The sequence below is a fragment of the Petaurus breviceps genome, unplaced genomic scaffold (genome assembly GCF_028583685.1).
Source record: "Petaurus breviceps papuanus isolate PSGF00001 unplaced genomic scaffold, PetGlider_PUasm1.0 208, whole genome shotgun sequence".
NCBI lineage: Eukaryota > Metazoa > Chordata > Mammalia > Diprotodontia > Petauridae > Petaurus > Petaurus breviceps.
The window spans coordinates 24132713-24393365 of NW_027185852.1; the positions used below are offsets into that span (position 1 = coordinate 24132713).

General features: G+C 44.6%; 6 protein-coding genes, 1 long non-coding RNA gene, 1 other non-coding gene and 1 pseudogene across 11 annotated transcripts in view; 5 read left to right on the forward strand and 4 right to left on the reverse strand.

Moving 5' to 3' along the window:
- LOC138165346 (zinc finger FYVE domain-containing protein 9-like) overlaps positions 1-80243 on the reverse strand; it is a 219329-nt gene extending 139086 nt beyond the window's left edge. For 2 of the 3 annotated variants that reach the window (XM_069093576.1, XM_069093577.1), the window contains exons 1-3: positions 80092-80243; positions 74848-75007; positions 1733-1837 (exon numbers count right to left, since the gene is read on the reverse strand). The gene's annotated coding sequence lies outside the window, so the exon portion shown is untranslated. Of the gene's footprint in view, positions 1-1732; positions 1838-68804; positions 68871-74847; positions 75008-80091 lie in introns of those variants that run through there. The other variant, XM_069093578.1, reaches the window with a different exon arrangement.
- A 4451-nt stretch (positions 80244-84694) lies between these two features.
- Positions 84695-90959, reverse strand: LOC138165194 (uncharacterized). Its single transcript, XR_011169302.1, has 3 exons — positions 90671-90959; positions 89112-89216; positions 84695-86474 (listed from the first exon to the last, which is right to left on the reverse strand). It is a non-coding gene; the product is annotated as an uncharacterized lncRNA (long non-coding RNA).
- A 17189-nt stretch (positions 90960-108148) lies between these two features.
- Positions 108149-125066, reverse strand: LOC138165347 (transcription factor BTF3 homolog 4). Its single transcript, XM_069093579.1, has 6 exons — positions 124935-125066; positions 118100-118166; positions 113854-113967; positions 109975-110176; positions 109275-109334; positions 108149-108568 (listed from the first exon to the last, which is right to left on the reverse strand). The coding sequence occupies exons 2-6, from the start codon at positions 118151-118153 to the stop codon at positions 108522-108524; spliced, it is 477 nt and encodes a 158-aa protein (XP_068949680.1). The 5' UTR covers positions 118154-118166; positions 124935-125066; the 3' UTR covers positions 108149-108521.
- A 4156-nt stretch (positions 125067-129222) lies between these two features.
- LOC138165349 (thioredoxin domain-containing protein 12-like) lies at positions 129223-153636 on the forward strand. Its single transcript, XM_069093580.1, has 7 exons — positions 129223-129424; positions 132404-132464; positions 140457-140509; positions 142711-142784; positions 146009-146078; positions 150835-150918; positions 152905-153636. Exons 1-7 carry the CDS (start codon positions 129307-129309, stop codon positions 152982-152984), a joined length of 540 nt encoding a protein of 179 aa, XP_068949681.1. The 5' UTR covers positions 129223-129306; the 3' UTR covers positions 152985-153636.
- LOC138165195 (protein KTI12 homolog) lies at positions 136264-137572 on the forward strand. The gene has a single exon (XM_069093320.1). The coding sequence runs from the start codon at positions 136314-136316 to the stop codon at positions 137346-137348; it is 1035 nt and encodes a 344-aa protein (XP_068949421.1). The 5' UTR covers positions 136264-136313; the 3' UTR covers positions 137349-137572.
- On the reverse strand, positions 147600-149540 carry LOC138165348 (STAM-binding protein pseudogene; annotated as a pseudogene).
- An 18328-nt stretch (positions 153637-171964) lies between the features above and the next one.
- On the forward strand, positions 171965-229408 carry LOC138165350 (ras-related protein Rab-3B). The gene is made up of 5 exons (XM_069093582.1): positions 171965-172279; positions 182764-182994; positions 220759-220877; positions 224574-224698; positions 228211-229408. Exons 2-5 carry the CDS (start codon positions 182764-182766, stop codon positions 228396-228398), a joined length of 663 nt encoding a protein of 220 aa, XP_068949683.1. The 5' UTR covers positions 171965-172279; the 3' UTR covers positions 228399-229408.
- Positions 229409-238866: 9458 nt separating this feature from the next.
- On the forward strand, positions 238867-239030 carry LOC138165447 (U1 spliceosomal RNA). The gene has a single exon (XR_011169353.1). It is a non-coding gene; the product is annotated as a U1 spliceosomal RNA (small nuclear RNA).
- Positions 239031-259424: 20394 nt separating this feature from the next.
- Positions 259425-260653, forward strand: part of LOC138165351 (nardilysin) — a 74172-nt gene continuing 72943 nt past the window's right edge. The window contains exon 1 of one of the 2 annotated variants that reach the window (XM_069093583.1): positions 259425-260321. In XM_069093583.1, coding sequence (XP_068949684.1) covers positions 259546-260321 — 776 coding nt within the window. In that variant the 5' untranslated portion in view covers positions 259425-259545. The remainder of the gene's footprint in view (positions 260322-260653) is intronic. The other variant, XM_069093584.1, reaches the window with a different exon arrangement.

Sequence of the window (260653 nt, forward strand, 5' to 3'; positions counted from 1 at the left end):
CTGTTTCTGTGAACAATGTTCTGGTTCTGCTCACTTCACTCTGCATCAGTTCATGTAAGTCTTTCTAGGATTTTCTGAAATCTGCCTGTTCATCATTTCTTATAGCACAATAGTATTCCATTACATTCATACACTACAGCTTGTTCAGCCATTCCCCAGTTGATGGGCATCCCATCAAATTCCAGTTCTTGGCCACCACAAAAAAGCTGCTGTAAAAATTTTTGTACACAAGGGTCTTTTTCCTATTTTTTATGATCTCTTTGTGATACAGCCCAAGAAGTGGTATTGCTTGGTCAAAGGGTATGCACATTTTTATAGCCCTTTGGGCATAATTCCAAATTGTTCTCCAGAATGGCTGGATCAGCTCACAGCTCCACCAGTAACAAGTCAATGTTCCAACTGTTCTACATCCTCTCCAACATTTATCATTTTCCTGTTTTATCCTATTAACCAATCTAAGTGTGATGTGGTACCTCAGAGTTGCTCTGATTTGCATCTCTCCAATCAATAGTGATTTGGAGCATTTTTTCATAGATAGCTTTAACTTTTTCCTCCAAAAACTGCCTGTTCATATTCTTTGACCATTTAACAATTGAGGAATGACTTGTATTCTTGTAAATTTGACTCAGTTCTCTATATATTTTAGAAATGAGGTCTTTATCAGAGACATTGGTTATAAAAATTCTTTCCCAGATTTCTGTTTCCCTCCTAATCTTGGTTGCATTGGCTTTGTTTGTGCAAAAACTTTTCAATTTCATGTAATCAAAATTATCCATTTTGCATTTCATAATGTTCTCTATCGCTTGGTTGGTCATAAATTCATCCATTCTCCATATCTGACAGATAAACTATTCCTTGTTTCCCTAATTTGTTTGTAAAACCAGGCTTTATACCTAAATCACGTACCCATTTGGACTTTATTTTGGTATATGGTGTCAGACACTGATTATAACCAGTTTCTGCCATACCATTTTCCAATTTTCCCAGCAGTTTTTGCCAAATAATGAGCTAAATTAAGCCCTGAAAACCTTTAACCTAGATTATTGCAATAAACTCCTCATTGGTCCCCTCACCATGAGTTTCTCTCTTCTTCAATCCATATACCACACAACAGCCAAAATGATTTTCCCAAAGTGTAAGTTTGAGCCTGTCACCCCTACTCAAACTCCAGTGACTCCTTATACCTCTAGGATGAAATATTGCTTCATCCTTTTTAACAGTTTTATTTCTGTTCAAGTTTTATAATGTACACAAATGGTCACATAGCACATGTGTATGATTTATAAATACACACATATTGGGGTGCATACTCAAAAATTTTTTCTGATGTAGGCATTCAAAAAAGTTTGAAAAACACAGGAATCTAAGATTTCTGAGATCCCAACAATGCTACTCAATTTTGTGTATTGTTCCACCATCAAACAAGCTTAAGCAAAAGTAAAAGCACTTTGATTCTAGGCAAGAAGAATCCATTTTCCTCCTAGAGTAATAAATAAATAGGCTCATGGACAGAAGTCAATGATAGATAAGGCCAGAACCTAAAGGTACTGCAGAAATGGGCAGGCAAGTTTTGGAAAAATTAAAACTGAACTTTGTGATAATATGAGCTATGAAGCATACTAAAGACAAAGCTGGTACTGAAACCATAAAAAAAAATAAACAGGGTCATATCTGCACTATTATGTGTGTCCTAAATAAAATCTGAAAGAGAAATAAAAAATAATTTTCTTACCTTTTTCCCCCCTTACACACAAGATAAGAAAAAGACTCTATGCTTCTTCATGCTGTAGGTGACCCCATTAGCCAGTCTTACTGATTCACCGAGTTCAATTTGATCCTAAAGGAAAAACACATTGTCCATTATATCTACTGAAGCCAGAGACCCCCTTTTTTCTGACATACTTCTGTCACATGCCATGCAAGTAAGAGCAATGGGATTCAAACCCTTGTCCTTTCCCAATCAAATACATAGGTACCATGGAAAGTAAGAGTAAACCCAATTCATTCTGTTAAAAGGACTGTCAAATGTAAAAGGATTGTGTCAATAAGCAGTTCAGGATGTTTTTGCTGCCAGTTCTGCTGTTTTTTACTGGATAGCATCACTACAAACTGAGGAGGCAGTCATTGTTTCCCCAATGACCTTGAGTGGAATACTAATTCATGAAACTATAACTACAAAGTCAATTATTGTACATTACAATAGGTCTTCCAAGAATCAAGAACTAACAAAGTGGCTGCTAAACAAGAATGTCAGCTGTTAGCGTGATCCTGCACACACAGAATGCTTGTGTCGCCTTTCGAAAAGCTTCCTGCTGCGCATTTTATTGCCAAACAACTGTTTTTCCTTCAAATGGCTTTTCTTATGATGCCAGTCTCCCTCCCTGTCTGGAAGCATCTGATCTTACACCAACATGACCTCCTGACAGCAGGGGAATGTAAAGGCCCTTTCCTTCTCCTAAATATTTACTAATATCCATAGGGTTGAAGAGTCTAACCTAGTCTCAGACTGAAAAATAGCTGATAACAATTGCAAAAGTTGGAGCTGGAAGAGAGCTTAGGTATCATTCAGCACAACCTCTTCATTGACTTCCCTGTAACCTCTGACACTGGTGATCGCCCCCTCCTCGTGGATACTCTTTTCTCTCTGGGTTTTTGTGACACTGCTCTCTCCTGGTTCTCACCCATATGACTTCTCCTTCTTTTTCCTTAGCTGGTTCTTCCTCCACCCACTAGCCCAATTTTCTCCCCAGTACAATCCATCTTCCACAGGGCTGTCAAACTGATCTTCCTTAAAGCACAGGCCTGAGCATGTCATACTCCATATTCTATAAACCCCAGTGGCTCCCTCTCACCTCCAAGAAAACATACAAAACATTTTGTTTGGCTCTTAAAGTTATTCATAACCTGGCTGTTTCCCATCTTTCTAGTCTTCATAAAGCTTACGTTTCCCCCATGTACTCTGTGACAAAGTGACACTGCCCTCCTCCCTCTCTTCACACAAGGTACTCTATACTGATTTTGTGCTTTTTCACTGGTTGTTCAGTGCTTAGCATAGTTCCTGGAACATATGGAACATAACAGGCATTTAATAAATGCTCACAGACTTGACTTTACTTGAGAAATATATTCTCTCTAGATAACCTAGAGAGAATTAGGTGACCCAAGGGTAGAGTGCTAGACCTGATAGCTGTCAGGAACACTTGAATTCAAATCTGGCCTCAGTCACTTAATACCTATGTGACCCTGGGTAAGTCAGTTAAAATGTTTACTGCCTCAAATTCCTCATCTGTAAAATGGGGATAATATTAGTACCCCCTCCCAGGATTGTTGTGAGGTTAAAATGCTAAAATGTTTGTAAAGTGCTTTGCAGACCAGGTAAATGCTATTACTATTAAAAGTTATTTTCCTGGGTCACACAGGTAAGTATGTGAGAGACAAGATTCAAATCTAGGTTCTCAGACTATAAAATCCATAGCTCTTTCCACTATATGAAATTCATCAAATAAAAGAAAATGTTAAAAAATAGTAGAAGCCTTAGAAATCACCTACTTCAAACCCCTAATTTTACTGAGGAAACTGAAGCCCAAGAGAGAAATCCACTTGAAAGGATGTCTATAATGGAGTAGTAGCCCAGGTTCTATATTTAGGCCTGTGCTACTTACCATTTTTGCCAGTGATTAAGATAAAGCTGATGGAAGGCATGCATATCAAAGATGTAGCTAACACAAAATTAGGGTAGATTAGAAGCACACTGGATGATAGGCAGGAATCTAAAAGATTTCACTACTGAGTGAAATAGTCAAATCAAATGTGATTAAATTTAATAGGGACAAAATAAAAGTCTGAAAGAGGAAGCTTGGTACAAATGATGGAAAGGCTGCCTCAGAGCTAAGAAGTTCTGGGTTCACTGCCTCATACTGTGTGTGACCCCAAAGTACCATGTTTCCCCGATAATAAGACCTATCCAGAAAATAAGCCCTCCCCTTACTGTGTAAGATTCCTCTAAAACAAGCCCTCCCCCGAAAATAAGCCCTATTGAGATTGCTACTGTAGTGAAGGTGATCCCCTGCGCTACATGCTACATTACAGTACCCTCTGTATGCACCGTCTCCCCCCCCGTGAAACGCATGCCGCGCTCCGAGCTGCATCCAATCAGAGCTGCAGCAGTGAGCGCGTCATCCTGTTCTTCCCCAGTGATTTGCTTATTGAATAAAGGTACATTTTTTTGTTCACATTTACCTGTTTATTAAAATTGCTGTCAATGTTCATTAAAATAAGCCCTCCCCTGAAAATAAGCCCTCTGGTGTTTTTCTGTCCAAAAAAATTAATAAGACAGTGTCTTATTATTGGGGAAACACGGTAAGTTACTTAACTACTCAGGAAAAGGCAAGCTAGCATAACTGAAGCAGCAAGGTTCCCCAAAGGAGAGGCAGCCTGCAGTTTGCATCAGCTGAGTCACACCAACACCAATACCATCTTGATCACCTCTCTTCAGACACTAAACCAAAGGGCCTTAAAAAGAGAAGTGTCCCCCCAGGTCACCAGACCTGCTTTCATAATTTTAATCACAGCCATGATTGAGGAGAAATCCCTCTGGACAAGTCAACTCCCTTCCTCAAATGCCACCAACCAGCTGATATACTTCACAAGCACACATAAGACAGCCAATTACAACTGAATGTCCAGAACACAACTCACTTCACTGCCCACAAACCTATACCACTGGTGCAACATACAGACTGCTGAGCCTGGAATCAGGAAGACCAGAGTTCCAGAACAGCCTAATAAATTCACTAGTTGTGTGACCCTGGGCAAGTCTGAAGTCCTCATCTGTAAAGTGAGAATGATGATAATCGTAGCACTTATTTCTCATGGCTGTTGTGAGGATAAAATCAGAGTATTCAATGACCATATAAAAGACTTTTCCTTTTAAAACATGGAACTAGCCCAATGTCAAAAATGATTAATACAAAAATTAGGTTAGACTACATTTGGAAATATGCACAATGCTTTTCTAATCTCAAGTTTCTCCTGTATTTTACCATAAATGTTCTTCCTGTGAAGCCACATGGCTGGATGTTTGCAACAGCACAATCTCTATGGAATTAAAGTTGTAGTAGACCCAGAGGGCCAAGGAGAGGTACATGATGGGCATAAGAAGACAATAGCAAATTTTGAATGATGGCCTAAAGCATTTAAAAAATGGTGTAAGGCCGGGCTTGTTAGGTGGAAAGGTGGCCTGAGTGTTTGTAAAAAGTCTTTAAGTGGTATTCCAAACTATGGGTTGGTAACATCCCTGAGGACAGGCTGGGAGATGAGATTCTATAAGAAGGAGGTCCACCAAGCAATGGCCAAAATAGTAAGTGAGAAAAATCTTAGTGCCAATTCCAACTCAGTTACTTATAGGTGACCTTGAGCAAGTCACTTAATTTCTCTGGAATTCAGTTTCCTTATAAAAACTCTTTTTCCCGAGGCACAGAAGAGAAGGAAGGATAAAAACTGAAATATAAGAAAATGAAGAGACCAAGAAGAATTTCTTTTTAATCCGTGAAGAAAAATGACAAGAAAAAAGATGACGTTTAAAATATTAAATGAAAGCAATTTGTAGAAATCTATGCAATAGAAGAGTTTACAACAGAAGAGGAGAGATTGATGACAAGAACGATTTTTAAAATCCTGGCTAAACTCAAAGGGGAGAAAAGAAAATTAAGAAGATGAGTTGGGAGTTAATTGGGAAGGGGAGGGCAATTAATGTTTTCAATCTTGAATAAATTAGTCGGCCCCCAGCAAGCTGGTTAACGGCAAAGCCACACCTCAAACCCACCTTTTCCGACTTTTTGCAAAGCATACTTCTCCCTCCTTCTCTTTAAAGCAGTCATTTGCCCTGAACAATCTTCTAACATGAATCATTACAAAAGAATTTCATTATGTGGCTGGTCCACCTGAGACCCCCATTCAAGGGAATTTAGTTATAAGAGTACCAAAAGTTCCAAGGCATGGATGATGATGACAATGATAGTGATGATGGAAGTAGCTTACATTTATAGAAAACTTTATATATATTACCTCAGTTGACATAAGACGCTTATTACAGGTAATGTGCTTGTCAAGCTTTAATGCAAATGTCAGAAATACTGGTTGCAATTATTATGATTCCTCTACTTCAGCCCCATGGCAAGTCTACAAGATAGGTGGGTAGCACTGGGTATGTCCATTCTATAAGAAAAGCCCTCATAGGTAAGACAAGGAGTCAAAGTGGAACAGGAGAAAAAGGCCTAGAATTGGAGTGAGAACAGTCTGGTTTCCAATTCTAGCTCAGCTACATATAACTGTCTGTGTAACCTTGGGCAAGTCACTTAATTCTCCATTCTCCAAATTGTAAAATAAAGAGATGGGGTTGAATGACCTCCAGGAACTTTTCCATCTTCAGAAACGTTCAGCCCAGCAGGTGTTGAATGCAAGTAAAAATAAGACAAAACTCAAATCCCAGGCTCCACTTACAACGTTCTTTCTCTAAAAGCAAAGCATTTCCCCTTTTTCATCCCCATAAGTCACCATGAAGCAAAACACTTTTCCAATTCTTTACAAGTTTAATCAATGGAACTATTTGGTTCAAATATATAGCATAGCTCAGACAAGGTATTTTATTAAACACAGTACAACCATATAATTTATGTTCCACAAGATTTTAGGCCTTTTTACCAGTTGGGTGATTCAAAAAAACCATCACAAAAAGGAAAATAGCAGATTCCACATCTGGATAAGAGAATAAATGGGATAAATGGGATCTAGGTGTCCCAATCCAAACATTACAAATGGTTAATGAGCAGATAGATACATCTCCATACGACAGGTTTATTAGTCCAACTGATTACACAGCAACAAGCACTGAAATATCCAAAAGTATGTGTGAATATGTGGATGGGGTAAGTAACGTAATTTGAGTCATAACACTATTTACAAACTAGCAGAGTAGTTCACTTGCACATTTAATAAGAGATTCAATTTAATTCAAAGATCATTTATATTTTAAATAAAATAAGTGCCCATTATCCATGACACATTGTGCTAGACTAAGGAGACAAAAAAGTAATTTAGTGGTAATTCATCACCACTTAAAAGAATTTCTGTTCAAAAAAGAGAGATAAAAGTTTTATAAGTAAAAACAATGCAAAATAACAAACTAGTATAAGAAAGAAGTATAAAACAAGAGATTAGACTTGTTCTGTTTGGCCCAAAGCATATAATGAAGTGCAGTGGGTAAAAGTGGGAGGAGAAGGAAAGAAGGAAGGAAGGAAAATTTGGGCTTTATGTGAAGAAAAGTTTGCTTGGTAACAAAAAGAGCTATCCAAAGGTAGGGTGGGGCTGCCTGGGGAGGCAATGGCTTTCTCCTGGCTCTTGGTCTTAAAGCACAGGTGTAAAGGTTACGGGGTTTAAAGATCTTCCATGCCTCTTGAACTTGCTGACGTAGCAGGAAGGGGTGGGGCAAGAGGAAGCAGAAGCCAAGCTAGAGTCTGTGCAGTGACTAGAAGCATGGCGGCAGCAGCAGTAGCAGTGGTGGTGGCGTGAACTCCCTTCTTCTTTTGAGCCAGCCAGAATTTCTGCTAAGGACTCCTGCTGAAGACTGCCAGGGATGGGAACTGCAAGGGGTCAGAGCTGCCTGTGCAGTTGCTGTGAGTGAGAAGAGGAGGGTCTTTGCCTGAGGTAGCCTGTTCTGTTTTGAAGGCTTGAGAATGTGGGTGTTTAGTACATTAACTACATGTGCCAACTGCATAACTACTGATGGCTTAGACTTTCTGGTTTGGGGACTCAGTTTTCTGGCATTTGAATAAATGTTCTAGCTTTATCCCCCATGTAGAGAGCCTGGCATATTTTGTAATTAATAACCATATCAGCATATTTAAAGTTACTGTAGGCATTGTGAATATTGCATTGTTGATACAACAGGGTAGATAACCATTTCTCAAATATCACAGAAGGAATCCTTGTTCAGATGTAGACTGGACTAGATGTCCTCTGGGGCCCCTCTCCTAACCCTCAAAAACCTCTCACTTGATCCTTTCATCCCTGCCTCCTATCATCCTAGATCTTTTGTACCCTCTGTGACTAAACTCTTTGAGAAAATCATTTAAAATAGGTACCTCCAATTCCTCTCTTCTCAACTCCTGTACAATTCACCTTCTGATATCATCAATCAAATCATCAAAAATTCTCTCTCCAAAATATCTCTTAGTTGATCGATCCAATGGCCTTGTCTCAATCCTCACCCTTGACATTCACCCCGCCTTTGACACTGATGATCACTGGCTTCTCCTTGGTACTTTCTTCAGGACACCACTCTAATTTTGCTGCTACTCATCAGACTGTTCCCTCTGTCTCTTTTGCTAGGTCCTCCTTCAGGTCACATTGATTAACTGCGGGTATCCCATAGGGCTCTGGAGGTAGGGGGCTCTTTCCTGGCCCCTCTTCTCTTCTCTCTCTATACTATATTACTTGGTGATACCAGCTCCCCTGTATTTAACTATCATCTCTATTCTCAAATCTCCTTATCTCATCCCACTCTCCCTACTCACCTCTAGTCTCACACCTCCAACTGCCTTTCAGACCTTTTGAACTAGATGAACAGTGGACATCTTAAATTCAACATGTCCAAAACCAAACTCATTTTGTATGACCACTTCCAAAATCAATTCTATCATTGTAACTCATGCCCAAAAGCAAAACTCATTACTCTAAGCCACCTCCTCTCTCCCCTATTACTGTCAAGGCCACCATGATCCTCCTCGTCCCCCAGGCTCACAACTAGGTATCAGCCAGAAATGACTCTTCATTGTCTCTCACCGCCGCACCCCACCCCCCCGATATCTGAACTTCTGCCAAGGCCTCGTTCTCTCTTCTGCCACCACTCTGGGCCAGACCCGCATCACCTCATGCCTCAATTACTGCCACTGTACACTGGTTGGTCTACCCGCTTCAAGTCTCTCCCCACTCCAGGCTATCTTCCATTTGAATGTCAAAGTGATTTTCCTAAAATACCAGTGCCACCATGTCACTCCCATACTGAATATATTCCAGTGGCTCCCTATTACCTTCAGGATCTTCACTTTACACTCTCCTTCTTCTCCAATCCCCTCCACACATACACACACGCACACACTCTATGGTCCAGGGGCACTGGCCTACTTGCTGTTCCATAAACAGGACATGGCACTTCTCATCTCTGAGCATTTTCTCTGGATGTCTCCCATGCCTAGAATGCACTCTCCTCATCTCTTCCTGGCTTCCTTCGAATTCCTCTTATAATTTTACCTTCTACAGGAAGCCTTTCCTAGTCTCTCTTAATGCTAGTGCCTTCCATCTATTATATCCTATTTGTCCTGTATATAGCTTGTTTATACATATTTGTTTCTTGCTGAATCCCCCATTAGATTGGGAGCTCCTTGAGGGCAGGAACTATATTTTTGCCTTTCTATGTATCTGCAGCAGTCAGTACAGTGACTGACACAGCAAACATTAGTAACTGCTTACTGACCAGGTCCCAGATCTGAGATCCTCCGTGATGGGAAAAATGACACACGAACAGTGACACCATGAAACATTACAACCTTTAAAGAACCAAAATTACAACAGAGACACATAGGATGGGTCGAAAGAGGCTGCAACAGTTCATCAATGATGATTTTACTGGTACAAAAGATACAGAATTCCATCCATCACTAAAGACATACACAGCTAGAAAAGGACACAGGATGCTCATACAGTAAAAGCACAGAACAAGAGATGAAAAGACCTGCTATACTGGGGTCTACACCAAACTCCAAGAAACCAAGAGGAAGGCACTCCAGCCACTGAGGAAATCCTCTGCAGAGTGGGTGAGAACCTTGCCTGGCCCACTATTTTTTGTGAGTCCCATCCAGGCTTTATTTTGTGCATCTTCTTACAAGTCACCTTACCATCATAGCAGATCCTTACCATACTCCAAGGTTCCACCCTCACTTTCTAGTCCTAGAACCATAATGGTTCCAGATCCAAAATCAATGCTTTCACTGGAAATCAACCTAATTATTCCTCTGCAGCTTTACTGTGACTTTCCAATCCAAGATATCAACACCTGACTACCATTCTCCACTATCAATGTTATCTCCCCTATTAAGTGTTTTCGGTCTTTGTATTTGTATCCCCAGTATTTTGCAGTGCTTGGCAAGTAGTAACTGCTTAACAAATGATTTTCATCCATTCATTCATTTACAGAAGAACAAGGGATTAAGTCACATTGAAAAAGCATGATAGGGATTGCTCCTCTAGTCCTCATACTCACGGGGGAGGGGGAGTATATGAAATCAGAGTCAATTTATCAGACACCTACTATCTGCAAGGAATTCTGTCATATGACAGGAATACAAAGACAAAATAAAATAGCCCCATCAGCATCAAAGTAATAATAGCTTGTTTATGTATCATTTTAAGGTCTACATAGCATTTTCCTCACAACCACCTAGTAAGACACGTAATCAAGTATCTTATTCCAGCACATAGTAAACTCTTAAAAAAAATGTTTTAAAAATTTCTACACATGTTTTATAAATGAGGAAACTGAGGCTCAAAGAGGTACAATTTTTTAGGATCACAGGATTTAGGGCTAAAAGAAAGTCTTTCATAGTCTACCTAGCTGCCAGAGGCTTCCCTTCTGAGGTTACCTTCTACAAATTTTGTAAACATTTTTGTATATAACCATTTATTTACATGTTATCTCTTCCATTAGAATGTAAGGGTCATGGGAGCAGGGACTGCTTTTGCCTTTCCAAATCAACTAAAAGACATGTTTCAATGATGACAGCTAAGACAAACTTTAGGAAAAAGCTTTATTCTTAGAGATTAATGGTTCCCAAGGGGCTTGTTAATGGTACCTTTAGCAATAAATAATTTCCCGTTATGTTACAGATATGTCTTTCCTCTGTGAAAACAAACATGTGCATGTCGTTGGAGACATTATAGCTTTGCTTCTGTAGCAAATGAGATCAATATGAACATATGCAAAAAGTCTTCGGTGGGAGGCAGAGCCAAGATGGCTCAAAGAAGGCAAGGACTCACCTGAGCTCTCCCCAAAACCCCTACAAAGGCTAAATGCCCTAAAACAAATCCTAGAGTGGCAGAACCCACAAAAGGACAGGGTAAAACAATTTCCCAGCCCAAGACAGCTTAAAAGTTCAGTAGGAAAAGTCTTTCACACCAGGGTGAGAGTGGAGCACATTCCAGTGCCAGCACAGACCAGGCCCCAGCAAACCAGGGGCAGGCTTTGGAAGGGACTGAATCAGCAGCATCTTCCAGTTCTCTCAGCCCACAGATGGTAAAGAGGTCAAACAGCTGGTCAGAAAGAGATTACAAGGGTCTCTTTGCTAGCACTGAGGCAGGACTCTGCGGCTTTGCCCATGCTTGGATCCAGGGCGCAGTCCTGGATGGCAGCCCCAAGACAAGGAGGAGCACTGGCACAGCACAGCTTGTGGCCACGGTGGAGTAGGGACCTTCATCACCGTTACAGGGCAGAAAGAAGTGCTTGTGGTCAAGCACAGACCAGAGCATAGGCAGATCATACTATCTTGAAAAAACTGAAAACTTACAGATCCATAGAAGTATCTCTGAAAAAAGCTACACAAAATCCCTGAAGCTTGGGACACTGCGCCCCCACCCTGGAAGCAGAGCACCACTTTAGTAAAGAGCTTAAAGTCAAGAATAGGCTGGGAAAACGAAACAACAGGAAAAAAAGTTCTGCCCATGGAAAGTTACTACCGTGAGAAGGAAGATCAAAACACACACTCAAAAGAAGACAACAAAGTCAAACTTTCTACATCCAGAGCCTCCAAGAAAAGTATAAATTAGCTTCAGGCCATGGAAGAGCACAAAAAGGATTTTAAAAATCAAGTCAGAGAGGTAGAGGAAAAACTTGAAAGAGAAATGAGAGTTATACAAGAAAATCATTAAAAAAGAATAAGCAGGGGTGGCCAGGTAGCACAGTAAAAGCATCGGCCCCAGAGTCGGGATGACCTGGGATCGAATCTGGGCTCAGATACTTAGCACCACACCCAGAAATAACTGGCCGTGTAACCTTGAGCAAGTTACTTAACCCCAATTGCTTTAAAAAAAAAAAAAGACTAAGCAGTTTGGTAAAGGAGGTACCAAAAAATACTGAAAATACTTTAAAAAAAAAAACAGAATAGGCTAAATGGTAAAAGAGGTACAAAAATCCAAAGAGGAGAAGAATGCCTTGAAAAGCAGAATTGGCCAAATGGAAAAAGAGGCACAAAAATTCACTAAAGAAAAGAACTCAAAAAATAGAACTGGCCAGACACAAAACCTCAGTGAAGAAAATAATTCATTAAAAATTAAAATTAATCAAATAGAAGCTAACAGCTCCATGAGACATCAAGAAATAATAAAAACAAAAGAATGAAAAAATAAAAGACAACATGAAATACCTCTTTGGAAAAACAACCGACCTGAAAAACAGATCCAGGAGATAGAATTTTAAAATTATTGGACGTCCTGAAAGCCCTGATCAGAAAAAGAGCCTAGAAATCATCTTTCAAGAAATTATCAAGGAAAACTGCCCTGATATTCTAAAATCAGAGGGTAAAATAGACACTGAAAGAATTCATTGATCACCTCCTGAAAGAGATCCCAAAATGAAAACTCACAGGAATATTACAGACAAATTCCAGAGCTCCCAGGAGAAAATACTACAGCAGGCAGAAAGAAACAATTCGAAAATTATGGAGCCACAATCAGGACAACAGAAGATTTAGCAGCTTCTATATTAAAGGACTGGAGAGCTTGGAATATGCTGTTCCAGAAGGCAAAGGAACTATAATTACAACCAAGAATCACCTACCCTGCAAAACTGAATATAATGCCTTGGGGGGAGAATGTATATTCAATGAAACAGAGGACTATCAATAATTCCTGATGAAAAGACCAGAGCTGAATAGAAAATTTAACTTCCAAATACAAGACTCAGGAGAAGCATAAAAAGGTAAACAGGAAAGGAAAATCATAAGTGAATTGATATGGTTAAATCGTTTATATTTCTACATAGGAAGATGCTATTTATAATTCATAAGAACTTTCTCATTATTAGGGCAGTCAGAAAGAGCATATGTAGACAGAGGGAACATGTGTGAGTTGTATATAATTGGATGATACCTAAAAAATAAAATTAAGGGGATAAGAAAGGAATGTACTGGAAGAAAGGGAAAGGGAGAGACAGAATGGGGTAAATTATCTCATATAAAAGAGGCAAGAAAGAGTTATTACAGTGGAGAGGAAGATGGAGAAACTGATGGTCAATGTTTGAAACTTACTCTCACTGGAATTGCTTCAAAGAAGAAAATGCATACACATTCAATTGGGTATAGAAATCTATCTTACTCTATAGGAAAGTAAAAGGGGAAGGTGATAAGAAAAGGGGGTGAGTGCTCATAGAAGGGAGGGTGGATTAGGAGAGGCAACAGTCAGAAGCAAAATACTTCTGAGGAGACAGGATAAAAGGAAAGAGAAAACAGAATAAATGGGAAGAAACAGGATGGAGGGAAATAGTTACCTATCATAACTGTGAAAAAACTCTTGAAGCAAGTATCTCTGATAAAGGCCTTATCTCTGAAATATAGAGAGAAATGAGTCAAATTTATAAAAATAAGAGCCATTCCCCAATTGACAAATGATAAAAAAATATGAAGTCAGTTTTCAGCTGAAATAATCAAAGCTTTCTATATTATATAGCCATATGGAAAAATGCTCTAAAATGATGGGAGAAATGAAAATTAAAATACTGAGGTACAACTTCACACCAACTGGATTAGCTAATAGGCAGAAAATGAGAAAGACAAATATTGGAAATGTGGAGAAATTGAACCACTGATGCATTGTTGGTGCAATTGTGAACTGATTCAACCATTATGTAGAGCAATTTGGAATTATGCTCAAATATTAATAGCAGCTCTTTTCTGCTGGCAGAGAGTTAGAGATTGAGGGGATGTCCATCAATTAGGGAATGGCTGAATAATCTGTGGTACATGACTGTGATAGAATTCTACTATTTAAGAAATAATAAGCTAGATGCTCTCAGAAAAACCTGCAAAGACTTGCATGAACGGATAAGGAGGGAGATGAGAAGAATCAAGAGAACATTGTGTACAGTAACAGCAATATTGTAAGATGATCAGCTGTAAATGACTTAGTAATTCTCAACAATACAATGATGCAAGACAACTCTGAAGGACTTATAATGAAAAATGCTCTCCATTCCCAGAGAAAGAACTGATAGAGTTTGAATATAGACTGAAGCATATATTTTTACTTTCTTAATTATTCTTAGGTTTTTATTTTGGTCTAGGTTTTCTTCTAATGTGGAAATGTTTTGCATGACTACACATGTATAACTGGGGGAAAATAAAATGATAAATTTAAAAAATATATTTTGGTGTTCCTGCAGTAATTATATCAAACTCTGACCACTATAGACTAAGTTCAATGTGTTCTTGCAGTTTCTCAACCTGCCATCAAATTGTTTTCAAAATGCCATAAAAGTTCAACATCTGATTACAAACTAATTTCCAAAGGAGGTCAGACAAATGCCCATACCCTCATTTGCATTCTGTATGCTGCACAAAAGCAGTTCCCTCTTTCCTCTCTTTTATCCAATAATTGCACCTCATCAACTGGGTAATCATGTGGTCAAGATACTATGAACATGTGTATTCTCGCAGCACAAATGTCAGGTTATATAAATGCATAATCAATGAGTATGCACATCACAAGCCATCCTGAAAGCTTCACAGATGATCCCAAACATCTAGCAGAAATAAAGCTTATATGGCCTCTCATTACCATATTAAGAATGTTTTTCAATTTAAACTTATCTTCAACTTATGTTACTATTCTTCAGTCTGTAAGATTTTCAGATTAACAACTGGATAGCTACACTGGTCAGCTGTTCAAGAGTTACTGTGACATTCTTGGCAGTATGCCAGTAGTAGAAGAGAGGAAACTCATACCTGAAGAGAGTATCTCCTTACAAAGGTTAGTTTATATACAAACATTGTTTAAAATTAAGTAATAAAAGCAATGGCACTTAAAGGACATCTATTGTTTAATACAGCACCTGTAATTAGCTAACTGAAAAAAACCTATCTATTAATCTTTGATTGGTTAAGTGGTTAAAAATAAAAAAATAAATTTTCATCTTTCAGCAAGAGAGCTTGTAAAATTCTTCTACCATTTTCTATCAACTATCTGTGTGAGAAAGCATTTTTCACCTTCTTCTTGCATTTAAAGTAAATACAGGAAAAAATTCAATGCAGAAATAGACTTAAGTTGGTCCAGTTTGAGCCACATATTGCAAATTTGCATTCCAATGAAAAAAGTCCAATACTGAAACCAGGTTTAAATATGATTATTAAGTTGAAATATCTTCCAAGTTGTAACTTACTTCATTTAAAATGTTATTATATTCAACAAAATCTGTAAAACGAAGACATTTAATATGGTCTCGTAGATAAGAATAAGTATATGAGGTTTTCCTGGATTACTTTATTTAATTCCTAGAGAATGTCTACATAAAATAATTGCAATTCTTTTATCATTAGTTTTATAATTTTATATTCATAGTTTTGCATAATTACAAGAATAAAATTTGTATTTTTAATTATAATCAAATAAATTTTAATTTGGAGGTTTTCGGGGAGAAAGTTAGCATTAAAGTTATTGTAAGCACATAATGAATAAATCTAAAAGCATATAATGAACAGGATATGAGTACACACAATTTTTTGCTGAAAGTTGTTAACAGAATAAAAAACACTGACAACTATTGCTATAGATCCAGAATGAGTTGTAAGTTAAAGAAATTACTTTACCATATCACCACTGTCCTATATTCATACACAGTTTGAGTTACTATGATACCAATCTGGTGCCTTTCACAAATATATTATTCTCCTCCAAAAGCAATTACTCACACTAAAACAAGACAACGCACAATGATGCTGTTTCCTCTCTAGTAAGCACCAAATAATACTAACACATTTTATAAATCCTAGAATCAAGGTTTATGATGTTATCTGTTAATATCATAAAATGTGTAAAACAGAATAGATCTGAGATCATTTCCCATACATGGACAAAGAATATTTCCTACACCTCAAAGGAAATCAGGAGAAGTCCTTAGGACTGCAGAGTAACATTTTTATCTAAGAAATCACAGCCTGAAAATATTCAAATTACGACATTCTTAAATTTTACATAGCTAACTTTTGTCCACAACTGAACAAACTTCAACTAATTAAATTAACTATCTGATTTCATTTCTTTTTTTTTTTTTAAGCAATCGGGGTTAAGTAACTTGCTCAAGGTTACACAGCCAGTTATTTCTGGTTGTGGTGCTAAGTATCTGAGCCTGGATTTGATCCCCAGGTCATCCTGACACTGGAGCTGGTGCTCTCACTCGCTGAGCCACCTGGCCGCCCTTTATCTGATTTTATTTCAAAGTATAAACTCATTAATGCTGAGATTCAAGATCCTCCACAATCTGGATGACTTTCCTTTCCAACTGCAACTCACAGTACAAAAACACAAACTCCTTATTTCAGCCCATTTGGCCAACCTCTACCTGATTTTTCTCCTGACCTTCCTTTCCCATAATCTGTTGCTTTGGTGATACTGTCCCTCATATACACAATCAATTCTGTCCAGCCTCTCAATTCCAATCTCTGTCTCTTGAAGTTAAGTTCTTTCCTTCAAGGTCCAAATCAGATTCCTTATCCTATATGAAAGCCTTCCCTGACTCTACTTTATCTCCAGTTCCTTTTTATATTTCTATCTTAAAAAAGGTCTCCCTCCTCAGTTTTCTTTTTTTGTTTATTTTTAGTTGTCAACATTCATTTCCACAAGATTTTGAGTTACAAATTTTCTCCCTTTCCCCTACCCCCACCCCGAAATAGCAATTCTAATGAATACCCCTTGCCCCAATCTACTCTCTCCTATATCCTCCCCATCCCCCCTCTGACTTTCTAGTTCTATACCCCAGTACCTCTGTATCTTATTTCCCAGTTTCATGTAAAAAAAAATTATATATATATATATATATATATATTTTTTTTTTTTTAACATTTGATTTTAAAACTTTGATTTCCAAATTCTTTCCCTTCTTCCCTCATCACCCACCCCAGTGGGAGGAAAAGCGATTCAATATAGGTTATACATGTGTAGTTACACAAAACATTTCCAGAGTAGATACATTGTGAAAGAATGACTATATTTCCCTCCATCCTATCCCAACCCACACTTACACTATTTTCTACTTTGACCCTGTCCCTTTTCAAAAGTATGTACTTCTAACTACCCTCCCATCCTATCTACCCTTCCTTCTATCATTCCCCCTCTTATCCCCTTCCCCCCTACTTTCCTGTAGAGTAAAATACCCAATTTAGTGCACATGTTATTCCCTCCTTAAGCCAAATTCAGTGAGAGTAAGGTTGACTCATTCCCTTTTGCCTTCCTGTTCTTCCCCTCCACTGTAACAGTTTTCTCTTGCCTCTTTTATATGAGGTAATTCTTTCTCTCCCTATCTCCTCTCATTATATTCCTCTTTTACCTCTTAATCTTATTTTTTAGATATCATCCCTTCATATTTAACTGATTCTGTGCCCTCTATGTATACACGTACATACATATATACACACTCACATATGTATTTATACTCACATATACCCTCCTATATGAACATATATAGTATGTATACATATATGTACATATATATTCCCTTCAACTATCCTCATACTGATAAAAATCTTATGAGTTACAATTATTGTTTTACCATGTAGAAATGTAAATAGTTCAATTTTAATAAGTTCCTTATGATTTCTTTTCCTTGTTTACCTTCTCATGTTTCTCTTGCTTCTTGTATTTGAAAGTCAAATTTTCTATTCAACTATGGTTTTTTCATCAAGAATGCTTGAAAGTCCTCATTTCATTGAATGAACACATTTCCCCCTGAAACATTATACTCAGTTTTGCTGGGTAGGAGATTCTTGGTTTTAGTCCTAGCTCCTTTGACCTCTGGAATATTAGAGCTAGGTCCTGTGTTATCCTGATTGTGTTTCCACAATATTCAAATTGTTTCTTCTTGGCTGCTTGTACTATTTTCTCCTTGATCTGGGAACTCTGGAATTTGGCTATAATATTTCCTAGGAGTTTTCTTTTTGGGATGTTTTTCAAGAGGTGATCAGTGATTTCAATCAATTTCTATTTTGCCCTCTGGTTGTAGAATAGCACGGCACTTTTCCTTGAGAATTTCTTGAAGGATGATTTCTAGGTTCTTTTTTTGATCGTGGCTTTCAGATAGCCCAAAAATTTTTAAATTATCTCTCCTGGATCTATTTCCAGGTCAGTGGTTTTTCCAATGAGATATTTCACATTGCCTTCTATGTTTTTCATATGTTTGGATCTGTTTTATAGTATCTTTATTTCTCATGAAGTCATTAGCTTCCAATTCCTCCAATCTAATTTTGAAGGAATTATTCTCTTCAGTGAGTTTTTGAAATTCCTTTTCCATTTGGCAAATTCAGCTTTTTAAGGCATTCTTTTGAGCCTCTTTTGCCATTTGAGTTAGTCTATTTTTTTTGCCCCCTTTTTTTTTGGAGGGCAATTGGAGTTAAGTAATTTGCCCAAGGTTACACGGCTAGTTTTTTTGCGTGGGTGTTAAGTGTCTGAGGCCGGAACCAAACTCGGGTCCTCCTGACTCAGGGGCTGGTGCTTTTACTCACTGTGCCACCTAGCCGCCCTGAGTTAGTCTATTTTTTAAGGTATTATTTTCTTCACTCAGGTTGTTGACTCTCTTTTGATAAATTTCTTACATTGTTCTCATTTCTCTTCCCAGTTTTCCCTCTACTTCTCTTACTTGATTTTCAAAATCCTTCTTGAGCTCCTCCATGGCCTGTAACCAATTCATAATTTTCTTGGAAGCTTTTGGTGCAGGAATTCTGACTTCACTGTCTTCCTCCTATTCCATGCTTTGATCCTTTTTGTCCCCAAAATGGATTCTATGGTCTGTTTGTGCTTCCTCTGGTTGATCATATTGCCAGTCAATTTGAGTTCTTTGCCACGGTAGAACTCTGCTTCCAGAGAGGAGAGCTTAGTCCCAAATGGCTGAGGTTTTCACAAACGTTCTCAGAGGTGTGAGGAGAGTGCCCTCTCTACAGACACTACTCTGGCAAACTGGCATTTCTCACCCCAAGACCACCACCCAAGAAAGTGACCCAGATCCAAGCAGGTCAAAGCAAGAGCCATCACCCTCTGAATGGTCGTTTGGTCCCCCTATGATCTGTAGGCCAGGAGCTCCTGAGGCAGTCACGTGGCAGACACTGCAGCCCCCAGTGCCTCTGCCACCTATCACCCTGGGAGCAAGGGTTGGACTGCACCCTTTCTTTCCAACAGAGTTCCACACTGACCTTTTACTTTCTTTTTGGTGTTTATGGGTTGAAGAGTCTGGAAACTGCCACTGCTGCTGGTGATTCACCCTCCTGAAGTCTGCTCTGGCTGCTGCTGGTTGGGGCTGTCCTGGGACCAAAACCCCATGGCTCACTGAGGAATGCGCTCAGCTCCCAGCACGCTGTGATAGACCCTTCTTGTACCCCTGCCAGGCTGCCTTCAGCGGGAGATTTGTTTCTCTCTATGACTTTGTGGGTTCTGTAGCTCTAAAATTTGTTTAAAGTTATATTTTATAGGTATTTGAGGTGGTTGTGGGGGGAGGACACAGAATTAACTGTTTCTACTCCACCATCTTGCCTCCACCCTTTAAAACCTTTTCCTTCCTCAGTTTTCTTAGACCATGTTGTCCCTAGATCTCACTCACTCTTCCTCTGACATACATCACTCTTACAAGAAAATACAGTTATACTGTAAGCTTCTTGAAAGCAAGGTCTCTGTAAGTTAGATTTTTATTCCTCCAATACAGAGCACAGGACTTTGAATATAGTGAAAGCTTATAAAAATTTGAATAGAATGAAGAATCAAATGAATATCTGAAGGTAAAAACAGATTCAAACCTCTCCACAATTAGTAACTTAAATGCCTCCTACATCCATTAAGTGTGTTGAACTGAATTTCCATGGCATTTCTTCATTTCAAGAGCAGAATCACACCACTTCCAGCACCAAAAATTCCAAAGGTCACATATCAAGTCTAAATCCTATGATTTATAACTTGACATAATCCAGGGCTGGGGAGTCCTAGAGTCACTTTCTGTTAGCAATTTATACAACTACCTTTGACCATATTCAATGAACCATATCAACTGCAAACTTATCTATAGCGAGTAGCCCTGGAGCCACAGAACTCTATGAAGTCTGCCATTCAGTAAACATTTATTAAGAACCTACAATGTGCTAGGCACTGTGCTAAGTGCCAAGGGGTATAAATAAAACCAAAAGACAGTCCTCTTCTCAAGACGTAGTCTAACATGCACTAAGTGCATCAAGAAATAAACAGAATTGGGGCAGCTAGGTGGCGCAGCGAGTAAGAGCACCGGCCCAAGAGTCAGGAGGACCTGGGATCCTTTCCGGCCTCAGATACTTAACATACACACACACACACACACACACACATACACACACACAAAACTGGCTGTGTAACCTTGAGCAAGTTACTTAACCCCAGTTGCTTTTAAAAAAAAAAAGAAACAGGATATTAGGGATAATTAACAGATAATTAACAAGGCGTTAACACTCAAGGGCACTGGGAAAGTGAGATTTTAGCTAGGACTAGGAGGCCAGGAAAAATGCCACGCCCCAGAAGATGGAATGTCTTATGTGCAAGAAAGAGCAAGGAAGCCAGTGTCACTGGATGGCAGAGTATGTGGGGTAAGATATAAGGCTGGGGAGGTAGGGGGAACTAGGTTGTGAAGGGTTCTGAAGGCCAAAAAAGACATGTGAAACAAATCAAAGAATAAAAAAATTCTTCAAACCTGAAATTTAACAATACATCCATAAGACAGCCTGTATTCATTAATCAACCAGCAAGCATTTAAGTGCTTATTAAGTACCAGACACTGTACTAAGTGCTAAACACAGAAATTCAAAAGTCCTACAAATCATTGCCCGGAGCTTACAATCCTCTTGGAAGGGGAATAGCATGTATGTGTATGGGAACATGTAACACAGATACATGATAACTTTAAGAAAGCACTAGAAGCTAGGGTAGTTAGGAGAGACTTCCTACATAAGGTGGCACAGAAGCTGGGTCTTTGATCAAACATGCATTCCAAAAAGGCACTAAAAATTAAAATTACTATTTGATACATAGTATGTATTCAATAAATTCCTGGTAACCTGAGGAGGAGTTTGGAAGGCTTGGAAGGTCAGAATGGCCAGTGTGCTGGCCTAGGGAGAAAGAAAAATCTAGGTTCAACTCCAATCTCTGGCACAAGTCACTTAACCTCCCTAGATCTGGGTTTCCCCCCCTCTAAACTGGAGGGATGCATGTGGTCCCTCCCTCACAGAGTCACTGTGAAACCCAATGAAGGTAATCCCTGGATTAAAGTGCTATATAAATACCAATGATTATCAACAGCCCACTTTTACAAACTTTGTCACATACATTACCTGGAACCTGAGAAAACTCTGTGAGGTGGACATGATTGTTCTTCCCACTTAATAGATGAGAGCCCTCACCCTCCGTCTGCAGCATCCTGGGCTCCCTTAGCCTTGGCCAGTCCAAACATTCCCTGAACCCATCAGGCCAGGTCTGTCTCCCTCTAGCTCCACTTAAGGGACAAACAACTCTTCTGTGGTGTACCTCAAGCCTTCAGACTCTAAGCCCAATGCCCTACTTTTCCAGGGCTGCTTCTTAGAACGCCCTTCCCTTTCCTCACTATCTCTTTCCAAATCCTGGCTATCCTTCCAGGACCCTATCTGAATTCCAAGATCTTCCTGAGCATTCTAGGTTTTCTTTATGTTTTTACAGCACTCCTTTTAACAGCACTATATAACTCCTGTTTCATTTAGAAGATCAAGAAATCAAATAAGATGACAGGACTTAAGTGAAAGGAGCCTTAAAGATCATCTAGTCTTGGGGCGGCTAGGTAGTGCAGTGAACAGAGCCCGGCCATGGAGTCAAGAGGACCTGAGTTCAAATCCAGCCTCAGACACTTAACACTAGCTATGTGACCTTGGGCAAGTCACTTAACCCTAACTGCCCTGCCCCCCCTCCAAAATGCAAAAAAAAAAAAAAATCAGGGAAATTAAGTCCTATAGAGGTGAAATTACTTGAACTGGAATGATAATAACTAATGGTGATTATAGTGCTTTAAATTTTTCAAATTACTACAAAGTATAATTATTATCCCTATTTTACACAACACAAGGAAATTGAGGCAAACAAAGGTTCAGAGATTCAGCCAGGGTCACCTGGCTAATAAGTGTCAGAGGCAGGATATGAACTTCTTGACTTCACTATGCCACCTCTTTCTACCACACCAGCCTCCTTCTCCCAATCCTTCTCTGCATCCTGCTTCTCAGCACGATTTAAATTTGCTAGTGTATATGTACATCTTGTTTCCCCAATGAAACAGTAAAATCCTTGTGAACAGAAATCAAGTCTTAAATTGATTTCACTGTACTCCCCAGAGACACACGAAAGCTGTTCTTGTTCTACAGTCATGTCCGACTCTGCAGGACCCCTTTCTGGGATGCTTTTTTATTTAGGGAGGACAGTTACTGGAGTGGTTTGTCATTTCCTTTTCCAGCTCTTTTTGCAGATACAGAAGCTGAGGCAAGCAGGATGAGGCAAGCCCACAGTTATACAGTTAATAAGCATCTGAGGCTGGATTTGAACTCATTCCAGGTCTAGCACTTTAACCACTGTGCCACCTAGCAGCCCTACACTGACATTAGCAGGTGCTCAATAAAAACGCCTTGACTGACTGATTAAATGAATGACTCCCTAAATGAACTGTTAAAATCAAGTTTTTGGACTGATCTGTGGTGGCTCTACAAAGATACAGCCACCTTGCAGGCCCAGTTGACTAACTTTCTGTGACTCAGTCCACTGTCACCCAGTGCCATCTCCCAAATGTCTCTTACAAAGGAAAAAGACATGAGGAGGAAAGTTGGATGGAAGACAGTCATTCAGTACTGAGTGCTGTACTACTGGGAGAATCCCCCCAACAATCTAGAAAGTAGCCCAGGGAGATGGGAAGAGGCACTAGAAAGAGCTCTAGATTTAGAGTCCAAAGAAACAAGGCTGCCGTCCTGACTCTGAAGCAAGTCATTTCATTCTTCACGGTCTGTTTCCTCATCTGTAAAATGAGAAAGTTGGACTAAATGACCTCTAAAGTTACTTACACCTTAAATTAGGATTATGATCTGAGTTCAAATTCCGACTCAGATACATACTAGTTGTGATCCTTGGGAAAAAATCACTTCATAACACTTAAAATGGAGAAAATTTTCATACAGTTGTTCTTATCTCACAAGGTTACTGTGAAAAAAGTAACCTGTGCCCTTTAAAGTACAAAAGAAGTATGAGTTATTGTTCTTAAAAACCCATAGCAGCATATCAGACACTCAGTGGCATTAACTTCAGATTCCTTCCTCCCCCCAAAAATACTCATTAGCTTTTGTGAAAGACAGAAAGAAAAACAGTGGAAGGCAGCAGCCTCAAAGAAGGACAGCGGGCTTATGGTTGTTACCAGTGTAGTACCTGACCTTCCTGTCCTGGAAAGAACATTGTCACCAGCTCTGATTTCTTCCTCTACACACTGGGCAGTACATTACTGAACAGTAGCCAAGCTTCAATCTAGAGATGAGGCAATCTTTAAAGTTCAAATGGCAAAATGAAATGGAACAAACTGCATGTGACAGATGCATTTTATAAGAAGACAACATAAATAACACCAAAAAAAGAAAACCCCACAACTGAAGAGATAATGAAAAATGTCATTATTCATCCAAAATTCATACATATTTTCTGATCTATATTAAACCTCACTAAACCATAGAGTGTGAAAATAACATAGTGCAAACAATTGAGATTTTTCATTCTGTTTTGCTTTTTTAAACAGAGACAGTTCAATAAAGAAGATCAATTATGTTAAGTCAGAAAATTATACTGAAGTTCTGCCCTTGGCTATTTCTTCCCTGAAGTGACTTCACTACCCTAAACTTTATTCTTCTCACATATAAAATGAAGCTCTCAGACTAGTTGACAGCTAACATGACTTTGCAGCTCTAAATCCTATGATAATATCATATATATCTAAAGATCTGTTGTCACCTTCCACCCAGTTAAACTGAGGCACTTTATATGTAGTGTTTTATCTAAGTGTTTAAGCCTTCAATTCAAATATCTGTGGAACTGTCCCATATGAACTGTTTTTAAAGTCATTCTGTAAACTTGCAAGAAAAAACTGATTTCACTGTTTTATAGTCAAATCAAATTTCTACCTAAGAATGCTGCTCCACCTCATACACTAGACTGGAGCCAGAAAACCCAAGTTCAGAGCTCACCTCAATTGTTAACCTCTGTGACTTTGGACAAGTCAATTCCCTTCCCTGGATCTCTCAGAGGTTCCTTCCCATTCTGGGTCTGAGATTGTCTATAAGTCACTGAATGCTACAGCTGGAAGGAAGGTGAGATTTATCTAGGTCCTATCTGAGATCCCTGCCAGCTCTAAATCTATAAAACTATGAAAAACATAATCATTTCTTAAGCACCTAGTATCTATCTGTCTGTCTGTCTATGTGCCATATATTCAAGGAAATATAAAGGCTAGGAAGACAGAGTCCCTGCCCTCAAGTAACCTACAGTCTAATAAAGAATAAATAATCATTAGAAATAAATAAGTAGGGAGGATTCTGGGAAGATGGCAGAGTAGGTCACAAAATACCAAGCTCTGGAGATTTCCCCTCACAAAAGAGTTAAAATAGCACCTTAGAGTGAACAAAGTGTAGGTAGAGATAAATAAGAATAGGACCACAACTGGTGTCTTCCTGGAACAATTTGAGAAGATGAGAAGAAAAATCCTAGTATTATGCCAATCAAATTAGAAAGGAGATACCTTTAGCCAAAAGATACCTTACAAGTCATCTAGTCCAACTTCCTTAATTTACATGTGAGAAAAAAGAAGCTTAGAGAGTTAGATTAAATGACTTCTCCAAGGTCTTAAAAGTGTTAAGGATTAGAGAAGAGATGTTCTTACAGGACCTCTCACTCCACAGCCAGTACTCCTTCCAATATACCATGCTTTCTACCCAATATAATACAGAAATAGAATAACAGCATTTATATAAATAAACGAAAGGTCAAGCATGACATGGGAAATGTTAAAAACCTTATCAAAGACATCTTTAAGGGCATAAATAGCATGCTTACCAAATCTGCAGGTGACACACAGCTGGGAAGGGTAAGTACATACAGTACAACAAAGTCAAAGAAGAGTGGGACACAACTGAAACAACTAAAAAAAAAAAAACCAGGCAGCCCAGTGGCACCATAGTGCACAGAGCATCAGGACTGGAGTCAGGAAGACTCATCTTCCTCAGTTCAAATCCTGCCTCAGACACTTCCTAGCTGTGTGACCCTGAGCTAGTTGCTTTATCTTGTTTGCCTCAGTTTACTCATCTGTAAACGAGCTGGAGAAGGAAATGGCAAACCACTCCAGTGTCTCTGCCAAGAAAAGCCCAAATAAGGTCACTAAGAGTCAGACAGGACTGAACACGATAAAGTCAGGATCCAAAAAGATCTTAGATTAGAACACTGGACAATTTTTTTTTTTTAACGGATGAGGAAATTCAGTCACTAAAGTATTTTTGCTCACAACCATACATACAGCTAATGTTGGGGCAAAGGTTAAAACTGTGACCTTCAGACTCCAAATCTGCTTTTTCTATCATACAATATTTCCTCTCCTAACTAGCATTTTATACAGTGCTTTAAGATGTTAAACACTCTAATTATCATCCCCATTTTACAGGTAAGAAAACTAAGGCTCAATCTGGCCTCTGACACTTAACACTTACTAGCCTTGTGACCTTGGGCAAGTCACTTAACCTCAATTGCCCTGCCTTCCCCCCTCCAAAAAGAAAAAAAAAAAGAGCTGAGGCTTAACCAAGGTCACACACCTATTAAGTGTCTGAGGCAGGATTCAAATTCAGGTCTTCAAGGCTCCAGGGTCCAGCACTTAACCCACTCACTACACTACCAACTTGCCTCCAAAAACAATTCAAAAGCTGAAGAAACCTATGTAGTTCAGAGCAAGTCAGCAAGTATTTATTAAAAGTTTATCTTGTCCCAGACACTGTGCTATGTGCTGGGAATAGAAATATAAGGAAAAATAAAGATGGTATCTGCCCTCAAAGTGATTACCTTCTAATAAGAGAGTTGGATACTTCAGCACATAAAAGAAAGCTAAAGGGAGATGGAGGAAAAGGAGGGAAGTAGAGTGGTGGGAGTACCCAAAGATGACTGGTGATCACATTCACCTAGGAATTATTGGAGGAGTAAGAGAAGACTAAGAAATTCAGAACAAGATGGCATACTGTGGGAGAACAGTGAATAAGGTTTAAATATGGGCTGTTTTTTAGCTCATTGAATTTTCATAAAATCAATTTTCCTGATGCTTTCTTGTCCATTAGTCAGAACTACTTCCAAATAAATAAGGTAATTTTTACCTATTTCATTTTCGATAACTCAGTAGTGTAACCAATTACAATAGTCAGTTATGTCTCAAATTACAGCTAACAGTGTTTAGCAGTGTCAAACCTGGTAACCAAACCACAGGCCAAAGGACAAGCCCCAGGCTATTTAAAAGATAGAGACAAGAGAGGAAGAAAAGATCATGGCAAAGATAAAAGCAAACAAGTTTAGAAGAACAGAATTCTAGGGCTGAAAGGAACCTTAGAAAGTATCCAGTCTCATTTTAAAATATATTTTATTTTTTAATCAACAAAAATCTTCCTTCAGTTTCCCCCATCCCAAACTGAAAATGAAATAACAAAATCCTTGTCATAGAGATGTATAATCAAATTTCCTCATTAGCCATGTTCAAAACGAAAATATGTGTGTATTTTTCATTCGGTACTCTAAGGCATCTGTCTCTATCAGGAAGCTGGAAGCATATTTCATCAGTCCTGGGAAATCCTGGTTCATTATTCTACTCAGAATTCCTAAATTTTTCAAAGTTGTTTGTCTTTAGTACATTGTAGTCACTGCATAAATTGTTCTCCTGATTCTGTCCACTTCACGGCATCAATTCAAACAAGTCTTCCTAGGTTTCTCTGAAGCCATTCCTTTCACTGTTTCTTCCAGCTTGTTCAGCTATTCCCCAGCTGAAGCGCATCCCCTCAGATTTCCATTCTTTGCCACCTCAAAAAGAGCTATAAATATTTTTGTACATCCTGAGCTAAGAGTTTGTTTAGGATTAATCTTTCCCTTCATCTAGTCTCCCCCTAATTCTCACTTCTCTTTCCCTTATTCCTGCTGAGAACCTATTTCCATATCCAATTATGTGCATATTTGTATTCTTCCCTCCTTGGACCAGTTCAAATGAGAATAAAGTTCAATGTCAACCATCCCTGCCATTCCCCTTTGTACAGAATTTCATTCGCACACCTTGATGATGTGAGGTCATTTCCCTCACTTTCCTTTCCTGACCCCCTCCCTTATTCCCTCTATTTCCATTCTTCTATTAAGATCATCAAGACAGAGAACAGAACCAGTCCCAGGTCTTCTCTAATTAGCCTCCTCTCTGCAGCCTCTGATCATTAATAAGAGATGGTCAGAGGGAACATAAGTATCATCTCCCCATATTAGGATGTAAGCAGTTTATTCTTGTTTAGATACTAATTATCTGTTTGTGTTTACCTTTTTATATTTCTCTTAACTCCTGTGTTTGAAATTCAAAGTTTCTACTCGGCTATAGTCTTTTCATCAGAACTGCATAGAAGACCTCTATTTTATTAAAGATCCATTTTTTCCCCCTTTAGGATGATACTCATTTTTTTTTCTGGGTATGTTATTCTTGGTTCTAAACCTATTTTCTTTGCCTTCTGGAATGTCATATACAAAAACATCTTCTAACTTTAAAAAAAAAAAAAAAAACTTGTTTTACATCTTTCCGGAATTCTTGGTTGATGTTTGTGCCTGTGCTGTATTTTTTTTTTTTTAATGCTTTGTTTGTAAATGTTTTGAAATCATTTTCTTCTGAGTTTCTATCTTGAACATCTCTGTCACCATAATAGATTTTTGTTATGGGATTATTTTTCAGTTTGCACAACATTCAAGCCTACTTTCTGACAACTAGGCTCTGTGCACTTCTAGAGAGAAGGTCTGGCCTAGTCCTGTTACGACTTCCTTAGGGAACTGAGTATAGGGCTATTCAAGGCAGTAAGAGGACAGACAGCTCAGTCTGGAAACCTAAGCTTTCAATGCTCCCAAAGTAATCTGATCCAGGGCAAAGTCTAGTCAATGCTCCTTGTTCTGAGCTCTGCAATGTCCTGACCTGTGTTTGGTAGTAGATGCTGGGCTCAGCTACTCTCAGTCTGCTCTGGCTATTCCTATGCAGGCTTTGGATTGGGCTAGAAGTTGGAACTGAGATGCTGCTTTGTTCTCAGGAACCAAAACACACTGCCAGGGCTTGCTTCTGGAATTTCTTCTTACTCAGCAGAGGGGTAAGGTCTGTAACCACTCCCCCTCCCTGTAGCTCTGTCTGCCGCAAGTTTCTTGCCATTCCAATCCATCCTCCACTGAGTCACTAAAGTGATTTTCCTAAAGCAAAGATTTGATACTATCACCCCCACCAATTCAGTAAACTCCAGTGACTCCCTATTGCCTCCAGGACCAAATACAAAATACTGTGTTTTAGCATTCAAAGTCCTTCATAAGCTAGTCTCCTTCTACCTTTCCGGTCTATTTAAACCATACTCCCTTCCATGTAATTTTTGATCTAGTAACATTCCACCTCTCAGTTCTGGTCTGAGTTTCTGGCTGTCCCTCAATGCATGGAATGCTCTACCTCCCCCACTACAACTACCAACTTTGTGGCTTCAAGTCTCCACTAAAATCTTGTCTTCTACAGGAAGTCTTTCCCAGCCCCTCCTAATCCCAATGCGTGCGTTACCTCTCCTCATTATTTCCTATGTATCCTGTACATAGCTTGTCTGTGTATATGTTTGTTACTTCTCTCGTTAGACTGTGAGGCTCTTGACGGCAGTGACTGTCTTTATCTCTTTCGTATCCCTAAACCCTTGGCCTGGCAAGGCCTAGTGCTGTGCTAGTACATGTAAATGCTTAATGAATGTTTACTGACTGACTGACTGAGAGCTGAGAGAAGGCTGGAATGGAGCAGGGAAAGATCTGAGGAAAGGAGAACAAGCTACTGCAGGGAGGTACTGAAGACCTGCACCAGGGCGGTGGCAATGTGGGAAGAAGAAACGGGGCATATTTGTAAGAAATGTTGCTCTGACAGAAAAAAAAAAAAAAGGACTTGGCAACCTCATGGATATGGAGGATGAAAGAGAATAAGAAGCTGAGGATAATACCTAGGCTGCAAGATAGGAAGAGGGGTGATTGGGAGACAGAGGGAAGAATGAGTTCAGTTTTGGGTATGCTGAGTTTAAAAAACATCCAAGCTTGAGATCTCTAATAGGCGGCTGGAGGTTAGAGCCTGGAGGTCAGGAGAGAGGTTATGGCTGGACATGGAGATCAGAGAGTCATCTGCATAGATAACTGAAACCAGGGGTAGGATAAGATCACCAAGTGAAACAGTATAGAGGGAGAAGAGAAGGTCTGGGACAGAGCCTACTGTTAGTGAAAGAGAGAAGAGATGTGAGGCAGAGAGCAATAAGGGGGCTACTGCAGCAGTCCAGATAAGAGGTGATGAGGGCCATGTAATCATGTAAGCAGAAAGGAGAAATATTAAGAGACAATGTGGAAGTAGAAATGACAAGGGTGCAGAGGTCTGAAGTCAAGAAGGTTCATCTTCCTAAATTCAAATTTGTCCTCAGGTACTCACTAGCTGTGTGACCCTGGACAAGTCACGTCAGCCTGTTTGCCTCAGTTTCCTCACCTGTAAAATGAGCTGGAGAAGCAAATGGCAAATCACTACAGTCTCTCTGCCAAGAAAACCCCAAATGAGGTCACCAAGTGTCGGACACAACTGAAACAACTGAACAAGAAATGACAAGACTTAGCAAGAGAAGGCAGCACGGTGGCAATGACAAGAAGGTGGCAATGACAAGAGAAGCAAGGGAAGAAAAGGTAGAATGAAGAGTTAAGAATGACTCCAAGGTGATGGCAAAAGTCACTGTCATGCTGTCTTCTGGGCTGAGTGTATGTATTGGGGTAAAAAGGAACACAGTGTGCTACTGGAAATGTGCCCCTTCCCCAGAGAATCATGGGTTAGACACTGGCTAAACATCTACTGCTGGGAAGCTGGCTCCTCACAAGACTTTAAAAAAAAAAAGTCTCATCACTTATAAGATTTGGAAGTTTGAACTGAAAGCAAACTTCAAGCCTTTAGGGTTCACAGTCTTCCTCCCTAAATCAGTCCCTGCCTTTATACTTGGGGAAAGATACAGATGTCCCCTCAAACACTCTTGCTCTGTAATTAATCAACCTCCTCAACTCCCATGATCTGTACTTTTCCTCCACTTCAGCCAGACACAGAGATGGTCATGCTCTCGGTCTTTCATTTCATGAAAGAGAACTGGAACTCTGCTCTCAGCTCTGCGGGGAGTTCTATCTCTAGCCTCACCCACACCACACCCCCTTCTTTGTTCTTACCACAACTTGTGGTCACTCCGTCTATCCAGACTCTCTCAAGTCATTCAACCTGCTTTAGCTTCAGACCTCTGATATATAGGCTCCTGAACTTAACCAGTTTCGCTGTCTACTATCTTCAACCTTTGCATCCTTTGACCCCAGCAACCAGCAAGCCTTGCCCACATCAAAAAAGGTGCTGTTTTCTATGAGCAAACCTTGGTTAAGTCATTTAACCCTGTTTGCCTCAGTTTTCTCATCTGTAAAATGGAAACACAATGAAGAAGGAAATGACAAATCACTCCAGTATCTTTGCCAAGAAAACCTCAAATGGAGTTACAAAGAGTCAGATATGACTAAAAAAAGGACTGAACAACAATTGAAAAAGAATTTTTTTAAAATAAACACTGTACATATGACAAATCTAATTTATTTCTCATAAACAGCTATGGCTGACCATGTCCTTTATATTTCCCTGTCCAAGACATTCAAGCAGAGGATTGTTCTGGGAGCCACAAAGAAGAGTAAGACTTTTTCTACCACAGGACTGAGAATTCAAACTATCTCATTGTTAGAGAGTTTATCTAACTTGGGACATAATTACTAAAGTATAATTCAAGTTTCATAGCTATACATCCAAGGACGCAATTACTACAAACTCTGTCCTTTAAATCTACCTCATCAAACCACATGCCTAATCAGTGATACTTGGGGTTACTTCTATTTTAAATTTAATCTTATTTGATTTGGCCCAATGCTGGATTCAGAAACAATGAAGATCATCAAACTCACAATTTGGGATATTAAAAATGATTTAAAATTTATGCTACATATTTGAATATAATTTTACTAAATCAAAGTACCATATCTTTTACCAGTAGAATGAGGCCCTGATTTTATAACTTAAGTCAATGAGGGAAACTAATTCATTTAACAGAATTTAATTTTATGGCAAACAGCTGGATTGAATCGTATTTGTTAAGGAAATATTGCTTGTGTTTTATAAACATATTTGTGGTTAGAATCAGGAATATATATACAGAATCAAAGTGCTTGTGCTATAAAAAAGAAAATCAACCAGTTAACCAGCATTTATTAAGAGCATACTATCCAGGGGCGGCCAGGTGGCTCAGCGAGTAAGAGCACTGGCTCCAGTGTCGGGATGACCTGGATAAAATCCGGGCTCAGATACTCAGCACCACACCCAGAAATAATAACTGGCCGTGTAACCTTGAGCAAGTTACTTAACCCCGATTGCTTTAAAAAAAAAAAAAAAAGAGCGCCAGCCCCGGAGTCGGGAGACCCGGGATCGGTTCTGGCCTCAGATACTTGGCACCCACAAAAAATAAATGGCCGTGGAACCTTGAGCAAGTTACTTAACCCCAGTTGCTTTAAAAAAAAAAAAAAGAGTATACCATCTGCCAAGGTACAGCGCTAATTTGAGAAAATTCTAAATGTCTAAAGAAAAAAGTTCCAATGACTTATCAATCAATCTCTTATTTTAGATAATTAATTGCGATCTCATACTGTTCATTGACAGTCACAGTATCAGATGGATTGTGTTAGAGGTATTGGCTTTGGAGTCAGGAAAAAATAAATTTCAATCTCACCATTGACATAAACTGTATACCTGGGACTACCACTTAACCTCTTTGAGACTCAGATACTTCATCTATTCCTTTGAGATATTACATTCCTCTAAAAATTGTGTGATTCTATTAAATGCTAATCTTGGGGACCTTTAACAAAAGATAACTTGAATAGGCTACCAATCACCAAGAACAAAGATGACTACAATAGCCTAATACTAAAAAAAACTAAAAGATTCTAGCTTTTTGAGGAAAAATATACTATTCAACAAAAACTGCTAAGAAAACTCAAAAGCAGTCCAACAGACATAAAGTCTAGAGGCTCTAGCACTTCTTAAACTATGGGCTGGGACCCCATATGAGGTCACAAAAAATTTGCCAACATTAAAGGGTTACTGAATGCATGCACAACAACCAAAAATTAATTCAAAAGCATAATGAATCCCAGGTGTTTCTGAAAACTCTTACCCATGCTGCATGCCATAACTTCATAACAGCCTTGGTTCTGAACATAAAACATGCACACTGCACTATGCATGTCCTCAGGCCATGCAACTCCAACAAATGCTGATGGAAAGGGTTGAGAGTAGAAAAAAAGTAAAGAAACCCTAGTCTAGACCAACATCTCACAGCAGATAACACACTAAGCTACAAATGGTTTCATGACTTAAGACATAAAGGGAAGGGGGGAGGCATCATAAACAAATTAGAGGCACAAGGAAAAAATTACCTGGCAGAGCTACAGATAAAGAAAGAGTTCATAATCAAACAAGAGAGAGTCACAGAAGGGAAAATGGACAATTTTAATTACATCAAATTAAAATGGGTTTGCACAAACAAAACCAATGCACAGAAGCAGGGTAAATGAGAAAAAAAATCTTTGTAGCAAGTTTCTCTAATAAAGGTGTCATTTCCAAGATAGAGAATGCATCTAAATTTATAAAAATAAAGGCAATTCTCCAGTTAATAAAAAGTCAAAGGATACAAATGGGCAGTTTTCAGAGGAAGAAATCCAAGATATCAATAGTCACATGAAAAATGTTTTACATCACTAATGATCAGAGAAATGCAAATTAAAATAACTCTGAGGTTTTACCTCATATCCATCAGACTGACAAGATTAATTAAAATGGAAAATGCCAAATGCTGGAGGGGCTGTGGGAAAACAGGCATATTAAAGCAATGTTAGTGGAACTGTAAATTGGTCCAGCCATTCTGGAAAGCAATTTGGAACCATGCCTCCAAAGCACAGTCTGACCCAAATGATATCACTACTAGATCTATACCCCTAAAGGAATCAAAGAAAGAGGAAAAGGGTCCATAAGTACAAAAGTATGTATAGTAGCTCTCTTTGTGAATTATAGACTGAGGAAGTAAAGATCAAATGAGAAATGTCTAAATAAAACAATGGTATACATGACTGTGGTGGAATACTATTGTGCTGTAAGAATAAAAGAAATTATTTCAGAAAAGCCAGGGAAGATTCTTATGAACTGATGAAGAGGGAAGTGAACAGAACCAGGGAGAACAATTTATACAATAACAACAATATTATAAAATTTAAAATAAAATAGCCAAATTTAAAAGACTCAAAACATCTGACCAATGCAATGGCCAATCACAATTTCAGAGGAATGAGGATGAAATGGGGTACCTAGTTCCTCACAGAGAGGTAATGGACTTAAAGTGCAATTGAGATTGTGGAGAGAGGGCAGGAGGGGAAAGGTGTAATGATAACCAATGTAGGAATTTGGGGGGAGTTTTACTGTTGTAACAGATGATTCTTTTTCTTGCCTTTTCAATTGGGGAGGGAATTAGAGAGCACAGAATCTTAATTTTTTTTAATGTCATTTTGATTTATCTATTCTCAGCAATACAATTATCCAAGACAATCCCAAAGGACTAAGCATACTATCCATCTCCAGAGAAAAAATTGATATTGACTGAATATGGATGAAAAGGTTGCTATTTTTTCCTTTCTTTCATTTTTTTCTTTTATTAGATTTTTCTTGTGCAAAATGACTATGGAAATGTTTTACATAACTGCACATATATAACTTATATCTGATTGCTAACCATCTCAGGGAGAGGAGGGAAAGAAGGGAGGGAGGAATAGAAATTGGAACTCAAAAATTTAAATAAAAATATTTAAAAATTGGAGAAAAAAGTCATTTGATGGGAATATTTTTAATATGATTGTACATGTATAGCTTGTATAAAATTGTTTGCTGTCATGGAGAGGGTGGAGGGAAAGGAGAGAGGGAAAGAAACTTGGAACTCAAAACCTTATAAAAAAGGAATGTTGAAAAAAATATCATATACCAAAATAGTCTAAATGGGTGCATGATCTAGGTATAAAGGCTGATACTGTAAACAATCTGGGAGAGCAAGGAATAGTTTATCTGTCAGATTTATGGAGAAGGGAAGATTTTATGACCAAAGGACAGTTAGAGAGCATTATGAAATGCAAAATGGATAATTTGGTTACATTAAATTGAAAAAAAAATTTAATTGAGACATTAATACATGGTTGGTGGAGTTGCAAACTAGCCCAACCATTCTGGAGAATAATTTGGAACTATGGTACATACTCTTTGACACAGCAATACCACTACTAAGTTTGGATCCCAAAAAAAGATCAGAGGAAAAGATCTATTTGTATAAAAATATTTATAGCAGCTCTTTTTGTGGCATCAAAGAATTGGAAATCAAGGGAATGCCCATCAATTGGGGAATGGCTGAACCAGTTGTGGTATATGATTGTGATGGAATACCATTCCACTTTAAGAAATGACAAGCAGGATGGTTTCAGAAAAACCTGTGAAAACTTTTAAGAATTGATACAAAGTGAAGTGAGTGGACCAGAAGAACATCACAAAGTAAAGGCAATATTGTAACAATGATCAACTGTGAAAGACCTAGCTACTCTGGTCAAGACAATGATGCAAGACAATTCCAAAGGACCCATGATGAAAAATTCTATCTGCCTCCACAGACAGAACTTATTAACTCTGAATGTATATTGAAGCATACTTTTTTAAACTTTATTTCTCTTGCTTTATTTTTTGTCTGTTTTCTTTTATAACATAGCTAATATGGAAATATGTTTTGTATAACTTGACAAGTATAATCAACATCAAATTGCTTGCCTTCTCAAGGAGGGGAGAAGAGGGAAGGAAAAAGAGAATTTAGAACTCAAAAACATTTTTAGATGATTGTCAAAAAAATTTTTACATGTAATTGGGAAATATTTAATGAATAAAATGTTTTTAAATTTATAATTCAATAAAACTTTAATAGTCCACCAAAACATAAAAAAAAAAAATATATATATATATATATATATTTTTTTTTTTTAATTACTGGGGTTTTTTAACTGCAAGCCTACCATGTGACCCTTTGGACTACTTGCAATTATGAAAATACATAAAAAATAATGAAAAATGAATAAAAATTTATTTTATCATGTATATCATAAACAAATTGCCCCAATAAAGTAAAAGTCTCTCTAGAATACGTGAGGCACAAGTCATTCTTCGTGGTTTATTCTTCCAGTTAGCTAAGGATTACACTTGCTTTAAGTACCAGAATCTTTCATTTGAAATATGGTTTTCTAAAATCATAATTCACATTTATATAGTAATTTAAGGTTTACAAAGCAATTTCTTCATTACACCACTTTGAGACAGGTAGTACAAGTATCATGATCCTGGTTTCACAAATATGGCAAATAAGGTTCAGGGTGGTGAACGACTTGCCCCTAGCCACACAGCTCAGTACCACTAAGGGTGTGTGACCTTGGCCAAAGCAACTCCACCCATCTGAGCCCAAATGAAGGAACTGGGCTAGATGATCTCAGAGGTCTCTTCTAGCTCCCAGATCTTCCAAGTAAGTCTAGTCTGTGCCTCTTCTCAGCAGGGTTCATTTTTTTCTGGGTATTTAAAAATAGTTGTTCATCCCTGATGAGTTGCTTCTTTGCTTCCTTTTCTCCAGTCACTTTCTGGTTTGGAGACAAATCTCTAAAGGCCAAAAGATTCCAGTATGGCACATTTACTGCCATAGGTTTTTTAGTTTTGCAGTGATTCAAATGTCATTTTTATAAGACCATTTCAGTCTTAGCTCTTGACATCTGGCCAACAAAGAAAAACATTAACCTGCATAACAGCAACAGGGAGAATAAAAAATTAAAAGGAGGCACCTCAAAAAAATGTACCAAGTACTTTTTTGTCAACATTATATAGCACAAAGACCTAAAAAAGAAAAATACATTAGTATTATCAGAACTAGTCCTCAAGTGGTAAAACATCAAAGAAATAAATAGCACATTAATCAGCACTGGGAAGGGGCTAACAGCACTCCAGTATAACTATAATGGTTCTAGCCTACCCATCCCCAATCACAAAGAATTCCGGGATCTCAAAGCTGGGAAAGACCTCGGGGGTCTCTGAGTCCAATCCACAGCAGAAGAAAGAACCCCCACTCGCCAAAGCTGACAAGTAACCATTCAGCCTCTGCCTGAAGGCCTTGGAGAGGGAAGACCAAACGACCCATTCCCACTTTTGATGGCTCTCTTGTGAACCCAAAGCCTCAAAGTCCTTCCAACCGTTTACAACTTCTACTGCCATGGTTCCTAGTTCTGTTCTCTAAGCACTAAAAGCAAATTCAATCCCTCTTTCCACTTGACAACCCATGAATACTTGAAAAGGTATCCTAACCTTCCATCCTTCCATCCTCCCCAATCTTCTCTTCTTCAGGCTAAATACATTCCTTCAACTGAAGAGGAGACTGTCTCCCTGCCACAATCTCTGAATTCTGCAGCCTAATAACATCCTTCCTCAGCAGTGTCCGCAGCACTGAACACAGCACCCTTCCCTATGTGGATCAGCCTGGACAGTCAATTAATCAATCTCCGGGCATTTGTTAGGCACCTACTATGTGCCAGACACTATGGTCAGTGCTAGATAAAAAAGGAAGAAAAAAAAATCCAAGAAGATCATATTCTGTCCTATTGGTGAAAATGCACAAAAGTATGTGTAAAACACAGGGTTAGAGACAGGGAGTGGACCTGTGACTGCATTAACAGATGAAACTCCCAGTGAAGAATGCCAATAATAACAATAGCAGTATTCCTACATCACTTTCAGGATGCAGAACAGCTTTTCTATGTTCTCTCATGTGGGTAGGTGGTATAGTTTTCATCCTAATCCATGAAGCAGATAAGGAAACTGAAGCCCAGAGAGGTGAGATGGCTTGCCTGGGGTCACAAAGGTCACACAGCTAGCATGTCTTCCAGATTCCCTGTCCATGCTCTGAGGCTGTGCCCAAACAGCCAGAATGGATCAGAGGCAGGACTGAATGAAATCTTACACAAAACATAAATGAAGTAAATACAAGATAACTTCAGGAGTGAGGCGCTAGAAAGGCCTGAAAGGTCACAAGAAGAAATGGAACTTGAGCTTAAGAACTTGGTGATTCCAATATACCAACAAGCACTGCCATATACCTAGCACTGAAAACACAAAGACAAGGGAGAAGTTTCCAACACAGAGAGACAAGACAAGGAGAAAATTTACATGAGGTAAATACAAAATACCTTTAAGGATGGAGGAGGTCAGCAAAGGTTGGGACAAGTCTGGAAGGAAGCAGGGAGCATGCATTCCAGGATTGGAGGAAAACCAGGGCAAAGTACAGACACAGAAGAGGGGACCATAGCTGAGGTGAAGGGGAATGGAAATCAGCTTGAAAAGTACAGTTGGGACCAGGCTGTAAAGAGATCTAAATGATAAATGGAGGGGTTTCTGTTATAACCTAGTAGCAATAGGGGGCGGATAGGTGGTGAAGTGGACAGATTGTGCGCACAGAGTACCAGGCTGGGAATCAAGAAGACTTATCTTTGTGATTTCAACTCTGGCCTCAGACACTTCCTAGCTGTGTGACCCTGGGCAAGTCACTTAATCTGTTTGCCTCAGTTTCTTCATCTGTAAAATGATTGGGAGAAAGGAAGGGCAAATTACCCCAGTATCTTTGCCAAGAAAACCCTAAATGAGGGGTGGCTAGGTGGCACAGTGAATAGAGCACCAGCCCTGGAGTCAGGAGGACCCGAGTTCAAATTCGGCCTCAGACACTTAACACAAAAAAACTAGCTGTGTGACCTTGGGCAAGTCACTTACCCCCAATTGCCCTCCAAAAAAAAAATAGGGAAATAATTTGGGGTGGCCAGGTGGCGCAGTAAGAGCACCAGCCCCAGAGTCGGGAGACCTGGGATCGAATCCGGGCTCAGATACTTAGCACCACACCCAGAAATAATGGCCATATAACCTTGAGCAAGTTACTTAACCCCAATTGCTTAAAAAAAAAAATAAAAAGAAAACCCCAAATGGGGTCATGGAGGGTTGGACACAGTTGAACAACAATAACAACAAAAAGCAGTAAATGAGTCATTGAAACTTAATGAGGAGGGGAGTGAAATGGTCAAAACCTGTACTACTTCAGCAGCTGTGAGGATATATATCAGAGAGGGCGTTGTATTTGCTCCTGGGGGAAAGAGGGAACCACTGGAGTTTACTGGGGGGGATGGTGCCATGCTCAGAACCATGTTTTAAGGAAATCACTTTAGTGGCTGAATGGAGGATGGGCAAGCGTAGGGAGAGACTCCAGGTAGGCCAACGCACTTGCAGTTATCAAAATGATGCAGGTATGAGAAGATGAGGCCAGCACCAGGGCTGGGGCAGCCTGAGAGAAGGGGCGTTTTCAAAAGATGCTGCAAAGGTAAATTTCACAAGCCTTGGCAACAGCTTGGATGTGGGAGGTGAGAGGGAGGGAGCAGGGGAGGAGGACTTGTGGGGTGTGAGCCTGAGGGACTGGGAGGACGGTGCTGCCCTTCACAGTACGGAAGGAAGGATGTAAGGGGGAAAATCAAAGAGTTCTGTGTCAGACACGACACCTAATGATATAAGAGGAAAGAGGGAAAGTGAGGGGAGCAAGAGAGGATTCCAAGTCTGTACACCTACGTGCTTCCAAGGATGCTGATGTCATGTACAGAAAGAAGAAATTCCAGAAAAGTGATGTGCTTGGTGCAAAAGAGAATGAGTTCTGTTTAGGATACTGAATTCCAGATCTAGTTGCAAATGCCCAGTAGGCAGCTAGTGATAATGATGGAGGTGGGATCTGAATCCCCAAAAGGAAAAGACTATTTCTTTGGGATTTGGATTCCAAAGAGGAAAAGCCCCTAGACTTTCCCACGTGGCCCATGTCCCTGGCATTCACCTGGGGCAACAGGTCCTTCCCAGTTAATTAACTGTCCTTTCACTGTCAACACCTGGCCCCACTCTTAGACCACCACTCTTTTCATTCCATCTAGACCCCTGCTCTATTCTCACAGGCTTCTGTATAAAAGATCCATCTTGCTTCCATTAAAGTGCTCAGATTCCTTAAAAGTCTGGCGAATGCTCAGATTCCTGAAGGGTCTGGCCAATATGGCAGATTTTCAGAATCACACCCACCCCCTATCAGTGTTCTAATAACTTGTCTTTGACTGAAAGAAGGGTTGGGTCAAATTCATTCAGGCAGGACCTGCGTGTCGCTGTTTCAGAGTCTAAGACCCCCTAAACCTATCATTAAGTCAGGAACCCAGTACTGGATATGTACATCTTGGTGTTCTCTGAATAGAGGTGAGATAGCAAGACTAAAATCTCTTAGGATTTTAAAGACTTACAGAACTTCCAGATGCGACTGAGCAACTCTGAAGGATCTCTGAAAAAACACAGAAAATGGGGGCCAGACAGGCCTAAAGAAAGGTAAAAGTTGTTCCAAATTCCTAAAACCTTGGCATACTATTCTAGGAAGGGCACTGATAAACTGAAGTGTGACCAGGAGGGCAATCAGAGTGATGAGGAAGGAGTAAATGAATAAAAAGTATTTATTAACTATGCTGGGGATACAAATACAAAAGTGAGACAAACTCTCTAAGAGCTTACATTCTAATAAGAGTGACAACACAAAGCGGATAACTGGCTAGGAAAGGTGCTTTAGCCTGGGTCACACACAAAGATGGAAGGCAGGCAGAGAGAGGGAAGATATGCCTGAGGCACTACGGAAGAAAATGGCTGGGGCAAATAGGAGGCTGCACAGCACCAGGGCTTGGATCAGAGGGAAGATCAGGCCATGTAAGGACTGGTTAAAGGAACCAGGAGGTCATAAGGAAGATGAATCAGACTTGTTCTATTTGTCCCCAAGGGCAAAACTGGAAACAATGTGTGGAAATTACACGGAGGTAAATTTAGGCTAGAGCTAAGGAAATCCCTCCTAGTCATTACAAAGGAAGACTGACTGCCTCCAGAGGTGGTGGACTTCACCCTCTCTAGAGTTCTTTCAAGCTTAAGACAGAGGACCACTTGTGGATGGTAAGTAGACAGAATTTCTGTATGGGTTGGACAAGATTATCTAGAGTTCTTACCAATTTTAAAATTCTGTGATTTCTAGTAAAATTCTAGAAAAGAACATTAGGTGAATAGTCTGAAAAAAGCTTTAGAAAAGTAAGAAGCAAATGCTAAAATTGGTCCAGAGTTACTCAGAACAAGTCATGCCAGGCTAAACTCATTTTCTATTTTGATTGGCAGACAAGGGAACTGCTACATATCCACATGAGTCAGAGTTAAGTGAGACATTTCATAAATGATTAAACAACTCTGGACTTTACCACCTCCAATTAGCTGCCTCCTCACCCTGGTACTTCCCTCTGTCACACCAGTCACATTCTCCCATGGGTAAGTTCCTTCCGGGAAGCTTCCATATGAGGGAATGGGCCTAAGTGGGTCATCCTTCATTCCCTTCCCAACTGTCCCTTCTCTTTCCTATGCCAGGACAGGCCCCCTTATGTGTGTTTTCTTTCCCTATTAGAGGAGGTAAGGAAGGCGACTAAAGGAAGTTTCCAATACACAAAGAACCCTTCTAGAAAACTGAATGAGCTGCAGTTTAAAGCCATGTGTGAACAAGCAGACTGTCCCTCCTAAAGTTTGCTATCCTACCTCCTTTTCTGGTCAAAAATGTGACTGATGACGTCTGATACTTCTCATACAAATCACCATCAGTAATATTCTGCTATACATTTAATCCCTCTGGGTAACTCACAATTTTGCTTCTTGTAGTCAATGATTCGCCAATCATATGGTACCACAAGAAGAATACTGGTACTAAAAATGAAGAGCTTTACCATTCACCAGTGTCTTTTCGTACTAAATAACATCAACTAACATCTGGAAGTCTTTTCAATCAATCAAATCAAAAAATATTCACTGAGTACCTCCACTATGAGAGAAACAAGAGAAACAGAAAATGTTTTCTCTTGGCTCCAAGGAGTTTACATGAAATGTTCAAAGAAAAAAACTGTGTTGAACTAACTAAAATTACAATGGGAGTGGAAAGAGGGAAAATCCCCCACTGCTTCTATCATGTATTTTCATTATCAAATTAGAGTATTTACTATAGAAGGTGATACATGTCATATCCTTTAACTGGACTACAAGCTCCTGAGGTCTGAAGTAATTTAGATCAGAGTTTGAATCCAGCTTCAAACACTTAGTAGCTGTATGACTTTGGGTAAGTCATTTAGCTTCTGTTTATCTGTTTCCTCATTATCTTCATGCAAAAAATCCTTCCTCTCCCCCCCCCCCACAACTTGCCTATTAGTGTAGAAGATAACACTATACTTCTAGACCCCCAGGCTCACAACCTAGGAGTCATCCTGGATCATTTGCTATCTCTCTTATGCCTGCGCATGCATGCGCGCGCGCACACACACACACACACACACACACACACACAAACCATAACCAAATTGTCAAATTTCACCTTGCAGCATTTCTCCCCTGACATGGACACTGCCCTGGTATAGGCCCTCATCACCTCATCTCTGGACTACTGCAATAGCCTGCTGGTAGGTCTGCCTGCTTCAAGTGTCTTGCCATTCCAATCTATCCACATTCAGCCACTAAAGTGATTTTCCTAAAGAAAAAAGACTGATTGTGTCATGTTTCCTCTACTCAATAAATTCCAGTGGTTTCTGGTTGCCTTCAGAATCAAATACAAAATCTATTTGGTGTCAAAGTCCTTTCTAACCTAGCCCCCTTCTATCTTTCCATTCTTCTTACACCTCACTCTTCACCCATATACTCTTCAATCCAGGGACACTGGGCTCCTGCTATTCCGAACATGACAGGCATTTATTTCTCTGGATGTTCCCCAAACCTGGAGTGCTCACTCTCCTTGTCTCTGCCTAATGCCTTCCCAGGCTTCCTTTGAAAAGGCCCAACTCTTCCCTCTGTCAATTATTTCCTATTTATTTTGTATATTGCTTGCTCTGTGTATATTTGTTTACATGTTGTTGCCCCTGTTAGACCGTAAGCTCCTTGAGGTCAGGGGCTGTCTTTTGCTTCCTTTTGTATCTCCAGTGTCTGATACACAACAGATGCTTAATCAACATTTATTGACTGCGTGACTGATTTCCTCAACAGAAAGGGAGGACAATAGAGGCACTTACGAAGCTTCCACTGTTTCCACTGTTGTTGTGCGGATCAAATAAGATAATCTGGCAAAAAGCGCTTAGCATAATGCCGGAAACACAGTAGGCGCTATATAAATATATACTTATTCCTTCCCCTTTTCCCTTCCCTTCTATCTTCCACACACCTTCTCACAGTGCATCTTCTACCTAACAACTGCTCAAAATCTGCTGACTAAATGAATCCTTGTAAATAACAATGTAACTTTAAAAAAAGTGAAACTTCACATTTCTCTTCCTCACCCAAAGTCCAAACTGTTTTGCCCAGCTGACAGCACACACAGCACTCAGTGTTACCTGAGCCTTTCTCCCTTGAGCTATATGTTTTGTTCAACAGGAGCTGTCTCTGGAGATGCCTGTGCCCCAGTGGCTCTTTCTTTCTTTTTTTTTTTTTAAAGCAATTGGGGTTAAGTAACTTGCTCAAGGTTACATGGCCAGTTATTTCTGGGTGGGTGCTAAGTATCTGAGCCTGGATTTGATCCCCAGGTCATCCCGACACTGGAGCCAGTGCTCTTACTCACTGAGCCACCTGGCCGCCCCCCAGCGGCTCTTCCACATTATGTCTCTGCTCCACTTGAAAGGAGGGTAGCCTTCAGCATCAGCCCAGTGCAGCAGCTCCCCAAAAAGCAGCTGTGCCAGTGGCCAACCAAGGGCACCATCCATAATCTCAAACGTGGAATATGCTATTTCACTGGATCTTCCCGATACCCCTGGGAGTAGGTGCTATTATTATCCTTATTTTATGAATGAGGAAAATAAAGCTGAGAGAGTTCAAGTGACTTGCCCAAGGTCACCCACCACTACACATATGGACCAGGAACCAAGTCTTGGTCTTCATGTTCCATCCAATCCAGTGTTCCATCCCCTAGGCCCAGGGCAGCCAGGTCATTCCAAGCCCTACAGCCTCAGGGTTGTTATGCTGATATGTGCAGGTTGGTTATGTAATCTATAGTGTATAGATAAAGTTAATGAAACAACTCTGAAAATCACATATTCTCATGTCACACAGAAAATGGGAAAACTAAGGAAACATTTGAAAAGCTCCCATGAGTACATTCAGCTATTTCAGTAATGTCTGACTCTTTGTGACCCTACTTGGGTTTTTTTTTTCCAAAAATACTGGAGTGGTTTTCTACTTCCTTCTCCAGCTCATTTTACAGATGAGGCAAACAGGGCTAAGTGCCTTGCCCAGGGTGTGTCTGCAGCCACATTTGAACACAGATCTTCCTGACTCTAGGCCCAGCACTCTACCCACTTCGCCACCAAGCTGCACCTCCTCTCCCCCGCCCACCACACACCTCATAGGGAACACTCTGAAGATACACACTCTACAGAGGCTCAAGTAATTGGAAAATACAAAAATGTCAATAATCAATAAACATTTATTAATTAAACACTAATTAATAATAATATATCTTCATTACTGCTGTGCACTTCTATAGCAAGTATAAGTATCCCAAGTTTCTCCACAATATAGCATGGCCACCAATGCAATTTGGTCCAGAGTTTGAGGCAAATTTTCACCACACCATCTGTCTCCTAAAGAACATGCTAGAGGGGCAGAGCCAAGATAGCAGAGTAGAAGCACAAACTTGGCGTGAGCTCCCGCTCCGATCACTTCCAATACATGTAAAAAACATGACTAAACAAATTTAGAGCTACAGAACCCAGAAATGACAGAGAAAAACAAATCGCCCATTGAAGGCAGCCTGGCAGGCTGACAGGAAGGATCTAATGCACCAAGCTGGGAGCCGAGCACAGTCCCACATGAGCCAGCTGGTTCTGGCCCCAGGGCGGCCCTGACCAGCAGTGGCCAGAGCAGACTTCAGGAGAGTGAATCACCAGCAGCTGTGGTGGTTTCCAGACATCTCGCCCATAAACACCAAAAAGAAAGTAAAAGGTCAGTGTGGAACTCTGTTGGAACAGGGGGACAGAAGAACACATTCAGTCCCTGCCCCCAAGGCGATAGGTGGCGGAGGTGTGGTAGCTGCCAGAGCCCCTGACCTTTAGACTGTAGGGGGATCATGCAACCATTCAGAGGGAAATGTCTCTTGCTTTAACCTGCTTGGATCTGGGTCACTGTCTAGGGTGGTGGTCCAGGGGTGTGTGGCCAGTGTGCCAGAGCTTGTAGTGGCTGTAGAGAGGGTGCCCTCCTAACAGCTCTGGCAACTGCAAAAACCCCAGTGATTTGGGACAAAGCTCTCTCCATTCTGGAAGCAGAGCTATACCATGGCAAAGAGCTCAAAAGTCAAGTAATTGAGTGGCAACATGAACAAGCAAAGGAAGCAGAAACAGACCATGGAATCCTCTTTTGGGGACAAAAAGGATCAAAGAATGGAACAGGAGGAAGACAATGAAGTTATAACTCCTGCTTCAAAAGCAAAATATGAACTGATAACAGGCCATGGAGGAGCTCAAGAAGAATTTTGAAAATCAAGTAAGAGAAGTGGAGGAAAAATTGGGAAGAGAAATGAGAATGATGCAAGAAAATCATGAAAAGAGAGTCAACAGCCTGCTAAAGGAGACCCAAAAAAATGCTGAAGAAAATAACACCTTAAAAAATAGACTAACTCAAATGGCAAAAGAGGCCCAAAAAGCCAATGAGGAGAAGAATGCCTTAAAAAGCTGAATTTGTCAGATGGAAAAGGAATTTCAAAAACTCACTGAAGAGAATAATTCCTTCAAAATCAGATTGGAGGAATTGGAATCTAATGACTTTATGAGAAATCAAGATACTATAAAACAGAACCAAACAAATGAAAAAATAGAAGGCAATGTGAAATATCTCATTGGAAAAACTATTCACCTGGAGAGTAGATCCAGGAAAGATCATTTAAAAATTACTGGACTGCCTGAAAGCCATGATCAAAAAAAGAGCCTAGACACCATCTTGCAAGAAATTCTCAAGGAAAACTGTCCTGATATTTTAGAACCAGAGGGCAAAATAGAAATTGAAAGAATCCACCGAAGCCCTCTTGAAAAAGATCCCCCAAAAAACCCTCCTAAGAATCTTATAGCCAAATTCCAGAGTTCCCAGGTCAACGATAAAATACTGCAAGCAGTCAGGAAGAAACAACATGAGTATTGTGGAAACACAATCAGGATAACACAAGACCTAGCAGCTTCTACAGTAAGGGATAGAAGGGCTTGGAATATGATATTCCAGAGGTCAAAGGAGGTAGGACTAAAACCAAGAACCCCCTACCCAGCAAAACTGAGTATAATGTTTCAGGGGAAAATATGGTCATTCAATGAAACAGAGGATTTTCAAGCATTCTTAATGAAAAAACCAGAGCTGAACAGAAAATGTGACTTTCAAATACAAGAAGCAAGAGGAGCTTGGGAAGGTAAACAGGAAAAAGAAATCATAAGGAACTTATTAAAGTTGAACTATTTACATTCCTACATTAAAAAACAGTAATTGTAACTCATAAGACTTTTCTCAGTATAAGGATAGTTGAAGGGAATATAGATAGATAGATAAATAGATAGATAGATGTATACATACATATATATGTATGTAGAGGAGAGTATATGTGTGTGTATATATATATATATATATATGAGAATGGGTATATGTATGTACATGTATATATAGAGGGCACAGAATGAGTTGAATATGAAGGGATGATATCTAAAAAATAAAATTAAGAAGTGAGAGGAATTTATTGTGAGAAGGAGAAAGGGAGAGATAGATCAGTGTAAATTATCTCATATAAAAGAGGCAAGAGAAAACTGTTACAATGGAGGGGAAGAGCAAGAAGGTGAAAGGGAATGGGACAACCTTACTCTCATTGAATTTGGTTGAAGGAGGGAATAACATACACACTCAATTGGATATTTTACCCTACAGGAAAATAGGGGGAATTATAGAAGGGAGGGCAGATTGGGGGAGAGGGTACTCAGAAGCAAACACTTTTCAAAAGAGATAGGGTCAAAAGAGAAAACAGAATAATTGGGGGGTGGGATAGGATGGAGGGAAATAATAGTTAGTCTTTCACAATATAACTACTATGGAAATATTTTGCATAACTACACATGTACAACCTAAACTGACTTTTTTATCTTTGCAGTGGGGGTGGGTGAGGAGGGAAGAAGGAAAAAAATCTGGAACTCAAAGTTTTAAAAACAAATGTTTAAACAAAATTGTTTTTTACAGGCAACTGGGAAGTAAGATATACAGGCTCTGGGGTATAGAAATCCATCTTGCCCTACTAGAAAGTTATGAGGGGGATGGAGGAGGATATAAGAGAGAACAGATTAAAGGAAGGGGTATTCAATAGGCTTGCTATTTTGGGGTGAGGTAGGGGAAAGACGGGGAGAAAAACTTATAACTCAACATCTGGTGGAAATGAATGCTGAAAACTAAAAATAAATAAATAAATTGGAAAAAAAAAGAACATGCTAGCACACACACACACACCCCTAACAACATTATTATTTTTATTATTATGGTACTTTTTTTTTTTTGAGAGGTAGCTAAGGTTAGTGGCTAGAAAGCTGGCCTTGGAGTCAGGAATACATCTGCCACATTCTAGCTCTATGACCCTGGATATTGTCACTTAATTTCTCATGGCTCTAGGCAACTAAGATAGGAAGTTAGGGAAAAGATGCTAACCTACATTGAGAGAGGGATTTTCTTCCATAGAAACTTCATAATACCAAAAAAATCATAGGCCCTGTCCCTTTTCCTCTAGTCCCCACTTATATTTTTACATGGACTCGATACATGGAAAATTTCTTCACAGTTAAAGGTCTTCCAAAAGTAAAGGGGCTGTCTTGAAAAGTGATCAGCACTCCTTCCCTGGAGGTCTTCAAACAAAAGCCAAGTTAAGTCACTTGTCAGTATGCTGCAAACAGCATCTTCTTTCACCTACGAGTTGGATAAGATGACCTCCGAGATGCCTTCAACTCTGAGATTCCATGATTCTACTGTTTTTGGACTTTAAAGGGCATTTTTTTCACTTGAATATTTATTTTGACAACTCTGTGAGGTGGGTACTACCAGCATTCTGGTTTTGTATCCAGTGCCCAAAACAGTACCTGGTACATAGGAGGCATTTAATAAGTGCTGTTGAGGGATCCCCATTTGACAAAAGAGGAAACTCAAGACACCATATGGCTTCCCCATTAACAAGCTAGTAAGTGGCCAAGATGGGAATGGAGCCCCCTTAGAGGCTCTAACAATCTATCCAATGCACCACACGAACCCCTCAAAGCAATGTGTTACAATAGTAACTACAGCCATCAATATAAAAATATTCAGAGCAGCTTTACCTGAATGTTAAAGAAAAAAAGTGGAAACAACCTAGATACCCAACAAAGGAGGAACAGCCGAAAAACACTGCAGGCTACCAAGGAAGCCAAGAACAGCCGAAGCCTGTGTCACAGCCGAGAATCAAGCTCATCCCTCTTGTCTTGCACACCTCACACTTTTTTCACTGGTCCACAAGCAGCAAATCCAAACTTCCTTCCACGACATCACACCTTATGATCTAATTTGATGTGAGTAGCATCTATACCCCGGAACACAGAGAAAGGAAGGTGTTGTTATCCCCATTTTACAGACAGAATCATTAAACAAGAGTCAAAGATTTTCCCTTCACACTCAAAAGTGAGGTCTCAGGCATATGTTTATGGACGTGGCCGTTTTGCCACGTGTGATTGTAATGGGTTTTGTCTCTCTTGCTTTCTCAGTGAGCTGGGGGAGGGGAAGGTGGGAGGAAGAGTATGTGGACCTAAAAATAAAACAAAATTGAATTTAAAAAAATTAAAAGACCCCAACCTTTTTCATAGGGATAGTGTTTGAAGTTTGCTTCTTAGTTTTTTGTAGGGGAATATAAGACTCTGCACTTGCCCAACGCCTTGAAAGCTTTTGGTTTCTCATGTGGAGCGATGTCACTGTGCCAGCATCGCTCCTTTCCCCAATGACAGGAGAGCCAAGCAGGTGCCATGGTAGTGGCACAGAGAAGGCCTGAGGCTTCCGGACATATCAGATATTCTGACCCGATGTTTTATATTCTATGATGAGAAGTTTTTCTTGTTTTGTCGTTGGGGGGTGGTGGGGATGAAAATAAAGACTCTATCTCTTTTAGTTTTCCTTACTCTCTTCCAGGTCCTCTCATCTCTCATGCTGCTCACTTAGGCAGAGACGGCTCTCTAGGCAGGACTGTGGTGTTCAAACTGCATCCAATATTTTTCTTCATGATGCAAGAGGATGTGTGACCTCAGCAGCCAGAGTCAAGCCAAAAGGAAACCAGCATATTTTTAGGAATCAGCCAAAAACCTGAGTAAGCAGAACTTCAAGTGGATCAAGACAATTTCATTCCTACTTTTTCTGTGGGCACCCATCATCAAAACCCTTTTTATTCCTTATCTATTCATCTAAGTAGAATCTTTTAAATGTACAAAGAGCTAAAAACATAAATGAAGTCTAAAAACAAATTGCTACACACATAAGATAGACTCACTGAGTATTTGTGAGTTAAATGACAGATTGATAGGATGATGTTATCCTTCAAGAGCAACCATGGGATCAACCATGAGAAAAGCAAACATAGGAAATTATTAAATAATAGTTCGTTCAAATCATCACAGTGTATCTGATGTTTGTCACCTACCTTCTAGACTCTACAAAAAGGCAGATAAACACAGAGGCAGTAAACATACAAGCAAATGGACTAGATACTTGATTTTAGCTCCCTTTCTAACACGGCCAGAAACTCACGACCTTTACATACCAGAATCCAAGACTGTTCCAGGGTACCTGAGGGCCACCACAGACTGGTGGCACTTCACTGTACAAACTAGTCATAACAAATTAATATTGAATGAAAGGATAGAAACTTCATCTTAAAAAGTCAATACCATGCCATAACAAATGAAGTTTATGGGTCATGGCATTATGCAGTGCTGATTCAGTTTGATTTAGTTATTGGCAGAGTTGTGATACACTGATATTGAAACTAACTGCATCATGCAAAACAGCTAAGGCGAGAAAAAAGTACCTCAAAAATAACTCATCATTCTGCTTCCCCTGGTGGTCAATACTTTCTCTTGTGTCTACACTGCACCCTCCAGCCGAAAATAAGCTCCTTAAGGACAAGGGCTGTTTTTCCCTTCCTTCTTATGCCCCAGGACCAAGCACAAGCACAGTCTTATACCCAAAACTGGATAGGATACTTTCTTGTCATAAACATCAACACCCTTTAATTCTAAGTCCGAAGATTGTAACAATCTTGTAGGTGCTAATCTTCTTAGAAGACACAAATTCATTTTGTGTTATCTACTTAAAGAGTAAAAACTGAAAGCGTCTTATTCCTGAAACATAACCAGTGGTTTTCAACTACAGTAATAACTCTATCACAGAACCTCAGAGTGGGAAAGGTTCACAGAGAACATCTGGGGTCTGACATTGAACCTAAACAAAAACATCTCAACCTCCCACAGCCACCGTGCGCACACACACGCGCACACACATGCATGCACACACACACGCACATACACACACACAATGTCAATCTGGCAATTTTTCTTTAAACCGTACTCTCCACTGATGTAATGATAGTAGGAAGATAACCTTAGATTCTTTTCTTTTAATATTCAATTCTATTTTATTTTTAGGTCTACATTCTCTTCCTCCTGCCTTACTCCCCATCCCCACCCCCCAAAATGAGAAAGGAAGAAAATAAAATTTCTGTTACAAATATGTATAGCCAAACAAAACAAATTCCTGCCTTAGCCACGTCCAAAAGAAGTACGCCTCAGAATCCACTGTCTCTACATCAGGAGGTGGGCAGATTGATTCATCATTTTTCATGGACCCATATGGAGTAGCAACCCACATTTTAAGAAGTGCTGAAGGGGTCAAGAGTAGAAAAAGTTTAAGAAGCCCTGTTCTAGAATGGTGGCTGTGCCTCTGGATTTTCAGAAGAAATACCAAGGATGTGTAAGCTGAAATAGCCCCTATACTGTAGCAGGAAGGCTTGATACAGATGAGAAGAGGAGATTGGGGACTAAATGTCTTTCATCTAAAAACCAGTCATCAGGGGATGATAAATATTTTGGCCAATAGTCTTACGCAGTCTGCAGTGGAGGAGGGAGGACCCATACTGATGAAATCAAGAATTCTTGAAGCCTTTCCCTGACATCTCAGGGTGATAAAAGGGTTAGCCTGCGTTCTTAAAGACTATGCCAATAGACAACAAGTTTGGGCAGGTCTTATCCCTCTTGAAAAGCTTAGTATATCAGCCCAACAGACAGTAATTCCATCTTAACCAGGTCCCTAAAGAAGACCCTGCTGTCCTCCTTGTCAAACACATATCCCCTCTCATCTCCAAGAACTTACCCCCCAAATCAGCCCCAAGCTATTATCTTCACTCTCCCCCTACATACTGACTTCATCCCTGCCACCTACAAACACCCTTATCTCCCCTAGCCATAAAATTCTTTCCTCCCCTTCTCTGTTAAACTCCTTGAAAAAGCTTTCTTCAGTAGATGCCTCTAGATTCCGATGTCATTCCACTGTCCAAAGTCACCAATGACCTCATAATAGCCAAATCTGATGTCCTTTTCTCAGTCCTCATCCTTCTTGACCTCTCTGCAGCTTCAGACACTGTCAATCTTCTCCTAGTAACTTGCCCCTCTTGTTTCTGTGACCCTACTGTTTCCTGGTTCTCTTCCTATCTATCTGACTACTCTTACTCAGTCTCCTTTACTGGATTTTCATTCAGGTCGTGTACACTAATCAAGGGGATCTCATAAGGCTCTGTGCTGAGCCCTCTTCTCTTCTTCCTTCAGGCTATCTCACTTGGTGATCTCATGAGCAGTTTCAACCATCATCTTTATGTCTATGATCCCAGCTCTAATCTCCTTCCTGAGCTCCAGTCCATTTGGCCATATTAAACTGTATTTCCCTTTGGCATCTCAAATTCAACATATATAAAAACAGAACCTGCTATCCTTCCCCTCAAGCATTCTCCTTCTTTAAAACTTTCCTATATGTGTTAAGAGTATGATCATGCTCCCAAGTCATTGCTCCCGTTCTCATCCTCCCATATTGAAAACCTTGATACTGTTCTTACCTCCTCATTTGTGTTCACCTCCCATATCCAATCTGTGGTCAAATATTTTTAAGTTTTACTGATTTTTAAAAATGTTTTGGGGGGAATTTTGTTTTTATATTACATACATTACAAATTACCCCAACTTTATGAGAGGTCTCTTGTAACAAAGTAAAACAGTTCAACAAAACTAACAATACAGTTACCCTATCTTGTTGCACATGCAACATTTGCATCTGTAGTAACCTCTCGCCTCTATTTTTTTTAATTTACATTATTCCATTTTTCTCCCTTCCAGTTCCTACCCTATAGGGTATAAAGAGAAAAGAAAAATATATTTATTGCAACAAATATACATAATTGAGCAAAAACAAATCTTGTCATTATACCTTCACAGTATCTCCCAAATACATCTCGTTCTCTCACTCACATAGCCAAGACACTGGTACAAGGTCTGACGGTCCTTTCATCTGGACTACTGGAAAACCCTTCTAATTGCTCTCCCTGACTCAGATCTCTCCCTAATCCAATTCATCTTCTACTTGGTTGTCAAAGTGGCCTAAAAAGCAAGTGTGACCATGTCACCTCCCTCCTACCCACACTCAACAAAATCCAATGGTTCCCTACTACCTCCAGAATCAAAGTTAAGTTTTCTATTTGATGTTTAAGACCAACTCTGGCTAACCAATACATGAGAACCATCACAATTAAGCTTGGAGAGGCTCTCACCAAGAAGTAAGCCAATGAATTTTTTTTCAGCCACAGCAACTCACCAAACCTTCTACACTCAGACCTAATAGGGCCACAATCATTGTTGGTAGAGGATATAACCACAAAAATGAAATCATGGGTCCTTCACAAATACTAAAGAGAAACAGGGTTATGGGAATACTTTCAACAATACTCTACAAACTCCAATTCAGTAAATAACACCATTGATTTTTTTTTAAATCACTAAGGAATAATCCACAGTGCTCTGCCTGATAAGCATCAACCTTTACTTACACATCCCAAATTGATTTTTAACATCTGTGTGACCTTGGGCAAGACATTTCTACTAAATAATCTCTAACATCCCTTCTAAATCTAAAATATTCTAGAAATCTGTGATTTTTAAATTAGAGATGAACAGCCATGTAAATGCATGTTCCAGAAATTCTAAACAAAAAGGTCAGGTCTAAAAACTATAATGCAATGCTAAGAATTTTATTAACACAAAATGATGACGATCCATCACCCAGGGAAGCAAAGGAGTGTTGGTAGGAAATAAGTGGACTCAAAAGGATTGGGCTCATACCCAGGCTCCATCCACAACTGTGTGACTCTAGGCAACCAGACAGGCTAAAAATGTTGCCCAAGACCTTAAAGCCACAGGGTAGGGGCATGGGTTCAAAAGCTATTCTTTGGGCTTTCATTTGGTTCAGAGCTGATTACAGGCCACTTTTTTTTGGTTACATTTTAAGTTCAGAATGGTCTCCCTCTCTCCCTCCCTCCCCACCCGCACTAGAGAAGGCCACCATTTGACATAGATTTAGATATAGATGTAAAACCATACTATACGTACTTCTATTTATCAGTTCTTTCTCTGGAGGTGACTGGAATCTTCCTTCATTGGTCCTTTGCAGTTGATTTGAATATTTATAATACTCAGAATAACTTGGTTATTCAGTTATTCTTCTAACAAAATGACCATCACTGTACACAACACTGTCTTGGTTCTACTTATTTCACTCTTTATATCATGCAAATCTTTCCATACTTTTCTAAAATCAATTGGCTCATCATTTCTTTTTTTTTTTCTTGCTTTTTGGAGGGCAACTGGGGTTAAGTAACTTGCCCAAGGTTACACGGCTAGTTTTTTTGTGTGGGTGTTAAGTGTCTGAGGCCGGAACCGAACTTAGGTCTGCCCCCACTCATCATTTCTTATAGCACAGCAGTATTCCATCACAATCATATACCCCAACTAGTTTAGCCAACCCCCAATTCATGGGCATCTCCTCAATTTCCAGTTATTTGCAATCACAAAAAGAGCTGTTATAAACATGATAGACATATAGGTTCTTTTCCATATTCCCTGATCACCTTGGTAAACAGGCCTAATAGTGGTATTCCTGGGTTAAATGGTATACAGAGTTTTATAACTCTTTGGCCATGATTCCAGATTGCTCTCCAAAACGGCTGAATCAGTTCACAGTTCCACCAACAGTGTATTAGTTGTCCCAATTTTTCCACATCCCCTCCAACATGTCATTTTCCCCTTCTATCATTCTAGCCAATCTGACAGGCATGAGATATCTCAAAATGTTGATTTAATTTGCATTTCTTTAATTAATGACTTAAAAAATTTTTTTCCATATGACTACATATAGTTTTGACTTCATTGAAAAACTGACTTCGTTATCTTTTGACCATTTATCAATTGGAGAATGACTTGTATTCTTACAAATTTGACAGTTATCTACATATGTAAAATATGAGACCTTTATATCCAAAAAACAGTCTATAATTTTCCCCCAACTTCCTGCTTTTCTTCTAATCTTGGCTACATTGGTTTTGTTTGTGCAAAAACTTTTTAATTCAATGTAATCAAGATTATCTACTTTATATCTCACATACTCTCTCTCTCATTTATCATAAATTCTTCTCCTTTCTATAACTATGATGGGTAATATGTTCCACGTTTTTCTAATTTACTTGTGATACCTCCCTTCATATCTTTTTTTTTTTGGAGGGAGAAAGGCAAGGAAATTGGGGTTAAATGACTTGCCCACGCTCACACAGCTAATTAAGTGTGAAGTGTCTGAGGCTGTTTGTGAACTCAGGTTCTCCTGACTTCAGGGCAGGTGCTCTATTCACCATGCCACCTAGCTGCCCCATCTCCCTTTATATCTAGATCATATTTTGACCTTAACCTGGTAAATGGTGTAAGAGACTGATCTATACCCAATTTTTGACAGACTACTTTCCAGTTTTCCAAATGGTTTTGTATCAAATAATGAATTCTTATCCTATAAGCTTAAATCTTTACATTTATCAAACGCAAGGTTACTATAATCATTTACTGTGTATTGTATGTCTACTCTGTTCCACTGATCAACTTTTCTATTTCTTAGACAGTACTAGATAGTTTTGAGTTACCATCTTATAATATAAGTTTAAAATCGGGTACTGCTAAATCTCCTTCCTTTAAATTTTTTTTCATTAATTCCTTTGACATTCTTGCCCTTCTGCTCTTCCAAATGAAATATTTTTTCTAGCTCAATAAAATAATTTTTTGGTAATTTAATTGGTATGGCATTGAATAAGTGGATTAGGTAGAACTGTCATTTTTATTATATTAGCTCTGCTCACCAATGAACAAGTAATATTTCTCTAATTATTTAATTCTTTATTCATGTAAAAAGTGTTTTATAATTATGTTTATGTAGTTCCTGGGCCTGTCCTAGCAGGTATGCTCCCAGGTATTTTCTATAGCATACAATTATTTTAAATGGGCATGTCTTCTTGCAGGGTTTTATCAGTGATAGGCAAAGATGCTGATGATTAATGTGGGCTTATTTTATATCCTGCTACTCTGTTAAAATTACTGTTTCAGCTAATTTTTTTAGTTTAGGATTTTCCAAGTATATCACAATATCGTCTACAAAAAGAGATAATTTTATTACCTCATTGCCCATTCTGATTCCTTCAATTTCTTTTTCTTCTCTTATTGCTATTGCTAGCATTATACATACAATACTGAATAATATTGGTAAGTCACTTATTTCTTTTTTTAATTTAATTTTTAATTTATAGAATAAAACAAGAATTTTCATAACATAGTATAATAAAAGACAATTGTACATGAAACTGAAAATCTACTTTCAAAACAAAATTATCCGGTAATTTTTTTTCTTCCCTCCCTCACCACACCCTAGAGATGGCTACCATTAGCCATAAATAGGGTGTGTGTGTGTGTGTGTGTGTGTGTGTGTGTGTGTGTGTGTGTGTGTGCGTGTAGAAATCATTTTATATTTGCTTGTATTTATCAATTCTCTGGCAACAGATAACATCTTTCTTCATATCTTTTATAGTTAATTTGCATATTTATAATATACAAATAACTTATTTGTTCAAAATCATTCTTAATATTGCTATTACTATATACAATGTTTTTCTCTTGGCTCTGCTCATTTCACTCTTCATTATTTTATACAAGTCTTTCCATGTTTTTCTAAAATCACTTGAGTACTTCATTTTTTATAGCACAGTAGCATTCCATCACAATCATATACTACAACTTGTTCGGCCATTCCCCAATTGATGGGCACCCCTGCAATTCCCAGCTCTTTGCCACAACAAAGAGAGCTGTTGTAAGCATTCTAGAACATATAGGCTCTTTATCTTTTTCCCTAATCTTTGGAAAAAGACCAAAGAGTGGTATTGCTGGGTCAAAGGGTATAGGCGGTTTAATAACTTTTTTGGCATAATTTCCAGATCGCTCTCCAAAATGGTTGGATCATTTTACAATTCCACAAATTCAGAATTAGTGCCCAATTTTTCCACATCCTCTCCAACATTGGTCAGTTTCCCCTTCTATCATTTTAGACAATCGGGTAGGGTACAAAAGGATATCTCCAGGTTTTCATCTGCATTTCTCTAATCAATAGTGACTTAAAGCATTCTTATATATAGGACTACAAATTGTTTTGATTTCTTCATTGGGAGACTGCTTGTTCATATCCTCTATCCATTTACCAACTGCGGGATGACTCATATTTTTATAGATTTGACAAAGTTCTAATTACTATTTGTGAATTTCCCTCCATCTTACTTTTACTCACCATTTTTCTTCTCAGCCTCTCTTTTTACCCTCTCCCAGTTACCTTATCTTTTCCATTACCCTTTTATTCCTTATTTTACCCAACCCTCTAAAATTCCTTATCTCTTCCCCCCCTCAATCTCCCTTTTCAAAGTCCCTCCCCTATACTATCTCCCAGGAAGTTCAGAAGACTTCTAAACCTCCTCAAATATACAGTTTCCTTTTCAACCCAAATGAGAGCAAGGTTTCAATATTACTAGCCCTCTACCTGTTTCCTCTGTTTTAGTTCTTCCTTTCACAGCTGATTTTTATGAGATCATTGCTCCTTTTTACCTTTTCTTACCCAATTTTGTTTTTTAGAATAACGCCATCATACACAAAGCAGCCACAACCTTTCTTTCAAACTACCTTAGGCCACTTACTTCCAAAGCAAACATTACTGACCTTCTAAGGAGTACTAGTGCATTCAATGCAGTAACACTATTTGCTAGAAAACAATTTTTTTTAAAGTTACCATGTTCATCTTCTAGGACATTCTAGGGTATTGCTTATATTTTTTCCCAAATTTAAAGTTGCTTTGGAAGATAAATATTTTTAAAATTTTACTTCCAAAATGGCATTCACCTCTTCCTTAAATCCTTTGAAGTAGTAAGTCAGACAGCCAGCACAAAGACTGACCTGATTAAGGTTATTTTAAAAAACTACCAACAATATTCGAGCAAAAGTGACACTTTCTTCAGTGTCATCCTAAGTAGTCTATAATAAGAACACCATCCAAAGCAAGCATCCACACTTTTCATGCAAGAAACACTGAAAGGACAGACAAGCGGGACTATGTGCTGACCTAATTTATCCTGCAGGCTATTGAATATCCTTTCAATCAGGTTGGGTAACATGAAAGAAAAGGAAAATGACAAATGATGGAAGAGATGTGGAAAAAATTGGAACACTAATGCATGGTTGGTGAAATTGTGAACTAGTCCAGCAAACTGTTCTAGAAAACAATTTTGGAACTATGCCCAAAGGACTATCATCAAACTGTGCATACCCTTTGACCTAGCAAAACAACTACTAGATCTGTATCCCAAAGAGAAAAGGACCTACTTGTACAAAAATATTTATAGCAGTTCTTTTTGTGGTAACAAAGAACTGAAAACTGAGGGAATACCCATCAAATGGGGAATGGATGAATAAATTGTGGTATACACTGTGATAAATATTGTTGTGCTATAAAAGTAAGAAGGATGGTTATAGAAGAACCTGGGAAGATTTATATGAACTGATATAAAGTAAAGCTAGTAGACCCTGGAGAACATTATACACGGTAAAAGCAATATTGTAACAATAATCAACTGTGAGAAAGCCTTAACTATTCTATCAAGACAATAATCCAAGATGATTATAAAGGACCTATGATGAAAAATACTCTCCACCTCCACAGATAAATCTGATGAACTCTGAGAGCAAAATAAAGCATACTTTTTTCACTTTCTTTATGTTTCTTGCTTTTTAGTGTTGTTGGGTTTGGATTTTTTTTTCAACATGGCTAATATGGAAATATGTTTTGCATGATTTGATATGTATAACTGATAGCATATTGCTTTGCCTTCTCACTGGGTAGGAGAAAACCAGGAACGGAGGAGAGAATTTGGAACTCAATTTTTTTTAAATGAGTGCTAAAAATAAACAGATAGAGCTAATGTGTATCAGAGGCACAGTGATCTGATGGAAAGACTTAAAAGTTGTAATTGAAAGCTCTATGTTTGGGTCCAAACTCCATCACTTATTAGCTATGTGACCATGAGCAAATCACTTCATTCTGAGATTTGATGGTATCACCCTTCTATTAACTGTACCTCTCAGAACTGTTTTAAGGGAAAAGTTTTTTTAACAAAAAATTAGTTGTCCTACTAAAATATTAATTGAAATAACGCCAGTAACATAGCAGGATATAAAATACACACCAAAAAATCATCAGCCTTTCTGTATATTAACAAAACCCAGGGAGAGGAGACAAAAAGAAAAAAGTTTTGTAGTTCTACAAAATATGTTAAAAATCAGGAGGTACTCCTACAAGACACATTAAGGATGTATATTACTCAAACAAGAAAACACTCTTTAGAAAAATAATAAAGATTTAAATAACTGGAGAAATACTATTTGTGGTTGGGCCATTTCACTATAATAAAAATAGCAATAGTTCCTAAACTAATGAACAAATTTAATAGCATACCAATCCAACTATCAAAGACTTACTTTGTAGCATCAAACAAGATAACAGCAAAATTTATCTGGAAGAACAAAAAAATCTCAAGGGAAATTAGGAAAAAAGTAGGAATCAGTCTAGCAATACCAGATCTTAAATAAAAACTACAAAAGCAAACCACAAAACTACAAACTACAAAAAACTACAAAACTCAAATTACAAAGCAGCTAGCAACAGAAATAGTTGGTACTAGTGAAAAAATAGAAAAGCTGATTTGATCAATTGAACATATTAGGTAAACAAAATTTAAAAATAAGAGAATATTGTGTTAGTGCCCCAAAACCCAAGGGTACCAGGTAAGGACCCACATGTGACAAAAAGTGCTGGGAAAAGGGGAACGCAATTTTGCATTTTAACCCAAGTTTAACGCAACATCATATACCATATATCACAACAAACTTTAAATGGATATGTTGCCTAAAAATAAAAAGTCATATCATAAAAAAGTTAAAGAATTAAGAAGATACCTTTCATAACCATGGCTGGGGAGAATTCTTACCTAAACAAAGGACAGAGGTGATGATAATAAATAAAATGAAAAATTTCAGTTACATAAAATTTGAAAGCTTTTGCAAAAACAAAACCAATCCAATTAAAATTAGAAGGCAAACAATGGGGGGAGAGATCTTTATGGCAAATTTCTTTGATAAAAGTCTAATAACCTGATACTTATTAGCCTGCCCCAGACCCTTACTAGCTGTGTGATCCTAGACAAATAACTTAATCTCTATTTACCTCAATTTAATCATCTGTAAAATGGGGATAATAATAGCACTTACCTCAAATGAAATTCTATTTGTACAGCATTTTGCAAACCTTAAAGGTAAGTGTGTATATATGTACACACACACACACACACACACACACCACCACCACCACCACATCCAATCACCTCCAGCTTCTCCCTATCACTGCTAGCATCAAATATAAAATTTTCTATTTAGCATTCAAAGTCCTTCACAACCTGGTTCCCTCCTCACTTTCCAGTCTTCTTACAAAAGCACTACCTCCCACACACTCTGAGATCCAGTAACATTAGCCTTGTTCCCTGTACAAGACATTCCATCTCCCATTTCTGATCATTTTCACTGACTGTCCCCCATGACTGGCATTCCTGGCCCTGTCATCTCCATCTCTTGCCCTCCTGCCCAGGCTTTCTTCAAGTCCTAGTTAAAATTCCACCTTCTGAGGAAGCCTATCCTGGTCCCTCTCTCTGTGGGTTAGCCCCATTGGATCCTATCTGTATCTTATCTGTACCTAGTTATTAGCCTGCTGATTCCCTTATTAGACTGTGAGCTCCTTGAGAACAGGAACTGTCTCTTGCCTTTCTTACATTGCCAACACTTAGGGTAGTGCTTTGCACCTAGTAGGTCCTTTCTAACTGACCAACTGGGGAGACAACATGAAAACAATCATCAACAAACAAGATATATACAGGATAAAACCAAGTGAAGGCATTAGCATTAAGGGGAACAAAGAGAGGCTTGTTAGAAAAAGTAGAATTTTAGCTAAGACTTGAAGAAAGCCGAGAAAGTCAGGAAGCACAGAGGAAGGAGAGAATTCCAGAAATGGGAGACAGTCAATGAGAACATCACTGGATGTAAGATATGCAGTTCAAGATGTCCAGCCGATAGCTGGAGATGTGACTAGAGTTCAGCAGAAAGTTAAGGAGAGCCAAATCTGTGCCACCTCCTTGTAACCTCACAGCTGCATGTGAATTCTACGGAATATTATTGCACCCTAGGTTAACAACAAGTTTAAGAAGGGCCTGGTCAGAGCCATGCATACCTGCACAGTTATGGACCGTGATATGACCAGGGAGCAAAGTAACCTAAGAAGGAACAGTCAGATAGTTAAGAGGCTCAAGTCAGTATGGTCTCATGATTTCTATGATTTCCATGTAATAGGAATAGTGTCACGTGAGATGATCACTTCTGGAGTGTTGGAAGGGGCCTTAGCCATAATTTACAGATGTCTCTGATCAGCAAAAAGCATAAAAGCTTCTCTATATTTGGATTATTGAGTAGATCTAGAAGCTCATCCATCATGCAGTTTCTCCAGGGCCTGTAGGGCCACAGGACTCCCTAGACATCCATCCAAATGCCAAGCATGCCCCTCAGGGCCTTTTAAACATTCTTTCTCTCAAAGGTTCACTATTTCAACTATGATGGATCTATATAGTTTTATTCTTATGGCTCTCATACAACTTTTCATTTAAGTGTGCTTGTGTTATTATAGCCTGGATTATATTCTCATGAAACAACCTTGAGCAAATTTTCTCAAATGTGCATTCTAATCATTTCAAGAAAAAAAGTATGAAGATGGAAAAGAAACCACACTGATGACCTCATGTAGGGCTCCAGTCTTCTAGCACTACAATATGTTTATTCAAAAGGCTTGTCTCTATTTCTTCCAAGGGAAACCTTTATGCAAACTAGGCCCTTGCTTTTTCCATTCTGCTTCTGCAGGCTCAGGGTTTTCCTCTACTTCACATCATTGCAGCATTCTTATCCATGTTATTTGGTTGCCTTCTGCAGTTACATTCAGGTCTCCTGGGTTGGAATCATGAATTCTTAAGAGTTGGAAGAGACTTTAGAGATTATCTGGGCTGATCCCTTTACTTTACAGGTGAGAAAATGGAAGGTCAGAGAAGTAATATGATATTTCTCTGGTCACTGACACCCAAGAAATTTGCCTCAAGAGTATATCACAGTTAAAAAATCTCTCCTACCATTCCATATCAATGACAAATTTTTCTTTAAAAAGGCTTTAGACAAATAGTAAGCTGTAGCAATGAGAAGAAAGAAGAAATCAAAGGAATTAGATTAGGCAAAGAAGAGACCAAGCTGTCACTCTTTGCAGATGATATGATGATATACTTAGAGAATCCTAGAGAGAATCAAGTAAACAACTACTTGAGATAATAAATAAATTTGGCAAAGTTGCAGGATATAAAATAAACTCACATAAATCCTCGGCATTCCTATATATTTCTAACAAAGCCCATTTAAAGTTAATGTAGACATTATAAAATATTTGGGAGTCTACCTGCCAAAACAAATCCAGGACCTAGCGACAAATAGTAAATTCATTAGGGTAAACACCAGAGCATAGTAAAAAGAGTACTAACAGATTAAGAATCTGGGGAAGAAGGAAAAAAGGAAGGGTTGGAGGGAGGAAGGGAAGAAGACACAAAAAGATGAAGGGGACATCTACTATGTGCCAGGAGCTGTATTTACAAATTTACTGCTTTACAAATATTATCTCATCTGATCCTCACAACAACCCCGGGAGGTGCTATTATTATATCCATTTTACAGTTGAAGAAACTGAGACATACAGAGTTTAAGTGACTTGCCCAGGGTCACACTGCTAGTGTCTGTGTCAGGATTTGAATGCAAGGCTTCTTGAGGTCCAGGTCCAGAGTTCTATTCCCTGACCCATCTGCTGCCTGTGTGATCATGTGTTTTGTTAACTTGCTAACATCAGCTAGCAGATGGCATCAACCCATGACCTGGGAAAGCCACTTTCCTCTAAGGGACTCCAAATACCTGAATTAAATGATTTTCCAAAGTCATGTGTGCTTCTAACAATCTAGTCATCAATCTCCTAATTATCACTTTTAAAATTAAAAATGTTGAAAAATCTGCTTTGCTCAAGGGCATTCCACTCACTATTCTACTTTTGACAAAACAAATCCTAACAGGCAAAATGTAATTCCTTCACTAATGAAACTTCAGAAAAGATCTTTAGAACAATGAGAAAGGGTTTATACATTCCATTAACCCAACAGGAAAGGTCCTCAAGTCTACTAATGCTTGGGTAATTTTATCTGGAATTATAGGATCCAAGGCCACAAAGGGCCTATTACCCCAGTTAGTGCCCGACCCAAAGAGGGGTTCAGTTAGCCTGGAGTCTGCCCATGACCTCTTAATGGTCTTAAAAGCAATCTCGGGCAAGTGAGCCATGTTGTGGGTAACTCAGAGTAAGCAAAAAGAACATTTCAAGTATTTCATTTTAGAAATTTAAACAAAGAGTCTGCACAGTATTTTCTCACTTGGAGGAAAGAACCACTGGTAGGTCACTAGTACTGACTTTGAACTGTGCCCTCCAAAGCCTGGTGACCCATTTTTAATACCTTGATGGTTGGCTGTCTGGAAATGAAAAACAATGCTTCAGGACTATTTTACACTAGAGAAAAAAGAACAATGGTTAATCTGTGTTCAGCTAGAATTAAAGTCATTAAGGTGTAATAGTGCCCTTTAAAACCTGCCAGGCTAGAGGTTTTAGAAATTTCAACAGCTAAATATGCAACCTGACCCTAACTTTTTAAGAAATGCTTCAGCAAAATTACAGGAAAACTAAACCCAGGGTCTACAATTGCCTTTTGTGAAAGAACATTCTTAGAAGGGAGAGTTTTTCTGCCATGAGTTTAATGAATTTCACTGAGTTTGATATCAAGTCTTAGTACCAAAAAGCAAAAAAGCTAAATCTGAAACTTTGATCCTCAAACTGAAATTTACCACCATCTGGCAAATTTGTGAAATAGCAAAGGTATTAAAAACCACTTAGAACACTTTGTAAGAGAACATTATCAGCTAAAAAAAAAAAAAAATCAAACCAGAACAAATATATTCCCAAATAAACAAGCCTAAATTTTTAAGAAATAAAATCCAAATGTAGAACTGCAAACAATAAGCAACATACACATTGATAGGGGAAAAGTAATTAGGAGCAATTAGGAGAATTATAAGAAACTGAATTTTGAGGAACGACAACATGCTTCAGGTCTGAAAATCCCCCAAAAGGGTCATTTTCAAATTAAAATGAGTTTTAAATGGTCATAGTATAGTGGAGTCAGGCCTGACCTAGCTCTCTTTACAACACCCCATCTGCTTGCTACCTACTGTAACCCTCCTCCCCATGGCTTCTCCTCTTTCTTTTCCTATCCCTGTAATAATAAAGCTCCAGCCAATTAGAAGAAACCTATCCTTAGCCACCCCTCCATTCCCCCCCCCACACACACACACCGCAAGTTCTCTCATCCCCACCAATTCTACCCCACTCAGGTCCTAATCCAGCCCTTCCCACATGTTCCAGTATACCCTCCTAATCCACAGAGAACAAATTCCTGGCCCACTTTCTCTCACTCTCTTTCCATCTATTAGCTCTTATGGTCCTGGCTCCTCTCTGACAACACTAGATAGGCTGCCCTCTCTAGCACCACCTTCTCTCCCCACCCTCCCCACGTTATTAGTAGAGGCAGAAGAGGCATACTCCTTGCTCCCTACTGTCATTTCCAAACTCTTTCTTTGCCTCCCAGCTCAGGAACTTTTCTTCCCATGAAGTTCACTTAACCATATTACTTACTGTACACCAACCTTCAGGACACCCTCTTCCTTTCTCAAGCTCAGCACACGGCACAGCCACTTTTGCAGCCCATGTCTTTAAGTACAGACAGACTGTTATCTGTGGTTGATAAGGAGACTACAAATTCTTGAATAATAATTCCTCACATATCTATAGCACTTTAAGGTTTGCAAATTCTTTCTTCACCATAAACTTCTGAGGTGTAGTGCATATCCTCTGTTCATTTTATAGATCACGGAATCAAGGATCAAAGGTAAAGGACCTAAATCAAGGTCTCTCGTGGCAGAGCTAGGACCCTAACACAGATTTTCTGACTTCAAACCTAGTGTTCCTCCCCATCAATAAACAAGTATTTTATGAAGCACTTACACCACCACCAGCACCACAAGTATAGCAAAATTACAGAAAAACTAAACCTATAAAACGAGGAGGCTGTTGATCTTCAATCTTTGATCTTATGAGTAATTTTCTTAAAAAGGCAGTAACCTTTAAAACTTTAAGCTCCACTAACATTCTAGTCATTATTTAATTTAGAGTTCCCTCTTGCTTCATATTTATGGACAGTATTCATTTCATGTTGATCAGGAGTAAGTCTTAGGAATAACCATAAAGACCCTCTAAGTTCTTGCCAGAACTCAGGGCTCAGGGGACTGTCTTACAAGTGAAAAGCCAGCAAGCAAACACATTTACACTACACTGAACCAAGCTGATGAATTTCCATAGACACCTAAAATGTGGGCCATTACATAAAAATGTTCACGCAAATCATGAATTCACAAAGGGATAGGTTCTTGCTTTAAGGCACTTCTGGCCACCTAACAGGATTCTACTCCAGGTATTTAGTAAGGTATCACTCTACTAAATTTAGAAAGACCAAACAAAATTAAGTACTGACCTACTTCTATATAACTACCATTTACCATTTCAATTCTTTATAAAGAATGTTGTGCTATAGCATAGCTTAACTAAAGAAAGCTGTACAATTAAAATCAAAAGATCATTATGAAACTCCCTAAAAGTATGCTTTCATGTTATAAGATCTACCTTATTTATAAAAAGGAATGGGAAATACTGGCAATGAGAAGTTAAGATTTTCAAGTCAGAGGACCCTGAACTGGAATGGACCTTAGAGCCCACTGACTCCACAGACAAGAAATTGAGTGTCAAAAATAAAGGAAACTGCCATTGGTCACAAACTGGTAAGTGTAGAAGCAGCAGGAACAGATTTGCATCCTGACTCCAAACTCTGCCCTCTTCCCACTATGTACTATATTGGCTCTCCACCCAAAAAGTCTCAGCAGAATGCCAGGTGCCCACAAAACAAAAAAAGAAGGTCATTTGGAAGTCTTAAGAGCTAGGATGCAGGAACCGAAAGGCAACTTCATTACTTTTTTTTTTTCAGTTCCATCCCATTAAAAGAAAAATTACTTTACTGAAAACCTTAGGAAATTAAGAATATAAATTTGGGGCTCTAAGCACAGGAACCTTCTGACATGCTTGGTGCCTCACAAAGCTTGATGAAATAAACCATTTCAACAGTGGTGGCCCAGGCCCAAATGCTAACATTCATTTATTCTCCTTTCCAAAAGATTATTTTATTTTAAATTATCACCTTACAGAACAAAATGTAAAACTCATATCTTACAAAGCAATACTGAGAGACAAGCTGGTAAAATACGGATGGAAAGAAATAGAATTACATAGCTTGACTAAAATTTTAGCAGCCTTTCAGAGTCCTCACTTGACCCATGATACTATAATCTGTTGCAGTGGGAAATTAATGTATCACCACCTAAGATGTGTTTGAATATAAAAATATTTGTATCTGGTTAACTATGACCTACCTTAGTGCTGTCGGGTCAGATTTTTTAAAAATCATGTCATCTTTTTTTGTTTTGATTTACATTTGGCAATACCGAAACAGTGTCTGGCAAAAACACAATTATCAATAGCAGAGTCCTGCTAGAACCTTTGTGACCCCAACTGGGGCTTCATAAGGTCCCAGGATTGTCACCTCCTTTGGGTAGACTGTCATTTGTTGGATATGTACCCTATCCCCTAGTTCAATGCCTGGCACTTTGTACTGGTGCTTAATAAATGCCTGTTGATCTAATGATAGGACCAGGGCTGGAAAGGCCCTTGGAAATTATCTGGTCCAAACTCTTCGTTTCCCAAATGAAGACACTAAGGCCCAAAGATGTCAAGAGACTTCCCCAACGTCATAAAGACAACAAGAAGTAAAATAATGACTTGAGTCTAGTACCCCAAGCCCTCCTGGAATTTAAAGAGATCCTCTTTGATACTTCTATCCTGAACCCACCTGAAGAACAAAAACATTATACTATAGCTGGTTTGAGACAGGTAAGTTGATAAAGTGCCAGGGTATTTTAATAATGTTGAAGGAGTGGGGAAAACATACACACACTTGCATTTTTTACCAAAAATCTATCTGTTGAGTACCATGTTGGATACTTCCATGGGTTACCAAAGGAAGATGTCTAATATTCTCTCATGGAGGTGTTTAAGAAACTAAGAAAGACCAATTTACTGAAATGGTTTCGAGTAAAGATAATGGACTGGACTACAGAAGTTTCCTTCTGGTACTGCAACTACAATAGTGTGATCAATAAAATCTTGTCTTCATGTCCCATTGCGCTCTGGTTCAGAAGGGGCCTTTCCAGGGACTCTGATAATGAAATAACACCCAAACAGATCTGGAATCCAACTAGAGAATCTCAGCCCACCATGCTTCGCAATCCCATGAGCCTCTTGTCCAGGTGCTCCCCTAACCTTACCCAACCCAGAGCGCTTGTCCATCAAGCAGAGGCAGCTAGGTGTGAAAGTACATAGAGCACCCAGCCTGGAGTAAGGGAAACACCTGAGTTCAAATCCTGCCTCAGACACTAGCTGCATGACCGTGGTGAAGTCATGTCACCCCGTTTGCCCAGGTTTCCACATCAGTAAATGAGCTGGAGAAAGAAATGGCAAACTATTCCAGCATCTTTGCCAAGAAAATGCCAAACGGGTCGCTGACTCAACTGGACAACAACATATATACATACATACATACATACATACACACACACACACTCATAAACACATAGTTAAGTAAAACAGCTCGGGCTGCCTTCAGGGAATGACAAATTTCCTTTAATGACCTCAGTTCTCCCAGAAACCAATGCCCATCTCTTCAATACCACTATTTTACTGGGGACATAAGGTTGAATCAATTAAATAACAGAATCATAAAATCTCCCAAGTTATAAAGTTGATCTACCTCCAGGGCTCCATTAAACCACAAATAACGACAAACCAGCGTCGAAGCTCAAATCCACCAAGTGGCCTATGTCATCTCTCCAAGGCACCATTTGTAAAAGACGTGGGTCAAGGTGACAACACGAACATGCTGCGCTCCCGTTTCGCAGAACATCTGATGCCCGCTACGAAACAGCAAGCGCGGGCAGCCACGGGACGATGCGTCTCTACAAATGAGGAGCTGCCCCGCAGCGGCCCCTCGCCCCCCCTCGCCCCGCGCACCCACGCCTACGAGGGACGCCTCGGGCAGCTCCTGCCCCTCGGCCCCGTGCCCACCGCACCCTGGAATCGGAGCCCGGGTCTGCCGAGGCGCCGCAGAGCCGCGCACGGGGGTCCCGGCCTTTCGGCCACATGCAGGCGGGGGCACCGGGGGAGGCGGGCCCCGGCCAGTGCCCCCGGGGGCTCCCTGAGGCTCCCCTGCCCACGCGGGGGTCTGGGGCGCCCGGGAGCCGGAGCTGCGGGGCCAGGAAGTCTGGGGCAGGGCCTCAGACCGGATCCCGGCGAGGCTGCCCACCGAGCCAGCCAGGCGCGCCCGAGGATGCCTGGGGGTTTCCCCACAGGGGCATCACCTGCACCCACGAGCGCGGCCCACGCAAACATATGCACGCTCCCTCCGCCCGCGGGGCTAGGGTCCCTCTGGGAGGCCCGACAGGGGGGCCCGGGGAGCCCCAGAACCTGCCCCCGGCGGCGGGGGGCTGCGGGTCCGAGAAGGCGTACATGCGTGCGTACGTGTGTGTGCTGCGTGCCCGCATGTGCCGCGTTCATGTGTGGGGGTGGAGGCCGTGCACAGATGCGTAGGCTGGGCCCGCGCAGGGTGGACGGGGTGCCAGGCTCCGTGCGTGTGCTGGGCATTGTGTGCCCTGGGACGAGGAGGCGGCGGGCTCTGGGCCCCGCCACCTCCCCCTGCGCCCCGGCCGCGATGCAGATTCCCCCCCCCCCCCGCTCCCCCTCCGAAGACCCCCCCGGGAGCGCGCAGGGTGCGTGAGCGGGCCGCACGTCCCCGCGCCCCCCCCCCAGCCCGCGCCGCGCGCGCACTTACCGCGGGCTGCCGCTCTCGCCGCTCGGGTCCGCATGGCCGGGGCCCCCGCGCCGGGGCCGCCTGGGGAGGGCGCAGCCCCCGCGCCCGCCGCCGCCGCTGCCGCTGCCGCCCCGCGCCGCCCGCTCCGCATTGGGCTCCGGCCCCGCCCGGCCCGGCCCTGGCTGCGGCTCCGGGGCCCGGGCCCCGAGGGAGGGACTCCCGCACCGAGGAGGGAGCGCAGCCCCGGCCGCCGCCGCCCCTGCCGCCCGGCCGTCCTCCCGGCCGTCCTCCCGCTCTCCGCTCCGGGTACCGGTCCTGGTCCTCCGGCAGCCGCGGCCGCCCCGCCCCGCAGCGCCCCCTGGCCGGGGCTCGGGCTACGGCGCCCGGACTGACTGCGGCGGCCGCCGACGGGGGCGGGGCGGCCGCGAGGGTGGGGGGAGGGAGGGAGGGAGGGAGGAGGCGGGGCGGTGGGGGGAGCCCGGGCCTGGCCCGTCCGCCCGTCGACGCCGCCGCCGGACTCCTCCCCGGCTTAGCACTGACACCGCCGCCGTCAACTCGGGCGGCCCGCACGGGCATGACTTAGAGGGCGGGCCTGAGGCCCAGCTCCGCCCGCGGGGGGGGGGGGGGGGGAATAGGGCCGGAGACCGCCTGCCAACCCTGACTGTCCCTGAGGGGCGAGACCAGAACAAGGTCATTGGTATGGGAACTTGACCTAAGCGGACCAGGCGCGAGGAGAGGGGTTCGAGGCAGCTTCCTGGTCCCGCCTCCCAGGGAGAGAGGAGCACGAGGCTGACCTCTGATCCCGCCCCCGGCGAGATCGGTGAGAGAGGGGCACGAGGCAGGCCTCTGGCCCCGCCCCCAAAGGAGAAGCCCTGGAGGCTAACTCCTAGTCCCGCCCCGCAGTGAGATAGGTGCGGGGGGAACGAAGCAGACCCTTAGCCCCGCCTCCCAGGGAAGACAGGCTGAAGGCAGCTTCCTAGCCCCGCCCCCAAGGAGAAGAGGGGCTCCTATTTCAGCACCCAAGGCGACCTGCCGGCTAAGGAGACGGGTGGGAGGAGAGGGAAGGCTTTTGCAGCGGCCCCTGCTGAGAGCACCACCCCTCCATGTGTGGGGGTCTGCTCACCCCGCACCCTTCTGCGCTGTCGCCGTGAAGGGCCCTCCTAGGCACTGAAAATAGAAGGCGACCCAGCAGATGTCTCTGCCTTCAAGGAGCTTCCATTCCTCCTCGGAGGAGGGCCCTCTAGACGGGCCATAAGAGCTCCGCCCGTGTAAACACAGTCGGTGGAAGGTGATGCTTAGCATTGCCGGCACTTGGGATGGGGCTGGGGGCGTGTGTCGGAGGAGCAGGCAGAATTGAGTTTTGAAGGAAGCTAGAGATTCCTTATTTTAAAAAGTAAGATTTTACTGATGACTTCTGTTCTCACGTCATTATAGTTATTCCCAACATTCTTCCCCCTTCCTCTCCCAGAGAGCCACTCCATATAACAGAGTATTTTTTAAAAGGGGGGGGGATTCCTAAAACACGTGCAATTAATACCTACAGACTTCCCGCCCCCATGAAGAGAAGGATCAGGAGTGTCTTCACCTATCCCTTCATTCGAGGCTGGAAGCTGGGGATTCCAAGAAGAGGAAGCCGAGCTCCGAGACATTAAGGGATTTCCCCAAGCTATTAAGTGGCAGAACCAGGATTCAGGCTCTGCGGCAGATATTGTGAGGAGGTGCCCACTGTGCGCTGGGTGCTGCACTCAGTGTGCTGAGGTGCACAATGAAAGCATCAATTCTTGCTTATATAGAATAGGACTTTACGTAGTGACAATGTGACTGGTCCTTAAATTTGGCAAAGACATCCAGACATTTCACTTCAGCTCCACAACAATCCTGTGGTATGGGAAGTGCAGCTGTTACAATCACCATTTTACAGATGAACAAACAGGTTCAGAGAGTTGACAGGACTTGCCCATGGTTGGACAAGAAATGGACATGGTGGAAAAGAAAGCCTAACCCTTCAGGACCCCAAGGCAGGCACTGTTGCCACCATACAAGTCACCAACTCTGCAAAACTGTCTCTTTTGAGACTCTCCCGGAGTCTGGTGTGCCAAGCTATTATTGTGCCCATTTGATAGATGTATAAACTGAGGGGAGTGTCTCCCTCAGGATCACACATCTAGTCAGAGTCCAAAGCAGGGCTCCAAGTTCAGGTCCACTACATCTCATTGCCTTTCAAAGATCTTTATACGAATACCATAATACTTGTTTTGAAAGGTTGTTCTGAATATTAAATAATAGAGATAATGGGTATGTAGCACTTTGTAACACCATAAACAAAACAAAATTCTTGTCATGCCAGGTGGGAGATAAAAGGAACAATCTTTGAGCTCAAATGACAGAAAGATCCATTTCTCTCTTATACAAAGAAAAGCTTCTTATGAATTGGGGCCATCCCAGAGCAAAATTGGTTTCCTCCAGAGGTAGTGGATTTCCCTCCCTAGGTCTCCCAGCCATGGTTAGATGACCACTTCTTGGGGACACTGAGGCAGACAGGTCAGGTATAAGCTAGGCTAGATGACAGTTGTAACCCCTGCACACACTTCAAAGTTGGAGGGAGGAAGGTCCTAGAAATCTACAGTTGGCTGACCAATGAGAACCATCTCCAGAGTGGCAAAAAAGCTTCTCTTCTTTCCCCTTTAGTTCAAGTTAATTGGTCTACTTATTTTCTGACTGAGGTTTGGACTTGTCCAAACATTCAAGTCAGAGCAAACAGCAACCACAGCAGCTTCTTGTATCTCAATGGGGAGACAGACACTCTCCTCAAAGTCCTCTTGTCCCTATGGCCTGATCCCAGAGGGATCCAGATCACGCCTCTAACTTTCCTCTGCAGTTTTGCTTAGACCCAAGATTGTAGGTCTATTCGCAGCATCATGAAGACAATAAAAATTGACTGCATCAGTCCTCAGAATTCCTGCACCTTTACCAAAAAATCACCTTGGCTTTCTTTTCAATGTGCTCATCAGTAAGTATATACATTCTCTCCCCTGCTGATATGTTCGCTTCTCAGTGGCAGAGTAGACTGTTTTATGCAAGAGATATGGAGGTAGAGGTGAACACCGAAGCTCATTGGACATGAAGAGGGTGGGGATGTTGTGAAGGCAAGTGCAGAGTCAAGGATGAATCCCAGGCATCCACCCTTAGTGTGTCTTTAGAGACAGCACAAATATTCCTCCTGAGTCTTCCCTTCTCCACGCTAAACATCCCCACTTGTTTTTTTTTTTCGTTTAGTTTGATTTATTGTTGTTTTTTCTGAGGGGGGAAGGCAAGGCAGTTGGGGTTAAGTGACTTGCCCAAGGTCACACAGTGTGTCAAGTGTCTGAGGCCCCATTTGAACTCAAGTCCTCCTGACTCCAGGGCTGGTGCTCTATTTACTGCACCTCCTAGCAGCCCCTGCATCACCACTTCTTCCAATCATACTTCACCTGACATGAATTCAAGATACCTCACCGTCCTGCTTGCCCTCCTCTGGATGCTCTCTAGCTGATCATCGCCCTTCTAAAATGTGGTGCCCAGAACTTCCACGTGTGGTCCGACTGCCCTTCTTGATATAGTCTAAAGCCGTCTTGCTGTTGTCTCAGTTTCTGGGGCTTCAAACGAGTTCACAATCCAGTAGGACCCTCAGACTCTTTCAGATAAATTACTATGGAGTCACACTTCTCCCACCCTTGGACTTGGGAAGTTTGTTATTTGTTGTTGTTTTCCAAGTCAAGTCAATAAACATTCATTAAGCACTTCATTGTTGCTCATTTGTTTCAGTCTTGTCTGACTCTTGGTGACCCCATTTGGGGTTTTCTTGGCAGAGATACTGGAGGGGTTTGCCATTTCCTTCAGCTCACTTTATAGATGAGGAAACTGAGGCAAGCAAGGTTAAGTGACTTGCTCAGGGTCATACAGCTAGTAAATGTCTGAGGCTGGATTTGAATTTAGGAAAAAAAGTCTTCCTTGACTCCAGGCCCAGCACTCTGTCCACTGTGCCACCTAGCACTAATGTTCCAGGCATTATGCTGAGTACGGGGAATATAAAAAAAGGCAAAAAAACAGTCTCTACCTTCCAAAAGCTCACAGTCCAATGGGGGAGATAACATGCAAACAAGATAGATACAGGATAAATGGGAGATAATCTCAGAGGGAAAGCATTAGTATTAAAGGACACCAGGAAAGACTTCCCACAGAAGTTAATTTTCATCTTATTGAGTTTGGGCTAGTATGACTGATATAACCCAGTATAGCCAGTCTAACCCCTGGGCCTCTTTTTGGCTCCTGGCTGTACCATCCAACAAGCTCTCTATCTCACCTAGGTCTGTGTCACCGGCAACTTCAATCAGTACACCTTTCTCCAAATCAGAGATAAAAATGTTAAGCCATTGAAGGCCAAGGTTCCATCAAAGACTCCTTCCCAGTTGGTATTGAGCCATTAATCGTCATTAATGGACTCTTTGGGTCCAGGCAACCAACTAGTTCCAAATCCATCTAACTGTATTATCATCCTTCTCTAGCCCACATCTCTCCCCCTTGTCCACAAAAATAGCATGAGAGACATTGTCCAATGCTTGGCTAAAATCTAGGCCAACAATGCCCCCAGCACTCTCCCAGTCCAGCATGCTCATAACCCTGATGGAAGGAATGAAATTAGTTCAGCATGACCTGGCTTAAGAAAGCCATATTGGCTCTTTGTGATTGCCATTCCTTACATAGCCCATAACCATTTCTCTAATAATATGTTCTAGAATTTTGCTAAGACTGTAAGTCAAGTTCATAAGGCTAATAGTTAGCCAACTCCATTCTCTTATTTTTTAAAGTGGAGACATTTGCCATTCCCCCATCTTACTACACATACAATTACCATACAAGAGTGTTTATTGGACCAGTTGGCTCAAACTCACCTAGGGCAATTGTCTTTCAATTTCCCTTCCTTGGGTATTAACTCCCCATTAACCATGTGTAGCCTTCCCAATCCATAGGTGATTCCCTCGGCAGAGTAGACAAAATAAGAGCTATTTAGGTTTAAGTGATTTGAATTAACGATACTCTGAAACAATCACAACTCGGACCCTGACTGGGCCACCACGCAAATGATGCCCTTCCAATCCTCAGTTTCCTCATCTGTAAAATGGGAATAATAGTAGCAGAGGTGTTATGAACATCACATGAGACCATGTATAGCATGTACCTTAAGCACTCTAAAAACAAAACTGTCATTATCAAATGAAAAGCACTAGATTTGGAGTCTGAGGACCTGGATTCAATTCCCAGCCCTCCAATTATAAACCTTGTGACTTTCAGCCTCAATTTCCTCATCTATTCAATAATAATAACTAGCATTTATATAGCACTTTAAGGTTTGCAAAATTCTGGACAAATATTTCATGTGATCCTTAAAACACCCTTATGAAGTAAGTGCTATTATTAGCTTCATTTTACAGATGGGGAAACTAAGCCTGAGAAAAGCTAGTGACTTACCAAGGTCACACAGCCAGCAAGTATCTAAGGCAGGATTTGAACTGAGGTCTTCCTGCCTACAAGTCTAGGGCACTATCTATCCACTGTGCCACCCAGCTGCCTCAATGAGGGGACTTGACATTTCCTTCCACTCTCACACTATGGTAACCTGGAATTTCCTTTCCAGAGCAATAAAAGATACTCCCATACCTTGAACTTCCCTTCACAAATTCCTGAGACACAATGAAAATCATTAGGTTCATTTTATAACTCAAGAAACTGAGTCATAGAGGGGAAACATAATTAATTTTCTCCCAAGGTTATAGGTATGAGAAGCAGCTGGAAGTAGACCTTAAGGTCTCTCCAGTCCCCATCTGTTGCTTTCACCTCCCCTTTGAATTATTTATAGAGCTTCGAGAGCATCTTCAATATTACCAAGAGTGAAGAGGAACCCATAAAGACACTTTATGGTTTAAAACGTTTAAAGAGTTTACTAGTCAGATCAGGCGAGAGAATTTCCATTGGCCCTCTGGTTCCCAGGTCCAGATTCCAATTACTGGAGCAAATGTGCACTGACCTCTGAATGATCAGGATGCCAAGGGAGTGGTGTTCTACTCCAAGAGCAGATGAGTCATCTGTTCCATGGACCAGATGTGGCAGGCCAAACAAGCACTGCACTGGGAGTCAGGAGAGGTCTGGGTTTGAATCTTGCCTTGGAGACTTCCTTCCTGTACCACCTGGGACAAAGTCACATCAAATGAGGTCATGTATGTAAAAACTTAAAGTCAGGATACAAGTGTTAGCTACTGATTTTTTTGTTTACTTATTGCTAGATGCTGCTGCAAACTTTGTTCCCACTCAGTCCATTCCCCTGGTCACTGCCCTGCTCATGTGACTGCTCTTTAAGTCTTTTCTCCCTCTGCAGCAAACCTTAGTGCCTCCGCACCCCTTGACTGGCTTCCTCACTCCCACTCTAATCTTTACACCTACCTTGGACCTCAATCAAATGACTGATCTCTTGTGCTCTTGCGGTCTCTGCATTTCTTTCAACATGTGCCCCTCCCTCTAGAATAATAGCTCTCTGTCTCTCTCGGTCCCTACCTCTCCTTTTCTCTCACTTCTTCTTCTTCTTTCTCTCCTCCTCTCTCTCCTTCTCCTTCTCCTCCTCCTTCCTCTTCTTTCTCCTCCCCTTCCTCCTCCTCCTCCTCCTTCTTCTTCTTCTTCTTCTCTCTTTCCGTCTCCTCTCCACTTCTCTGTCTCTCTATCTCTGTCTTTCTCTGTTTGTCTCTCCACCTCTTTTTCTCTGTCTCTGTGTATGTGTGTGTGTCCCTCTCCCTGCTTCCCAGCTTTTAAGGCCCTTCTCTTCTCTTCTGAATAGCCCCTGGAAAACTAGTATGATGATAGACTTAGAGATGGAAGTGAGTTTAGAGACCATCATTTCCAAACCCCATATTTTACAGGAGAGGAGACTGACCCCCTGGAATGGGATGGAACTTGGCCAAGGTGATGTGGCTAAGTGATCGGCAGGATTCAGCATAGATGATAGATTTAGAGCTGGGTGCAACCTTAAAAGTCATGTAATCCAACATTCCCATTCTACAGATGAAGAAACTGATATTTAGCCCTAAAGCAGTATGGGCTGCACTGAAAGGCTGTGGGTTCCCCTTCATGGGGACCTTCAGATAGAGGCTGGAAAGCTACTTATCAGGCTGCCATTGATGGGCTTCTTGGTCAGATACAGCTTAGGATGAAATTACTTCACCCCTGAACTGAAATTTCTTTCTCAGAAGTCACCAAGGATCTCTTAATCACCAAATATAATGACCTTTTCTCAATAATAATAACTATCATTTATATAGGGCTTTACAAATATCATCTCATTTAATCCTCACAACGACCCCTTGAGGGACATAGGAATTTGTGTTCCTGTCCTATCTTGATTAATATTCTGTTAGCTCGATGAAGATAGAGACCTGCCTCAATTCTCACACTAAGCTGCTAGCTCACTAAAGAGAGAGAGACCCTTTTCACCTCCCCTGCTAAGACTGTCTGCTCTCTGAGGGCAGGCAATGTGCTAGGCATTAGGGATTCAAAGTAAAACAAAATGGTCACTATCCTCTGGGATCTCACAGGCTAGTCTTCTGTCTCCAAATAGTTTCCTTATATTCACTCTTAACAAAGAGTGATTGATCTGTGCAAAATATTATAATAACAGAGAAGTTCAAAATAAGAAGGTCCCTCAGACCTTCTGGTCAAGAGTGAACTTAGCCTCCATGGCTGTGCACTAAAAGAGCGTGCCCTTGTCAGGGAGAGGCTTTCAGACCATTGCACCTTAGAAGATGAAAGCAGACAGTCTGACAAATAGCTCTGGAGAACTGTGATCCATCAAATGCTAGAGAAGAGCAACTCAGTGACCAAGAGGTGTTTGGAAACCTACAGCAGAGACAACGTAATACTAAGAAGAGAGGCAGTGCCCAGCAGAAGAGAAAACAGAGTTCAGAGACGACCCTCAGCTGAGAGAGACCCCCACGTGAACGGCCTCCACTGCCAAGGATGCTCCCTGGTCATGTGTGTTCTCCCTGTGTGTACTTTTCGCCACCAGTGGCATGGAAACCCATGAGAGAGTGGGTTTCATATTTTAGGTCAAGCTTGATTCAGGCTGGTCAGGTACTTCAGATTCAGGATTGGAACCATCGTGTGCCCTCTGACATGCACTGTCACCTAGCAATAGCATGGGAAAGATACTCGTTAAGGACACAACACAGATTCAGAAAAATGCAGCCCTCTCCTCTTCACATATCTGGTCAGCTGAGTATATATGGGTTCAAACAGCAGTGGACATCTGTCAAGGCTGAACAGCACTGATTCTTCATGGGCAATGTCCTCTTTTATGCCCTAACTAGACAGCCCCATCAATGGCTAGAGCCTTCGCACTTTGAACCAATCAAATCTCCCACAACAGCTCCCCTACCTTGACTTATAGAGAAAAAATACCCAATCTGCACAGCAGTAATCCTGGGAGATACTGCTCCTACCTGCTGGTGTCTCTTTTCTTGTTGCTTTTTTTTTAGATCAGAAAGATCGAAGTCAAATATGACCTCAGACATTTACTAGCTATTTTACCCTGAGCAAGTCAGGGTAAAATGTCCTGACTTACCCTTTGTATGCCTCAGTTTCCTCGTCTATAAAATGGGTATAATAGCAGCACCACCTCCCAGAGTGGTTATGAGGATTAAACAAGAGGATACATCTAAAGCACTTTGCCAACCTTAAAGTGCTGTGTAAATACTAGTTATTGTTATGATAGAAGTAAACCATCTGTAGAACATATAGACACATAAATACCTTCAAAATTACTGTATACACACCATTCGGTACAAACATACATACAAAATAAACACAAGGCTATTTTGGCACCAACAGTTGGAAGTACAATCAGGAAAGGCTTCCTCTAAGAGGTGGTTTTGAGCTCAGTTTAATAGGAAACTAGGAATCCTCCTGTGGAAACAAACATTCTCCATTTAGCCAAAGTCTGTTGGAGAAAAGCTTATTCTTGTGAAAGCAATGTGCTAGGACAGAATTTCAATCCTGCCTGAATTCCATTTGCTAAACAGGAAACTCTCTGAACAATAGATTTCCAATGCACATTTATAGCGAAATTTATAGCGAAAGAGAAGATGAAGAAATTCAGCTGCAGCATAAAGGAGGAAAGGACAGTTAGGGTTTTGTAATATTTAATCTAAAGAGAACGATTATAGGGGAACCTTGGAAAGACCTTGTCAAAGGGCCTGACTTCTCAGGGGATTAAGGACACTCCCAAATTTGAATCAGGTCAGCTATTCAAGTGTAACCCCTCACATTAACCCTTCATTGTGGCAACAAGATAGAGGCCTTGGGATGGTAGTCTTCCCCACGAAGAAGCAGGGGTGAGGAAGGGATACTTTTCTGGCTTAGGGAACTGCCTGAGACTAGAGTTCTTCACCCTTTTTTGTGACTTCTTCAGGCAATCAGGTCAGTCTGGTGAAGCCTAGGGACCCCTTCTTAAAATCATGTTTTAAAATGAATCACATGGGGAAAAGAGGAAGAGGACAAGCATTCATTGTGACTGTTTTTGAGTCCTTTCAGTCATTTCCATTTCTTTGTGACCCCATTTGGGGTTTTCTTGGCAAAGACACTGGAGTGGTTTGCCCTTTCCTTCTCCAGATCATTTTACAGATGAGGAAACTGAGGCAAACAGGATTAAATGACTTGCCCAAGGTCATACAGTTAGTAAGTGTCTGAGGTCAGATTTTAATTCAGGCAGATGAGTCTTCCTTCCTGACTCTATCCACTGGGTAGTTTGGGCTGCCCCCAAACATTTATTAAGTGCCTGGTATTTGCTTTACAATATTGTCTTGTTTGATCCTGACAACAACTCTGGGAGGTAGGTGCTATTGTTAAAACCATTTTACAGTTGAGGCAGACAGGTTAAATGACTTTTCCAGGGTCACACGGCTACTTAGTTTCTCATATTGCCTAACTGGATAATCTAGCTGGATGACACAAGTAACCAATTATATTACAATGCAACTATAAAAGTATTTTTAACTTTATAATTTTTTTAATCAACAATGATCCACCTAATCCCTCCCACTCCATCCCCTCCCCCTCACCACATTGAGAAATAAAGACAAAATCCTGTTGTAAATATATATTGTCAGACAAAACAAATTTTTTCATTGTTTTTTAAAAAATCTCATTCTGTACTCTGAGTCCATCATTCTTCCATTAAGAGGCAAGCAGACTGTTTTATCATGAGGCCTCTGGTAAAGTCATCTCATTGACCAGAATTTAAACTTGTTTCTCTTAACAATATCGCTGTAATGGCAGAAATTGTCCTGGTTCTGCTCACTTCACATTATATCATTTCATATAAGTCCTCCTAGGTTTCTCTGAAACCGTCCTCTTCATCGTTTCTTACAACACCACAGTATTCCATCATATTCATGGCCCATCACTTGTTCAGTCATTCCGCAGCTAACAGGGCACCTCCTCGGTTTCTAATGCTTTGCCATCAAGTTGGGGAGGAGAGATGGCAACAATTATCAAAATCAAAAATAAAAAAAGTTCATGGATCCCATGTTAAGAACCCCTGATTCTAAGCAAAGTCATAGAAAAAGAAAATTACCTATTGTGTTAAAGAACAGCAGGGACCATTTGGCTAGACCAGAGTACGTGGAAAGGAGTAAAGAAGAACAAGACTGGGCAAGTAGCTTGAAACCATGTGGCGAGAGGTTCTAAATGCCCAACAGAGTTTCTATTGGATTCTGGGGAGCCAATAGCATTTGTTGACTAAGGGGTAACTTGGCCAGACTTGTGCTCAAGGAAATCATTTTGACAGCTGAGCAGAGGATGGATTAGTGTGAAGATGAATTAGGAAGCTGTAATGCTCTATTATTATAATATAAAACTAAGTCCTGATTAGTGAGGATAAGGAATTTCCAGAAGAGGTTACTTGTATCCAAATTTGCACTATAAGAAGTCATAATTATGTGAATTGTGGTCATTGATTGGAGGACAATGGACATATAGGGTAGAAATGCCACTTCAGGAGATTTGTTATTTGTAGGTATCAGGACCTAGGTGTGGTCCACACTGGAAGTGAGGATAGTCTGAACTAGGCTGGTAGTTGTGAGAATGGAGAGAAAGGGACAAATGGAAGAGAATTGCTGAGATAGAACTGGCAAGATTCGGCAACGGATTGGTTTGGGGAGAGAGGGGGATTGAGTGAGGAGTCAAGGATGTCACCAAGATAGTGAACCTGGATGACCCTTCCACTTACCTGAGCTCACAGAGACCTGGCTCTCTCCATAGCCCTGGCCATCCTTGCCAGTACTAGGCACTCCTTCTTTCAAGGCTCCGGACCTCCCCGGACAGGGGTGAGTCAACACAGGCCTTGATCTACATTCCTGGTCCAGCCTCTCCCTCTGTTGACATCATAGCCACCTCTCCCATAAGTTTCCCAGGTCCGAGTCCTCCTTGGGCTCCCAGCCTCCTTTCATAAGCATTTCATTACCTAACTCACAGACTTTCTCTCCACCCCTACCCCTGCCCTCATACTTAGGGATCTGACCATAATTCCAAGCACCCTGGCCTCCTACTTTATCAGTCTCCTCAGCTTTCCAGACCTGTATCTTCAGATACCTCAGATACCTACAGGGATGGCCATACCTTGACTCTGGCCACTACCCATAGCTATGTTATTGCCATGATATAAAACTCTGAAAATACCCTTTTTGGTCATGATTTCCTGTCTTGCCATCTCTCTTGACTCACTCCTATTCTTCAACCTGACTGTACCTTCTCATCCTCCAGCCATCAGTCTATCACACTTGATTTGACCTCAGTACATCACTCCCTCCATCCCTCCCCTCTTACCGTTGGGCATGTAGGATGGAGAGACCTTTCCTTCTGACTCCAAAGTAGAAGCAGATATTCTAGGACTCCTTCCTATCTGCCACGAGGATACTTTTAACTTGCTGCTGAGATATACTAAAAAGACAATCTCTGCCCTTCCAGACTCTCCTTTCTATGTCCTGGAAGTGTAAGAACTGTTTTCTGAGCTCCTGAGGGCCCTTGGGAAATGCCCTTCCACTACCAGACTGCCAGACATGGCCCCCTAGGAAAGCCTTTTTCTAGGATGGGGGCACCTTCTGTTCAGGTCACCTTCCTTTCTATGCAGGGCCTTGCGGGCATCTGGAAGCATGATATGACCTAATTGGGTGATTGTGGCAGCAGAAACTTCAGTAACTGAGACAGAGACCCCACAGGGAGAGTCACCCACAGAGAAAAGAGACCACCCAAAGAAAAGAGCCTCCTAGGCACTGGCAGGCTATACTCAGTGGAGGGGACATGTAAAAGAAATACTCAATGGCCCTGTCACAAAGCTCCCAATGAGACCTGTGCACTAACTAGCCTCTCAGCTGATTGTAATCATCCTATGATTCATTATATCCTTCTGTTACCGCCCTTTTTGGGAACAAAACTGCCTATTTCATACCTGATTCACAGCTGAACTTGGTGTGCCTTTTTATTTCCTCTCCCCTGATGAGGAAGAGCAGACCCCTTAGACCAGAGCCAAAAACAGAATTGTCCCTCAGGAACTGGAAGCCTGGTACTCCTACTGATGAGGCAGGCATCTCCTGAGTAAACTTTAGGGGCAGGTCAAATTCACCAGCCCCTGTGGCTTCAGCCTGGAGGAGACTGGACAGCTGCTGGGTCACAGAGACTTAGGTTTTTCCTCAAAAGTAACCAACCCGACCTTGGGTGGGTAAATTGATTATTGTTTCTAAGCTTATAGACCAGGGAACCTTCACCTTTTCGGGGTCAGTGCTCCCCTTGGCAGTCAGTCTGGTGAAACTTCTGGACACTTTCTCAAAATCATGTTTTTAAATGCATGAAGTAAAATATATAGAGAATTACAGGTACATATTTGTATATATACAAATACAAAATATATATAGAATTACAAACCAACTTTATTGAAATACAGTTATCAAAACATTTTTAAAACAAATTCATGGCTAGTTTTTGTGAAGGATTCATAGGTGTAGCCTGTCACTGTTCCAAGCCGAGATAAACAATTCATGAGTTTTTGCTGGGCAGAGTTAATGCTCTGAGGTTGGGGCGGGGGAGGAGGAGTATGATTTTACAAATTGGTTTTACAGACTGATGTTACAAATTGGTATTACAAATTGATGTTACAAATATAGATCCCAACCACCCCATCACTTTCAGTCATGTCTGACTCTCCATGACCCCATTTGGGATTTTCTTAGTAAAGATACTGGAGTGGTTTGCCATTTCCTTCTCTGGCTCATTTTATAGATGAGGAAACTGGGATACATGGGGTGAAGTGACTTGTCCAGGGCCACACAGTTAGTGTCTGAGGCCTGATTTGAACTCAGGTCTTCCTGACTCCAGGCCCAACACTCTATCCACTGGGCCACTTATCTTTCCAGGAAGGTGTTTGGTAAACCTACAAGTGCCCTAGGAATATGTTGTTGTTATTGTTGCTGTTGTTGCTATTGTTACTAATAAATTACATCTCATATGAGATGATTATTGTAAACCTCAAAGTGTTTTAGGTGTCCAGGATGATTATTATCGTGCTCTCTGGAGAAGCCAGGAGAGAGGCTGGACCCCACCAAGCATATGAGACAGAAATCCATGGGAAGGGTGATATAATCTTAGAAGCACCAAGGGATCTTTTATAAACTCTCCCAGGATGACCAGAGAAGGATTTATTCTTACTTAAAATGTGTTAGTCATGGAGAACTGTTTAAAGATGAAAGGGGCAGGTCAGAGTTTGTGACTCCCAGAAAGACTTCTCTGGAGCCAAAATCCAGTGGAAATCTTAGTTCAAGGGAATGGCTTCAGAGTGGAGATATTGTTGTCTGGAATCGTATTGGAGCTGTACAAAGAGATCCTTGGATCATAAGGGACCTTACAGGGCACTGAGTCCAACATGGTCAAACTGGCAGAGGGAGGATTCAAACCCAGGTCTTCCCAACTCTAAACTCAGCACACAGTCCTCTACACCACCTGACTCTCTGTCTCTCGCTATGTCAGGTAAATTCTAGAAAAGGCCCCTCTGCAAAACAGGTTCTGGGGCAGTTAGGTGGCACAGTGAGTAAAGTGCTGGCCCCAGAGTCAGAAGGACCTGAGTTCGGTTCTGTCTTCAGGCACTTAACACCCACACAAAGAAACTAGCCATGTAACCTTGGGCAAGTTACTTAACCCCAATTTCCCTACAAAAAATTTTTTAAAAAAGGAAAAAAAACAGGTTCCAACTTCTGGTTGCTGTAGAGATCAGCACCCAAGATGACACAGGAGGAATTGTTACCATCTGCTGGGAGAGGTGGAGAGAGAGTGGCTGCAGGTGCCACATCCTGGCCATGTCTAAGAGGTCCTTTATGCCTGCTGGGAGCCCTTCCTATTGCATAATCGAAGGCTATTTACTGAGGCTTCTAAGGCCTTTGGCAGAGAGTTGCTGGTTGGCAAATAGCAGCATTTTCCATGACCTCTGATAAGAGCTCCATTTGTTTTCTTTGACCTGTAAATAAACTTTTTCTTCCTTGAGCTCAGTGAGCCATGTACTTTGCCAGGGGTGTTGGTGATAATGTACTTGTCAACGTAAAAGAGTAAACTTACCAGATTCCTGGGGTGGTGGCAAAAGGCTCAAGATGGTGTAATGTAATGCCAAAAGAAAGGCAACTTCCCAAGGTTCAGAATACCAGCATAGGTGCTCTCTATTTTATTCAGTAACAAACCCAGAACAGAGAAGATCAAAACATGACATCATTTCAAAATACAGCATTTACTAAGTGTGATTAAATAATCTCCAAGTACTACCCCACCCCAGGACCTTCCAATCATTCAATCAATTACAAAGTCCCTGTTCTAAATACTACTCCACCCCTAGGCTATACCTTAATTAAGTCCACCACAAAACCCCTCTTCTCAAATGGAGATTAGTTTCCAAACATAGGTAAAGTACCTTCATTTGTCAGTCACAGAGCACAATAAGGTCAAAAGTTCCCCACCCCCAGGATCACAATTGAATCTACCCCAGAGTTACATCAAGTTTAAACACAGCACTTAATACCCAAATGGAGGTCTTTTCTTCATCTTGACACAAGGCAAGTTCTCAGCAATCTTAGTTCCTGGGGAGACAAGGCTTAGCAAGGCCATAAGATACATTGCCAGTCCCTTCATGAATTTATCCTCTGTCTGTAGAACAGTCCTAGAACCCCTGAACACATTAGCAAAGCCCTCTCCCAGGATTTCTGTAAACATACAACAAGAAAATCCTTCTTCAGGGCTTCTGAACCAACAGAAAGGCTCCCAGACCCCTGCAACAACAGCACTGTCCTTCACCAGTGGACAGTATTCATTCTGTCTGCAGGACAGTCTCCAGACCCCTGCAACAACAGTACTGTCCCTCACCAGTGGACAGTATTCACTCTCTGTCTGCAGGACAGTCTCAGGGCTTCTTAGCGAACAGCCAGGTTCCAGGACTTCTTCAACAAAAGGACTGTCTTTCACCAGTGGACAAATCTGGCAAAACAACATCAAAACAGACAGACAAAGTACCAGCAAAACAGCCATGTCTTCTCAGTCCTTGGCAGCTCAGGGGGCAGGTCTCAAAAGTCCAGGGCAATTCAAAGCGGCCACCAGCAATTCTCTTAGTCTCTCTCTCTCTCCACGAGGTGCTGCTTCCCAAAAAAATCTTCCGCCTCTCTCTAGTGTCTCTCCAAATCTACATCACCAGCTCCTCCCAGTTCAGGACTTTCTTTTCACATCAACAAGCCCATCCCACAGGTGGGATTAACAAACTCTGGGTTTTAACACAATCAATTTGAAAACCAAGCCAATACAGGGGAATCTTTAATTGCCATTACTATCACAGATGGGCAAAATCTCCCAGAGCACAACTGGGCCCTTTGTGTTTAGAAACCTATCATTGATCAATCAACAAGCATAAAGTGCCTTGCCCTGTGCTAGGTGAGGAAGATAGGAAGACAAACATCAAACAGCCTCAAGAAGCTGATATCCTGTGGGTGGAGTTCATATGTACACAAATAATTATATGAGAAATAAGGACAAGGTATTGATAGGGCATGGACAGTGGTAGCTGGAAGGACCAGAGATGTCTTTCTGTGTAGAAGCTGATGTCTGAGCTGTCTTGAAGGAGCTAGAGATTTGAAAAGGCAGAAGAGAGGAAGGAACACATTGTAGCCATGGGGGGAGTGGGGGAAGTCACTGCAAGCTTTATAAAGACTGATTTGGAAGGACACAGAAAGCAAGGCATTTATTACAGTAGTCCAGATGGATAGTCATGGAGGCCTGAACTAGTATGGTGGTGTGGGAATAGAGGTCAGGGATTCAGGAAATGCTGCAGAGAGGTTTCTTGGGGGACCATTTTAAAGTTTGTGACAGGGAAGGAAAGACAGGCCAGCACTAGCTGGCTAGGAACCCTAGGTTTTAGGAGAGTAAATTTCGAAGAGTTTAGAGAAAAAATAAATAGGATCCCAAGGCCTAAAAATCTGCAGGGAAAGTCAGCCCAGGAGGGATAGGCCACCCTCAAAAATGAAATTCTAAAGAAACAAAAGAATGTGATTATGATGAGAAGGATAATAGGGATTTGTCTGAAGGTACCAGTGTGGATGCATAGAGAATTCACCAACCAAATTCCAAAGACATGTTGAGAGGATGAAAATAAGGGCAGGTAATGGGGAATAACTATAAAGTCAAGTAACTTTCCATAGGAATGGTGTCAGGAGTGCTAAAATCCAACGCATACCAGAGCCCACAAGGAAGCCCATGGCAACAAGAGATTGGGTTTTTGGTTTTTTTAGTTAAACTGATGAGAACCTAAGCATCAAATATGGGATAGAACCAGGGAGACAGATTTGGGGGGACGGGGTTGGAGTGATAAGAACTGATGACAAAGTGAAAGCAGAACTGCCCATTCTTTGATTTCCTTTTTCTCAGAAGAGGTGAAGGACCTCTGCACTGGAAACAACAGAAAAGTGGCTAATGGGGAGTGAAACTTGAGACTGGGAGATAGAAGGCTAGTTGAATTCAAGTCATCCTCCCATTTTGAAAATCAATTGATCTGGGGTGGCTAGGTAGCTCAGTGAATAGAGCATGGGCCCTGGAGTCAGGAGGACCTGAGTTCAAATCCGTCCTCAGACACTTAGCACAAAAACTAGCTGTGTGACCTTGGGCAAGTCACTTAACCCCAATTGCCCCTCCAAAAAGCAAAAAAAAAAAAAAAAAGGAAAATCAATTGATCAACCAATCAATAACACTGATTAAGCACCTACTATGGGCTAGGCACTGTGCTAAATGCTAGGGTTTCGAAAAGGAAGAAAAAACCGTCCCTGCCCTCAAGGAGCTTACAGTCTAAAAGCGGAGGGCATACAAACAAATATATACAAAGCAAGCTATATACAGGAGAAATAGGAGATAATTAACAGAGGGGAAGTTTCCCGTAGAAGGTGAGATTTTAGCTGGGACTTAAAGGAAGTCTGGGGTCAAGTGGAGGAGGTGCTGAAAGAAGGAGCAGATGGGATTGCTGAGCCAATGTCAGCGATCTCTAAAGAGCTGGATGGAGAATGAAGAGCACAAACCTTCAACTGGTGAGCTTGGTTTTGATTCCTGGAAAAATTATATAGAAATAATGATAACAGTTAGTCATCTACATAGTGCTTTAAGTTTGCAAAGCCCTTTACAACGATTTGATTCACAACATCCTGGTGAGGTAGGTGTTGCTATTACATTTTACAGAGGAGGAAACTGAGGCAGAGGTTGTCCATCAATAAACACTGATAATATCAGTGTTTATTGATCACTAGATAAAAGGGGATATGGGGGGTGGGAAGGTGTAAGGAGACTGGAAAGGTGGAGGTGGGAGCACTTTATTGAAGACTTTAGCACTAAACAGAGAATTTTGCATTTGATCCTGGAGCACTGGAGTTTATTGAGCAAGGGGGTGACATGGTCATGGTTGGGCCTGCATTTAGAATGACTTGTCCAGGACCATACAACTTGTCTGAAGCGTGACTCAGAACAAAGATTTGACTCCAAGTCCCTGCTCTATCTGCTGTACCATCTCTAGAAAAGGAAGCAGCTATTTCAAGGAACAAGAGGGGACTTCGTCAAAACCAGGTCTCATCAAACTAACCTCATTTTTGGTTTTGGATGGGACAGATGAAAGGAATGCTACAGATGCACCTTTTTTAGATTTTAGCAAGTCATTTGATGAACTCTGATATCAGATATGGAAAAGATATGGGCTAGATAATAGGTGGGTTTGACACAAGTGAAATTGGCAGATTCAAAAATAATGACTTAATGTCATCTTGAAAGGTGTCCAGTAGAATGCCCTAGAGTCTGTATTTGACCCTATGCTATTTAACAATTTTTGTCAACTTAGATAAAGGTATAGGGAGCATGCTTACCAATTTACAGTTGACACCAAGCTGAAGGGAAACTTAACATGTTGGATTCAGCATCGTCTTTTTTTTTCCTAAATTCAATTTGCTTTATTTTCAATTTCAAATTCTCTCCTTTCTCTTCCCCTTTCCCCACCCATTGAGAAGACAAGAAAAACAAAACCCAATAAAATATTTATAGATATGTAAAACAAATTTCTACATAAGTTATGTTTCCCCACCCAGAAAAAGAAAGAAAGGGAAGAAAATATGCTCCAGTCTGCACTCTGAATGCATTACCTCTCTGTCAAGATAGGGTAGCATGTTTCATCATGAGGCATTGACCAGTTATTACATCTTTTAATGTTGATTTGCTTTACAATATTAGTGTCACTGTATACATTATTCTACTGTCTCTGCTCACTTCACTTTGCATCAGTTCAAAGAAGTCTTCCCAGGTTTTTCTGAAACCATTCTCTTCATTTCTTACAGCACAACAGTATTTCATTATATTCACATACATAACATTTGGTTAGCCATTCCTCAATTGATGGGTGTCCTCTGAGTTTCCAATTCTTTGCAACCACAAAAAGTTGCTGTAAGTCTTTTTGTATTTATGTGTCCTTTTCCTCTTTCTTTGATCTCTTTGGGCACAGACCTAGTAGCAGAATTGCTACTATGATTCTTTTGTGAAGTCAAACTATGCTGTCTTTTGCCTCATTTCTTACCTAGCCTTTATCACTGAATGGGTGCTGCCTCCGATAAACTGAGACCTGGGAAAGATCGTAGTTTAAAGAGACCACGGTCTCCCACTGCATCAGGGGCCATCACCAGTTGTCCTGACCTATGTCTTGCCACTGGACTCACTTAAGGAGAGAGTGAGGCTGCTGACTTTGCATAGCTCTGCCTCACTTAAGTCCAGTTCACTTGCAAGTCAAGACATCACCCTGCTGATGTCACTGACCCCTCTTTAAGAGAGGACAAACAATACTGAGTCAAAGGATATGCACAGTTGAGTAGCTGTTTGGATATATCCCAAAATGCTCTCCAGAACAGCTGGACGAGATCACACGGTCACCAAGAGGGAGGTAGCGTGTACAGCTCTGTTCTTCCTCCCCATCTCCTATATCCCTGTGTTCCTTCGGGTCTCCATTACAAACCTCCCTTCTATGAGAAGCCTGTTCTGGACCCACTTCATGCTGGTGCCTTCCTTCTGAGACAAACTCCACTGTATCCTGTACAGATCTTGTGTGTACTTGGAGTTTCCTTCATTAGACTGAGCTCCTTGATGAGAGGGACCGGTTTTTTGTTTGTTTTGCCTTATTTCCAGTGCTTCCACTGTTCCTAGCACACAGAAGTCGCCTCTTGACTTGGCTCAGACAGAGGATGGCTGGAGTGTCAGACCCAAAAGGTGGGGTCACATAAGGTAGACACTTAATAAATGCTTACTGTTTGATTACTTCAGAGCTGGCGAATTGGGTTGTTTATAAACAGGTTAGGCTGGAGCTGCTAGGTGTCATTATCTTTATCTCTCCTCCTAATTTGGGGCTTATTTTGATCTTTGCTTAAAGATTTGACTGCATTAGACATTAGGTTCTGGTACTGCAATGATTCTGCACCAGCAGTGATCATCTCCATCCCATCTGATCCCCCTAGAAACAGCAGCTCCAGTCAGGTAGGAGGGGGCTCTGAAACCTGCCTATAGCCAGATAGGGGAAAGGGAAGCCTAGTCTTGAAGGCAGGTTCAAGAGAGTCCCTGGTAGCAGCTGAGGCAGAGGATGCCACCCTGATCCTAGAGGCACTGGCCCTCCCCCTGGTTAATCCCAGCCCTACCCCTGCACCCCTGCAAATGCATACTGACCTTCCCCTTAGGCCTGCTGTCCTCCTGGGGTTAACCAATATAGCCAGCCCTCTTCAGGAGGAAGGCCTTCTCAAATCCTCCCTGATCTCTTGTCCCGCAGCAGTCCTGGCAGAGAGGGAGGGCAGAGAAGTTGGCGATGTTTATGCTTGTTTTACCACTTGGCCTCTGGCAAAGGGGACGTTCTTAGCTTCATAACTCCAGAGCAAGAAAGAACCTCAGAAATCACCTAGTCCAGTCCCTTTCTTTTACAAATAAGGAAACTGAGGCCCAGGGAGGTTTCAAAGGTCACGCAGCTTTTGAGCCCAGATCTTTGGATTCCCAAGCCAGGGAGGGCTCTTTTTGCTGTATCCTACCTTCTCCTCAGGGTTCCACAGAGCTGGGATTAGAATCCAGGTCTCCCAACTCTCAATCTTGCATTCTCCTCACTACACCGTTTTCTCAGTATAATTCCTAGCTTACATGGGATGCAGAGAAGCTAAAGGGACAGTTGCCTGAGTAACCTGGGCCTCATGCATTCAGTCTGTAGCTGCCCCTGACCACTCTTTCCCAACCTCCTTCCTTCCTACGTTGACTGGCTTCTTCCCTGGCATTAAAAGCCCTCACCCAGGAAGCCAGGTGTTGCAGTGGATACAGTCAGGTCTTCCAGACCTGGGTTTTGTATCTGACCCTTACTAGCTATGTGCCACTTGATTTCTATGTGCCTCAATCTCCTCATCTGCAAAATGGGCATAATAATAGCACCTACTTCCCAGGGTTGTTGTGAAAACCGAGATGTTTGTAAAGTTCTTTGAAATATTAATGTGCTATATAATAATAATAACCATAGCAGCAACAATAATAACTAACATTTTTATAGCATCTCCTATGTGCCAGGCATCGGACTAAGTGCTTTACAAATATATGTCCTTTGAGCCTCACAACAACCCTGGGAGGAAGGTGGTATTATTGTTCCCATTTTACAGTTGGGGAAACTGAGGCAGACAGGTTGACTTGCCCAAGGTCACAGTAAGTGCTAGCAATTAATTGAATATTTGAGGAGGAACAGAATATTGATACCTGGGGAGGTCAGGAAAAGCTTTTGGAAGGAGGAAGCACCTTAAAGAAAGACAAGTATTTTGAAAGGTGAATATGAGGAAATGCATTCCCGACAAGAGGAAGGGCTTGTACTGACGCCTGGAGGCAGGAGTTGGAATGTTGGGGCTGGAAACAATCCCTAGTTCCGGTTTGGCTGGAAAGTAGAGTTTGTGAAGGGGAGTGATGGGCCATGAGACTAGATCGGTTGACTGGAGCCAAGCCCTAAATGGCCTTAGACACCAGGCTGAGGTGTGTGTCTGGTCCTGGAGGCGATGTGGAACGCCTGGTGGCTCCTGAGCTGGGGAGTGCCATCGTCTGAAGGGCAAAGCAGCTTGGGGAGGAAGGATTGGTGTGGGGAGAGGAGTGGAGACAAGGAAACCAGCTGGGAGGCCATTGAGATTGTCCAGTTGAGAAGTGATAAGGACCTGAACTAGGGTGGTGAGTGGAGAGGAGACTGTGATGAGCATCAAAGAGAAGTTCCTTACCAAACAAGACGACTTCTTCCATTGCTGGACAGCTCTGATTGCTAGAACATGTTTCCTTCTCTTGAGCCCACATCTGGCTCACTGTGACTTTCCCCCACCTGGTCCTCACTCTGCCCTTGCCTGAGCCTCAGCGGTGATGTTCACAGCCACAGGGGTTAGGTAGCACAGTGGCTAAAGCATCAGGCCTGGATTCCAGAAGACTCATCTTCCTGAGTTCAAATCTGACCTCAGACACTTACTCGCTGGGAGACCCTGGGCAAGACTCTGTTGGCCTCAGTTTCCTCATTTGTAAAGTGAGCTGGAGAAGGAAATGGCAAAATCACTCCTGTATCCTTGCCAAGAAAACCCCAAATGGGGTCACGGAGAAAACTGAAAAGTGACTCAACAACAGCCTCTGAGCCCAGAATCACAGCTCCTTCCACAATATCCCACTGCTTTCTCTATTCGGGTATAACCTGAGTGGGATGGTCAGTGCTTTTCCCACAGTGGCATTGTTTAGTGAACTCTGACAGGTCTTATATGTGTTCAGCCGGTAGAAACCTCAGAACCAAGCAGGAATAAGTGGCTAGAATAGGGAGTCCCCTCCCCCTACTGGTTCTACCCCAGGAGAGCATCTTTCCTGTTCCCTCTCCAGCAAAGGTTTGGGGCTATGTGAAGTCTTAAGGGATCTCTGGCTCCCAGCTGCAAGGAGCTGTCCCAGGTTCTAGAATGTCTCCTTTCATAGAGCTTGTGTCTGGCCATCCCTCCCCTCCCGATTTGGCTTTGTCTTAAATAGTTAATCTGAGAGCACCTCTCTTGTCATTCTCCCAGATGTCAGAGTTGCTAGTTATCCCTCTGCCCCCGTCAGCCCACCCAGGAAGCCTCAGTCTATAGATGAGGGATGAAGAAAGACCCCCAGAGGCCATACAGTCTAATCCCCTCCTTTCAGAAATAAGGAAACAGCTCCAGAGAGGTTATGAGTTTCAGAAGCACTTACCTAGATCCTTCGACTGAGGGCAGCCACTGTTTCCTGTTTGTCTCTTAACCCTTGGAGCCTGGCACAGGTGTGGAATCTATTGTTGCTTGATGGATAGATCCAAGATCGTTTAGACAAACCATTTTGAAATCCTCAAAGAATTGTAAGCAATGTAGCTATCACGGGGGTTATCTCATTCCCACCAGCCCATGCTGCCTTCTTAGAACAGAGAAGGGTTTATAACAGAAACTATATTGAAAAATGTGTGTGTATGTGGTCATGAACTTTAGGTTTAGAATCCTTGATCCAATTCCCTCATTTTACAGAGACATAAACTGAGGCTAAGGGAAGGAAAGGGACCTGAACAAGCAGATGTCCAGAGTTTCAGTGCAGTTTAATTTAGTTCAATAGATAGGAAGGGCCTACTGTGTGCTCTGCTCTCTGCCTCCGGGCAAATAACCAGGGCAATCTTGCCAAACAGCAAGTAAAATGGGAAGCTGTAATTTGTTCAGAGGCATCTTTGGCAGGAAAACAAATAAAAAAGCCTAGAGGCATTTGACCCATTTCCATCGGAAGCCAGTGCCTGCTCCCCTGCCTGGCGTATAAGAAGCCAGGCAGAGACAGTTACCCCCTCCCTGCTTCCCAGAGGCAGCCCTTTCAATGAGCAATAAATGCCAGTTGCTTAAATGGCTTATGAAGGGGACTAGCCTTCTCCTGTCAGACTGTTAGCCTCCCAACTCTCTTGTCTCAGTCTGGCATTACTCCCTCTGCTCTCCTTGGGATCCCCAGGTACGATCCTTGGGGCTTGGGGGCTTCAGAGGATGAGGATGATTCAGGAACTAAAGGCAAAGGCCAAGAGGGGTTGGGGCCCTAGGGGGACCCCTGGGCAACCTTGAAGAGCCAGTCCAAGCTCATGTCCTGTCCCTTCTCTTTCTGGGCCTTTCTCTCCATTCTCTGTGCCCTATGTTTTCATCTCTAGTGGCTGAAGACACTCTAGTCCTGTTTTCCCAATGAGCTGTTCTCAATAAAGGTGTTAATATGAGTCCACTGTCTCCTTCCTGCATTTCTCTTGATGTCAGGGCTCCTTACCTACCTAGAATCCTTTCTACTTCCTCATCTGTGTGCAGGCTGGTTCCTCTGAAGTAGGATGTAAGCTCCTCCAGGACAGGGGCTGTTTGGGGCTCTGTCTTGAATCTCTAGCACCAAGTATTTGCCCTTGTTTCTAGGGGAAGTGGAGTCCCATGTTTTCATGTGAGTAGGGATCTCCCTTCATGAAAACTCCCTTCACGGATGCAGACCAGTAACTAATCTTCGATTTATTTTTATTTCTTAAAAATAACTACTTTTTCAGTTCCTCTTTAAATACTTGTTAAATCTAGAAGTTGACCAAAAACCAAATGAGTATTTCATATACAAAGCAGAATGGGAAAGGAAGACAACAGATGAAACCACAGATGTGAATTATGAAGTTTGCTTTGCTCTTCAAGTATATAATAAATTCAACTTTCATCTCCCCAAAACTGCCTGGCTTGTCTGTCAGTAACTGATACTTACCACCAGTTACTGGGAACTCTGGGAGCAACTTGCCCATGACCTCATGACTGCTTCATATCAGAGGCTCAGAATTTTAACCCAGTTCTTCTGGAACCCAAAGGTGGCCCTCTGGTCCATCACGCCATGCTTTCTCTCACATAGTAGGCAATTAATAAGTGTCCACCATATTTAAGTTTGGAGGGAAATTGCAAGTTTCAGCTTGATGGAAAGAAAAATTTCCCAACAATGCCTTGGGAGATGGCAGACTCCCCTCTCCCCCGCCCCCACTAGAGAAGGGCTTGGGCTTCTTCTGGACTTAGAGTGGGGAGAGATCACCCTCTCATTTTACAGAGAAGGAAACTGAGGTCCTCAGGGAGGTAAAGTGACTTACCCAAGGGTATGTGAATCCAGGTCCACTGGCCACAAATCCAGTATACTTCTCACCAAGCTGCCTCTTCCTGCCCTGAGCCAAGTGGAGGATGGCGGACCGTTTGTTGGGGAGATGGTGGGAGGATGTCTTATTCAGGGAAGGACTGGACCGACTGGCTGTCGAGGGCCTGTCCAGTTCTAAGGCTCTGGGCCTTGGCCTTCAATACGTCAGGGCCCTAGGCCTTCTCTCCCAGGAGCCTCTGCAGGCCAAATCTGTACTGGCTCTGGGCAATGAGAGGCCTTGTCTCCTGAGAGCAGTCTCATCTCAGAGGCACCCATGCCCACGCACTAGCCTGACACTCATCCTGATGCTGCTGGCTACACTTTCTGTCATCTGAGCCTCACAACTATTCTGTGAGGTGGTTGCACCAGGTCCTGTCATCCCCTTGGAAGTGGTGGAAGAACATACAACCTGACAGGCATTTTTTTATTTCAGAGCATTCTCCAGGGAGAGAAGGGGACTGGGGAGGGGGTCACGAAGCTTAAATAGAATGTCAACCCTGTATAGACTCAGGGACATTATGGTGTTGTAGAGGGAGCACCTGAGACCGGGAGGCCAAGGACCTGGCCTCTGCTCATGGATCTGCTCACAGCTCCAAGTAAGCCCTTGGGACCTTTTCCAGGCCTCAGTTTCCTTCTCTACAAAATGTGATTTCTGTACAACTTACAGATTTTCTGTGAGGATCAAATGAGATGATTTGTGTAAACTTACACATCTTTAAGTGCCATAAAATGAGAGCTGTTGTGTTAAAAGGGAAGTAAGGCAGCTTCCTAGTGCATGGAGCTTGGGCCAGGAGTCAGGAGTTCAAATCTGACTTCAGACACTAGTTGTGTGACCCTGGGCAAGTCACTTAACCCTGTTTGCCTCAGTTTCTCATCTGTAAAATGAGCTAGAGAAAGAAATGGCAAACCATGACAGTATCTTAAGAAAACCCCTCAAGGGATTGTGAAAAGTCCGACACTTCAGAACAACAACAAATTATGTTTAAAAGGAGGGGGTGGGACTAGATGACCTCTGAGGCCTCTCCCAGCCCTGACATCCCCTGTTCTCAGGTGCCTCCCAGCCCTGACATTCCTCATTCTGTGCTCTAAAGCCTCTTTCCAGTTCTAACATTCCATAACCCTTCCTTCTGTTTTCAGAGAGGCTGCAAATCTTTGGAATACAATGCATCACCCCTTTACCTCTTGGGTGATTTGTCTGCTACCTGAGGACCAGAGCAGGAATGCTCAGAGTTCCTCAGCACAGGGTTGGCTGCAGGTGACACATTTTCTACCTAGAATAACTTGCCAAGGCCACTCGTTCTAAAGATTAGCAGAGTAGTGGGGGCCATGTCAGGTCAGGGGCTTCTCCTTACAGAGCTTAGGGACCATCCTTTCATTTACAGGTGAAGGAGAGAAATGATTTGCCTCAGGGTGAGGGTCACACAACCAGCTGGAGCCTGGCCTTCCTGACTCTGCGACACGTTCCTTCCATGTCACTGCTGACATGCCCATCCTCCTGGACAAGAGGCAGGGTTTTCACTGGCTGTCTCCTAAATCTCAAACTCCCTCCTTTCTCTTTTCCCCCTCCTAGCTTCCCAGGCTTCCTTCAGTTCCCAGCTAAAGTCTTACCTTCTGCATTAGCCTTTCCCTTTCAAACCCTTCCCGCTGTCAGCCTAGCTATTTGTAAAGCTGTGTATTTGTACTTGCAAAGTTTCTAAGAAACATTATTTGCTTGTTGTGTTCCCTAGCAGGGTGTGGGCTCCAGAGCAGAGACTGTCTCTTGCCCTTCTTTGTATACATAGCAGGTACTTAATAAAAGTTTGCTGAGTGACTGACCGCAAGTATTAACACCTTCACTTTATGAATGACTTGAAGCTTGGAGAGAAGTGACCTACACACAGTAAGTCCAAGGCTGGAGCTTGAAATTCAAATCTTCTTACACTGGTGCAGGTTTTTGAGGGGTTTTGTGTGTATGTGTGTTGGATTTCTTTTGTTTTGTTTTTTAATGGGCTCAACACTTCTCTTGGAAGCAGCAGAGAATTAGGGCAGCCAAATTGTAAAGGGTGGGTGGAAGCAGTCGGGAGGTCCTCCTCAGAGAACCCCCATCACACTCCCTCTCTCATCTTCCTAGAGCCACAGGACCTCAGGTCCCTGCTTTCTCCAGTCTTCTCAGATTTTTCCCCAGCCTCCCTTCTAACGCACCTGTAAGGTGAATTTGGAGAGGAGGGCTGGGAGAGGAGACAGTGCAGTTCAAACAGTGTCCAGCAGGTGGCAGGACACACACATGTGGAGGGGATCTTGCAACCACCCCAGGGATAGGGACTGAACCCAAGATCTCAAGGGTGTGTAGAAAAGTCCTTCTACCCACGCAGGTGGGCACCTTCTGTGCAGCCAAGACTCCCAGAGCAGGGCTTTTTAACCACTTTTGTATCATGGGGTCCTTCGGCATTCTGGCGAACCCTTCTAAGAGCAAAACTTTTAAATGCATGAAATAAAATACACGTGATTTTTTTAAAAAGGAAAACAATTACATCAAAATCAACATAACAAAATATTTTTTAAGACAAGTTCACGGACTCCAAGTCAAAAGAACTGCCCAGAGCCCTTAGAGATTGCACAGTCGACACACATCAGAGACAGGGCTCAGATGGGGGCCTGAGACCAGCCTTCTCTCCACTGGGGCACACGGGGAAATGTCACTTGCATCTCAATTTTCAAAAGCTAGCCCTGAATTCTGAGAATGGAGTTTGGGGTCCTATTGAGATTGTAACTTAAAGAATGGAAGATGGGACCAGAGAGGGGAATCCATCAGAACCATTTTCCTGATGAAATTTTCTGAGCACTGGTTTCCCTTAATTCCTTGTTATTCAAGGCTCTTCCCAGCTGAATGCTGTAGCCTTGGAGACAGGACATGGGTTCAAATCTTGGCTCTGTTTGCTACCTATAATCATGAGTCATCTCTCTGGGCTTCATTTTCCTCCACTACAGCCTATAGGACCTCTCAGGTCCCTTAAACTCAACATCTATGAGCCTGACTTTCCAGCTTTTGCTCACACTAGTCCTTTCCATGTACACTAGCTGCATCAAACCAGGCGATACTATTTTGCAAACATGTCCTGTGCTTTCCTGCCCCCATGTTTTTGTTCAAGCTGTTCCTGATTCCTAGGATGCCATCCCTGTCAATCAGCCATTTAATTTCTATACATTCTTTAAAGCCCAACTCAGAAATCAGCCCCTCCAAGAAATCTTTCCTTTACCTCATTAGCATGATCCTCGCCCACCTCCTCCACATTGCACATTTCCTTTTGTACTTCTCCACTCTTTTATCATAGTAGCTAGCATTTTTAAATTAAATTTTATGTTTATTTTTAGTTTACATCATTTATTTCCACAAGATTTTGATTTACAAATTTTCTCCCTGTCTTTTCCCTACCCACCACCCCAAAACAGCGATCCCACTGTATACCCCCTCCCCCAATCTGCTCTCTCCTATATCCACCCCAATCCCCTTTCCGACTTTCCAGTAGGGCAAGATGGATCTCTATATCCCAGTGCCTGTATATCTTATTTCCCAGTTGCATGTAAAAAAAATTATATATATATATATATATCTTTTTAAATATTTGATTTTAAAACTTTGAATTCCAGATTCTTTCCCTTCCTCCCTCATCACCCACCCTTACTGGAAAGATAGGCAATGCGATACAGGTTGTACATGTGTAGCTATGCAAAACATTTCCATAGTGGATATATTGTGAAAGACTGACTATATTTCCCTACATCCTATCCTGCCCCCCACTTGCTCTATTCTCTACTTTGACCTTGTCCCTTTTCAAAAGTGTGTGCTTCCAACTTCCCTCCCCCCAACCTGTCCTCCCTTCCATCATCCCCCCTCTCATCCCCTTCCCCCCACTCTCCTGTAGGGTGAGATACCCTATTTAGTGTGTATGTCATTCCCTCCCTAAGCCAAATTCAATGAGAGTAAGGTTGACCCATTCCGTTTTGCCTTTCTGTTCTTCCCCTCCATTGTAACAGTTTTCCCTTACCTTTTCTATTTGAGATAATTTACCCCATTCTGTCTCTCCCCATCTTCTCTCATTATATTCCTCTCACCTCTCAATCTCACCTTTTAAGTATCATCCCTTCCTATGCCCTCTATGTATACCTGTACACATATATACATACACTCACATATGTATTTATATGCCCATATACCCTCCTATACAGACATATATATGTATATATCTATATATATATTTATATTCCCTTCAACTATTCTCATACTGAGAAAAGTTTCATAAGTTACAATTATCATTTTTTCCATATAGGAATGTAAATAGTTCAACTTTGATAAGTTCCTTATGATTTCTTTTCCCTGTTTACCTTCTCATGTTTCTCTTGCTTCTTGTATCTGAATGTCAAATTTTCTATTCAACTATGGTTTTTTCATCAAGAATGCTTGAAAATCCTCTATTTCATTGAATGACCATATTTTCCCTTGAAACATTATACTCAGTTTTGTTGGGTAGGTGATTCTTGGTTTTAATCCCAGCTCCTTTGACCTCCAGAATATCATATCCCAAGCCCTTTGATCCCTTAATGTAGAAACTGCCAGGTCCTGTGTTATCCTGATTGTGTTTCCACAATATTCAAATTGTTTCTTCTTGGCTGCTTGTAATATTTTTTCCTTGATCTGGGAACTCTGGAACCTGGCTATAATATTCCTAGGAGTTTTCTTTTTGGGATCTGTTTTAAGAGGTGATCGGTGGATTCTTTCAATCTCTATTTTCCCCTCTGGTTCTAAATCATCAGGGCAATTTTCCTTGAGAATTTCTTGAAGGATGATTTCTAGGTTCTTTTTTTGATCATGGCTTTCAGGTAGTCCAATCATTTTGAAATTCTCTCTCCTGATCTATTTTCCAGGTCAGTGGTTTTTCCAAGTGAGATATTTCACATTGCCTTCTATTTTTTCATTTGTTTGGATCTGTTTAATAGTATCTTGATTTCTCATAAAGTCACTAGCTTCCATTTGCTCCAATCTAATTCTGAAGGAATGATTCTCTTCAGTGAGCTTTTGAGATTCTTTTTTTCCATCAGGCAAATTCAGCTTTTTAAGGCATTCTTCTCCTCACTGACTTTTTGAGCCTCTTTTGCCATTTGAGTTAGTCTATTTTTTAATAGACTATTTTTTTTCTATTAATAATAAATAAACTAATATTTTCTTCAGTCAGATTGTTGACTCTTTTCATGATTTTCTTGCATCATTCTCATTTCTCTTCCCAATTTTCCCTCCACTTCTCTTATTTGGTTTTCAAAATCCTTGTTAAGCTCCTCTATAACCTGTAACTAGTTCATATTTTTCTTGGAAGCCTTTGGTGCAGGAGTTCTGACTTCGTTGTCTTCCTGCCATCTCATGCTTTGATCCTTTTTGTACCCAAAAAAGGAATCCAAAGTTGAATTGCTGTGCTTGCTTTGCTTCCTTTGCTTGCTCATGTTGCCACTCAATTACTTGACTTTTGAGCTTTTTGCCACAGTAGAACTCTGCTTCCAGAGAGGGGAGCTTTTCCCAAATCACTGGGGTTTTCACAGCCGCCAGAGCCATTTTAGTTGGGTGCCCTCTCTGACGCTTCCACAAGCTCTGGCACCTGGTCACACACCCCAGGACCTCCACCCTAGACAGTGATCGAGATCCAAGCAGGTTAAAGCAAGAGTGATTACCCCATCAGACTGGTGGCTTGGTCCCCTTACAATCTGCAGGCCAGGAGCTCTGAAGCAGCCATGCTAAGGTGGCCACTGCACCTCAGCCACTTTTCCCTCCCAGGGCTGAGGCCAGACCGCACTCCCAGACCCCCCCTGTTCCCAAAGTCCACACTGACTTCTCCCTTTGTGTTTGGCATTTATGGGTTGATAATTCTGGAAACCACTGCAACTGCTGATGATCCACTCTCCCGACGTCCCTCTAGCTGCAGCTGGTCGTGGCTGCCCTGAGGCTAAAACCAGGAGGTCAAGTGGGGCTGGGCTCTGCTCCCAGCACTCTGTGTTGAACCCTTCCTGTCCATCTGCCAGGCTGCTTTCAGTGGGAGATTTGTTTCTCTCTGTCGCTTTGTGGGTCTGTAGCCCTAAAGTTTGTTTAGAGTCATTTTTTATAGGTATTTGAGATGGTTATGGGGGGAGCACAGGGAATTTTCCTGCTTCTACTCCTCCTTGGCTCCACCCCAGCTAGCATTTTTATAGTATCTGAGGGTCTGAAAAGTTCTTTGCTGTTGTTACGTCGTTTTGAGTCATGTCCAACTCTGTGACCCCATTTGGGAATTTCTTGGCAAAGACCCTGGAGTGGTTTGCCATTTTGTTCTCCAGCTCATTTTACAAATGAGGAAACTGAGGCCAACAGGGTTATGTGACTTACCCAAGGCCACACAGCTAATACGTGTCTGAGGCCAGATTTGAACTCAGGATAATGAGTCTTCCTGATTCTGGGCTTGGTATTCAATCCACTGTGCCACCTAGCTGCCCACAAAGTTCTTTCCATAATCCCACTAGCTAGCATTTATATAATACCTCACAACACTGTAGAGTAGGTGCTATTGTTCCCATTTTGAAGGTGAAGAAAATGAGGCAGGCAGTTATTAAGGGATTTGCCCAGAGTCACACAGCTAGTGCCTCAAGGTAGGATTTGAACTCAGGTCTTCCTGCCTCCAAGTCTGGTACTCTCTTTGATATACCACCTAAGCTGCTTAACACAGGTTATCTCATTTCATCCTCACCACAACTACACAAAGCAGGTACTATTATTATAATTATCACCCTCATTTTATAGATGAAGAAACTGGCATTAAATGAGGTTAAGTGCCTTGCCCAAAATCACACAGCTAAAGTCCCAAAGGAAAATTTGAACTCAGGTCTTCCTGACTCCAAGTACAGCACTCTACCACATACCTAGTTGCCTGGAAAAGCCCCCTACATGATTTTGTACTGAATGACCTCAGCTGACAAAGGGGTAGGGATGAGTGAGGGCTGGGGTACAAAGAGGGAACCAGCTGGGACTCTGAACTAGGAATGGGGGGCAGATGACAGGATTGATCTCCACAAACTTCCTGTCCCTATCTATGCTTCTGGCCACTCTGGTGGCTCCACCTTGCCCCCAAACACACCAATGGATGGTGGGTTCTCCCTCCCTTGGTTAGGTCCTCCCATTAATGCAGCAGCCCCATCAGCTCACCCATCCCTTAAATGTGAGGTTTCCAAACGATGAATGAGAGAATTTAGTAGGTGTATGTATAATCTATATTAAACTGCTTGCCTTCTCCTGGAGCAGCGTGGGGAGAGAGGGAGGGAGAGAATTTGAAACTTGAAATTTAAAGAAGGCCAAATCTAGCCACCTTCCCAAGTGGAGTTATTTGCAACCGTAATGATTTAAATCAAAATTTCCGATGCTTGCTCAGATGAAGGATGAAAGGGTAAAATCATAAGGAAGCAATGGTCTATATCAATTTACCTTTATGCATGGAATGGTTAGAACATTTCTACATTGACAATTTATAATAATGTCCATACTTTTGGGTAATCTCAGTAAAAGCAAATACTTATATGCTAAAACAATAGTTTGTAAAAATCACTGAAACATTCAGCCTTACAGAGTGAAATGAGAGTATCCTAATGGACCACTGTTTTGACAAAAGTTATATATTGTATAAACACTCTTTTTAGCTCTGATTAATACTGAATGGCGAAAGGGCAAATTTAATAAAATACAGTTAAAAAAAACCCTAATGTTAAAATTATTTTTACCTGAATGAGAAAAAAATAAGGTGAAAAATGTTGGTTGACTGACAACAACAAAAAATTAGTACTAATTCAGTAGAAGTGCCTCTGGTCTCAAGAGAGACCTTAGTACCTTATTCATAAGAACCCAGATGTAGACCTGGAAGGCCTCTCAGAGGCTTGCAAGTTCTGCCCATAGAGATAAAATTATCCCCTTAGCTATGGTCAGGCAGGGAGGCTCAGAGGCAGGATTTGAACCCAAATCTTCTGACTGCAGGGCCTGCATTCTTTGTGCTGCACTCTATGCCATGCTGTCAAGTTCCTGACTTTTTAAAAAGCTAAGATAGTAAGATTTAGGGCTGGAAGGGAATTCTGAGGTTATCTGGCCCACGCCCTGTATTTTAGAGGTAAGATCCCCAAACCCCGGAGAAGGAAAGTGACTTGACTATGGCCACACAGTGGGGGAATAATGAATCCAGGGTTCAAATCCAGGCCATCTGTGTCCCCTAAATCCTTTATCTGGTCATGACAATCCTTTGGGCTCCTTAGAGTAGTCCAGCTTTAGGACTGGGCAGCTGCCCTCATCCTCCACCTGGATCCCTTTAGTTTTTCTGGCAAAAAACATTCAGCACGTCTTTAAGGAACCAATCAAACCAAAGTCTTCAAATAAAATAGCCTGCTTCTCCACTTATGGAAAGCCCCACAGAAACATCAGGGAAATGGAAGTGAGCCTTTGGGAAAATGTTCAGTCTACTTACCTGTACCTCATAGGATTTATTATGCACACACAATTGGACCTGAATGTAGTTTAATCCCGTGAGTTTGGATCACTTTGTCAGTCAACAAATGAACATTTATTAAAAGTCTACCATGTGCCAGACATTGTCCAAAGGGCTGGGGATAAAAATAAGGACAAAGAAAGACAATCACTGCCCGTGAGTTCACAATCTAAGGGGGGGGGGGGGCTGATGCACAAAAGGAAAATGAATAGTGGTGTGGAAGACTGGGAAAAGGTTCATAGGTCATCCGTAAGGAGGAGTCCAGTCCAGGGAATGCAAGTTGATGGGAAATGACTAGGCATACTGATTGTTAACCTCTCTAAGTAAACTATAAGCATCTCAAGGGTAGGGATGAAGTCTTCTTGTATTTCTGCCTCTACCCCCCAGTAAGAAGCTGAGCAAAAGGGCTGAGAGGTAACTTTGTCATTAGTACATCACAAGTACAAGTCAGAAAGTCCAAAGAAACCCAAAGTTCAATATCCTATCTTCACTCCAAACATTTTGTCTTGTTTCTTTTCAAATGCAATAAAAATGATAACCTGCTTGAGAATATTCCAGGGTGAAAGGAGGTGATTAACAAAAGAAGCAACCCATAGTACACCAAATTATTTAATAACAGCACTTTTTTGTAGCAGCAAGGACTTACCTGGAAACTAAGTTGATGCCCATGACTGCAGAAAGACTAAACAAAACATGGTATGTGAATGGAATGGAAAGGATTATTATTGCCTTATAAGAAACTATGAACCTGGTGCTTTCAGAGGCATGAGAAGTTACAGGAACAGATGTGAAGTGGTTTAATTAAACAGAGCCATGAAAATAACATACAAAGAGGAAAGAACTACAGGATAATGGAAATGGCATATTGTAAAACTGAGAAAGAATCAGCTCGGCCCTAAAGAGGAAACATGAGAAGACACTTGCCCTTCCTCTTTTGGGAAGATTTCGGGTGGAATTCATAGGGTTACACTTACTATACTGTCAGACTTTTTCAATGTATTGGTTTATTTTTGCTAAATTTTGTTTTTCCAAAAATATTCTTTGTTTTAAAGGATGTCTCTCTGGCAAGGGGGAGGGGGCACTAGAGAAAGTGGAGACAATATAAAAACAATAGTTATCAATAAAAATCCATTTCAAAAACAAGCCCTTGGAAGGCTCCCCAAACCTGCATGTTTTCCCAACAACTTCCCAACATCATTTCTGATTCTTCAGCCAGTCAGTCAATATTCAAACTTTGGGTTTCCTTTGACTCTTCTGTTAGCAAATGGTGTCAAACCCCAAGCCCAGGCCATCTCCTGAATCTTCTGCCTCCTTTCTGTCTCCCCTCCCCCATAAAGACCCTAATCGCCTCACACCAGCCTCCCCACTGGCCTCCCTGCCTTGTTTTCCCCCACTCCAGTTCAGCCCATACCTGGCAGCCAAAGTAATTTGCCTGTCTGATTTCCCTAATCACCCAACTGGAGATTTCTTACAGCCTCTAGGATAAAATATAAACTCTGGTATTTAATTTGTAAGAAGCCCTTTATAGCCTCATTGGACGTTCCAATCTCACCTGCACTCCGTGATCCAGCCCAACTGTTCCTTACAACACTGCCCCTTGATTCTATCCCTGGTCTCTCTACCTTTGCACAGGCTGTTCCTTATGCCTGACTGCCACTCCCTCTACCCCTGCCTCACAGGATTCCTCTTCCTCAACAATGTAGCTGAAGCGCCCTCTTCTACATGAAGCTTCCCCTGATATTCCCAGACACTAGTGCCCTCCCCTCCCCCAAATCTCTTGTATTTAAGTGGTTTTATTTATTCTCTGTATTATGACAGCTGAGTTGAGCAATGCATAAAGGGCTACATTTGGGGGAGTCAGTAAGACCTGAGTTCAAATCCTCCCTCCCTGTGGCCTTAGACAAATCGCTGTCTACCTCATTTTCTCATCTGTAACATGGGGATAATTGCATCTACTTCCCAGAATGGTTGGATCAAAGCAGATAACACATGAAAAGTGCTTTATAAACCTTAAAGTTATATAGAAATGCTAGCTACTTATATGTCTCCCCAGTAAATGGAAGCTTGTAGGGTTTACATCCCCTGTGCTTAGTACAAAGAGGCCACTTAATGAGTATTTGTTGACTGAGCCTTTAACGTCTGTTTTCCAGGATGCTTTCCATGCCCCTCGCTGGTGACCCTTCTCGTCCCACCTCACTTACCATTTTCTTTGTATCTCTCCTTGTACATGCATCCCATTTCCCACATACCTCATGGCTTCCTGCCTAGACAAGAGGTTCCCCCAAGGACAGGCTTCTCCATCTTATGTCATGTCAGCCCCTGCCTAGCATACATGGGATGCTATTGCTTAATGGAGAAGGCCCCTCTGAAGCCTCCCCACAACCCTTCGAAACTTGCTTTCATGGGAACGTGGGATTTTAAAGTTGGCAGCACCCTCAGGGGCCAATTATCTACTCCAACTCCTTCATTTTGAGGAAATTGGCGCTGAATGACTGACTTGTCCTAGGTCACACAGCTAGCAAACAGCACACGTTGGGATTCAGGCCTGGGCTTCTGGCCTTCTCTTACCAGCTGAACATTGCTCCTTTCCAAGAAGTGTTCTCTGCTCACCCTGGGGTTATGCCCCACCCCAGCACAGTGTCTTTATGGCACTTTCCAAGAGAGCTGGCCAAAGGTAAGTTTCACTACGGAGGGCTCTACCTACACAGTAACTTGTTTACTCATGATGGGGGTGATTTAAATATTGTTCAGAAAGAGCCAGGGTACCAGCCTGGTACCCACAGTACAGCTGTGACTGTGGTCAACTGCAGGGCAGCCAGAGAGACAAGAATGAAGGTGGATTGCCCCCAAGCCAAAAGACTGGCCAAGGGAATCAGGAGGCCCACATTGAAGTAGATTGATGGGGGTGTGGGAGCTATTCCTAAGCCTCTGAAGGATTCATATCACAAAGGACTGGACTGGTCTGTAATGCTTGTGATGCTCGAGAGGGTGCAACCAAGAGAGGCATGTGGTTACCCAGTGACCAAGCTAGGCGCCTTCCAAGGGTCAGAGGCGTCCCCAGATACAAGGGGCTGCTGAAATCACCAGGTGAGTTCCTTGTCCCAGGAGACAGCGTAGCCAAGGTTGGACTTTACAGCAGAAGCCAGGAAATCCTGTTATCGCCTTTGCCATTCATTAGCAGGGTGAACACTGGGAAGTCACTGTAGCTGAGCCTCAATTCCCTCATCTGAAAGGAGGGATAGTACCTGCTTCCCAGAGCTGTCACAGGCTTCCAAGGAGAAAACATATGAAGTGCTTTGCATATATTAAAGCACAACAGGTTTGCTTTCATTATAATTCCATGGCCAAAGAACATCCACTTTTTAACTTGAATGGTGTTAAAACATGTTGTCCCCAACAAATCTGTTAGCAAAGTAGTAACAAGCTGTAAAAATACTTTTCACTTTCTAAATCACCCCTGTGGCAAGGTGAACAGTCTAAGGCTTTGGCAGCAAGGCGCCAGTGACCGTCTGGACACTATGAGGGTTATATACTTCAGCATTGTCCATCATAGAAGCACCATACTTAAGTCACCGTACATGGCACTCTGCTGGCCTTTGAAAGTCTGGGCCTACCTCAAGGGGGCCAACAGAAGGGCTTGGGGGCCCTCTAGGTCTCCCCTGTGGAGGTGCCCACTGCAATGCCCAGGAGAACGCTTTCCATTTCTCACAGTGGAGTTTCTGGCAAGTCAGTGACAGATCTCAACTCAATCTTCCTTTTTCATCACCTAGGTGACTTAACTATCCCCTCTCTTAGTAATCTGTGCCTCAGAGACAGTTAAGTTCTGGGTCTAAAGTAAAAACTTTGTCATACTCTCAATAAAGTATAATGACATTAAAATCAACATCTGGTCACATCATTATTGCCCAAATCTAAACCTCAAATATGGATCTCCATGCTTAATGCAATGAGAGATATGGCAGATCATGTGCAAATAGCCTAAAAAATGTGATACACTTAAAAAAAGAGATATACACACAGCCCACAATTGGGATTCTCGTAAAAGCCTGTGGCGTTCTTCAGGTAAAAATCCCTTTAATGGGCACCTAACAAGCTTGTTCTTTAGCAACAAAACCGGGTGGTCAACAGTTTAATTGTGACTTACAGGAAGAAAAAAGACCACGTGAATGTTGGGGGAGACTTCATCCCCTTGTTCAGACATTCCCAAACAGAGCAATGAATGCCAAGGGGCACAATCAAGAGCACTGGATAAGGCACCGGGAAACCTACACCCACTCGCTTCATAACCAGGACCTGGGGCAGTTTCCCACATGGTCAATCCTGCAGCTAACACAGGCACCAACCCACAAAATGCGTGTCCTTCCATGGAGAGCTGCTGGCTCTACCCTTCGTGGGCAGTGAAGGGTGGGCACAACATCCCATGCCATCAAGTGAGAAACAAAAGGAAAATGGGGACACCCCTTAAACAGGGCAGGTAAGAGTTGAGGAGCAGGCCTGCAGATAGCTGCAAAGTGCCATCTAAATGCCATTTTTGTAGATAGCTAGATGGCACAGGGGGCAGAGGGGTTGGGCCTGGAGTCAGGGAGACCTGACTTTGTTAGCTGTGTGACCCTGGGAAAATCACCTCACTTCTGTCGGCCTCAGGTTCATCTATAAAATGGGTATAATAAAGGCATCTTCCTCCTAGGGCTGTGGAGGATGCAATGAGATCCTTAAAGCTCCACAGAAATGGCTCACGAAGATGATGATGATGAAAATGGAAAAGGAAGGAAGTGGGCTAAAGCAGGGGGAGACAGTCCTCCGAAGACAACCCCACAGACGCACAAGAGGGAGGAGCTTCTTCGCTATGGTTATTTTATTTTATAGTTAAGTCCATATATTATATAAAACAGAACAGGAAAATGAACAAGTCTATAAAATCCACGGAGGAGTTTGGATGACAAACCACAGAGCGCACTCTCTCTCTCTCTGCCGCTGTCATCTGCAGACCTCTGGGGGTTCTTGGTCTCCAAAGCTCGGGCAGCTGCAGAGTCGTCACGCCACGCCGGGAAGCCATGATGATTTGGATGATGGTCAAAGAGGCCCTTGCAGATCCTCAGTCTCTCCCTCAACGCCTGCTCCAACAAAGGTCAGACTGGTCATGATGCAAGGTTTTCCTCCGAGGCGTTAAGGGAAATTCTGGCAAAGAAGCAGCCCTGAGCCTTCAAGAGGAAGTCCAGACATGTTGCCTGGGGCCAGTGAGCCGCCTAAACACTGCTCTACTCTATGCACACACATTGGCAGGGCCACGAGCTACAACAGGGACATCCAACCCAGAAGTAGGTTTCAAGGTCAACAGCAGGGAAGCAGGTTAAAGGAACCCTTTCTGAGCCGGCACCGTCATCCCACAGACAACCCAGTGGATACAGGGGAAGGCTCTAGGCCCCATTTGCTTCCAATTCAACACAAGGCTGCCAGTTCCAAACTTGCTGGAAAGAGAGCTGTCTCTGTCCCTCAGAACAGTTGAAGCCTGTTGGGATGTCAAGTCTCTTGGCAAAGGCATACCAGCCCCTGCCAGCTCCCCTAGATTTAAATCCACTGACTGCCACACTCCATGGAAAACAGAAGGCCAAGAGAAACAATGCTTTACAAGGAGAGGTGTCTAGCTGTTCACACAACCCTAGATGGAGAACATCCTTCTTGGTCTAAACGAGAGGTGAAGAGGAGCGCTAGCAAAGGCTGATCAACGCATTCTAAGACAAAAGGGGGCAAAGAAACATCTAGGAACAAAGGAATGGAGAGAGAAACCCTTCTAGGTCTGACCATGGAATCAAAGGCTGCAAGGCCTAAGGCGTCCCCTAGCCCGTGCCCTGGCAGGAAGCCTGTCCCCCAGCTTTCAGAAAGATATTTTAAACACAGAAAAGTATTGGCAAATACAATAGTTAGCAAAGCAAATTGAAACCCATTCTTTAATGTTCTGATGTCTTGAGTCCTTGAAATACAGACAAGACACTCACTTCTCACTATTTCTGTGCACTATTGGGCAAAGATAAAAAGAAAGAGACTTAAAGATTTGTTTTATTTTCTACTGGGGGCAGGGGGGTCAATAGAACCGTTACCCAATTTGCTCTCCACTGTACATACACACTCCCACACACTCATACACCCACATAGAACGCACGCGCAAACACACAAAAACCCTCAAAGCTGCACCAATACTTCGTATTTTGACCAAAAGAGTAGATCCTGGGAGAAGTGCAAAATGCAAAATCAACTGACAGAAAAATGCTGAACAAACAGCATCGTTAATATACAAAATATTTATATTACTGAACTATTAACAGGTGACATTCTCTGCCACTGTACAGCTCGGGAGCCGCCTGCTCCTTGCTCCAACCTAGTCCATGCCGGTCGCCAAGAATCACCACACACTCTAGTTGGCTTCATTCTTTGATGCTTCGTCAAAATTTTCTACGAGATCTGAAGAAAAGCAGAGAAATGAATGGTCAATGGCATGAGGTTTCTTCTCTGCCGCCACGGTGATGGCAACACGGCCACAACACCACTAGGCTGGGCCTCTCACCCGGCCCTCCCTGGGGAGGTGTGCAGGGAGATGGGACCTAGGCACCAATCAGTGCAACTCCCATTTTATTGCCCTGCAAGAATGCCAGCTACTGTCGGAGCCAATGCAGGCAGCCAGCACAGGCCATCTCTGACTTGGAGTTCTTATGGGAAATCTGGTGCTGTGTGTATTTGGATATTTGAATCAAGTTTTCTAGGACAAAATATCAAAGTAAACTTCATTCCTTTTCTATTAAACCTCAATGACTGGGGTTTTATTGGCACGGATGAATACTTTTCCTGTAAACGGACTGACATCCTCTTCGTGGTCCACTTCATGAAATAGGGGGGCTGAAATCTTATCAGTTGGTAGACAGCTCCAACCTTCACTGTGTTAGGTCTTTGAAGACAGATAACAATCCACCCATCACTGGGCTTGGCAGGCCTCTCCTGAGCTGGCCCTGAGGGAAGCACACTGCTGGGGGCCACGCAGAACCCCAAGTGTGCAGGAAGAACAGAGGCGGCCTTAGGGCAGTCCCCAGCCTGGATGGCAGGAGTCAAACACAGAGATCAAGCTGAAGGCACAAACGCCAAAGCCAAAGACAGGAGCAGTCTTTAGACCCACCTGGCACGTCGTCATCCTCTTCATCAATGTCTTCGGGTTTGGGGGTTTTGCTATCCAACACTGAAAAGAACGTTAAAAACACTGAAGCCACCAACTATAAGTGTTTTAAAACAAACCAAACCTCTCTCTCTCACAGTTCCCTCCTCTCTAAACGAATCTGAACAGGAAAAGGAAATCCTGTCAATCTTATTACTGCAGATTTGGGGCTGACAACATCAAGAGAGCCTTCACCCTAAATCAGACACAGAGCAGTTCAAATAGCGCCTCTCGTTTCCTCATCTGCCAAGCTTGGAGGTCACTTCAGCCCTAGGTCTGTGACAGCTTCACAGCAAAGCCAAGTTTCAAATACACCCCCAAATTCAATCAATCAGATGAGGTCGGAAGACAAGGACTTCCTGTCGCACACAGCCCGGATCAACAAGGGCCTAGGGAGAAGCTCACAGAGATCACCCAATCCCAGAACCTGAGGGCCTCAAAGGACCCAAAGACCATCCCTCCATGGCTTTCACATAGCCTCTTACTCTGAGAGTGTTACTCTCAGTCAATAAAAATTCACTCATTCTGTGCATGCTGTATCACCAACAAATCCTTCCTAACTGAGTGAAGTGGTTTCCCATGAAAGACACAAAGTAAAATCCCTTCACCTGTGGGCTGTGGGTTGCTAGCGGAGAGGCAGAAGGCCCTGAATCCAGATACCTACCTTGCCTTGGGAACTGTTCAGCTAACTTTCTAAGACTCGTTAAGCTGTCAGCGCCAAGCTGGCTTAATATTCCAGGAAGCATTTCTGTGATTGGCTTGGCTTCTGCATGGCCAGTGATTGCAAAGGTGTTGGCGGAGAGGGAAGCCTGGACTTTGGGATTGTTGAAATGAATAACCGTCCCATCATCTTTAATCATGTTCACCTGTTTGAACACAAGACACACAGAAGGTTCACAAGTGTCTCACCACCTTTTCAAAAAGTAATTATCCCAGGGGCGGCCAGGTAGCACAGCGAGTAAGAGCACCGGCTTCAGTGTCAGAACGACCTGGAGATCGAATCCTGGGCTCAGCCACTTAGCACCCACCCAGAAACACCTGGCCTTATAACCTTGAGCAAGTTACTTAACCCCAATTGCTTAGGGGCGGCCAGGTGGCTCAGCGAGTAAGAGCACCGGCTCCAGTGTTGGGACGACCTGGAGATCAAATCCCAGGCTCAGACACTCAGCACTACACTGTGTCTGTGTAATAACTGGCCGTGTAACCTTGAGCAAGTTACTTAACCCTGATTGCTTAAAAAAAAAAAAAGTAATTATCCCACTAGTACATGGACTGCAGGCTCCTAAAGTCGCAACTCTTTCCATACTTCAGAGGGGGATCACCACACGAGAGAGAAGGCCAGTGAACCTCCAACCAGAGCAGGAAAACTGCAGAGCCAAAACTCACTGCCAGTCCTGGCCCCGTTTCTGCGTGGACACATCACCAACTGCCCAGTGGGCCTCTCGAACAGAACTCATTTGCATTCCTCCCAAGCCAAACCTGGTCAAGGACACACAAACTCCAAAACAGTCTCCTCTACTCCAGGTGTCCAACCAGCTGCCAAAGATGGCAGCTTCTATCTCCATATCTGTTCTCCAGCCCTTTCTCACCACCCACAGAACCACTATCTCTTAAGCCCTGGTTTCTTTGAAAGCCCATCCAAGTGCCATGGTCTAGGGGAAGCCTTTCCTCATTCCTTTGTTCTGTTCTTTCCCCAAAGAACCACCTCAGTTTGATTTTGTACATCTTTCTGTGTGTCTATATGATGAAGTCGATCAGGGAAGTCTCTGGATGATTTAATTCATTTTTGTCTTTGTACCTACCCTTAGTGCCTGGCCCAATGACTGGTACACAGTAGACTCCTAATAAAAGCTCACTGACCAGGAGAGGGCAGAGCAGAGCCATCCTTTCATATCCTTCACTTTTTTTTTCCAGCGTTTTTATTTTTGGAGGGGGGAAGGTAGGGCAATTGGGGTTAAGTGACTTGCCCAAGGTCACACGGCTAGTTTTTGTGTTAAGTGTCTGAGGCCAGATTTGAACACAGGACCTCCTGACTCCAGGGCTGGTGCTCTATTCAGAGCCACCCAGCTGCCATTCTCCCCCCCATATCCTTCACTTGGACACACTGTGTGCTCACCCTATTAACAGAGCCAATGACTGAATTGGTGGTCCATTAAAACCACCAGGTCTTTCTCATGATTGCCATCTCCCTGTAACCCTTCAGGTTAGAAGTTAAGAAACCGAGGCTGAGAGAGGGGCTCTGAGGCTTACAATGCTAGTGAATGCTCACTAGCATTTCCTCCAAGCTTTGTAGCATCTGTCATAAATTACTGAGAGTTGCAGCTCAGCTGTACCAGCAACACCCACTCCCTACTGAAGCCTCTTGGGACACCCAAAATAATGCCCATCAAGAGTTTAGAGCTAGAAGGGGCCTTAATGTTCATCAAGCCCAATACTCTCATTCTACAGATAGGAAAAAGGGAGCAGATGCTACGGACCTGCACAAGGAAGGTCACACAGCTACCAAATGTCTGGGCAGGATTTGAATCCAAGGCTCCTAGACTCCCAAAGCTAGAACTCTTCATGGGATACCACAACTGTCAAAAGGATACATGTTCTAAACATGACTGCTCTTCCTTATAGCACCATCTCAAGGGCGAGTCTCCCCCATGTCTTAATATAACATCTCCCTGACTCCCTGCACACGTGGCCAAGCCGCCAGAAGGAACATGTTCATAATGACTTAAATCACACGTGATGGCTCATCCCATTTTGGCAGAGGGACAAAGGGCTCAGGCTGTCCCCGGCCAGGACTCCTGATCTGCCACCCACTGGCTGCTGGAGGAAGAATCCCCGCCCCCCACATCCTTCAGAGTTCTCCTCACTACTGCTGTCCTTTCTGTGGACATAGGTTGGCACATAGCAGGATTTCACCGTCTGTGACTTGACAGATGCTAGGCTGGAGGCCACACTGCTCAGGACCCCCCCCAGCTATCCCTGACTCCCACTTCTCATCTTGCCCGGTTGGGGAGAGGGAGAACGCCACTCATTTAGGTGCCACGGTTCTGAGATGAAGGAAGGCCCTGTCCCTACAGACCCTGGCCCAGGCCACGGGGGCTCCTACCAGGCATGTACACCATTCACCAGGATGTGCTGGCATGGCTGAGCTGCAACTATGAGTAATTTTTTCCATGGGGAAAAATGGGTGTAGCATCAGAAGACCATATAGCACTTAACTTCAGTAATCCCCTGTGATACTTCAAGGAAGAAATGCCAGCCATCCCACAAGGATGATCACACAACCCCTCCACAGCTAGACAGATGGTCTTGGATAGAGTCACTGAAAAATCCTCCACCCTGAGGCCAGCCTGGGGATGAGCTCAGCTAGGCTGGCTTGGGGGCAGTAGGGTCCAGCTTCAAAACCCTTCCAATGGGGTGGCAAGGCCAGCCAGAATTCATGATCTCCTGAAAGAATCCTTAAGACCCACCAAGATGAGCCAAACAGGAGGCCTTCAGAAAGAACACTTAGGGCACACTGTGGGCTGAACTGGAATTTAGGTTGGCCTAGGAATTTCCATTGATTTATATACTGTTTCTATGCAAAAATGTACTCCAAGTTCCAAATAAGAGAGTTTTAACCCAACAAACAACTACTCAGAACTAACTCTGTACAGAGCACAGTGTGAGGTCCTAGGGGGAGGATGCAAATGAGATAAGTCAAGGCATCCACTGCCCTATGAAGCTTGCAGTCTGTAGCCTGATGAGAGAACTAGAACACAGGGTATGTGCCAGCCAGAGCACCCTAGACTGGCTGGGCCCAGTGATCCTTGCTTAGGGAGATCTTCACTGTGGCCACGATGCTCCTCAGGGCCTCAAAGAAGAGCCAGGGCAGCACTGCACCAAGGGAAGGCCAGGCCACTTTCTCCAGAACCTAGGAGGGCGAGGATGTGGCATGGGCAGGCAGATTAAGGCAGACCCCACAAGGGGACAGCTGCTTTCAAGTTAACAAGAACATCAGTGACTCTAGATTCTAGAAAATATGCAGAGAAGTAAATCAAGTCTATGGTTTAAAGCCAAAGAGCCAGTCAACTCAAGACCAACTGAGTCTATGAAGAAGGACTCTCAGAGAGGCACTGTGAATGTGTGCACATGTGAGCAAGCCTGTTCATTCCAGGGCCTTGTGAAACCCTGCCTACCATCAACACAAGCTCTAGAAATAGCTTCTTGAGGGAAAAGAAAAGGTGAGAACTTGTTTGGGAAAATCTTCCATGGTCTTTATCCATGCCTTAATCATTTCAGTAAGTGAACAAGTTACCTACATTTGGGCCATTTTCACCAATGGTGGTTTGAGAGTCTTAATATAGTACAATTAAATCTGTATGTGAGGCCAGGCTTCAGGAAAGTCTGCTGTGACCATGTGTAACCACACCAATGTTAGTCATATGAAAAATGACCTCCCACCCAGCAGTCCGAAGTTCTTGAAAAAGACCAAGAACTTTGGGCTGATTTTTTTTTCATTTGAAAAGTCAAAGCAACTTTTGACATTGGAGCCTAGTGACCTCACCTCTTCAATACCAGCAATATTATTCACAGCCAATTTTTTGAGAGAACTCTGAAGTTTCTTGTCATCTGCTGTGGCCGTTCTATGTACCACCTTCTTCTTTCTGCGCGCTGTGCCCTAAGAGAGGCAGACAATGGGAAAAGCCTTAGTCAGCAGAGTCCCACATTCCCACATTCACATCATCTCACCGGATCCCACAAAGGACGTTGGTGACTCTCATGTTTAGTGAAGGGCTCAGGAGGCCACACACAACAAACAGTAGGGGCCTGTTCTCAAGAGTTTAGTTATTCAACACCTTATCCAACGGTCAAATGGTACCATTTCAACATCTGTTTCAAAAGCATCTGTGCTTCATGGTTAACTTGATAATCTGAAAACATTACAAGCAATGTCTGCTCAATCCAATGCCATCTTAAACAAAATAAGCAAGTTCTAGAAACCAGAGGACTCAAAGGCCATTACTCCAATGGCTCTCTGATACCACCAAGGTAGGTGGTTCCTTCAACAGCAGATGGCCACCATCCAAGCCTTGAGGACAGGCTCTAGTTCCTAGACTGCTCCCTACTTACTTCAAGTGTGATTCTTTTCCCTACATTCCTGTCCCATAAGCACCTTCATACTTACACTACAGCTAAAACCTTTCTTAAAAACACCACAGAATTTCAGAGTCTGGGGGCCAGTGCAATAAGCCTTACAAGTCACCATACATTAATACATCACTAGAAGTCCATGTAAAACAACTAAGTAACAAATGAAAAGTCTACATTTTACTGGGTCACATTATCAAGGGAATCCATATTAGACTGCTCCCAATTTAACAGGCGGAACTGCAGCCATGGATTTCCAGGACCCTACTGGGACAGTCATGTATGTTTAGAGTCCCAGGTTAGACCAAAATAGGTGACCTAATCAATAATGTAACTCAAATCCAACTAACAGCAAAAGGCCAGAGGTCCCTGGAGCAAAGTCTCGGTGCCTTGAGACCAAAGGCAGAATCCCCTTGCAGATGACTGGAGATGGGTGTAGTGAAGCTCTTTCTGCTAAAAGAGCAGGAGCCTGACCACCAGCAGATACAGTCAGGTCTCTTCACAGGTGGCAGGCCCCTCCCATGCTCGGCATCATTAAAGTGCGAGTTTACAGTATAGCTGATGACACCAGCTGTAGCACCTCGGAAAGCTGCTCAGAGGCTCCCATTCCTTTCTCCAACTCCTTTTACAGATGAGAAAAGTGAGGCAAACAGGGTGACTTGCCCAGGGTCACATGGCTACTAAGTGTCTGGGTCTGGATTTGAATTCAGGTCTTCCTGACCCCAGGTCCAGCACTCTATTAAGGCCCTAGAAAAATGACTGCCCATGTTATCCTCTGAAGGGCTTCCCTGTCAGTGATGTGCTGGTCAATGCTAAACACCCAGCAACACACTTTTCAGTTTAACATGGCATTACTATTAATATTTTCTCCTTCACTTTCTGAAGTCTAGATAAATCAACAGAATAATAAATTAAGCCCTTATTCATAGCCTCTGCTAATTTCTGAGGGAAATTTCACATGGAAAATTGAACAACCAGCTCTCCAGTTTGAGGGGAGACCTGGCTCCCTCCCATAGCATCTATATGTCTTCTGTCCCACATCATGTACATTTTGATTATAAATCAACTATAGATTGTCTTTTGTGATTATAGTATCACAAGGAGTAGCCCTCCCTAGCTGTTAGATATGGAAGGAATACAGCACATTAGAGTGTCATGGCTTGGAATGGCCTCAGAAAAATAGGATGGGTGAACCAACAGTTGGGAGAGCAGACTGAGAAACACCTCACTGGATATTTCACAGGATTGTTTTTGCAGGATCAATCAACTAACAAGCATTGATTAAGTTCCACTGTGTGCCAGGCCCTATGCTAGGGATACAAGCAGAAGAAAGGGAAATAATCCCTACTCACAACGAACAAGGACATCTATAAATATATTTGGCATAAATATAAAGTGGGTAGATACAAATATGTATAAGGCAGCTGGGGAGAATCAGGAAAGGCTTTGCACCGAGGGAGGTGCCTGATGGAAGGTGGGAACGCACCCCAGAAGGGTGGGATGGCCAATACAAAAGCTCAGCGTGTCCTGGGGTAGGAACAGAGAGGCCAACTTGGCTGGACGCCAGAGTGCTGGAGGAAGTAATGTTCATGGAGGCTGGTGCCAAGGTGGGAAGGACTTTGAAGCTTAGATTGGAGTCTAGAGGCAATAGGAAGCCACTTGAGTTGACCAGGTAGGAGGATCCCCTGGTCTTGCTTTTCCTTGGCCAGCTGAGGGGGCAAGGTGGGGGGCAGGGCAGCTCCTTGAGCTTAGGCACAAGGTCACGGCTGGCTTCTGGCTGTCTAGGACCTGGCACAAAGCAGGCCATTGATAAATGCTAGCTGCCTAAAGGATCAGTCCTTCAGCTTGGACATTTCTTTCCATTCTTTTCAGAGAAATCTCTCAGATATTTTACATGTGCCTCTGCCTTCTCAAATGGAGAACAGGAAGCCTAATTGATTTTTTTTTTTTTTTTTTTGCTTTTTGGAGGACAATTGGGGTTGAGTGATTTGCCCATGGCTAGTTAAGTGTCTGAGGCCGGATTTGCACTCAGGTCCTCCTGACTCCAGGGTCAGTACTCTATTCACTTCGCCACCTAGCCGGCCCCAGCTAATTAATCTCTTCTTGAGTACCTGGAATTACTGTGTGAACATCAATTACTCTAGGATGTTTTGATCTGAGGCTCCTCCTGACCCAGCTCTCACCTGCCCCCTCTCCTTTGAGTATTATTACTGTTGTTGCTGCTGTTAATCGGCCCATTTCTGATTTCTCCTTCTTCACCTCCTCACTGGGGGCTTCTCACCTGCTGGGGGCCAGAGAACCATAAGACGGTGACTTCTCAGGCTCCCGAGCCTGCCTCCCTCTCTCTCCTCAGACACAAACCCAAACCCCAGCTAATTTGTGCAGGAGCTCCCCCCACTGCCCCGGGAGACAATGGTGCCTTCTCTCTGAGCTTCCCTTCCTCTTCCTCCTGCTTAGGCCAACACAGCTGACTCCCCCATCAGAGGGCAAGCTCCCTGAAGAAGTAACCCACTGTAATAAGCAATCAATAAGTGCCGGCTGGCTGCCGAGGCCAGGCAAAGGGATCTCAAAGATTCAAGTGCACTGGCTTAGTTGTCATGCTGAACTTTTCATTCCTTGTAACTTGTCACCCCCGGGGCTTAACTCCCAGACCCTGGAACCCGAAGGCATTTCATAAAGACCAACAGACTGACCGATGAACTGTGACATCTGAATCTGCCCCAGGTTCTAACTTGGCTCAGACACTTAGTAGGTGTCTGACCTAGATAGACTAAGATACTTTTCTCTGAATCAGTAAAATGAAGGTGTTTGGCTAAATGATGCCTAAGGGCCCTCCCAGCACAAAGTGATTAATTAGTCCCTATCATTAAATGCCTATTGTGTTCTAGACGGACATAATGGAAAAATCTCTACTCTCATTACATTCCAATGGAGGCAAGGGGTCCTATAGAAGGTGCTGCTTGGGCTGAACTCTGAAGACTAGGAACTCCCAAAGGCAGAGGTGAGAGCAAGCCAGGTATGGGCAAAAGCACCGAAGTGGGAGGGAACCAGAAGCAAGCGGACAATGTGAGAAGAGCTTTAAATGCCCAATGGAAGAGTTGCTACTCAATCAGCTGCTTATCTCTAGTTTCCCAGCTCTGTTTTGAACAGGTGACTTCTCAACAGATGTCATCACAATGGGTCCTATTAAGACAACTGTGCCTTTTCCCTGAGCAACTGGGCCCAGAGGAAGGAAGGCTAGGCCTTTAGCAACTAGAGGGAGAGCCTGACCCTGGAACATCAGTGGGAGTTCTCAGCACAAGGCCCTTTCCCAAGGAAGTTGAATCCCTTGAACAAGCCTGTCTGCTCACTATACTTGGCCATCATGAGCTCTTTGGCTTAAGGGGGATGATCAATGGTCCCAAGTCCCATGGCTGCCGCACTGCTGCTGGACCAAAGCAAAGAAGGCTGGTTTTTGAGTGAGAGGACAGGGGTTTGAATCCTTGTGATTCCCTTACCACCCTTCAAGCCCCTTCAGCTCTCTGGACCTCAGTTTCCCTATAAGCCACATGAATGCATTAGGCTAGATGAGCCCCAAGGCCTCCTCTCCTGTCTGCTGCTCCCTGGAATGGAACATCACTTCCAACCTTTACAAGCTTTGGTGTATAAGAGTCCACACTCACCTTGCCTCCTATCCGGACCTGAGCCTGAAGCTTGGCTAATTTCTCTTGATTCATGCTGCTGGTGGATCTAGAAAAGAAGAAGATGGTTTTAAGTCTCTGGAAAGTCTTAACAAGCTCTAGCAAAACTGGAACCCTGCCCTTGCAGGCCTCAGGCCCCTGGGGTTCTCACCACCTTGTACTGAGTGACCACCAGTCCTCCTGGCCCAGCTTCCTGGATGAAGCCTTCCAACCCCACATCCCATCAAGACGGAGACAAGGCCCAGTGGATGCCAGCTCCAACAGCTCCTACACCAAGCTGCTCAGACTTTGAGAAAGAGGCTCAAGATCCTCAAATTGGCCTGGCAAAGGGAGAGAGACTTCTGGGGATGAGTCCAGAAAGCTGATCCTTGGTGACAAACTCTATGGCTGTGGCCACTCACAAAGCCTATCTACTAGGAGAGACAGGGCGAGTCAGGGAATGGAGTGGCCATAGATGGAACTTCCTGCCCATCATATTTAGTAATGGATAGAAATTAAAATGATCCCAAAAAGGAGGTGCTGTGAAAGTCACCAATTTTGAGACACCTCTAGGGAAACATTATTCCCTTCTTTTGGCTTCAATAATGATGAAATAAATCCTCACCACCAGTTGGTACTGGTGTTTAAGCAAGGATTTTTTGGGCAGAGCTCTCACCTATTACAAAATGCCTTAATAAAGAAAAGTCTCAAAACCAGACCATACTCTCAAACTATTTCCCACTTCTTTTCAGACAGACTGTCCATGTACAAGCAAAAAGCCATGTGAGCTGAGATCAAATGTGATGAATGGCTGGATCTCCACAAACTAAAAGAAGTGAACACAAAATAAGGATGTCTTTGTCCAAGAGAAGATGATGAAATGAGTATCAATGAGAGGGAGCAGCCCAAGCCTCCCTAAAGGGAGAACTCTAACAGCCACAAAATCCTCTCATGCCTCCTCCACAGGCTCCTTGTTTTCTGGTGTCCAGAGCACTTTTCCATACAATTTCTTCCTTGATCCTAATCTCCACACTATTGATAGACTGTGGAGGAACACACTGTTACTTCAAAAGTACATGTCATTCTCTAGCTGAGTCTCAGCCTTTTGTTCTTTAACCTTTTAAGGCACAAAAGGAGAAGGGCAGCCAATCAGTCAGCCTTGGGTTTGGGAACCACTGGCCTCAGCACGAAGGTATGAATCCCGGGACTCTCCTCCTTTCTCACATGATCTTGGACTGACTCATCTTTACTCCCCCATCGGAGCATCCAAGACCAGCACTAGCAGCACTAGCGCTGTCTTTGGGGCCCTGCTGCCTACAACAATACTAGGTGCCAGGCACTGTCCTAGGTACCGGGAATGGAGATGAAAGTGAAATTGTTCCTGCTCTCCCTAGCTTACACTCCATCAAGGAAGGTGCAACATATGCACAGAGGGAGGTGATAGGGTCAGCCCTGTGGCCTGGGGGCTCAGGAAGGAGGGATTGTAAAAGGCAGAGAAGAGGTCAGTGGGTATTGTAAGCATGACACACAGCCAGCACCCAAGGCACTGAGACAGGCTGAGGAGATGGCCCATCACGTGTGAACAGGGAGGAGGCCAATCTGGCTAAGAGCGGTAAAGTGCACATGATGTCGGAAGGGCAGGCGGGGTCTGTTTTAAGGCCAAACAGAGCAGTTTTTATTTTACTGAGTACTGGTAAGTGGCATGATCAGACCTGTGCTTTACAAAATCAGCAGCTGAGTGGAAGATCAAGTGGGGAGAGAGCTTAGACCAATCAGGAGGTTATTGGAGTCCAGGTGAGAGGTGATGAGGGAGAAGATGGAGAGGCAGAAATGGCCAGGCCTGGCAAAGACTGAATATGTGCAGTGATGAAGAGTAAAGTCTGGGAGGCTACTGAGCTTGTCGGCCTGGATGCCTGGAAGGATGGGGGACACTGCAAGAACAGGGAAATTTGGGAAAAGGGCAGGTTTGGAGGGGAAAAATCCAAAGTGTTCTGGACAAGTTGAGGCTGAGATGCCAACACACCCAGCTGATGCTCAGAAGAGAACAGGGATGGATCCTGAGATCTGGGAGATGTGCACAGAGATGTATCAAACGCCAAAGAGCTGCCAAGGTCATCACCTGAGAGGGGTTACAGAGAGAGATTAAGCCCCAAGACGGAGCTCCGAGGAACGTATGTATGGCCATAGTTAGAGGGAATGACATGGGTGATGAACCAGCAAAGGAGGAGAAGGAACCAAGGACACCACGGGAAGGGAGAGTCCCTAGTCATCTGGTCACTGAGTATGAAGCTATGCACCTATGCCTATCCCTGTGCATGGGGGGGGGGGCGCTGGGCTGGGCTCGAGCCACTGTGAAATTCTGAGGAGTGTTTTTCAGCCATGAAGCCTGAAGACAAGACCATCTCAGTATCTGGTGACCAAGAAGGCCCAGGAGTTCTGGAGGGAGCTCTTTCAGTGGAATAATGAAGAAGTTGGATAGCAATGGAAAGTGAGACATAATAAGTGCAGGAAGCAGGCACAGGTCAGTAACTGGAGAGAAGCTTAAGGTCTGATGACAGGATGTTAAGTCTGGGGGAAACTTGGATGCATTTGTAGGCAGCAAGGGAGGACCCAGTAGAGAGAAAGAGACTAAAGATTAGGGAGAAAAAAAGGGATGATAGTGGGGCAATCTAGGAGAGGGGATGGAATCAAGGGGACATGCTTAGGCTGGTGAGAAGCATCACCTCTTCACCAATACCTGAGGTAAAAAATGGAGGCTGTCAAGGGGTTTGTGAGATGCAGAGAAGCAGGAGCTCCCATCAGATGAGCTCTGTTTTTTCAGTAAAGCCTGAGAGGGTAAGCGCTGATGGTGTGGGAGTCTTGAGAAGAGAGGTTAGGAACAGTCTCATTGGGTGACAAGAAAAAGTACTGCCAGGCTGCAGTGAGGGCCCAGTACTGAACAGTTAGTCTGTAAGCATTTATGAAGCACTAACTATGTCCTAGGAACTATGCTGAGTGCTGGGGACACACACGGATGGATGGATGGCAGGACACCCCCCCACACACACACTCACCCTAGCCCTGGAACTCACTTAATGATAGGGGAGCCGACATGTAAATATCTAGACCCATGCAATGTAGATAGAGTAAATGGAAAATGGAAATTAATCTGGGAAGGAAAGCCATCAAGAAGATCTCTTGCAGGTGCTTCCTGAAGGAGGCTAAGGAAGCCGGCAGAAGAGCTGCCTGCCAGCAGGGGAGGGGGCAGTCAGGGCAGAAGTGGGAGACAAAGATGTGCTGTTGTCCTAGCAGCCCCACTGGGCTCAGTGGGTGATTTGCTTCAGCTCCATTCAGCAGAATGTGTGTAGGAGGACAGGAGGTGGATGGTGGGAATAAGCCAGGCATTTAAGAAAATATTTATTAAATGAATATTTCTACTCAATTTTTAAAATGCCTTTTAAGTTTGCAAGATATTGTTAAATTGTCTTTTACCTAAATACATAAAATGCAATTAAGTCACCAGTCCTGTGGATTCTGGGTACAGAACCATAACAAGGGGAAGGGAGGGATCGTAATTAATGCTAATTTGTATTTGATCTCAAAGAATGTCACTACCACATCCCCATGAGGTGGAAATGACACCAGCTTTGCAAGCAGAAACCTTAACCTGTGTGACCTTAGCTAGGTCACTTCCACACCCTCAGCGGGTTTCTTCCCCTTAAAAGCTGGTAGACTAGATAACAACTCAAATGCACACACTGCTTTATACTTTGCTACATATTTACACACATGATCTCATCTGGCTCTCAAAACAACTATGTGAAGTAGGCATCATTATCCCTACTTCACAGCTGAGGAAGGTGAGGCTGAGACCTTCATGAGCGAGGTCATGAAGTGTGGGAAGCAGAATGGAACAAGCCCTGGTCTCCTAAGCCATGCGCTTCTCAGTGATTGCAGGGCCCCCTTTAACAACTACAACCCTAGGGAGGAGAGAGCTCACCTCTATGTTACCAAACAGATGAGGAAATGTTAGGCATGTACACATTCACACTCTCCCTCTCAAACCCTCTCTGGCCCCTGACAGCCCACCGGGGCACAAAAAAGTGAGTCCTGATTGGAGCCCAAGGTGAGACATGTGCCCAGAAGTCAGGGAGAGTTTACACTTTTATCACTCCTCCACCTGAGCCCTACTGCTTATGGAGGAAGGAACCTGGCTAGAGGCACAGTATGCCAATGCCAGCCCTGCCACTGCCTGGGGTTCTACTGCACCCATCTCCCACAGTGGTCTCCTGGCCTTCAGCTTCTTCCCTTTCCAAGCCATCCTTCCGTAACAACTCTACATGCACGGGTGTGACCATGTCACTGTTGCCCAAAAGCTCCCTAGTCACAGAGAGCCTCAGCCTGGGCCAGGAGGCCTTCCAGAGCCATCCATCCCCTACTTTGGTCAACTCCAGATCAACACCACTCAGTGAATCACATCCACGCTGTCAAAATCATTCTTCCCTTGATGGTCCAAGTGCCACCACCTCCACGGAAGTCTTCGGTATTAGGAACCCCCCTCTCCCTCTCCCAAGGGGTCTATTTCCCAGGGCACTTTTTCTATTATTCTTCCTCATTCTGTCCTTACTACTCTCCCCAATCACTTATTTGTGGGCCTGATCATCTCTGTTAGAATTCAAGCTCCATGAGGGCAGGCCCCATGCATGATGCGGATCACTGTTTGCTGAATCCAATGGAGTATTTCTAGGCAGAGAAATTTCTCTACAGAAATGGAGGGAGTACGGCACCTGTAATGCTAGGCAATGGTGCTACATAAACTGAGTGGGCCTGGCACTGCTGGTTGTCTGGTGGGAGGAATGAGCACCCCCAGCCTTCCCATCCATCAGAAGCTGTCACTTTTTGGGGTTCTGGCTCCACTCTCTGGGAGGTGGAACTCAGTTTCTTCAGCTATAAAACAGGGAAATAATGTTGGCCTTTCCTACCTTGCTAGACTGTCAAAAGGAAGGTGTGCTTTAGAGAAGATGGACATGGCATAAATGAAGCTAGTCTTGGTACTTGAGATACCCACAAAGTGAAGAGGGGTTAAGTAAAGGTGGAGTTCTGGTGTGCTGAAGACAAACACAAAAACCTCTCTTGAACCAAACTGCCAAGAGTCCATCCCACAGAGTTTCAAAGAAGATACCTTCCCCACCTTCAACAAAGAGGCATTACAGAGACAAGAAGGCTATCTGGGGAGAGAGAAAAGGTAGGGAGGAACAGGAAGGGGTGTGGAGAGGTATCTCCTGGACCCCAGCAAAGGAGGGTGGGAGTCTGGGCTCGGATGTCAGAATGAGAAGTGCCTTCCAGAGCAACCAGGGACCTAATGTCTCAGGTGTGGGCAGGACCCAGGACCTGCACACAGGCACAGCAGTCTCCCCTCAAACAGCACTGAGGAGGGCTCCTACGAGAAGCCCACTGCAGCCTCTTGATGACAGCATGGGGTCACTGGCAAGTCGGTGGCAGCCTCCCCAGTCCCAGGCCCTGCACACCAAGGACCAAGGCCCAGAGGACCCAGACTTCACCACCCCAGCCCTGCAGGGGCCACATAGTCCTATCCAGCCCTAAACAAGAATCCCCTCGGTCAGAATGCCCATCATTCCAGGCTGCTTAGAGTCCATCACAAAGAAGCTAGGCAGTCCGTCCCCGCCTGCCCCGCCCCCAGCTCCCCAGCTCCCCAGGTAGGGTGATGCAGCTGGCAATCCAGCGGGTCTGGACTCCTGACCTACACAGTACAACCTGTGGGATGCAAATCAGGATGCCCTCTCCGAGGGGTCCGCCATAATCTCTCAGGCCCCCCCGCCAGCTCTGCAGACTCTTAAAGAGGCTGGACTTCCCCAAACTCTTCTCCCACTCCTCCCCAGCTGGGAGCTGCTGTGTCCTGGAGGAGAGGGGTTCAGGCCCTCGCTCCGCTCCCTCATGGAGCCACCTCTGGCACGAGGGGAGCTTCTGCAGATGCTGGAGCTATGATCAGTCCCCAAGTCCGGGACGGTCTGCTCGTCTCACGGCCTGGACCCGGGCAAGTTTCTGGCAGGGCAGGTCGGCACCTTGCCCCACGCCCCCAGATGGGATGGGATGGGACCTGCCCAGGGCCACCCGGCAGGGCTCTCTCTCCAGGAGGCCACGATGGAAGAACCTCTGGGTCCCTTTTGTTCCTCCCGAGGGTTTGCAGAGCCGCCCGGCCCACTTCTCAGACGGGGAAACTGGCCGGGTGCTAACCGGGACAAGAGGCCGGCCAGGCCCCCTGCACCATCAGGAGACCTGGGGCACCATTCAGTCCCGCAGCACAGCCGGCAAGGCGCCCCCTTACTTTACAGACGGGGAAACTGAGGCCGGGGACACCCCCTTCTAGCTGCGCTGGGAGGGACCCGGGAGCCCGGCCCTCACTTTAGAGACGGGGAAACTGAGGCCCGGGTAAAGTCCACGGGCTCCTACCTCTCCACTGGGTGCATCCCTGGGGCCAGGGGTCCCAGGCTCCCAACTGAGGCTGAGGCAGCCTCCTCCCTCCTTTGACAAGTGCACTGGCGGAAATTCGGGGTCCGCGGGGCCCTAGGCCCTCACTTGATAGAGAAGGAAACTGAGGCGCAGGAGGGCCCCCAGGTCCTCCGGGTCGGCGGAACACCTGCTTCGGCAGAGAAGGAGCCCGAGGCTCAGAGAGGACCCGAGGAGGGCCTGCCTCAGTCTCCCCCTCCCCCTAACGGCCGGGCTCCCGGGCCGACGCTGGGCCCGCCCCCGCTCCGCCTAGGCAACCTGGGTTGCCGCGCCCTCCAAGGCTCGCTCACCGCGAGCGCCTGGACCGAGGCTCCAGCAGCGACCGCTTTACCTGGAGCCGAGGCGGGGGCTTCCTCCGACAGCAACACGCGGCGGCAGCAAGATGGCGGTCGCAGAGGAGGCAGAGAAAGGAGGCGGTGGCCGCGGGAGCGCGGACACGTGATCCCACCCGGCCCACCTCCCGGCCCCCCGTGCAGCCAATCGCCATGCGCACCCGCTGGAGGGGGGCGGCCGAGCCCTCGCGTCCAATCGGGTGGCGGAGGGCTCGTAGGCGCGCCGTGCATACTGGGAACTGTAGTCCCCGGCGGAGTACATTGTGTTCCTCGCTAGGACGTCTGGGAGCGGGCAGTGAGCGAGTTTTTGTTTGGCATCCTGGACGTTCCTGGGGCATTGTCACGGGACTGGGGAGCAGCTCCCTGGCGTGTGCGTGGGAATACGGCGCGTTACAGATGCACTTGTCGTTGTGCAATCCAGAGGAGGGAATCCGGAGGACGTGGGGCGGTGTAAAAGCAACACGTTTAGTTTTCGGAGACCTTTAAATAAATTCAAGAACACTTTTGAGACGCCTGCTTCAAGGCAGCCACCATCTCATTCATGTCCCAACTTTCCAGCTCAAGCAGCGCTTACTGTGCTTAGGGCTGGTGCAGAAACAGTGCGTGTCCTCAAGGAGCCTGCACTCTGGGGAAACAATTGAAGCAACATGTATTAATGAGTTATGTAGAACACACACCTAATGTTTTATACCAATAGCCCCTCATCTCTGCAGAGAAGGGACAGATGTACATTTTTTTTTTCTGTTTTCTTCAGGGACAAGCTTTTTACAGTTCCATCGTTTTCATTCTTGTACCACTCTTTGTGACCACATTTGGGGTTTTCTTGGCAAAGATACTGGAGTTGTTTGCCATTTCCTTCTCCAGCTCATTTTACAAATGAGGAAAATGACTTGCCCCGGGGTCACTCAGCTAGTAAGGGTCAGAGGCCAGATTTAGACTCGGGAAGATGATTTTTCTTGACTCCAGACTGGCATCACCTAGCTGACTCCGACAAGCTTATTGTCACTGTCAGTAATGTCAGTAAAGTAATGTCAGTAATGTTTCCCGTTTACACCTCCTAAAGCTCAGGACTGACCCCTCACCTCCCTTCTGAATAAACTTCAGTGGCTTTCTATTGCTTCCAGGATCAAATACAAAATACTCCTTCTGGCATTTAAAGCCCTCCAGGATGCTAGTCCCCAATTACCAGTGTTCTTCCACCTTGCTGCCTGACCAGTACCATCCACTGACACTGATTTCTTTGTTATTCAAAAAACGCTTCTCATCTCTGGACATCTTCTGCTCTCTCCCTCTTTCCCCAACTCTGCCCACTGACTTCCTTGGAGTCCCAACTAAAAGCCCATCTTTTACCAGAAGCCTTTCCCAACCTCTCTTAATTCTGTTAGTTATCTCTTATTTATCTTGTGTGTATTTCTATGCATATGTACATGGATCCTGGACATAGATTGCTTTGTCTATATTATTTGCTTGTTGTCTTCCCCTCTAGATTGAAAGGTCCTTGAGGGCAGAGACTGTCTTTTGTCTCTTTTTGTATCCTGGAACATAGCAGGCACTTAATAAATGTTGATTGATTGATTGACTTCAGTCAGGGCTCTGAATTTCTCACCTTAGTCACTTTTAGGGTACAGGCCATGACATTCTTGTACCACAATTTGTTTAGCCATTTTGTAATTGATCCAATTGACTCACTTTACAGAGGAGGAAAATGACACTGAAAAAGCTTCTATGTTTATCTAAAGATCATTCACTGCTATCTGGAGAACTGACTTGTCTCTACAGCCCCAGACCATTAGAACCCTGCCTCTCTGAATCCTACTTGCTCATAGAGATTTGTAGTTTCTATCTTTGTATCTCAAGGGTAGAACTCTGGACTTTTCATTTTCTTTGATGTGAATGCTGACCTCGAAAAATCATCCATTTAGAAAATATTTATTTCCAAAGAATGGGGAAAATAGGAGAATCTGACCACCTGCTCCTTTCTAACAAGTGACCTCTAACAAGTAACCCAAATAGTCCAGTTCACCCCCAAAACTCCAAAATACAACAGGTCAGTTGAATTCAGCAAATACCTATTTTACAGAAGAGGAAACCAAGGCCTGGGAAAAGGAAGAAAAATGACAACTCAAGAAAGCACAGCTAGGAAGTAGCTGAGCTGGGATAAGAACCCAGATCTTCAACCTCCAAGTTCAGTTGGGATTTCCATGAGCCCCGGGGCTTATCATGCACTTCCTATCTCCTATGGTTGTTGTGAGGAAAGCCACTTTGTAAACATTGGAACGTGAGCTGTTCCAAGTATTAACATCCATTCACCCACACAGACTCTAGATGTCCTGGTTAATGTGTGTGGGGGGCAAAGATTGGCAGAACAATGCAGAAAAGACTGATTTAGATTGGGATGCCCGGAAGTCAAAGGAAGACCAAGATCTTCACAGCCATAGCCTAGGGAGAAGGCTCCTTCCTACAGGGGAAAATTTTTGCCCCAAACCAGTTTGTTCAGTTTCATTTAGTGACTCAAGGAGTTGACCAGAGCATAGAATCTGGTTTGCAAAGGAAGGGGGTGGGGAGGAGGCAGTGAAGGGCAGGCTGGGAGAAGGCACCATACCCTAGCAAGACCAAATGATGGAATGTATATTGAAGTGCTTTATGAACAGTGGAGTTTTCTCCACTCTTTCTTTCACTTCCCAGGGACTCAGTTTCCTCATCTGCAAAATGAGAATTAAAACCACTTTCCTCACAGAGCTGTTGTAAGACCAACCCACATGAGAAATTGTATATAAATAACATTGTAAACCTTCAATTCTGTGGCTGTTTTTGTTGTTCAGTAATTTTAGTTAGGTCCGACTTCCTGTGATCCCATTTGGGGTTTTCTGGGCAAAGATACTGGAGTGGTTTGCCATTTCCTTCTCCATCTCATTTCACAGGTGAGGAAACTGAGGCAAACAGGGTGAAATGACTAGCTCAGGGTCACACAGCTAGGAAATGTCTGAGGCCAGATCTGAACTCAGGAAGAGGAGTTTTCCTGACTCCAGGTTTGAAGCTGTGCCGCCTAGCTGCCTCCCTCCCATACCTAGGGCCTTCCTGGTGCCAATTTGCCTCTGAAGGGAGTCCCCCAACCCAGTAACAAACAATCCCTTCCAAATTTCAGGAGTTTAAGGTATAATGGGGGTGATCAGGAGAGGCTGAGGTTTTAGTGTAACCTCAGTGGACTCAGGAAGGGTCCTGGACCAGGGTTCAGAACAGGCCTCAGACACATCTTGGCCCTGTGACTCTGGACACAGACCACACCCTTGTCAATGGCCCAGGCAAGACTGTAAGTAATAGGTGATCTGAAGAAGGCCAGACTGCTGAAGGGACTCAGCTGTACCATTTCCTTTGGCTCTCAGCCCAGCCCATCTACTTTGGACCTCAGCTTCCCCCTCCATACTGCAGCCTGAATGAACGGGTCAGAATAGGAAGGCACCCAAGCTAACATCACCATTCAACTGAGGCCCCGGAAGTGCAAAGGGCTTGCTCCATGTCCCAGAAGTGACAGGGAGGAATTCGAAGCTGGTCCTCCACTCCAGAGCCCGCCCTGGGGAATGCGCCCAGCCTGGTTGTCGCCTGGAAGATGCTCTGCAGCTCGTGAAGGGTTTAGAGAGCTACCCTATTCATCGTACAGCGTCTACAATAAAATGTTGCATCTCTTTGTCCTGGTGTTCTCTCCTCTGTAGATTGCAAGTTCCTGGGACGGGGTCTCGCTTATTTTTTCATCGCTATTGCTCAGCGCAGTACCTGGCAAATAGCATTCCCCGGTTTTTTGAGTCGGTTTCCTTCTCCAGCTCATTTTACAAAGGCAAACAGGGTTGAATGACTTGCCCAGAGTCACACGGCTAGGGAGTGTCTGAGGCCAAATTTGAGCTCACAAATTTGGGCTCCCTGCCTCCAGGCCCCCAGCTGTCCCAGAAGGCATTTAATAAGTGTTTACTGGGGAACAGGATCCCCCCTTGTCCCACCCCAGGGGCTTCCTAGCAGCGTCTCCTCCCCCCTACACAGCAAAGACTACACACGTAGAGTGTAAACTCCCGGAGGGAGGGGGTTGCCTCAGTTTCCTCTCTCACTCCCCGCAATCAATAAGTTCGGGCAGAGAGAACAGCTGATTCCCAAAGCAAAGCCAGACCTGGTGGCGCTGAGACCTCGAGATCGGAAGCACGTGCCGATCGCCCCGCCCCGGCCCCGCCCCCAGACCCAGGCCCCGCCCCCGGCCCGGCTTTCTATGCCTTTAAGCGCCGAGACCACGGCCCCGCCCACATCCGTCCGACTTCACTTCCTTCGCGGTAGAGAAGCTGGGAAACGGCGAGGAAGAGGAGGGAGCCCGCGCCCCCAGCCCCAGCCATGGGCCCCCCGCCAACGCTCGGGGCCGCCAGTCCCGCGCACCTCGCCCTGGCCTGCTGCTGCTGCTGCCTGCTGCTCCTCGTCGCCTCTGCCTCGGCCCCAGAAGGGCTCGGAAAGGGTCAGACTGCCTGCTCTCCCCACCCCCAACGCCGACCCCCCCCCCCCCCCGCTGCCGGGGCCCTCCTGCGGGGCCCCCCAGCACCCCCCCACCCTGCCGGAGTCCCCCTGCACCTCCCCCCTGCTGGGGCCCCCAGCACCCCACCACACTGCCGGAGCCCCCCTGCACCTCCACCCTGCTGGAGGCCCCCCTGCACTCCCCAATCTGCTCAAGGCCCCCTGCACCCTCCATCCTGCTGGAACCCTCCTGTACCTTCACTCTGCTGGAGCCCCCCTGCACCCCTACCCTACTGGACCCTGCCTGTACCACCTCCTGTGTTTTTAGCCCCTCCTCTAGGCTTCCAGGTCTCCCTTGTACTCCCCCCTCCCCCCACTGTAGTTCTAAACTACTTTGGGCTCTAACCCTTCTCTGTCCTGTTCAACTCCCAGATTCTCCAAACCCCTCCCACTTTACTACGGCCCTCTGCACTCCTAAACCCCGATTCCTTATCTTAGGCCCCCTCTGCACTCCTGGACTCCCCTGTGAGCTTCAGGATGCCCCCTGGGCCCCTTGCACCACCCTGTGTGCCTCCCCCAGCAGTGGGACTGGATGTCCTCTGACATCCTGCCCCAACATTCATGCGGCACTTTAAGGTTTGCAAAGCTTTATAGATTCTGTCCTACCTGTGACTGTGTGGAGCTGAGGACCTAACCTCTCTCTCAGTGCTCTAGGGGCTCTCTAAGGCTGTGAATTGCAGAGAAAGTAGCAACCTGCATCAATAAAGGAACTTTCCTGATCCTGGAGTTCCCTATACTCATCCAATCACAGTTCTGGCTCCTTTTGTCTTTCTTTGTAGCCTTGGTGACTAGTATACAGTAAGCACCTAATTAGTGCTTGTTGGCTGACCTGACTCTACCTGTCCCTTGAATTGATTCTCAGAGCACCTTAGAGCTGCTCTTGTGATCCCTCTTTTTATTTTTATTTTTGGAGGAGGAAGGTAGGGCAATTGGGATTAAGTGACTTGCCAAATGTCACACAGCTAGTTTGTGTGTGTGTGTGTGTGTGTGTGTGTGTGTGTGTGTGTTTAGTGTCTGAAGTCATATTTGAACTCAGGTCCTCCTGACTCTAGGGCTGGTGCGCTATTCACTGCGCCACCTAGCTGCCCCGATCCCTCTTTTATAGACAAGGACACTGAGACTGTGAGAAATGCAGCTGCTGTGCCTCTGAATCAGGATTCAAGCAGGTTCTTTCTGGTCCCAAGTCTCTCTATTAAACCCCAGGACTGCCCATAGACCCCACAAGAATGAGCTCCTAAGATTTGGTGGAGGAGAGTATGTGGAACGAGGTCTGTAGTGGATGGAGCTGGATCTGGAGTCAGGAAGACTTGTGTTTAAATCCAGCGTCAGATACTTCCTGTGTGACCTGGACAAGTCCCCAGTCTCTGTCTGCCTCAGTTTCATCAGTTGTAAAATAGATATTTGTAAAGCCCTTTGCAGACCTTAAAGTGCCACACACCTCTAGCTGTTGTGGTTATTAATATGTTCTATATACCCCCACCTCCTTCCTCAGAGAAGTCCTCAGACAGTAGAACTGGGGAGTCCTCGCCCCTTTTGTCCAGGATGGCCGTTGGTGAAGGCTCTGTGGACATAGGATTCTTTCAGGTCCCTTTGCCAGTGACCTGAGTTAGGTAACTTCTGGGCAGGTGACAGCATGGCCAGAGACAGGAGATGACACAGGATCTTAGCAGCTGGGCAAAAACTGCTTCCTCCTAGGACTGGCCCTTCCCAGGCCACACTGATCCCAGTTGGGTCCTGGATCTGGGGCTGCCAAGCGATAAGGGGAAAAGGATCCAATGTCACTGTTTTCAGAGCTTGAAGGGACCCTGGGGCTTATCTAGTACAATTCTGGAGAGGTTCATAGCTTTTCTTTGGGATTTTCTCAGACAGGGTCAGGATGGATCAGGGAGATGGGACAATTATGTATAAGCTACTTGTTTAAAAAAAATAAAAAGGAATACTTTACATTTGTGGAACTCTAGATAGCTTGCCCAGTGGAGTACATAACTGCAGTCTTACTTTCCTCATTTTAGTAATAATAGCTGCCATTCATATGGGGTAGCCCTGAAGTCTTAGATTTAAGTTAGTTTTAGTTCTGGTTTTCAGCTTTAGTAGGTAAAGGCTAACATGGCAAAGAAAACTCAATCATCCACAACCATTTTATTAGGTACCTACCATGGGCCAGGCCCTGCACTGGGCACTGGGTTTACAAAGACAAATGAGCAGCCATCCTGTGGAGCACCATGGGTAGCTCAGAGGAGACTGGGATGAGTGTGAAACTGCTCTCCTAGCTTCAGGGAGGAATGATACCCAGAAGGGAGTTTTCAGCTTGAGAGCAGAAAGGGCACAGCTGGGGACAGTCACAGCATCTCTGAGTAGGGAGGGCTCTTGGCAGCCACCCAGTTCATCTTGTTCCTGAAAAGGGGGTTTCCTTTACAAGTGGGCATCCATCCTCTGTTTGAAGACCTCCAGGAATGGGGAGCTCACCACCTATAGAGGAAGCCCATTCCACTCTGGGATAGCACTTAGGGTTAGCAAGTTCTTTGCAACTTTGCAAAATGTCCCATTGCTTGTGGCTTGAATAGAAGTCCCTCCTCCATAGGACAAGCCTTTGGATGCCTGAAGCCCCAGTTTTCTCTTCACTAGGCTAAAAAACATCCTGATTCCTTCAGCTGGTCCTCCTTTGTTGGGCACTCTCCAGCATGAATGCTTGACCCTGATTCCAGTCCCGGCTCTCCCCACAGCGCACGGACTCCTCAATGTGGCCATGCTTTATTGCCACTGTGAGCTTTCATGTCTCTGTCTGTGAAGGGACAGCAGTAATCTGCCTGCCTGATGACAGTAGGGGATCATGTGGCACTTTGCAGACCCCTGTGATTATGTTGTCAGCCTCCTGCTGGCTTTTCTCAATGGAAAAGTTTACTTTAAGCCTTTGTCTTTCCAGGTTTTGGGGATCACATTCACTGGAGAACACTAGAAGATGGAAAGAATGAGGCAGCTGCCAGGTAGGTGGAATCTCTACTGGTGATCTTATTAGATAACAGAGGACCCACCTTCCAGAGTGGTGGTGTGGGATGGTGGAAAGGACTCTGGCTCCAGTCTGAGGATCTGGGTCCAAATTCTGCATCTGATGTTTACTGCTTGTGTGACCTTGGACAGATCACTTCCCTGGACCTGTTTCCTGATGAAAGGGATATGTAACTTAAGTGTTCCTGTCTGGCTCCAGATTGATGATCCCTCTGACCCAGATTTCAGGAAGGGGGCTAAGGCCATACTAAAAAGCAGGGGATGGAGATAAATGACTGCCCAGGACTTCTAAACTGGATTAGATTGGTTAGCATGGGTTCTGTAAGAGTCAGGAAGAGGTGACCACAAGGAGACCAGGAGGGGAGGGAAGCAAAGAATATAGATGCTCCGTGTTACCTTTGACAATAGTTGGGCAAGTAGTAACCAGTAAATTGGGTCCGTGGCTTTTCAATGACCAGAGACCTTGAGGGGGGAATCACCAGTCTTCATATGGTATGGAGGAGTACAGAGGTGGGTAGATGGGGAAGAGCCTATGAGTGGTTAGAGGACAGACAGCATTGTGGGGGTGGGGACCACCCTTCTCGGACAGTCAAGAACTGTTAATTGTTTATGGGACCCATCAGCATCTTGCAGGCCTTATCAGTGGACCAGAGTTCTGGACACTCTGGTGCCTAGAAGGATTTGTGGGGAGATAAGATCCTCCCTAATTGTACAAGGACAGCCAAGAACAGACAGTAGACTTTTCGGAGATGATAACAAGTTAACTCGTAACTTTAAACTAACTCAGAGGAAAGGCTGACTCATTTATAAAATTAATACAGCATAAAATCAGTTAAATTCCTATAGTAGAAACATTTTGACATTTTTATCTCCTGTGGGCAGGCTTTCAGCTTGGAGGTAGCTAGGTGGGGCAGTGGATAGAGCACTGGGCCTGGCCTCAGACACTCACTGTGTGACCCTAGGCGAGTCACTTGACCTCTGCCTCAGTTTCCCTGTTAAATGGGACTAATAGCAGTACCTACCTTTTAGGTAGTTGTGATGATCGGGTCAGATCAGATTTGTAAAGCACTTAGCACATAAGAGGTGCCACGAAAACGCAAGCTATTGTCATTGTCATTCACAAACAGTGTTAACAACACGGCCTTTCTGGCGGACTGCACACTTTGTTTAAGTGAGCCCAGAGGCTTCAAGGCTAAGACAGGAAAGGCTGTCGTGGGCCACACTGAGAAAGGCCCAGTATTCACGATTGGGAAGGTGATGGGACCATGGCAGACCCCAATGGAGCCATGTGTCGGGTTCTGTGTGCCTCCCTTTAGGAAGGACATTGACAATCTGGAGAGTACCCAGAAAACAAAGTGGGAGGAGCCTGGCGACCTATTAAGTCTAAGGAATTGGGAGTGTTAGCTTGGAGAGGAGAAGGCTTATGGGGCCCAGGAGAGCTTTCTTCACATATAAGAAGGGCTGTTATATATGAAAGGGATCAGCCTAGTATTCCTTGGTCCCATAGAACAGATCTGGGAGTTGGGAGGGAAGGAATTACAGTGCTTCTAACAGCCCCAGGCCATGTGCTAGAGGAAGGGGCTGCTTTAGAAGGTGGGGTGCTCCTCACTGCATATTCCTGCAGAGGATGGGTGTTTCTAGGATGTCACATCAGGGACACTTGTTTAGGTATAGATTGAACTGGATGGCTCCAGAGGCCCCTTCCAGCTCTGGCCTTCTGTGAGTCTATAGTCCTTTATAAAGAATTAATTTTGAAAATAACCTCTTAATGGGGTTGCCACCTCTTTAGCTAGGAATCCTCCAGAATCCATCCTTATCTCCTGTCTTCAGAAGGATGGAGATCTGGTATGAGGAGAGCCTTTGCTCATCTTCCACACATGTGCTTTGAGGAATCTCTGGATGCCCTGGGCTAGAAAAGAATGTAGTAGTAGCCTGATCCCTGCTAAAGCCCTTACATTTAGGCTTCTGGAAAGAGCCAAGGGATTGAAGAGGATTTGGCAAGTTCTGTGTCTGATTCCTTATTTGGGAACTAAACTGTACCCCTGTTTTAGGGTCTTGAGAAAGTATCCAGAGAGTTAGAGACCTCATCTTTCTTGCCGTCTTTGAAGCCTTACCTGTGACACCTTAAAACGTTATCACCCAGGTCTTGACCCTAAAACAAAAAAACTGAGTGGTTTGTTAATGCCATGGCACACTCACAAATGAATAGAAAGGCACTTACTAAGAGTTTACTATATTCAAAGACCTAAGGATACAGAGAGAAAAGCAATAAGTCCCCACTCTCAAAAAACTCACATTCTAAAGGAGGAGATGCATTTAAAATTTCAGCTGCAAGTCAGGTGGAAAGGTCCCATGATGCCTAGGTATATCGGCCAAGCAGAAGATCATGCACCTTCTTTGATAGCAGTGATGATGTTGAACCATTTGATGATGCCCTAAAGTCATGGGCTATTATTGTTTTATAGTAAATGCTGTAAAGGGGTTCCATTAACTCTGGCCTGGGCACTGTGAGCTGTTTTGGAGTACCTGGTTATTTTATTTTAATTTATTCTATTTTTTTTTCTTTTTGGAGGGCATTTGGGGTTAAGTGCCTTGCCCAAGGTCACAGAGCTAGTTTTGTGTTAAGTGTCTGAGGCCAGATTTGAACTCCGGTCCTCCCGACTCCAGGGCCCCTGCTGTATTCACTGAGACACCTAGTCGACCCTCTTGGTGTTGGGTGGGGTGGGTAAGAGGATGATCAATCAATCAACAAACATTTATTAAATGCCTACTGTGTGAGTGAGGAAAATACAAGGTAATGCACACTCTGTCCTCAGAGCCTTACAGTCTAATGGTGAGAGTGTGGGGACAAGAAACTTGGGTTCAGATTCCGCCCCCACTTTCCCTACACTGAAGCTCTCTCCAAGCTTCTCACTGAGGCAGCCTCACTTGGGGGGAAAGAGCTCTAGACTTAGACTTGGAGGACCCGGCTTTGCACTTGCACGCACCTCAGCCTCTTCCTCTCCAAATGGAAAGGGCCCCAGGTGACCGCTTGGGCGGGGTGGCCGGGATGGAGCCCAGCAGCAGATTGCCCGAGGCCGGCATGGACTGGGCCACGGGAGGGGGCAGGTGTACCACCCGCTCCCCCGGGGCTGCTCCAGCAGAGGCCGGATGGTGACTCTCCAGGGGATCTTGTTTCTGTGCGCTCCCCCCCACCCCCAGCATCCTGTGATTTTGTAGCCCCACGTGGATGCTGGCTTTGCCTCTCTGAGCTCATGGGTGACAGTGTCACACACACACACATACCCTCCCCCCCGTTTGTCTCAGTTTCCCCATCTGTAAGAGGGGCTTGGTCTGGACGAAGCTGGAGGCCTCCACCTTCCGGCCAGTTCTAGGGCCGGCCCTGGGTTGGGGAGGGGCCAGTCTTGGCCTCATTTCCTCCCTCCCCCCCAGTTGAGGCTTTGGAAAGGGCCCCCCCTCAAGAATTAGTGGTTTGGGGTACAGTTCTCCACATCGGGGCGAGGAGAGAGTGGGTTTATCGACGCCGTGGTCCCTGATAACGGCCCCCACGTCCTGAGGGACGTAGTCCCCTTTTGATCTGCCCGGTACTGGTCCTCCTGACCTCTTTTCACCCACGTGAGAGACCAGTGACTGCCTCCTCCCCTCCTCGCTACCATAGCAACGGGGCTTTGGCCGCTTTCCCCTCTTTCCTCCGCCTGCTCTCCTGAGTTGCGCGCTGATTGGCTGCGGTAGCTGCGCGCTGATTGGCCAGGGGCGTGGAACGGAAGTCTAGGTAGTGCTTCCGGCGGCCCTAGCCCAGCCCCCCGGAAGCGGTCTTGCCGGTGGTCATGCCGCTGGTGGTTCTGTGCGGCCTGCCGGATAGCGGCCGGAGCCGGCGCGGGGACGAGCTGCGGAGGGCGCTGGAGGCCGAGGGTCGCCCCGTGACGGTCGTGCGCGATGCTGACGTGCTCGGGCCCGGCGGGCCGGCGGCGCTGTGCGAAGCCTACTCTGACCCGACCCGCGAGAAGGCGCTGCGCGCAGCCCTCAAGGCCTCAGTGGAGCGCGACCTCAGCCCCCGGGTTGTCGTCCTCATCGATTCCCTTAACTACATCAAAGGCTTCCGCTACGAGCTCTACTGCCTGGCCCGGGCAGCGCGCACCCCACTCTGCCTGCTCTACTGCCTGAAGCCCCGGCCGCGGGCGCCAGGCCCCCGGGAGGACGACCGACCCCAGGCTGGACCCGCTGCTGGCAGCTGGAGGCCGAAGGCCGCGGCCGCGGAGCCCCGGGAGGACTGCAAGCCTCCGGAGGAGAGCCCCCAGGAGGGCCCAGACGCTCCGTGCCCAGAAGAGAGAGGGGCTCTGGAGGTCTCCGGGCCTGAGCCGGTGCCCCCCGAACCCGGGAGCCCGCAGCCGGGGCCAGACCCGGGTTTCCCCCCTGAGCTCTTGGAGGCTCTGGCCCAGAGGTTTGAGGCCCCAGACTCGAGGAATCGCTGGGACCGGCCCCTCTTCACGGTGCTGGGCCCTGAGGAGCCCCTGCCCCTGGGCCAGATCCGGGCAGCCCTCTTCGAGAGCCAGACGCCTGCCCCCCACCAGGCCACGCAGTCACAGCCTCTGTCGTCCGCCACCTTCCTGCACCAGCTGGACCAGGTCACCAGCCAGGTCCTGGCGGCCCTGATGGAGGCACAGAAAACCGCAGTCCCGGGGGACGTGCTGGCCCTGCCCGGGACCACAGAGCGGCTGCTATTCACGCGCCCCCTCTCCCTGGCCGAGCTGAGCCGCCTACGGCGCCAGTTCATCTCCTACACTAAGCTGCACCCCAACAAGGAGAACCTGCCCCAGTTGGCCAACATGTTCCTGCAGTACCTGGGCCAGAGCCTCCACTGAGGGGGCGAGGCCACTGACTGGTGCCTGGGAGAGTAGGACAGCTGATGGACGGCCTTGGCTTTGTACGCTTGTATTCTGGGAAGTAGGGAAACTTGGACGCTGAACTTCCTTCTCAGTCCGGAGGCAGCTAGAGAGAAGACTCAAAATGGACAAGAACCTATAAAGGAAGAGAATTCTGTTTTTCAGCTGATGTGGTGCAATAAAAGGTTTTTGTTTTTTTTCCATTGGAGTCATTCATTGCTGGGAATACCAGGGTCATAGATTTAGAACTCAAAGGGAGCTAGAGGCCTTTGAACTAGACAGGAAGAGTTTCTCAGGGTTGCTAAGGGTCTCTGGGACAGACATCTGCTGTATTCTATGCTTGAGTGACATTTGGTTTATAAATGTGTAATTGTTCTTGAGATGATGGGGATGATAGCCAGAGAGTCCTGGACATCTGTGTCCACTGGGGCCTTGTGAAATGTTTGGTGGCTCCTATAGCTGGAATTTTTGTATACCTTAGCAGGTCGTGTAGTGGACAGGACAGTGAAATGGGAGACTTCAGTCTGCGATCACTCAGAGCTGTGTGGTCTTGGGCTGGTCACTTGTCTTTTCTGGGCCTAGGATGAAGGTTTGACTGGAGCCGGGGTTTTATAATCAAGGAATCTGTGAACTTGGATTGGGGTGGGGGGTGGCATCACTATTTTTAACATTTGGTTTCCCTTGTAATACTATTTTGCTAATTTAAAAACATTATGAGAAGGTTTTGTAGGCTTCACCAGACTGCCCAAGGAATCCAGGACCCAAAAAGGTTAGGAACCCCTGGATTAGAAGGCTCAATTAGGGTTCCTTCCAACTGGTTTTTTAATTTGAAAGTCCTGCTCACATCTGATTATATGATATGGCTTCTGTGGTTTAATGTTTTATGCTCTATGGTTCTGAGCACTTTGTACACCTGAAAGTACTCTGTCAGTGCCAGTTATTTTTAAAATGCCAGAACCAGAAAGTGCCTGACCCATTATTGAGTTCCACCCCATCCTTTTATTCATGAGAAAACTGAAGACCAGAGATGGGATATTGACAAGGTCACCAACCTGGACTCCATCCCAGGTCTCCTGGTCCCTAAAGGGCCAGCACTTCCCCTCCTCCTCACAGCCATTGGAAACCCCAGGAAGGTTCTGAGGGGGAGATGTTGAGACCTAGGGATGATAACAGGACATATCTACTTAGAGCTAGAAGTAATGTAGCTCTAGTAATCTAGTGTGGTCAATTGGTCAGATAACAAGCATTTATGAAGTGCTTACTGTATGCTCAGCACTGGGAATACACAATCAAAAGTGAGACAGTCATAGGGGAGACAAATATGTAGAGTCCAGCCTGTTACTGAAGCCCTGGTTCTGCTGCTATATCCTGAAGACCATGAGACCTTTCCATTTGCCATACTGCTCACTCCTAGCTAGAGTGAGAGGGAAAAACTGACTTTTCTGTGGCTATTTCCATCACTTAGCACAGGGTTGACATATATGATACATATATATCTTTTCTTTCATTCTGTCGAAAATATCCCTGATGTCCTCCGTCCTTGACTTGAGCACCTCCAAGCAAAGGGAGAAGCGGCCACCACACCTTTGGACAGATCTGCTCATTAGGACTCTATATTGGAGCTGAAATCTGCCTCTATTGTAGCCTTTCTCCCCCCCCCCCACCCCCCCTTCTAGTTCTGGTTCCCCGGGCCAAGTAGAACAAGTCACAAGAAGAGAAATTCATTTGTTTCAGTTGTCTTAAAGTGGCAAAATTAAGGTTGGATCTGACTTACTTCATCTGAGTTTCAGAACGCTTTAAATGGCTTAGGTATTGGGGTAAGAAACAGGGTGATTTCCTCCTCCAAGATGCTTCTTTGAGCAGGTAGGCTGCCTGGCTCAGTGGTTAGGAGTCAGGAAGACTGAGTTCAAATCCAGACTGGCCGGTACTAGTTGTGTGACCCTAGGCACGTCATATAACCTCTGCCTCAGTTTCCTCATCTGTAAAATGTAGGTTATAGTAGTACCTAACTCAGGATTGTAAGGGTCAATTGAGATTATTTGTAAAATGCCCAGGATATAGTAGGTAAACCAATTATATTTAAATATTATTATTATTATTATTGCTTTTTGAAGGGGGGAAAGCAGGGCAGTTGGGGTTAAGTGACTTGGACAAGGTCCCACGGCTAGTAAGCGTTAAGTGTCTGGGGTCAGATTTGAACTCAGGTCCTCCTGACTCTGGGGCCAGTACTCTATTCACTGCGCCACCTAGCTGCCCCAAACAAATTATTTTTTTTAAAATTCATGGACCTCAGGTTAACCCCTGCTTAAAAAAAAAAAGACCATTATATAAAGAAAGTTCACATGTATAATCCTCTTTTTTTGTTCTTTGTGTATTGCAAAGTTTGCATTACATTTTGCATTGGTTGTTAAATTTATAATTTAAAAAATAGTGCTTTAAAAGGAATGTTTCCCTAGATTAGACTTAGTGGAACATTGTGGATGGAGGGAATAGGTTTTTTTGGGAGAAGCAAGCCTTGAAGGATATGAATTTTGAGGTGAGATCAGCTACACTACGATATTAGTGACCTTCCATTTGCCAGACATCTTTTTGTTCACATCAGCTTTCCCTGTGACAGTACAGCCTTAGACAATTTCAGGAGTTGTAGCCAAAAAAATTCCCTGGTGATGAGGACTTAGCTAGGCTGGTCCTCAGGGGGGACAGAGATATAGTCTGTCTACTTTGGTGGGACCCCCTTGAGTCTGTGCTCCCCTAGTCTGACCTTTTCAAACCCAGAGCCATCAAGATGCATGAGAAAAGGATGTCTCTGTTAAAAATGTGCTGATCGATGCTTTAAAGAAGATACTCTTATTGCTTCCCAATTGCTCTCTGACCAGTAGCACCCTCTCTTATAGACAGGAAGTCCAGTTATGCCAAACAGACGGACAGACTATGTCTGACAAGTGTTTGCCCCTCCCCCTAGTCCACCTCTATTGAGAAGAGGGAAGTTTGTCCCACCCTCATTTCCAAGGAGGATTTTTACAGCAACTGAATGAATGAGGGGTGTGGCCTGAGCTGACTGACCATGTGCTTGTTTTGTTTTCTAAGTGGGCTGCCCCTGATGGTCATCATCCATAAGTCCTGGTGTGGCGCCTGCAAAGGTACGTATTCGCCAGGAATTTCAGCGTCTCTGAAGGAGACATGCGCCTGTCATTCAGAGGGCATTTCTTGTTACTTGTACTTTTTGGTGTTATTATGCATGATGATTTGGGGGTATAGAAGACAGCTAGGACACTGTCCCTGCCCCCATGAAACTCACCTTCTCATCCAGAGGCACAGTGAAACAGCTCTGGGTTTGGTGTTGGGCCTGGATTTAAATTCTGCCTCTGTCCTGTGTGACTTGGGGCTAGTTACGTCACCCCTCTGAGCCCTGTCAGGTTCCTCTGTAAAGTTAACACTTGATTTGTATGAGAAGTTTTCCTGGTCTCCCATGACTCCTCATGGCTTTTTTGCCTTGAGAGACAGCTTGACCTAGTGGAGAGATTGCTATGAGACTTGGGTTCTAATCCTGTCTCAAACACTGACTAGCTGTGAAAGTACTAGAGATAGAAGGGGCCTTAGAGGTCATCTGGCTGACCTCCCTCCTTTTACAGATGAGGAAACTGAGGCCCAGAAACATAACATTTCTTCCCCAAGTCTCCTTGATGGCGAGGAGCAGAGCCAGGCTCGGCAGGTCACTCAGTAGCACATGGCCTTGGTTTCCTTAACGAGGTGATTGGACTGGCCAGCCATTGAAGTCATTGTGTTCTATTCTAAGCCCGTGAGCCCATGTTCTCTGCGTTCCATCCAAACCACAGTATTCTCCTTCCGCTGTTCTTGTCTTGTCCTTTCCTTCCCCCACACCCTTGATCGTGTTGTACTCCCTCCACTAAAACCAAATCTTCCTGCTGAAGCCTTCCCACAGGGCCCAGATCAGGACCTTCTGACTCCTCCCTCTTCAGGCTGGAGCCCCATCCTATGCACTAATCACATCCTGCCCGTATCCTGAGTTATGTCTGTATGTGATGTCTTGTTCCCCTCACCAGAGTCTAGCCCCCTTAATAAAAGGGTGTGTTCTGTGAAGTTTGGATTTGGTCAAAGGGCCACATGTGGCCTCCGAGCTGAAGGTTCCCCCACCTCGCACTAGACTGTAAGCTCTATGAGGGCAGGACCTGTGTCACACTTTCATCTTTACATAGAACCTTGTACCCAGTAAGTGTTTAATAAATGTTTTCTTGGTATAGAGGCTGTCTGGTAGTGGCCTTTGTAGATACTCGGCCATGCTCCAGTTTGCAGAGATAGGGTAGGGTGTGGAAGCAGTGAGGCTTCATGGCACAGGGGACTGGGGAGGATGGGGAGGACCAGAAGTGGCCTAGCAGTGGGAGGAAAGCACTCAGGAAGAGCACAGGGAGAAAGTCAGGAGTGAGTGGCATTCCTTAGATCCGCCATGTAGAGGGGGTGGACTGAGGCTCAGAGAGCTCATTTGTTTAGGGCCACATGGCTGGGGGAGCTGGAATCCAGAACGTCCAGCTCAGGCCCAGATCCAGCCACCAGCAGCACCCTGACTTAAGATCCCAGGTTTGGAGCTGGAAGGGACATTGGACCAGCCATCAGGTCCGATCATTTTACTGATAAGAAAACAGGCCCAGGGTCCCACAAGTAGGAAGTGTCCTAGGCAGGATCTGAATTTGGGTCTTTGTGACTCTAAGCCTGGGACACTCTTCACTGAGCCCCCTCACTGCTCGAAAGACAGGGTACCTAGTAATTTTAAGAAGTGATAGGGTATCGTGAAGACCTGGGCTGGCATCCTGGCTTTGCGCCTTATTCTGGGCCTCAGCTCCCTCATGCGTGCAGTGAGGGGATTGGGCTGAGTGGCCTCTGAGGACCCTTTTGCCTCGAGGTGGGGTCCTCATTGAGAAGCAGCATGACTGGTGTTGGGATCAGACTAGGATGGAATTCTGCCAGAGCTGCTCATTACTTGTGTGATGTTGGATAAGCTCCTTCCCCTTCTCGGATCCTCAGTCTTCTCATCTGTAAAGTGGGGGTGGTCGTCATCCTCATCATCATCATCATAGCTTAGTACTTCTATGGAGCTTCGAGATTTGCAAAGCACTTGACAGATACTTTATTTTTATGAAATAGTGCTCAGGGTTGTTACAAGGAGAGTGCCTTTGTAATCCCCAAAGTAGTATAGAAATGGGTGAAATTATGATGTACAAGCCCTTTCATGACAGTCAGGGCCCAGGGTTCAGATCAGGTGAAGACAGATTTTACTTTTAAATCATTTTGTCCTTTTTTTTCTTTTTCTTTTTTAAAAAATCAGCCTTAAAGCCTTTGTTTGCGGAGTCCAAGGAGATCTCAGAACTTGCCCACAATTTTATTATGGTCAATCTTGAGGTAAGGTTGGAGGAGGTTCCCTGTCTGTTGGGAGTAAAGGGGCAAAGGCAGAACTTAGTACGTGTGTGCTGATCGGTTTCCCCCTTGACATGCTCTAAATCAAAGATCAGAGTTGGTGCTAAGTATGGTACCTGCCACACAGTAGGTGCCCAATAAGTGCTTTTCCAATTCATTGGAATAGATCTCAAAAGCCATTTAGTCTAATCCTTGTGACCCAGCTTGGGTACCCAGGGATGGATATTTGCCTATGACAAATATGGGGGCTACTCATCCTCCTCGGAAATGTGTTTACATACATATAGCTTGCTTTTGGAACTATAGGTGGGTTCTTACTGTTAGCATTTTTTTAAATTGACTTTTTTTCCCATCACCTATATTTTCTCCATGGTGGCACTTTTCCCTTCTTACTCCCAGAGATCCATGTTTTATAATGAAGTATAAAAAAAAGAGAGGAGAGTTTTTAAAATTGACTTGAGACATCCACCTGATGTAATGAGAGTTTGACATAATGTATTGTTTATTTAACTTAATTGTTTTCATTTAACAAAAATCTATTTTCCCTCCCTCCTCTCCTCCATTAAAAAAAAAAAAAAAGAAAAACCTTGTTACAAATTTACATAGTCAAAGGAAACACATTCCTTCAGTGATCATGCCCAAAGAAAAATGTTCCCTTCGGTATCCTGAGCCCACCCCATCTCTGTCAGGAGGTGGGCGACCTGCTTTATTAGCTATCCTCTGGAAATGTGGGTGGTCATCATATTGATCAGAGTCCTGAAGTCTGTCACAGTTGTTTGTCTTTACAATAGTGTTGTTAATTCACTTTTTAAAAAATTTTACTCACTTTACTCTGTCAGTTCATACAAGTCTTCTCAGGTTTCTTTGAAACAATCCTTTCATCATTTCTTATAGCACAGTAATGTTTCATTAGATTCACATTTGCTTAGCCTGGGTCCTCCCTCAATGTGCAGGTTGTATCTACCATGAAAAGAATCGGTATCAATATTTGTGTACGTGTGGGTCATTTTCCTCTTTCTTTGGCCTCGTTAGGTCTTAGGCCTGGTGTGGTGTCTCTGGGTCAAAGGGTAGATACGATTGAGTTATTTTGGGGGCATGATTCAAAATTGTTTTCCAGCACAGCTGTTGTCTGCTGACCTCTGGGCCATTCCCTTTCCTTCCTCAAAGAATTCAGTGTTTTACTCACAGTCTTTGTTCCCCAGCTCCCGCCATCATATTAGGGGACTTCAGCGTACAGATTGCTATTCCTCTCGATATCTTCATCTCTGGGTTCTTCTGCTTGCTCAGTTCTCATAATATGCTCCTCCACTCCACTCAGCCCCACATAGAGATGGCTACACCCTTGTTCTGGCCATTGCCCAGAGAAATTCCATTTCCATGTTGGTGAGCTTTGAAATTCACTTATCTAATCACAACCTATTAGCTTTCTACCTCTCCCTTTGTCTTGCAGCTCTTCTGCAGCCTCACTGTGACTTCCAATCCCTTGACCCCTCACTTAGCTCTCTCCTAAGCCATTACCCCTGTAGTAGCCATACTTTTCTCCATCTTGACCCCCTGGTGGACCAATTCAACTCTACCCTGCCCTCCTGAGTCTCTTGCCCCCTTATTATTTTTCTTTATTCTATCCTTTTGTTTTGTTTCATTTTGGGGAAGAATTGGGGCAGTTAACTCTTTTGCCTTATGTAGTTTTCTTTATGATTTTTTGAAAGTTAGCTCTGGAAAACCAGGCTTTGTTAAAGCCCATTATGAGACAATGGAGCTTCTTGACTATGCCTTTAAACCCAAATCACTCTGCCTTTCACTGATTGGCCAGTAATATAGGTCCCAGCTCAAGCCTCACTTATGCTGTGTTTGGGTTTTGATGGCTCAGAGTGAGTCTGTGTAGCAGTTTTTTCTGTTCTGGCCAGAAATTCTTAGGGTCCTTCCCCTCCCAGATTGATTTTTTTGTGAAGGCAAACTAGGCCATCTTTTGCCTCAGTTCTTACCTAGCCTAAAATCACTGAATGGGTGTTACCTCAGGCAAATTGAGACTTAATTTAAAAAGGTCCTGGGCCATCACCAGTTATCTTGACCTGGGTCCTGCCACTGGACTCTGAATGACCCTGGAGGAATGAGGCTGATGACCTTGAACAGCTCTGCCCCACTTACATCCAGTTCACTTGCAAGTCAAGACATTGCCCTCCTGATGTCATAGGAAAGCAGGGCCTTCTATAGGAAGCCTTCATGTAGTGCCTCCCCTTTGTCAGTTATCCCTGAGAGTTACTCTGTCTATATCTCCTTCGTACACAGTGGTTTGCTTATTGTTTCCCTCGTTAGACTCTGAGCTGCTTGGGGGCTGGGGGCTGTGTTTTGCCCCAGTGCACAGTCCCTGGCACATAGTCGGCTCTTAATGAATGCTTATTGACTGACTGACCGACAGCACACTCCTCACTCTGCTTTGTCGTTCAGCACTCTGGGTTGTTCTTCCTAGTCACGTGATTGTCCTTGTATCCGTTGCTCTCTTGGTCCTGCCCCTTTCCTTTTGTATCCTTTCATAAAAGTCTTCCCCTGCTTCTCACAGTTCTTATTCGTGCTTTCCCACAGCTCAGCCATGCTTCATTCCACCCATGCAGCACACCTTGTCCATCCATTCCCCAGTTTTCACTTTGCTACCCCAGAAAGCACTGCTGTGATACTGGGGTGTACATAGCAGCTCTTGCTTTTTCTGATCAACTCAGCCAAAACCAATGAGGCATCTACAGGGTGACTGTGATAGACAGGACAAAAATAAACCCCTTCCTACCTTCGACATATTTTTATTCTGCTGGGAAGTAGAGGCAGCCTGCTATAGTGGGGAGAGCACTGGTTTTGATTTCAGTGGTTTTGGATTCAAATCCTGGTGCTGTTATTATCTATGTGACCCGTAACCTCTTGGGTCCACCATGGTGGGGACAGAGGCAATGATTTAAACCCAGATTCTCTGGCTGCAGAGCTAGCCGTCCTTCCCACGTGCCATGCTAACCCACACTTAAGCAAGGGGAGATTCACCAGGAGACGCAGGCCTTTCTCAAGGATATGGCAGGGGCTTGGGTCAGATGCTCTGAGGGGAGAACTGTCAGGGACAAGAGCGATCTTGAAGGTGCCGTGGAGGAAGGCACGTGGGGGATGAGTGGGAATTCCAGATACCCGCTGTTGGGTGAGGTGAATCATCCCGCCTTGATTGTTCACAGGATGAAGAGGAACCAAAGGATGAAGCCTTTAGCCCGGATGGCGGGTATATTCCAAGAATCCTTTTCCTAGGTAAGCTCAAGCTTTGTGCTCTGGATATTGGAATAGTACATAATAAATAAAATAAAACTGGAATAATATATAATAAATAAATATGGAATAAATACATGCCTGGAGGTGAAAGGGAAAGAGGGAAGAAGCATTCACACGCTAAGGTGTGGTCAGAGCTGTTATTGTGCCCGTTTTACAGATGAGGAAGCTGAGGCAGGCAAGGTTAAGTTACGTTCCCAGGGTCTCACAGCTAAGTCTTCCTGACTCCAGACCCAGTGCTCTATCCACCGTGTCACCTAGCTGCCCCAAAACTTTACTTGATTCTCACAAGAACCCTGGGAGGTAGGTGCTGTTATTATCCTGATTGTACAGTCAAGGAAACTGAGGCAGGCAGAAGTTAAGTGACTTACCTAGGATCACACAGCTAGAAAGTGCCTGAGGCTGGATTTGAACTCCAGGCCCAGGGCTCTGTTCTGCTCTATGTTTCCATCCACCTGGTGGCAGCATTGACCCCCAGATCACAGAAAATGTTCCTGAGAACCAACACTAGATTCTTTTTCTTCTTTGAAATTGGAAGCTTTGTGTGAAATGATGCACAGTGAAAGAAGAAGAACCCAAATAATAGTACATACAATGACTAGCAACAATGTAAATGAAACACTGGTAAAAGGAAGGCCAAGTGTGAAAGCAACAGTAACCAAACCCTCAAAGAGACAGACCAAAGCCAGCCACGGCCTGGGCCTCCCTCCTCTCAGCCGAGGCGGGCGGCACCAGGGAGGACGCTGCGGGCGCTGTGTGGGTGCTTCTAATTAGCTCGCTCTTTGATAAAAGGGAAAGCTCAATTCCAGCAGCGCTCCCAGAAATAACTGTGATGTAGGAACAAGAGACATCGATAAAACTTTTTTTTTTTTAAGAAAAATGTCCAAAGACTCAACGGCCGCTCCAAACTATCCCCTACTTGGGATACAATAGAGGTCAAGAAAAAAAAAGCCAAGGAAATGTGAGCCAAGACATGTCTGGGGCATGAGACAGAACAGGACGGCATTCTGGACGAAAGGCTGAATCTTGCTTACTGGGCACAAGAAAGCAAACGGAAAGGTTCCTTGAGGTATAATGGAGTCTCCACATTGGGGAAAGGGGTACCTCTGGAGAAAACAGAAGAAAAGGCATGGCAGTGGGGGAGTGACAGAGGACGATGGCCCAGTTCTCTCCCAGGCCTGAAGCCTGAATCTTCACTCCTAACAGTAGACACACTCCTGCTCTAGCTGGTTACTCCAGAGCAGAAGGTAATGGTTGTGTTTATTTAATAACTTTATTTTAGGGGAAAAAAACCCTCTTTGGAACCATTTGTTAAATAACAACAAAAATATCTCTGGCCAGCCACACAAAAGCATTTTGTGGGCTACTCTGCTGGTCCACCTGGTCAGATTTCTCCATCTTTCCTCTGCTCTGGCCTAGACCTGAGTCAGGGCCAATCTTGGTAGAGAAGCAACCTTGTCAAAGGAAGCGACTCCCAGCCAGGGGACACAGTATCATATTTTACAGTGTCCGCCTGTTTAACCCTTCGCACATCAAAGGAGGGTAGAAAAGATGCCTTAACTGGGTTAACACAGTTCTGCCTGTACAGACACCCTCAGTCTGTTCAACTGAGAACAGATCAAGCAGTGAGCAAAGAAAGAGAGGAGAGCTAAGCTGGAGACAGACTGAGAAGTCAAATTAGTGCTGTCAGGGAAAAACAAAATCAAACCCCACCTCGAATCCCATTCCATTCTATCTCTAGGAGTCCAAACAGCCAGCTCTCACTGGGCTGACAGCAGATTCTTTTTCCAGTTAGAAAACCCCTGCAAGCTAGAGGCAAACCTTCCCCTGAGGCTCCCGAGCATTTCTGGAGGATAAAGAGAGGGGCTACAGTACACAGAGAGCTCTTTTACAGTAGCTGGAAGGTGTTAAGGCCAACATCTCATCGAAGGTCAGTGATGGTGACTACTCGGTCCACAACAGTTACATGACTGCAGGTGCAGAGCGGAGGAGGATCCTTGCAATGTGGGTGAAATCCTTTTTGGCGACAGGAAGAAACCTCCCCCAGTCCATGGTCCGTCAGCCTAAAGAATCCTGCTTACTGAAACTTGGGGGAGCAGACAATGGCAATCGACTCTGGTAGCATCATCTGATACGAGCAGTGCGTATGCAGGTCCACACGGGAGAGGAAAGCTGTCTGCGGTGGGGTGAGTGTGTACCCAGCTCAGGGTGATGAGGCCCTGCTGATCCTGGATGAGGAACAACTTCTCCTCGTTCTCCATGTTGCAGTAATCAGGTCCTGAACAACTCTGCTTGGGGATGAGGACGTGGGTGAAGGTAAATTCATTCTTCATCAGCTTCCCACAGAGGATCCCACACGTCTCCACACCACGGATAGTGTTGGCATCAGCCAGCTGGAGGAACTACGGGCAGAGCATCTGGGGTACCACCATATGGTGAAGTCCATCTGTTGTAGGCATGTGTGCTGGGCTGCTCCAGGCTTCAAGGACCTGTCCACCACTGGGGGCTTGGCCAGCCCAGACCCAGGGCTCAGGAGGCCAGGAGCTGCAGGGAATACGTCTGTCAGGGGTCTCTACACCAAGCACCAGAGGACCACCTGGAATCTCAGGGCCTGCATCTGGCTTCCCAAATTCCTGCACTATCTGAAGCCGCTCCTTCTCTGGCTTCCCAAATTCCTGCACTATCTGAAGCCGCTCCTTCTCCAGTTCCTGACGACGGATCATTTCTTCAAAGGCATTGAACTGTTCCTGTTCTGCCTGCTGCTACTTCTGCTGGGCTACCCATTGTCATTCCTCTTCCAGCTGCTGCTGGATGGCCAAGTTTTGAGCGAGTTTCCTTCTTCCTTCTCCCATTGTATTCCACCTATTCTTTGGGATATCTCTTCAACAGCTTCTTCTTCAACTCTTCCACTTTGGGAAACGTGATCTCTTTTAGTTTCTTCACAGTTTCTTCTTTTCAGGGATGATTGCTGTCTTATAGTCTCTGTGCTTCGGTAGCTTCTCAAGAAAAAGCATGATGTATCTGTCGCGTGCTCAATGTTGCCTTCCTCGGAGTAAATGGACGCCATGCGGATGATCTCCACTCCCGAACGAAAGTACCGTCGCTGGGGAACATCTTTGTTGACCTCCACTGCGATGCCCACTTGGATGAGGGCTCGGACACTCTCGTCGGGGGAGGCTCACATCCCCGTGGTCAGGCATCAAGGCCAGGATGTTCTGGAGTATGTGTGTCCCTTTGAGCAAGTCCTTTCACCTCTGGGTCTTGGTTTCTTCACCTGCCTCTCAGCTTCCTTGGTCCAGGCCTGCTAACACTAGATTCTTAAGTTATCAAATGGCACACAGTCAAGATGGTGCTCATTCCTGTTCCCCTTTAAGGTTTGTGAAGCCCCTTTTTTACAGCTGTTCTGTAAGTGGGTTGAACAAGGTTAGTCTATAGATGAATAAATAGAAGGGACATGACCTGTCCAAGGTCATGTGGCCAGCAAGTGCATTTCATCAGTCAGTCAACACTGGTGCCAGGCATGGTGCTAAGTGATGGGAGTACAGAAAGAAGCAGAAGACAACCCCTGCCTTCAGGAGGCCACAGTCTGGTAGGGGCAGGGCAGCCAGGAGGCCAGGGTCACTGGACAGAATAGTACAAGGGGTGGGTGTGAGGTGTGAGAAGACTGGCGAAGTAGGAGGGGACCAGGTTAGGAAGGGCTTTGAAGGCCCCCACCTTTCATAATTGACTGGAACTATCTGGGGTGGGGGATTGGACCTGAGCTTTTGGAAAATCACTTGGATGAAGGATAGACTGGGGTGGCGAAGGATGGTGGCAGAAGGAAGGAAGCAGGGCTGGCGCTCTGAATCCTGGGGGCTCTCAGTAGGGATGAAAGGGGTTCTCACCTTTACTGTCGGACATTTCGACTCTCTGTGTATGTCATATCCCTCTGCTAGACTGAGGGTTCTCTGGGGATGTGTCCTGTGGCTCCTGGAAATGCAGCCTCTATCCCGGTGCTGAGCTTACATAGCCCTCACTAACTATCTAAGAAGTTTGTTGGGGGGTGGCCAGGTAGCACAGTGAGTAAGAGCAGCGGCCCCAGTGTCAGGATGACCTGGGGGATTGAGTCCGGGCTCAGACACTTAGCACCACACCCAGAAATAACTGGCCTTGTAACCTTGAGCAAGTTACTTAACCCCAATTGCTTTAAAAAAAAAAAATTGTTGTGGGTGTGAGTAGAATGAGGCTTATCACAACTTATGCCCCTTTTTTTGAGAGAAGGACTAGAGAGCTGCTGTCAGAAGCAGGAGGGCCTGGGTTCAAGTCTTACCGCTGACCCATTAGTGGCTGTATGATTTTGAGCAGTCTTCAGTTCTCAGAGGCCCAGGCAATTCTCTAAGACTGAGTTATGGATGAGTTGCTGGCAAGTCTCTGTCAGTGAAGAGTTTCCTCACAATGAAATCATGGATCTAGGCCCTATTCCTTGTTCCTGATGCAGGGGCTGGAGTACTGGATCTGGAATCAGGAAATCCTGAGTTTAAATCCTACTTCAGATCCCTAAACACCATGTGACACTTAACCTCAGTTTCCTCATCTATAAAATGGGGTGATTTTGGTACCCACCTCCCAGAGTTCTTGCAAGAATCAGATGAGATGTGTGTAAAGTGCCTTGTGAACCTCAAAGCACTCTTTATGAATGTTGAGTTGTGGTTATTGTTAATAATAATACATATTTGAGCTTTTGTTCCCCTTACTTTAGATCCCAGTGGCCAGGTGCGCCCTGAAATCATCAATGGGAAAGGAAACCCCAGCTACAAGTACTTCTACATCAACGCTGAGCAGGGTATGTAGGGGTGCCAGGGGGATGGGGTGGGCAGGGCTACAGCTCCCCAGCTTGGCTAGGAAGTAGCAAGTTCAGGATCTGCAATGAGAAAGTCGATTGAAGAAGTCTTTATGAAGTGCCTATTGTGTGCTTTTATAAAGTACCTACTTTGTGCCTAGACCCTGCGGCAAGCTGGGGACTGTAGAGGGCACACGGAAGAGGGTACAGGGAGGTGTAAATTCAGCAGCTCTTTTATGACCAAAATCTGAAACTAGTTAAAACTCACTTTTAGCTGGTTAATTTCTGTGTTGGTAGTAACAGAGAGCCGAAAGGCTGCATCATCCCCTGCTAGGGCTTCAGAGAGATGATGGAAGCGGCAGGCCCTTCTGCAGGCCCTTGTGTTTATCTGGTACATTTAAGAGAAGCCGTGTTGCTTAATTGGAGACAGCCATGGGAACGTGCAGTGGGGGATGGGCAAGAAGAGAAGGATGTGGGGTAGCATCTGACCTCTCCAAAGTTAGAGCAGGCCACCAACCTGCTGCCCACGACCAGCCTGAGGGCTCCAGAGTGAGGTGGGAAGGCCTTTAGCTAGGGGGTCCCTGGGGAGACCTGGAGGCGAGGAGAGTTGTGGGAGGTTGCCCTTGCAACCTGGCACTTAGTCCACCAAGCTTCCTCTGATCGAGTGGAAAGATCCATCAGAATATCATGCCAAAGGCCAGCTTTGCAGGGTGCTGGTTTGCCACTGCCCCTCCTTCCCACATTTGGAGTATTTTCTGTGCTTAGCACTACATTTTAGGAAGGCCCTTAACAAGCTGGTAGGTATCCTGAAGAGGGCAACCTGACTGGACTCGAGACCTGCCTTAGGAGGCCAGAAAAACTCCTCGATGTCTTCACATACTTAAAGATCCTGTGCATGGAGGAAGTGCCAGGAGCACTGGGTGCTGGTTCTGAGTGTATTTAAGCCTCTCTAGGGTGGAGCAGGTTGTCCTGAAAGGCGCTCCCACTCCCCGGAGGTCTTCACAGGAAGGGTGGATGACCTCTTGTGAATGAGCACTCACTTGTCATGTATGGGCCCTGAGGTCCTTCTGACTCTGAGAGTCTCATTCTTGATCCCCTGCCTCCTGGTTCTGAGGGCCCGGGTCACAAAATCACCCTATATGTTTACTCTCCCCTCAGGATCATTGAGGGGTCAGTCACTACCTTGTCCATGTTCCTGAATTCTTTTCCAAAAGGCTCCTTTGCTCCCTTGTTTTTTGTTTCTAATCATTTTTCATGTCAATTGCAAATTTGATCCTTCAATAGTCCAGCCCCGTACATCATCTCCCAGCATTGGTCCAGCTCCCTGCCTTTGTACTGGCTGCCCACTGTCTCTGGAGCACTCTCCCTCTCCCCCTGGACTCGGCCTTGCTGGCTAGAGACTGCATTCAGATCCCCTTCTCCAGAAAGCCTTTCCCAGCCCCCTGAGATCACCTCCCATCCACTCTGCATATATATTGTATGGACCTGGTCGTATCCCCCAGCTTGTCTCCACCATCAGAATGTGAAATCCTCAGGGTGGCTAGGTAGCACAGTGAATAGAGCACCGGCCTTGGAATCAGGAAGACCTGGGTTCAAATCCGGCCTCAGACACTTAACACAAAAACTAGCCATGTGACCTTGGGCAAGTCACTTAACCCCAGTTGCCCTCCCAAAAAAAAGAAATCTTTGAAGACAGGATCTGTATTGGCCTCTCTTTGTTTGCCCAGTGCTGAGCACAGGGTCTGGCACATAGCAATTGCCATGCCCAAAGGACTTGTGGACAGACTTGACCAACACAAGCATTTCATGATACAAAAAACAGGCAGGGGGAGAAATCTAAGAAGGATTGGGCTCCTGTTGGGTCCAGCTCTTTGTAAAGCAGTGTCAGGTTTAACAAGGTGGTAGCACAGTCGCCCCCTGGTAACCCCTCCTGACCTCTTTTTTCTCCTTTGTGTGACCTCTTCTTATTTGTCCCTTGATTTTTTCCAGTGGTTGAGGGGATGAAGGAAGCCCAGGAGAAGCTGACGGGTGACTCCTTCAAAAAAAAACATCTGGAAGATGAACTGTGACTGACTGGGAGCTTGCCCCTTCCTTCCCTGGAATAAAAATTTGTGGGGAGGAATCTTCTGGAAGAGACCAGGAGATGTGGCTTGCACTGGAAGGCAGGACCTGCCCTTCTGGGAAAGGGCTCCATCCTGAGAAAATCCAGTTTTCCCATCCAGTAGCATGTCCTGGGATTCCTCCCCTCCTTCCCTGCCACCTTTCCACTAATTTGCCTGTTTGGCCTGAAAAGGGGCGTTGGATTGCCTTGGGGATGGGCCCTCGCCACACGTGCTCGCTTCTCATCCCTTCTTGCCTGTCCTCCATGCCTGACTCACGAGGGCATTGAGAGTGTGGGCAGGATCACTGCCCTCGAGCAAACCAGCTCATCAGGTTCTGTTTCCAAAGGTTGGTCAGTGGCTCTGGCCCCACAGGGGCACCAGGGAATATTAGTTCCCTGCCGTTGACCTTCCTTTCTCTTGTCTCTCTTTCCCCTGTTTGTTCCAGGAATTAAGCGAACTCTGAGTTAGCTCCCCTTCCCCACCCCCATGGTCTATGTCTGAGCAATGCCTCACCGTCTATAGATCCATTCTAGTCATTTCATCACACTGTATTTTTGTACTAGGGTTGGGAAAATGACTTGTAGTTTAATTAAACTTTTAAATAATGCTTTAAAAGAAACAGTGCTGGCTGATTTGGTATCTGGAGGGCCTGTGAGGAGGGACAGAGACCACTTTGGAGCGGTCCAGAAGTGGTGTGAGTTGCACAAGCTGGTGACATTTCTCCTTTCCTGGAAGGTCTTCACATGGAGATTAGTGACCTCTTGTTGGGAATATCCTCGCAGAGGGAAGCCTGGTCGCTCTGGGGTTGGACAAAATGATAAAGCACGGTGTGGTAGGCGATGCTGGGTTGGGGCCCTTCGGTTCGAGTCCCAGCTTTCAGATTTTTTAGCTCTGTGATCCAAGTCACTTACGTTTTCAGGGCTTCAGCTGCTGTTTGTTTCAGTCTGTAGGGGATCTCTAGGGCTCCAAATCCCTTGATCCTGAGGATCTTGGGTCCCAAGTGTCTTGAGGGTTGTGGCTGATTTTCCCTCCCAGAATTGAAAGTTAAGGCACTAGTCTGGCTTTAATACAATCCCTGAATAGTTTGGAGGGCTTAGAAAAGGTGGAGGTGGGAGGAGGTGATACCTGAGCTACACCCCACGGATTCCAGGAATCTGTGTTGGAAGGGTTGTGGAAAGGTAGGCACATGTGTTCATCCTCTGTTCTCAAAGAGGAACAAGACCTCAAATAGGGTGACATCTTGACTTTGGAATTGGATGTGAGGCAGAACTGAGCAGAGTCTTTAGCCTGCCCATCAAAGTCCAGTGGCAAGACAAATCTTAAGACAACTGATGATGTCCCAAGATGCAGTAAGTGACCTGGGCCTTTCTGAATTAAGATCTTTCCCTGTTCTCAATTGGTCTGAAGCAATGCCCATTCAGTGACTGAGAACTAGGTAAGAATTGAGACCAAAGATGGCCCAATTGACCCTTGTCAGTCTGGGCAGAGAAGACTCAGAGTTTCTGGCAAGAACAGAAACCTTTCGCCATTTTCACTCATTCTAAGCCATCAAAACCTAAAGACACACTAATGCACTGTTGATAGAACTGTAAATCAGCATGACTTAAAAAGCAATTTGGAATTATGCAAATAAAGTAGCTTAAAAAAGTCTACACCCTCTATATGTCCCAACGAAGTCAGGACATAAAAGAGGCCTCCGACAGCAAAATCCTTCTAGTGCCATTTGTTATGGTAGCACAAGGCTAGAAACACAGTAAATGCCCTACCATTACCACTGGCTAACGGCGAGACAAGACAAGCACGTGATCATTGAACGTTGCTGTGTTGTAATGGATGCGTGTGAAGAATACAAAGATACATGAAAAGAGTTCCATGAATGAATGCAGACTGATGTAAGCAGAGCCAAGACTGCGCAATGATGGCAACAATGTAAATGGGGGGGGGAACCCACATGAAATAACCAAAATTTCAAAAAAGAAGGTGCTTCCAAAGGAGGGATATGAGAAAGCATCCCCATCCTACTCTTTTGCATGGATGGGGATCTCCAGGTGAGGAATGTTGCATATATTGGCAGATTTTAAGGGGATGGGAAAGGAACAAGCATTTATTAAGTGACTACTGCATACCAGGCATAGTGCTAAACATTTTACAAATATTTGATCTTCACAACAACCCTGGGAGGTGGATGCTGTTATTAGCCACATTTTAGGGTTGAGGAAACAGAGGCAAACGGAGATTAAATGACTTGCCCAGGTTCACACAGTGTGTCCGAGGCTGGATTTGAACTTTGGTCTTCCTAACTTCAAGCTTAGCACTTCATCCACTCCATCATCTCTTAAAAAAAAAAATGTTATTTGTTATTGGGGATGGCTTTCTGGATGGGAGAATGGGCAGGGATATAGGGAGAAATTTAGGAAACAAAAACCAAAGAGCAATAAAAATTTATTTTTAAAATTTCCTTAAAATGCTAAATGGAGGAGTTTCTATTCATCAGAAGTCAGGGGCTAGGTGACACAGTGGGTAGAGTGTCAGGCCTAGAGTCAGAAAGATCTGAGTTCAAATTTGGCCTCAGACACTAGATGTGTGACCCTGGGCAAGTCACTTCACCCTGCTTGCCTCAGTTTCCTCATCTGTAAAATGAGCTGGAGAAGGAATGGCAAAAATCACTCTAATATCTCTGCCAAGAAGACCCCAAATGGGGTCAAGGAGAGTCAGATGGACTCAGAACAACTGAAAATTGGAAGTCACTGGAGTTAAATGAGTAGAGGTGCAACTGAATTTCGGAAATACTGCTCCTGTGAAGGAGGACTCAGCAGGGAGACACTGAGAAAGGGAGACTGATTAGAAAGTTATCACAGCAGTCCAGGAGATGAAGACCTGAATGCAAGAAGCGAGGAGGTAGAAGTGGAAAGACTGGGCTGCTGATTGGAGGAGGGGCATGAAGGGGTGAAGAGGAGGACCCGATGGACTGGAAAAATCACCCACCTAGACCCCGAAGGGATCTGGTCCAGCCCCTTCATGATACGAAGAAGGAAACAGATCCAGACAGGTGGAGGATTGGCCCAGGGTCTCACTAGGACAGTATCTCCATTTAAACTCAGCCTTCTTTCCACTGTAAGTAAAGGTCAAGTCTAGCCCTGCTTCCATAGAGAAGATGACGCCAGCCGGTTAAACTAATTTCTCCAGGTCGCGGGGGGTAAGTAAATGGCCATGCAGAATTTGAACCCAGGTCCCCCAGGTATAATTTTCCATTGTGCCAGGCCTCTCTCCATCTCTCGCAGTCTCACTCTGTTTCTTCCCTTCTCTTCCCTCTTCTTTCTCCTCTCCAATTCTCTCTGTCCTAGGCATAGTTAACTGGCCCTTGGACAGCTACTGGCAGCCTGCAGCTCTCTCATTGGACACTAGAGGACAGCACCTGCTTGCCACTAGCCGACTCTGCTCTGCCTCTCCAGCCCCCAACATGTTAATTGGCATGGAATTAGATGGATGATACATTTGACTACATTGAGGCTGACCATCACCCGTATCTTAGTATATCTGAACATACATTTGAGATCAAAATCATTTATAAGAAAACACCTCCACCCCCATTCCCACCTCTTATCTTGATAGCTTGGAGACCATCTGCCTTCTGAGACTCCGGTCCAAAATGGCAAAATGGCTTGGACAGGGTCCCATAGCGAATATGTCCCTACGTTCATAATGGAAGCAAATGCTGAATGTCAGTTAGAAGGAAGTGGAAATAGTCTGAATGCAGATCAAAGCTTACTTTGCTTTCTTTATCTCTTTTTTGGGGGAGGGGAGTCTTTTTTCGCAATATGACTAATGTGGAAATGTGTTTTGCATTATTACACATATATAACCTATATAAAATTGCTTGTGTTCTCAATGGGGAGAGGGGAGGGAAAGAATTTGGAATTAAAAATTTTTAAAGAATATTAAAGATTGTTTTTTCATGTAATTGGGAGGGAATAAAAATATTAATTTTTTTTTTTAAAGAAGTTAGTAGAAGTAAACATGTCACTTTTTTTCCTGTCCTCAAAAAATTTGTCCATGGACCCCTAAGGGTTCCAGACACTCCAGGCAAGGCCTCTTGATCTAGTTCAATCTTTTCAATGTACAGGGAAGGAAACTGAGATTCAGAGAGGGAAAGTGGCAGGGCTAGGCTTTGAACCCAGACCAGGTAGCTCCAAAGCCAGAGTTTTTGGAGATGATTCCTGTCTTCCTGAAGCCTCTGTTGGAGAGAAACCCAAGCATCAGACTTTGCATCTCTCCCTGCTGAATCTGATGATCGAGTGTCAACCCAGTTCTTACTCATCTAAGTCTTTTTGGATCCTGACTTTCATCCAGTATGCTAGTGATACTGTCTAGCTCTGTGTCATCTGCAAATCAGATAAGACTACCATCCTATACTACAAAGCAGGAATCATCACAACAATCTGATACTGACTGAGACATAGAATGGTAGGTCAGTGAAATAGATTAGGTACACAATATATAGAAGTAAATGACCACAGCGATTTAGTGTTTGACATACCCCACAGATCTAAGCTTTGGGGGCAAAAACTTACCATTTGACAAAAATTCCCAGGAAAACTAGAAAGTAATCTGGCAGAAACTAGGCACAGATGAACATCTCACACCAAGATGAGGTCAAAATGGTTATAGGATTTAGACATAAAAAGTGAAATCATATGCAAATTAGAGGAATGGGAGCATAGAAAAAGTTACTTGTCAGATCTATGAATATGCTTATGACCAAACAGGAAAGGATTATGGGAGGTAAAATGGATACTTTTGATTACATTAAATTTCAAAGATCTACAACAAAACCAATGCAGCCAAAATTAGAAGGAAAGCAGGAAACTGGGGGGGATGTCTCAGCAAGTTTCTCTGAAATAAGTCTCATTTCTCAAACATATAGAGAACTGAACCAAATTTCTAAGAAAACAAAACTTATTCCTCAATTGACAAATGGTCAGTTTGGAACAAGGAATTAGAAACAAGCAATATTCAAAAGACATCAAAATAATTCAAATAAAATGCTCTAAATTATAAATAATGAGAGGAATGAAAATTTAAACAACTCCGAAGTACCACCTAATGCCTATCAGATTACTCAACATCACCAAAAAGGAAAATGACAATTCTTAGACACTAATGTACTCTTGGTGGAGTGAATTTATCCAACCACTCTGGAGTACAGTTTGGAACTATGCTCAAAAGGCTATAAAACTAGGTATTATGACCCAGCAATACCCTAGTAGGTATGTATCCCAAAAAAACATCAAAGAAAAAGAAAAGGACCCATATGTACAAAACTATTTAGAGCAGCTTTTTGTGGTGGCAGAGAAATGGAAACTGAGGGGATACCCATCAAATGGGGAATGGCTGAACAAGTTGTGGTATATGAATGTGATGGAATACTATTGTGTTGTAAGAAATAACAAAAAGGATAGTTTCAGGAAAAAAAAACTGGGAAGACATGAATTGATAGAAAAGAGAGTGAGCAGGACCAGGAGAACATGATATGTAGTAAGAGCCATATTGTAACAATAATCAACTCTGAAAGACAGCTACTCTGATCAATGATTCATGCCAATTCTGAAAGACTCATGATGAAAAATGTTCTCCATCTTCAGAGAGAATTGTTGGACTCAGTACAGATTAAAGCATTTTTTGAAACTTTCTTGATTTTTCTTGGTTTTTGGCACATGGAAATAGGTTTTGCATGACTTCACATGTATAGTGGGTATTATGTTGTTCACCTTCTTAATAGGTGGGGAATGGGCTAAGAGGAGGGAGAGAATTTGGAACTGAAAATAAAAAATTAATGTTAAAAATAAATATTAAAAAAACTCTCAAAACCAGAAAAATTAGTAGCGTGTGAATCAAAGTAAAAAGATTTGATTTACAAAAAGCCTCAGTCATTATCAATCCTTTAAGATATTTACTGTGTAAAGCAAAAAAAAAAAAATAAGCCTGCCGTTTATGCCATTTGTCCAAATCACTGATAAAGAGCCCTGTGGGACTCCAGTAGAGACTACTTTCCGAACTGAGATCGAATCATTAACATCTGCTCTTTGAATTTGACTATTCAATGAGTTCTAAATCCATCCATCAACTAGGCTACATATTTGAAATTTTTTTTTAATGAATGGAAATCAGCTTTCTCTTCTGCCCTATTTTCCTTTAGAAAAAGAAAATTTATAACAAATATGTATAGTCAAACAAAACAGATTCCCATGTAGGCCATCTCTAAAAAAAGAAGTCATTCTGTACCAAGCCCATCCCTTCTTCCTCAGGAGGTGGGTCGCAGATTGCACCATCTGTCCTCTGGAATTGTGGTTGGCCATTGCATTGATCAGTGTTCTCAAGTCTTTCAAAGTTGCTTATTGTTACAATGATGTTATTATTGTATAAAGTTGTTCTTTTGGCTTTGCTTACTTTGCTTTGCATCATTTCACATAAGTCTTCCCAGGTCTCTCTAAAACCATCCTTGTTACTATTTCTTATAGTTTAATAATATTTCCTTACATTTATATACCATAATTTATTTGACCATTCCCCAATTGATGGATATCTCCTTTGTTTCCAGGTTTTTTGTTGTTGGGTTTTTTTTGCTACCACAAAAAGAGCTGCTATAAATAAATATTCTTGTACATATAGGTCATTTCCCTCTTTCTTTGATTTTCCTTTGATGGGCCTCTCCAGAGACAGCTAGATGGCACAGTGGCTAGGAGGAGTCAGGAGGACCTGAGTTAAAACTGACCTGATTAGTCATGTGACCCTGGGCAAGTTACTCTACCTGCCTTAGTTTCCTCCACTGCAAAATGGGGAGCACCTACCTTGAAGGGTTGTTGTGAGGATCAAATGATGATATAAGGGAAGTGCTTGGCACAGTGCCTGCTGGTACATAGTAGGTGCTTAATAAATGCTTGTTCCTTTTCTCTCCCTACTATGGAATTTGAACCTAGCAGTCATATGCTGGGTCAAAGCAGTTTAGTAGCTTTTTGAATACAGTTCCAAATTGCTTCCCAGAATGACTAGACCAGTGCCTAGCTCCACCAATAGTGTGTCATTTCCCACAGACGCTTCAGCATCTGCCACTTTCCTTTTGTGTCAACTTCACCAATCTGGTAGGATGGTGAGGCAGAACCTCAGAGTAGTTCGAATTTTGCATTTCTCTAATTATGTGTGATTTGGAACATTTTTTTAATATGGCTATTTATAGTTTGGATCTCTTCCTCTGAAAACTGACTGTTCCTATCCTTTGACCATTTGTCTATTGGGGAATGGTTCTTATTCTTATCAATAAATCAATGTCCTATGTAGTTTAAAAATCAGACCCTTTTCAAGGAAATTTGCTACAAAGATCCCATTCTCCTGCTTCTTTTCTAATCTCAGCTGACTTTGTGCAAAGCATTTTAAATTTGATGTAATCAAACTTGTTGATTTTACCTTCTGTGACTCTCACAATCTATTGGTTGATCATGACCTCTTCCCCTATTGATAGACCTGACAGACAATTTCTTCTTTGCTCTTCTAATTTGTTTACAATGTCATCCTTTATATCAATATCATGTATCTACTTAGAGTTGGTTGTGATACAGTGTGAGATATTGGGATAAACCTCACTCCTGCCACACTGGTGTTCAGTTTTCCCAACATTTTTTGTTGAATGGTGAGTTCTTACTTCAATAACTGGGATCTTTGAATTTCTTAAATATTGATTCTATGGAGATATACCTAATTTATTCTACTGGTAGAACATTCTACATTTTTATAGTCCAATCTTTTTCACAAACATAAGGAGAGATTATATTAAAAACTTTGCTGGGTGGTACAGTGGATAAACTGAACCTGATACCAGACCTGAGATCAGAGGATCTGATTCTAAATCTGGTCTCAGACACTAGCTGTGTGACCATGGATAAGTCGCTTAACCCCAAATTGCCTCCCAAACAAACCTTTCCTAAAGGCAGAGTTGGTTTGAGAGAGGAGAGACCTCCTTTCTTGCTTAGGGTGAGGACAAACATGGTTCTAGATCTTCAGGGACAAACAATGGGTCTCATCGTGAGAGAGAAAACACTTTGGGAAGTGGCAGGCGTGGAGTGGAGCCAGCAGTTCACCATGTCCTTGGCTGCCAGCTTGCAGGTCTAGAGATTTTAGGGAATTTCCCCTTGGGTGAAATGAAAGACTTTCTCCATGACCAAATTGGGAGACTCCACTCTCTTCACTAGAATGGAAAAGAATAAAGAAAAAGGTCAGGTTCTGAAGCCCATTTATTTCTTGGAGGCTAGATAGTATTAGACCTCAGACCTGAAGGATTTTCCCTGTTTCTCATGGTCTCTTACAGGACACTGTGAGATAAAGAGTCACCAGGCTCTCCCAAACTTGAATGAAGCAAAGACCTTGGCTGAAGGTGGTCTTTTCAAAGACACCAGCCATTGGAGCTATGATCAGAACCAGTTATGGTGTAAAGGCGCCCGCAAGACACTTGCCTCTCATGTCCTCATGATTCCTTGGTGAGTCAGTTCTCCAGCATCCTCCCCTTGGAGAGGTTTCATAAGTTGAGCAAGTTGATGGGATCTTCACATATGTGATGTTTTCTTTTTATTTTAATATTTCATGTGTCTTATTGTACATAAAATAAAATACATAGGATTGCAAAGGAAACTGACAATATTGAAATAGGCGGTCAGTTCGCTGGGAGGATGGAGTCAGGATTCAAATCCAGTTTAAATCCAGCCTCAGACACTTACTAACAGCGTGACCCTGGGCAAGTCACTTAACTCTGCCCCAGTTTCCTCATTAGTAAAATGGGAGACAATAAGAGTATTTACTTCCCAGAGTTGTTGGAAGGCTCAAGGAAGATCTGATTTCTAAAGTACTTTGCTAACCTTAAAGCTATAGAAATGCTTTTTGTTGTTCTTCAGTTGTATGTGATTCCTCCTGACCCTCTTTGGGGTTTCCTTGGCAAAGATATTGGAGTGGTTTGCCATGTCCTTCTGCAGCTCATTTGACAGATGAAAGCAACAGAGGCAGAGTGAAGTGACCTGCCCAGGGTCACAGAGCTAGTAAGTATCTGAGGGTGGATTTGAACTCAGGTCCTCCAGACTCCAGGGCCAGTGCCCTGTGACACCCAATAACAATGCTAGCCAGTAGCGATCACATTCTTATTTGGGATGCTACCACCCTCACAAAGGCTTCTTTGCTTCTGCAGTCTAGGTCTCCCTTAATGCTAGTGCCTTCCCTCCCCTGATTTTCTCCAACTTACTCCATCCATATCCTGTTTGTACCTAGTTGCTTGCACATGTTTCTCCCCCTAGATGCTGAGCTCCTTGAGGGAAGGGACTGGGGTTTGGGGTTTTCTTTCTTCCTTTGTATCCCCAGAACTTAGCACATGGCCTCACACACAGCAATGAATCAGTCAGGCCATGAGGATCACTAAATGCCTTTGAGATGCCGTCATGACACATTGCAAACTTGTGATTATTATCATTATTCTCATGCCACTCTCATTTTACAGATGAGGAAACTGAGGCCTAGAAAAAAACTCAGGTCAATCCCAAAGTCACACAGGTAGTAAGTGTCGAAGCTCCTAATCCATCCCGGTTTCCATGGCTCCACCAGAAACAGGAGCCTCTATCATTCTTGCACCTTTAAGAAACTGAGCGCCTGTAGAAGCAAGCGGCCAAGATTTAGCTATACTTTTTCTGCAAGATGGGCCAGAACCTCACTCCTCAGAGAAGGCGGTGCCCCCAGAGGGGCTGACTTAACAACTGCTCCAGACCTCTTTCCCCCTGACACCAGCTTCTGCTCTCTGCCTCAGCTGGCAAGGGCTGTCGCTAAGGGTGGATCCCTGGGGATCTCCCTCCCTTGGTATTGTGGCTGGTGTTTTTCTTCTTTGGGATAAGCAAATGTTTTCCTCTGGTGATCTAGTGTATATTGGAATATAATGGCTACCCTTCAATAATTCTGACTTTTAAAAAGCATCTCCTGTGTGCCTCGGGCAGCTAGGTGGTGCAGTGGTTAGAGCACCAGGCCTGCAGTCAGAAACACTCGCATTCCTGAATTCAAATCTGACAAACCCCTCCAGTATCTTTGCCAAGAAAACCCCAAATAGGGGCACGAAGAATAGGACACGATTGGAAACATTCAACAACAACCTGGGTACCGAGCACTGGGTTGAGTACTAGGGGTACAGCAACAGAAAGGCTAAAACAGTCCCCGCCCTCAAGGAGCTTACATTTTACTGGAGTGGGGGCGGGGGGAGGAGCACACAATGTGGGCACAGAGAAGTCCGCACAAAGTGCATTCAGAACATGTACGAATTCACTTTGGGTGGTGGGGAGAGAAAGTGTGAAGGACTAGAGGCATCAAGGAAGGCCCCGGGGAGAGGCAGAGTAAACTGAAGCTGGAACAAAGGAAGTAATTGACTTTTATCTAAAGCTTTAAGGCAAGTCAAGAGATGCTGGCTATTCTGCTCCTGGTTTAGAGAGACAGCTGGGGGGCGGCGGGGGATTGGAGTGCCTCATCAGCACTAATCAAAAGGGCTTTAAAAGAAAAAGGATGGGGGAGGGAGAAAGCTGTCGGTGTTTATCCACCCAGCTAGACACTACTGAGAATAGCAGAAGGGAGGGGAGGAGGGAAGGAGGAAGGAAGGAAGGAAGGAAGGAAGGAAGGAAGGAAGGAAGGAAGGAAGAAGGAAGGAAGGAAAGAAGGAAGGAAGGAAGGAAGGAAAGAAGGAAGGAAGGAAGGAAGGAAGGGAGAGAGGGAAGAAGGAAGGAAGGAAGGAAGGGAGGGAGGGAGAGAAGGAGGAAGGAAGGAAGGAAGAAGGGAGGGAAGGAAAGAGGAATGAAGGGAGGGAAAAAGGAAGGAAGGAGGAAGGAAGGGAGGGAGGGGGAAAAAGATAAGGGGGGTGGGAGGGAGGGAAGGAGGAAGGGAGGGGAGGGAGGAAGGAAGGAAGGAAGAAGAGCAGCTTGAGACACCCAGAAGTTCATAGGAGACAAAAATCTAAGAAAGGAGACAGTAATAAGATTTGTTGTTGTTCAGTCATTTCAGACTCTTCATCACTCCACTTCGGGTTTTCTTGGCAAAGATATTGGAGTGTTTTGCCATTTCCTTCTCCAGCTCATTTGACTGATGAGAAAACAGAGGTAAACAGGGTTAAATGACTTGCCCAGGGTCACACAGCTAGTAAGTGTCTGAGGTCAGATCTGAACTCAGATTCTCTTGACATCAGACCCAGAGCTCCATGAGCTATGGTGTCACCTAACTGCCCTAGTAATAAGGCAGATGACCTTTAGTGTCTAAACAAAAATATCCCAAATGTAGGCAACGATCAACAGAAACTAGGCATCCTGATTCCAGGTAGCAAATTTGATCGATGAGAATGTCAGCTCATTACTAGTGGGAATAATCCCATTCTTTCTATTTGGATCCTGGCACCTAGTGCAGGGTGTGACTTAGAGTAGGTATTTAATAAAATGATTATTCAGATTTGGAATGAACCCCATGACTAGCCTGTGGCTCTGGACCATTATACTTTGTTTTTAATGCTATTTTATTTTTTCTAATTATACATAAAGACAATATTTAACGTTCATTTAAAAAAATTGAGTTCCAAATTTTCTTCTTTACTCCTTCCTAGGATAGTAAGCAATTTGATATAGGTTACATATGTGTAATCATGTAAAACATTTCCATATTAGTCATGTTATGAAAGAAGAAACAGACCAAAAGGCAAAAAAAAACCCACACACACAAAGAAAGTGAAAATAATATGCTTCAATCTGCATTCAGATGCCATCAGTTCTTTCTTTGGATGTGGATAGCATTTTCCATCCATGAGTCCTTTGGAATTGTCTTGGATTATCGTATTGCTGAGAAGAGCTGAATCATTCATAGTTGATCATCCCACAGTGTTGCCATTACTGTATACAACCAACATACCTTACTAAGAAGAAATAAGATTGGTAAGAGGGTAGGGAGGGGTAACATTGTATATCAAAAAGATATACTTATGTAAGCAAATCCAGGCACCAGAATGAGGAAACATGTTGGAGGAAGGAACAAAAGTAATCATGTCATCAGAATAGACTGCAGACCACCTGAACAGAAGGTGAATGGATGAGATATCCTAGAAACAGATCACAAGCATGGTGTAGAAGCATAATACATTAGTTATGGGAAACTTTCAATATCTCTCTTTTGTCTTAAAGATAGCTTCGTTTTTCAAAAGATGGAGGAATCAATGAGAAGGAATTCTATTCTGGATCTGATTCTCACTAATGAGGTAGAATTGTTTATTGGGAAATTATGGGAACTCTAGGTGTAAGTGACCATTCCTTTCCTAGAGTTCCTTCCTCCACAAAGCGGATAGGAACATTGCTTAATGTACATGAGTTGATGATAAAAGACAACAGATGGAAAACAGAACTACTAAATTATCATTTAGTACTAAATACTAAATTGGCTTCTGGTTTGTTTTTTTCTCTGCCAAAGAGAATGGTTTTTGCACTGGGAAGGACAGGACCAAAGTAGCTAAAAGGAAGTTGAGACCCAAGATTGTAAGGAAGCATCCACTGATGTTCTTAATGATTTCAATTCAACTCTATCCTGAAGAGTTGTTGGCATCTGTGATTGCTGAATCCCTGTCCATGATATCTGCAAGACTGTAGAGATGGTGGAGCAGCTAAGTGGCACAGTGAATAGAGCACTGGCCCTGGAGTAAGGAGGACGTGAGTTCAAATCTGGCCTCAGACACTTAATACAAAAACTAGCCATGTGACCTTGGGTAAGTCACTTAACCCCAATTGCCCTACCTTCCCCCTCCAAAAAGCAAAAAAAAAAAAAAAGATTGTAGAGACGGGGAGAAGCATAGAGAAGGGTCAATGTCCTGATATTCAGGAAAAGAAAGAAAATCGAGCTGAAAATAGGGGAGTGAGCTTGACTGATTGCTGGGAGAATTTTAGAATGGATCATTAAAGAGATGTATAGAAGAGAAAGTCTCTGGGCTCATTCTGACCAGCAGGTCAGATACCTAGAGCAGGGTTACTTCTCTTCTCTGGGTTCTAGGGGCAACCCTCAGGGGTTGGAGATTTCTTTCTAATACAATCAACCACTAGCTCTTGTCCAATATCTTCCCCCAATATCATTGCCAGTTCATATCTAACCAGTGACTACTTCCCTGGTACCAATGAACATCAATTGGCTTTTACAGAGGGAAACAAGTAACAAGAACCTTCTCCCCCCCCTGCCCACCCCTACCAAATCAGGACACACTCTCTCTTTTAACACAGCCACTGGATCCCTGGAGAACTTAAAAGTTCAATGCTACGAAGCTCTCTCCCTACCAAGTTCACTTCTGATTATAGCGTTGGCAATGGAGGAACTATTCCCAGGCTTGCAAGACAGGGTGTCTTGACAAATGAATGGACTCATTGCTGGGCTGAGGAAGGCAGATTGCTCCTCAGTGCTGGCTCCTTGCCATCTTCACCTACTGCATCTACCAGCAGCTCTGCTACAGACCTCTGTGGCTTGTCCTCTGGTGTCTCTTTCAACCTTTTGAAGCCTGCAAGATCATCATCGTGTCACTTCTGTCTGGATACTCATTCATCTAAGAATGGGAAAGAAGAGACACAGCAGTAATTAGAGGAACAGAGGTATGTATCCATGGGTTCGTGGCCACAAGGCAGCCTAGAGGAGGAGATAAGGCAGATAAGTGGATTGCTCTCTCTGTCTGTCTCTCTCCTCTTTCTCTGTCTCTCTTTGTCACTGTCTCTCTGTCTTTCTCTGTCTCCTCTCTCTCTGTCTCTCTCCCTCCTTCCCTCTCTGTCTCTCATTGTCACTGTCTCTGTCTCTCTGTCTTTCTCTCCCTCCCTCCCTCTCTGTCTCTGTCTCTCATTATCACTGTCTCTGTCTGTCTTTTTCTCTTTCTCTCTCTCTCCTTCCCTCTCTGTCTCTGTCTCTCATTATTACTGTCTCTGTCTCTCTGTCTTTCTCTCTCTCCCTCCTCCCTCTCCCTGTCTCTCTCTCTCTCTCTCCAGGATTGCAGTTGGTCTTGGCTCATCTGGTCCTGGGCAGAGAGAATGAACTTCTGTCTGTTCAAATCATTTGCATACACTCAGTTCTAGCAGAGCAGCCGGGTACAAAGATTTTCCTCACCACATAAATGACCAGAAACAGTCAGAGAATGCTTGTGTGTGCTGTGGAGAAGGAGCTGGATGTCTGCCCCTACATTACACAGTTCTAGAAGCAGGCAGTTAAGCTGTCAGCAGGCAGATTATAGTGCTCATGCTCCAAGCCTAAGGCCCCACTGGGGGTTCCAATTACAGAGAATTGGTTAACATTTAGAAAAAGAAGCAATGGTCACAAGGAACCAAACTCGTTTCATCAAGAACATATTATACCAGGGGCAGCTAGGTGGTACAGTCAATAGAGCACCATCCTTGAGGTCAGGAAGGAGGATATGAGTTCAAATCCAGCCTCAGACACTTACTAACTGGGTGACTCTAGGCAAATCATTTAACCCCAGTTGCCTCCAAAACAAAATTAAACACAGTTACATAATATACATTTTATTTCCTTTATTGATAGTGTTACTATACTGGCAGATCAGAAGAGTGTGAGAGATTACCTTTTTAGCAAAGCCTTTGATAAAGACTCCTCCTGGTGGAGAAGATGCAGAGGTATAGATTGGACAATGATCCGATTAAGTGGATTTTGAAGTGGCTGAAAGGTTGGCCTCTAAGAATAGTCATTAATGGTTCGATGTCAACATGGCAGGAGGTCTCTAATGAAGTGCCCCAGGGATCTGTCTCTGTTTGGCCCCATCTCATTGAATAGTTTCATCAACCACATGAATAAAAAGGATAGATGGCATACTCATAAAGTTTGCAGCTAATGTAATACTGGAAAGGCTAACTTACCCACTGGATGGCAGTCAGGATCCAAAGGACTTGACAGGTGAGAACATTAGTTGAATTGAAGACAACAATGAACTTTAATAATCAATCATTCAATAACCATTTATTAAGCACCCCAAGAGAATTGACCCAACAACTGTTTCTGCGCCACAGTTACTGAGGACCCAGAGAAGTTTTTACTGCCAGCAGCCTTTGGCCCTGTCCAATGCTTTGACATTGATATAATTTTATCAATGGAAATTACATTAAAGAAGATGCATTACCATCTGCTGCTGCTGCACCCTGAGGACTGTGGGGCTTTTCCATCTGATTCATGAAAACCTGCTGTATGTGCTTTGTCTCTCCCCTGTTAGGATGTGAGCCTCTGGAGAGCCTTACTTTTCTATTTGTATCCCCAATGCTTTGTACATAGCAAGTACCTAATAAATGTTGTTTTTTTTTTTCATTCATTCATTCACCTTCTGTGTACCAAGCACTGTACTAGACTCTGGACACACATGGACAAATGTGAAATGACCCCCTTGAGGAAGTCACATCTTAACAAGGGGACCAAGGTGCTTTCTCCAAAAGTGGGAGAGAGAACTAACCCCTCCTTTGAGGTCTTTTTTTTTTTTTTTGCACCTTTCGGAGGGCAATTGGGGTTAAGTAACTTGCCCAAGGTTACACAGATAGTTTTTGTGTGTGGGTGTTAAGTGTCTGAGGTGGGAACTGAACTTGGGTCCTCCTGACTCCGGGCTGGTGCTTTACTCACTGTGCCACCTAACTGCCCACCCTTTGAGGTCTTTCAGCAGAGGCTAGCTAACCATTTCAGGATAGATCATAGGAGGGATTCTTTCGCTTTGCTGGTTGAATAAGGTAGCTGCTGAGGTCCCCCCAACTCTCAGAGTGTGTGATTACTCAATGTACACACATAGGGATAAATGTAAAAAAGCTTATGACTGGATTTAAAAACTCAACTCTATAAGGTCCTGATTGGGCTAACACTGTCCTGTCAAACATTCAGACATTTTAGTGGGCTCAGTGGGCATCCCAGCACTTAGTGGGGTCCTTCGCATCTAGTCTGCACCCATACATGTTGGCTGAATGGAATGAATGGAGGGGGGGCTGTTGACGCAGGTGACTTGGTCGGTTTCCCCTGGCTTCTTCTTCCCCCCTGGTGAGACACTTGGAGCCACTCTAGTCCTGCAGATCACTGAGTACAACTCTTTTATGAATTTTCAGGGAAGGAGACCAGAGAGTCACAAAAGGCAATCTGGAGTCAACTTTTAAAGACAAAATCAGTTAGGGGATGTAGTGGGGACCTGGTCCTTGTAAGTAGAGACCCTAGGCAAAGCAGGGTGGAAAGAGCTGGGAAAGAGCTCACCTGGAGTGAGGTTGCAGGAAATAATAAGTTGGTCAATAACTTTCTCTTTTAACTATTTTTGCTAATTAGGACAGCTGTTTAACCCCCAATGGGGTCACGAGGAGTTGGACATGACTGAAATGACTCAACAACAACAAAATTTTCCAACTTTGGCTATTGCTCTCTAAATTTTATTGCCCTTGGACAAAGCTCCAATCGCCCCACCCTAGTTTTGTCTCTGCCAATAGTTGGCCTTAGCAATGTCCTCCAGCATTCTTTAAAGTTACTCGTTTGTGAGTACACACACACACACACACACACACACACACTGAATCAACCAATCAGCATTTATTAAATTCCCTGGACATACCAGGTTGTGTCCCATTTGGCTTACAAATCAAATCTTCAGGGAAGGAGACCTGACAGCTAGAGATGTCAATAGTACTAGAGAAACAAAGACAGTCCTCAAGGTCATGTGGTTATTAGGTGGCAGATCTGGGATTTGAATCTGGGTCCAGATTCCAAATTGTCTGAATCCGCAAATGAATGAAAGACCTAAGGCAGTTAGGGTGGCAGCATAGGGCACAGAGCCTCCACCTGGAATCAGGAAGACCTGGGTTGAACTTCAACCTCAGACACTTACTAGCTGTGTGACCCTGGGCAAGTCACTTCACCCTGCTTGCCTCAGTTTCCTCATCTGTCAAATGATCTGGAGAAGGAAGTGGCAAAACACTCCAAATATCTTTGCCAGGAAAACCCCAAAATGGGGTTGAGAAGAATCAGACACAACTAATTGATTAAAATAAACAAGAAGAAGCAGTCGAATGTCAGCTCTTCTCCGGGCTTCAGTTCTGCTAAGCGCCATGCCTGTTCTAAGGTTCTAGAAGTACTCTGGTTCTCCCCTCTTGTCTCACAGCCTGACTAAGGGTGAGGTTTGGGCACTGACACTTTGGAAATCACACACTTAGGATATTTTTTCAGAGGGCAGGCGGCCCTCGGCCTTCTACCAGATCTACCAACTCTTCTTGGAAAGTTTCCCCCCTGCACCCCTTCCCCCAAGGAGCTCTTTTGTCTTTCAGGTAAAACTTATAGCTCAGCCAAGTCTGGTTTGATAGCCCGGAGAAATGGGGTGGCGTGGGGGGAAGGGAAGAGGCTAGCAGCTGGAAAGTGGCCCAGATCTGGCGACTTTAAATCTCCTGACCAATCACCACCAATCTGACCCAAGGCAGATAGATCTGCCTGCACTTTCCTGACCCCATTACTCACATCAGTTTTGTAGTGAAAAGAGCCTTGGGCTCCTGGCTGGAAAGATTCAGCTTCTGGTCTTGGCTCAGACACTTACTCTCTGTGTAACCGTTGGTAGCCTGTCCTAATGTGGTGGGATTTGCAGTCCCTGGATCTGAGTTTAAATCCAAAAGTGTGACTGTGGGCAAGTTTCTTTACCCAGTCTGGGCCTCAGTTTCCTCCTCTGCAAAGTGCAGGGTTTGGATTAGGTGGTCATTAAGACCCCTTCCAGCACCGAATCCTATGGGCAGTACATAAGAACTGACCCTCCTTTCCAGCATAAAACATCAGGTTCATGAGGGGCTGGGATGCCCTGCCCCTCCTTGGTGGCCCTCAGACCTAGGCTCTGATGCCTGTATCTGCCCAGGATGGGTCCCCAGAAGCTGCTCGAAGAGCCAGTCAACAAGCATTTATTAAGCTCCTGATGTGTACTGCTAAGTACACTGTGCTTGGCACTGGGAATACAAAGAAAGGGAAATAAAAATAAAAAATCAGTTCTTGCTCTCACTGTCTAAGTGGAGGAGGCCCGGTGCAGACTCAAGAATACATAATTATTGAATAGAGTAGCAATTTCCGAGTTCAAAGGAACTTGGGGATCAACGAGCTTAACTCTCTTATTTTGCAGAAGAGGAAACTGAGGTCAAAGAGAAATGACCCGTTCAAAGTCACCTAGCCAGAGAGGCGCCCAGCGGGGATTTGAACCCATGTCACCTGACTCCTTGCAGTTCTCCTTCCCCTGGGCCAAATGGTAAAACTTTAAACCCCAAGTACATCGGATCAGAGCTGTCCCCTGCGGCCACAGAGGCACCAGCCATTCTTCACCAGCCGCCCCCATCTGTCACCGGGAGCTACGGAACCTGCAGCTTAGTTAACCCTTGATGGCCTTCTTGGGCCTGAGCACCTGGCGGGGACTGAAGGAGGAGGGCTGAAAGGAGGGGCTGTTGGGGGTAAAGGCTGAGGGGCTTCGTGGTCCGGGAGCCAACGCGCCGCGGCCGAGGGGGCAGAGCTAGGGAAGCAGAACGAGGAGAATTAGCGGGGTGGGGGGCTGAGAGGAGGGGGCAGAGTTCTGCAAACCTAAGCGAGTTTAGGGTCTGAGAGGCAAAGATCAGGGAGCTGGGGTTTGGGGGATTGAGGGGTAGGGATTGACAGAAAAGGGTTGGGGGGCAGAGGGGCGGGGCCTGAGAGGAGCGAGCTAAGGAGCAAATGACCGACTGGGGGTCGAGGTATGAGGGGCGGAGGGGAGGGGGCTGGAGGCTGATGTGGGACTTGAGGGGCTGGACCTAAGGGGAGGGGCGAAGGGGGTGGTGCCTGCGGAAAGGGGCGGTGCTGGGGGCGGGGTTAGGCGCTTAGCGACTGACCAGTCCTAGCCGCAGCCCCAGCCCCTTTTCCCTGAGCCGGTCTGGAGAGCCAGAGCTGGGCGCTCGGAGTCCGCCGTAGATCGAGCCGCTGCCGGAGCTGGAGAGTTCTCCTCGGGGACCAAGAGGGGTTCTCTGAGCTCCGTCCCAGGCAGTCAGGACTGCAGCCACCGCCTTCCTCTTCCTTGCCCTGCCCTGCGCTGCCAGTTGGTTAGTCCCGTCGGTCCAGTCCCGGGTGGCTGCAGTGCCCTCTCAGGTGCTGGCCCCGTGCTCCCGCACTCGGAGGCTTGACTTCGAGAGCAGCGTCCCGAACCCCCCTCCCCAAGTCCTCAGAGCCCCCCAACCAAGGTAGGGGGAGCGCAGGGGCAGAGCGATCTGGGGACGGGGGACGGTATTAGGGAGAATGCGCTGGAGGGATGGGGGGCAACGGAGTCTGGAGGAACTGGGGACATCAGGGTTAGGGAAGGAAGAAGGTCGAAGGCACAGGGTGCTGGATCAGGACCAGGGGGCGTTGGGGAGAGGGGCTCTGGCTGACCGAGAAGATTGGGGGGGGGGCGGTGAGTGCCGGCAGCACACACACCGAGGCTGATTGTACGGGATGGGGATGAGGGCACTATGCCGGCGAAGGGTCTCCAGACCAGGGTAACCTAAGGGAGAGGCCATGTGTGGAGAATCTAAGTATGAAGCAGCCGGAGAATCTGAGAGCAGGTGCTGGAACTTTGGGCTGGGGGGAGGAGGAGGCGAACCTGGGCTCTGTGTGCGGTGGGTGGGGCAGGTTGAAGCTAGACATTGGGACCTGAGTGGGTTGCGGGGAGAGGGCAGTGGTTGGGTCCTACTTCTAAAGCTGGGGCCCCTAATCTGGGCAGAGACGAGAAGAGCTAGAGAGACCTCTGTGCCTTAAGGCTCCAGAGGGTGGAAGGGCAGCTTGGCTCCCTCCCGGCTTTGCTCTCTGTCTTGGGAGTGGCCCCATGGGGGGGGGGGGGCGGGGCTGCCTCCCAGTGGAGACCTTCTGGAGTCCATTGAGGAGGGTGTGGGCGAGACTTCTTTGGGAAGAGGAGGGGAGTTAGCAATGCCAGAGGAGTGGGGTTAGAGATAGAGAGGGGAGTAAAATATTTCGTCTTCCTAGGTATTATTGCCTGAATGTATGTGGCCCTGTGATTGTATATATAGATTTACATGCACGGAGGTGAGTGGGGGGAAGGGGATTTTGATGACTTCTCCATGAGCTCGGTGTCAGAGGGATACTCAGCGGTGGGAGCGGTTCCTTAGGGGGTTCTAGTGAGATGGTCTAGTAAGTTCCTCAAACACTGTACGTCTTCCAAATAGATCACCATTTATTTGGCCAAGAAGACTCCTAGCTCCAAGATCCGGGGTTTTAAGCCATTTCTTTCTGAAACTCAGTTTCTTCATTTGTCAATAGGGTTAATATGATTCCTGCCCTCCTTGCTTCTCTCCATTGCAGAGCTTTGATGAGGCTTATCAGATCATGGGACAAAGGCTAGAAGAGCCAGTTCAGAGATTGGCTAGTACGGCCTATGAGTTAGCAAGCATTTATCAATGTGCTGTATTGAGGAAATGAAGGCAAAATCAGGAGCCTTCAAGGAGTTTACATTTGAATGGGGAAACTTCCCTGGACTCTCAAGTCTCCCTCAAATGGGGGAAACTGACAACTAGAGAGAAGGAAAGTGACTTATCCAAGATCTCCCAGGTAGTAAATGGCAGAGCTGGGGCCTTCAATTCCACAGCCTGCCCTCTTTCTACTGTTCAGTGCTTTGGGTGGAGTAGAAGTGAGTGTCAGCAGCAGCTAGGGAAGGTCATGGCTGCCCTTCCACATCAGCCACAGGGTCAGGGCTGTGCTGGCCTCAGAGTTTCTTCTAATAGCTCCTTATGGGTCTTCCATCCAGGAATCCCACTGGATCTTTTTTGGAGAAGAGACCATAATGGCTCAATTATCTACAGGTCACTTATCTGGCAACCTTAATTCATCCATCAATTTAGCTGAAGCTTTTTGATCTATAGGTATTTTTAGCCTGCACTATATCTCAGGGCTGAACTCATCTATTAGAAGGTAGGCTTCTCTCTCTCTCTCTCTCTCTCTCTCTCTCTCTCTCTCTCTCTCTCTCTGCTCAATTTCTTCCCCAAATTCATGGACTTGAAGTTGAATCACAATGTCACAGTTCAGAGGAACCTTAGAACTCACACAAGTTAGTGACAATCAACCAACAAACCAGAAATCAAGAGAGACATTTAAATATGAAAAAACAGACAGGTATATGAGGGAGGTATGCGATCCAGAGAGAAAAAGGAATAGGTTTTTGCAAGGTCCAAGAGAAGAAATATGTTCTGCCTACAAATAGGGTTGTGAAGCATTTATTAAGCACCTACTACATACTAGACACTAAGCTAACTACCTAGCCAGCTATACAAAGTCAGATAGTCTCTGTCCTGATGGAGTTTACATTCTATTGGGAATCCATCAACCAATAAACATTTATTAAGCACCTGCTATATGTCCAGCACTGCACTACAATGCATTCATTAGTAAGTAAATACATATTAAATCTATCTGCTTATCTATCTATCTATCTGTCTGTCTGTCTGTCTGTCTGTCTATCTATCTATCTATCCATCTATCCATCTTTCTCCCTTTCCCAAAGCAGATCAGCACCTTCTCTGCAACTAACTTAGAACACTGATAGTGGAGAGGGTGGGGACAGGGTAAATGATCTGCCCAAGGTCACACAGGCAATTATACTTCAGAGACAGGTCATGAACCCAAGCCTTATTGACTCCCCTGCACCATTTTCAAATACTGGATGGATTGAAAACAAATGCACATAGATGGTGATGGCATGGTCCAATTGATATAGAATCAGAAAAGACATGAAGGATGTGGCCCTAAAGGGAGCTTCTTCTGCCCATCTTTGTACCCCTGGTGCTTAACACAGTACCCAGTACATAGTAGGCCCTCAAAAATACTTGGCTGTTGCTAGATTGGCTGAGTAAAGGCTGGCTAGAATAAGCCTTCTGATGAAGTGTCCTTTCTCCCCCACAGGCCAATAATGCCTTTCTACCTGAAATCTCACTTCTTCCTTTGTCTGCCCCTTTCAAATGCTCCTGCATATATTAGATATGGGAGTTATCTGTATTTGCGTCTTCTCCCCCTACTAAACTCTATGCTTTAAGAGGGCAGATGCTGTGTGGGATCTGCTCTAGGATCAAGCATTGTTCAGAGTACACAATAGGCACTCAGTAGATGTTTGAAGGAGGGAAAGAATCTTGCAAGTGGTTCTAGTGTCCTGGAAAGATCAACGACCTGGGATTCAGGACACCTGGGATTTGGGCCCAGGGCTCCCACCGAGTTTCTATGTAACCTCACCTAAGCTATTTTCCTTGTTTGGGCAGCAGTTTTCAATCGTGCACAATGAGGGGTTGGACAAGTCGGCTGCTACGGTACTGTCTAGCTTAAATATTTCATGGAGTGTGCTCACATTCAATAAACTGGAGGTGGAGCCACTGGTGATGACCAGGGGGTGAGGAGACTGCCTCCTGGACCCCATTCTCGTACCCTAGTAGAGAAGGACTCCACTTCAGACAATGGGGGAGGTGGGCACCATTGCCTTAGTCTCCAATGTGATAGTCTCTCCGTCAGTTTCTAAGAGTGGCTCATGTCTCACAAGGCTGTTTATTTCCTATTTAGTACTTTGCCCATGAGGAGGGTATGCAGTCATGAGGGGGTAGTGGCACTTCCATTGGTGGCATGGGATTCTAAAAAGTAGCTGTATGATATTTCTTTTTAATGATAAGATGATTATGATGGTAGGATTTACCTAAAATAGATTTAATCATATTTTATTTTTTTTTGGAGGGGGGAAGGCAGGGCAATTTGGATTAAGTGACTTGCCCAAGGTCACATGGCTAGTAAGTGTATCAAGTGTTTGAGGCTGTATTTGAACTCAGGTCCTCCTGACTCCAGGGCCAGTGCTCTATTCACTGCACCACCTAGCTGCCCTGATTATAATTTTTAAAAACACTTCATGAAACAAAACCAGAATTCTATTAGAAAGCACCTGAAATTTTAAAACGAGATCTATTTCTGCCAGTTTTCAACTAGAATGCTTAGTTTTAGAATCGTGGAATGTGAGAAATGAAAAACACCTTAGAACCTAGAATGTCAGAGTTGGAAGGAACCTTGAAAACCATCATGTCCAGTCTTCTGCTTTCACTTATTCCATTCATCTGTGCTTTTATTCATTCCTACATTTAACAAATGTTTTTAAACATCTGCTAGGTACACAATCTTGGACTTGGTGTTCAGGGATGGATAAAATCTGAAAAAGAAACTGGTCTAGTCTCAAAGAGTTTACATTCTAGTAGGCAGACCCAACAGATAATTACCTATTTATTACATGATGAGTGCATAGAAGAGGTACAAAACTGTGTTTGAGATTTCTGCATGGAGCTGTGTTTATTGGCCTGGGAATCCTGAAAGGGGTACCACTTGAAGTGAGCTTTAAAGGATGGTTATTAGGAATTCCAGTGCCGAAAAGGAAAATGAAGATGTTCCAGGTGTAAAAAACAGCCTTGAGAAAAAGTGAGATGAAGACCAGAGGTGAAATTTTCTACTCCAGGTCACAGAATGAATGGCAGAGCTTGAACTAAGCAGAGAAAAGGTCAGGCTTTTCTAATCCCTCATGTTACTGAACCTCAGAAAGATCCAGTACGTTAGAGGTTCTTCATTTTTTTTTGCAGTCAGTCTGCTGAACAGTGCTTTTCAGAATAGTGTTTTTAAAGGCATAATATAAAATATATAGAATTACAGAGAAAACTGATCTATTGAAATAGTTATCAAAATATGAAAAAAATAAGTTATGGTCTCCTCTACAGAAGAGTCATTTGCCTCTGTGCTTAGAATTTTGCTTACAAAGTCTTTCTTCTTATGAAGAGCTTGTTTCTGGCAATTACTTGGCAAAAGGAGAGAGAGGGAGCTTTCAGAATATCTTCAGGCTCATAAACTGGGCCAGATCCTGCTTGGAAGAGAGGGAAGAATCCTGGATGGGCTTCCAGTCTTGGGGATACTGACACCTGAAGGGTCCGGGAATGGAAAGAACTTGGGGATCATTAAGTTCAAACTGTCCTTAACCCAAGGAGGAAACTGAGGCTGGAAGGGCATGATATGCTCAATTCATTCATTCACTCATTCATTCATACATTCTTCATTAATTCATTCTTTTATCCAACATTATTAAGCACCTAATCTGTGGCCAGTACCATCTTAGGTACTATGGGGGATTCACCCTAAGTTTAAGACAAAGTTCTAAGACTCTGAAACAGCTGGTAGTCTGACTGCAGAAATAAATACAACATAGTATAGAATGATGGACCGGATCAATTATAAGCTAAACATTACTTGCTTCACAAATATAAGTAGCAAGACAACTGAAAAATCTGAGGGTCTAAGTGGACTGCAATCTCATATGAGTCAACTGTGGGCTGTGGTGGCTAAGAAATCTATTATGATCTTGGACTGCTTTAAGAGAGATGTGCCATTCAGGATTTGGAGAGGTCCTCTCACTCAGTGTTCTTTTCACCTTGGGGGAGTCAGTAATGGAAGGTGATTGTCATATGCCTTTGACAGTTCTCATCTGGAGTATGGCATTTAGTTGTGGGCTACAGAGTTTAGAAAGGAATTTGATAAGTCAGAGAGTGGCCAGAGGAGAGCAACTAGGTTGGGGAAAGGTCTGAAGTCTGTGTTATATGAGGCTAGAGTGTATGAACTGAGCCTATTTAGCCTGGAAAAGAGAAGACTAGGGGCAGCTGACTGGCATATTCGATGGAGCACTGGAAGCTTAGTAGCTGTGTGATCCTGGGAAAGTCACTTAACTCAGATTGCCTTGAAGGAAAAAAAAGAGAAGACTTAAAGCAAGGACTTTATAAGTGTTTTCAAATTTTGAAGGACTGACCTGTGAAAGAAATCTGTTTGACCCCAGGTCCATAGACAGGAGCAGTGTGGGGAAGAGGCATTTAATTTAGTCTCTGTGTCCAATAAAAACCTTTCAAACAAGGAGAGTGGAGTGAGTTGCTTTTAGAGTTGTGTGGGAGTGAGGAGGTAGGTGGGTTTCAAACAGAGTTGGGATAATCATTTGTAGGGTATGTTCTTCAAGAGGATTTTTAGTTAGATGTGGTGGGTTGGGTCAGATGACTTTGGAGATCCCTTGTACTGCTGAGATTCTATGCCTTTGCTTAAGCAGAATTGATGAGAATATTGGTCAGTTGGTTATAAATTTATTAAGCCCCCACTATGTGCCAGGCACTAGAGGAACCCTGTGAATCACAGAGTATGTTGGTAGAGTAAGGGACTTCTTAGAGAGAAGCCACAACTCTTCCTTAGAACTGGGGATTGGATGACCCCTGAGGTCTCTTCCAGAAGAGATTCTCAGATCATTAATACAGTAACTTTTCAAAGGCAGCATTCAGAGCCCTGAGGCTCCCCCATTTGGGGTGTCAAGTCTTGTCCCCCTAACCAGGGATTCATTTGCATTAATGCCAACAAGGTAGTAACTACCAGCCTCCTTATTTATGGAGCCAGCAAGAGCAAGCGATGTTTATCTTAGCACATGGGTTTCCAAATTCACAGCTGGGCAGTACCCTGTCTGTCTTTAACATTTCTCAGCCTGCTGCCTGCCAGGTAGCCTGGGCAGCCCCAGGGATGCTTGCTTTCTCAGCTGCCTCTGAATGCCTCCGTAACTCCTGCTAAATTGTCCCCTTGCAATGGAGAAGAACCCCTGAGGGATCTGTCCAAATGTGTTCCCCTGGTCTCTTGGCTTTCTTTTTCACCTCTATCAGTTCTCACTATGACAACTGGGAAAGGGCTGGTATTTGAGTCTTTCTCACTTGTCTCCAGGCTTTTTTTCAAGCCTGGTCCACAGAATTGCAGAGTTAAAAGGAATATGTGGGTGTAGGTGGGTGGGGGTGGGACTGGGTTCTGGGCTAAACCTGAACAGCTGTAGCCTTCTCTCTTTACAGCATCCATTCCTTGCTCCAGTATAGTCAACCACTCTCCACCGGTCCCTCATTTCTTCCTTTTTTCATTATTTCCCTTGAGAATCTTAGACCTTTTGTTCTTTCAAATGAATTTTGTTATTTGGTCTAGTTCCATAATTGATATAGAACTGAATCTGTACATTTAATTTAGCAAGTGTCATCATTTGTATTCTATTGACAAGGTCCAGTCACAAGCACTACCCCATAAATTATTTGGAATTTTCTTCATTTAAAAAATTTGACTTTTGGCGCGGCCAGGTAGCACAGCGACTAAGAGCACCGGCTCCAGTGTCGGGGTGACCTGGAGATCAAATCCCGGGCTCAGACACTTAGCACCCATCCAGAAACACCTGGCTGTGTAACCTGGAGCAAGTTACTTAACCCCAATTGCTTAGGGGTGGCCAGGCGGCTCAGCGAGGCTCAGCGAGTAAGAGCACTGGCTCCAGTGTCGGGATGACCTGGATCAAATCTGGGCTCAGATACTCAGCACCACACCCAGAAATAACTGGCCGTGTAACCTGGAGCAAGTTACTTAACCCCGATTGCTTAAAAAAAAATATTTTATTTTATTTTATTTTGTTTTAACATAGTTTACATTTCCCACTTTATCCCATTCTCAGGGTCATTTCTTATTTTAAAAAAAGAAAAAAACCCCCAAACATTCAGCAAAACCAATTTTTAAAGCAATTTTAAAAGCCAGGTGTTATATGGCATATCCCACATCTGTGGACCCCAACTTCTGCACAGGAGTTTGGGGGATGGTGTCGTCTTATATCTCTTTGGGGCCAAACTTGGTCTTTATAATTTTGCAATATTTAGTTTCGGCTGTTTTGTTGTGGTTAATTTGCAGAGGCTTCTGACTTTCCTTTGAGCCACGCTGATTTACTCTGTGTATCTATGCTGTTGTATCTAGAAATATCTATATTTATGGTATCTGTATCTATAGATATATGTACGTAGTGGTTTGTATGCTGGCTATGCTGTTTCTCCCATTAGAATGTGGCTTTTCTTGTGTCCCCAGCACCATAGTACGATGCCTGTCTTATAGTCAGCATTTAATAAATGCTTATGGACTTGACTGTGTTTACTTCTAAATTTCTTTTTTTTTTTTTTTGCTTTTTGTAGGAGGGAAGTTAGGGCAGTTGGGGTTAAGTGACTTGCCCAAGGTCACATGGCTAATTTTGTGTGAAGTGTCTGAGGCCGAATTTGAACTCAGGTGCTCCTGACTCCAGGGTTGGTGCTCTATTCACTGCGCCACCTAGCCGCCCCTCTAAATTTCTTTTATGAATTTTTTGTAGCTCTCTACTAGTCTTCAGGATATGTTGGTAATTGATTTCCAGATATACATTTTGTAGTTATTCTGAGTGGAATTTCACTTTCTATTATCTTCTCCTGGGTTTTGTTATTGCTATGTAGAAATGCCATTTACTTTTGCATGTGTTTATTTTGTAAACTTCTCCTTTACTAAATCACTGCTAAATTGCTTTAATAAGTTAATAACTAGCCACGTTGCTAAATATATTATCTTTCTCAGTTTATTTGCTAATTTTCTATTAATTAATCAAACATCATATCATCAGCCAATAAAGATACTTTTATTTCCTCATATTAATGCCTTTAATTTCTCATTCTTGTCTTGTTATAACTAGCATTTCTAGAACTACATCCAATAATAGCAGGGAATGGGGTCATCCTTGTTTTATTCCTGTATTTGCTGGGAAAGCTTCTAGTGTTTCCCCATTATGTATAATAGTATTTTTTTTTTGTTTTAGATGTCTACTTTTGACCATATTTTTAAAAAAGGCACTTTTTATGCCTATTTTCTTTTGGGTGTTTAGTGTATGTGGGTCTTGTACTTTGTCAAAAGGATTTTTCTTCGTCTCTTCATATAATCATGTGGTTTTAGATGGTTTTATTTGTGATAGGAATAATTATATTGTTTTCCTAATGTTGAACTATCTTTGCATTTCCAATTTGATTTTGCTGAATCATTTTTTGGCTATATTACGCCAATCTTATTGCCAGTAATTTATTTAAAGTTTTTGAATCAATATTCCTTAATTATATTCATTGGACTACAGCATCTTTCTTTGCTTTGCCCTTCCCTAGTTTATAAAGTAGGACTATATCTTGTAAGAAGAGTTCGATAAGGTGTTTACTTTTTTTCTTTTGGAGGGGGGAAGGTAGGGCAATTGGGGTTAAGTGACTTGCCCAAGGTCACATGACTAGTAAGTGTGTCAAGTGTCTGAGGCCAGATTTAAACTCCAGTCCTCCTGACTCCAGGGTGAATGCTCTATTCACTACACCACCTAGCTGCCCCTTATAGGGTGTTTTCTTTCTTAATATTTGAAAATAATTTGTATCAGTTAGATATCATTCTTAATAAGTTTGATGGCATTCACCTAAAAATCATGTGGACCAGGAGTTATATGTTAGTTCCTTTACAGTTAGCCCAGTTTCTTAGTCTGAAATTTGTCTCTGATCTGTATTTCATGTTGTATTAGTGCAGGTATTTTGCTCTGTGTGTTCTACTTCTTTTAAGTTTTCTGGGTTTTTTCTGATATATATTTGTGGGTATTAGGCTCCAATATTTCTCATTTCTTCCCTTTTGTGATTTTACCTTATCTGTTCTCTAGTTTGTTGATTTGATTTTTATCCTCTTTTTAAATTAAGCAAGGGTTTTAAATTTTTTTTCAGCTTTTCCAAGTTGCTTCTAGGTTTCCAGTGGTTTGTGTTTCTGTCTTCAGAAATTAATTTTTGAAAATAAATGAATGAAAAAGTGTCTATCAAGTCCCTGTCCTCAAGGAGCTTATATTCTAAAGAGGGAGGCAACCCACAAAGGGGAGTAGTGGCCAAGGAGGGGCACTTTGGTCCAGAAAGTTACCAGGATGGTGAGTGGGGTCATGGAGGAAGACATTAGTACAAAGTTGATTTGATCTCGGTTCAAGTTTCCAGAAACAGAAGGTGGGGTAGGGAGGAAATAATATCTGTATGGGGGAAAAGTGGTTGCCAAAGTTATGGAGGAGCTGGCTGGAGAGTTCCTTTTCTTCTGTCTTGGTATCCACAGTGCCTTATACAATGCCCGTCATGTAGTAGGTACATAATAAATGCTTCTTGGATTGGGCTGTAAATCAGAGTCCTGACTGAGGGGTATACCTGATCACATTTGGAAAGGATTAGAGAAGAGGGCTCTTGCTGTGGTCAGGGTAGGTATCATGGAGAACGTGGGCTTGAGCTGAAACTTGAAGGATAGACATGGTTGGGAGTAAATGGGCTGGAGAGAGGGAGGGTAGAGCATAAGCTAAGCCTTAGAGCAGGCTTTGGAAAGGCCAAGGGTGGGGAAAGGTTATGAGAGTGATCTGATTGGAGCCGGGGTTCTAGGTGAGGAAGCCAGGAGGAGGGGATTGGTATGGAGAGCCAGGGTGCCTGAATAGAAGCCAAATGGATGATGGCTACAGGTACAAGTGTTGGGATGACCCAAGATATCCCTGGGAGATCCTGGCAGAGGAATCAGAGATTCATAACATAAGGGACCTCATATGGTCTAGGATGACCTCAGAGGTCATCTGGACCCTTTTGCAAAGGAGGTCTGTGAGACTGAGGAGATAAAATGATTCATTGAAAGTCACCTAAGTTTAAGAGTCAGAGGTGGAGTTTGAACCTATCTCCTCTGACTCCATGGCCGGGGGTCTTTCCATTGTATGATATAAGGGTGTTTCTCTGAATGGCACTAGAAGAGGCTATATGTATTTCCGGCTATCCCAGGTGATTGTGTATGTCTCTTACAGATGGCTTCAGTGACAGAAGGAGGAAAAGCTGGGGGTAAAGATGCTTCGGACCAAAACTTTGACTACATGTTCAAGCTGCTCATCATTGGCAATAGTAGCGTTGGGAAGACTTCTTTCCTCTTCCGATATGCTGATGACACCTTCACCCCGGCCTTCGTCAGCACAGTGGGCATTGACTTCAAGGTGAAGACTGTCTACCGCAATGAGAAGAGAGTGAAACTGCAGATCTGGGTGAGTTTTGAATGGCTAGAATTAGAACTAGAATGCTCCCCAAGGGCAGATTGGTCTCTTGGGTCTGGGCAAGAGCCTGATGACAAGTCATTGGGATGTCAACCACAAGTGAATGCGTAGGGCCTGGGTCTAGCCTTTAGGGTCCTTGTGTCAGAGCTGTGGTGATCTATCCAGAGCATCTGGGGTGCTCCCTTCATATATGCAGCTCCAGGAAAGCTACCCTGGATTTGAAATACTCTGTCGATCAATGCCTACTCAAAAACTATAGCTCATGAGCCCCCACTGATGTTCTTCTTTTATTATTATTATTATTATCAATTATTAGCCAGCCAGAAGATACATTAGTTCAGAACAAAAAAAAAATCTCAAGATTTGTTCTCTGATACCATATGCTATTCTTTGTTCCTGGAATACAGTAGCTAGAAAGACCTTACCCAACAAGAATACTTTATGCTCTTTTAGTGCATAGCCAAGGTTATGAAATACTATACCCAGTTAAGCAATAGCCAGCAAAGTGAACAGAATGTCTGTCTAAGATTAAGTCTATTCCTTTGACTATGCTTGTCTGGTGCCAATTCTGGGTTCAGAGTTCTGACAATTATCTGACTTAAGGTTAGAAAATTCCCTGTAATTCTCATTAAATTACTGCCTATGAGCCTCTGTTCCCAAAACTCATTTCAGGAACTCTGACTCTCTAGAACCTATAGGACCTGTGTGCAGGCCTGCACATAGGCTGGGCTGCCAAGATGAGCTTCAGTCTCCAAGTCCTCTTTGAATGGCATGTGGATGAAACTAGAGGCCAGAGCAAATGAAAGTAGGGAGGCCATCACCATCCACCCCTCCAGAGTTCCTTTATTATACATTTCTTCTAGCAAGAAAGCCTTACTGGTCTTTTTATATTTGCATCCCCAGCACTCAGCACAGTGCCTTACACATAGTAGGCACTTAATATTAATTAGGTTGCATTTTTTTGTCTCTTTCCCCTACTGACACCACTAGCTGCTAGGGTCTTCCCTCTGAGGTGATCTTCCATATACACTGTCTATATCTTGTATGTACCCAGTTATTTACATATTATCTCGCCCATTATAATGTGAGTTCCTGCAGGACGAGGACTATCTTGACATTTCTTTGTATCCCAAGCATTTAGCCTAGGGCCTAGCACATAGTAGGTACTTGATAAATGTTTTTGACTGCCCCAATTGAGAAAGGAAGACTCTAGGAGAATGTGGTGACTGTCTTCAAGTGCTAGGAAGGCTGTCATGGAAGAGTCATTGGACTTGACAGACCTTGAGGGTGGGATGAAGAGAACTGGTAGGCAGATTTGATGTAAGTTACAACTTGCTAATGGGAGCTGTCCCAAGGTACAGGAAGCTGCCATCAGAGGCCATGAGCTCCCCCTCCTTGGAGGTCTTCAAGCAAAGGTTATAAGGGGAGGTTGTAAAGACAATGATTGGACTAGATGGGTTCTAAGGTCTCCGCTAATACTGAGATTCTACATGTCTGTGATTGTGTGACTCAGCTCTTGAGGACCAAAGCTTCATTCTCCACTGTTTCTCCTCCCCTCCCCCATCTGCCTAGGACCAGAGTAGGTACCCAACAAGGACTTATTACTTGATGTCCTTTCGTTAGAAAGGTCTTTATTAATCCCAGATAGGCTAGTGATCAGATGGCCCCTGCCTTCTGGAAGGTGACAGTCTCAGATCCAGGCTCCCCTGCTGTCTTCTCTTTTCCAGTTGTCAACAACCAATCATAGTGCAATTCAGCAAAACCTTGTTAAGCTACTGTGGTGCCCAAGGCCCTGTGTCTAGCATGGTGTGGGGGTATAGAGGTGTATAAGCCACACCCCTGTCCTCAAGGAAGTCACAGTGCTAGTAGGGGAAAGAGGAGGTAGAGTGGCACATAGACAGAGCCCTGGATTTGGGGTCAGAATACTTCGATTAAAATCTTCTAATAACTACCTATGTGACCCTAGAGAAATTCCTTAGTCTCTCTGAGTGGGTCTCAGTTTCCTCATCTGTGAGGAGGTTGGGCTAGATTCCTTCTAAGGCACCTTATAGTTCTAAATCTGTGCTCCTGTATCCCTGTGATAAGTCAGTGCAGCCTATGAGTCTCAACTTCTCCATCTATAAAATGAGGACTAGATGGAAGTCCCTTCCAACTTTGGAGCCTGGAATCATAAAACAGATTGACAAATTCCAGACAGTGCTGAGAACATTCATATTTACCTGGAAACCATGTCAGCCCTGTGGTGGAGAGGCAGTGTGGTGTAATGGTTATATTACAGGACTTGGAGTCAGGAAGACCTGAGTTCCAGTCCATATCAGACACTTCCTAGCTGTGTGTCCCTGTGAAAGGAACTTCAACTTTCTGGGCCTCAGTTTCCTCATTTCTAAAATTGAAGAGGTTGGGCTCTATGACCTCTGAAGTCTCTTCTGGCTCTAAATCTATTATCCATACTGAGTCTGAGGATAGAATGTAAATTTATTGAGACAAGGGGACCATCTTACTTTTATCTTTGTATTTGCAGTATCTAGTACTTAGGAGATTAATCAATGCGTGATGATGAGGATGAGGATGATGATGAAGATGAAGAATATGATGATGATGAGGAGGAGGAGGCAGGCAGGGGAAGATCAGGAAGCCTTCTGGGAGGAGGCAGCCTTTAAACTAATCCTTTGAGCTCCCATATCCCTGTTACTTTATGATTTACAAAGAGTCCCCCACCCCCCAACTACTCTGTAAGGGAAGAAATGTGTGGTTGACTGTTTTTGACAGTGAAGGAAAGGGATTAATTCTCTCAATGTACTGGTCAAGTTACTCGCCCAAGGTCACACAACTAGTAAAGGTTGGAGCTGGTTGGGTTTCAACAGGCTGTTCTGGGTATGGGGGGGATAGGGGGATGGCTCTGGGGGCACTGAATGAGAGCTTTGCACAATTCCAAAACTTTTTGCTTGTTGTTTCATGGGATGCTGGATTTAGAGTAGAGAATGACCTTAGAGGTCATCAAATCCAACCTCCTAATTATACAGAGGAGGAAACTGAGGCATAGAGAGGTTAGGTGACTTACCCAAATTTATATAAGTAGTAAGTGGTAAAGCTGGTACTTGAACCCAGGCCCATTGTAACACACACACACACACACACACACACACACACATTCTATGTGTATTTGTGGCTATCTAACTTCTCCCTCTACACCAGACTTCCTACTCACATGGCTAGAAGGGGCTAGTTCCTTCTAAGAGGGCCAACTCTCCCCTTATCCCTTGATTTCCCTGGTACTGGGTCATTGCTTGTCATTCCCATTCTCACTTCTCAAGAACAGGAGAGTGACCCCCCAGGGAGTGACAGGAATCTTCTTCCAACTAGCTCTTATACAGATCTCAGAGTAGGATGCAAGCAAATACGTTGGCTCCCCCAGGAGGCGTCACAGCTGCTCCCCACACATACAAACCTACAGGCCCCCTGCAGGCTTCTCCCACCCCTCTGCCTGCTCCAGTAGGGCTTGGCAGCCACTTCCAGTGAATTGTTCAATTATCACTCAGCCAGATGGCTTCATGTGTCTCTCCCTAAAGGGAGAAGTTTCTGGAAGGCAGAAGGAAAAGGAGAAAAAGGACTTAATGGTATTGTGGGAAGATCCTGGGATCTGGAGGTGCAGTACCTATGTTCAAATTCTCAAATTCTAGATAAGTTACTTCTTAGCTCTGGGACTCTGAAAAAGTCAGTTTTCCTCAGTTTTCTTGTCTGTCAAAGAGAAGGAAAAATATATAATGTAGTTCACAGTTTGGTTATGAGACTTGAAGGAGATCATGACTGTGATGTAAGTGCTCTGGAAATTATAAGGTGTCATAAATGGCAGCCTTGATTATTTCTATCTGTCTGTCCACCTCTGTTTGTTTGGGGCAAGACCTGGGCTTTCATTTCTTTGGGGAATTTCAGCTATGTAAACTCCCTACACCGATGCGGATTGTTACTTTTTCTATAACATGTCATCTTTGTACCTGAGACACAGGAAGAAGAATGAATGACCCAGAACGGTACTGCCAGTGTGTTGGAGGCAAAGCCAGAGCCCAGGTCTTCCCTGAGTCCCTGGCTGGCTCTCTAATCATTCTACCACACTGCCTTTCATTATGTCCACCGTTGTCATTGATCTGATATTGTCTGCCACTATGGGTGAACTTCAAACAGTTCTCAGGCATGGTTGGGGGGAAGTTGTAACCATTGATAGAAGTTCAAATGCAGTAGTACAAATGGAGGGCTCATGTCTAGAGTGAGGGGGTCTGATCACCCCCACTGGCCTCTGTTTCCCAACCACATTTGGAATACAGGTTTCTGTTGTGGCTGCCCCAGTTTAGAGAGCTGTTGTTAAGCTGGACAGCGCCTAGAAGATAGTAGCCCTCAAGGAAAAAGAACTAGAGGTTGGACCCTAACAGAAGAGTCTGGGAAAGGGAAAATGGAGAAGAACGGGAGAGACGTCTTCAAGTACCAGAAAGGCTGTCCTATGGAAGAGTGATAGATTTCTTCTGCTTGACCCTGGAGGACAGAGTGAACAGTGCAGGGCTGGGGAGGGACTTTGCAGAGAGGCTAATTTTGGCTTAGTATTGGGAAAACAATGAGATGGATCCTGAAGTTGAGTAGGTTCTCTTGGAGAAAACAGTTTTCCACCATCAAAGATTTTTAAGCAATGGGCAGATGAGCCTCCCCTCCCCCAGGTTATTGTGGGAAAATTCCTGCTCAGGTATAGATTGGGCTAGACCCTGGGCAAGTTACTTCCCTCTCTGTACCTCAGAGGTTAGACTAAGGTCCCTTTCAATTCTGTGCTGCGATCCTATGATGCTGTCACTTACTTTACTTCCCTTGATCTCAGTTTCCTCACCTGTAAAATGAGGGGGGTAGGGGTTGGGTTAGGTGATCTCTGAGGTCCCTTCTAGAACTCAGGTCCTATGAGATGATCTCTTAGAATCCCAATGCCCTTCCACCTCTGATACTCTAGGCCTCTTTCCCTAACCCCCTTCATCTCTGATGTTTCCCTTCTTCCATGAGGAGCTGTTTTCTCTCCACCTTCCCCCCAGCTGCCTCAGTTCCTGGGGAAGTTAATTACATATCAGAGAAGAGAACATCCTCACCCTTGGGGCAGAGGGGAGGCCTCATTACCTGGGAGAGAGCCAGTGATTGGGAGAGAGCCAGGGAGCACACACAAGGATGGAGAGAGGCTTGGCAACCTCTGAGCCATCAGCCTCAGCTCAGGTCTGTGTACAGGCTGCTTAGCAACAGAACAGAGTTCCCACAGGGAGGGGAGGTGGGGAGAAATTAGGGGAGAAAGAGGAGAGGAAGGGGAAGGGAGAAGAGGGGAAAGGGGAAGGGGAATCAAAGGAACAGAGTGAGGATGAAGAGGGGAGGGGTATCAGGAGGAAGAGGAGGAGGGAGAAAGGAGAGGAAGGAAAAGGAGAGGAAGGGTGAGGAAGAGAAAAGGAGGAGGAGGGAGCCGAAGGGAGAAGAGGGGAAGGAGGAAGTGGAGAAAGGGGAGGAGAGTGAGGGTAAGGAGGGGAGGAGAATAGTGAGGGGGAGGAGGGTAGTGAAGGGGAGGAGGAGAGAATGGGAAGGAGAGGGAAAAGAAGAGAAAGGAGGAGAAGAGAAAAGTGGAGGGAGGGAGAGAAGGAGGGAGGGGAAGAGAAAGGGAGGAGGGAGATGAAGGGGGAGGGGAAGGGAGAAGGGAGGAGGGTAGGAGGGAGTAGAGATGGAATGGAAGGGAGAGGAGGGGAGGGGGAGGAGGGCTCTCAGCAGCTTCTGAATAGTGCTGGAGTTGGCTACAGCTAGAGAGAAGGTGGCCCTGGGAACGGGCTTTTGCAGAATTCAATTACAATTAAAATTTAACAAACATGTATTAAGTACTGATTGTGTGCAAAGCTCTGGAGACTAAGACAAGGCCAGCTGTATCACACTTGGTGTTCCATCTTCCATCTCCATGCTTCTGCAGGAGCTGTTCCCCATGCTGGATTGCAGCCCCTTCTCACCTCTGCCTCTCAGATTCTCTAGCTTCGTTCAAAACTCGGTTTGAGTCAATCAGTCAATATGCATTTATTAAACTCCTACCGCATGCCAAGCACTGATTGCACTGAGGACTGGGGATGCAAAGAAAGACAAAAAGCCCATTCCTGCCCTCAGGGAGCTCACTGTCTTAATGGGGGAGAGGGATAAGGTACAAACACCTGTGGACAAACGAGATAGATGTAGGCAGAGGGAAGGCATTAGGGTTAGGGAGCACTGGGAGAGGCTTCTTGCAGAAAGCTGGAGATGTTAGCTGAGACTTGAGGGAAGGGATCTGTGGCAAGAGATCTTTTCTGATCCCCTCAGGAACTCACACCCTCTCCCCCAAAAGGACTTTGAGGTGAGTTTGTGTAAATATAATTTCTTATCTGAATACTTGTTTCTCTCCCAAAAGAACATAAGATCATTGAGGGCAGGGATTGATTCATTTTCTTCTTTGTAGCTCTAGAGTCTAGCAGCAGGGGGCACTTGTAATGATTGTTGATTGATTAATTAGGAGGCTGTAAAGAAATGAGGTTGGACTATATGGCCTCTGAGTTTCCTTCAAGCTTGAAAAAATTAGATCCTACCAGAGATAGTGGGTTAAAATTAGCCCTTAGACAACAAGCATTTATGAAGCACCTACTGTGTGCCAGCCACTGTATTGGATGCTAGGGAAAGGCTAATATATAATCCCTTGCTTTCAAGGAGTTTTATTCTGGGGGAAAGATAACATGCAAACAACGAGGCAACTAAGTATTGCAGGAGATAGAGTGATAGAGTGGAGCAGGAAATAAGGAAGAGTTGAATTCAAATCTGGCCTCAGACTCTGACTAGCTTTGCAATCCCGGGCAAGTGACTTAGGTTCTGTGTGCCTCAGTTTCTTTTATGTAAAATGGGGATAATAATAGCACCTACCTCTCAGGGATTATCGTAAAGTTCAAATGAGATAATATTTGTAAAGTGCTTTGTAAATCTTTATATAAATATCTGTCATTAACTCCTAATATACAAGAATATATAGAATGCAAACTCAAGTAATCTCAGAGAGAAGGCACCAGCATTAAGGGGGATTGGGAAAGGCATCTTGCAGAAGGTGGGACTTTAGCTTTCTCCACAGCCCCCACCTTGTCCCTACCCAGGAAGGCTAGATGTGGCTAATTAAGATGAAAGAGCAGGTGTGGAGGCAGGACACTGAAAATCTTGCCATTTCCCTTCCACTGCTGGAGTTTCCTGCAAGAAGGGACAGACTTAATTGGGATTCCGAGGGTAGCATTAATAACAGAAGCTGTCCCAATTAGCTACATATCTCCTTCTTCCATCTCAGTCAGTGCCCAGTATATAAGGCTTTAGTCATCAACTAATAGATCATTTTCTCCTCCCACCTAACCTTTTATGTCTGGTCGCTCTCCTTCCTCCATTAGGTTAGGGGGAGCAGTCACAAAGCACTCTCATCTCTTTTCCTTGTTCAGATAGTCAGCAAGCATTTATTAAGTTCTTACTATATGCTAAGCATTAAGGATACAAAGAAAGGCAGTTGCCACCCCCAGCTGTCTCTGGTCTCAAAGAGCTCATATTCTAAAGGGGGGGCAGGGAGAACCTCCCAGTAAATAACTAGGTTGGAAGCCAATCTCAAAGGGGAAGGCATCGTAAATGAGGAAGACTGGGGAAGACCTCCTGTAGAAAGTGGGACTTTAGCTGGGGATTGGAGGAAGCCAGGGATGGCAGGAGGTAAAGATGAGGAAGGGGAGATTCCAGGAGAAGGGGACAGCCATAGAAAATGCTTGGAGGCAGGACCTGGAGTGTCCAGTGCTAGGAATACAAGAAGGCCAGTGTCACTGGATGGTAGAGTTCATGGAAGTGGGGGAAACAGTCTTTCCATTTCCCTTAACACACACAAACTACCTTGGACAGTTCTCTGCCTCCAGAATGTTCCCTCCTCCTACCTCCATGCCTTTGCTTCATTGTTCCCTGTGGCCACAGTTTTACTTTCTTCCCCATCTTTTAAACTCTTCCCCATCCTTCAAAGCCCACATTAAATGCCGCCTCCTGGAGGAAGATTTTTTTTTTTATCTCTTATAAGTAATGATTGCCTCAAATGCACTAATCACATTATATTATATGTTACAGTTTCCTTGACTTTTGTCTTATTTTTCTACTAGACTCAGCTCCCCAAAATCAGGCACTGGGACTTATCTAGACTTTCTACCTCCCCCCAGTACTGAATAATGTTGTGCTTCATTTTTCTGTAATTTTTTTTCATTTATTTTCTGTATTTTCAGTCATTTGATAAGTATTTGTTAATTGAATGGGCCACAATTTCTATATCTATCAAATTGATATAAAAATCTCCCACCTGGGGCTGTTGTGAGGATCAGTGAGTCAGTCAACAAGTATTTATTAAATGTTTAGTATTTACCAGGCACTGTGCTGATTAATGGAAATACAAATATAAGCAAAAAAAACAGACAGTCTTTGCCTACAAGGAGCTTACATTCTAATGAAGAAGACAGTACATAAAAAGGAGCTGAAAAGTTGTGGGAGGAGGGAGAAAGAAGGTACCAGGCTTGGGCATGATGGAGAAATCCAGAGGAGTGCCACCTGGTGGTAAATGAAGAGATTACTGGCCTGGATGCCCTCCTAAAATAAGGTCAGTTGAGAGACTAGATGGGAAATTCCATTGTTAATGGAAAAGCACTTTATAAATTGTAAAAGATCATAAAAAGTGAGATATTAGTGTCAGTTTTCATTTTTCAAAATGTTTATTGATTTCTTCTGTTCTTATATCATTTTCATTTTCCATTCCTCTCCTTCATCCAGAGGACCAAAAGAAAGAGGGGAAAGAACAGGCAAGCAAAACTAATCAAAACGTCTGCCAAGAGGGAGATGTTTTCACATATCTCTTCTTCGGGGCCAAACTATGACATTGTATATAAATCATTTATTTTTATTAATTCCAAACAGTCCAATCCATCAAATAGCTACTATGTGCCAGGTACTGTGCCAGAGTCTGGGAGTGCAAAGAAACAGTCACTGCCCTCAGGGAACTTACATTCTACTGGAGGGTTACAGCATGTAGACAGATAATTGTATATCCAATTATTTGAGGAGAAGGGAGGAAGCAAGCACTGAGCTACTGCAGAGGACAGAAAAAGAAAAGCTTCTTATAGGAGGTGATACTTTGAAGCAAGTCACAGATACTAACAGGCAGAGGGAGGGGAAAAGAACACTTATCAGGGATACATCTCATACACAGAAGTAGCAGCTGGAGTTCCAAGTCTGGGGACTGGCAAGTGAGCCAGTGTGGGTACCATATTGAGCGTGTGAAGGAGAGTAGTATGTAATAAACCTGGGAAGGTTAGTGGAAGTCAGACAATGAAGAGTTTGAATGCCAAACTGAAGAGTTGGGTCATGTTATCCTTGAATCGATAGGGAGTCATTGGAGCTTTTTGAGATGGAGAGTAATATGGTTAGAATTGTGATTTTGGAAAATTATTTTGGCAGATGTTTAGAGAATGGATCAGAGAGCTTTAAGGTTGAATGTTGAGAGTTCAGTTAGAAGGCTGCTTCAATATACCAGCCAAGAGGAGATGAGACCCTGAACTGGAGAGGGTGGGGTGGTAGTGGAGAGAAGAAATACACAGACTTAGGAAGCACAGGACTTGGCAAGTTACTGGATATGGGGAATAAGGGAGAGGGGAAAGCCCAGGATAAGTTTGGGGTCAGGAACCTGAGTCACTGGAGTGGTGGTGCCTTCAACACAGTATAAGAGGGGATGGATTTCAGGGAGAAGACATGTTGAATTTGAGAAGCTGATGGGCCCTAGAGGTGGACCAGGAGGCAGGTGATATAGTACGGGAGCTCAAGAGAGAAATATGGGATGGACATGCAGATCTATGAGTGACTGGCATAGAGATGATTCTTAAATCTATAGGAGCTAATGAGAGAGAATAGGGAGCCTTGGGAGACATCCACAGTTATGGAATAATAAGAAAAGGAGACTGAGGAGTGGTCAGACAAGTAGGAAGGGGAAGGGGTTATGTATTTATATAATACCTACTATGTAGTAGGTACTATGCTAAAATAATATTTTACAAATATTATCTCACTTGATCCTCACAAGAATCCTATGAGGTAGGTACTGTTATCCCCATTTTACAGTTGAGGAAATTGAGACAAACAGAAGTTAAATGACTTGCCCAGGGTCACACAGCTAGTAAATATCTGAGGCTGGATTTGAACACACATCTTCCTAACTCCAGGCTCAGCACTCTATCCATTACACCATAAGCTGCCTCAAGAAAAGACCTTATTCTAATTGTCCAGACCGGATAGATCACAAACCCAAAGAGGAGGGAGTATTTGGGTGGTGAAAGTGGTCAGCTGTGTCAAAGGCTGCCAAGAGGTCAAGAAGGTTGAGAATTGAGAAAAAGCCACTGTATTCATCAGTCAGTGAACAAGCATCTAATTATATGTTTACTATGTAAGTGTCAAACATAGTCCTAAGTACTGGGAATAGAAACAGAAACAAGATGAATGTCGGAGTCCCTGTCCTCAAGGAGGTTACATTCTTATAGGGGAAGACAGCATATAAAAGAAATCAGAATGGAATAGGGGAAGAAGGAGGAAATCCCATGGAGATAAGTCAGCAGTGTAACTGAAGAGGGATGAAGACATTTTTGGCCTGGGCTTCCTCCTCATGTTGAATATTCTGGGAGGAACCAGCCAATCAGAAATAAAGCATGGTTTCTATCTCAGATGGAAGATGGTGTACTATAGGTACAGAATGAGGCATATATTTTTAAACATAGTAACATTGATTTGTTTTTGTTGATGGCACTTATTTGTTATAAGGAAAGGTTCTAATTTGGGGTGGGGAAGATGTATGGAGAGTTACTGGAAAATGACAGATTTTAAGTGCATTAATAAAAATTTTTAAAGAAAAGTATTTGTATAGCCCAAACTGCTGTAGAAATTCCCAGCTTTGCCACTGACTATCTGTGTGACCATGGCAAGATACAAGCTCTCTGAGCCTCCAGGGAGTTCCTTCCCTGTAGATGAAGGGCTGGCCTCTAAGGCTCCTTCTTTTTCTAGATCTGATTGTTAATTCTATTTTTCAGTTAACATTTATTAAGTGCTTCATATGTTCCAGACATTGTCTTAAGTGCTAGTCAAAAGACTGCCTACCCTTGAGGAGTTTACAATCTAATGGGGAGACAACATACAAACAAATCTCTATACAGGATAAATAGGAAATAATGAACAGGGAAGGCACTGGAATTAAGGGCAGTTGGGGGAAGGCTTCCTGTAGAAAGTGGGATTTTAGTTGGAACTTAAAGAAAGTCAGGAAAGTCAGTAGTTAGAGCTGAAGAGGGAGAGAATTCCAGGCATGGAAGACAGCCAGAGAGAATGATCGGAACTGTGAGATGGAAGGTCTTATTCATGAAATAGTCAAGAGGCTAGTGTCACTGGGTGGCAGTGTTGGGGACTAAGGGGTAAGAAGACTGGAAAGTAGGAGGGGGCCAAGTTAGGAAGGACTTTAAAGTCCAGTCCCTTTGAATTTAGCCAGGTTTGTCTGCCTATGGTAGACACAGAGTACACTGGCAGACCTGTCTGTATTCCAATCCTTTTCTGTTGGGTCACAGTCTTAGAGAAGCTGGGCTCACTCCCAGGCCTTGAGTATAATGATCAGCATTAGCTTTCTTGGTCACCATATCCCTTTGGTGACTCATACTGTGATCCATTAAAACCCTCAAGTCTTTTTTTTTTAATAGAAATGACTTTCTAACAGTGTCTCCCCTAACTTTGGAGGTTGATTTTTTGAACCTGTGTCAGACTTTACATTTACCATTGTTATATTTATTAGATTTTATCAGCTCTGGTCTTGTGTTTTGACTTGTCAGGGTCTCCTTTGGGTCCAATGTATAACTCTTCTTCCTGTCTTTGTGTTATCTGCAGACCTGATAGTTGGATCATCAGTCAAATACTGGTCTTGCTTTCACCTATAGTATCTCCGAATACCATACGAATAAGTTTCTCGGAGTGGAGATTGTTTCAGTCAGTCAATAAACATTTACTAAGTGCCTACTATGTGCCAGATACTATGCTAGGGGCTGGAGATACAAAGAGAGGCAGGAGATGGTCCCTGCTACCCATGAATTCAAAGTCTCAGCCATTGTATCTATGTCTTCAAGTATCTGGCACTTAGTAGGTGCTTAATAAATATTTGTTGAAGCTTTCTGCAAATCACAAAGTGCCTAGAAAAAAATGAGCTATTATTATTCTCTATTACTTAACCTAAGTTATTGCCTTAAAATGTTCAACATCTAGGGCTAGAACCCTTGGACACTCCACTAGAGACCTCCTCCCATTTGATATGGAGGCATTGATGACAATTCTCAGTCTGGCCATTTTACCAATGCTGAATGCCCTTCAGGATACTCCATCGCTCAGCCCACATCTTTCCATCTTTTCCACAATCACAAATGGACAAAGGGGTACAAAGTTCTCCAGGATGTGTCATATTTTGGGGGAGGGGAGCCAGCCTCCAGTCTGGAATCACTGAGTCCCCTCAGCTGTTTCTGGGCATCCCATTTGTCTGTGTGCCTTGGGTGGTTGTCAGCTCCTACCTTCCCAGGTCTGGTTGCACGTGACTCTCCCTCTCCCCTTTTGTTTATGTTCTCAGTGTAGCTGCATCTATTTTGGGCTGTCAGGTGGCCAAGTGTGACCTGAAGCTGGGAAGGGTTGTTTTTCCTTTTTTTCCCCCTGGTTGTGTGTGTGTCTGTGTGTGTGTGTGCGTGCGAGTGAGCTCTTTGGTGGGTGATGTCACTTTTCCAACACAAGGTAGGGCTCTCTTTGTGGAGTTCTCTACAGATTCTCATCTGCTCTTCTGCCCTCCTGCAGCAGCCCCTGTGGCTGGCATAAGTCTTTTACCAAGGCTTTGATGATTTTCTGTTGTGTGCCCAGCCTTGTGCTGGGTACCTCTGGGATGGAAGATAGAGAACTGAAAGGGGTTTTAGGTATCATTGATTATTATAGAGAGGGAAAATGAGGCCCAGAAACAGGAAGAGACTTACCCAAGGTCCCATAGCTAGCAAGTATCAGAAAGGATATTTATATGCATGTCCTTGATCAATGAATGAGTGGAAACTAGTTTATCAGGAGCACTGTCCCAAGTCCTGCTAACACAAATAGCAAAGCAAGGAGTTTCCATCCTAACTCTAGAGTACCAGGGGATTTTATCACCATCCCTTCTTCAGGAGTATGAGCAGCATTGGTTTGATAAAGTGTCCAGAGTTTGAAAGGGATGGGGGATGAGGTGGCTATGGCAGGCAATGTCCCCAGGCTTGGTCACCAGTGATCTATACAATTTCTGAAGCATCCCACCCAGGTTCCTATGTACTCAAAGCTTGGGGTGCCTGAAGTGTGGAGGCTGGATGGTGTGGTGGAAGGTGGAGGCCCCTGTGATGGGCAAAACCTCCCTCTTTATGTCAGTAAAAACTCCACTCAGATGTCACTTCCTGCAGGAAGGCTTCCCTGATTCCCTCCCTGGTTCTCTCCTCCAAGATATTCCTCCTAGGCTCTCACAGAGCGTTCCCCCTCCACCTCCTTCAGTGTACTCAGTCTTGCTCCAAATTCTGGTTATTGGTGGGTCTCTTGGGACCGCTTCCTAGACTGTGAATTCCATGAGGGCAGGGACTCATCCAGGGGTGGGGAACCTGTGGTCTTCTAGGTCCTCGGGTGTGGTCTTTTGAGTCCAAGTTTTACAGAACAAATCTTTTATTAAGGGGATTTGTTCTGTGAAGTTTGGATTTAGTCAAAGGGCTGTACTTGAGGACCTAAAGGGTCATATGTGGCCTCAAGGCCACAGCTTCCCCACTCCTGGACTAGACCTTGCTTTACAACTTTACCTCTCCAGGGTGGAACATTGGACTCAATATACAGTAAATGCCCAATTAATAATCTTTGGGTTGTATTATGCTTTCTCAACTTCATTCAATGAACATTAAGTGCCTACTATGTACCAGGTACATAGAGAAAGGAAGTGTGGTATAATGGATAGGAAACTGGTTTCAGAGCCAGTTCAGGGTCTGGGTTCAAGTCCTGCTGGTGTATTTGACAACAGGAGGGTCTGGGTTCAAGTCCTACTGGTGTATTTGGCAAACTGCTTACCATTCTCAATACTTCCTGATTGATACTTCATAGAAGGATTGGAGGAGACAAGGGCTGAATGTCTTCCCAAACCAGAGGTTCAATGATTCTGTGACCACATTTGGAGAAGTCTTCTTGAGCAGGGAGACCAGGAAGGAGATTGACCACAAGCAGGACCTGAGCATCCTAGTCCTGGAAAAGGCTTAAAATATTAGCCAGTCCAATCCATTCCTCTTATAAATGAAGAAAAAACTCAGCCAGGGAAGTGACTTGCTAAGGTCACACAGTTCTAAGTGGCAGAGCCAGGGGTCATTCCAAATCTGGAGCACCTTCTACTTCAAGAAATGTCTGACTGAGAACAGCTGGTGCTCGCTTTCTCCTTTTATTAGAGAAGTGGGGGCCTGTGGGTTTGGAATGCTGTATATATCATCTGATCATGGTGCTTTATCAGGTTTTTTATTGTCATTCTTTGTTTTTTGGCTTCACTTTTTCTTTGGCACAAGGGAAAGGCTCACTGCAGTAGGGAAAGGCTATGTGCCAAACTGACAGTATCTAAAAACAGAAGGCACAAGAAAACCCTAAAGGCTCTACTGTTCCCCCTTTTCAGTGGAAATCTGGCATCTAGACCCATTGCTTGATCCCACTGCCCTCTGATCCCTTCTGGATTATTGTGTTCAGTCCTGGGTTTAGGAGAGTGGCCAGAGGCTGGGAATGGGATGGTGAGGGGAGCCTGGCCCCGGGCCACAGGAGAATCAGTTGAAGGAACTGGAGGTATTTAGTGGGTAGAATAGAAGCACCTTGAGAGCAGGAATCACTTGGTTTTATCTTGAGATCCCTGGGTGCTTAGCACAGTGCCTGGCACTCAGAAGGGTGCTGAATAAATTTTGAACTGAATGAGTTAAATTAAGAAAAGTGTTACAGGGGCAGCTAGGTGGTGCAGTGAGTAAAGTGCCCTCCCCGGAGTCAGGAGGACCCGAGTTTGGTTCCAGACTCAGACACTTAACACCCACACAAAAAAAAACTAGCTGTGTGACCTTGGGCAAGTTACTTAACCTCAATTGCCCTCCAAAAGGCAAAAAAAAGTGTTAGGAGAGAGTGGAGGGACCCCCACTTTAAGTGTCTGAGAGTCTGTTGTGTTGAAGAGGGATCTGGCTCATTCTGCTTCACTTCAGAACCAGGAATGAAGGAGGGAAGTAGATTTGGGGTTGATGGAGGTCAGCCCTTGTGGGTAGTGAGAGCTTCCCCAGAGTGGAAGGGGCTGCTCTGGCTTAAGGGGAGGGCAGAGGGAGGGCTCCCCCTCACTGGAGCTGCTAAGTAGAGGCCAGATGGCCCCTTATGTGAGATGATGTGGACATGGGGGAATCTTGTTGGACCTGATGGTCTCTAGGGTCCCTGCTGGCTTCAGGACTGACTAAGCTCTGAGGGCCAGGATTGGGTCTCCTGCTTACCCTGTCTTCTCCATGATACCTAACACAGCCAGTACCAACAACAGCAGAGTGCTTGACCAAACTGCCCAATAGACTTTCCTAAAATGTACATCTGACCCTGTCACCCCCTTCCACTCAGTAATCTCTAGGGACTCACTACTGACTCCAAGATAAAATAGAAACTCATTTGTTTGGCATTTAAAGCCTCACCAGTTTAATGCCTTCCTGTGCACTGGTGGATTCAACTAAACTGGTCTGCTTGTTATTCCTCGAATTCAGGACTGAATCTCCATCCTTCAGCTGCTCCTATGCCTAGAATGAATCCTCTCCTTGCTTCCCTAAAGGGTCAGCTCCAGCTAGACTCCCCATCAGTCCTTCCCTGGCCATCCTCTCCTTTCACCTAGTATCTACTTTGTGTAAATTACACACATACACACACATACAGAAACACAGAGCGAGATCTCAGAAGACAAGGACTGTTTGATATTTGTCATTATACATTATACACGGAGGCTGGCATATAGTAGGAGATTAATAAATGCTTATTCAATTGAATTTGGTGGGGGTGGCCATGATGATGAGGTCTCCATTCACCTGTAGGCATGAAGGCCCTGGGACTTTTAGGCCAGGGATGAGAATGGAATGACAGCAATGGCAGCCCCCCTTCCACAGCCCTGGAGGCTTCCCACCAGCACCAGAGGCCAGGGAACCACTGGATGAACCTCAAAGGGCTGCCCAGTTGGGTATTGCTAGTGAGAGGCAGTGAGGGAAAGGATGGAAACAGCGGTGGGGAGACCCAGGTTTGAATTCTGGGTCTGCCACTTAAAAATAATGCGACATCAGACAAATTACTTCAATTTTCTGGTCCTCATCTTTCCCATCTGTAAAATGGAACTTGAGAGTTTTTGTACTACCCAGAGTAGGCTGTGAGGAAAATGCCTTGTAAAACTTAGAAATATGAATTAGTGTTATGATTATAGTCCCTGCTTTGCAAATGAGAAAATGAATAAATGTGATTATTAATAAAGGGTTTGTGGGAAGGGCTGACTTTGGGCATAGAGATAGAACAGGTTAATCAGAGGAGGCTTTCTTGGAGGATGGATGAGTGGATAGATGAATGGATGGATGGGTGGGAGGACAGATGGATGGATGTATAGATGGATGGGTGGGTAGATGGATTAGTTGAGTGAAGGAAGGAATGAAAAGTATTTCAGGATTCTCTCTCTGTGCCTGGCACCATTCTGAAGTCTCTGGATACAAGTATAGGAGTGAGACAGACATCCCCTGCCTATAAGGAGCTTATATTCTTACGTGAGAGTGGAGAAAATTTTCATGTTTAGGGGAGAGTGTCTTGAACTGGTTAGGGTAATCTTCATTTCATCTGCTGTGTCTGGAAGCATTCAGAGCCTGATGGAGGGGAAGCTCTGTGTTCTGGTGACTGGAGTCTGGGTGTCATCCCACAGCAGGTGCTTGCCTGAATGTCCAGTCCCAGGGCCCCCTCCCTACCTCTTCTGGAACCTTGCTCTCTCCCCACCCCCAGCCAGGTTTTGGGGCTTCATACATTATAGGTACTTAACACTAGTTTGTGGAAGTGAATTGTGGCAGCTCCTCTTCTTCCACACCCTCCCTTCCTCCAAAGGTACAGGTGGCTCCCCTTTGTCTCTCCTGCCCTCCCTTCCCCACCCTTATCCTCTGAGAGCCTCAGGTAGCAGCAGATGGCAGATGGGCGAGGTGTCCTGATAAGGTCTAGTTTGTGTGTGTGTGTGTGTGTGTGTGTGTGTGTGTGAAGGGGGGAAGGGGAAAGGGATCAGGGGGAAAAGTCATCCTCAGTCCAAGAGGCCCCATTTCACTACACTAACAGCTCAAAGCCTGCTCAGAGTTCTCTTTAATTTCTAAAATACTTTATTAATATATTTTATTTTTATATCATTGGTTGTGTGGCTTCTTTCAGCTAATTTCAGCTGCACATGAATAGGAAAGGAGATGCAGGTTGGTAGAAATAATCAAAGGTAGAAATAATCAAAGGATCAATTTAGGACAAGGGGGAGAGGGTTTTGAGAGCTGAGGTTGAACTGATTAATTGAAAGGTCAAGACTGGAAAAGGGGGACAGTGAGTTTTATGTAAGGTGATGGTCTGGGAGGAAAAGGAGAGATAATGGGACTATAGTTTACAGTGAGGATAAAGAAAATATTCAGGAAGGATGAAGCAGAGGGAAAGATGGAAGGCTAGGAGAGTATAGTCAAAGAAGGGAAATATCAGAGTTCTAAATGGTGAAGTTGTGCATTTGTGTTCGATGACAAGGTGAAGGCTGCAAAGGTCCTTGCATGTGACTTAAGACCATATGATTATAGCTTTAGAACCAGAAGGGATGGCAGAAGACATAGAGGTCAAGTCTCATTTTACAGATGAGGAAACTGAGTCCCAGGGAGGTAAAGTGACTTATCCTATGCCTGTTTGACCTTGGACAAGTTAAGTCAAGCATTTATTAAGCACCTACTATGTGCTAGGTCCTGTGCTAAGCACTAGGAATACAGAAAGGCAAAAAGAAAAATGTTCCCTGCCCTCAAGGAATTTACAGTCTAATGAGAGAGTCATGCAAACAACTCTGGACAGACAAACTATACAGGCTACCCAGAGGAAAGGCACTGGGCTTATTTTAGCTGAAACCTGAAGGAAGCGAGGAGGCAGACAAGAAGGGAGAACTTTCCATGTATGAAAGATGCAGCCACTGAAAATGCCCAGAGTTGGGAGATGGAGTATTATCTAAGAGGAAAAGCAATAAAGCTCATGTCGCTGGATTAGAGAGAACGTGGAGGTGAGTGGGCCTAAAAAGACAGAGGGAGGAAGGAACCAGGCTATGGAGGGCTTTGCAAGACAAAAGAATTTTAAGCTTGATCCTTGGGGCAGCTAGGTGGCGCTATAGTGGGTGGACACCCACCCTGGAGTCTGGAGGACCTGAGTTCAAATCCTTTCTAAGACACTGACTAGCTGTGTGGCTCTGGGTGTGACACCCTGATTCCCTGCCCTCCTTTCCAAGGAAAAGAAGCAACAAACAGCTTGATCCTGGAGGGTAATAGTGAGCCACTGGGGTCTACTGAGTGTCTGCATGTGAGTGAGTGAGTGTGTGTGTGTGTGTGTGTGAGTGAGTGAGTGTGTGAGTTGAGTGTGTGTGTGAGTGAGTGTGTGAGTGAGTGAGTGTGTGCGTGAGTGTGTGTGTGTGTGTGTAACATGGTCACTCCTGTGCTTTAGAAAAAAATCATACTTTCAGTTGAGTGGAGGATGGATTGTATTGAGGAAAGATCTGAGGCAGGGAGACCAACCAGCAGCTGTTGCACTGATCCTGAAGTCTGAGTGCCCAAGATCAGACCTTTCTTCTTGGTAGAGATTGTGTGTGTGTGAGTGTGTGTGTGTGTGTGTGTGTCCATTTAGCCCCTCGACTTCCAGGCCCTGTGTCTGTAGATGTCACTTCTGCTGCCCCCTCCCACTTTGTCCCCAGCATTCAGGGTTGCTAGGTAATGACTGCAGACAGGTCTCCAAACTCCACTCATGTGCTTTGCACCTTTCTCTGTAAAGTCTCTCAACTTGCTGTGAATGACGAATGTTGTTCCAGGCTCTGAGCTCAGGCTGGGAGGACCCTACAGTGTCAGGCACTGGGGGGCAAGGAGCTGTTCATCGAGCATCCGGGACTCAGGAGTCTACCCTGTAGGGCCTGAAGAGCTCCCCGCTTGGGACTTGTTTTTTTGGCTCTGGAGGACAAAAGTAGGAGCAATGGGTAGAAGTGAAAAGGATTGGGGGGCTGGGTGGTGCAGTGGATAGAGCACTGGCCCTGGAGTCAGGAGGACCTGAGTTCAAATCCGGCCTCAGACACTTAACACTTACTAGCCATGGGATCTTGGGCAAGTCACAACCCCAATTGCCCTGCCTTCCCCCCTCCAAAAAGCAAAAAAAAAGAAAGTGAAAGGGATTTAAGCTGGAATCTAAGGAAGAACTTCCTGACAATCAATGGCATGGGTGATCTTGAGATATAGTGAACTCCTTGTCATTGGAGGTACACAAGGCAAGCTGAAGAACCGTTCTGGAGAGAGGTTGTGGTGGGGACTGATCTGGCAGGTGCAGATTGGACTGAACGACCAGTGAGGTCCTTCCCAGCTATGATGCCTCTTTTCTTTCCCAAGGTGCCCAAGGCAGTCATTCCACATCCAATCTGTGCCTAAATGAAGGGAGCTGGGATCCTAAGGGATTTTCAAGGTCTTCTAGTCCAACCCCCTTCTTTTTACCTTTGAGAAGCCAAAGGCTCAGAGTTTTTAAATGATTTGGCCAAGATCACACACATAGCAAGTGGCTCCTTAGGGATTTGAAGCCTCTGATTCTGAATCTAGCATCCTTTCCCCTGTACCAGGCTTCTTCCCAAGCCAATACTCTTGCTAAGGGTTAAGTTACTTGGAGGAACCACTTAATTCCTTGCCAAGACTGGGAAATTACAGACCTGGGCTCTAATCCAAGTTCTGGTCCTAAATGACTGTTACCTTGGGTGAGTCACAAACTCTCTGAGACTCAGTTTTAGTTTTGGTTCAGACTTGTGATCTGATTAATGGAGAGAAGTGCCAGTGTGGAAATTCTCTCCACTGATGCAGATAGACAATTCATCTGTAGCTTAGAGTCTTGGAGAGCTTTTGAGGTCACCAAGAGATACAGTAACTTACCCAGTATCAGACAGGGTGTCAAACTGTTCTAACAAGGTTCCTTCTATGACCCAGAACTCAAGCTCCCTGTACCTTGCCCAGCCTTGGACTCACCATGATTGTTTCCATGGCTTGCCACCCCAACTCTACCTCTGAGGATGAAAATCAAATTAACGCTGACATTCCTGGAAAGGACACACCAACCAACTGCTTTATCGTCACCCCTCACCCCTGCCCCATTCTTCTGACTTCCCCATCCACAATACCCCTTGCTGGTCTTCTCCTTGAGGGCAGGGATTGTCTTCTCTGCTTGTATTTGTAGGTCTAGCACTTAGCATGGTGTTTGGCATGTAGAAATGATCATTCATTCATTCATTCCAAGGCCAGCTCTCTTATCTCTTAAGTTCTTGGCTGTTTGTGTCTCTGTAATGAAGCTAATAAATGGCTAGGTGGTGCTTCAGTGGATAGAGCACCAGGCTTGGAATCAGGAAGACTCATCTTCCTGAGTTCAAATCCAGCCTCAGACACTTATTAGCTGTGTGACCCTGGATAAGTCACTTAAATCTGTTTGCCTCAGTTTCCTCATCTGTAAAATGAGCTGAAGAAGGAAATGGCAAACCAGTCCAGTGTCTTTGCCAAGAAAACCCCAAATGAGGTCATGAAGGGTCGGACAGGGCTGAAAATGACTCAACAACAACAAAATGAGGCTGATAGAAGCATGTAACATAAGAGGGAGAACTTTAAAAGAGAGATCAGCGCTGGACAGGACTTTAGAGGACAAGTTATTGGCTGAGGAAGGTTTCTAGCAGAGAATATGAGAAGACTAAACATGGAAATTCAGAGCTGGGAGAGACCTCAGGGCTCAAATGCAATCGGCTTGGAACCAGTGCCTCTGGTAGTGACCAATCATAGCTGGGCCACTGACTCCCTGGGCGACCTGGAAGAAGCTGCATGGCCCCTCTAGGCCTCAGTCCTTCATCTTTACAAGGAGTATGGTTGGGCCAGAAGATCCATGAGGACCATTTGTACTCTAAGACTGTGAGTGTCAGAACACAGAGCATGGAACGTCAGAGCCCAACGGCCCCTTCACCATCTTAGTCTTTTCTTTTTTTTTTTAAGCAATCGGGGTTAAGTAACTTGCTCAAGGTTATACTGCCAGGTATTTCTGGGTGGGTGCTAAGTGTCTGAGCCCGGATTCGATCCCAGGTCATCCCGACTCTGGGGCTGGTGCTCTTACCTGGCTCTTACCGGAGCTACCTGGCCACCCCTTATCTCTTAGTCTTTTCAAAGGCCTGCCTCTCTCTCAGGGTTATTGTGAGGAGCCAATGAGCCTCTCTCTGGAAGCTGTTTGGAAAGCAGTAAGAGCTGCCCTATGGGGGATAATGCATGAGCTATTGCTGGTGCCAGGGTTCAGTGGAGGTCCCTGGAAAGGCCCCTTGATGACCTCAGTGGCAGCATCTGGGAAGTGGGAAGAGACCTCCCCAGCTGGCCCTTGCTTGGACCTCAGGAGGGGGAGGGAAAGGAGCAGAGGGGCCCAAGAGAAAAAACTCTCTGCTCTCAGGGGGCTGTTTGGACAAGAATTTTTGTTTAGGGTCTTATCAGGTGTCATTTTATGGGGAGAAGAAGATTCTTCCTGTTGCTGCATCAACTGACTATGCCACAGAGCCACTGATGGAACGGGAAATGAACCACAAGTTAGGGCATAATTAACCACCTTTGTTTCCTCTGAGCAGATGGAAGTTGGATCAGGTGCTTAGCAGCCCATAGGTTGTGAGAGTTGGAAGAGCCCTCAGAACAGGGAATGTCAGAGCTGTCAGGGAGCTTAGAACAGGGAGTGCCAGGGCTGGGAAGAGATTAGAACAGAGGATGTCAGAAGTGGGAGGGCCCTTAGAACAGGAAATGTCAGTCAGAGAAAATGCCCAGAGCTGAAAGATAGAATGTCTTTGTTGTGGAACAGTCAGGAGGCCAGTATCACTGGACCAAAGAGCACCTGAGAAGAACTGAGACATGGAAAGATAGGGCAGCGGGGTTATGAAGGGCTTTGTGCACCCAATCATAATCTTCATAAAGCTAAATATTCTCGGTCTTTCTATGGTCTAGAACCAGTCTCCTCACCAGCCCTGGTCACCATCCCTTGTCACCTTCCTCCGGCCACTCTCCAGTGGGTCAGTCTTTCCAAAAGCACGAAGCCCAGAACCAAACATCATACTCCAGATATGGTCCAATGAGGGCAGAGGACAACGTGGCCGTCCCTCTCATCCCCCCCTTCCTACAGTCTTCATTGTGGTCAAACCAGCCTCTTGGCTTTCTGCATAGAAGACAGGCCATCTCCCAACAAGATGTGTCATCTCTTACCTCCAGGCCTTTGCCCAGGTGGGCCCACGTTATCTGCACTCTTTTCTTTTAGGATTTCTTCCAAGCATAGCTCCTGCTACCCCTTCAATGAGGTCTTTTTTGACCTTCCCCCACCCCCAAATCATGGATGTTCCTTCCTTCATGAGCATACATTCTATGTACTTTCTATTTACCCATGTGTGTAAGTGTAGTGTCCCTGTAGAAGAATGATAGCTCTTTGAGAGAAGGGATCATTCTGTTCATGCTGGCCCTTAAGCATAGTGACGGCACATAATAATTACCTAAGGAATATTTATTGAACCTAATTGAATAAATAGCCTTGGACACTATGCCTCTCTTCATGTGACCCAAGAAATCTAGATAATATCATAGAATGTTCTAACTGGAAAAGCCCTTAGAGGTCATCCAGTCTGGCCCCTCTGTTTTATAGAGGAAGACACTGAAGTTCAGAGAGGACAAAGGACTGGTGCCCCATCATACAGTTAGCAGCAGAGCAAAGACTTCCTTAGGGAGAGGCATGGCATGAGATCTTGAATTTGGAGTCAGAGGACTGAGCTTCCAACTACCTGGGCTTAAATGCCAGCATTTTTCATTATTAGCTGTGTGTCTCTGGAAGTCATTTAACCTCCCTGGGAGTCAGGTATTCCTGTTGTAAAATTAGAGGGTTCTGGACATCATAACCTCAAAGATCCTTCCCACTCTAAATATCAGATTCTTCACAGCTGTTTCCCTTGTTCAACTCCATATCTCCTAGGATCTCCCCCCTCCTCCCCAATAATGTCTAAAACATGTGCTGTGCAACAATGATTGCATGTCTTATTTTTAGAAAACTTTGGCACCTGTATGCAAATGATGGTGGGGAGGCATCTGCTGCAGTGGAACCATGAGCTGGCTGGGTTCCCAAGAGAGCTCCCAAGGTTGCCAGCAGTGGCAAGGAGAACACCAGTGCAGGGGGCACTCCTGGCCTCTCCTCTCCTGGTCCTTGAGTGTCCTGTGTGACCTCGGGTCAGGCCCCTCCCTCTCTGAGCCTCTGCCTTGGCTCCCTTCTCTGGAAGATGGCAGGGACCATGCTGGCACCACCCTCTTTACTGGGCTCCAGTGGGGAATGAGCCCTACCAATGTTGTCATTTTTATTAAGGATTTATTTTTATCTGTTCTAAGGTTTTCTAATATTGTAATTTCATATTTATAGATTTTTTTTATCAACATAAAGGCAGTGAAGTCTAGTAAATAGAACATCTGATTTGGAGTTTGTTGTTCATTCATTTCAGTTGTGTCTGGTTCTCTGTGACCCCATTTGGGGTTTTTTGGCAAAGACACTGGAATGGTTTGCCATTTCCTTCTCCAGATCATTTTTCATATGAGGAAACTGAGGCAAACAGGGTTAAGTGACCTGCCCAGGGTCACACATTTAGTCAGTGTCTGAGGCCAGATTTGAACTCAGGAAGATGAGTCTTCCTGATTCCAGGCCTGGTGTTCTGCTCACTATAGCGCCACCTAGCTGCCCAGGGAGTCAAGAGACACAAATTCAAATCTCACTTCTGACGCTAACTAGTCACTCTCAAAGCCTCACTTTCTCAGTCTGTAAGACAGGGCTAAGAAGATCTGTGGAATTGTGTCTATTTATTCTTTATGCCCTGTCACATACGATTTGGTCCAGTGACACCGACCTCCTTCTGTTTCACAAACAGGACCTTGCATCTCTTGGCTCTGGACATTTTCTCTGGCTGTCCCTCATACTTGGAATGTTCTCCCTCTTCATCTCCACCCATTGGTGGAGAGCATGTTTTTTGGTGTGATGCCTTACAATTTGAACAACTTGCAGAGAACTGTACTCCATGACTCAGTTTCTTAGATTCTAGGGAGTTTGGAAACTGGCTCCCCAAATTGTGACTCGATGGTTCCCATCCAGTGTTTCCCCTTGGAAATTTAAACTATAGCTAAATTTAGCTCGTGTCTAGGTTCCCACAGGTATGGGCAAAACTATCTCCAGTCCTGTGCAAGCATTCAAGTTAAGGAGGTATACTGGGCATAGGACAGCCTTCTTGCCATTCCTTGAACAAGACACTCCATCTCCAGACTCATGAGCCATTCCCCTATTGCCTGGAATGCTTTCTCTCATCTGTCTTTTACCTTCCCTGGCTTTCTTCAAGTTCAGCTAAAATCTCAACTTTACCAAGAAACCTTTGCCAATGCTTCTGCCCCACCCCCATTTCCTATTCATCCTTCCTATAGCTTGTTTGTTATAGAGTTGTTTTCTCATCATCTCCTCTGTTAATTAGATGATGATCAGAGACTGTCTTCTGCCTTTCTTTGTGTCCCAGCGTTTAGCCTTTCACATAGTTGGTTCTTCATGAATGTTTATTGACTGACTGACCAAAGGGGACACAAGCTGATTCACAGCATCCCAAGGCCAGCCGCTATAATTCTTCTCCCACTTCAGTGAATCCCACCTTTTCCCCAAGGCCATGTACTATCCCTCAGATTCCTAGCACCACCCTATGGGTTGGGTTTTCTTTGGGGGAGAACTTGAGGAGAGAACTTGCCAGACAGACAAGTCCTAGTGTCCTGGTGAATCCCTCTTTCTCACCAGGGACACATACAAGCTTCCAGTCTTATGATTCTACTATAAGGACTTAGATTCCCCACTAGGGAAAGAACTGGGGGTTTCCAGAGAGGCAAACCCTATTCTCATCAGGCCTACAAACTACAAATAATTCATGGCAATCAAAGAGAGGGAAGTCCAGGTGTATTGCTTCCCCATGGCATGACTCTGAAGGACCATGTACGAGATCATCTCCCCCCTAAGAAGTTAGAACAGCCAGGAGCTCCCCCTTTTCTCTTTAGAAGCCTGGACCCTAGAATTCTCTAGAAAGTCAACATTTTTCAAGAAAGTTAGTTCTGCTTCTAACGCATATCTTGAATAATAATAATAACAATAGCTGATATTTTTACTTTTTTCAATGTTTGCTCAACACTTTACATTCATTGACTCATTTGAGCTTTAACAATCCTGTGAGGGAGGTACTCCATCATCCTTATGGATGTTATTATCCCAAATGGAGTTATTACCTCTATTTTCCAAGTAAGATTGAAAGACCTGGAATGACTTGCTTGGAGTCACACAGAAAATTAATGTTTCAGAGGTAGGATTTGAACTGAGGGCTTCTGGATTCCCAAGGCCAACACTCTAACTCCAGGGCCTCAGTTTTCTCCTCGGTAAATAGTAGGGGTTGGGCTAAGGCTAAAGTAGGGTCTAGAGACCTTTTAAGCTGTAAATTCTTATTGTTCTATGATTACTCTAGGACTCTGAGGTTCAGAGATTTCAAAATGGGTGTTTCTGGGTTGAGTCAGGCAGGGTTGGAGTGAGTCTGGGTGGCCAGGGAGGGAGGAAGGGAGGGGAGTGTGTATACTAGGGGAGCCAATAGACTGGAAAAACAAACCAACGCCTTCCCAAACTTGTCAGATTTCTCACATCAGTGGCAAAGAAGTGGGTGCTGATTCACACCCAGGAGATAATGTAATTCTATTCTATAAAAATGAAATTAACTTGGGGAAGTAGGACAGTGGCCCATTTCTCCCTCCACACCCCTCCATGGCACTGGCTGGGCTTAGGGACATGGCTCAGATGGGCAGAGAAGGAGACCCAGAACAAGTTGTCCACAGAATTCAGAGCCCCTGGGCTCTGAGTTGGGGCACCATCCTGGCCCTTAGGGACTCGTTCCAACGTCTCTCTGCTTGAAAGGTAAGAGCAGAGGTAGAGAGGATGGAGTGTGATCTTCTGTGGCTCTGGACCTTTCTTTTTATTCCTGTAAGTGTCAAAGTGCCCCTTACTTCCTTAAAAAAAATGTTTCAGCTCTTTGGGAAGTGACTTTGAACACTTAGATGTTTCTAAGGAGAATGGAAGCTGCTTGAGGGCAGGCATATACAGTGGGAAGATCACTGTATTTGGAATCAGAACTGGGTTCAAAATTTGTTTTTATAGTTCAGTCACTACGTTTGTGACCTCAGATGTTTGATGCCCCCTCTCCTGCCCTCATTTCCCTCCTCTGTAAAATGAGGAGTTAGATTAGATGACTTCTGAGATCTCTTCTGATATCCATGACCCTATAATTTTGGGGCAGCTAGGTGGAGCCATAGTGAATAGAGTGCTGGGACTGGAATCAGGAAGACTCATCTGAATGAGTTCAAATCTGGCCTCAGATACTTATTAGCTGTGTGACCCTGGACAAGTCTCTTCACTCTGCCTCTGTTTCCTCATCTGTCAAACGAACTAGGGAAGGAAATGGCAAACCACTCCAGCATCTTTGCCAAGGAAACCCCCAATGAGGTCATGCAGAGTCAGACACAGCTGAAAACGACTGAACAAAGACAGCAACCAGTCATAAGTAGGGCACTAGCTCTTCTTTTGTTAGGTAGTAGATAAAATCAGAGCAGCTCTAAGCTGGCATCTCTAACCTGACCGGGCTGTGAGATTGAACATGTTGACAAGAGAGAGAAGGAAAACTAGGTACAGTCTCACATGACAGAGAGGCAAAGTTTCTCTGAGAAGAAGCGTCCAGTGATCCTAACTAGCTTTGCCCTGTGTGTCTGTGTCTACATTCTTTTGTGTGTCCCCTGGGGAAGTCTGATGTGTGGGCCATGCTGAAAACTGCCTGAGGTCTTACGTTTTGGTCAGCAAGCATTTATTAAGTGCTTTCTACCTTTGTATAAGGCACTGGATTAAAGGCTGGGGATACAAAGGAAGGCAAAAAACATGGTACCTGCCCTCAAGGAACTAATATTCTAATGAGAAGACGCTATATAAATAACTACGTACATATATGATGTATGCAGGGTAGGTAAGTAGAAGGTAACCTCAGAGAGAAAGCAGTAGCAGCAGTAGGTGGGACTTAGAAAAGTCTCCTGCAGAAGGTGAGATTTGAGTTCAGTCTTGAAGAAAGCCAGGAGGTGATGGTGACGTTGGGAACATACTAGGGAATAGGAGACAGACAGTGATAAGGCACAGTCTGGAAATGGAGCATCTTGGGAGACCTGAACATCTAGGAGTCCAGTAGTTCTGGATCATAGAGTAAGTACAGAGGAGTAAAATATAAGAAGACAAGAAAGGTAGCAAGGCTGGGAAAGGTTTCACAAGCTAAGCAAAGAATTCCCTATTTGATCCTGGAAGTCATAGGGAGCCACTGGAGTTTATTGGGTATTGGTCAGATCTGCGATAAATTAGGAAGATCACTTTGACAGCAGAGTGGGGAGAGGCTAAAGGCAAGAGACCCACCAGCAGCTACTGCAGTGGTCCAGGCATGAAGTAATGAAGACCTACACCCAGGTGGCAACTATGAACATAGAGGGAAGGTGAAATATAGAAGAGATGTTGAGAAGGCAGAAATAAGAAGACTTGAAAATATATTGGATGTGTGGGATAAGTGAGTAAGGAGATGAGAATGACACTAAAGAAGGAAGGAATAAGAATTTATATATCACCTACTATGTGCTAAGCACTTGACAAATATTATCTCATTTGATTCCCACAACAATCCTGGGGGAGGGGAGCAAGGATGCTATTATTATCTCTATTTTACAACTGAGGAAACTGAGGCAGACAGAAGCTAAGTGACTTGCCCAGGGTCATGCAGCTAGTAAGGATCTAAGGCAGGATTTGAATTCAGGTCTTCCTGACTCCAGATCCAGCACTCTATCCACTGTACCACCTAGCAGCCTATTGTGGTAGAGAACATGTTTGATTGGGAGGATAGAGATACTCTCAATGGCAACAGGAAAGTTTAAAGGAGGAGAAGGTTTGGGGGAAATGATGTTGAGTTCTGTTTTGGACATGATGAGAATGGGATGTCCAGTAAGAGATTGCATATGTGATGTTTGGAGTTCAGGAGAGAGATCAGGGCTGGATCTGAGAATCATCTATACTGGGGTGATCATTGAACTCAAGGGAAGACATGAGAATTGAGAGGCAAAAGAGAAGTAAACCTTGGGAAACACCCACAGTCAGTGAGCCCAGTCTGGTGAAGGACCAGCAAAAGGAACCGAGAGGGAAAAGTCCGACAGGTAAGAGGGGCAGCAGGTGAGAGCAGGGGCCTGGAATCCTAGAGAGGAGAGACTGTCCCAAAGCAGGTGATTGATCAGCAGCATCAAAGGCTGCAGAGGGGTCAAAACCCAAGACTCAGGAAAAGCGGCCATTCCGCTTGGCGATGGAGAGGCCAGTTTCAGCCAATGATAAAGTTGGAAGTCAGATTTCAAAGCCTTTAGAAGTTAATGGAAGGTGGGGAAGTAGTGGCACCAAGTGTAGATGACTCTCAAGGAGTCGAGTTCTAACTCCAGGCCTGGGTGAGAAGAGCTTTGCGTCACAAAGCTGCTATGTCCATGCAAACCCCTTCTCATCCATTACCTGTATGGTCTTGGGGATCCTGACACTCGGAAATGTCTGGACTTGGGAGTCTACCCTTGCCGTATTAATCAAATCTAGTTCCCATAAAGTTTCCCCCCTCCACTTCCACTCCCCAGTCAGTGCCCTACAGAAGTTCTGGCAATAGCCTTATGAGCTGGTTAGCTGGGGATGGGGGGCCTTTCTCAGCCAACTCTCCTAACAGATTGAATGAAAAAGTGACATTTTCGATTGCCTCCATGACCATGGAGAATACCTTTGACAAGGATATGTTTCCTGTTTGATATTAATGATAAAAGGTTTGTTGAACATGGTTAGAAGACAACAAAAGACTCATGATGAAAAGGGATATCCATATCTGGAGAAAGAACCAGACGGAGTCTGCAGATTGAAGCGGACTATCTGCTGTGTCTCGTTTGTGTTGTGTTTTGTTTTATCCCTTCTTTCTCATTGTTCAGCCCACTGGTTATAATCCTCCACAACATGACATGACTGACGTTCAACTTGAAGCTATTTGTAGAACCTATATTTGATTACATGCCGCTATGGGGGCGGGGGAGAGGGGAGGACAGGGAGGGGGAGAAAATTTGAAACTTAAGAGATTGTGGAGCTGAATGTTGTAAACTAAAAGCAAATACACAAACTTTTTTAAAAAGGTTCATTGAACCAAAAAATAGGTGACATTTTTAGTGCCCAGCATTTTTCAGGGCATACAGGATCCCATCTGTGGCTTCCCTCCTTGCCTCATTTCATGTCACTGACTAGTGCCTGCATTCAGGCTTTTCTTCTGCTTCTGTGTCCCTGGGCACCTCCTATCCCCTTCCCTCTCCACTTTAGCCCTGCCCCCCACCCCCTGCTGAAGCTTAGGTTATAGATGGATGGACCTGGAGGGAGCCAAGTGAGTCATCCAGTGAACTCTGGAGAAAGCAAATTTAGTGAACTTTGGTAGAGGGAGACTTCTCCAGAGGCAGTGAATAGTGCTGATGTCAATTCAGAGGCATAGAGAAAAGAAGACAAGAAATGGGGCCAGTAGCTCCCATGAGCCCAGAGATGATAACAACAGCAATAATCACACAGTAAACATTTATTAAACTCTACTCTATTGAAGGCCATGATTGCTGTTAATAATTGCTGACATTTTGGATCTACTTTGTAGTTTATCTTCCGAATGACTTTCTTTTCTAATACTTTAAAAATCCTCAGTGCCTCTTATTGGCATATCGTCCTCATGTCCCAGTATCTCCTTCCCAGCAAGCCATCCCTCATAATGAAGTTTAAAAAAGAAAACATTTTGACAAAACCAACTCACATATCAGCCGTGTCTGACAGTGACAAATGCTCTGCACCTTAGCCCCTACTTCTGCAGTGAAAGGATGGGAGTTCATTTCCTCAACTCTTTACCCAGGATGAGGCTACACTTTCACAGTATTTGGTTCCAGTTCTCTTACTGTCATTGTTATTTTCTGTTTGTGTTGATGTATGTTGTTTTCCTGGTTCTGCTCACTTTACTCTGCCTCTGTTCATGGTAAGTCCTGCTAGGCTCCTCTGTAGTCATTATGACTCCATTCACGGACTGCATCTTGTTGATGGGCACCCACTTTGTTTCCAGTTCTTTGCTACTAGAAAGAGGGATGCTCTGAATTTTTTGGTGTACATGGGACTTTCTTTCTGTCTTTGATATCTTTCAATCCTCATTGTACATTACTCCCTCTTCGGCATTCTTTGATTCAACCAAACTGACTTTCTCTCTCTCCCTCCCATCTTCCGTCTCCCATCTCCCTGCCTTTGCACTGGCTATCCCCCAAGTATGAAATACCCTCCCTTCTCCCCTCCACCACGTAGACTCCCTTTCTTTCTTCAGGTACCACCTTCTTCTATATAATGACTCGCTCCCAAATTCTCGTCTTTGTTGTTCAGTCCTGGCTGACTCTTCATGACCCCATTGAGGGTTTTCTTGGCAAAGATTCTGGAATGGTTTGCCATTTCCTTCGGCAGCTTATTTTATACATGAGGGAATCAAGGCAAGCAGAATTAAGTGACTTGCCCAGAATCACATGGATAGTAAGTGTCTGAGGCCAGATTTGAACTTAGGAAGGTGAGTCTTCCTGATTCCAGTGCTTCATGCACTGCGCCTTATAGCTGCCTTTGTATGTCTTTTTTTTTTTTTTAAATTTATTCTCACTATATATTTCATTTTCTGTTTCTGCATCTCCGGCTCTTAACACACTGCCTGGTACACAGTAGGTGCTCAATAAATGCTTGTGGCTCATTGATTGAATAATTGATTGGGATGCCTGCCCACCAGGGGTATTACTGTCATCAAGAAGTTAAAGGGCTCTGTAGTAAAAGAAAGATTCCATTTTTCCTGCTTGGTAGCAAAGGGGGAAAGAATCAGGGTGCAATTCAATGTGGAGAAAAACTGCCTAATAATGACAGAGAGACATCTTGGACAAATTTTTTTTTTTGCTTTTTGGAGGGCAATTGGGGTTAAGTGACTTGCCCAAGGTCACACAGCTAGTTTTTGTGTTAAGTGTCTGAGGCCTCATTTGAACTCAGGTCCTTCTGACTCCAGGGCCGGTGCTCTATTCACTGATCCATCCAGCCACCCCCATTGGACACTTTTTTTTTAAGTGTAATTCCAAACTGCAAAGCACTTCTCTTGTATCATTGGGAGTGAGTGTTGTTTAATGGATGAAACAGAAGACTCAGAGCCAGAGAGGCCTGTGTTCAAACCCCTCATTAGGTGCTTATTCCCTGTGGGAAAGTAGGCAAATTATTCAACCTCTCTGATTGCCATTCTCCTTATTTGTAAAGAGGACCTAATAGCTTGCATAGATATGGGGCTTTAAAGCTTTCAGGCACTTTACAAATATCTCATTTGATCCTCACAACAACCCTGAATGGGAGGTAATTGCTATTATTATTCCCACTTTACAGATGAAGAAACCAAGGCAGGCAGAGGTTAAGTGACTTGCTCAGGATCCCACAACTAGGAAGTGTCTGAGGCAGGATTTGAACTCAGATCTTCCCGACTCTAAAACCAACTCTGTTAATTTTGCCATCTAGTGGCCTCACTGGATCCAACAAGATAACATTGTGCAAGCCTCAGAGTCCTAGAGAAAGCTGTTAGCAGTTATCATGAAATCAGATTCCACTTTAGGGAGAATGCTGCTCAGGCTTGCCTCAGGTCATGTTTGTTAGCCAGGGTGGGCCCCTCCATTTTAGCAGCTCTAGCCTGGATCGTTCCGCTCCATCTGGCAGCCCTGACCCGGGTGCATAGGCTCAGTCTGGAGGGGCCCCTCCTCCTGAGTGTCTGCTAAAGCTGGAGAGCCTGGAGCCCAACCCTAGAGGAAAGGAGCCTTGTGGAAGGGAAGATCCCTCTACCAGAAGCTCTCATTATGGGACTCCAGGATTGCTGGAGCTTGAGACTGGAGTCTCAAGAGACCAGTCAGAGCCCAAGGAGAGACACCCTGGGAAAGATGGCCCCAGAAATAGGGTGTGTTTGCCCTGCTGTCCTGCATCCTCCTCCTGGTGGGGAAGGGCACACAAAGGAATCACGAGACCCTGACTTCCCAACGTTGAGCCAAAGGTTGCCCCCTGCCACTTTCTCCCCACCCCGCATCACCTTTAGTCTACCCTTTGGAGCCAAGGAAAAAAACCCTTTTCCCAATGACATCTTTTCAGATAACTGCACACAGCTAACCATAGCCCTGTGAGCCTTTTTGTTTTCCCTACACGCAGAACATCTTCAGCTCCTTCAACCAATCCACTGACAACATAGTTTATTCCTTCTTTTCATCCTGATATGAATTCAACAAATATTTATTAGGTGCCTACTATGTGCGAGGCACTATGCTAGGCACTATGAAAGACAACTGAATTGAATTAAGGTGGAAAAGTTCAGGACGTGTCAGAGGATCACAAGTACTTTGGGAGGGGGAAGCAGAGTATTCGTGGAGGCAGTCAGTGAAGAATGACAATAGAAAGGTAAGGATGGAGATCATCCATTAAAAACCTACTATGTGCCAGCGCTGGGAGGTAGTAAGGACCCAAATGAAACAGTGCTTGTTTTCCATATTTTCTCATGGGGGCGGGGGGGGCAGGGAGAGGGAGAGGAGCAGAGGTGGGATGGAAGGAAAGCAGCCAACAGCCTTCCTTTGGGGGGGGAGAAATTAATTTTTTAAAAATAGCAGACAAGGTAAAATCACAACAAAACCAGAAGAAATCAAAACAATTATTTTAAAAACCACCAGAGGAAACAACCTCTGCTCTCTGGTTTATACTCCTTGCCTTCCATCCACCCTGTATCCGGCAGTGAGGATTGTGCTCAGCGACATCCCCATTCAAATGACAACGCCTGCAGGGCAGAGATTAGTTTTGCTTTTTTTTTAATACTCCTGGGGTTTAGCCTGCTGCCAGGCACACTGTAGGTCCTTACTAAATGATTGTAGATTGACTGAGTCAGTGTGTGATTCTATTAGGGTTTGGAGGGAGGTGGAGATAAGATCTATGTAAAGAAACAAAAGCAAAATGAATTTAAGGCAGTGTCTTGTTTTTATGTGACTTCTGTATCTGCTGAGAGGGGCAGAAAACAGACATTTGGGGGAGAACTGCAGAGCCCCTTGAGGACGACCACAGATAATTCTTAGAGAACTGGAAAGAAGTAAGTATATTCCCTAGTCTAGTGGACGCTGTTGCTTGGCCAAGGCAGTGATTGCTATGCGCCTCCCACAGGGCTCTGTCCCTTATCCCATCCTTGGGATCCTGAAATCCCCCTTCATTCTAGCCAGACTCAAATTCTTTCCTCACATCCCACTCATGAGACTCCCTGGGGCTTCCTATTGTCTTCCTAGCAAATGGGCTCCTAAAGCTGCCTGAGGAGGAAGGCTTGCGGATGAAGGGGATGCGGACGTCATCATCCCGGATGACACAGTTTCTTTCCCCAAGTAGCCGGTGACTCATGCCTCTTCCTCTCTCCCTTTTCCTGTTTCTTCTTGGGTTCTATTTCTGACTCTCATCAAGGGGAAGGGATCGATAGAGATTTTAAAAATAAAAGTAGTCAGACAAAGCTCCGGTGTGATCCTCAGGGCACCTTCTTCTCCCACCCCCAAAGATCCCTCTCCCCACCAGGATCCTGGGTGACAAGGCTGGGATGGGCCAGGCCACTCACTTTTCTGGATTCCCCTTCTCTTACTTAGACAGCTTTGGGGAAGGTCGTTGCCTGCTCGGAGGTTTTGTAAGATTTTAAACCTGATTAGAGGGTCTAGAAGATGGTCCTCTTTATCCCAAAGTGGCCTCCCTCCCCCACAGACCAACCATCTTGCTACAAATTTGGTTGGTGCAAAAGCAAAGCACCAACTCTGAAATCAGAAGATCTGTGTTGGAATCCTAGATCTGCCTTGTCTGAGTTGTATGACCTTGAACATCTCACCATCTCTTGAGTTTCCTCATCTATAAAATGAAGGGATTGGGTTCCACCCCTGCTAAGGGTCTCTCAACTCTAAATCTATGACAATAATATTTAGCCATGGTTAAATCGAGGACCTCTCCTGTACCAGGGCTGTACAGGCACATGGTTGGGGGAGATGGAATTCAGACAGACCCTTAGCAAGGATGTTTGTCAGGGAACCATAGGGACCATGGGATTTTTTTAGTAGGAAGATTCCAGAGATCATCTAGCCCAGAGGCTCTTGATCTTTTTTCTGTATGTCATAGACTCAAAACATTAAAAAAAAAAACAAAAAATGACTAGTTCATGGACCCCAAAGCTAGCCCAACACTCTTTGTCTTTTAAAAAATTATATCTGTATTGACTTCTTTTGTGTTTTCATTTCTCTCTATATCCCTTTCTTCTATCCAAATATTCTCCCCTTTGTTTTAACAAAAAAGTAAAAATGAAAAAGAAAGGTAGAGGGTGACTTGTTAGCTACTTGGCCACTGCCCGTCAGTTGATGCTAATTAAAGTTTTAATCTAAAAAATAAAAGAAAGAAAGCAGAGAGAAAAGCAGTTGAACAAAACCTACAAACATGTCCATTATGTCTGGCCAATTGTGCCACACCCAAAGGCCCCCCACCTCTACAGCAAAGACAGAGACTTATATGTTCTCATCTCTCCTCTGAGTCCAAGCTTCTATTATAATGATAGTGTTGGGCTCATTTTTTCCCCCTTTTTATATGGTTGGAGTCATTATGTTACTTCCTTCTGCTGATTTCACTCTGCCTCAGTTCATTAAACTTTCCTGTGCTTCTCTGACTTCTAAAATCATGAATCTCCTCTTGTGGGAGGCGCTTCCTCCCGCCCCCATTCCCAGTGCCTGTATCAGCAATGCCATATTCACAATGCCTATAGAGATTACAAATATGCTGATATAATTATCCATCACAAAATACATCAGGTTTGCCATTTGGGGAAATAAACTAGAAAATTTATTAAGATACCAAAAGACTGAGTCCCAAAACCAGAAAGTGAAAGCCATCAGAGTAGTTATGACATTGGCACAGGTAGATAAAGTAGAAAGCACCCACATTCTCAAGCCTTTAAAACAGAACAGGCTACCTCAGGCAAAGGTCCTCCTCTCCCCACTCACAGCAACCACCCAGCGTCCTGGAAGAGTGCTCCCAGCAGCTCCGGCTCCTGGCAGTCCTCAGCAGGAGTCCTAACTCAAAAAAAAAAAAAAAGGCAACTGCCACCAACTGCCAACCGCAGGACCGTTAGCTCGGCTTTTCACTTTCTCTTGCTCTGCTATGTCAGCACGTCCATGGGGCATGGGAGATCTTTAAATCCCATAACCCTTACAGTGCCTTCCCTGCTAAGGACACTTTCCATCTCCTCTGTAGTTTTCTTGTGTGTATCTATTTATGTATATTATCCCCCATTAGAATGTAAGCTCCTAGAGGGCAGAGACAGATTTGGGGTTTTTTTGGCTTTTTCTTGGTATCCCCAGCTGCCTGGTGCATAGTAAGCATCTAATACATCTTTCTTGTTTGATTGATTGAATCTTAATAGTCATTGTTACTTAAAACATATTTTTTCTATATTCAACCACATCCCAATGGGCTACTACTTTATTTCAAAATCTTTGGTCCCACAAAAAGTGCTGCTGTGAATATTTTGTTATTTTTGTCCCTCTATCTTTAATCTCTTTGGGGTGTATACCTTGCAGTGGGATTTCATGGCAAAGGGTGTGGACATTTGCATCCCTTTTTCAGTATAATGCCAAGGCGACTTTCAGAAAGAATGGACCAATTCCCATATCCATCAATATTCCAACCATCTCAATCTGCAAATGATGAAATTGTGACACAGAGCTCAAGTGTTTGCTCAGAATCATCCAGTTATAGTAGTAAGTAGCAAAATTTGAATCCACTTCCAAAAACTTCAGAACTCATACTAGATTGCAGACCGGTCAGCTCTGGAGGGCAGAGAGCAGAGACTGAGGGAAGGATGCACAGCTTGGCTAGTATTGATTGTGTGCTACCCAGAAGAGAATACAAAAGGCACATACATAGGTGTGTGTGTGTGTGTGTGTGTGTGTGTGTATGTGTTGTTGGGGTGTGTGTGTGTGTGCTTCAAATTGAGAGGGTCTAGATTAGATGGTCTCTAAAGTAGCCCAGTAGATAGAATGCCAGGCTGGAATCAGGAAGACTCATCTTCCCATGTTCAAATCTAGCCTCAGACACTTAGTATCCATGTGACCCTGGGCAAGACACTTAACCCTATTTGCCTCGGTTTCCTTATGTATAAAATGAGCTGGAGAAGGAAATGGCAAACCACTCTTTGCCAAGAAAACCCCAAATGGGGTCACAGAGTCAGACGAGATTGAACAACAACAAAATTTCTTCCAGCTTTTAACTCCCGTGATCCTCAGCCCCAGAAGCAGTCATTCAATTAGCTAGTTTATTAGGAGCCAGGTCCAGACTGTGTGCTAGGGAACCTTTCTGGAAAGATTCCAGTGTCTCAGGGAGGTCAGGGCTCTGGCTGTCTAATTCTGTAGGGACTTTTTCAGGTGATGGGAGAAAACTCTCTGCAGGATGGGTTGAATGGGGTTGTAATCCTTGAATCCCCTGCCTCATCCTAGTGAAGATAATCATTGTGTAAACTTTACAGAAATGAGAGTCGCTTCCGTGGAGAAACGACTCCTCAGGTGCTGTGATAATGTCCATTGTGCTGTGTTTGTGGTAGTGAATGTAGATGGCTGAGCGACTGCATGGATGGACAAATGCATGCATGAATGGATGGATGGAAGGATGGTAGGTAGGAAGGACAGAAGCATTTATTTAGTACCTACTATATGCCAGAAACTGTGCTTAGTGCTTTACAAATATTACCTCATTTGATCCTAACAACAACTTTAGGAGCCAGATGTTATTTTCATCTCCATTTTATAGTTAAGGAGACCAAGGTAGACAGAGGTTAAGTGACTTGCCTAGGGTCACACAGTTAGTAAGAGTCTAAGGCCAGATTTGAACTCAAGTCTTCCTGACTCCAAGCCTAGTTCTTTATTACCTAGCTGCACTTTTTTCGGGGAATAAATGCAATGGGTGAATAGATGGATACATGAATGGATACATAGATGTACTGATTTGTGTGGATGGATAGATGGATTCACGGATGGATGCATTGCAAAGTAATGGCTAAGTGAATGGATGGGTTTAGGATGTTTTAGAGAACCCTAAGTGATACCCTGGAGCCTAAAGCTTGACTGCTTTTTCTCATCCTAGGACACAGCTGGCCAGGAAAGATACCGAACCATCACCACTGCCTATTACCGTGGTGCCATGGGCTTCATCCTCATGTATGACATCGCCAACGAAGAGTCCTTCAATGCTGTCCAGGACTGGTAGGGAAAACATACCCTGTGGCCTGAATCTCCACACCCTCAGTGTCCAGGACCGCAGGTTGTGGGAAATGAGAAGCAAGGTTCATACTAATTCATTAAGATGTAAAAGTCAGTACCACAACCATACTGTACAGACTTCGAAGGAAGCTGCTTCCTTCTTCCTGGGCACAGGTAGCTAGCATAGTGGATCAATAAGAGCCTGGGCCAGGAGTCAGGATACCTGTGTCCCAATCCTGCTTTGCTTTGGCCTAATGTACTGTGCGTCCTTTGGCAAAGCCAGACTTTCAAGAACAAGGCTCTACATAAAGATAAAATGAAAAAAGTCCCTGTCCTCAGGAAGCTTACATTCTAGGCTAAGTTTCCTCCTCTGTAAGATGAGTGTAACACCACCACCACGACCTAACATGTAATGTAGCATTTTCTCAGTGCCAGGCAAATATCTCATTTAATCTTAAAAACAGCCCTGGGATGGAGGTGTTATTATTATCCCCATTTTACAAACAAGAAAACAGGCAGACAAGGTTAAATGACCTACCCAGGGTTACACAAACTAGGGAGTATCTGAGGCTGGATTTGAACTCAGGTCTTCCTGACTCTACTCCTGGTGCTCTGCCTACCTCACAGAATTGTGGGAATAGGCCTATGCAAACCTCAGCATTATAGAGATGGGACCCCCGGGATCCATCCGCCAGGATCTCCAAGACCCTCATATGTGTAATGGTTCCAGGCCTAGCAGATTCATCTACCCATACTATTTTTATCTCTTTGGGTCTGGGAAGGGCGTGATTTCTTGGGATCTTACTGAAAGTTCTCAGGGGCATCCCAGCCTTAAGAAGGTTGTAAAAGTTCTTGATTGTGGGGAAAGCCAGTCCGGTTGATCATCGGGACCCTCAGTGCCAGCAATGTGCTGTGGCAATGGGAAAAAAGTCCCTGACCTGCTTACTACCCAAGCTGACCAGATCACAATCCTACCGTCTCCTGCCCAGAATCTCATTTCCGGGGCACTTGGTCCCAGCCCAAATCTCATAACATCAGTTCAGTGCCATCTGCCAACAGAAGAGATGTATGTCTCTGGGAAGAGACAGTGGATCTAGCAGGGGGAGGGTTAGGATCAGGCTTTTAGGCAACTCCCTGTATTCAGGGTGTGGCTGGAATTAGACCCAATTAGCCCAATTAAAAATGAGCTCCCTTCCTTTCCCTTGAACTGAGATTTAGGTAAAGGGGTTCTTAACCCCATGTGTTATGGGCCCCTTTGGCAGTTTGGGGAAATCTCTTCTCAGAAGAATATTTTTAAATGTATAAAATAAAATGCATAGGATCATAAAGAAAGCCAATTTATATATATATATATATATATATATATGTACACACATATATATATATATATATATTTTTTTTTTTAAAGCAATCGGGGTTAAGCAACTTGCTCAAGGTTACACAGCCAGTTATTTCTGGGTGTGGTGCTGAGTGTCTGTACCCGGGATTCGATCTCCAAGTCATCCCAACACTGGAGCCGGTGCTTTTACTTGCTGTGCTACCTGGCCGCCCCATGTATATATTTTTTATTCACAGACCTCAGATTAAAAAAAACCCTTATTTGGGTCAAGGTTAAATTTAAGGCTCTCATGAGGCTGGGAATGATAACCTGGAAGAATGAGGCCAGGTAGCCCCAGATGCTGCCGACCTCAAGGCTTCACTCCTGGGCACACAGCCCCTAACACCCCCTCTTCTCAGGCTGGTCCTCTCTTTCCCAACTGTGCTGCATCTGGCCCCACCTCCTATCCCACCTCCCTTCCCCCAGTCTTGCTTCCAAGCTGCCTAGCTCTGGTGACCTTTTTTCACCACTGACTCAGATCTCACCTTTTACCAGGGATGAGGCTCAAGGCTCTGCTGGAGGCTGTCCCTGTTCTTGCTTGGGGGGGGGGGGGGGGGTTACTGCAGGACTGCTTCTATCCCACCTTCCTCTAGCAAAAGGAGAAGAAAAGCTCTGAGCCACACAAGTCTATCTGATGGGACTCAGTAACTTTAACACCAGCTTCCTGGTGTTTTTCTAAAGTGCTTTCTCCCAAGAGCCCCACACAGTGGGGAGTGCATAGGCTATATTATTTTACAGAAGAAGAGACTGAGACTCACAGAGGTGAAAAAATGTATGCTTGTATGTCCAGTAAGGGTCGAGCCAGGATTTAGACCCAGGTCTCTAAATTTGACTTCAAATTTAGTCTACTTAGAGCTGGGAGGGGCCCCTTATACTTCATCTAGTCAGCCACCTCAATTCAATTCAATAAGCTCAGACCACTTGCCTCATTAGATCCTTCAGATACAAAGACAGAAATGACAGTTCCTGCCCTCAAAGGGCTTACATTCCACCTTTCTCATCTTCTAGATGAAGTAGTCCTGCCCCCATCACTTACCACCTGGGTGATATTGCCCACTTTTTCAGCTTCAGCTTCCTTTTATGTAAAATGAAGGGGTTGGATTACATGGCTTCTATGGGACCCTGTAGCTCCAGAACTCTGATCCTATGAGAAACTGAGACACAGTGATCAAGAAGTGACTTTCTCAAGGTCACACAGTTAGTAACATATTTAAGACTAGAGTCTGGTTCTTGAGACCCTAAGTCCCAGGCTTTTTGCCCCACACTATGAGTAATCACTCTAAAACACTCTGTAGCTGCCCCCTTCCACCTTCCTCTTCACCCAGGGGCACAGGACATACGAAAATACATTTCTCCTTGGTTTTGGTGTGTCCCTATATCAGTTGTCTCGCTTCTCTTCATAATAGCCCATTTGGAGGTTTAAACTGGAATTGTTATTCTATTTCCCTCTGAGGAAACTGAGACCCCATTTGGCCATCTAATATAACTCCCTCATTTTACAGATAAGGAAACTGAGGCCTAGAGAGGCTAAGTGATTTGCCCAAGTTATACCTTTACTAAAGTGCAGACCCAGGAATTTCCTGAAGACCAGATCTGACCATATAACCCCTACTATTCAAAAACTCTGGTGGCTCCCCATTACCCCTAGGGTGATATACAAAATGCTCTGACTTTGGAAAGCCTTCTTAATCTGGGCATTTCCACCTTTTCTGGTCTTTTTACACCTTACCACGCCCCCCCCCCACATACTCAAATCCAGATACTCTGACCTCCTTGATGTTCCTGGAAAAAGACATCACCTGTGAACTCTGAGTTTCTCATTACCCACCCCCTCCCCTACGCCTGGAATTCTCTCCCTCCTGGCTCCTGGGCTTCCACCTTATGGAGGAGGCCTTTCTCAGTGCTCGCCCTTCCTCTAAAGCATCCACTGCCTTCACTCTGAGATTGCCTCTCTTTATACAGAATGTATCTTGTATATACCTAGTTGTTTGTATGTTGTCTCTCCCTGGTTAGGACAAAAGCTCCTCGAGGTCAGGACTGGTTTTTTGTTTCTTTGATTTTTGCCTTTCTTCCTAGCCCATAGCAAAATTCCTGGTACACACCAACTTAATAAATGCTTGTTGTTTGACTGGCTGTCTGACTCAGAATGGGAAGACCCAGTCTTCTTCCAACATTGGATGGCCGTAGGAGAGGGTGAAGGCAGGAGGAGTGGTTTGACTCCTGATTCAGGGACTGGGAGCTGTCCTAGGTAGACTCTTCAGTGGCCAGGCCCAAGTACACTCAAGTGATTAACCCCACCTCTCTTTCTCCCTCTATTCCAGGGCCACCCAGATCAAGACCTACTCCTGGGACAATGCCCAGGTCATCCTGGTGGGGAACAAGTGTGACATGGAGGATGAGAGAGTTGTGCCCACTGAGAAGGGGAAGCTCCTTGCTGAGCAGCTTGGTATGTGTGTGTGCATGCATGCAAATGTAGGTGACTAACGTGTTAGGTATGCATGTGTATGTTGGCCCTGTGGAAGGGGAAGGAAGCCTGGGGAGGAAGCTTGCCAAGCTCCAAGGTAGCTGTTCTGTTGCCCAGCAGGTCCTCAGGATGCTTAATAGTCTGACAGAGCCCTCAGGGGAGGAGGCTTGAGGCTCAAGTAGAGGGAGCAGGGGGGAGGATGATTTGGGGGATCACAAGATTTTAGAGCTATGAGGGAGGCTAGGGGTTCTACAAGGTGGAAGGAAGGAGGGAGGGCATTCCAAGCAGAGAGGACAGCCTTAGCAAAGGCATGGAGGTAGGAGATGGACTAACCTGTGTGAGGAATGGCAAGAAGGCCTCTGGCTGGACCACAGAGTTCATGAGGAGGAGTGATGTGCACTAAGCCTGACAAGACTGACTGGAGACTGTGAAAGGTTTGAAATTCCAAACCAGAACGAGAGAAATCCCCATCACTGGAGGGCTTTAAGCTGAGGCTGGGTGCTTGTGGGGGCTGCTGGAGATCTTTTCTGAGTTTTAGATTCTGTGGTCTTTTGAAAGCATCTCAGAGGTCAGTGAATATGAGCTGCCTGAAGCATCAGTCCAATCTACAACTTACCACGAATGGCCTAATGGCCTCCAGTGACAGGGCTTTTCATGGAGAGGGCCATCTGACTGAGCTCCAGGGGCAGCAGCAGCCTACTTGGGGCTCAGCCTTTTCCACCTGCCTGGAGACAATCATACTAATTGGTTCCGAGTTTCCACCCCATTGTCAGCTGCTGAGGATTTCCCTTAATGAATCCATGGAGAGGTTCTGCCTGGTTGGAAGGCAGAAGAACGTCAGGAACGCCTGGTAGCCAGCATCAGTGGCATGGGAGGGATTTTGGTGCAGGGTCGGTACAAGAAGTAGTCCTGGAGTTTGCTCATTCTGACAGATTTCGCCAGCCAGGAGCATCCTTCTAGTAACATCTGGTGTATGTTATGCCAAAAGAGCCTTCTGTCCCAGGTTCCCACCTGTATGGCTTGGCTGCTGCCGACTGCCACTGCCCTCCTCTCCTGCTCCAGATTCTGGCCTTCCTTAAAAGTCCCATTCAAGCCTCAGGCTCCTCCAGGAAGCCTCTGCTGGCCACTGCAGCCTGAGGGGAGATGTCCTCACTTCTTATCATCGACCATTTATAAATAATTAGAGTTCTCTCAGTATCCTCATCTGTACGATGGGACAATAACACCTACCTGGGGAGGATTGGTTTTGAATGAAGGTGGATGTTTGGAAAGCACTTTTCATGCCTTAAAGTGCTGTGTCAATGCTAACTATTGTGGTTATTATTATTTCAATTCTCTTCTCATTTTTTTCCCAAGGAGTCCAAATAGAATCAGCCCTGGGACAAGTCATATTCCTATTATTCTTCTGTATTTCATTTTCTGTGGGGATTGAGAACAATATTAATAATAATTAATTGAACATTAAATATAAACACAAGGGGAAGGAAATAAGCCTTTATTAAGCACCACAAGCAGACACTAAGCTAAGCACTTTACAAATCTGATCTTGTTTGATCCTAAAAGATAATAGAATAAAAATGAAGCTCTTTGAGGTTCACAAATTGTGCTTATTATAATACTAGGCTCCTTAAAGTTTGGAAAGCATTTTCCCCATGACCAACCTTCTCTGTGAGATGGTGGAGTGGAGGTCATGTGACAGAGTAGATGGCGCATTGGCCTTGACTCTGGCTTCTACTCTGACCCCAGACACTCAGGAGTAGGCAGCCTATATGACTCTGGGTAAGTGACTTAACCTCTCAGAGCCTTAGTTTCCTCATCTAGGTGAACCAGAGGTCATAGGATTAGAGGTGGAAAGGCTCTCAAAGGTCCAGTCCCCTCCATTTTACATACTTGGAAACTGAGACCCAAAAAGTGAAGTAACTTTCCTCAGGTCAAAGAGGTAGCAGAGTCTACATTGGAAGGGGGCAAGATGCAAAGAGCTTGGAAGAACTATACCAACGTCAGCTGGGGTAGGCTAGCTTAATAACTCCCCGTTGGTTGGTTGTGGGGCCCCAGTTGGACAGGGGGATGCTTTTCCAAACCTTAGAGTCTCCATAAAAGTCAGTTGTTATTCTAAAGCCAAATCGATGACTTCTGAAACTCCCCCCCGCTCCCAGGCCAATTGTGGCAAAGGGGCTAAAAGTGGGGAAGGTTTTGTTTTGGGCTTAAAACAACCACAAAGGTACCTGTTTTAAGCAGGGGTTGGGGGTGGGGGAGGGGCAGGTTCATTTCCTCCAAGTTTGACTGATGAGATCCACTTCCAGGTATTAATTACAGTCCTGACAGTAACGGGGACAGGCTCTTCTTCCATTCCTTCCTTCCTTTCTCTCCCTGTCTCAACTATTCTGGTCCTTCTCCCTCTCCTCTCTTGTGTCTCATTCCCTCTTCTCCATCTTCCTTCTCCCTCTTCTCTCTTGTGTCTCAGTCCCTCTTCTCCATCTTCCTTCTCCCTCTCCTCTCTTGTGTCTCAGTCCCTCTTCTCCATCTTCCTTCTCCCTCTCCTCTCTTGTGTCTCAGTCCCTCTTCTCCATCTTCCTTCCCCCTCTCCTCTCTTGTGTCTCAGTCCCTCTTCTCCATCTCTCTTCCCCCTCTCCTCTCTTGTCTCTCAGTCCCTCTTCTCCATCTCTCTTCCCCCTCTCCTCTCTTGTCTCTCAGTCCCCCTTCTCCATCTCTCTTCCCCCTCTCCTCTCTTGTGTCTCAGTCCCTCTTCTCCATCTTCCTTCTCCCTCTCCTCTCTTGTGTCTCAGTCCCTCTTCTCCATCTTCCTTCTCCCTCTCCTGCCCTCTTTTACCTTCTCCCTCATTCATCTCCTTGGCCCTTTCCCCTCCTTATCCCTTCTCCATCTCTCTAGTCCTGTTTCTCTTCTCCTTCTCCTCCTCCTTTTTTTTTTGAGACAATCAGGGTTAAGTGACTTGCTCAGGGTCACAGTTAGTAAGTGTCTGAGGCCAGATTTGAACTCGGGTCCTCCTGACTCCAGGCTGGTGCCCTGTACACTATACCACCACCTAACTGCCCCTGATCCTCTCCTTCTCCTAGTCCAGGTCCCTCTCCCTCCCTCCTGTCTCTCTCCTTCTGCCTCTTCCTGTTTATGTCTTTCCCCCTCTCCCTGTCCCCAGTCTCTGTGGGATTCCTGCTTCGGGTCACAGTTGGACAAGGTGACAGGTCTGTCTTGTCCAACTTGAGGATGCCATCATAAAAACTCCATTTCTATAGGACTCTAAGAACTCTCCTTTACAAAGAGCCCAGGAGAGAGGGGATGTCAGTATTATCACTATTTAGTGAAGAAGGAAATGGAGACTGAAGAGTATTTAAGGCAGGGCCACAAAGCCAGTGAATGTTGGAGCTGAGGTGGCTTCAGGCCCAAGGCTCCTGACTCCAAGCCCAGATCTGTGTCATGGCCTTGAGTAACTCCTACTAGATTTAGGATTTATTAAGTTCTGTTTTCTTCTCCGCAGGGTTTGACTTCTTTGAAGCCAGCGCCAAGGAGAATATTTGTGTCAGGCAAGTCTTTGAGAGACTGGTAGATGTTATCTGCGACAAGATGTCTGAGACCTTGGATACAGACCCTGCCCTGGCCAGTGGGGCCAAGAACACTCGGCTCACAGATACCCCACCGCTTCTCCAGCCCAACTGCTCCTGCTAGGCCTGATGGGCCGTGCTCCCTCTGTCCTCTGAGAACTCTCTGCAAATCCTGACTTTCCTACATCCTTTCCTTTCTCTTGAAATTCTTCCCACCCCCTACCCTTTGATAACTCAGCAGCTCTCTGGTGGACCTCAGTATCTCTGTTCTGTAACTGGTCCTGGTGGAATCTGCCATTCACATTCTGGGTTCTGGAAAATGTGATGCTCTCAAGCATTTGTGAGTGGGCCCTGCTTTATGAATTCTCTTGAGTTAGAAAGGGCCTTTGAGGGCATTGAGCCTACCTCCCCTCTCCCCATTTCACAAGACAGAACTTTGTCCCAGAGAAGAGGCGTGACTTACCCAAAGTCACCTGGTTGTGAAGTAGTTCAGCCAAGATTTGAGCCCACTTCTTCTGAATCCAAATCAAAGGTTCTCTCTGTAGCACTGTACCACATCCCTCTGGAGTGAGACTATTCATTTAGAAAAAGACACTCCCCACTTTACAAAAGGCTTCACCCATTTGCCCTGCATAACATCTTCTTAGGCACAGGCTGATTGCTTAACACAAGGGCTATCACACGGCCAGCACAAGGCCAGCTGGAGAGAGACGTGTACAAAATTATTGATTTGCCATTCTGTTCCTCAGTGGGTTTCCTTTCTGGTTGTCCCGAGGACCCTAACCCTGTCCTAGAGCTACCCCTGGGGCTCAAGGGCAATAAGTAGAGAGCTGATCTCTGTGAAGCCTGGAAATACAGGATTAGAGACTTCATTCTGGAAGGGACCTCAAATGTTATCAAGTCCAACCTGTTCCTTTTCACAGAGGAAAAAACTGGGGCCCAGCGAGGGTAGAACTGGGAAAAAGGCAGCTCTTTTAGGAGAGACAGTGAAAAGACTGTATTTGGGGTCAGAGGACCTACCTGAGTTCAAATCCCCACTTTTCTGTTTCCTGGATTGTTGATCTTGGGCAAACCCTTTCCTCTGTGTGGGCTTCAGTCTTCTACTCTGTAAAATGAGATACATGGAATGGATAACCTGGATAGCCTAGCCAGCTCTACTGTGGTCTTCACGAGGATGGAAGGAGCCCCGGTTGGGTTAGATACAATTTAGTTCTTGATGTGGGGGCAGGGTAGGGTTCAATGATTCTCTGGAAGCATGTTCAGGGTTCCATTATGAAAAAGAGCGGGAGGGGAGGTGTTTCTGCGGGGCTGGTTTTGTATCTTTTCCTTCTGCCTGGAGTCAATCTGCCTCTCCACCATTCAAAATTCATTGACTAGCAAGTAACTGATCCCTTCTTGAACAGGTCTGATGCTGGAAAGCCAATCCCAATATGTCTGTTCTGGGGGACACAAAGAAACTGAATATAGAGCCCATGCTCCTGGAGGAGTAGGCAATTAAACTAAAATCAATCCAAGATTCCCAGAGTTTGATAAGTCCTCCGAGGGGTCTAGTCCAATCAGTCTAAACGCAACTCTCTACAATTTACCCAAGTGATCACTCAACTGTTTGAAGAATCCTAGTGATGGTAAACACATTACATTAACAGTTGGTAAACTAATGACTTGCCCAGGAAAGAAGGCCTTTTCCCCATTTCTGGTGTCTCATAATTTAGGGGCATTTTCACCTATGAGCTCAGGATTCCTTCCAGTCTCTAGATGGCAAAAAGTAGGTTAGGTTGGAGTGTGACTAGAAAGAATTGATCCACACTATATATTGTATCCCCATGAGGCAGGGTCAGTTGGGTGAGGGTTCATTCCAAGTTTTTCATCAAACCAAGAAAGGGCTAGAGACAATAGAGAACAAAATTGAGGCTGGAGAAAGGGTTCTTTTGTGAAGGAAGTGGGCTGTCTTGGTGAGTCTTACCATGACCCACCTGACAGTCATTTAAGAGAAGCTACTGGAGTGGTGAAGAAAGCGTGGGATAAGGAGTTGGGAGACCAGAGTTCTGGTCCTAGCTCAACCATTGACTTGCTATGTGACCTTTGGACAGTTCCTCTCTCTGGGCCTTAGTCCCTCCTCTATAAAATGGTGAGATTGAGTTAGATGATGTCTAAATCCCCCTCCATCTCTTACACGAAATGCACCACAGTCCTTCCCTATTCTGACATGATCTGTTCCAAAGCTAATCCCAACTTGGACAATCTGTGCCTCCAATTTCAGTCAATCAAACACATAAGCATTTAGTAAGTACTTATTGTGTGCTAGACTTGGGCATGCAAAGACAAAAGTGAAATAAATAGTCCCTGCTTTTGAGGAGTTTATAATCCAGCTAGAGAAAATGTACACATATAGGTGTGCTCATCATACACGTATAAAATGCGCAAGGTGATTGGGGGGAGGCACTAGCAATTGAGGAGATCAGGAAAGGCTTCATGAAGAGAAGGTGCTTGAGTTGAGTCTTGAAGTTGGGAATTCAAAGAGGTGATAGTGAGAAGGGAGTGTATTCTAGTGTATTCCTGTGCAAAGTCATGGAGATGGAAGATGGAGTGAACAGTGTGAGAAACAGCCAGTCTTAGATCATGTGGGACTGAGTCAAGCCATCAATCCTGACTCTACATGAGCCTTATTCCAGCAAGTACTTGGATGAGGAGGCGGGAAAGAGAGGATGATTCCGCTTTGGCCAAAAAAAGACCAAAAACTCCATTGCGGGCAGCCCCATTCTGGAGCTGTCCTAGGTCCTGCCCCTGCCTATCTTTGAGGGATTCTCAATAAAAAGACAAAGGCAGGAGTTTGAGGGGAAAAGGGTGATGAGGAAGGGCAGCCATGTGGACCTGAAGGGACCACTGGTCTTATTGACAATATGGCCTAATCACTTGGTTTATCTGGGCCTCCGATTTCCTTTCTATAAAATAGGATGATGGGATCATTCAGATTTGGAAGGGACCTTAGACACTATGAGTCCAAGCCCTTCATATTATAGATGAAGCTAATCAGAACTGGAGGGGCCAAGTCAATGCATCCCAAAATCAGTAAGCATTTATTAAGCACCTACTATATATGCCAGGCACTGGGGGTATAAAAATATAAAATGTTCCGTGCCCTCAGGGAGTTTGGGGGAGACAACATGGGCCCAAGATAAGTAAATACAAGGTAAATTAAGGAGGGAGAGAACACTAGCCACTGGATAGATTAGGGGATTTCTGAATGGAAGGGAAGGAATTGAAATTTTCTGAGGGGTGTTGACGTGACTGTCCAAGGTCCCACAGCTAGTAAATGACAGAGCTAGGATTTGAATCTAGGTCCTCAGACTTTTGGTCCAACTGCTTCAAGCAGCAGCAGCTGGTAGAAATTCAGCTCAGTACCTGTTGCCATTTACCTGAATGCACAGTCCTTAACTGCAAAGGGGAGCCAACCACCTGTGTGTTTGGGATGTATGACTAGAAAAGATTACTAATAACATAGTGTATGTACTTCTGACTGTACCTGGATTATCATTATACCATGTGTGTGATTATCATCACACATCGTGTGATAAGTCAGGACTGAAAGACAGAGTGATGGAGTAGAAAGATGCGAGGCTTTGGAGACTGAAGAGCTGGGTTTCAAAGCCTCATCTCTGGTATGTATCTTTGCTACTGTGTGACCTTTGAGTAAATGGTTCATTCTCTAGGCCTTGATTTTATAGGCTTATAGATTTCGAGCTAGAAGGAACCAAAGGGGTAATTTGGTTCAACCTCCTTACTTTGTAGCGTCTGGAGAGGTTAAGGGATCTCACCAAAGTCACACAGAGAGTAAGTGGCAGACCTCCTTGGTAAGAGAGAAGTTGGACTAGATCAGGGGTTCTTAACCTGGGTGGGGGAGCGGGAGCCGTGAATATAAATAGAAAAAAAAATGACACCTTTATTTTCACTAACCTCTAACTGAAATTGAGTATTTCCTTCAGTTTTTTAAAAACATGGTTCACAAAACTGACTACCAAAGGGGTCCAGAACACAGATCAAGTAAGAAACAAACCAAAAAAACCCTGGAGTAGAGGATCTCTAGGACTCCTTCCAGACACAGTTCATTTTACTGGAAAGAGTACTGAAACAGGGGTCATGGGAACTGAGTTCAAGTCCAGATGATCTCACCAGCTGTGTGACCTTGAGCAAGTAATAGCCTCTCTGGGTCTCAGGTTCCTCATGTGCAAAATGAGACATGATGTCGTCTGAGGTCCCTTCCAGCTCTAGATATGACCCTATGATCCTAATCTCATTTGATCTTTCCCTACAATCCTCTGTAGTCAGGGATTATCTTCTCCATTTCACAGATGAGAAGGCTGAGGCTGGGAGGGCATAGAAGGGATGGCTTGTGCAAAATGGCAGGGCTAGGACTGGACCCCAGATATCCTGATTCCAAGTTCTCTACCTTTGCCTTCCACCAACACCTTTTCCTGTGCAGTGTATCTCCTTATGCCTATGTTCCCACAAGTGCACTAGCCCTGCTTCTTAGGGTTTTCTCTGGTCCCCTTGGGGTTCATGCTTAGTATTCGGTAGTCTTTGAGTCTCCTAAATAAAGACCTTGAGGGGACACCCAGTTGAACCCTACAAAATGGGTCATTTTGGGGGGAAACCTTCACACAGTAGCATGTGAAGAAGACACCTAGGTGTTCATTCTAGCCACCCAAGCAGACTTCTTGAGAATATTCCTTTGTTCTGTCCCTTAATCCTTGGCCTTGCACTTGCCTCCATCACTCTATCTAACCACAGTGTGACATCCAGCCATCCTTCAGCTAACATCCTTCAAGTGCGCGGCCCCATGTCCCTGAAGCCACATCCTGCCCTCAGAAGGAGCAGATATAGGCCAAATGTGCATAACAGTATTGTATCTCTCGCGCTGTCAGTGATCTATGTGTGCATGTGTGTAAATATAAACCAGTTCCTGATTTCTTGTTGGATATCACTCTGTAGCTGCTGTTAGCCTTTGGTGGGGAGGGGAAGAAGTGCTGAATAGTCAAGAGTGTGCAGCTGGGAGCACACATAGAATACTGAAAAATAGGGCAACCTAGAATATTAAAAGAAAATGTGAAAACTGGAAGAAACTTAGAGCAGAGACTATCAGAGCTGTGAGGGAAAGTTGGGAAGAACCTCAGAACAGGAGATGTCAGAGCTGGGAGGGAGCTTAGAACAGGGGATGTTAGAGCTGGGAGGGAGCTTAGAAGAGGGGATGTCAGAGCTGGGAGGGAGCTTAGAAGAGGGGATGTCAGAGCTGGGAGGGGCCTTAGAACAGGGATGTCAGAGCTGGGAAGGGCTTTAGAATGCCCAAATATTGCCCAGTTTAGCTATCAGAGGAGTCTGGGGACCATCCTGAATCCCTGTGGCTCTCACCTTTACTCTGCATCTCCTGGACAATCCTGAGAAGAATTTTTTAAACATTTGTTTGCTGCGGACTATTGGAACCAGTCATCTTCCTGAGTCTCATATACTTACTGGCTGTGTGACATGAGCAAGTCACTGAATCCTCAGTTTCCTCATCTGTAAAATGAGTTGGAGAAGGAAATGGCAGACCCCTCCAGTATCTCTGCCAAGAGTGGGGTCACGAAGGATCAGACAGGACTGAAACGACTGAGAAACAGGAAATGTGCCAGGCATTGTGCCAAGTACTAGATCCGAGGAGGAGGGATGTTGGAGTCCTAGGCTTAAAAAAAAAAGGCCCTGATAAATGTTATCCTGAAAAGAGTGCTGGGTTTGGAGTCATAGGCGGTGGGTTCAAATTTTGGCTCTTCCAAACTAACTTTTTGACCTTGGACAAGTCACTGCCCTAAGTCACTTGGACAAGTCACTTTGGACAAGTCACTGCCAAGTCTGGGCCCTAGCTTCCTCCTCTGTCAAGTGAGGCAGTAAGACGAGATGATCTCTAAAGGTCCTTCTAGGTTAACATTCTATGATCCAGAATCAGCCAGGCAGGTCAGGAGATGAGGGCTTGATGAACTGGAAAAATCTTTGGGCTTTTAAGGCCAAAGGTCACATAGAGCTGCCAAGGGAAGGGCCACTATTCTAGACATTCCAGATTAGCTGATGAGCTGACATTTACTAGTGATTTTAGGCAAGGCCAGGTCCAGTTGGACACATGGGCTGAGATCCAGGGGTGGTGGGAAGACCCTGGTGCTGACTTTCCACAGCAGCACCTCTCCCCTAAATTCCATCGCTAGGGCATCACTTCTCTCATGTTCAAAATGCAGCCCCTGCCTGGAGTATCCTCACATCCACAAGCAGGCACTATCTGCCTCTCTCCCCCAGTCACCCCTCCCCCTCCCTGCTCTGTATGACATCACCGACACAAAGTTCCACAAGCAGCTGGTGAGAGGTTTCGTCAGCTGAGATGCTGAGGGTTTGCAAATAGCAACGTTATCAAAGAAGATGGGTGTTTATAAGACCCATCAGTAGCAAACAAGCTTCCGGCCTGCCTCCTTTCATCATTAAAGCTTCCTTTCTTCTCTGGTTGATGAGAAGCCGCACAGCTGGGCTCTGAGAGCCTCCTTCCCAGCTTGGCCCCCTCCCTGAGGCCTGGCTCTTCATACAGGCTTTATTACCAGTTTTCTAGGACTTCAGAAAGCTTTCCACATAATCAGGCCCACTTGAAGGGTGTAGCTGTAGTGCCCAGTAGCCTAAAGGGAGCTACGGGTTGGGAGAGAAGAAAGAATCTCATGGGTACCTATGAAGTTTGAAAGAAGACATTGGGTTGCTGTTCTTGAGAGCTAGGAATTTATTCCCATTGAACCCTGGCTCTGCTGCTTTCAACCTGTGTGACCCTGGACAGGGCACTTCACCTCTTCGGGCCTCAGTTTCTTTATCTGTAAGATGAGGGGTTTGGGGGTGGCTAGGTGGCGCAGTGAGTAAAGGGCCGGCCCTGGAGTCAGGAGGACCCGAGTTCCAGCCTCAGACACTTAACACCCACACAAAAAAATACCAGCCGTGTAACCTTGGGCAAGTTACTTAACCCCAATTGCCCTCCAAAAAAAAAAAAAAGATGAGGGGTTTGGACAAGATAGAAAGAATGCTAAGATTGGACTCACATGACCTGAGTTTGAATCCTGACTCTTCCATTTACTTCCAGTATTTCCTAATCTCCCTGGGCCTCAGTTTCCTCATCTGTAAATGAGAGGTGAGACGATATGGCCCCTGAGGTCTTTTCCAAATCTAGGTGGACCCTATGAATTTTGAGAAAGGTGGAGCTTTCTGTCTCCCAAACTTAATCTGGAGACATCTGATGGGAAGGTACATTGGACTAACCAGGACTATAACAGGTGTCCTTCCCTTGCCTCTGAGGTAGCCAGCCCCATCCCCCAAGTCTGAAGGTGTCCTCTTTCCACCTGAATGTAAAGGCATGGGTTTGATTTTCTGTTCAGCCAATAGCACAACAGTTTTCTCTGATGCAGAGTTGAGACCTCCCTCCTGGGGTCAGAACTTAGTGGTTTCCTATAGGGTCTAAGTGCTGCCCCCTGGCGCCCAGCAGAACATGCCTGGTCCCTTGTGCTTGAAAAGCCTCCAAATATTGACAGACCAATCTTGTGCCCTCGTCCTCCAAGCAATCATCTCTAGGCTGAGCATCCTCCATTCCATCAATCAATAAACAACAGTCAGTAAACATTTATGAAGCACTTAATGTGTGCACCAGGCATTATGCTAATTGTTCAAGGGATCTGCCTTCTGCCAGCTCATAGTAGCTAATTAGGACCTGACAAGTTTCACTCTGGACCTTGCTTGGGTCCTCCGAGCACTTATGTCTCAGACCTACTCTAAGGGCCCTAAACCCTCCCCAACGGCCCTGGTCCCCAAGGGGGAGCTCTGAACCCTGCCCCAGACCTACTTACTCTCAGGGCTTGCTAGAGATCAGTACATCTTCAGAGATTGGATGGAGCCAGGGGAAAGAGCCTGCGGGTTAGAGAGGAGTTGATCAGTGTCATTCCAAGGCCAGTGATGGGCAGTGATGGCTCAGGGCTCACCTAGGCAGCAGTGGGGCTAGCAGAGCTGGACAGTAAGCGGGTTACCAGAGGCTGTATCAGGGAAACCAGTTCAGAGAACCAGGTATTTATGATATGGAGCTGGGCCAATAAGAGAACCAGGGGTATGGTCTCTGGCAAGGAGAAGATGGCCAGGGATTAGAGTGATAGAAGTTTGATTGAATTCCACAAACATTAAGTACCTCCTACGTGCCAGGCAATGTGCTAAGTGTTGGGTATTCAAAGACAAAAGGAGCCTTCAAGGTTGCCCTTACAGAGTTTACATTCTACTGAAAAGACCCAAGGTCCTGGAGAGCAGGGTTTGCTCTCAGCTCAGTCACCAGTTTCCTGTGTGATTGACTGACTGATGTCTGGCAGCACAAAATGTATGGAAATTCCTCTCTGAACCTTGGTTTTGTCCTGGGGATGGAGACTAAGACTGGCTCATCTGGAAGGTTTCTTTCAGCTCTAATATTGCTGAATCTGGGTCCCAGATGGTAGACCCAGACACAATTCCATTTGGCATGGAATTCCTCAAGAACGAGCAGAACCGGGAAGAAGATAAACCCGAGCCTGGGCCATCTCCCTCACTGCCCCTCCTGAGTTCTAGCCAAGTAGTTGTTTCCATGTTCTTAGGTCTTTTCTGAATCCCAGAAACTGCCTAACCTCCAAGGTATGCTGTGGGATGTGTGTAAACATGTCGTGCCTTCCCACACGGGGGCACAGGATAAATCTGTTTGCTTACACCTGTTCTGTTCTGTGTAGACAAATTATTTTGTTTAGAAAGGCAGAAATTGCAGATTCTAGGGAACCCCTGATCTGACCAGTAATGGGAGAGCCAACACCCCTGTGTGCATTATGTAGAAAATAGCATGGAGTTTGGCTCCCTTATCTGCTAGTGCCTTCCTCCCACGTGCAGGCCAGCGCCCTTGGCCTCAGGGAGCTCAGGACGGGTCTGGTGTTTTCAGGAGGTAAGGGGAGAGTGGGTAAAAACAAGGTCAGGTGAGTTCTAAAGAAGCAGAGAATTCACAGGAAGGAGCTCCCCGGACCTCAAGGATTCCAGTCAATGACAGAGTACTGAATTTGGAGCCAGAGGTTCAGTCCCAGCTTTGGGCTTCTTACCTGGCAGCTCCTTCACCTTTCTAGCCCTGTTTCCCACTTGTCAAGTTTAAGACATTTGTTGCCTGGGTTTCACAACTAGGAAATGTCTGTCTTCTGAGCAGGGAGAATGAGGGAAGCGACTGGGGCAGGAAGATGAGACTTTCTAGAGTCAGGAAGGAAGCATCAGGGGGCAATGACAACCCAGTGAAGTGCAGGGGGGGAGAGCACAGTGGGTGGAGAGAGGAAGTCAACAACACCAGAGTTCGAATCCCACCTTGGGCACTTACTGTAGGCAAGTCACTTAACCTCTCCTTCAGCTCCTCCCCACTTCCCCCACCCCTCCCCACCCCCTTGCAAAATGAGGACCTAAATCACAGGTTGTAAGAGTAAAAGATTTCATGATTATATGTACCTATGCATGTATATACACATATATCTCTTTGCAAACTATATGAATGTTAGCCATTATTTGGAATCCAAGTTAACTGCCCACAGGACCTCGGGCCCACGGGCCAAGTCCCTTCACCTTCCTGTTTCGCCATCTGCAGGTGAATCTCCTCCCAGATATGGAGGTGTTTGACTCCTCGGCACTCCAGGGACCACAGCCGTCCTGGGAGTTTTCTTGGCAAGAATACCCGAGCGGGTTACCATTTCCTTTCCCAGTGGATCCGCTTTTCCCCTTCTAGCAGAGGTTAAGTGATTTGCTCAGGGTCACACAGCTAGGAAGTGTATGAGGCTGGATTTGAACTCAGGTTTATCCTGACTCCAGGCCCGGTGCTCTATCCATCGGGCCACCTGGCTGCCTCAAGCCCGCGAGCCTCATCACCCAGCAAACCGCAGTCTGGCTGGACAAGCCGTCAAGCCAGCCTGTCAGTGCGCGGCCCGGGATCACTGCACGCGGAAAGGATCGAGCCTCACTATGCGCCTGGAGCTGCGCCACGCGCCGCAACACAAGCCCAGCAGAAGCAACCACAGGCTTGGTCCTGGGCAGTTCACGTTCTGTCCACCACCGGAAGAGGGACGCGGCTGACCACTGCAAAAACCACTGCGCACACAGACACATGACGACGTCATTGGGAGGGATGGAAAGGGACGAGGGGCAACGCGGGAAAAATGAAGTTACAGTGTCCGGCTTCTGCGCGTGCGTAAAATTTCTGGCCCGCACTCAGCCGGCCAGCTCACGAGGGCGGCCCAGCGTAACTGCGCGTTGAAAGTGCTGGACCAATCCGGGAGCCTGTGGGTGGAAGCATGCAGATAAGGGAGCGCCGTGGCTGATGGTCTGTGTTCTAGGAAGGAAAAAAACACCCACAGAGAGAGACTTCGCCCCCGGGGGTCCTAGTAGCTTAATGAAAAAATAAGTCTAATTATTGAAGTTGTTGTCAGGGTACTTCCGAGATAAACGCGTATAGCTCACCGTATGTGTATAGTGTTTTGCTAATAAGGTAGTTCGGGTAGTGAAGGCGGCAAAGCATACTTACCTGGCAGGGGTGATTCCATGATCAAGAAGGTGGTTTCCCCAGGGCGAGGCTTATCCATTGCACTCCGGATGGGCTGACCCCTGCGATTTCCCCAAATGCGGGAAACTCGACTGCATAATTTGTGGTAGTGGGGGACTGCGTTCGCGCTCTCCCCTGATTTGCTGGTTTAAAAAGAAAGGTGTAGTTACTATTCTTACTGCATACTTTGCTTTGAGTTTTCTTGGGCTTATTTTTCTTGATACTGCCAAGTTTGTCATCGGGACAGCTTGTAAGATTACATTTCAACTTCTGCACTTTGATTTTAGGTGGGACGCTTATTGCAAAATGAGCTAGAGAAGGAAATAAGCATGTATTTTATCTCTGTCAAGAAAACCCGAACTGGAACACGGCGGAAAGGATGGGGCAATAGTTATGACGCTCCCAAATAGCTGGAAGCTGGCTTTTCAGCTCAGTCAGAGGTAGGTTCGAGGCGAAGGCTTCCCTTTTGGCATTATTCCCATTGGCAAAGTCTCGTCCACGTTTGAGCTTAGTGAGAGCTTTCTTGTGGCTGCAACGTCAGAAGAGAGAGTTGCTGAATATCCCTGCGTGCCAGCTGCTGGAAAGAGAGCCCACAGTCTGGTGGCGCAGCTAGATGGCTCAGTGACATCGAAGCCCGGACTCTAGAATCAGGAAGACCTGAGTTCAAATTCGGACTCAGACACTTAACACTTACTAGCTGTGTGAGCTTGGGCAAGTCACAACCCCAAAGAGACCAAAAGAAAAGAAAGCAGGCAGGGCAGCAGATGCAAAGTGGCCTAAGGAGAAGAGATGGTCACAGCAGTAGGAGTGGCGTAACTTGTTGGGCACATGCTGCTGCCTCAGAACCTCCTTCAAATCCTGCCTCTGACACTGTCTGTGCACCTGCAGGCAAAGACATTTCATTTTTTGGAACCTGGATGAGACGAATAATGTTGGCCCCACGACCTCACCCAGCTGTGGAGAGATCAGAAGAGATACTCAGAGTTTAACTGAACTATTACTCCCCTCCTTCTGGACTTCTATTAGGACCATAGCTTTAGAGGAGGAAAGGACCCCTGGAGGCCACCGAGTCCGTGTCACCCCGCCCCCATTTCTCATACTAATATGGTCTAAGATTTCACCAGCTTTTTTTAAGTTTATGAAAAGCAAATTGAAGCTGATTGACATGATCATATGATCTCTTGATTTCATCATTGTCTTCACAATAATATAGTAATTTTTATGTGCCAGCCACTTTACATATTAACTCATTCGATCTCAACAACATAGGGAAGTAGATGGTATTTCCTCCCTCCCTTTTTTATATTTGAGGAAACTGAGGCAAACAAGTGACTTTCCCAGGACTTACAATGAGTGTCTGAGACTAGATGTGAGTTGGGTCTTCCTGATCCAATGCTGTATCCACAGTGCTCTACTTGCCTCTCCATAATTTATAAATAATGTGCTGTAGGGTCAGCTGATGTCAGAAGCCCTGGGTTTCAGTTCCAGGCCAGCTTTCCTCATCTGTAACACGAGGGAGCTGGATTTGATGGGCCTCTGAGGTCCACTAGACCTGTAGTCTCGAGAGATTTTTGAGCCTCTAGAGAAATATGAAAATTTGGAGAAGAGGCACTTTGGGGGAGGAAATATGATAAGGAGACGCATTTTAGATATGTTGATGCCTAAGGGATATCCACTTGGATATGTCTAGATGCCCAACGGCCCATTGGTGATGCTCATGCCTGGGAGAGAGACAAGGGTTGGATATAGAGATTTGGGAAGCACCTTCTTAGATCACTGAATTGACTCTGAAGCTTATGAGATCACTAGAGAGAGTAAAGAGAAATGGAGAGAGATCAAAGGTTAGAGCCTTGGGAGACATCTACGAATGGGGAGCAGTAGACAGATAAAGACCTAGCAAATAAGAGAAGTCTGAGGAGAGGAGAGAGAGAGAAAACATTGTCATGGAAGCCAAGAGAGTATACAGGAGAGAAGTGACCAACAGTGACAATTACTTAAAGGCCAAGGAGGGTGACAACTGAGAAAAATGGCCTTTGGATTTAACAATTAAAGTATCATTAGAAAGGGGCTCCAGTGGCATGGCAGAGTCAGAATCCAGACTGCCAAGAGTGAACAAGAGGTGAACCAGGGGACGAAGGAAATGTAGGCAGCTTCCTGGAGGGGTGGCAATGAAAGCAAAGAAGGTCAGACTGTAGGATGTCTTTACTCTCTCAGTGACCTCGTAGACTCTTGGGTTGAGGGAAGGCCCCTATTAAGGATAATGGAGGTCCTTGGGGGAGGGGGGAGTACTCTTGCCCCTATTTCACTACAGTGCTACAATGGATCCTTGATCTCAGGGATAGGGTGCAGATTGGAGCTCATTCCTAGCTTCTAGGGTTATTCTCATATTTGTCCTCTCTTGACTTTAGCACTGGAGTTCCCTCAACATACTGGGGAACTGCCTGGTTTTCTCCTAAGATCCCAAGAATACCAGCAGAACACATGGACTATACCACCCAGGCCATTTTGTTTGCTGATCATATGTTTCTTTTATAACACCCTTAATTCTGCCTCTCCATAATTCTTTCTCTCTCCTGTTAGAGTGAGTAACCACCTAATAAACTCATTCATGCTAAGGCTGATTCATTTACTTATTCAAACATTGCCTAATTCTCTTAGATCAAGGCCAGCTGCTTTGCCACCTCCAGGTTCTAGAGGTACCCCTTAGGGATTAGGGTAACTTTTCTCTAATGTTTTCAGCTTGAGCTCCCATTCTGTGCTCCAAACTGTTAACTTGTAGTCATTAGTGCCCCAGTTCCACTTAAACAACTTAAAATCAATTAGCTTTTACAAAGGAATATTTACTTTGAACAGAAGTATAAACTCCTCCCTCCCCCCTTTAAAACTTCACCAACACATGCCACAGTTACTCTATAGCTCTTGTCTCAGCCACTAATGGGCAGGGTCCTGAAGGTCTCTCTTTGTTCCTTAGGGCTTCAAAACTTGATGTTGGCTGCAAACACTGGTATTGACTCCACTTCCATAAATGGAAACAAACCATTGACCCCTTTATTGGCAGGCAGCATGCCCTTGCTAATGAATGTTTTGTTACGTGGGAAATTGCCTTTACCTTTTTGTTAAATTTCACCCATAACTCTCTGCCTAGCCAGAAAGCATATATCTCCCTACAGGTAACCAGCAAGCCAGCAAATCTCAGCCAATCAATCAGCCCTGCACTTAAGTGACATGGCAGATTCTTGAGTCTCCGATGTGGCGACAACAGGAGCTGCCTCTCTCATGACCCAAGGTAAAGCTAGAGGCTGGTAGGTTTCTTGTAATTTTAGCTATAGATATTCTTGGCTGCTTACACCCAAATTCTGATTGATGGTAGATGACCTAATTTGTTCATCAAATTAATCTGCTTGATGATATGAGCAAATTTTTCCATTGGGAGTCTGTCATTTCCAGGGGTCCCATATGTTTCCTAATTGTTTGTGAATGCACACATTGTTGACTAGCCTGTACAAAACATATGCCTGCTCATCATAATATTGAAAAACAGACACCAAAACACTTCGTTGCAAAATAGTGGCCTAACACAAAACAGAATCAGTTAGATCATGGCAATAAATTCACTCTCATTATAGGGAGATAGCGTATGTACCAGATAATTGACCTAGGGAAGGAACCAGCATTCTGGGGATCAGAAAAGCCTTCTCAAGGGAGGTGAGACTTTTCATGGTACCTGAGGAAGTCAGGGAAGCCAAGGCAGAGATGAGGAGGGAGATCATTCTAGACATGGGAGACAGCCAGAGAAAATGTCTGGAGCTGGGAGATGGAGTGTTTTGTGTGAAGTACAGCAAGGAGTCCAGTGTCCTTGAATCCAGAGTATGTGGTGGGCAGTGAGTTGTAAGGATACTAGAGGTTGGGGCTGGGGTGGAAGGTTTTGAAGACCTTTAAACACTGTACAGGGTTTTGATCCTGGAGGTAATAGGGAGCTATTGTAGTTTATGAACAGGGCATACACTTGTGCTTTTGGAAAATCCAGATGAGGGAAAATGGATTAGAGTGGGAAAAGGCTTGAGGCAGAGAGACCAAGTAGAAGGCTATTGGAACCTGAGGTGATAAAGGCCTGCACCAGGCAGTGGCAGCATCAGAAGTTTTTTGGGGGGAGCGGGAAGTAAAGACAAGAGACGTTGTAGAGGTGAAATGAACAGGATAGGAGGTGAGACAAAGCAGTCAAAGATTGTCCTAGATTGTGCGTCTGCTGGTGTCATCGACAGCAACAAGAGAGTTAGGAACAGAAGAAGATTTGGGGAGGAAGACACAGAGCTGTTTTGGACACTTTGAGTTTAAGATGTCTATGGGATCCAGTTTGAGATGTCCAAGGGACAGATGGGGATGTGAGACTGGAGGTCAGGAGAGAGGGGAGGGCTGGACAAATAGATCTGAGAACCATTAACACAGAGACACAACTGAATCCATGAGAGCTGGCGAGATAATACAATGAAATAGCACCAAAGGAGAAGACGACAGAGGACCGCACCATGGGGGACAGCCAAGCTTAGCAACTATGACCGAGATGATGATCTAGCAAAGAAGTGGTCAGATAAGTGATCTTGGTAGATCATGGATGCCTAGAGAGAAGATGATAGTATCAGGGAGAAGGGGGGCAGGGCGGAGATTGACAGTGTCTCAGGAAGGATGAGCTCTGAGAAAAGACCATCCCTGTTCCCTGTGACAATCCTCCAAATACTTGGAGACATCTTTCTATATACTCCTTCAGTCTTTTCCAATTTCTTCAAATGATCCTCACATGACATGGACTCCAGACCTTTCCTGGTTTTCTTCCTCTGGATACTCTTCAGCTCACAGCGCCCTTTCTAAAATTAAGTGCCCAAAGTGAACGTGGCCCTTCAGATGTGGTCTGACCACGGCAGAGGAGACAGACAGCTAGAGGGAGAACCTCAAAAGAATGGAGCTGTATTGTGGAAGCCAAGGGAGGGGAGAGTGGCTAGCAGTGCATAAATACAGAGTGCATTGAAGATATAGAAAAGGTCATTGAGTTTGCTGGAATATTGGGGAATTAATGCTCTGAAAGAGGGTATGGGAAGCATGGAGCCTCCTCTCCTGGAAAGCCTTCAATGTTTGTGTGGATAAATCTCACTGTGCCCCTTACTCCTGAATATAAATACCAGAAAGTGAAAATGAGCCCCAGAAGGAGCCTTAGAGAGGAAAAGAAGGTACCAAAGGGCAGCCTGAGGCACATATGGCAGAGCCGTGGAGGAACAGGCCTGGCCACCCACCCTTGACTTTAGAGGTCATGGGGTAGGGGAAGGGGCTTGTGCTCATGGGCAGGAACCCACTTCCCCACCATCTGTCCCTATGGGAGCAGACTGCCCCCCTTAAACGTCCCCCTCCTTTTGATTTGAATCTCTTCTCTGCTGACTCTTTCCCTGCTATCTTCAGACACACTCAAGTTTTCTCCATCCTTAAAAAAAATCTTCACCAGACCCTACTATTCCTGCTAGCTAGTTATCTTTCCTTTCAAACTCCTTGAAGATGACTACACTTGTAGCCTTCACTTCCTTATCTCCCACTAAGTTTTCACCCTTTTGCAATCTGACTTCTCACCTCATCACTCAATGGAAACCATTGCCCTCCAAGTTAACAATGATCTCTAATCATCAAGTCTAATGGCCTTTTCTCGGTACTCATACCTCTTGAGTTCTTGACAATGTTCCACTTTTAGATACTCTCTCTTCCCTAGGTTTTGGTAACAGCTCAATCTCCTGGCTCTCTTCCTACATTCCTGACTGTTCCTTCTCAGTATTCTTAGCTGAATTTCCATCCAGTTTACACTCTCTAACTATGAATGTACAACTCCAAGACTCTGTCTCTCATTTGGTGACCTTATCAGCTCCCATTAGCTCAACTGTCATCTTGATTCTTTTTTTTCTCTTTTAAAAAAAATTATTGGGTGGCTAGGTGGCGAAGTGAGTAAAGTACCGGCCCTGGCGTCTGGAGGACCCAAGTTTGGTTCCAGCCTCAAACACTTAACACTCACACAAAAATAAAACTAGCCATGTAACCTTGGGCAAGTTACTTAACCCCAATTGCCCTCCAAAAAAAAGGCAAAAAAAATTATTTATTTATTTTTAGTTTTCAACATTCACTTCCATAAGATTTTGGGTTCCAAATTTTCTCCCCATCTTTCCTCTATCCTCACCCCAAGACATTGTGTAAGTCGATATAGGCTCTACATACACATTCATGTTAAACCTATTTTCACATTAGTCATGTTGTAAAGAAGAATTAGAACCAATGGGAGAAACCATGAGAGAGGGGGGGGGAGAGGAGAGAGACAGACAGACAGAGAGACAGAGAGAGAGAGAGAGAGAGAGAGGGGGAGGGAGGGGGGGAGGGAGAGAGAGAGAGCAAATAATATATTATATCATCTTGACTCTAATGATTTTGCTACCTGTGTAGTAAGTCTCTTGGCCTTCACACTCCTGCTATCACCAGCTATCTGTTGGACGTTTCAAACTGGATGTCCTATGGATGTCTGAAACTCACCATGTTACCTTTCTCCTTTCTCCCCAAACCCTGTCCTCTAAGGAACTTGCTGGGGATTCCACTAGTCACAACTTTGAGATCTTCCATTTTTCAGTCCTTCACCCCACATATCCAATCAGTTGTGAAGTTACTTCTGCCTCCAAAGCATCTCTCACATCTGTCCCCTTCTCCCCACTCCCACCACAAGCTCTCATCCTCTTTTGCCTGCAGGATTGATTTCCTTACCTCAGGTCTCTCCTCATTTCAATCTGTCATCCAGTCTCAAAGCCATACTTCCAGAGCGCAGCTCTATGTCACTCCTCTGCTCAGTAAGTTCCATATGGCTTCTTATTACCTCTTGGCATAAATGCAAATCCTTTGGTTTACCAGTGAAACACATCACAACCTGGTTCGGACCTGCCTTTTCAGCCTCACTCTCTATCACTCCCCTTCCTGACTCCACACAACCTGGCTTTCTTGATGTTCTCACGGGACAATCTCTTTGCACAAGTTCTTCCACACGCCTGGAATGTGCACCCTCTCCACCTTCATGTCTTGGAATCCCTTGTTTCCTTCCTTGAGTCACCTTCTCTCCCTAAAACATTTTATAGACACCCTTCCACCCGGCTGCTGGTGTTTCCCCTTGAACCTTACTCCCAAACCTTATATTTATTTTGCACACATTTACATGTCTGTGTTCTCCCTGGTAGAATGGAAGATCCTTGAGGGCAGGGGCTGTTGGATTTTTGCACCCCTAGCACAGAGTGCATCCACATAGTGGATATTTAATAAATAAATGCTTCCTTCTTGGTTGTTGCAGAGGGGTACACAATTTTCTGGAGACTAAGGTGGCTTATGACATTGCTGCCCCCTGGTGTCTACTTCATTTCTCTTTCCATCAGACTATTCCTACCAAGCAGGGGCGCTAGGTGGCACCACAGCGCATAGAGTGCTGAGCTAGGAGTCAGGAAGCCACTGGGTTCAAATCCACCTCTGTTAACACTTACTAGCTGTATGAATTTGCTCATCTGTACAATGAGGGAAATGACAAACCCCTCCGGTATCTTTGCCAAGAAAACCCCAAATGGGCTCATGAAGAGTCGGGCATGGCTGAAACAACTGGATAACAGAGAAAAAGCTTAATTCCAGGATTTCAGGGGTGGCAGCAACTGGAGAACATAGAGTGTCAGATGACAGACCATAAATAGATTTAAACCTGGGAAGGAGCTTAGAACACAGAGTGGCCTGAAAACCAGAACTAGAACCCAAGTTTTCTTTCCTTTCAATTAAATTCATCTCATCCCAATAAACATTGTAAAATCAGTTGCTAAGTGCAGTACTCTGTGCTTGATACAATGTTCAAAGATGGTGGGAACTTCGTCTTCATGAGAGGCATTGTGGTCTAAGGGTCAAAAGAACCTTAGTCTTAGAACCAAGCAGGACTTGACGTCAGATCCATGTCCAACACAAGCTATGTAATCTTGGGCAAACTTCTAAGCCTCAGTTTCCTTATCTGTAAAAACAGGAATAATAATACTACTCGAAGCCACCCCACAGAGCTCCTGGGAGGATCAAATGAGATAATGTCTGGGAAGGGTGCTATAATGCTTAGAGCTCTGTACATTGGTCAGCTATGATGATTTCAAAGCTTATAATTTAGTAGGTGACAATGATAGCCACTACATAGTACATGCATAAAAGGGATCACCTCCTGAAAAAGATTCCCAAAGGGAAAGCTCCCAGGAATATTCTAGCCAAATTCCAGAGCTCCCAGATCAAGGAGAAAATTTTGAAAGTAGTCAGAAAGAAATGATTCAAATGTCATGGAGCCACAGTCAGGATCACAAAAGACCTAGCAGCTTCCACAGTAAAGAAGCAAAGAGCTTGAAATATGATATTCCAAAAGGCAAAGGAGCTAGGATTACAACCAAGAATAACCTACCCAGCAAAACTGAGTATAATCTTTCAGGAGGGGAAATGAGTATTTAATGAAATAGAGGACTTTCAAATATTTCAGATAAAAATATCAGAACTGAATAGAAAATTTAATATTCAAACACAAGAGTCAAGAGAAGCATAAAAAGATAAACAGGAACATTCCTACATGGGAAGATAATAATTGTAACTTCTAAGAATTTTATTATTATTACAGCAGTTAGGTATATACATAGACAGAGGGTAGAAGTGTGAGTTAACTACAATAGAATTATCTCAAAAAATTAATTAAGGGGTGAGAAAGAAAGATGCACTGGGAGAAGGGGAAGAAAGGAGGAATGAGAAAAATTATCTTACATAAAAGAGGCATGCAAAGAAGAGCTTTTACAGTGGAGTAGAAAATGGGAGGGTGGTTGGTATTGCTTGAACCTCACTCTCAGAATAGCAAACACACTCAATTGAATATAGAAATCTATCTTACCCAACAGGGAAGTAGGAGCAGAAGGGTATAAGAGAAGGGAAGGGGGAAGAAATAAAGGAATAATAGGGAATAATAGAAAGGAGGACATATTAAAGGAGGCAGTGATCAGAAGCAAAACAGACTTTTGAGGAGGAATGGAGAGAAAGGGGGGGGGGAGAGAGAGAGAAAGAGAGAGAGAGAGAGAGAGAGAGAGAGAGAAGAGAGAGAGAGAGAGAGAGAGAGAGAGAAATAGGATGGAAGGAAGTACAGGGTTAGTAATCATAACTGTGAATGTGAATGGTATGAAGTCACCCATAAAATGGAAGCAGATAGCATAATGGATTAGAAACAAGAATCCAGGGGTGGCCAGGTAGCACAGTGAGTAATAGCACCGGCCCCAGAGTCGGGATGACCTGGAATCGAATCTGGGCTCAGATACTTAGCACCACACCCAGAAATAACTGGCCCTGTAACCTTGAGCAAGTTACTTAACCCCAATTGATTAAAAAAAAAAAAAGAAACCAGAATACAACAATATGTTGTTTACAAGAAATATGCTTGAAACAGAGAGAGACACAGTTAAAATAAAGATCTGGAGCAGAATTTATTATGCTTCACCTGAGGTGAAAAAGGCAGGGGTAGCAATCATGATCTTAGACAAAGACAAAGCAAAAATGACCTAATTAAAAGAGCTAAGCAGGGAATCTACATTTTGCTAAGGCTGCTTACTTTGGAGATTTAGAAGTCAAAAAGAGTAGAGAGGAAGGATGAGCAGCAGTGAGGGTCCAGTTCACATTATGCACCATCATTGAACTGCTCAGAAGTACTGGAGTAGGACTGGAGAACTCAGAGGGTGGGAATCACCCAGGAAAAGTCTGGCTAAAGGTCAGAGAGACAGGAGATCTTAGGGGAGTGGTAGCACACCATGGCATCAAGGCTGAGTATGGAGGCAGGTGAAGCTAGAGGGGAGAAGCTGGACCTGGGAAACAGGGATGGCTTAAGGAACAGTAAATCACATCAGATCTCAAAACTGTGCAGGTAGCACATTGCCAAGAGATGTTAAACCATCATGTCAGACCATTCTGGTGTGAGGCTTCAGTGGGATGGAGATATGGAGATGGTAATTAGAATTAAGGATACTGAGAGACTGGTCATGTCCCAAGGGCAATCATTGATATCAACACTGAAATAGATGAGGAGTGTGGTGGGGCTGGAGAAGAAGACTGTGAGAGGGCATTGATGTCATTGAAAATGTCTAGGGAGTGATCTGAAGGTCAATAGATGGCAGCAAGAAAGAAGAGAGGATAAGACAGATTGGACTAATTTTATTCTAGGAGATTCAAGTAGGGCAGCTGGGGGTGCAGGATAGAGCACCAGGCTAGGAATCTTCCTGATTTCAAATCCAACTTCAAATTAGCTGTGTGACCCTGGTCAAGTCACTTAACTAACCCTGTTTGCTTTAGTTTCCTTATCTGTAAAATGAGCTGGAGAAGGAAACAGCAAGCCACTGCAGTATCTTTGCAAAGAAAACTCCAGATGGGGTCATGGAGAGTTGGGCACCACTGAAATAACTCAACAGAATGACAACAACTCACCCTAATTGACAACAATTCACCCTAATTTCCCCAATTACCCCACCCAACACCAATGTGTGCCATCTATCATTATCACAATCGGATGCTACTTTGGGCGGTTACTTAACCATTTCATATGTGGGCGTCTCGTTATTCCAAATGATCTGTGTTTTACATTTTTCTTGTGGTTGATCAGTTGTGTCTGACTCTTCATGACCCCATTTGGGGTTTTCCTGGCAAAGATACTGGAGTGGTTTGTCATTTCCTTCTCCAGCTCCTGTATAGGCATGCAGTAATGATGATGATGATACCTAGCATTTATGTAGCTCTTTAAGGTTGCAAAGTGCTTTGCATACATTACCTCATTTGATTCTCACAACAACCCAGTAATGAAGGAGCTGTCATGATCCCCACTGTACAGATGAGGAAACTGAGGCTAAGAGAGGTGACTGAGCCAGGATTTGAACTCAGGTCTTCCTGACTCCAAGTTAAGCGCTTAATTACTATGCCACACAATGGATCAACAAGATGGATGAGTTCACATGAAAGAGAGCTTTGAGGATGGAGCCAAGTCAATGGGTCATCAGCTAGGCACAGCCATGAGAAGAGCTAAGAAGCCTTATGCTGCCTCGCCATCCTTAGCCCTGCTCAGACCATGGCTGGCACATGCCAGTGTTTTAAGAATTATTGTCAAGCCAGATGATGTCCAGAGGAGGGTCAGCAGGATGGTGTGGGGCTTTCAGCTCATGCCATGTGAGGACTGACTGAAGAAAGGAAGAATGTCTGACCTAGATAAGTGGGGGTGCAGCAGATATGATGGCCACATTCAAGTACTGGAAAGGATCTCATGTGGAACAGGGACCAGCCTTGCTCTGATTGGCCCCAGACAACAGAACCAGATGCCATGGGGCCAGTCTAGGCTGGAGGGCAAGATAAATTTCTCAACAATGAGAGCCATCCCAGAGGGGCATAGACTGCCTCAGGAGGTGGTGGGCTACCCCTCCTTGGAGCCCTTCACATGAAGATCGAACAACTACTTGTTAGACTATTTAAAAGTGGATCCTGAGGACGTGGGGGCCTCCCCTCTCCCGTTTGCCACCCCAGCACTCCTGGACCTCAAGGGCCATAGGAACCATGCAGCTGTCACATCTTTTTATCAAACTATACCCTTCAGATGTTCCAGATTCTCCTGGCCTTCTCCACATGTTTTAATTGGCTCTCCCTGCAGCTTAACCCACCCACTTTGGTTTCACCTGCATCTCCAAGCCTGGACTTATGACCTGGAGTTAGGGCCAGATTCTATGACTGAAGGCTGGACTCCCACTGCAAATCCTGAGCTTTGCTATGCTTTCTTCCTCTGTCTTCCACACCTAGTGGTCACCTAGCTGACACTGCTCTGGTAGGAATCAGAGAGCCAGGCATGCTGCTTGCTTTGGGATGGCCAAGCCCAAGTGGAAGTGGCCCATCCCAGGAGGTCATACCAGACATCGTGATACATCTCCCTACACTAAGTCTAGCAAAGACTAATGAAGCACCTTCTATGTGCAAGGGGAATACAAAACTGGAGACAGACCACTTCCCTTCCTCAAGAATAAGCAAGGACTACAAGCACACCCATTAGTGAGGGCTCCATAACAACGTTGGATAACCAGGAAGGCCCTGTCTGCGTATTTTTACCAGAACTGATACTGTTAATCACTGAAAGCCACAGTCCACATGCTGAACTTAGGGTGCTTTAAAAATATAATCAAACACTTATTGAATGCCTGGCACAGAATGGAAAGATACCAAAAGTTATAAGATCCAGCCTTTGTCCTCCAGGAGCTTCACAGATGGGCTGGAGGGAGGCAGAGACATTAGACATCACAAATTAACTGAGGCTATGTCCCAAAGGAGTGGTCAAGTTGGTCAGCGGCATAACTCTAATTCAGAGGGAGGAAAAGTCCCTGAACTAGGGCCATCAGCAAAGCTTCACGCAGGAGGGGGGTTAAGGCTGGATTCTGGAGGGGGGTGGAGGGAGATGGGAGAAGGATGAGAAGAAGCAAGTGTGGTGTACTTCAGGGAACAATGAATGGTCTGCCCTCAGGGAGTTCATAGTCTGAAGGGGGGGCAACATAAAACATGTGCACAGATAAACTCTATACAAGATAAACAGGAAATAGCAGAGAGAAGGCCCTGGAGGCTTATGAGAGGGGTTAGGGAAGGGTTCCTGTAGAAGGCAGAATTTTACTTGGGACTTAGAGCCAAGGGAGCTCAGGTCAGAGCAGCTCAGTGTTTGTTGGTGAATGTTTAACAGCTGAGTCCTTCCACCCCTAAAAAATGTACACACTTAAGTTTAATGAGCGTTCGTAAGGCTCCATCACTTTCGCAAGGCTAGGTAACAACAGAACAATAAATCAAGCCCTAATTTGTTAAAAAAAAAAAAAGTGGATCCTGTCTGCTACAGAGATCTGGGTCTCTGATACCCCTTCTAACTCTGAAGTCAGAGGGTAAGGAATGTCATCTTGTCATTCCATGTGGAAAGAATGCTGTATGACCCTTCCCACCCCACCCAGTGTCCTACTCTCTGTGACCCCATTTGGGTCTTTCTTGGCAAAGAAAATGAAGGGAAGGGTGGGAACTTTTGCAGCATAGATCCTGTGAGACACCGAGGTTCCCAAAATCAAGCCTCAATTAACCAGTATGTCCTGGGATGGTCTCTTCTGGAAAACTGGAATTGGCACAGAGCTGGTAGGGACTACAGATAAGGAATGATAAGGAAACGGAAGCCCACAGGGATTAAATGACTTTTCCCAAAGTCATATAGGGAGCTCAGGTTCCAAACCCAACACCTTCCACTGTGCCATACTGCCTCCCTTATAGACTCAAGTGTAAAAGGGGTCAAGGCCAAAGGTGAGAGGACATTTTCCTCAGTGGCTGCCCCTGGCATTGGTGCCATCTCTCTGCCAGCCAGAGCCCTCTCTGGGGGCTAGGAGACACCACCTAAGCACAGGTCATTGTCTTCACTGAGCAGCTGGTGGAACTTGAATACTCTCACAGCTGGGAGATGTCATCTAATCCCTACTGGCTCCCCCCACCTGAATGCCATTCAAGCCTGCCATAGATATATTCTGGCTTCTGCCCTTGGAATCAGCCAAATTTATTTCCTTCCTAATAAGCTTTCCTTGCAAACTAAATTGCTCAAAGGGCTTTGTACCTCCAGCCTGGGATGTCCTCCTTCCTATCAAAATAACACTAATGGTGACTCACATGTTATAGTGCTTTGAAGTTTACAGAACATTTGTCCAAATAACCCTGTGATATAGATGTTGGAATGATGTTTTAACTTATTTTATAGAGGAGCAAACATTGGGGGAAGTTGAGTCACCTACCAAGTCCCATCGCTAATCTGGCTCTATCTCCTCCTCTGAAAAATGAGGGGATTGGGCTGGATGGCCTTGAAGGTGCCCCTGAGTTCTCCATGGATAAGTCTATAATCCTAAGAGTGGGAGTCATGGGGTCTTCCATCCCCAAGGTTTTCCCCACTACCTGTGTTTCTGCTTTCAGAGGCCTGCTTATGGTTCTCTTCTATGAAGCTTTGCCCAAATAACTTCTCTATTTTGTTTCAGTTCAGCTCCACAATTTGTTATTCAATTTTTTTCAGTTGTGTTCAATGCTCTGTGACCCCATTTGGGGTTTTCTTGGCAAAGGTAATGGATTACTTTGCCAATTCCTTCTCCAACTCATTTCACAAACGAGGAAACTGAGGCAAATGGTTAAGTGACTTGCCCAGGGTCACATAGCTAGTAAGTATCTGGGGCTAGATTTGAACTCAGGTCTTCCTGACTTCAGGCTCAGCAATCTATCCACTGTGCCATCTAGCTGCCCAACTTCTCTATGTGCTGCAGTAATTGGTTGTGTTTTTTTGGGTTGTGTGATTCTGGGCACAGACTCGTTTCCTCATCAGTAAAATGGGGACATTTAATAGCTCCCACCTCAAATGATTGATCAAAGGCTTTGCTAACTTAGAGCTCTATATAAATGCTAGCTATTATCACCACTTCTACTGATAATCATCATGCTCTAAGTATAATGGCTGGTGAGGCTGATGGTAAAAGGCAGTTTTACCTATGTCATTCTTTTCCCGATGTTCATGAATCACACACTTCAACGACTGAAGGCATAGTATCTCAGGGCTGAGAAGAGGCCTTGTGGTGTAGAGGACATTAGGTGTGCTCTGGATTTGGGAGTCAGCAAGATCTGGGTTCAAATTTGACCTCAGATCCTTTCACACAAGTGGCCTCTCTGGGTCTCCCTTTCCTTGTCTGTAAATTGAGGGGGTTGGATTCCATGGCCTGCTAGTTCCAGAATGATGATCCTGTGAGCCTTTGAATGAATGACACATTTATTATATTATATATTAAATATATATATTAAATGCTGGTGCTACAAAGAGAAAAGTAAAATAGTCCTTGTTTTCAGAGGACTCGTATTTTATTGGATTTTAGAGTCTGGCAAACTTGCTGTTGTTCAGTCTTTTTATAGTTGTGTCTGACTCTTCGTTGAGCCCATTTGGGGTTTTCTTGGAAGAGACTGGACTGGTTTGCCATTTCCTTTTCCAGATCATTTTATAGATGAGGAAACTGAGGCAAACAGGATGAAGTGACTTGCCCAGGGTCACATAGCTAGTAAGTGTCTGAGTCTAGATTTTAATTTAGGAACTAACTGAAGCTAGGGAATGCGTAGTTCTACAGGGGAGGCTGCGGCTGGTAAACCTCTTGGGCTCAGGAGTTCCATGCTGCAGTGGGGATAGTGTGAAAGCTTATCATACTTGTACACTTGTAGGGTGAGACTCTGGTAGCCCAGAGCAACCAGGCTGCCTATGAAGGTGTCAACCAGCCCAGCCCAGGAACAGAGGAGGCTGAAGCCCATCAGTGCTGGGACCAGGCTTGTGAGCTGCAGTTGTACTTCTATCCGGGGTGAGACTGGGAGATATAGAGAAAGAAGGAATGGAGGGACGGAAGGCAGAAAGGAAGGAAGGAAGGAGGAAAAGGAAAGAAAAGCAAAACAAGCAAGTAAACATGCAAGCAAGGAAAAAATATATGGGTTCTAAGAGGTGCAGGTGAGGAGGAAGTCCATTCCGGATAGTGGGGACTGTGCAAACGTATGGTGGTGGGAGATGGCATTTTGATTGAGCAGGCCAGTTTGACTGGAATGGAGAGCACATGAAGGAGGGTAAAGTGGAGTGAGTCTAGAGAGCTATGTGGGTAACAGGTTGTGCAGGACTTTCCTTGTCAGGTCGAGGAGATTCCATTTTACTCTGGAGGTAATGATGGGAGCCAGTGGGCTGGAGACCTTTCAGTAGTGACAAGATCAGGTTTGTGTTTGAGGAAGATCAGTTTGGCAGCTGTGTAGAAGAGAGACACATTACAAAGATGTGCTAGAAAGGAAAAAAAATGCCATGTGAGGGATTGTGGGGTCAGAGATTTAGGGTCATGCAGTCCAACTCTGCTCTCATTTTACATTGGAGGAAACTGAGGCCCAGAGGAGCATGCCCAAGATCATCTAGGCAATAAGTAGCAAGAGATGGGATTTGAACTCAGGGCCACTGTGTCCAAATCCAGCATTCTTCACACTACACTGTTTCTTTACTACTGACCCTCAAAGGAAGACAAGGATTCCTCTAAGGAGTTGAGGTGGGAGTGAATGTCAGGGATGGGTTCCTATGGCCTGTGTGAATGCAAAGAGTTAGGAGAAGTATCAAGTTCTGAAAAGGACAACTAATATCCAGAAATTCTGGAAAACAATTTGGAACCATGGCTCAGAGGTTACGCAAGCGGACATGCCCTTTGACCCAGTGATATTACTAGGTCTATACACCAAAGAGATCAAAGAAAGAGGAAAAGGACCTATATGAATAAAAATATCCATAGCAATTCTTTTTGTGGGGGCAAAGAACTGGAAGTGAAGGAAGTGCCCATCAACTGGGGAAGGAATGTAAGGTATACAATTGCAATGAGACTGTTGTGCAGTTTCAGAGACTCCTCAGAAGACTTATTTGAACTGATGCAGAATGAGGTGAGCTGAATGAGAATTTAGACAATTTAGACAATAACATAAATATTGTGAATAAAAGACGTAAGAATTCTGATCAGTGCAGTGAGGAGCCAGGATTTCAGAGGACTGATGGTGAATCATGCTGACCACCTCATGACAGAGAGCAGACAGACTCAAGCTGCAGAATGAGAATACATTTTCGGACATGGCCGATGTGGGAATGTTTTACTTGACTATGCTTATATGATATGAGAGTTTCTTTCCTCTCCCCCCCACCCATGTCTGGGGTGGAAGTTAGAGAGAGAAGAAATAAATGCTTGAAAATTTAAAAAATATTAAATATAAAATAAAATGTTAAATAAAAGAGCAACTAATAATAATTTCATATTTATATAGCACCTCCACATTTGTAAAGTTCTTTCCACATGCTATCTCCTCTGATCCTCACAATAACCCTGAGAAAGGAGTGCTACTATCCCTATTTTATAGATGAGGAAACTGAGGCTTAGCGGGGTCAAGTGATTGTGCCTAGGGTTGCAAAGTCTAGTAAGAATCTGAGGCAGGATCTGCATGATCAGTCTGCCTGACTTCAAGTCTACTTTACCTCACAGCTTCTATTCATCAGTCCAGTTTGGGAGACTGAAATATGGGAAGGACAGCTGAGTGAGAATAGTCTGGCACGGTGGCCGGAAGCATAGTGGGGCTTTTATTACCCAGCAGAAGAGCCTGTATTTAGAAGTAGGGAGACTCAGTAGCTGGGTATTACTGGGATCCAGGCAAGATGTAATGAAGGCACAGAGAAGGGAACAAACGGGACAGAAGCAGGGAGGCAGAGCGGACAAGATTTGGCAATCATCACATGGGCATGGGCTGAAGAAGTAGGCACATGTGGCCTGGAGAAGTTCTGGGGGAAACATGGGAGCTGCCTTCCAAGTACCTGTGAGAATTAAAATTGTCCAACCTACAGTAAAAGAGACTGAGGCAGAGCTCTAAGTTAAAGGTCCATGGTCCCCTCTAATGAAGTGGACACCTCAGATCTTCCTCATGACCAGAGATGCCCCCTTTCTTCCAGGGCCCTATTTTTATAGGGTTAGATATCTAGATAATCAAGAACAGCTGTACCAAAATCAGAATAATTCCATTGGTTGACATATAGCATAGGCTAAAATAAGCAACGTTTGCTTATTATATCAGTAGGGTCACAAGTTGGGCAAAGCAGGAAATATCTCCCCTGACTAGGTGGTCACAAGATGGAGGGGCTTCTCCTTAGGTTAGGCAGGGGCTATACCTATGCTCCAAGAACATCTCAGGGGGACTTTCCATGCCATGCCACCACCCATGCTTAGTTTGCTCATGGAATTTGAGCAAAACAGGATGGAGATGTCTTTGTCGCATTCTTATGGTTGTGCAAGCGAGCTCCACAGCTGGTAAACAAGTAATGGGCATTACATTAAAGTCTGAGGCCTATTATAAGACAGAAACCAGATTCCTATGTGACTTCAGAGGCATGGCAAAATGCAGAATCTCACTGGTTGATAGACCCTGCTCTTGAGGGCCAAGATTGAAACATTAGTGTGTGTGTGTGTGTGTGTGTGTGTGTGTGTGTGTGTGTGAGGGGAGGCGGTATTACAGACTGAGCGAAGTGTGGGGCATCTGTCCCATTTTGTCCAGAGGTACAAAAATAAATTAGGAGATTTTCCATGTAGTTGAGTCACTTCTGCCACACTGGGCTTGGTTACCATTCCAAGGAAAAACAATGGTGGAGGGCCTCTCCTTAACTTCCTATGATTAAGTAAGTGAATTTACAACCTGCAGCTCACAGCTCGGGGGCCAAATATACAGAACTTATAATCACTACCCCTCTAGAATCCTATCAGATTGATTGATACCGATGGGAGTAGAGTAGGGGTCCTCAATGAATCAACATTCTCATACCTAAAGGGTTCTCATATGGGAGGAGGATAAGGCAGATAAGACTCTCTCTTCTTGGCCCATGGACAGAGGAACACCAGGGTCTGTAGGGGCTAGTGAGCTATCCCAAGATGCAATGCACTCTCAGAGGTAGCTGCTTCCTTCTCAGGGGAGGCTTTCAGGGAAGAGGGATGGCTGTCAGTGGGTAGAAGGATTTTTGCCCAGGTGTGGGTTGGGCTAATTGGCCTCCAAGGCTCTTGCCGATTCTGAGATTCTGAGGCTGAGCATGGGGGGAATGAAAGACTCAGGCCTCAACTTAAGGGGATGGATGATCTGTGGTGAAGTGAAGGTATCAAGATATGATTGAGGAGAGGCTAGACCTTGTATGTTTGCAGGAAGCCAGGGAGGATGCCAGTAACCAGTTTGGTGGTGGAGGTGAAATGACTGAAGAGGCAAAGTTCCCACAGGAGACTGGAGGGAATGAGGCAGAGGGCACCGGGGGAGGGGCTGGCTCTTCCACAAGGGATAAGACCCAAGGAGAAGAGGAGGGAAGACACAGGGATTCCGAACCACAGAAGCAGAAGAGATGGAGAAACTCACAGGGTGTAGCCTCCATTTTGTGGGGACATAGGCAGTGACTTCTCTGGCCACATTCCTGAATGTATTTCTTCCCTAACCCACTCTGTGTTAGTCCCATTCCAGAGGGCAGTGTGGGGGTGAGGTGGCTGCCCTAGTTTGTAGGTGTCTGATGTTTCCCCTTCTGCCCCTCCCCCATCTCAAACCCTTCCTTCCCCTTCTGTGGAGGATTCCAGCTCTCCCAATCACCCACCTTTGTAAACTTGAGTAATCTTTGACTCTTCCCTCATCCCATCAGCAGAGAGGAGGAATATGAGAATATCAATATTCTACCCTCCGGGGAAGGAAGGGCATCTCTACTGAGTCAAGGCTCAGTGCAACAAATATTTAACAAATGCATTCTGGGTTGAGAAGAATGGGTAGAGGTGGGGTTGGGGGCTTGAGGAGATGAAAAGAAAGCCTGGAAAGGTAACTTTCTGGGGGGAAAGTGACTTGAAGAAGCTGCTGGGCTCCCTTCCCAGCACAGACGGCTGAAGTGAGGTGGTGAGCCTCTGCCTTGGCCAGGACAGTCTCCACAAAGGTCACTTACCTGGGCTGAGCTGACAGCCCCTAATGATGACTGCACGTGTCTAGAAAACATGAACCAATGAACTCGTGAAGAGTCTGGAAATGAAAGATGTTGCAGTAAACATCGGTGGAGACCTGAAGGGCTCTCAGGGGAAACGTGCGGCCCTCCTGCCTTCCCTGTGTCAGATCCCTTCAGAGGAGCAGGTAGCTGCTGCTGCACAGCTGATGTGTTACACACGAGAGAAGCCGCGCAGAATGAAGGAATTCTTCGGCACTAAGACTTTATCTACACGAATGTTTCTTAAGAGCGGTCAGAGTCAGAGAGGCCGGTGCCGAGGGGGCTGAGCCCTCCCGGCTCTTCTCAGCTCCTGATCCAGACAATCGATCGCTGAGGTGGCATTCTGGGGTGTCACCATAGGAATTAAAGGAGGCTCCTGGAGGGCCTACTCCTAACACAGCGTAAAGAACATCTCTGAGGGATACAGAAAGGTGGAGGCCAGGACGGGGTGCATTCAGGCTGGGCAAAGGCGTGGAGAGGGGGGATGGCGTATGTGGGGAGACTGGAGACCCTGCCCGGTGAGGGGTCCTTGGCTACTCTCCCAGCAGCCCCAATCCTCTACTGATCCCACCCGAGCCCTTCCCAGGAAAGCTCGTCCTCCCCAGCCCACGTGGGTACTCCGCGCCAAACGGAGGAGGGAGCGAAGGCGTAGCTGTGGGCGGGGCTAAACGACCGTTTCCCGCGAGCCCTCAGTAGCTGCTTCCGGCTCACGCTTGACTTCCGGCCCCGGTGGACGGAGAAAGGTCTCCGAGGATTCCGCGGAGCAGGCCTCCTTCTGCTGAGTCACTGGAGAGAGGGGCAAAAGGGGGAGGAGTACAGGAACCGGTCCTCAGCCGATTGGGGCGAAGCTTTGTGAGTGACGGGCAGTCCTGGCCAATAAATTGACAGCTGGGTTGGGTGCCCAGCAGCCCCGCCCAATGCTCGTGTCTCTCCAGGTGTGAGGGGCCGCGCACAGCTTCCGAGCCGGAACTTGAGTCGCCGCAACAAACCTCTTCCGTGCGTATGACGTCACAGTCCCCTCGCGCCCCGCCCACGCGCCGACCCTCCCGGCGGTCTGTGCGGCCCCGCCCCTCCCCCCAGGGGGGCTCGCCGGCGGCCACGGAGGCCGGCCATGCGCCCCCCCACCAGCCGCGCTGTGATTGGCCAAGTCCGCTGCGCGTGACACAGGTCCTCGTCCGTGATTGGCCGAGGTGGGCCGCGGCCCTCCCCCGTGGATGGGGGAGGGGGTTCCGGCCTGTCGGTCCAGCGGCGGCAGCACCAGCTCAGGCCGCCGCCGCGTCCGCCGCGTCTCGAGCCACCCGCGGGCCAGCAGGAGCAGCGGGAGCGGAGGCGGGCCTTGCGGGCGGGGGATGCCCGAGGCGCGCTCCCCGGTGGATGCTGAGAAGAGCCGCCGCCGCCTGGAGGACGTGGTGCCGTGAGGCTGGGCCCCCTTCGCCGCTGCCGCCCGGCGCCCTGAGGAGAGGGAGCCGGAGGCTGGGGCCCACCGGAGCCCGAGCCCGAGCCAGAGCCGCCTTCGCCGCCTTCGCCGCCGCCGCTGCTCCGGGCCCCTGCGCCAGCCCCGCCGCGGGTCTTACTATGCCGGGCAGGAACAAGGCCAAGTACACCTGCAGCTGCCCGGACCTGCAGCCCGGCGCCCAAGAGGCCGGCGAGAGCGGCCGGGCTGCCCGCCTGGCCGCGGACGAGTCCGAGGAGGAGGGGGGAGGCCGCCGGGGAGGGCCGCTCAGCAACGTCGGGGACCCTACCATCGTCAAGTCCCCCAGCGACCCCAAGCAGTACCGGTGAGGCCCGGGCCGGGAGCGGAGGAGGGGCCGGGGGCCGCAGCCGGAGGCGCTGTCCAGCCTCATGCCGGCCTCGATGCCCCGGCGGGCTTGGAACGTCCTAACCTCGAGCCTGCGCCGAGCGGCCCATTCATTGTCTCGGGGTTCCCCCAGCCGGCACCGTGGCGGCGCCTAATGAGTGCTTGTCTCTCCTCGGCTGAGCGGTGGCTCTATAGTCCCGCCGGCGGTGTCATTGCCCGCTGTGCGGGTCTGGCGTGTGCCGGGTGAATGGAGTCGAAGGCAGGGACTGTAGTGGTTCGTCCCGCTCCAGTTTGGTCTTTGCGTCCGGTGGT

Excerpts from the sequence above, each read along its gene's own strand:
- LOC138165347 (XM_069093579.1), bottom strand. The coding sequence starts at position 118,153 with ATGAATCAAGAGAAATTAGCCAAGCTTCAGGCTCAGGTCCGGATAGGA. Across the intron at positions 109,335-109,974 it reads TGAACAGTTCCCAAGGCAAG|TGTTGGATAGCAAAACCCCC; the intron begins GTAGGTATCTGG and ends CGTTCTTTTCAG. Across the intron at positions 108,569-109,274 it reads AGAGGATGACGACGTGCCAG|ATCTCGTAGAAAATTTTGAC; the intron begins GTGGGTCTAAAG and ends GCTTTTCTTCAG.
- LOC138165349 (XM_069093580.1), top strand. The coding sequence starts at position 129,307 with ATGGGCCCCCCGCCAACGCTCGGGGCCGCCAGTCCCGCGCACCTCGCC. Across the intron at positions 129,425-132,403 it reads CCCAGAAGGGCTCGGAAAGG|GTTTTGGGGATCACATTCAC; the intron begins GTCAGACTGCCT and ends TTGTCTTTCCAG. Across the intron at positions 140,510-142,710 it reads CTGGTGTGGCGCCTGCAAAG|CCTTAAAGCCTTTGTTTGCG; the intron begins GTACGTATTCGC and ends TTAAAAAATCAG.
- LOC138165195 (XM_069093320.1), top strand. The coding sequence starts at position 136,314 with ATGCCGCTGGTGGTTCTGTGCGGCCTGCCGGATAGCGGCCGGAGCCGG.
- LOC138165350 (XM_069093582.1), top strand. The coding sequence starts at position 182,764 with ATGGCTTCAGTGACAGAAGGAGGAAAAGCTGGGGGTAAAGATGCTTCG. Across the intron at positions 182,995-220,758 it reads GAGTGAAACTGCAGATCTGG|GACACAGCTGGCCAGGAAAG; the intron begins GTGAGTTTTGAA and ends TTCTCATCCTAG. Across the intron at positions 220,878-224,573 it reads TTCAATGCTGTCCAGGACTG|GGCCACCCAGATCAAGACCT; the intron begins GTAGGGAAAACA and ends CCTCTATTCCAG.